The sequence below is a fragment of the Lynx canadensis genome, chromosome D3 (assembly GCF_007474595.2).
Source record: "Lynx canadensis isolate LIC74 chromosome D3, mLynCan4.pri.v2, whole genome shotgun sequence".
NCBI classification, from domain to species: Eukaryota; Metazoa; Chordata; class Mammalia; order Carnivora; family Felidae; genus Lynx; species Lynx canadensis.
The window spans coordinates 86,780,537-87,032,762 of NC_044314.2; the positions used below are offsets into that span (position 1 = coordinate 86,780,537).

At 41.2% G+C, this 252,226-nt stretch overlaps 7 protein-coding genes and 1 non-coding gene across 12 annotated transcripts; 3 read left to right on the forward strand and 5 right to left on the reverse strand.

Moving 5' to 3' along the window:
• Positions 1-1,543: 1,543 nt before the first annotated feature.
• Positions 1,544-26,742, reverse strand: ZCCHC8 (zinc finger CCHC-type containing 8). 2 transcript variants are annotated; one of them, XM_030292495.1, is made up of 14 exons: positions 26,449-26,742; positions 24,929-24,971; positions 20,564-20,638; positions 18,631-18,736; positions 17,309-17,386; positions 13,928-14,031; positions 13,745-13,810; positions 13,102-13,162; positions 12,483-12,625; positions 12,026-12,168; positions 9,009-9,130; positions 6,813-6,899; positions 6,433-6,550; positions 1,544-3,369 (listed from the first exon to the last, which is right to left on the reverse strand). In XM_030292495.1, the coding sequence occupies exons 1-14, from the start codon at positions 26,645-26,647 to the stop codon at positions 2,585-2,587; spliced, it is 2,130 nt and encodes a 709-aa protein (XP_030148355.1). In that variant the 5' UTR covers positions 26,648-26,742; the 3' UTR covers positions 1,544-2,584. The 2 variants fall into 2 exon arrangements, with proteins under 2 accessions (XP_030148355.1, XP_030148357.1); XM_030292497.1 differs by lacking the exons at positions 13,745-13,810; positions 13,928-14,031; positions 18,631-18,736; ... (1 more) ...; positions 24,929-24,971; positions 26,449-26,742 and having other exon boundaries at positions 17,309-17,382.
• Positions 19,769-19,903, reverse strand: LOC115498871. The gene has a single exon (XR_003963990.1). It is a non-coding gene; the product is annotated as a small nucleolar RNA SNORA9 (small nucleolar RNA).
• A 5,170-nt stretch (positions 26,743-31,912) lies between the features above and the next one.
• RSRC2 (arginine and serine rich coiled-coil 2) lies at positions 31,913-48,867 on the reverse strand. 4 transcript variants are annotated; one of them, XM_030292499.2, is made up of 10 exons: positions 48,728-48,867; positions 44,808-44,964; positions 43,429-43,472; positions 40,761-40,951; positions 39,510-39,713; positions 37,535-37,657; positions 35,604-35,683; positions 34,165-34,397; positions 33,630-33,719; positions 31,913-32,578 (listed from the first exon to the last, which is right to left on the reverse strand). In XM_030292499.2, exons 1-10 carry the CDS (start codon positions 48,731-48,733, stop codon positions 32,399-32,401), a joined length of 1,308 nt encoding a protein of 435 aa, XP_030148359.1. In that variant the 5' UTR covers positions 48,734-48,867; the 3' UTR covers positions 31,913-32,398. The 4 variants fall into 4 exon arrangements, with proteins under 4 accessions (XP_030148359.1, XP_030148360.1, XP_030148361.1 ...); XM_030292500.2 differs by having other exon boundaries at positions 34,165-34,394; positions 48,728-48,859; XM_030292501.1 differs by lacking the exon at positions 48,728-48,867 and adding an exon at positions 42,525-42,602 and having other exon boundaries at positions 40,761-40,973; positions 44,808-44,845.
• A 318-nt stretch (positions 48,868-49,185) lies between these two features.
• KNTC1 (kinetochore associated 1) lies at positions 49,186-121,577 on the forward strand. Its single transcript, XM_030336843.1, has 64 exons — positions 49,186-49,243; positions 50,713-50,883; positions 55,069-55,189; positions 56,935-57,050; positions 57,403-57,481; positions 58,076-58,153; positions 59,419-59,453; positions 60,465-60,575; positions 61,351-61,444; positions 62,047-62,099; positions 62,306-62,421; positions 62,752-62,803; positions 63,758-63,856; positions 65,345-65,388; positions 65,491-65,556; positions 65,655-65,730; positions 68,957-69,082; positions 69,173-69,262; positions 69,852-69,905; positions 70,480-70,541; positions 73,366-73,477; positions 74,279-74,422; positions 74,609-74,665; positions 74,758-74,859; positions 76,627-76,746; positions 76,842-76,985; positions 77,502-77,600; positions 78,709-78,812; positions 78,966-79,065; positions 79,604-79,738; positions 80,281-80,400; positions 82,094-82,166; positions 82,886-82,953; positions 86,320-86,600; positions 87,433-87,605; positions 88,046-88,143; positions 88,802-88,940; positions 89,458-89,514; positions 90,010-90,173; positions 91,447-91,551; positions 91,972-92,100; positions 92,952-93,068; positions 94,753-94,862; positions 98,800-99,007; positions 100,356-100,445; positions 101,770-101,941; positions 102,028-102,086; positions 102,438-102,654; positions 103,920-103,993; positions 104,262-104,472; positions 104,593-104,702; positions 107,254-107,300; positions 108,689-108,767; positions 110,029-110,147; positions 110,521-110,656; positions 111,334-111,429; positions 111,796-111,852; positions 115,150-115,204; positions 115,298-115,361; positions 115,912-116,041; positions 117,093-117,182; positions 117,647-117,792; positions 118,541-118,631; positions 120,579-121,577. Exons 2-64 carry the CDS (start codon positions 50,755-50,757, stop codon positions 120,597-120,599), a joined length of 6,624 nt encoding a protein of 2,207 aa, XP_030192703.1. The 5' UTR covers positions 49,186-49,243; positions 50,713-50,754; the 3' UTR covers positions 120,600-121,577.
• Positions 121,578-152,914: 31,337 nt separating this feature from the next.
• LOC115498607 (hydroxycarboxylic acid receptor 2) lies at positions 152,915-155,553 on the reverse strand. The gene has a single exon (XM_030292172.2). The coding sequence runs from the start codon at positions 155,420-155,422 to the stop codon at positions 154,331-154,333; it is 1,092 nt and encodes a 363-aa protein (XP_030148032.1). The 5' UTR covers positions 155,423-155,553; the 3' UTR covers positions 152,915-154,330.
• Positions 155,554-166,647: 11,094 nt separating this feature from the next.
• On the reverse strand, positions 166,648-170,504 carry HCAR1 (hydroxycarboxylic acid receptor 1). Its single transcript, XM_030292266.1, is given in 3 exon segments — positions 166,648-169,507; positions 169,510-169,551; positions 169,554-170,504. Coding segments are annotated over 3 exon segments (1,026 nt in total). The 5' UTR covers positions 169,666-170,504; the 3' UTR covers positions 166,648-168,635.
• Positions 170,505-190,769: 20,265 nt separating this feature from the next.
• Positions 190,770-202,360, forward strand: DENR (density regulated re-initiation and release factor). Its single transcript, XM_030336738.1, is given in 10 exon segments — positions 190,770-190,826; positions 190,828-190,885; positions 195,668-195,682; positions 196,388-196,477; positions 198,215-198,285; positions 198,288-198,303; positions 200,805-200,885; positions 200,888-200,920; positions 201,818-201,957; positions 202,065-202,360. Coding segments are annotated over 10 exon segments (597 nt in total). The 5' UTR covers positions 190,770-190,778; the 3' UTR covers positions 202,110-202,360.
• Positions 202,361-206,223: 3,863 nt separating this feature from the next.
• CCDC62 (coiled-coil domain containing 62) lies at positions 206,224-250,813 on the forward strand. The gene is given in 17 exon segments (XM_030292492.2): positions 206,224-206,381; positions 208,199-208,285; positions 208,287-208,370; positions 208,372-208,393; positions 212,050-212,081; positions 212,083-212,187; positions 212,189-212,218; positions 214,238-214,339; positions 216,045-216,216; positions 219,206-219,307; positions 223,727-223,815; positions 224,157-224,272; positions 226,365-227,093; positions 230,448-230,604; positions 234,122-234,250; positions 248,624-248,718; positions 249,719-250,813. Coding segments are annotated over 16 exon segments (2,046 nt in total). The 5' UTR covers positions 206,224-206,345; the 3' UTR covers positions 248,678-248,718; positions 249,719-250,813.
• The last annotated feature ends 1,413 nt before the right edge of the window (positions 250,814-252,226 follow it).

Consider the following 252,226-nt stretch of genomic DNA (forward strand, 5'->3'; position numbering starts at 1 on the left):
GTCTCTTCTCTCCGACTCATTCTCAATTCTGCCTTAGGATTCATCTTCCTAAAATACACTTGGATGAGGTCACTCCTCACCAAAAGATCTTCACGCAGATCCTTTTCCCTTGTAAAACTCAGAGTCCACGGCAAAGCAATCAGGAGTTCTCCGCATCAGTGAGTCAACAACCCTTTCGAAAGTCTTTTCTACCATCCTACATTTCTTGAGTGTTCCTACTTACGTTACTCATGCTGTTTCCTGTACATTCAATGCTCATTTGGTCTATGGAAATCCTTCTACCTCCCCTTTAAGGCTTAGCTCAAAGTTTCTTCTCTTTCCAGAAGGCTGTCAGTACCTTTCAAATGGACACTTAAACCCACAGCCCCGTGTATGGAAGCCAGTCCTCCCTCGGTGCTTCTCCTGCTTCCCCAAATGGTCCTAGTACCTTGTCCTCTTCAGGCGGCCATGTAGTGAGTCTCGGGTCTAAGAGTCTCCACCTTCTGCGTGTGCAGGCTACCTGAGGCAGATTCTATCATTTTCTCATTTGAATGCCCCAAAGTACATAGAGCAACGTAAGTTGTGTCCTCAGTAAGTAACTGAACGAGTAGAAAAGGTAGAAGCCGGGGCGCCTGGGTGGCTCAGTTGGTTGAGCGGCCGACTTCGGCTCAGGTCACGATCTTGCGGTCCGTGAGTTCGAGCCCCGCGTCGGGCTCTGTGCTGACAGCTCGGAGCCTGGAGCCTGTTTCAGATTCTGTGTCTCCCTCTCTCTGACCCTCCCCCGTTCATGCTCTGTCTCTCTCTGTCTCAAAAATAAATAAACGTTAAACAACAACAACAACAACAACAAAAAGGTAGAAGCCAATTGTGGAGAAACCAGGGCTTTTACAGAGCTTTTGATAAGGAGGCAGCACATGGTTAAAGCGTGGACTCGAGGGTCAGAGCACCTAGGTGACCTACAGCTGTGGGTTGTAGGCATTTCCTCTAAAATGTCAAGTTAATCACACCTACCTAATATGGGGATTGTGAAAATGGGGTACCACCACCAAAACACCTTAACATGAGATCTGTGGCTCCTGCTAAGGAGAGAACGGCTAGGTATCTCTGGTGTTCCGGTGTGGTACTTATGGGGGCACTTAGCTACTTCTAGGATTCAGGGAAGACTCGGGTCCTTGGCTGAAGACCACTTCTATGCTGACAAGTCCCTGTAACCCTCAAGGCCACCGGTTTCCTCTTACATACTTAAGTGGTGATAATACATTTACTTGACAGAAAGAAAGATAACGTATATAAAAGCACTATGTAAACTTTCTTACGTATTTCAACACAGAGAAAGAAGCCAAAAAGGACTTAACATTTTGCTCAATTTCTAGCATGTTCTGTGAGGGTCTTGAAAATAAACTGTCCTTTTCATACGATTGTCTTTCCCTTTATTCTTTATAGAAGAGTAAATTTGGTTATTCAAGTCCTCAAAATGAAAAGGAAATCTGGAATGGTCCAGAATGGCTGTAGTTGGCTCCCTCTGCTGGCCTCAGAGCAAGATCACACTACCTGAGACTAAAAGTTCAAGATCAGCTGTATGTTTATTTTCAGGGATGCGACTGTAACAATGTGATGGCATTCCATTTAAATACAAAAAAAACATAATTCATCTCCATGTTATATGTCTGACAATTAAAAGCAATTTGTTTATGTCTATTTTTTATTTTTAAGCATTAATTATCTTAAGGTTCAAATTTAGAAAGTTATTTTTGTATAAAGGCTAGCTGCCCTCATTTTTTTTTTTTTTTCAAAATAAGTACTTTAAAAGATTTTGCTGTCTCTATAGTTAAGGCTGAAATAACACTGAAAACACTCAAACTTGCATTTTCCTAGATTTTCTTTGCTACCACTAATTTTTGCAACCACATAATTTACTTCCAAACTTACAACGTTGGGTACACTAACTGTGAATCACTTTTTTTGTATTCAAAGTCTTAGATTATGTATATGAAAGCTAATTTATTAAACCTTTGTACACAAAGATGAACGCACCTGTATAGCAAACTTATATGAAGAATGAAGTTACAAAAAAAGTAAAAGTGTTATTAAAATTGATGTGTGTAAATCACTTACAAAAATACCCCAAATGGGATAAAGCTGCTCATCCCTGATTTTTCTCATTTGGTTGTCAGAGTTGAAATATGCATTTAAAATGGTTAGAATTTTTTTCTTTTTAAAAAGTGATATATTAAACTTATATACAGGGTAATTAGCAAAATGTAGAAAGGGAAATCAATGTACAAAAGACAGATAAAAACCATCACCCCTGACAGACACTCACGACCCAAAAGTAGTATAAACCTTAACGAACTATCTCTAAACCAGCTCGGACTTACATCCCGTCCCCGCAAGTTTTTAGCAATAAGAATAAAATATAGTAAACCAGCAAGCCCGGTCTTTCTGTTCTTTAAAATAGGCCTGACTTAAGGCCACAATTAAGCCTTGGATAGATTTTTAAACATGGGAGGGACAAATAGGAAAACAATCTCATCTCCATTTGGTACTAATGAACAGAACACAAAGTTATAGATAATTAAATAGCTCGTGGCGCTATGTCAAGGAGTTATTCAGAAGCCTTTTTGTTTTTCTGCTGGTTTCGGGGCGAGTTCTTTAACAAGTTTCTTATCCTGAGGTACATTCCAGTGGATTCTGCCATATTCTCAAATTCAAATGGCGTTATTCCAGTTGCAAACTTGCTCATGTCAGGTACAGGACTATGAACTTTAGTGGCTGCTGAAGGACTGGAGTCCGAACGAAGGAGCTTCTGACTGCCTCCATTACTAATGTCACAGTTCGACACAACGTTGCCATTATCAAGAAGGGCATCATCTTTAGAGGCCATCTGAGTAGACTCTTCCTTTTCCTTCTGGCAAAGCAATGCCGGCTCAGAGTCTGGGCTCAGAGAATGTTCAACTTCCGACTTTTTTGTACAAGTGTCTGGTACCTCGGGCTCATCAGGCATCTGCTTTTCAGAGGGTTTTCCCTCTGGGACAGGGAGGTCTAGCTCATTTGGACAAGGCGAAGAGGCAACCGAATTCCCAGTTAAAGGTGTGTCCACGGGAATATCGGAATCACTGTTCACACTCTCGGCCTGCTCGAGGGCCGCCCATATCCGCCTCTGCTGCTCTTCAAGTTCTTCCAGAGTCAGTGAGTCCTCATCCATAGCTGCCGACGCTGTCCTGGTCTGGGGTGAGTCGCTGGGAGTCAGCGGCGGGGTGCCCTTGGGGAGCGGAGGGGTGAAGATGGGCGGCGGAGTCCCCTGGGGCAGAGGAGGGGGAGTGCCGGGGGGCAGCGGTGGCTGAAACTGGAAAGCTTCCCCGCTGGGAGAGCCTCGAGGGACCTCCGCATCTGAAAGAAAAAAGTTGTGATACTTCCAGCTGTCACAGCAGTTGGTGTCTGAACTCAGGTGTGCCCGGAGAGTCAATGGCCAGAGACCACGGCTGGAGAGGGGACGCCCTGGAGGCTCCATAACCACCAGCACCTGGAAAGAACGCCTGCAGGGAGCGCCACAGGCTCTTCCGGCACCAGGAGCTTGAAGGAAAGGGAAATCCACCCGTTGGCCCCATGCGGCGTTTCAGAGCGAGGGAACAGAGTCTGCACGGAGGCGTGCGAGTGGTCCCCAGGCTGTCTGCGGGAGCTGCAGAACGGGGTTCCTGGGAAAGTGTGGGGGGACAACGGCTGGAAACGCTGCTGGCGGGGCTGCTGAAGGAGACAAAACTGAGGAGACGGGGTGGGGTACACTCTGGCTTATTCCCCAGTTCTGCACCTCTGGTCCTGCCTGCCTGCCTCAACTGCGGGTTCGTGTAGCTCACGGGTCAATGGTCATCACCACCTATATGTCCCAGACGTAACAGATCCGACCTTTTCCTCGAATCCGGACTCCGCTCCTTCATGCTGTTCCCACTATGGTGCCACCAGTGGTATCTGGCTGAAGTCTCCCACACGGAACCTGCTAATCGCCAGAGAGGCCCTCGTCTCCCTCTGCACCCCGCCCCCAGTCCTCGGCTCCCTGGGGCCTACTCTCTCTGGCAGACCGTCGCAGCCAAGACATTATTTCAGGAAGCCTGGCATCGTCTGTGCTTTGGACTCCTCTTCCTTATATCCATTCTCCAAACTACTATCTTTGTGAAGCACGAGTCTGGGCCCATTAACCTTCCCACCTCATTAGAAACCTTCAGTGCTTTTCATCAGGACAAAGGCTGATCTGATCTCCTCTGTGCCTCACAAGGCCCTCTGTGACCACGAATTTGCCTCCTTGCACCACGTTATTTCTTCTGCCAGGCTGAAACCCCAGGCGTCACTCTGCTTTTGGACCAGTGCGCCATGATGTCTCACGCGTCTGCATCTGCATTTCCCACGGACTCAAATGTCCTAACCCTGCTCATCTCCATGGTAAATCCCTGAATTTATCCCTCCGGACGCAGCTCAAAGTCCTTCTTGATCGGGGTCTACGACCTCATCCAGCACAGCTGCTTGGTTTGTCCCCTCTGACACTAAAATACGTGTAACCAGCTCTGGGGCTCTGTATGGATCACCACAGGTCACCACATTTATATTAAAATGGGGTTTATACCTCTGCACGCCCTAGGTGGCGCAGTTTCCACACAGAGTGGCAACTAAGGGCGGCAGTTGTGTCTCATGAATCTTCCTATCCTCAGGGTCTAGTAGAGGTATCCAAAACAGCACAGGTTTTAAAAATTAGGCAAATTCAAAAAATATACTTAAAAAAAGTGTGGGGGGAGCCTGGGTGGCTCAATCAGTTAAGCATCCGACCCTTAGATTTCAGCTCAGGTCACGATCGCGTGATTCGTATTTGAGCACTGCTTCGGGCAAAATAAAAAAGTGAGAATGGACACTGATGTCAGGCTGTAGGTACTAAAAGCCTGGCGTGTGAACTCTGGCATCAAGAACTCCTATGGCTGAGGGGCGCCTGGGTGGCTCAGTCGGTTAAGCGGCCGACTTCGGCTCAGGTCATGATCTCGTGGTCCGTGAGTTCAAGCCCCGCGTCAGGCTCTGTGCTTACAACTTGGAGCCTGGAGCCTGTTTCAGATTCTGTGTCTCCCTCTCTCTGACCCTCCCCTGTTCATCCTCTGTCTCTCCCTGTCTCAAAAATAAATAAAACGTTAAAAAAAAAAAAAATTAAAAAAAAAAGAACTCCTATGGCTGAGACTAAGCAAAGTAAAAAGTTGGGGAAAATGGTTTGGGGGGCTTTAATTTTGGATTTTAAGGGGATTTAATCTGTGACCTTTAAATTTTCTCTGGGAATTTGAAAATAAGACAGGTGAATCCCTCACAATCAAATCAGGGCAATTTACATTAATAGATAGCATCTTATTATTAAGGTATCTACATTCATTTTATCTTCTTTCTCCTTTTTTTTAAAGTCTATTTATTTATTCTGAGAGAGGGAGAGAGCGAGCGAGCATGTGTGCAAGAGGGGCAGAGAAAGAGAGAGAGAGAAAATTCAGTGCAGAGCCCAATGTGGGTCTCCTGCACATGAACTATGAGGTCATGCCCTGAGCCAAAACCAGGAGTCGGACACTTAACAGACTGAGCCACCCAGGTGCCCCAACATTCATTGTATCTTAATGTTGTCATTTAATCTCACTTCAAAACATGTGCCAGCTATAAGGACCAAAGTGGCTGGGCATATTTTAGGATGGGAGGTAGAGCAAGGAATGAGTTTTCAGTCTGGGACTCAGAGCAGCTTTGGAATTTATCAAGTTAACATAAAGTTCTGATTCATTCCAGAGCTTTCTGGGGGCAACATCTAAACTACACCCCAGCAGTCCCAAAGGGAAGCCCAAAGGAAGCGTGGACAGTTCGGGGGGGGGGGGGGACTCAGAAAGGTGCGTGCATGACTGTCCTGACCCACTGCTGGCTGACATGCTGAGAAGGGCTGTCACAGTCCTGCATGGCCATCACTTCCATGGTTAAGCCCAGAGGATTAAGAGAATAAAAAGCCAGAGGAGTATCAGAGGGCAAGTCCTTTGTTCCACTGTGCATTTCCAGGAGGGCAGATTTTCCTCATGGTCCTTCTTCCCTGGGAAAGCCTGGCTCAGCTCTGCCCTTCCTCCTCTTGGGACAGAGCTGCCGAAGCGGGACACTCTCCACTGCCTGTCCCAGGGCCCTGCCCCCATCCGAGGGCCTGGTCCGGATCAGGACCACTGGGACTGGGCGGCAAGGATCGCCTGACTCAGGAACTCAGTTAACCGGCCGGCATGGCCCTCACACCAAGCTGTCTCCCACCTTACCTTTTATCAGTACAAGGGGGTGTCACTCTCATCTCCAAGGACAGAATCAAAGCATTTCATTAGTGCTCAAACCGGCCCAGCCTTCCTCCTGGAACTCAGGAGCGTGCACAATCCCTCTACCTTCTCAGTGAGATTGAGACCACAGGAGGAGACCCACCTGAGTCGAGCTCCATGTCCGCGGGGGAGGCTGCTGAGCTGCTCTCCTTCCTCTGCTTCTTTGGACTGCTTGGGCTGGACTGGGATGAAGACCTCTTGCTGCCAGACCTCATGCTCGGCTGATGGAGGGGCCAAGCCAAGCACAAGTTAATGGGCCAGAAGAAGGAGACTCCAGTCCTTCCCTTCCACCCCACAGAAAACCAATGTGGAGCAAAGCGTAGGTAAATGGTGAATGTAGCTGCCCTTTTCCTTTGGATGCATCAGAAGGCACAGAGTGCTTTCGAAGCAAAGCCAAAGAGCAAGAAGACGCTGATGAGTTACAAAAGTCCACCAACAAAAGGCAATCAATTTTTATCAACCTCACCCTGAGAAGCTATTTACCGCTTGGAAGTTAGAAGTCAGGTAATTGGCAAACACGTCCTTCTGCTGACACGCCTGCATCGGTATGGACCCAAACATCCTCCATTCCTAATGGTGAGAAGACAAGGAAAAAAAATAAGCCTGTATTTGGAAAACATCATACTTTGACATTCTGTAAAATGGAGGTCTCAAATTACATTTCCTTTTCTGGGGAATTAACGAAAAGGATGGTGCATTGAAGGAAAAACAAAACAAAACAAAAAACCCAGCCACCCAACCCTGCCGGCAACATGATCGGAAGTGAACACTAAAAGCTTACTTGACAAAATCACTTGGCCCCAAAAGGTTCCACCTACTACAAGCAGAAGCTGTACTCAGTGACGAGCGGACTCTCTTCTGGCCTCCCTCTCCCCATCCTTGCACGCACTGGCCCGGCTTACAGGGCCCCTCAAGGCTCACCTCTCCTACCACTTTCCAGCTTCTGTTCTTTCCCTTTCCAAACCCGGCACTCATCTTTAAGGTTCAACATCCCTTCCTTCTCTCTCATCTCTATGAGCACGTGCAATAGGGGTTCTCAAGAAGAATCATTTGGGGCTCCTGTCAAACCTCCAGATTCCAGGGTCAAGTCAGTTAAGTCTAAGGGTGGGACTCAAGAATGTGCATTTCCGGGGTGCCTGGGTGGCTCAGTTGGTTGAACGATCGGCTCTTGATTTCAGCTCAGGTCATGATCCCAGGGTTGTAGGATCGAGCCCCATGTTGGGCTCTGCACTGGGTGTGGAGCCTGCTTAAGATTCCCTCGCCCTCTCTCTATCCCTTTCCCTAGTCACACCCACTCTCTCTAAAATTAAAAAAAAAAAAAAAAAAAAGGGCAAGCCTGGGTGGCTCAGTTAGTTGAGCGTCCAACTTTGGCTGAGGTCATCTCATAGTTCACGGGTTCAAGTCCACGTCAGATTCCCTCTCTCTCTCTGCCCCTCTTCCCCCCCTCAAAAATAAACAAACTTAAAAAGGGATGCCTTGGTAGCTCAGTTGGTTAAATGTCTGACTCGTGATCTTGGTTCAGGTCATGATCTTGCAGCTTGTGAGTTTGAGCGCCATGTCAGGCTCAGTGATGCTGGTACAGTGCTGCTTGGGATTTTCTCTCTTGCTCTCTCTCTCAAAATAAACTTTAAAAATATAATAATAATAATAATAATAATAATAATAATAGAAAAATTAAAAAAAAAAAAAAAGGCATACTTCTACCGAGCACTCCCCAGAGGACTCTGAGGTCGGCTGGTACTAGGACCATTTCCAGAGGCACTGATGGTTTGTGCCATGCAGTTTAGCTCTTAATTAATTACACACTTGTCTTCATATCTGTTCACTAGACTCTAAGTTCGGACCTTTGGTTTCTTTGCTTCCCAGTTCCTACGAACACCTAAAAATGCATTTTTTTATGCAACCACCACACCAGGTGCCTAGGTGGCTCAGTCGGTTTATGCATCTGACTTTGGCTCAGGTCATGACCTCATGGTTCATGAGTTCGAGCCCTGTGTCAGGCTCTTCGCTGACAGTGGAAAGCCTGCTTGGGATTCTTGCTCTCCTTCCTCTGCCCCTCTCAGGCTTGGGCACGCACACAGGCGCGCTCTCGCTCTCTCTCTCTCATGATATAAATAAATAAACTTAAAATACAACCACACCATCACCACAACAGGTCATTGTTGAGTCTTGAAATAGAAGGTGAAAGTTGGAAAAGATTAAATAAATGCAGAAACCATTCTCATGTGGAATGAGAAATTTTACTTTGGAATGAAAAAAGCGGAAAAGGAATTATAGGATAGGAAAAGGAGTTATATTAACTTAGATTTATTAAAGGTATAAATTTACTTTCCAAGTAATTCCAAAGAACTTACAAACAATACTGCCTCAGAACCATCCCATGTTTTTAAAGCATAATTTTAGAACAGTTTTAGATTTACAGAATTTAATTATTTTAACTCCTTTTCGTAGGGCATAAATCAGAACAAAATTTTTTTGAATGAACACAAGGTATCACTTAAGATTCTAGACAACGTATAGGAAGTTACAAAGCTGAACAAGTAACACATTTACTTCTTCATGTCACAGTAACTGCTACATAAGCTAATGATTCTTTTTTTTTTTTTTATAAGCTAACAATTCTTAACAATCCTTACAATAATGTCATATCCCATAAGAATAAAAACACGGTATACTTACATCTGGAATTCCTCTGGGAGTAGATATATTAAAACCTGGATAGTTTACCAATTTCGAGAGATCGTAAGTGACACTTTTATTCTGTTGTGCTTCTCCAGTTTCTGTTTCCCCATCAGCACCATCTGTCAGAGACCATCAGAAGGTTAACATTGCTAGATGCCAATATAAATCCCTCCCCGGACCAAAAGTATACTAGGAAAGTACTTATATTCAAGGCAACAGAATTATTCTGAGAATAGTTATTCTGAGAATGGCTTCAATCACAATGTTCTGGAGCATTAGATTAGAAACTTTTAAACAATGTGGACAGAATACTTTGATAGTAAATGAATACTGAAAATCTTGGAAACCTGGGTTCTTCCATGGGTTTCTTAGAAGTCTAGTTTGTGCTGACCCAATGACCTGCCTGATGCTCTATTCCGATGTCTTCATTTAACAAACATTTATCTAAGTCTTATCATGTACCAGATTATGTTTTAAATGGCCTGTAAGTATTAACTCTGGTAATCTTCATCACAACCTTAAGAGGTATGTACTACTTTACAAAACCACTTTACAGATGAGAGAAGGATACTTGGGAAACACTTTATCATCTTGAAAACTACTAAGTAAATCATACGTTTATTTTGCCAGTCCTATGGTGTCTATATATGTAAGGTAATTAAACGGTTTATGAGAAGTTTCTCTTTATAGAAGTATTCTAGCTAATAAGCTAAGAAGTATTAAAAGAATGAGTATATAACCATTTTGCAACCCATCATTAGCAAGTATAGACAGGCAACGACCACCAGTGACTGATTCCATCACAATAAAGACAGGGACAGAGGAACGTGCTAAAATAACACACCATGGAGATGCATCAGCAAAATCTCGAAAACCCGAAAGGACAAAATGTGGCTTTGTTAAAAACAAGGGAGGGTATCTATAGATTAAAAGAGGCTTAGGATGGCTCAGCCAATTGAAATACATCCAAAAGACTTCAACCATCCACAACGTTTATCCAAAGAATCTCTAATCAAACAAACTAAAAAAGAGAGAGAACTTGAGAAAACAACAGAAATTCAAGCACCTACAGAAAACTTGAATGCCTGCATGACTTGGGGATATATTAAAAGGGCTGTCCTAAATACCTCTTTGGCACTAACTGAAAAGGAGCAGCTTGGTGAATTTTTAAAAATATTTTTAGGGGCGCCTGGGTGGCTCAGTCGGTTGAGCACCCGATTTCGGCTCAGGTCGATCTCACCATTCGTGAGTTTGAGCCCCGCATCAGGCTCTATGCTGACAGCTCAGGGCCTGGACCTACTTTGGATTCTGTGTCTCCCTCTCTCTTTGCCCCTCCCCTGCTCATGCTCTGACTCTCTCTCTCTCAAAAATAAATAAACATTAAAAAAAAAAAGTTAAAAAAATGTTAAAAAAATAAACTAAAAAATAAAAATATTTTTAAATATCTAGGTAATATAGAGAAACATTTTCATTTTTAAAAGATTTAGGGGATTAGAGATAAACTATAATCTCAAGGCCAATCCTCTTTCTTTCCCCGGGGGGAACCACTGTTGAGTCTGCTGTATGGGTGAAGACTTTTTTAAAAAGTATTTATTTAATATCTACCACATTGTGGGTACCATGCTATATGCCAGGGGATATACTGGTGAATAAAATATGAATGGTTTTAGCAATTACAAACCTGACTGTCTAGCTAGGAAAATAGAAGTAGAGAAATAGAACAGAGAAATAAATATATAGGGCATGAAAGAAACAGACAGCGTCCAGTGATAAAAGACTGGCAGGCCAATGAGAGATATACTTAAATAAGGTGGTCAGGAAAGGCTTCAATGAGTCTGAATCTAAAATCTAACTGGAGGGTGCCTCAGTCAGTTAAATGTCCAACTTCGGCTCAGGTCATGATCTCCCAGTTTGTGAGTTCGAGCCTCACATCAGGTTCTCTGCTGTCAGCCAGGAGCCGCTATGGATCCTCTGTCCCCCCTCTCTCTGCTACCTGCTAATGCTCTCTCTCTCTCTCTCAAAATAAACGTTTAAAAAAATACTTTTGGGGTGCCTGGATGACTCGGTTAAGCGTCTGACTTCGGCTCAGGTCATGATCTCACGGTTCGTGGGTTTGAGCCCTGCATCAAGGTCTGTGCTGACAGCTCAGAGCCTGGAGCCCGCTTCGGATTCCGTGTTTCCCTCTCTCTGCCCCTCCCCACTCACACTCTGACTCCCTCTTTCTCTCTCTCTCAAAAATAAAGAAACATTAAAAAAAAAACCAAAACACTTATAAATCAGTCCTCAGAAAAAACATAGAGCACTGTTTCATCCACGTGGGATTCTCTGAATGACACGATAGGTATGTTGGGCAGAAACTCAGCATTGCACAGAGAGTTTGCCATGTCAGCTCACAGATGCACTCTCCTCCTTAATTACCACAGGGATCCCACAGCCCAGATCTACCACGGTTTAGTCAGCCATTCTTCTTTAGAGCCTTAATGTTGCTTTCAATTTCTCACTATCATATTCAATGCTACAAAAACACATACACATATTTTCCTTGTGCACATGTGTGATTATTCCTCTATAGCAGATACCTAAGGGAGGGGTTCTAGATTACGAGAGGATTTTTGTATCCTGTATTTTAGGTCTCCTGGCATTCACTGATGAATAGATTTCTGTTACCACTTCTGAGCAAGGCAAGAGCTTATGAGGACCAGCTGGAGAGCTGATTCTTTGGCCTGCATAGTCAAGTATCTGGAGCAGGTCCAGATAACCAACCATCTGGTAATTCTTGAGGTTTTAGTTCCTTCCTTGTAAAACGAAGGAAACACCATTGTGATAGTTTTTAGTTCCCTCAGCACACACTGATCAAGCCAGCCATTCCTATCAGATATTACTGTAGCTCTCTCATTACATACACGTGCACGCACGCGCGCACACGCGCGCACACACACACTCTCTCTCTCTCTCTCTCTCTCTCTCTCTCACAATAACATTTGGGCCGACTTATCTAACTTCACATACTATACCTTTCCCATCATAGAGCGCAAGCCCGGAGCCCTCCAGCTCGGCTTCCTTGAGCCACCCCGGCGGGTACCCCAGCTGGCGCATTCGATATATAAAAGGCGGAAGGCTCTTGTCTGTCACGCCCAATGCATCCTGAAGTTCCTCGCTGTGTAAAAACAAAAGAGGAATAAAAAAATACCGTATTCTTGTTTGGATTAAAACACATACCGTCCCCGATGTGTTAAAACAACTCCGTGTCGTAGGTTCCACACAGTGACCCGGTGCTTAACAGATACACGGTTGGGATTGCAGCGAAAGTTTCTGAACGAACAGATGCGCATTATCCAGGCGCTGCTAGAGCAGACCTACACACCGACCACCGCCCTCCGGATCACACCGACCATCACCCTTTGGATACACAGAACATTCCAAATACTGATGAAGTCGAAATGACATTCTCCACTAAAATGACAGAGGTACCTAATGACTCCCGGCTTGAATCTTCCAAATCTCTCCTCCACCTCTTCCGCGTGGTATCGCTGCTGAAAATTCTGACTGTTTGTCTCACTGCAGGCATCCAGATATGCTTTTCTTTTTTCACTTATCCGAGCAGCATTCCGAGGCTGGAGCATAACGCAGTTGAGAAAAATGGTAACGAGCAGTTTAGAAGTGCTTCAGAAATTAAGTAAAACTAAACACTGTTTCAGGTCAAGCAAACAAACTATTCCAGTTTTAATGTGTAACAAGTATAAAAGACAGTGTAAATATTAGAAAAATACAGCAAGGAAGAGAAGCAGTCATTTTAATTTGTTATCACCTCACTATTATCTTAACCTAAAATCAAGTTTTTAGAATCAACTCTAAAAATTAACTCTCATATTTCATTCATCTCAAATACAGAATACTGTAACAAGTTATTAGTTTTAAAAATCCAATGTCTTAAAATTTAAGTACAAACTTGAAAAGCTTTCAAATTCAAGGACCGAAAGAAAGTTAGCGCAGCTAGCTTCTTCATCTCACACAATGCCAGAAATGTGCTGAAAACATTAGAAAGCTCTAATTCAAAGATTTTTTTTTTTTTTATAGGAGAAAAATTTACCATTGGGCAATCTTTCATTTGATGTTCTTCAGAACCACAATTGAAACAGTGAGGCTTTGGCCTATTTGGTCAAAAAACAAAGATTTGCATAATGTAAATTAGACATAAAAGCAAATCAATACAATTATGACAGCAAAGTGTAACAGAGAGAAAGAAAGCACGCAGATCACAGATTACAAACATCTGCAATAGTGAGTACGCTTTCACCTCCTGTACTCAGTGGTTTAAACAAACAGTACTTTTATCCGAGTCTTTTAACCAAGAACCCTTATGTTCCCAACTAATCTGTCACCTCTGGGTTTTGTCAGTGGTTAATAACAGAAGAACCGAGGCAAACAGATTGTATTTCCTTTAGGTGACTCAGGAAGGGGCAGATGGTTATAAGACAGCAACCAAACTGACAGCAACAATGACACTTTCCACCCACCCAAGCATATCAGGCGTGAACCAATGAATTCCAATAAACAGATGACTAATTTAAACATTTAATATGTCTACATATTAAAATTCTAGCTCAATCTATAACTTCTTTATAGTAAGCCAGCAATAAAGAATATTAATTTTTCAAGCTAAAAGAGTTTATGGTTTTGGTTAAAAAAGTTTTAAAAAGAAGAAGGAAACAAAAACAACTCCCCACACAAACCTTTTTGCCTTTACTTGTATTTCTTGCCCTTCTAGAGAAACAATGTGGCTGAAGACTTGCTGGTACCTTTAGTGAATTTTATTAAGGAACAGTTATCATAGTCTGCAAAATTTGGTCAATTTTTTTAAAAGGTGAACTTAATGGCAAGATGCATAAAAGATCTTCATTCACTATGTAGGATACTTAGGTATTTCCCATCCTTCGGTAAGCTGAGGGTTTTCATTTAGAAGCGGTTGCCCCAATTTATCAAGGCAAAAATTAGTAAAATACAGGACACTTCCTACAACCTGCAGAAAACAAGTCAAAAAATATTGCTATTTAAGCAGGAAAAAAAGACATTAAATAATGTAAGACTATGATTAATTGTTTTAACGCTTTAATTTTGGAGGAAATGATTAGAAGTCATACTCAACTCCCTAAAGGAGCCAGATTTGGAGGTGCAGGTAAAAAGCTCCATCTTTAAATGCCCCTGTGTCGCCGAGGTCACAGTTTCCCTCTCCAGGAGATGGTGACCATCAGCTGCACTCTCCTCAGACTTCAATCACCCGTCTCCTCGCTTCCCTTGGCAGCAAGACAATGCAGAAAAGTATTCACTATTTCCTTCCCCTCCCGCTCACTCTTTTCCTTCCTCTCCAATTCGGGGGGCGGGGAGGAATTCATACAGAAAAGTCGAGAAAATGCTACAGTGAACACCCAGGTATGTACTTACTCTCTTAGATCCAACAATTGTGGATACCTTACGTGCACACACACGTACACACACACACAGGTACACGCGCACACTTACTTTTTACTGAGCCACCGGGAGAAAGCAAGCCACCACCATCATCTTCGTCTAAGCCATTATTGTCTCTTGCCTGAGATTAATATGGTAACTTCCTAACGGGCTTCCAGCTTCTACACATAACCAGCGACAGACTACTTTCATGACACTTCATCCCTAAACACTTCAGGATGGGTCTTCTGAGCACAAGAACATTCTCCTACAAGCCACAATACCACTGTCACACCTAAGAAAGTTAATAAACTCTTAATATCATCTATATCCATTCTGTACTCAGTTTTCCCAACTGGTCCCAAAATGCCTTTTCTAGGCTTTATTTTTTTTCCAAGCAAGAACTTAAGGTTCACATGTTGCATTTAGATGGTGTTGATTTAATCTCTTTTCCTCTAAACCAGCCCCCCACTTTTTTTCTCAGATGGCCTGCCATTCTCTCTTGAACATCTCCAGAAAGGCTTCTGCCTCCTTCATGGTGCTAAGCTCCCCCATGGGCCCCATGCAGCCAAATTCAGTGGACGGCTCAGTCTTCACCTTAACCTGTCAGCAACGACGGACACAGGTCAGTCACTTCTTCTGGCTTCCGGGACACCATTCTCTCAGTGTTCTTCCTACCTTGCTGACCAATCCTTCTCATCTCTCCATCTTCTGTGAGACTCAGTCCAGTCCCCCTCTCTACCTGCACTCTTGAGGTGATTCGTCCAGGCCCATGGTATGAAGTACGAGTATATGGGACACCCCAAATATCCGGTTCTGCCTCAACTCCAATCTTGTAGATTCAAGTGCCAACTGACAGGTTTCCAGGACATGCAAACTCACCTATTTAAAACTGAACCAGATTCCCATTCCACTCCAAAGCTGCGCCTCCCACCAGTTTTTCCCATTACAGGAAAGGGAAGGACCTCATTCTAGCTGCTCAGACCAAAAACCTGCATCGTTTTGACGACTCCCTCGCTTTTGTGTTCTATGCATCCAATTCGTCAACACATTTGGTCAGTTCTACCTTCAAGGTAGATCCAGCTTCTAACCACTGCTCACGTCCAGCCCTGGTCTTCTAGACTGACCTGCCATCTTCTCTCAACTGAGATCAACAGAGTCACTTAGCCAGTTTCCAGCTTCCACATGTAACCAGCTACACACTGTTCTCCACAGAGAAGCCAGCTCTTTCAAAAATTCAAGTCGTATCATGTCACATTTCTACTTAAAATCCTCCAGGGACTTCTCACCTCAGAGTAACACCCAAAGCCCTTACTATTGCTTATGAGGCAATATAAAGATTTCGATCTGCTCCAGAATCAGAAGGCCTGGATTCACGCCCTGGCTTTGTCACTTACTAGCTAAGGGACCCAGGGCAAGTTACTTAGCTCTCCACATCTGTTTCCTCATCTGTAAAAAGAGAATACTAGTAGTACCTTCACGAGCATATCTGTAATGAGCTTCGAACAGTACCTGGTAAATAGTGAGCAACATGTCAGTGTGCCCTTCTGACCCAGGGCTTTCCACTCACTGTTCCTACTGCCTGGAGTCTGGAATACTCTTCACTGCATGATGGCTCACTCTCTCAATTTATTCTGTTATCAGCTCAGAGAGGCTGTCGCTATCTACTCACCATACAAACCAAATGCCCCACAGTTACCCTCTAAGTCCTTAGCCTCACCTATTTTCTTGCCCCACTAGAATGTAATTCAATGAGAGCAGAGACTTTGCCCTTTTTTTTCGTTGCTGTCTCTGGAACCCAGAAGGGTCCCTGACAAGGGAACATTCTATATTTGTTAGTATTTATTAAAGAAGTAAATTAATAATATACAATAGTCCCACTTTCCAGGCAGGTACCACTCTCTAGCCCAGAACCCTAGAGTTAGAAGGGACATGAAGAGTTACATAGTTCAAATTCTTTCTTTAAAGTGCCTTGATAGCATCTCAGTCTTTGACTTCTTCGGGTAATGTGGAATTTGCTTTTCTTAAACGAGTCTGACCACTTCGTATTCACATCTCTGACAGAAGTTTGCACTGAAGGCTGAGTTGCACTGTGCCTGCTTGTGGTCCATGCAGTCGCTGGTCCCGGTCCTCCCACCCGGCACCACACAGAGTGATCTAACATGACGCCTCGATCACATCTGCAGAGACACGCTATCCCCTGTCAATCTCTGCAGTAAGGCTGTGGGCCCTTCACAGTCCCAGCGGCCCCATGTCCTTAAGATTGTGGTAGGTCAATGGGGCACGTCACTCCCTACACATGAAAACTAGTCTGCCTCGAACAGAATCCAGGATTTCATCATCATCTTAAAAAAACCGAAGTTGCAAAATCACACCGCTACATTGCACTGACACAGTGGAATTCCGCACAGGTACCAAAAGGCCTAAGGGTAGGCTTATCCCTGTTATGCCTCTTCGATTTTTCACCCGCCATTTGAGTTTGTCAACATTTTTAATCTCCTATCTGCCATCTGTTACATTGCTTACTTATCCTTCCCCATCTGTACGTGCAACAAGCACGAGCTCCAGATCATCATCCGCGTTCATGAAACGCACGTGCAAAAAAAGTTCGTCAGGACAAAAATAAAGTCCTCCAACGTCTGTCTATCGTGTATCCAGTAATTATTAGAAAGTGAACCATATTATCTAGAGGCTGAAGCCTAAACTGTTGCTTGTAACAAATTTCATGAAAGGGTGGTGATCATCTGATGACACATGGCTATGCCACGTTATCATTTCAATGCCACCCAAATGACACAGGATAGAAAACATGTTTTTGCAGGATTCAAAACTAAAATGTCCAAACTTACACTAAAAGCTTCCTTGTTGTTTTTAATGGCACACGATTCTTCCACTTTATGGTCCTCTTCTAGCATAACACTAGATGGCTAACACAAAGAAAAACAGTTATAGAAGGTAACCAATTTTTAACGAGTTCAAATTTCAAATATTAGAAATTTAAACACACCCCTTTATTTTCTAATACATACCACTAAGGTATATAAAGTTCTGAATTCAACATTGTCACAATTACGGTAAGTTTGAAAGCTAGGGAGGTTTGTGAAATAAATTTCACAAGAGGGAGAATTTAAAAATTACAAAAGATACAAAAGACAGCGCCTTCTGAAACATTAGTGTAGACTATGACTTTTGTGTTACTGAATATTAATTCATGTATTAAATTGAATGAATTAAATATTTAAACTCTCAACGCTAAAAATGACAAAGTAGACGATCTTAAAACCAGATAACCAGAAAGACTAAAACATTTATGATTTTACATTAGTGGTCAATACTGATAGAACTCTCATAGACCTCCCTCCACTACAAAATTCTGAAGTGCTCCTTGAATCAAAACTCCTTGTATGGTTTTTATTGTTAAATGTATTTTGTTTCTTAAATCTTTAAAAATTGTATAAGAGATGTAAAAACTCAAGGTGATAAAAATTTAATTACTCAGAATTCTCTGTTCTCCCAATTCTCAGGATACACAGCTAACAACCCTTATTTGACAGAGTCTACTTACCATAACTTTTAATTAAAAAAAAAAAGCCCAGAAATCATAATTCTGATTTTTTAAAATATAAATTCATGCTCTGATATTCACGTAGTGAAATTTCTCAGATTTCTTTGGGCATGCTATTGATTTTTTCCAATAAGCAGAGGGGAAAATAGAATAGCAGGTAAACCTGTTGGTTTTAGAGAAAAATAATTCATCTTTTATAAACTCCAGAAATACAGATTTTTTTTTCTGCCTTAAAATTAATTTTCTGCCTCAAACCACATGTCCAAGTGAGGAAATGGGGGGGGGGGTAAAAGACTAATTTTGAGTGTAGCCAGGTCTAGGACTCCCCCGAGAAAAGGAGCCACAATACAAAGGAATCGCCTGTGGCTGTACTGGTCAGACCAATGAAGGAAGCCCAGTTGAAGGATGGGAGGTGAACAGTTCTAACAATCCCGTTTTTTCTTTTTTTAGTTGTACTTGAAATACAATGTTATATTAGTTTCAGGTGTAGGACACAGTGGTTGCACTTAGTCATTTTCATGAGGATACAAGAGGATCCCTGTGGCCTAATAGACGGCAGTGAAAAGCATAACCTGTTAATCTTAAAGTCTCTTAAGTTTGAAATACCTGGGGCAAAAGATTAAAGGAAGTCTTTTCCACATCATTTTTCTGCTGTTCCTCAAATCTTTTTACTAAATTTGACACAAATTCCTCTATTTCTTGATGGTATTGCCTGCATGAGAGGACACAACAGTCAGAATGCAGAGTAAAACACTGAATAGACTGAAATCTTATGCATTATTAGAAGATGTCAGGAGTAAATGCCGTTAACGTGATTTTCAGAGGTTTATCGAATCACTGATTCTGTAACAGTCAGGAACCTATTCCTCAGAAAAAGAAATATACATTGTTGCCGAGTTAACATAATGATTATGGGAACCTAAGGTAGTGCTAGGCATGTAACAGTGGCAAATATCTATGCTGAGAATAAATGGATTTTATTTATAAATGTTACATATTTAAAATTTGAATACATAATCTATATAAAGCATGGTTCAAAATCCAAAAGAAGTAAAGGGGTTACATAATGAAAAGCTTCCTTCCTGGTCTGTGCCCCAGCCACCTTCTCTGCAATGAAAAGACAGCCAGTACATTCTTCCTATCTTCCTCCCAGAGACTCCCTATCCACACAGAAGGAAATACTATATAAATGTTAAACTGGGAAAAAAACAAAAAAAAAAACAAAACACCAAAATGCAATGGAAACACAAAATGAAGCAGGGAAACTACTGAGGTCTACTTTCTCCAGCTTCCCAGGTCAAGAACCGCTTTCATCAACTATTTGTTAACGCTCGGTTCAGGAGGGGCCCACGGAACCCAGCTTGGCCGCAGTGGGGCAGCCATCTTGCTCTTCACCAGAATTGATCTTTCAGGTCTCTTTAGCTCTGACACTCCAAGATCTCTGCAGGCAAAATGGCAGATACATGGTACAGAAATGAGACTGCCATGAGCTAGAGTGGACGCGGATTCAAATCCAATGATGATGACAGTGCTCACGCCCAGCTGTGCCCAGCACCTTGCTACTGCCACCCTCACCATCCAGCGTCCCCACACTGACAGCGGCAGGTTCCACCTAGGCAGAGATAGGTAGGTGATGGGCCTGCCACACAGCTAACACTCTAACTAACATATGCTGTTACCTTCTTTACCTTGCCTAGTATGCAAGATAACGATTATGCTTCAGTGACTCAGGAGAGGGGCAAGCAACTGTCTGAAATGTCTATGACCACGCTCTGCGGAAGGGACAGGACAAAATCTCAAAACATTTCAGAACGTTCTAGCAAGCACTGGAGGAATACACTGAGTCACCCTAGACCCAAGCATGCTGGAAGGTTTGCAAAGGTCTAATTCTCTTTCACACATTCACACAAACACAAAATTATGTGGGTAAGCTTTGAAGACAACCAACAGGGTAAACCCAGTTATCTGATTCTGGGGGAGAAACGACTAACATTACTTATTGCTGTGGTACCAGTTGTTATTTTTATTAGAGGCTATTGGGCTCTTATAGGTACTCACTTAACTACCTAAGAAGTGGTTACTATTAGCATCTGTTTTCCAGTGAGGAAACTGATATGCAGACAGGTTGTGACCTGCCCAGGTTCACATAGGTACAAAGTTAGGGCCCAGATTCAAATTCATGTTTATAGACTCTAATGTCCTTGCTCTTACAGTGCCTGGGTGGTTCAGTTGGTTGAGGTCATGGTCTCCTGGTTCATGAGGTCGAACCTCACATGGGGTGAGCTCGAGCCCTGCTTAGGCTCCACTCTGATGGGGCAGAACCTGAGAGGGATTCTTTCTCTCTGCCCCTCATTCACTTGTGCCCTCTCTCTCTCTCTCAAAAAAACAAAACCAGAAAACAAAAAAGCCCCACGATTCCCTAAATTTTAAGTAAAAGAATAAAAATGGAATAAGTGCAAATAAATACAGCATAGTAACGGAAGATGTTGTTTCATTAACACATTAACTCATTATATGTAGAAAGGGGAAAATTACTTACTTTGAAATAACATTGTTCATAAAGAGAATCTGTAATAAAGGTCCATCTAACTTAGTATCGTTCACCAATATTCCACTAAAACAGAAATTAAAACAGTCTTAGAAGGTATTAGAGTAAAACGCGTACATGTATATATGAACACATAACTTTTGTAATTCTTAAGTACCAAAGATTATAGAATATTTTACAAATAAGATCAAGAACCACCAAGAACTCTTGTTTTCTCAAGAAAAATCCAAGTGTTCATCAAATTTTACCTAGTTTAATGGTTTTACACAGAGATATCCCTTACATATTTTTAAAAATATTTCACAAAAATGGAGTGCATGGGTGGCTCAGTCAGTTGAGCATCCGACTCTTGATTTCAGCTCAGGTCATGATCCCAGGATTGTGGGATTGAGCCCCACATGGGGCTCTGTGCCGAGCGTGGAGCCTGCTTGAGATTTTCTCTTTGCCCCTCCCTTGCTCCTGCTCTCTCTCGCTCCAAAAAAAAAATAAATCTTTAAAAAAAGTTTTTTAAATATTTCACAAAAAATTTAAAACTACGCTTAATCTTCCAGTTTTCAACCAAAACATTTCTTTATCTAATGGATCATTTCTTTACAAGCCGGGGGAAGGGAGGGTCGGAATAAACCAGCAGGTTACAAGAATATATTTCTAAAAAATCAGAGTGACTTTAGCTTAGTAATATACAAGGAAATACTTCAGCCTCTTCAAGGGCAGAGCACATTCCATTATTCCAAATCCCAGATGCTAAAGCAGAAATGTAAAAAGTATATTGTTCTTGTTCCTGGATTTGATTTTCAATTACTGCAAAAAAAGAGAGAGAGAGAGAGAGAGAGAGAGAGAGAGAGAAAGAGAGAGAGAGAGAGGGAGGATGTGGCTCTGGCTGTAAAATCTGCACAATATCCAATGTCCCAGTGGTAATCTGCACCAGCTGACTCTCAGATTCCTCCTCTGCCCACCTGCCTCCTATTCCTTTACCTGCGCAGCATGTGAAATAAATCAGTCTATGTTTGGAATTGCTCAGATCAAGAAACAAAAGTAAAATATGAAGAAGTTCAGAAGTTTGCTTGAATTTGCACGAATTTCTCTTTTTAAGAATACATGATGGTTTTTTTTTTTTTTTTTAATTTTTTCAACGTTTATTTATTTTTGGGACAGAGAGAGACAGAGCATGAACGGGGGAGGGGCAGAGAGAGAGGGAGACACAGAATCGGAAACAGGCTCCAGGCTCTGAGCCATCAGCCCAGAGCCTGACGCGGGGCTCGAACTCACGGACCGCGAGACCGTGACCTGGCTGAAGTCGGACACTTAACCAACTGCGCCACCCAGGCGCCCCTACATGATGGTTTTTAAAAACCACACACAATTGCATAACTCCTTGACTGGAGTCCAAGCACAATCAGCTATAAAGACATTCAGTTGGGGAAATATGAATATGGACTGAGCTGGGAATGTTATTAAGAAAATCATACCAGTTGCTGTGATAGTTGTGTTGTGATTATGCATGAAAAAGTCTTGTTTCTAAAAAGTTACATGTTGAAATATTTAGAGTACAATGTATATATGTGATGAGAAGGAAATATGGCAAAATATTAACTGTTAAATCTAAGTGATGAAAACGTGAGTGTTAATTGCACTGTTCCTTTTCCATACATTTGAAATTTTTCATAATATAAAGCAAAAAATAATATTTACCGGACAAAAAGGAAACTTCTGATCATGACAGTTCCAAAAATAAGGATTAAACCAAGAGATTTGGGGTACAAAATTTATCTAAATAATTTTATTTCTTTTTGTTTCTAAGTTTTCTGTAGCATGCTTTATCAGTATGACATCACGAAGACCACAAATTCTAAAAGAAAAATTTTAATTTATTCCTTTTTTAGGATACTAATGCTTGCCTCGTGTATTGGCAAAGCCTATGATGTTATAATCATTTAAGCTCAGGTGATTATAGCCCTTTTGTAAATAAATATTTGTTTAAATTATCAACTCTAAAGTGTGCTTACCTACCTTTGAATATTAAAAACAAATGGGGCACCTGGGTGGCTCAGTTGGTTGTGTCCGACTTCAGCTCAGGTCATGATCTCACAGTTCCTGAGTTCAAGCCCCACACTGGGGCTGGGTTTTCTGCAGCCAGCAGAGAGCCAGCCCGCTTCAGATCCTCCGTCCCTTTCTCTCTCTGCCCCTCCCTCGCTCACTCACACCCTCTCTCAAAAATGAATAAACATTAGGGGCGCCTGGGTGGTTTAGTCTATTAAATGCCCAGGGGCGCCTGGGTGGCGCAGTCGGTTAAGCGGCCGACTTCAGCCAGGTCACGATCTCGCGGTCCGTGAGTTCGAGCCCCACGTCAGGCTCTGGGCTGATGGCTCGGAGCCTGGAGCCTGTTTCCGATTCTGTGTCTCCCTCTCTCTCTGCCCCTCCCCCGTTCATGCTCTGTCTCTCTCTGTCCCAAAAATAAATAAACGTTGAAAAAAAAAAAATAAATAAATGCCCAACTTCAGCTCAGGTCATGATCTCCTGGTCTGTGAGTTTGAGCCCCACATGGGGCTCTGTGCTGACAGCTCAAAGCCTGGAGCCTGCTTCAGATTCTGTGTCTCCCTCGTTCTCTGCCCCTCCCCTGCTCACACTCTGTCTCTCACAATCAAAAATGAATATTTAGAAAAAATTTTTAAATAAACATTAAAAAATATTTAAAAAATTATGATTTTCAGGCACCTGGGTGGCTCAAACATCTGACTCTTGATGCCAACTGTCATGATCTCACAGTTTGTGAGTTCGAGCCCTTCATCGGGCTCTGCGCTGACAGCACGGAGCCTGCTTGGAATTCTCTTTCTCCTCTCTCTGTCCCTACCCCACATGTGCTCTCTCTCTCTCAAAATAAAATTTTTTTTTTAATTATGATTTTCGAGGAATCCCAGTGATATTCAACACATTTAATATCAAAGCAACAGCGAGTTTAGATCCACAAAGTGTGCTCACATAGAGGAAGGAAGGTAGGGCATGGGGAGCTTTCCAAAATACATCTGAATTCTGAAATTTTTTTTTTTAATTTTTTTTTTAACATTTATTTATTTTTGAGACAGAGAGAGACAGAGCATGAACGGGGGGGGGGGGGGGGCAGAGAGAGAGGGAGACACAGAATCCAAAGCAGGCTCCAGGCTCTGAGCCATCAGCCCAGAGCCTGACGCGGGGCTCGAACTCACGGATCGCGAGATCGTGACCTGGCTGAAGTCGGACGCTCAACCGACTGAGCCACCCAGGTGCCCCTGAATTCTGAAATTTTAAACCTTTAGTCACCAATGTAGCCGGTTACTTCAGCTGGTACCAGAAACAAAAAAGTGCATGTACCACTGCATCAAGGCACCCCAAATTGTGAAGCTTGACAACATGATTCCCCATGATAAATATGTACTTAGACAAATATTTTAGATTTACTGCCCTGTTAAATTTTTTTAAGACACACCAGCATTTAATCTTCTGTTAAAGTCAGAGGTCTGAATGCAAACCTACTCATTGTACTTTCTTCAACAGCACATTTATTTCTCTTTCTAAAATGAAATCGTGCATCATTCCTATTTATGAATATACTTTAACTGCATAAGTAAATCTTCAGCTGGAGCAATACTGTAATCTTAACTGACGTCCCAGAAACGTTTGTGGAGTAAGAACGGCTAGCTCGGCAAACCGGCTTGTTTGAAACATTAAGTCAAAATTTTTTGGATGTGCTTCAGAAATATTTTTACCCATTAAATCAGCTTAAAAGTTATTCAGGTGAGCGCCTGGGTGGCTCAGTCGTTAAGCATCTGACTTCGGCTCAGGGCACGATCTCACAGTTCATGAGTTCGAGTTCCATACTGGGTGAGCTCGAGGCCCGCTTCGGTTGAACATGAGCACCAGCTTGGGGTGAGCTCGAGCCCCACTGCGGGTAAAACATGAGTCCCACTTCTCTCTCTCTGCCCCTCGATCACTTGCGCCTACTGTCTTTCTTTCTCTCTCTCTCTCTCCAAAAAAAAAAAAAAAAAAAAAAAAGAAAGAAAAAAAATCCAAATCTTAAAAAAAAAAAAAGTTATTCAGGTACATGACTCAGTATTTGTATATGTTGTGAAATGACCACCGCAATAAATCCAGTTAACATCCCCCCAAAATAACAAATTAGTTAAAAATTCAATGGAGTTGTGAGATTTCAAATTTTATCCCCAGAAATTAAAAATAAAGCATCATTACTGATTTCTTCGGAGTATACTAAAAAGTAATACAAAAATCCTAAATACTCCTTTTACAAAGAAATTATAGCTAAATATTAACAACAGGATAAAAAATAAAAGACAACAATAGTGTAATTGCAAAATCTCATACCTCGGTCGAGTCAGAATGTTCAATTTTCTTTTAAGTTCTTGATGTTATTACTCGTTAAGGAATACAAGCCCTCATCAAACAACATCATAAATAACATAAAATTTAACTACTCACTCTCACTTTTGGCGTCAGAATGTTAATATCAAAAGACCTGCAAATATCTCGAGAATGACACACTTAACCCAGCTCCTGTTCAGTTGCAGGGATAGGCATTTAAACCTAAACATTAAAATAGTTTTTTCATCTCTTCCAACATGGATATTTAAGACAAGGTCATATAGTTCAAAAGCGACTGACAGACCTAACAGACCGAACCAAAAATGTTATTCAAACAACCATACCCTATCAGAAGTTAAACAGCAATTCACTTAAGAAAGAGCAGCAAGATAAGCGACAGAGTAAGTACAGTAAAACAAACTGCTAAGGAAGGAAAACTCTAGGATGGAAACTATGGATGTTCACAGTACAGTCCTTTCAACTTCTCTGTATTTCGAAGTTTTACATATAAAAACGTAGAGGGAAAAAGCATCACGAAACAAAAAAATCAGACTTCAAAACCCTTCAAAAGAAGGGGGCGCCTGGGTGGCTCAGTTGTTTAAGTGACCGACTTAGCTCAGGTCGTGATCTCACAGTTCGTGAGTTCCAGCCCCGCAGGGGGCTCTGTGCTGACAGCTCAGAGCCTGGAGCCTGTTTTGGATTTTGTGTCTCCCTCCCTCTCTGCCCCTCACCCGCTCACACTCTCTCAAAAATAAACAAACATTAAAAAAAAAAAAAAAAAAAACTTCAAAAATGATTTACCAACCGCTTTCAGGGTTTCATTTGAACTGAAATCATCGGCATATAATTAAAAAAAAAAAACCCACCTGTAAGAATATAAATAAACATACTGGCAAATCTTGCCAGAAAAGCTGTAATCATGTAACGAAGCCAAACGGAAACTTGGCGCGTTTTTCCCAAACCTTTGCGACGGCACCTTCACCACGGAAAAGTCGAAGAACTTTAAAATGAATCCCCAATCTTAATCAGGCAATTAACCATGTCTCTGTGCATGCCTCAAATCCTTGAACCCCCAACTCTACATCCTAGGACCACTAGCTCCTGCCCCGCCCTTAAAAAACAGACCTACGCTAAGGGGCTGAGTATCCGGTTACCTCCTAATACACAACTACAGCATGACTGCATGAACTTAAGCTTGGCCGCAAAAAATAAAATCGGATAACGACTTTAGAGAAGAGGAGAGAAGCGGTAACCAGTCTGTAATGTAGCAGTCTGAAAAAAAGCCCTAAAAACCAGCTCCAGCTTGGGGGACGGGAAGAGCGAGTGTAGTCCAGGACACCGAACCCAGAAGAGGAGAGGCTGGCGCCGAGGCCCCCGGTGCTGCTTACGCAAGCGAACCCTCTACTCTCAGCCCTCGGGGAGATTATTCGGAATTCTGGCCCCCCTGGAATTTCCGCCCGCGCCTTCCAGGGCTCGCCGCCCACCGCACGCCGGTGACCGGGCCCAGCGAGCGGGAAGGATATTCTCGGCGCGGAGCTGCTCGATGGTTTCCTCGCACTGCCGAAGCCGCTCCCGCAGCTCCGCGTCTCCGACCCCATTCTCGTCCTCCTCGTCGCCGTCGTCATCCTTGAAGCGGGTGTGAACGGGCTTCGGAATGGATTCCTCTGGGTGGTCAAACGCCTCGAACAGCTCTAGGTCGCCAAAATCCACCTCCGCCGCCATCTTGGGCTGTGGGAAAGATTCGAGAAGAGGCGGAGCCGGCCGCCGGGCCGGGGGCGAAGGTTGTAGGGCGGCACCGCTCGCTAGGGCTCCGGGCCGCGCTTAGCCACCCGGTAGGGTTTTCTCCAAACACAGGCCGCGAAGCTGCACAAAGGGCGGGCCAGCCCCGAGAGACTACAACTCCCAGAGTACAGTGGCGTCTCTCAGAGTCACTTCCGAGGTTGCTCGGGAGCGTGGCATGCTGGGACATGTGGTTTCTAAGCGACTGTTAACTCATTGTTTGCATTGCATACTGGGATTGGTCCTTTTTAAGCGTGCCGAAAGCCTGGCTAGATCAGAATGTGTTAAAACAATGTATGTTGTCCGTGTGATGCATCTGAGGCTGAAAAATCAGAGCGCGACGCATGTCTTATCACCGGTTCTGGTGTGCGTGCTAAATTGTAACAAAAGAAGAAGGGACTCTCTAGTTGTGCCACAGATTACCTTTGTGATTTTGGACAAACTGCTTCAGTTTATTGGGCTTGTTGCACTTTTTCATGAAAAACGAGCTAATCATTAGACTGATTTAGATTACTCTGTTGCGGCTTTCGGTGGTTTCTCTAGTTCAATGACTCATTCATTCAATAACATGTATTTACCACGTTCAATGTTCCTGGTACAGGTCCAGAACTTGAGGATGAAGCGTGAGTAAAATAGAGAAGTTCCTGCTCTAGTGGAGCCTCTATGGGCTAACAAAAGAAACAAAAAAATAACCCTAAATGGCCCCACCCTTGGATGTTGATGAGTATTCCTCGTTTTTTAAAAATATGTGAAATAAAAACAAAGTTATAGATATGTAACGATTTACTTTTACAGAATCTGTGAGAATCAGTGAATGGAGCAATTTACGTTTGAACTGAACCATTGTTAGAAAGGCAGAATTGATGGCGAGATTATGGCGGATGGATTTAAGATCATCCTCCTTGGAAGAAATCATATGTGACATGCAAAGAATGGAGCAAGAGGAGACAAGTACATTAGGTCCGGATTCACAGACCAATTTAAGGTTCCTCTCTTTCCACTCCCAAAATTGGGAAGTCATTTCAACATTTTAAACAGGTAGTGTGTTTGTGACCTGCAAATTTTCATTAAAAATTGTTTTTTTAATGTTTATTCTTGAGAGAGAGTGAACGGAGAAGGGGCAGAGAGACAGGATCCAAAGCGGCTCCGCGCTAATAGCAGAGAGCCTGATGCGGAAGTCAAACGCATGAAGCATAAGATCATGACCTGAGCCAAAGTTGGAGGCTTAACTTACTGAGCCACCCAGTCACACTGAAAATTTTCATTTTGATAAGATGGTCTTGATTGCATGGTAGAAAAAGGATCAAAGAGCCAGCAAAAGTAAAATACTGAGTCTAGCAGATAGATTGATAGATTTTTGTAGTGGGGTAGTGTCGATAGTGGTGGAGAATTGATGTTTAGAAGTAGAAAATGTTAAAGTTTATTTGGGGGGGGAGGGAGGGAGTGGAGTGGGGGAGAGAGAGAGAGAGAGAGAGAGAGAGAGAGAGAGTGTGTGTGTGTGTGTGTGTGTGTGTGTGTGTGTGTGTGTCAGCGGGGGAGGGGCAGAGAGAGGAAGAGAGAATCCCAAGCAGGCTTCACATAGTCAGCACAGAGCAGGATATGGGGCTTGAACTCACAAATTGTGAGATCATGACCTGAACCAAGAAATCCAGTCAGATACTTAACCAATTGAGCTACCCAGGTGCCCCAGAAGTAGAAAATATTTAGAAGATAAAATTAAAGCATCAGAAGTAATTGAAAGGTTGGATACAGGGAATGAGAGAAAAGGGGTCATGAATAGTTCTCAGGATTGACTCAAGAAACTGGTTGAGTAAGTAACTGATCATTTGAGATAGCAATGGATGCAGACCAGGTTTAATAGCAATAAAGGAAGGTATGTGGTACCTTGAGGCAATTTTATTCTCAGAGGCCATAGAGAAGCAACTGGATTGGTGAAGGAAATTTTTCAAGCATTTTGGTTACACATTCTTATATTGAAGGTAAAATTTGAGCCCCAGTGGAAGAGCAGCTGAATTTTTGAGTAAAGCTCCAAGAAAAAAGTCCGAACTAGAGGTTACCACTTGGCTGGCCCACATTTTCAAGGACAGTAAATATAACTGCGGTAAAGGATGAGATTGCTTAAGGAAGAATACAGTGAGAAGAGTCTATGAGTCTTGGGAGACTCGAAGGACTGGGACTGAGGATGAGACTACAGAAATTGCTGAATGGCTAGAGTGAGAGATCTAGGAGTGGGTCCAATGGAAATTATATAGATCCTAAAGATTTTTAAGAAATATGTTTAAAAAATTTTTTTTTCAACGTTTATTTATTTTTGGGACAGAGAGAGACAGAGCATGAACAGGGGAGGGGCAGAGAGAGAGGGAGACACAGAATCGGAAACAGGCTCCAGGCTCTGAGCCATCAGCCCAGAGCCCGACGCGGGGCTCGAACTCACGGACCGCGAGATCGTGACCTGGCTGAAGTCGGACGCTTAACCGACTGCGCCACCCAGGCGCCCCAAGAAATATGTTTTTTAAATGTATATTTAGAGACAGCTCGAGCAGGGGAGGGGCAGAGAGAGACACACACAGAATCCAAAGCAGGCTCCAGGCTCTGAGCTGTCAGCACAGAGAGCCCAACATGCGACTTGAACCCACAAACTGCGGGATCATGACCTGAGCTGAAGTCAGACGCTTAACTGAGCCACCCAGGCGCCCCTTAAAGATTTAAAGTAATCTCTACACCCAGCATGGAATCAAGTTGCATGCTGTACGGACTGAGCCAGACAGGTATCCCTAGAAATTATATTTAAGTATACACTTCAATCATCATTTGACTTTTGAAACTTTAGCTTGGAATGATATATAAAACTTGTTTCCATCTCCTTGAACCGATTTACTTCTTCAATGGTACTTTTTTTTTTTTAATGAAACTTTTTTTTTTTTTTTTTTTTTAAAAAGCTTACTTTGAGAGGGAGAGATAGTGTACACAGGAAAGGGGCAGAGAGAGAGGAAGAGAGAATCCCTAGCAGGCTTTGCACTGTCAGCGCAGAGCTTGATGCCCGGCTTCAATGCACACAAACTGTGAGATCACGACCTGAGCTTAAGTTGGACACAACTGACTGAGCCACCCAAGCAGGTACCCCTCCCCATGCTTTTTTAAAGGTATGTTATTTTGAGAGTGTGAGGGACCACACGTGCGCAGGGGAAGGGCAGAGGGCGAGAGAGAATCTTCGGCAGGCTCCAGGCCCAGCATAGAGCCCTCAGCGACAAGGGGTTATATCCCCCCAACTGTGAAATCGTGACCTGAGTGGAAATCAAATCGGATGCTTCACCGACTGAGCCACCCAGTTACCCCAGTACTTAAGCCTTCTAAGCTTAACGTAATAAAAATCCAGCACTACCCAAGTTGGAAACCTCATCTCTGAATTTGCGTTTTCTTCAACACCCACACACAAAGTCCTATTCTAACTTCCAAGTTACCCTCAAAGCCAATTGCTCTCACACTATTCATCGTATCTAGCCCCAAACATTAGTGTAGTCTTTTACTCTTACCGCCCTGCCTAGCTACCACTTCTTTAAAGTATCTCCTGGACAGAAACCTATGTTCCTGTTGCTTACAAGGATAAACCCCAACATATCCATCTTTGAGGATATGAAACTCTAAGCAGAGGAACAGCCACTGAAAAGGGGGGGGGGGGGACATAAGATTAACACATAACAAAACCATTAAGTCTCCCCTATAACTTCATTCACAATGAATGAAGTTGGATGTTCCCACTCCCCTTCCAGGACTCCCATCAATTATTCAAGTTTAATTATGCGACTTAAAAATTATCTACATGCCTCCCTCTAGATCTGCATTGTCCAATATGGTTGTCTCTGGCTACACGGGACTGGCTATCGATAAGTGTGTCTAGTCAAAATTGCGATGCGTTAAAATATACACTGGTTTTTAAAAATATGTAAAATCTCAACTAAAGTTACATATTACCTGTTGGGATAGACTAGTTCTATTTGTTTAAATTTGGTTACAATTTTTAAATTACTGCTCTAGATGAGGGCAGGATGGATCCTATCACTCAATGTATGGCCGGCTCCTAAAATAATATAGAAAAACACAGGACACAGTGTATGCTTTAGTATCCACAGTGCCTTCTGTAAGCCCATGAAAATTTCTAATGACATTGATTTGAGAAGATATAGCTAACTTGAAAAATCTGAATTTGTGGGGACTCCAGAATGAAAAAACAAAAACCATGGTACCATTCCCCCAGAAACCTGTCACTCAAGCATGAAGAGACATTTCTTCATTAAATAATTGTGCTCTGGAAAAGCTAAGCCCTTTACCAAGGTATATTAAAAATCTTACAGTACAACTACACATTCATCACAAAAACATGCCCAATAAGCAAGTTGACCAGAGTTACAAACTCATTTTAAAAATAAAAGCGTTAAAGGGCGCCTGGGTGGCTCAGCCAGTTGAGTGTCCGACTTCGGCTCACGTCATGATCTCACCGCTGGTGAGTTCGAGCTCCGCATCAGGCTCTGTGCCAACAGCTCGGTCTGGAGCCTGCTTCGGATTCTGTGTCTCCCTCTATGCCCCTCCCCCGCTCATGCTCCTGTCTGTCTCAAAAATAAACATTCAAAAAAATTAAAAAAAAAAAAAAAGGTGTTAAGTTTTTACCATTAAGCATGCTTCCCTTGTTGTATTGTGCTACTACATTATAAAGTTGTTTTCCAACAAATTTTTCTAGGGAAAGGTGAAAATTATGACTTTGTAGTAATAAAAGCAAATGAATTACAAGTTCTGTGGTTCTCCCCCTCCACCCTGTTTATGCCCTATTTAGTGACAAAGTAGTTTTCTAACATTTTAGTACTAGTGAAGACTTCAAAGGGATAATGAGCAAAGGGCATACCAAGAACTTGTTACAAGGCACTTTATTAAAATAAAAGTGCTTACATCCCTTTAATGTATTAATCTATTTCCTGAATAACATGGAATATTTAACAAATATTGTACACCAATTCTGTTCCTTAGAGTAGTAGGAAAACAGTATTAATTTAATGTTTGTTATTCCTCCCAACTTTTTACATTTTTGCTCACCGTGGTATTGCCTAGAGCATATTTAACTGTTAAAAAAAGGAATTTCTACCTAGTGTTCTCTAATAGCAATTGCAAAATGCTACAAAACCCATCAAACAAATTCAAATAAGAATTCCAGGTAACTTAAATTAACACCAGTTTTGAGAAAACCATTTTTATTATCATCACCACCCAGCTTATTTGTGCTGGATTATGTACCAAATGGCCAGATCTTCTAAAGAACATCTACATAACATTTCTTTCATGTTTCAAGAGATGAAAATAACTGTACAAGGTTAAGTACAAAAGTACACAAGACAGCGGACACGAAATATCCATGTATGAGATTTTATCCCACCTGCAGCTTTTATATATTTGAAAAGTAGAATTCATGAACTAAAAAATATTGTCCTTCTATAGTCCTGTCAAGTTTAATGGAAGTGTGTTTAACCTGATTACAACACTAACACCAGTATCACTGATCTGATATTTACAAAAAATTGTATTTTTCAATAAATTAAAGTCAATGCAACACCCATGCAAGCTAGAATGCTAGCTGTTTGGTGAACAAGGACCTGACATCAGAACCAGAAGTCTATATAAAGTCCCAAACAGTAGGTCTGATCTTTTTCAAACTGCATCCATTCCTCGCATTGATGATGTGAAACCCAATCCCATTCCTCTTTGTGTGTGGGTCTGTGATCTTGCCATTTCATACTGAGCATCTAGATTTCTAAATACTTCTTCCTGTTGCTTCAAAGTCTTGTAACTTTCTTCATCAACTGAGCTACATCCAGCTTCATCTTCGCTCTAAACATCAGATTAAAAATATATTGTTAAAATTAACACAGATGAGAAAAAAGGTTTTTCTCACTTGACAGTACTTATGATAAATCACATTTTTTAGGATATGGATTTGACCTTATTTAGCTCCCATTCATCCATTTAGCACATATGAAGTACAAGGCAATGTTCTCTCTAAGTATTGGGAAGGACCAGGAGATATGCTATTTTAAAAAGGCAGGTGAAGAGTGCCTGGGTGGCTCAGTCAGTTAAGCATCCGACTTCGGTTCAGGTCATGATCTCATGGCTTGTCAATAGGAACCCCGCGCTGGGCTCTGTGCTGACAGCTCAGTCTGCAAACTGCTTCAGATTCTGTGTCTCCCTCTTGCTCTCTGCCCCTCCCCCGCTCATGCTCTGTCTCAAAATAAACATTGAAAAATTAAAAAAAAAAAAAGAAAAAAAAAAAGCAGGTGAGACAGGACTATAAAGAAGTTGACATGTGAGCAGAAACCAAGAATGATGCAGGGACCTGAGGGAAGAAAAGGACAGGGAAAGCTAGCAGCAGATGCAAAGGTCCTCTGGCATTGTTCCAAAACAGCCAGTTCAGTACAGCTTGCTTTAAGCCAAATACCCTTTCGATGAAAAAACACATTCCCTTAAGTAATAATACCTGAGCATTTGTGAAGTTTTCCCAATTGTTATATTAAATCTAATACTGGACCTGTACATTTATACTTTACTCAGGGAAAAAAAAATCTAAATAAAAACTTGAAACAAAAAAATATGTCTTAATTTAAAAAAACTCCCTGGAAACTTTATTTACTAAGTAAAGCTTACAATCTTAAAAATGGTTCATCTAAGGTATAAGCAAGTTATAATCAACATGTTAATTTAAATTGAATAATTTGTATTGTCAACTAGTGATAACATAATTCTGTGAAATTAATCTGAAGAACATTAACAAGAAAGCATCAGAAAGAACCCAAAGTTGACACATTACTGAAATAACTTTTAGATGGAGGAACAAGGTTAACCTGAAAATGTTAATATGAATTTTAATTCCAACCATGTAACTCACCTTAATACCCATTAGTTTCCTGAACTTGACATTTTGGTCCTTGTTTCCAAAATTCAGTTTTTCCCATATTTCGGCAGACTGGGATTTGTCCTGTTAAGAAACACTCAACTTTTAGAATACATAAAATTTAGGTTCTCTTTTATCAGGTTACTAAATCTCTCTGTAAAAGAAACAACAGCATTTATGGCATTCTACCAATGGAGTTTATCATTATTTTAAGATTCCTATTACAATGTAATGAAATAAAGAAATACAAGTACTTCACTTTATATCCTTCATGGAAAAAACTTAAGCTAAGAAGCAGCTTCTTCACCCATTATAAATTTACAGGAATACTGTGTTTTTTTTTGTTTTTGTTTTTTCCTAAAACTGGACTTATATCATGCTTTTTCCAAAATTAAGTAACTGGTAAATTAAACTATTCCAATCAGGTTTGCAGAATAATAAACCCAAACCAATCCTTTCCAATCCACTGTTGCTCTAAACAACTACTTAGTAGGTATAAATGACAATAAAGAGGAATTAAAGAACTTACCCCTTCTTTCTTGCCCTGCCAGAGCATTTTCCTTTTTTTCTCTTGTTCAGCAAATTTCATTGGATTCACAGCTGCTGGGTTGTAATAGCTAGGTACAGCTATTCCGGTCTCTGCCAAAGCTTTAGCCTGCAGGGCAGCCATCTGAGCTGCCATAGCTATCTGAGGGGTAACTTGCGTTCCTGATGCCAACAAGGCAGCAACATTGAGAACAGAACCTCCGGTGGCTGCAGCTGCTGAAGAGAAGCGAAGTACAGATTTCTAGACTAAGCAAAGCAAAGCTCCTAATTTACAGCAGTGCGTTTACATGTAAGAACTAACTACAAAAAGGCAGAATATTTTCACCAAAATAAGGAAATGCATGTTAGTTTATAAAGCAGTTAACAGTTTAGTAAAAATTTGTTGGACGTACTTATAAGATTTCCTGGATGTGATCCTTTATACGTACTTTACGTATCTGAAAATAGTAAGGATTCTACAAACAGTAAAAAGATTCATGATTTCAATGAAAATGAACTATGGTGCTTGTAGCTAACTTGTAACACAATAAAAACAGCCCAACATGGGGCTCGCACTCAGGAACCATGAGATGACCTGAGCTGAAGTCAGATGCTGAACTAAGCCACCCAGGCACCCCTAAAAACTTTCATTTTTACAGTCTTTAAGCTTACAAAAGGATTTAAGACATTTATTTGATCTTAAACGAGTATTTAAGATATTAAGGAAGACACACGTAAAACAAATACTAAGCCCAAGTCCTATAAAGGTTAAATGCCATGCCTGGTGTTTCCATTTTAAGTGGTTGAGTCAGGAACTGCATCAATTTTCTGTGAACAGACTGTTCTAAGTATTTCTCTGTCAGTCCAGCATATAAGCTTAAAAAGTGCTCTCCATTACTAATATCGTGGCAATCCAGTTATGAAAGTTTTGAGGAAAATAACAATTTGTACAATTTTAGATAATTTCAAGAAGCACCAATTAACTAGAAATGTCAACAAAACAAAAAACACCTTCCAGATTACATTCCATACAATTCAACAAGCACTCTCTGATCATCTTCAATCAGGCAATGTTTGTGTTATGTCGAAAGTCTTGATTTCTTATCCAGGTTTAGCCATTTTATTAAACTGCATTTTCTCAAAAATCATGACTAAAAGACGTGCAGTACGGCTAAAGTTTAAACAAGAACAGTGACTATTCACTTGCCAAAATTACGTCCATCAACTAATTAAGAGACATATATGCACGAAGAAATTATGAGGTATGAAAGTTAACATCAAAAAGTAAGTTGTCCACATTTCAGTAACATTAACCAAAACAAACAAAGAAAGGTTTACTGTGCACTGCTGGCTAGCAAAGATCACGGGTGATTTGCTTCCATTATTTTTCTAATTTTCTATAAGGAAATGCCATACACTTCCATAATAAAGAAAATAAATTACCTGCAGCTATTTCTTGTTGTTTTTGTTTTTCAACCATTTCTTTTTCTCGCTGTTCTTGTAATTTCTTTGCCCTTTCCAACCTGTCAATAACAATTGCATTGAATTTAAAATAACGCTCAATATAAAACCATTATTTATCTTTGTACTTCTCCACATGTAGACACGAGACAATATAGAATTTTAAATTAAATTTAACACATTGGTATCTGAATATGGGAAAAAAAAGCATTCGTTCTTAACACATAAGCCAGTTAAAAGAACTATTTCAGTACTTGTTTTAAACATTTTTAAATTCATGGAATAACCAAAAACTGGAATACTTTTTACACACAGTTCTCATGGAGAGTATTTTGAAAAAATAAAAATTATTCAGTCTTGAACTGGAAACATGAAACATAAATTCATCTCCAAATGAAAGAAAAACAGGTTCTGGTTCACTCTAAATTCACTAATACATACATATACTAAACATGCTGTCAAGCCAATATCTATTTCTTATATAACAAATTGTAAGTAATATCATCTTCATGAGTTCCTGAAAGAGAAGCCTCTTTTCTTCAAAGGATTACTGATTTCCCAATCATAAGTTAAAAGCCACCCCTTCCTCCTTCAATTTGGTATAAAAGGACAAAAATTAGGGAAAAGATTTTGTTTTGGGGTACTACAAGTAGTAAAATACAGTGATAGCAAATGGGCATTCACTTTAACAATTGCTAAAATTTACATTACATGAATACAACAATCTATAATTTTATTCCCATTTATTGATCACATATGCAACAAAGAAACAGTACAGACTTGATTTTGTCCTTGGGGATAAAAGTTTCTGATTAGGGATAACATTAAAATGTTGGTCCACATATGTGAAAAATATTTCCAAATGAGTTTAAAAATTTTGTCCTTATTTTTTAAAAAAGGAACAACAACGGTCTACATACTACAGTTTCTTATTAACCAAAGATTTCCCTTCAAACTTCAAATTAGCCAAAGAGCAATCTGGTATTCTGAAAAAAGTTATTTCATATAAATTTATCTGAAAATCACTAAGCAGATTATTTAATACTTCTTAATTTCGTTGATTTTAGTTTCAGGAAGAAAATATAATTGACTATTACTGGTTGCATATTTAAAATGGCCATTGCAGGTTGGAATTAACACCATTCACTAAGGTGAATGGAATGAAGAAGGGGTGAGCTCACACCTTTGCTGCTGCTGCTGTTCAGCTGGAGTTTCTGCCAGGCTGGGTTCACAGGGCAGCAGCCCATCAGGTTACATTGTGATAACTGTATTTTTGTAATGAAAAAAAAAATACAAACTCAATTTCATAAGGGAAAAAATCCCAAATCAAAAGTATAGTTTTCAGAATATGGGAAAACCTGCAAACAAGCACCTGGATTTTACTTTACTTCTTCCCTCTCTCTATAAGGCAGTTCTTTCAATGATTTTGCACGTTTTGGCCAGACAGCCCTACTGTGTGTCATCCCACAATTATCAGAACATCTTTGACATTATTTCAAAATTAAACCATACAACAATCTCATGCTATCAGCAGTAAAATTTACAAGATCAAATAAATCACCTTGCAATGTTAAGCAATTTCAGAGGCGGAATTTAAGAGTTTTTAAGAGTTTCAATTGCAAACCAAAAGTATTTATATAAGCCTAAATTTGAGAAAAATGAAACAGTTAATCACGAAGGGAAAAAAACAAACTGTTGCAGACATTGTAATCTCTCCAGTTGGACAAACTGGTAAATGTTTAAAATGAGAATTAACAAATTACTTACTTATTAGTTCTACATCACAGAGCTGGCACACTAGCATAGATTTAATCATTTAACTTATACTCTGAAACCATTCACTTTGTCCACACAATTGAGTATCTACTTCCAGTTGAAAAAATGAAAAACACATCAATAGAAAACATACGAACCTCCTAGCTAAAGCTTCTTGTGCATCCATTGCTGTGTTTCTGCCTCTGAAGGGAGGTGGACTGGGAGTTCGGCTTAAACTTCTGCTAAATCTTCTTGGTTTTTCAATTCTCTTCTTTCTATCTCTGTGATAAATCATATTTCACATGTTGCAATACAGCCAAGTAATAATAATTACCTCACTTAATCAAAACCAATTTTATTTACATGGGTACCAAACAGTAGATAATATACTTCAAACCCTTTCCTCTCCACCTCTGCCCTACAGCTTCCACAAGGTATCAAGGTTCCTTGAACGTGCTGCTAGTTTTCTGCAAGTTCATTTAACCATCCCAGTTACAGACGTTTAGAATGTTTCCAGTCTTTTGCTCTTACGGTGTTACAAAGATAGACTTTATACTGTTATTTTATACTTACATAGGTGAATATATAGGATAAATCTCTAGTAGCAAGATCCATAGTTTAAATGTTCCTAGTATTTTAATCTACAATGAATTAGTTCATAAATGTTAAAAATCCAAAGCACGTTATCAGAACAAAAGAATTAGGAAAATTAAAGATTAAAAATAAAACAAAAAACAGGCAGCGATCAGAGTGGAGTAACAGTGGCCAAAACTAGAATTGCCATAAAAAAAAAAAAAAGCTAGAAATGCCATAAATAATGGCCTGTATTGTCCAAATGGAGAATAAAAATTATGGTAGTTAATGGTGAAATCCATTTACCCTAAATTCACTAAACCTCATAACTGGTAAAGTTCAAATTAGTAACCTATTACAAACTAAAACTACTGATATACTGGAATGCCTGGGTAGCTCAGTTGGTTAAGCATCCAACTTCAGCTCAGGTCTCACAGCTTGGGAATTTCAGCCCCATATCTGGCTCTGTGCTGACAGCTAGGAGCCTGGATCCTGCTTACGGTTCTGTGTCTCCCTCTCTCTCCGCCCCTCCCTTGCTTGTGTTCTCTTTCTCTCTCTCTCAAAAATAAATAAACATTAAAAAAAAAAAAAAGCTGATATAGCATGACCTGAGCCAATATCAAGAGTCAGGATGCTCACGTGACTGAGCCACCCAGGTGGCCCTTCTCTTTATTTCACTTCCTGTCTCAACAAATTAAAGCCTCCCCTCAAACAAGTCAGGTTTGAATAAGCTCATCTTTCTGAATGTCTGAGATAGCATATAAAGTGTGGTGGGTTAAGCACTCGTATTCAGACACACTTGGGACTTGCTCCTGACAGTACTATTTAATAACTGTATCATTTGAGGCTTCCTAGACAAGTTACTTAAGGTTAAGTCCAATGGTCTGAATTCACAAAACAATTGTTTTGCTACTATGATTTTTTTTTTAAATTTTTTTTTCAATGTTTATTTATTTTTGGGACAGAGAGAGACAGAGCATGAACGGGGGAGGGGCAGAGTGAGAGGGAGACACAGAATCGGAAACAGGCTCCAGGCTCCGAGCCATCAGCCCGGAGCCTGACGCGGGGCTCGAACTCACGGACCGCGAGATCGTGACCTGGCTGAAGTCGGACGCTCAACCGACTGCGCCACCCAGGCGCCCCTTGCTACTATGATTTTAATGGGACTATTCCTACCTACACTTCACAGAGTATCTGATTAAATGAGTATACGTAAGAATGCTACGCAAATGTTCGGGTTTGTTCTTTATTGGTCAGAATGTGATAAAAATTTTTTTTTAAGTTTATTTATTTTCATAAAGAGAGTTGGAGACAATCTCCCGCAGTAATGGTGGGGAGCCCAACATGGGGCTTGAACCCATGATCCACGAGATCATGACCTGAGCTGAAACCAAGACTCAGACGCTTAACCAAGTGAGCCATGCAGGCGCCCCATGATCAATATATTTTATAACTCTAAATAAAATTCTGATCCACAATTTTGATGTTTTCATAGTGAGAGAAGATGAACAGACCCTGTGAGGGACCTATCTAACTTTATTCATGATCATGACTACTTACCGACTTCTACTCCTTGTCCTACTCCTGCTTCTGCTTCTATGCCTGTGTCTTGATCTTGAACGGGATCGAGATCGGATCCGACGTTTTCTTTCCCGGCTTCTGGATCTTGATTTCTTCCTCTCTCTGCTTCTGGATCTTGACTTCTTCCGCTCCCTACTCCTGGATCGAGACTTCTTCCGCTCTCTGCTTCTACTACGATGACGCCTAAAAATAAAGCCCACAAATTTGTAGTTACTTAGAGATGTATCTTTTCAAACTACAGACATTATGAATTAATTATCTACCGTGTGTGCTGTCAAATCAGGCTATAAACTACTCTGTATTGTATATAGAAAGGATAATTGAAGCTTTTAATGAAGGAAGTTATAACAAATGGGCCTTTATTCTTGTTTGATGATGCCTCAGAGGGAACACAGTAAAGCTGTAACACGCCAAAAATGCAATGCATCCTACCTCAACTTAAGATTCTGTTTAATAGTTTAAAGTCTACTATCGCCTCATCGGAGTATTTATGCAACTTAAAGATGACAAGTTAATCTATTACTGAAAAATTTTGACCCAGTTTGATACCACCTATTTCCACAAACTCCAAACATGATGTTAAACACTGCTTCTTAAAGCAAAATTCCCACAAAATTTCAGCCATGACCCAGTCTCATAAAAAAACCTTTTCACCTATACCACAGTTATCAGCAAATTCTACACCAACAATGTAAAAGGATCATTTTATTGGCTTAAACATAGTTCAGCTATGTAACTTTTTAACTACAAGAAACAGATAAATTACAAAGTTAAAAACAAACAAACAAAGAAGCACTTCACTAACTGAATGTGTGAATCATCATCCTTTACCCCCCAGTCTTGGACACCATTTTTGCCTTTATCTAGTAACAATGTCCCAAAGATTTCGGCAACTAATGGACATCAATCAGTAGGCAAGAGAACAGGTCAAGTTAGCAAACACATGTATTTTCTTCTCCTTTCATATTTTGAGAGAGCACACATACGTGTGAGAATCCCCAAGTAGGCTCCTCCCTGTCAGGGCAGAGCCTGACGTGGGGTTCAAACTCACTAACCATGAGATCATGATCTGAGCTAAAATCAAGAGTTGCTCAACTGACCAAGTCACCCAGATGCCCCACCAAATATATTTATTTTCTAATTAAGACTGTTTGGGTATTGCTGGATTAATGAGAAGCTTTCCATAACATAGCTCTACGGATGGCACTTATAAATGCCCAAACTACTTACCTTTCACGAGACCTAGATCTTGAGTGACTTCTGCCTCTTGATGACTTTCTTTCTTTCCGTTTGTGTCTGTCCTCGCCATTTTCAGATGAATTTAGTCGTTCTCTTCCTTTATCAGAAGAATGTTCTTTGTCATTATGTTCCTCAGACTTGTGTTTCTTAGATGATTTATCTTTGGATTCATGTCTTCTTGCCTGTTTTAAGAAGAAGTTGGTTCTTTCAGGAAAATAGTGCAACAAAGAGAGTTAGTATGGGTATCAGTAGACAAAAATGTTGAGATGCAACATTAGTAACCTTAGGAGTGTGTGGCAAATAAAAAAAATGATCTAGTTTCACATCACCCAATGTTGCAGATGAATACTACTAATCTTTGTCTTTATAAATCCCCCAAATGCAGTTTCCTCCCCAAATTAACACAATTAAAACAATGATTTTCAATGTTGAAGTAATATTGAAAAACCATCATTATCAGAAAAAAGGATTCCCTGATGTTTCTTTATCTAAAAGAGTAAGGGAGATACACATCAAAGCTTTCAAAATTTTCCAATAAACCTTTTAGAGAAACAAACCACATACACATATATACATCAACTTCTAAAACCAGAGTACATATCATTTACGTTTAAAAACAGTAACAAAGATGATCAGGACACAAAGAAATGCACCAGAAAACGCATTTCAATTAGGTAGCTAAATAAGATTAATCTTACTAATTATTAGTATTTTCTGCAATTTAAGTTACTTTACGCAGAGTTGAAGTGTCCTTTTTAAAGCTATACTGCCACATTCTCTCTAAAAGACGGCTCTTGATTTTTCTCCCAATGTCTAAACTGTGATGCAATCACTTTTCATCTTGCAATATCCCAACGGGCTTGGAGTTCTATTACATTTCATGTACCTAGGGTAGAAAATGGCAACCGTATCTGTTTTAATTTTTACAAAATCAAACTAGGCATAACATAATTAATCCCTACACCATTATACAATACCTACTTTCCCCATACTCTGAAAGATTTAAAACCAAGGCTTTTGCTTTCACAAAATATGCATTCAGAGACTGAGCTAAAATTAATTGCATGATCAAGTCTCCATCCTACACTCACACACCAAATTAGGAAGTGATAAACATTAGATCTCCTCACATTAAGTTGTCAAACCCATCTTTTAGGAAGGCTTAAAATCCCAGACATCTCAGAAGCACAATTTTAAAGCTGGAAGGAAATTCAGATGGTCTAAATTCCCCTTACTGTAAGTATGACTATACTAAGATGTAAAGTCACAAAGCTACATGGTAGCAGCTGAACCCAGACCCCATGTTCTTCTGATGCCCAGGACACTGCTTTTCTACCACAACAGGACACTTATCTCATGTTTCCCAAACAGGCCATAGCATGTTTCTTTCCACTCAAGATTAACTTTTCTTAAAAACAAAAAACTTGGCCAAACATTTTGGAACATGCATGATATATCTGAAAAGAATCATAGTAAGTTAATATTTTGCAGAAAAACAAGAGACCTGGAGACACACCTAAATTTTACTTTCATTGCCAGTTCTCTATAATATGAACTTATAAAAGTTATTTCCTTGATTTTGCCATATAGTGGCAAACTGGAAAAGCTTTAAATGGTTCAACTTCCAAAGGTTTTAGAGTTTATTTCAATCCAGGTTTCCAAACATAACATTACTATTAAAAAAAAAACATTAAAACCCTTAACTGATTTAAGATATACTTAAGGGAAATAGGAGTTTGAATGACTAATAGTTACCTTATCATGAAGTAGGCTTATTATTTTGCTATCTGAGTCTGCAGCGTCTTCAGTTCAGTCTCTTCGCGCATTAGCACGCTGAGTATGATTTATTATAGAAATGTTATCATGTGAGCTAAACAAAATAGTCATTTTCACAAAAACTCTCCTAAATTAAAAATTTAACAGAGCTTCCATTAGGGGAAGAGGTGAAGTCCCTGCCCACGTTTTTTTTTTTTTTTTTTTTTTTAGGAGTCCCTTGCCCAGCCCCCATAAGATTCTTCTCCTCCCTTTTTGGCTCCTACTTCTGTTCTTCCTTGTTGGCTCATCCCTTGTCTTCTCAGGTGGGCGAGCAAGTTAACTCCTCTGCAATACAGCTGCTGTCTTTTTTCCTCAAGTTTTGCTGTCACCGCCACCTTTCCAGCTGTCCCTCACAGACCCTTTTACTTCAAAATTCAATACTACTTTTAGGGAAATTGAACTGGTTTGCTAATGAAAAGAGGACTCTCGTTACCTTCCATAAAGAAAAAGTAGCCCACGGATCTCTAGGATATTGCTACTTAAAGATGATTGCTATTTAAAAATCCTGAGCAGTCGTCAGGCATAAGGAGACTCGGGACCTCAGATTAATGGAAGCTCTGTGTGACAGGCCTAAAAAAACCAATTATAATCTTCATATGAAATTTTTATTGTGAATATTTTCACAACATAATAAAATTAATAATTTTTGAATGAACTTTTCATATAAACAACTATCTTCTTGAACAATGATGAATCCATATCATGCTTATTTTATAACCCAATTAACCTTTTAAATTTCAAGTTTTGGTACTTACCTTGATGAAATCATATATTCACACAAACATTTCTACCAGATATTTTACAAGAATTTTAAAGTGCCTATTCACTACAAAGTGTTAATTACCTCTTTGCTTCTGCTCCGGCTCCTGTGTTTTCTTCCTTCATTATCTGTAAACACATACAAAAGTTCACCATAAACAAAGATACAGAAATAACTCAAAAGCAAATTCTAATAGTTAGGTAAAAGACAATTTCCAGTCCTTCTTCTCCACCCTTTTTAAAGTAGGCTTCATGCCTTGTGTGGAGCCCAACGTGGGGCTTAAACTCACCACCCTGAGATCAAGAGTCAGACCCTTAACAGACTCTAGCCCATTTTGCTTAATTCTACTTACTAACTTTCAAAGACTATTTTTTTATGGCAAGGTGGGATTATTCTAGTTAAAACTGTATGTATTTGAAACAAATCAAGCCATCTGTACAAACCAGATATAACTGAGTAAGCAAAACAAAAAACAAAACCCTCCATGACAAGTCAAAAACAGATACTGTCTTTCAGTTTGTCACAGACTCTTAATTTACAAAACATTCTGACTAGCCCATCTTGTTTTCCAGTCCACAGAAAATCTATAAAAGGGCTTAACAGAGGTACACAAGAAAAACAAAACAAGAATGCAAAAAAAGAAACAGGTTGAACTAAATTTGGCTTAAGTGGTGAAAAGGGTGCTATAGTTTAGAATAATTTCCATTCAAAACTGATTTTAATACTGTACAGTTTCAAATATATATATGTAAAAATATATATCTGAACTATCTTATAGGTAATTATCTGTGGGCACAAAGGATAAATAACTAGAGCTCAGTTCTTAAAATTCTCTTAACTCATTACCATTCTACTTTTCACTTAACCTCTTCATTATATAGCAGTACTAGTTAAAATAAAATATACAGCAAAACGTCACGCTTCCTATATCATATCAATCTATTCTTTTTCAGGTTAACGAGTAAGGAACATCTCAAAACGCCAAAATCTCTTGCTTCAGAAATATTCTAACATTAAATTAATCAAAACACAAGGTTAAACACATTCTTGTATTGTATATCAAAGCACGTTAAAGAACTCCAGAAAAACATAGCACTGCCCAGACCACAGCTTTCAAAAACATTTTCCCAATGTTGAAAAAATGCAATTTAAACATCTCAGGGTTGACAAATAATTATTGTGACACAAATAATTTTTGTGATACAAAAACACATTTTTGAAAAAAAAAAAAAAATATATATATATATTTGCCTTTGGATAAGTTATAAATTTCTCCATGAAGACATTTATGTTTTTCATAATTAAAAAATTCTCCAGAAAATCACCAATGTACTTTTATTCATTTCTCAATTGGGGGAAAAAAACATTAATTGTATCAAAAACTCAATGTATGTTTTACACACACATCTAAATGGATTATAACAAATGATGATAGTGGTAGTTACAGTTCCAACAACTCATACCTGACTTTCGTTTTCTTTCTCTTGACCTTGATCGTGATCTTGAGTAATGATGTTTTGAGGCTCTAGGAGAAATAGATACATCTGACTGCTCTTTTTTCTTATCTCTATCTGGGGATGTCTTTTCTGGGGCTAGTCCATCTCGCTCTGTGTCACTAGCCTAGAAGTTTAAAGAAAAATGATTATAAGTTCTTAATTACATTTAAAATGTTCCAATTTCTTAAAGGGAGGGAAGAGAATGATCCTTGAGTTAAAAAAAAAAATCAATAAATCAGAAGGCTAATTTCTAAGTACCTATTCGTTGTACCTGATAAACCTAAATAAATTGAAATGACTAACCCAGTAACAAAAATATATATAATTAGACTGAGGTCTTTAACTTTAAAAAATCCTTATTTTCATAACTTTAAAAACAACGGGGGAAGAAGAAGGCTCCAAGTATTTTCAAAGAACATACATTCAAACAGAAAAATTACAGACCATTTCAGATTTGTGAAGTCATTTACCTGACTTTACCAATATGCTTATTTTAAAATAGCATACACTAAAAAAGCATTTAAAATAAGTTGGTAAAATTTAGAGACTCAAGTCTGTAAAATCTAAGAAAACAGCAGAGAGAATGCTTCTAGATTATAAAAGAATAAACAGAAAATTAACTTACCTATCTGAGAACCCAATCTTAATTTCATTAACCCTCTTTAATGAAAACAGCCCCCTGGCACAGTGCTGCTGCAAAATATGGTCTGCCTCTCCTCACATATGCTCTGAGCTATGGAAACATTAAGTTGTTTCTGCTTTAAAGCATTTTATAAATTTTCACAATGCAATTAAAAAAAATTAAATTGTACATATACTTTCCAAAGAGTCCTGACTTACTTAGATTTTTTCATCTAAATATGTTTTGTTTTCCAGTTTATAGAAGGCAATTTCACCTGCCTTGCTCATCATAACAAACTACTCAGCACAGCAATCAAACAAATGAATTCTTGTTACTAATTTCCAGTTAAAAAAAAAAAGTATTTCTGTGGCTGTTTAACTGTGCAGTCCAAATTACAAACAGCAGCATCATACAAAAAAGACATTGATTTAAATGAGTCATAGAAAAAAGCTTCAAGAAGCTAAAACCTGAACTGTTCCCAAATCAGATTTTGATAAAAGGCAGGGGAAACCGTTTCAGTAGTATTCAGAAGGTGGACCACTTGGCCCTTGACCTAAGAATGGTTTTTACATTTTTAAAAAGATTAAGCAAGCAAGAAATGAGACAGAAAATGTATGTTGTCCACAAGGTCTAGAATACTTACTACCATGGTCTTTACAAAAAAATCTGAATTGGATAAAAAGGGAATCACTATAAATTTTCAGCAGGAGGAAAAAAATCACATGACAATGAATTTCTCCTTCCTTTAGGAAGATTAGTCCAGAAAACAAATGCCAAGTAAACTAAAAGGGGAGTAATTTAATAAATGAAGGGGGAGAAATTGCACTATTTCAACAACTATTTACTGAAGAGTCACAAATGCGCCAAACTCAATGCTAGACTCAAAGAATAAAATGCTAAAAGATTTACAAGCTTTGTTGGGATGAAAGACATTAATGTGTTAAGCCTCTGACAACGGTTTAAAAAAAAAAGCAAACAAAGGGAACTAACTACTTGAGAGGTTCTTAGAATCATTCAAGGGTCTCGTCAGTTTTCTATGTATGGGTGATTTCTGGAATCATAAAATTTTTGTGGTGAAAGCTTTCATCGCATAGATTCGAGCTCAACTTTATCTTACAGCAAAGCTCCCCTAAGATGCTCTTTGTGCTCTACTTTCTAATAAATCAAGCTGTATCAATTAATCATGATTTTCACATTACCCATTTTCTTTTAATTCTCCTTCTCATCATTATCCTTATGGGCTACTTCAGAGATGTCTGTGATGTTAAGTGCTAGTAAAGCTTACACTTGGTAAAACTGCAAAAACTTAAGCACTGCTATCACTTCTCTTGGGGGCATGCTGCAGAACCACTGGCACATGTCATTCACTTTTTCAGAGATCATGACTAGAACTATAAACGACCTTTCCACGGAAAAATCAGCATCCAGCCCAGGTAGTACAAGTTTTCAGTCAAGTTTATTTACGTGCATCACAGAAGCCTGGCAATAGGGAAGTCAAATGCCCATGGCATAAGGGAAGACATCCAGTAATAGAAGCTAATAACTTATACCAAAAAGCCATTTTCATCTGTAAAATATATAGAAAACCGTCCTAACACTAAACAGGTATGAATGATAGGTAGCCAGTTGGCCCTTATTTCCATGAGGCTATTTTATAGTAATAGCCTAATGAAAAGTATCAAAAAAAAAAAAAACCCCAAAAAAACCAAAACCCAACTGAGTAAAATATTTCTCTGATAAGTTCTTAACTTTATTTCGATTTAGCAGAGAGGTACATAAGAAATCTTAAATGCTAATTGCAAAGCCGTCTTCTACTCTAGCATTTGCTTTTTCAGAAGCCCACCAGTTATCCTAACATTTTAATCTTTTTTTAAACCCTAATAACGCTCAAGACCAAGTACACAAATCTTTTTCCAGTGCAAAGAAGGTACAGTGAATGTAATACTAGGCCACTTCTCCAGGGGACTGTGTCTTTTTATTGAACGAGGCACTGCAGGTCCAAATGTTTGAAATGGCTTCGTTTTTAAATTTGAGCCCAAGTAAAACAATGCTATTCTTTATTTAAAGTACCTTAAGGGGCCCAAAACACTAAACAAAGGAAAACATTACATCGATTAGTTGCACAAATATAAAAAAAGGCTTCCAATTGTTTGAAACCTTATCAAAAATCGGTTAATTCAATTAGGCATTGGAGGAGGAGAGTGCAGAAACCATCCTAATTCCAGAAACCCTAATTTTTATAAAAGAGCAAACAATAAATTTTTCGTTATGATTATAGCCCTACTTGTTTTCGAAAAGGAGTAAACAAAACTTTTCTTTCCAGTGGAAAGGAATACAAAATGCTTGCATTTTTTTTTTAAACAGTTTCAGTAAAAATGAAGTAATCACAATAACGCGATCCACCAGAATTGGGCATCTTATACTCAAAAGCAGGCTTTTTTTTTTTAAGCACCATTGTTCTTATTTAAAATTAAAGGGGTCAACGCAGGGTTCCTAAATTTAAAGAAACAACAGCAATGATAAGGCTTTATTATAATGCTTTTCAAAGACTTCAAAATGATTACATCACGAGCCTCTTCGGAAACAGAACAATCAGAAATCGTAGCTCCAAAGCCTTTCCGTAATTAAGCCGAATTTTTTTTACTCCTTTTGAGCAGCATCTTCCTCAGGTCCTTACTAAAAACAAATTAAGGTTTTAACAGGAGAAACACTAATTGAAATTATGCAACTAAAATCTTACTGAGCGTAAGCAAAAAAACCCAAACCAAACCAAAATAAAACCCCCAAACCAAAAAAACCTGCTATGACTCTTTTCCCATTCTATCCACTACAGACAACGCCTTTTTGACCCAATACTTTTCCAAGACCCTCGCCCCCCCCCCCACCCGCATGCTTTTTCTCTCTTCCCCAGCCCTTCCCCAACACGGACATAAATTCCCAAGCCCTAATGGAACTCAATATAAACCACTAACAATGAGTAAGCTAAACTGGACGCCGGTCCGTGGGTCAGAAAGAATACAGGGCTGGAAAAAGATGAGGAAAGTTCTGGAAAAAAAAAGACACTCCCTGAGGCTCCCCACCCCCATCGACACCGCCTCATTTCCCCCTCCCTACAGCAGGCAGCCATGATGGCGGGCGCAGAAAAAGGCCGCGGCGCCATTTTGTCCACACACACGCGCGGACAACAGCTCTGGGAGCCGTTCACCCACTCTTTGGAGAGTAGCAGAAAAACATCCCCGGCTTTAAACCCAGAGTTGGCACCTACCGCCATAGTCCAGAGTCCTTGCCGCTAGTGCGGCGCCTCCACTTGCCGCTCTCAACAGTACCGGCCGACCCGACGCTTCGCCACAGACTAAATCGCTCGCGCGAGAGACCCGGATGGCACAAAGGGGGATGAGGCCCGGTGTGTCGCACAGCTTGCTGGGAAGAAAAAAAAAAAAAATGGGTGGTGATAAGAGTCTCTATAGCAACGTGTTTGGAAGAGGTGATTGGTTGTTCTTTTGAAGGGGGCGTGTAAGGCCAGGAGGAGGGCGGTGCCAAGAAGGTTACTTAGAATGCGCAGCCTGGAAATCGAAACGGGTGGAATTTAGGGTGGGGCGACTTCCTATTTCGATTCTAAAGCAGTCTTGGCCTCCTCCGGCCGCCGTAAAAGGGGTTGGGTTTGTGTTCTCCCGCCAATTTAAACCTGTGGGCTAGAACCTGAAGAGATTAGGGACAGTTGTCGGGGGAAGGAAGCGGGCCGGTAAATTTGAGTGTTCTTCTTTAGTTTCTGCAGTTGCAGGTGAGGAGGGGGAAACACGCTGCTGTAAAGACCTGGGGGTGGGTTCACGTCGAAGGAATAGCGGCCTCATCTCACCTCGGGGCGTTTTTCCCTCAAGACGCTGGCGGGAGAGAATTTGAAGCCGGTTCTTGCTGGTCTGTTGCCCAGCTGGGAGCACTTATGCATGGGGGCCTAATTGACACTTTGATTTCGTTTAATTTGCTAATCGGTTCTCCACCCGGAGTGACCTCAAATCGTTACTCGAATCAAGTCACTCGTCTGCTTAGTATCTTTTACCCTGCGGCACCGAGCATAAAAATCCAATCTTGAAGTCGAGGATTCGTTAGCTCCTGCACTGTTTCATTTTTGCTGTGGCCTGGCACCTGCCCCAGACTCGTTCCAGGCTCTGAGCCTGTGCATTCGGCCTGCGTCACTTTTCCCTCCGAGCTTTGCATAATTGGCTTCTTGCTCTTGGCCTTACACTCTCGGTAAGAACTCTTTCCCGTGTTTAGAAACGTCCTGTGACCGTAGCCTAAATCTTCCCTGTTTCCACCAATGAAAATAGCCACCTAACGCATAAGACTGAGTGCTTGCCGCGAACCAAGCCTTGTTCTGTGAATATTTAAAACTCCTCTAACAACCTTTGTGGGTAGGTACAACTATGTCTTTGTTACAGAGAATTGAGGAACAAAATCCAGGACGAGTGTCGTAAACATGGAGCACCAAGTCAAAAATCATTCCTTCCCTGTGCTGTACATTCTGTAAATTTTAAAACCTATTTCTGCTAGCACTTACCAAACAGTTGTAATTATTTGGTGGTTGTTCCCCACCAGCGATCGATCCAGGGATTGTTTTCCGTCTTTGTATTTGATCCCACACGCCATACATAAATGAGTTATATAGTCTTTGCTGATGAGATGTTCAAGCGACTGTCCCGGGGTTATATGTATACTCTTTGGTGCAGTCAGAAACCCAATCCAATTTTTCCCTTCTTATTTTCATTTACTGTACGTTACTGGAAACATTATAACAGACTTTTTTTAAAGTTCAGCTGGAACCTTAACCATCCTTGGATATCCCAGATAGTCTGACTTCAGAGCTTCCACTATTCATTGCTATCCTGCTTAAAGGTTTATTTCAAATGAAAACTTGTTATAATTTTGAGCTAGGTACACAAAATACTAGAAGCTCTAGGATACATTGCTGAGATCAGATTTATGTTCCTAAACCAATACATTGTTCTCTAATGATAATCATAGCTGTAGTTCCATTTATCTTATTGGTCCAAAGTAGCTAGTGACTGCAGAAATAACACAAAGAGGAGATTTCATTGGATTTATATATATATGTATATGTATATATACATATGCATCTATATTTATAGGGACACATATATCTATATGTCCTTTTTGTTAAAACTTTTTGTTTCCCGAGGAACTGTGTTCTATGCAACAATATAATTTGTTCTCTTATTTTACATACTGTCACAGGGAAAGTAGTGGTTCCTGACCCAGGAAGACAATCTCAGAAACATGTGGAATGATATTGAGTTGCTGACAAGTGATGATACAGGAAGCGGGTACCTAAGTGTTGGCTCAAGAAAAGAACATGGAACCGCTTTATATCAAGTTGATTTGCTAGCGAAGATCTCCTCTGAAAAGGTAATGATTATGATGCTATTTTCACTCAAAACGTTTTTGCTAAATACTTAGTAAGCCTAGTAGCCACATGGTAAATGTTCTGTAAATGCTGACAGCACTTTCTCGAGGAATCAGGTTTCAGTCTCACGTTACTGGAAATTTCCATCTGAATTCTCCCACTATTGTCTTAAGTTCACTACTTCCAAAACTGGACATTTCATAGCTCTTCTTGACGTTTGGACATACAGAATGTATATAAAGTGATATAAAAAGTACCCACCACCAGCTCAGGAAATAAAACATTACCAGTAGAGTTGAAGCCCCTGAGGTCTCTACCTTTTCCCATGCTCTCCCATACTCCACCCATGAGTTAAGCACACTGCTGAGGTTACATTTATCCTTTTCATGCATTTCTTTCTACGTTTCATTTTCTTCATTTATTTATTTAACATTTTTTAAGTTTATTTTTATTTTTGAGACAGAACGAGTGTGCGCATGCAAGTGAGGGAGGGGGAAAGAGAGAGGGAGAGAGAATCGCAACCAGGCTGCGCACTGACACTGTATAACTTGATAGCAGGGTTCAAACCCATGAACCACGAGATCATGACCTGAGCCGAAGTCAGACACGTAACCCACTGAACCACCCAGGCGCCCCTTTCCTCTTTTAATAATAATGCTACCATTCTCAGCCCAGGCTTGAAACCTTATTGTTTGAATCCTATAGAAAAACTCAGATTCTCCTTTTCAGTAATATGCTTCTGATAAAGTATTTTTTTGTAAACAAAGGGTCTTTTTTTGTAGAGAAAGTACATCTGATTTTTTTCTCAGAGTATTATAGCCCAAGTTCCCTCCACTTTCCTTAGTCAATGTAATATTTCATTCTCTAAGAAAGAAGGTTTAAATGAAGAAGAGACAAATTATTAGAAAGAAGAGTTGCATTTTTTAGGGCTTGAAAAGCAGGACCTCTTTCTGGGGACCTTACTCATAAACAGTGGAAATACTTCCTAACTCATTCTGTAAGTCCAGCATTACCCTAATATCCAAACTAGGCAAAGATATTATAAGAAAAGAAAACTGCAATATTTCTCTTGAATAGAAATACAAAATCCTCAACAAAATATTACCAAATTGAATTCAACAATATATAAAAAAAAGTTATATACTGTGACCAAATAGGATTTATCCCAGGTATGCAAGGTTGCTTAGACATTCAAAAATCAATTAATGTTTAGGTGATGGTTGTAGTAATTACCACCTTATTTTGGTAATCATTTCGTAATATGTATCTATATTAAATCATCACATTGTACACCTTAACCTTACACAATGTTAGATATAAATTGTATCTCAGTAAAGCTGGAAAAATCGGTGTAATGCTTCACATCAACAAACTATTCTTTGATAAAGAATATAAAAAACTCACAGCCAACATCATACTTAGTGGTAAGAAACTAGAAACTTACCCAGTAAGATCAGACCAAGGCAAGGTATTCCTCTCACTACTTTCCAACATCATACTAGAAATGTCAGCTAATTCAATAAGACAAGAAAGAGAAAGAAGAGGCATACAGGAAGAAAGAAAGAAAGCTGTCTTGGTTTACACATGACTTGATTGTCTATGTAGAAAATCTGAAAAAACTCCTGAAACTAAAAAGCAATTATAGGGGTGCCTGGGTGGCTCAGTCGGTTAGTTAAGCATCCGACTTCGGCTCAGGTGATGATATCACGGTTCGTGGGTTTGTGGGTTCCAGCCCTGTGTCACGCTCTGTGCTGACAGCTCAGAGCCTGGAGCCTGCTTCAGATTCTGTGTCTCCCTCTCTCTCTGCCCCTTCCCTGTGCATGCTCTCTCTCTCTCTCTCTCTCTCTCAAAAATAAACATTAAAAAATAAATGAACAAAATAAAAATCAGTTATAGCAAGCTTGCAGGATATAAGGTTAATATGCAAAAGTCAGCTCCTTTCCTATATACCAGCAATAAACAAGAAGAATTTGAAATTAAAAACAATCCAAAATAATCTTTGTGACCTTGGATCAGGCAAAGCTTTGTTAGATATGATGTCATAGGGCGCCTGGGTGGCTCAGTTGGTTGAACATCCGACTTCAGCTCAGGTCATGATCTCACAGTGTGTGAGTTCCGGCCCCATGTCAGGCTCTGCGCTAACAGCTCAGAGCCTGGAGCCTGCTTCAGATTCTGTGTTTCCCTCTCACTGTGCCCCTTCCCCACTCATGGCATAAGCTCTCTCTCTTTCACTCTCTCAAAAAATACATAAACCTTAAAAAAACAAAGCAATCACGGGATATCACTGCACACCTATCAGAATGGCCAGTATCAACAACACTGACAACACCCAATGCTGACAAGGATGTGGAACACCAGGAACTCTCATTCCATGCTGGTGGAAATGCAAAATGGTACAGCCCACTTTGGAAAACTTTGGGGCAGTTTCTTACAAAACGAAATTATTCTCATACCATACAATCCAGCAGTTGGACCCCATGGTATTTACCCAAAGGAGTTGAAACTAGTATCTATACAAAACCTGCACATGGATGTTTATAGCAGCATTATTTAAAATTAGCAAAACTTGGAATCAACCAAGATACCCTTCAGTAGGTGAATAGATAAACTGGTACATCCAGACAATGAATTCTTATTCAGCACTAAAAGAAATGAGCTATAAAGCCACAGAAAGGAGGAAACTTAAGTATCTATTACTAAGTGAAAGAAGTCAACCAAAGTGACATACTGTGTGATTCCAGTGATACGACATTTTGGAAAGGGTAAAAGTATGGACACAGTGATAAGATCAGTAGTTATCAGGGGTTAGAGGTTGAGGGGAGGAGGGATGAACAGGCACAGCACAGGATATTTAGGGCACTGAAAATGTATAGTATAATAATGGTGGATATATGTCATTACACGTTTGTTTTGACCCACAGAATGTACAATAGGAAGAGTGGATTATAATATAAACTATGGACTCTGGGTGATGATGTGTCAATATAGGTTTTTTAGTTGTAACTAATGTACCAAATGGTGGGAGATGCTGATAATGGAGGAAGCTGTGCATATGTGGAGGCTGGGGATTTTTGGGAATTCTCTGTACCTTCCCTCAATTGCCCTGTGAACCTAAAACTACTCTTAAAAAATAAAGTCCTAAAAAAAAGAAGAGGAGGAAGAAGAGCTATCCAAGCAGAGAGAATTGTATGGGTACGTCCCAGGAAGGTATTGCACGGTTCCTCCTTTGCAGTGCTTTGGGGTAACTTCTTGCTATCAGAAGAAGCAAGTTAAAAGTATTAAGAAGCATCAGAATGTGGTGGCATTTTCAAGAATTTCACCTGGAAAAGGTGACTGTTGAAACAGGCCCAAAATGAACGGATTGGATGAAAACCCAGCCAGGGGAGATTAAGAACAGTTAACACTGATTGAGTGGATATTATATGCAGGGCTATCTTCTGAGCCTTTACGCAAATTCAGTCATTTAATGCTCATACAGGCCAGTGTTGTAGGTACAGGAGAGTACAGAGGGGTCAGTTGAGGCATTTGCCCAAGATTACTCAGCAAGTGATTGAGCACTGTCAACCACTGAGCTGTCCAACTGCTTCCAGAAACGTTTGTGTGCAGAGCTCCAAGTACCAGAAGCTGAAGACCAGAGACTCCTATTTGGCTTGCATAGTAATTTTTAAAATGTTGACTTGGCTGTCAATATTTAAAACTCAGAACATTTTGCACAAGGATCCAGTTTTCTGGCGTGGCCATACCAGAGTTGCATTTCCTCGGGGCTTTAATCTGACTGGTTCTGCTCTCTTTATTGTTGTCTGTGGGGGTGTGAGCCCTCCTGTTTGCATCCTTCGAGCCGTCATATCCCAGACACTGAGACCTTGCGCCAGTCATGGCTTGTTTGTTTATTTTCATGCCTGCTGACTCCTTCAGGCATAAGATCCATCCTTAGGAAACAAAGACTTGCTCATGAAAATCCCTTGCCCTTTCTTAGCAGTCTTGGACTGTTTCCCTATTTTGGACTCTGAATGGATTGATATACCATAGAAAGAAAAGCTTGACTAGTTAGATATATGGACTAAAAAAAAAGAAAAAAAGTTTTCAAATTTTAAATGTAGGTGCTTGGGACTATGATGATACTCTTGGTAAGCATTGTTAAACTGTATAAAAACATTTTATTTTAGTCATGCTTTTCCCTCCCACAGGCCTCGTTAAATCCAAAGATACAAGCATGTAGCCTAAGTAACGGATTTATTATTGTAGTGGATCAATCGGTGATCCTGCTTGACAGTGTTTGTAGATTGCTTCAACTGCATCTTATATTTGGTAAGTCTAATGTAATGAAATAAAATAAATTGGAAGTCAGATATAGCTTTCTGCCAATTTCTACTGCATTGCCTTTTCTTTACTTCATTATTTCTAAGACTTGAAATTGGACTATTTCAAGAAATTAATCTTGAATGCCTTTTTGGACAAAGAGTACTAGATGCAAGGGATCCTGAGATTAGCCCCTTCCTCAGTAAATCTAAAGGGTACATGTGAAACAAATTGACTTTACTTGCCTGGTTTTTAAAATTAGAATTACTGTAGAAACCAGTTGAGCTCATTTGTGTTCACATTCCTGAATCTTGTACATAATTTCAATATCAAGACAGGTATTTGAATAGTTTTAGAATATATATAGCCGTGTAAAAAGTTTTTAAATTACTTATAAATTCTTCGTTGAGTTGAAGGACTTAAAGTATATGCAAATGTGGACGTAAGAATAAGGGACAAGTCAGTGAGTGTGCTGAAATATAGGGGAAAACATTGTGAATGCTTTTTCTGAAATTGTGAGTGGTGGTTGTTGAAGTGTTTGTTTAAGAACTTAGACAACAGAAAAAGTCAGGAGGTATGCATGTGAGAAGCCAATCCTGATCGCAGTATGGAGGCAAGGAACTCCTATTTTGTGGAATCTTAATGTATCTACCCTGAATGATCCACAAGATTGACAGTTTCATCATGGAGTAGTGGGCTGTGTTAACATGTAATACACTTGTGGAAAGTGTTTATGTCTCATCTTATCCACAAGGGCTATCCTGAGGGCTCCAGTCAGTGCTGCAACATGCATGGCTCTTCCAAACTATCTTTTCCTGCTCTACTTTTTCTTTTTTCCAGAAAATTTACCACCTTCTTACATATCATGTAATTTATTATGCTCTAATTGTTTACCATGTATTTCTGCCTTGGGATTTGAGCTCCATGAAGGTGGGACTCTTTTGTTACTATTCTTAGATATATGCAAAAGACCTAGGCCATTGCTTAGCATGCAGTAAGTGGTCAGTAAATCTTTGTTCACTGAGTACAAGAGTAACATTCTTTTTAAAAATTTTTTTTAGTTTATTTATCTGAGAAAGTGAGAATGTACAAGCAGGGGAGGGGCAGAGAAAGAGAGAGGAGACAGAGAGAATCCCAAGCAAGCTCTGCACTGCCAGTGCGGAGCCCAATGCAGGGCTCAGACTCACAAACTGTGAGATCATGACCTGAGCCGAAGTCAAACACTTAACCAACTGAGCCACCCAGGTGCCCCACATTATTTTATTTTATTTTATTTTATTTTATTTTATTTTATTTTATTTTATTTTGTTTTGTTTTGTTTTGTTTTGTTTTATTTTTTAAATAATTTATTGTCAAGTTAGCTTACATACAGATACAGTGTATACAGTGTAGTCTTGTCTTCAGTAATAGATTCCTGTGATTCATCTCTTACATAGAATACCCAGTGCTCATCCCAGCAAATGCCCTCCTCAATGCCCATGCCCCATTTTCACTGCCTCCTCACCCTCAACCCCTCCCCTCCACATTCTTTTTTAATCACCACCTTTTGGAAGTATTTAAGAGAAACTTGAATAGTTGGCTTTTAATGACAAAATTTGCAAATTTCTTGCATTGATTGAAAATAAACGTTTTTGAAGGAAGCTTATAACTTTTTGTTTTTTAGTGCAAAAAGATGGTTTTATTAAAGCAAGAGGACAGGACCTGTGGGCAGAAAGAGTTGTGGGAAGCTTGTAACTTTGATTTGAAATTTTCAGATACCGAAGTGGATGTAGTTGGCCTATGTCAAGAAGGAAAGTTTCTTTTGGTTGGGGAGAGAAGTGGCAACTTACATCTTATTCACGTAACATCGAAGCAAACATTACTCACTAATGTAAGACGCTGTTAATGTTTTTCTTTTTGTTACCTAAATTTGAAATTATCTCTTAGACAACGAAAACTAATAAACCGTTGCTTAATTTGTGCTTTAAATGGAAAAAATAATGTTCTTTACATGAAATTTTAAGAATCATACCTCAGAAACATGAAGTAAATGCAAAATTTAAAAATTAAGATTTGAAGATAGTATGCTTGTCCAAAATAGTTTTCCACTTCAAAATTAAAATGTTTGGAACATAGGCAGAATTATTGCTAATAATAATTGATAACCCTGGGCTTTAGAGAATATAACCCTTAATTGTGTTTTCTGAGTTTAATCTTATCATTTGAAATGAATTTGCAATTAGGCTTTTATTCAGAAAGCTCATGATGAAAATCAGCGTACTTACCGGAATCTTGTTATTGAGAAAGACGGTTCAAGTGAAGGTAAGTTTTTTGAATATTTTTTAATGCTCTCTGACTAATATCCAATCAAAAAATCAACTTTATAGTTAATAAATTACATGACTCTATTTTTATGCTTTTTATACAATGTTAAATTTTCTAGTGATTCAAGTGATATTACTGTAAGAAATAAGTTTTTTATTTTAGTCCTTTTCAGAGGTTTAAATGTTCTTCTCCTAAATATAATATTCTAAACTCATTTTTACCATTTTGAGAATTCTATGATTACCAAGGAGAATTATATTCTTTTAAAATGTTTTTGTAGGTTTTAGCATATTTATCATATTTTTATTTCAACAAATGTTAACTATACTTAATTTATTTCAATATATCTAAGATTCTTTTTTCTTTTTTTTTGGCAAATGAACTTTGATTTATAAAGTTTCAAGGAAGTTAACATTGTTTTTGCAAATAACAGTTCTTTGTAAATAAGCTTTATCTGTATCATTAGTATATTATTTGATGATTAGAATTTAAATGAGCAAATTGACATATTTTTAAGCTAGGTCCAAACACTGGCTTAAATTTCATATCCACACACCTTTTAGAGAAACTGGTTTGATTTTCCTTCAATAGGTACCTATTATATGCTGCTGCTTACAAACAATGGATTTTTTTGTATTACAAACCTTCAGCTTGCAAAAATTCAACAAGGTAAGTAATGGATTTTTCTTATTATTGCTTTGCAGCAATATTTCTTATTAGTTTTGGGGTAAAATTTTGAATATTTTCTTTAAGAATATTATTTTAGGGGGCACCTGGATGGCTCCATTGGTTAAGCGTCCAACTCTTGATTTCAGTTCAGGTCATGATCTCACAGTTCATGAGTTCAAGGCCTGTATCAGGCTCTGTGCTAAGGATTCTCTCTCTGCCTCTCTCCCCTGTCTCTCTCTCACAAAATAAATATTTTTTTAAAAAAGAGAGAGGGTGCCTGGGTGGCTCAGTCAGTTAAGTGTCTGACTTCAGCACAGGTCCTGATCTCACAGTTTGTGAGTTTGAGCCCCAGATTGGGCTCTCTGCTGTCAGTGTGGAGCCTGCTTTGGATCTTCTGTCTCCCTTTCTCTGCCCCTCCCCTGCTCTCTCTCTCAAAAATAAATAAACATTAAAAAAAAGAGAGAATATTATTTTAGTTTCATTAGATTCTATGATACTGCATATACTTTTTTTTAAGTATTCATATTATGTTTCTCCATTATGAGGGCTGCAACAGAATCTGAGGAAATGTACTTTGTTTGTAGCCTTTAAGGGGTTTATAGATTAGCTGGGGAGACAAGACACACACTAGCATAATAATAAATGCTCTTTGATGGAAAGAATGAACCTGGAAACTGAAGTGACTATATAAACATGTTAACAATAACAGACAATAATTCATAGTATGTGCTAAGTGAATGGATGGACCATACATTCCTGTGAGCTGGGAAAGGTTAAGGAATTAGTTCAGAGCATGTGTTCAGCAAGTTCCTTAAATAATCTGTGTTCCAAGAACATACAAGGTCCTGGGGATACTACAAGACATAGTTCTTCATAGTGTAATGAAGAAGCCAGACAAGTAAAAGAGCTCTACCAAAATGGTGTGCAAAGTGATGAAGACTTTACAGGTAGGACTTCAGAGCTTGGATAGAAGAGTTGGAGCAGGAAGAAGACCCTCTTAGGAGGGAGAAACATGATAAGGGAAGGTATGGAGAAGCATTCCAGGGACAAAAAGGCAGCCTGGCTGGTGTCCTGACTATGACATCTTGTCACAGTTTATATCAGTGGTCAAGGGCAAAACTGAAAAGTCAACATTTCTTTATTAGTTTCTGACCTGTGTTCTTCTCACTAGATTGTATGTAATTTTGACTTAACACACAAGGGTGACTTGTGTGTATTTCATAGGTTAATACTATAAATTTAGTCTGCTTTCTCCTTTCATACAGCAATTGAGAATGTAGACTTCAACACAGCAAAAAAGGTAAGAAAACAAAACCACATTGTCTTGTTGATTCTTATATTTAAGTTTGGGGAGAGTGTTTCTGGATATTGTCTAGTGGCTAATGTTTTAGGAATTAGTGTGATATAATATTTTAATAACATTTCCATTTTAAAATGCATTTATAGGAGCACCTGGCTGGCTCCTTTGATGGAATATGCAACTCTTGGTCTCGGGGTTGTGAGTTCAAGCCCCATGTTGGGTATAGAGATTACTTAATAAAATCTTAGGGGTGCCAGAGTGGCTCAGTTGGTTAAGTGTCCGACTTCAGCTCAGGTCATGATCTTGCGGTTTGTGGGTTCAAGCCCCATATCAGGCTCTGTGCTGACAGCTCAGAGCCTGGAGTCTGCTTTGGATTCTGTGTCTCCTTCTCTTTCTGCTCCTCTTCCACTCACTGTCTCTCAAAAATATAAACGTTTAAAAAAATTTTTTTTAATAAAATCTTAAAAAAATATCTTGGGCCCACTGGGTAGCTCAGTCAGTCGAGCATCCAGCTCTTGATTTCGGCTCAGGTATTCCCAAGGTCATAAGATCCCTGTGTTGGGCTCCATGCTAAGCATGGAGCCTGCTTAAGAATCTCCCTCTCTCCCTCTCTCTGCACCCCCAACTTGTGTGCTTTCTCTCTCTCTCAAAATAAAAAAATAAAAATAAAGCCTTTCAAAAAAAAAAAAGGTATCTATTTAAAAAAAACAGGAGCTCCTGGGTGGCTCAGTTGGTTGGATATCTGACTCTTGATTTCAGCTGGGTTCGAGCCCTGTGTCATGCTCTGCGCTGACAGTGCAGAGCTTGATTGAGATTCTCTTTGTCTCTCTCTGCCCCTTCCCTGCTTGCACTCTCATTCCATCTTTCAAAATAAATAAACTTAGAAAATAAAACAAACAAAAAAAGTAAAAATGCATTTATAACAGATGGATTTAATTCATTTTTATCTTTCCAAGGAATTTCGACAGTGGAACATATATATAACGTTCTTATTTTTGTTTAATTTTGCAGTTACAAGGACAAATCAAGTCCAGTTTTATTTCTACTGAAAATTACCATACTCTTGGTTGTCTCAATCTTGTGGCTGGAGATTTAGCCAGTGAAATTCCTGTGATAATTGGGGTAATTCTTTCTATAAAATTTTAGTTTTTTGCTTCAGAAGTGTTTCTTCATTAACATAGTTTTGGTTAAATTACAAATTAATTTGTAATATATTAACAGAAGCAGGGAAATTATAAAATTAATGTCATAAAATTAACTCAGTAAGTATACCTAAGTTTCTCTGTTGGAAAATATTGCATCTTTATTTTCACTAGTTTCTTCCTGAAATTTAGCATTTCTTTCAATTATGAGTCTAGATAAAAACAACAACAAAAATCTAATTATATTCAAGAAGGAGGCAAAAATTCAACATAATTATAGCATTTACACCGTTTTTACCTACCAAATTTGTATTTCATAGTAAGAAGCAGGCACATTTGTCTATTCTGTGTATCTGGTTCAATATTTCATTAGGGTTTCAAATGATTTAATATTTATAAATTAAAAAAAAAAGTTGTGGTTACTTTAATGAAAATACTTAATCAGAAACTATATCTCATACTACTGGAGGAGGTCTTAAAGTTTACCCCATGTCTTTGGAGTGAGTTGCCTGAATATGCCCACTCCTTATTAAATATTCACGTGATAACAGTGAACAGCAAACTTTGCTGTTCTTGCCATCCTGTTCTGTTGAAGGCAATCTAAAAGGGGAACTGGAAGATAAAAAGCTAGTTGGGCTTGAGTACATAAGTATATTCTGAAATATGTAATGTGTACAACTTGGGTGTTTCTGCTTTGAGGAGAATTCAGATCTAAGAACGAAATTTGCAATTGATGTGCTATTTTACCTCTGTAGGGAACTGGTAATTGTGCATTCTCAAAATGGGAACCAGACTCTTCCAAGAAAGGAATGACAGTTAAGAATGTTCTTGATGCAGAGATTATTAAAGGTAAAATAAGTTCATGAAACTACTTGGGGTCAACACTAGCAAGTTTTAATTTTCAGGTCAGTATCATCCTGAGTCTGGCAAACAGGCCATTTTACCTTACTGCTCTTTGAAACACGCCAGGTTAGTTAGATAATTGTCCATGTATGCTTGACATGTTGCAGTTTTTACTCTTCATTTTAGGAGATTTTACATTTTAGTGGTCATCTAAAAATACATAGAGGCAGGAGCACCTGGGTGGCTCAGTCAGTTAAGCATCTCACTCCTGGTTTCAGCTCAGGTCACGATCCCGTGGTTTCATGACTTCAAGCCTGGCGTCAGGTTCTGGGCTGGAAGCCCAGAGCCTGCTTGGGATTCTTACTCTCCCTCTTTCTCTGCCCCTCCCCCACTCATGCTATTTCCATCTCTCTCAAAATAAAGTTAAAATATATATATGTATACATGTAGACATATACGTATATACATATATAAAGAGGCGAATGTGAGAATGCAAACTTTAGTTGTAGTAGGTCTGCCTTTCCATAAACATGATAGTTTATTATTTAAATGTGGCTATCTGTAATACAGAAATGTAGTTCTTACACACCTTGCTTTCTCTTTTGCAGGTGCAAAGAAGTTCCAGTTGATAGACAATCTACTTTTTGTTCTTGATACTGATGTATGTTTCTGATATTTCTCCTTCAATGTTTTCACTTGGTATTATGTGATATTTGTCATACTTAACAAAGATGAGGACTTTAAGTGGGGTGGATTACTATCTGGTGTGCTATGCTTTATTTCAGTACATAAATCAAAAAGATCCTACAATGTAAGATCCTGAAATATCATTAAGAAGATGTATCCGTGAAATGTCTCCTTTTGCAGAATGTGCTGAGCTTGTGGGATATTTACACTCTGACTCCCATATGGAACTGGCCCTCTCTTCACATTGAAGAGTTTCTTCTTACCACAGAAGCAGAGTCTCCTTCATCAGTCACGTGGTACATTATGACGCTAGTAGTGTTTCCTTTCTTTTAGAATCAGGCTTCTTGATCGTTGATTATGTATTACATTCTAACTAACTCTGGACAGACTGACAGGGTAAGGATCATTCCATTGCTGGCCAGATTCATTGAGAACAAATAGGTAGTTCAAACCTCCAAGTGGTTGTGTTAGAAAGAGTGTTAATCTGGGCTATAAACGTGAAGAAACCAGGTTCAGTGTCTTTGTGGGAATCAATTTTAACCTTTAAGAATACCCCTTTGACTTAGCTTCTATGTAGCGATTGGCAAAGCTTGTTTTATTAACGTAAACCTTCTTTTCTCTCTTAGGCAAGGGATTACAAATCTCAAATTAGTAGCTCTGACAATTACTGCTGATAAGGTATTGGAAGATTTTATTTCACATTTGTCCATATTATGTGTTAGAAATAGCATTAACTAATATGAAAGTAGTTAAGTAGTGCCCACTTGACAAATCAGAAATAATCCTGCAGAGTTCTTTTTTCCTCATAAAAAAAAGGATATGTCTCAGCTCCCCAATAAAAAAAAAATATTTTTTAATCTTTATTTATTTTTGAGAGAGAGAGAGAGAGAGAGAGAGAGACAGTGTGAGCAGGGGAGGAACAGAGAGAGACACACACACAGAATCTGAAGCAGGCTCCAGGCTCTAGGCTCTGAGCGTGAGCACAAAGCCCAACATGGGGCTCGAACTCAGGAACCCTGAGATCATGACCTGAGCCGAAGTTGGATGCTGAACTGACTGAGCCATCCAGGCACGCCTCAGCTCCCTATTTTAAATGGAACATTGCAGGATTAAAAATATCTACAAGGGGGTGCTTTGTGGCTCAGTCAGTTAAGTGTCCAACTCTTGATTTCGGCTCAGGGCGTGATCTCACAGTTCGTGAGCTTGAGCCCCATGTCGGGCTCTGCACTGATGGTCTGGAGCCTGCTTGGGATTCTCTCTCTCCCTCTCTGTCCCACTCCCCTGCTCACTCTTCCTCAAAAATAAATAAACGTTAAAAATATATATCCACAAGAAAATGTTCATTAGAGTGACCCATACAGTTCTGGTACTGAGGAATTACATGCATCCTAAATACAAATTGTAGAAGGAACACCAGATGTACAGTTTTTTATTCAACAGATTTGAAAGGTGGAATAGAGCATAATTTTATATGTAACATTTAAATAATACAGCAGTGGTCTTCGTTATAAAATTGTTTTTGCATTTAGTTTTGTACTAAGTGTTTTAATCTAGCCACTTGATATAAAGTGCTATCTTATCCTTGTAGGTTTATATGACCTACTAAATTAATTGCTCTTCTCTTTTTCTTAGATGAAAAATCTCGTGGTTTATTCATTACCTATGATGGAAATACTGTATTCTTTGGAAGTATCTAGCGTTTCATCTCTGGTCCAGTCAGGAATTAGCACAGTAAGTTGATGTGTATTTTGTACTTTATAATAAAAAAAATTAAGAATAAGCTAAGGGGTGCCTGCCTGACTGAGAAGAGCATTTGACCCTTGATCTTCGGGTCGTAAGTTTGAGCTCCACACTGGGTGTAGAGATACTTAAATAAATAAAAACTTAAAACAAACTAAGCATGAGTGGAACTGGTGTAATACCTGAATAGAGCTCAGGTTTATAACTATATTTGTTGTTACCAGAGGTTCTCAAATATACTTGCCCAAACCAAGTCTTCATGTAAGAAAAAGAAAAGCATATTAATCAAATGAAACCTGAACCTTCTGCTTATTCAGTTTTCTTGTGTCTCCACAGGAAATATGAATGATAAGCAATTTGGGCGGAGGGTCATTGCTTTTACTGATTTATCTTTTAATTTTAATCTTTCAAAAAACATTTTAGTACATTTGTTTCGTGTCTTCACACACAGATGCACACATATGCACACACAGACACACTATATTTTTCCAAACTATTTGGAATTTACTTGCAGACATCATGGCCTGTTACCCCTAAATGCGTCAGCAGGTCTCTCCTGAGAATAAGGGCATTTTTCTATAATACCGGTGTTAAATTTAACATTAATACAATACTGTTCCGAAATACACCATCCAGATCCAAATTTTACCAATTGTGCCAATTACTTTAAAGCTGTTTTTTTGTTTTGTTTTATTTTTGTTTTTTTCCTTAATCCAGGATCTAATCAAGCATCTTATATGGAATTTTGTTGTCATGGTCACATGGTCTACTATAATGTGCAATAGTTCCTTAGTCTTTTTTTTTCAAGACATTGACATTTCCAAATCCTAGTCTGTTGTGTTGTACAGTGTCCCTCTATTTGGATATGTCTGGTTATTGCATCATAATTAGACACATGCTGAGCTTTCTTGGCAAGGATACCACATAGGTTATACTGTATTCAGCTGTGTCATGTTAAGGGGCTTATGTCCATTTGTCCTATAACTGATGATAAATGTGATTACTTGGTTAAGGCAGTTTTGCCAGATTTCTCCACTGTAGAGGTGCTTTTTCTCCTTTGTAATTGCTAAGTAAATTCTCTGGTATTTTTTTGAAACTATGGAATATCCTTTTTTCCCAACAGTTTTTCACAGTGAGTTTAGAATCCATTGATGAATAATTCTCACCTAAACCAGTTGTTACCTTAGTAACCAAAATGAATTATTTTTAAAAATTTTTTTTCAAAGTTTATTTATTTAGAGAGATACAGGGACAGCGTGAGTGGGAGAGGGGTAGAGAGAGAGGGAGAGAGAGAGAATCCCAATCAGGACCTGCGCTGTCATCACAGAGCCCCCTGGGGGCCTGAACCCATGAAACCCTGAGATCATAACCTGAGCTGATACCAAGAGTCAGACGCTTAACTGACTGAGCCACCCAGGTGCCCCTAAAATGAATTATTTCTATGTTTCAGTTTTAAACTTTTTTTTTTTATTGTTGTAGGATACCATATACCTTTTGGAAGGAATTTGCAAAAATGATTCAAAGTAGGTCATATTTTGTTTTATTAAATAAGTCGTTAAATAGCAGCTAAGTTACAATTTACTTATTAATACCATTAATTCATTCACCCTGAAAACTTTTTTCAGACTATCTGAAGATTCAGTCTCTGTTGTAGTACTCAGGTGTCTTACAGAAGCTTTACCAGAAAACAGGTAACTTCTCATATTCTTTTAAGCCTTACCCCTTAATGATAACCTTAAATTCCCTGATTAATAAAGATTTCACTGAAATTTGTTTTTCACTTCATCAGATTGAGTCGGTTACTTCACAAACACAGATTTGCTGAAGCCGAGAGCTTTGCTATTCAGTTTGGACTAGATGTTGAGGTAATCATGAATTCATGTGTTCATCAAACGAGCATTTCTTCATGTAGTAGAGACTGGGGAGACAGACATGTGAGGCGTAATTGCAATTTAGTATGATCAGTCCTATGATTAAGATATGACCAAAGTAGACTAGGAATTCAAAGGAGAGATGGAAATATACTGGGGCAGAAAGACTTCACAGAGATCATTTTATGTCAGATCTTGACGATGTTCCCGATAGTCCAGTGGAAGGTAGGGAATTCTAGGTGTAAGGACAGCATAAGTAAAGTGAGGGAGGCGTACAGGGCTTCCAGGAACTCCCAGTAATTAGGTAAGAGTAGAATGTAGGTTATACACACCATGCAGTAAAAGGAACTGATAATGGAGAACTAGGTGATCAGAGCATGGGGAGCCTTGTGTGTGTTGCAGAGGATTTAGGTTGTGTTCTGCAGGTGATAGGGAGCTAATACAAGTGTCCTGATTAGATTGTTACTTTGTAAAGCTGGAGAATTGTTTGGAAAGGGGCAGACTAGAGGTGTGAAGACCAGTTGGGAGACTGAACAGCTTTCTGTGGGAGACCAAACTAGTGCAGTGAGGTGGAGATGTACAAGAGGGAGGTCTGACATGAGAGGCACAGGGAAGGTGGAATCAGTGGGACTAGGGATCAAACATAGGGAGGGACAGATGTCGGGATTGGACTGGCGGGACTCTGGCTCAGCATACTTGTGGGATGGGGACGGCACTCCCTAAAATGAGAAATATGTGTGGAAGAGCAGGTAGTGGTAAAAGATGAAGGATCTGCTTTATAAAAACTGGAAACGAGCCTTTCTGGTAGGAGGTTGGAGAGTGATCTTAGCTGAATTTAGAGGTAGGTAACAACAGGGGATGCCTCAGACTACTTGGGAAGAATGTGTAGGGTAGAGAGATCTCATGTCAGGATGAGATCCAGGGGTACCAGCATGTGGGAAGTTGAGGAAGAAGGGCTGTATACATATTTGGGAAGAAATAAAGGAGGAAAACCACAAGAATGTATGATTATAGATAGAAGTCAAGGAAAGAGAAACTTTAGAGTCTAGTGCAAAGTGATCAACAGTTTCAAATACTGCAGATAAGATCAAGTATTAAGGGGCGGGCTCCTGGGTGGTTCAGTCGATTAAGTGTCCAACTTCGGCTCAGGTTGTTGAACTACTACTGACTCTTGATTTCAGGTCAGGTCATGATCTTAGGGTCGTGGGATCAAACCTGTGTTGGGCTCCATGCTTACAATTCTCTCTTTCTCTCTCTGTCTCTGTCTTTCCCTCTCTACTCCTCTCCCCTGCTTGCACTCTCTCTCTCTCAAAAAATAAAAAATAAGTGGGGCGCCTGGGTGGCTCAGTTGGTTGAGCGTCCGACTTCGGCTCAGGTCATGATCTCACAGTCCGTGAGTTCGAGCCCCGCATCGGGCTCTGGGCTGATGGCTCAGAGCCTGGAGCCTGCTTCTGATTCTGTGTCTCCCTCTCTCTCTCTGCCCCTCCCCTGTTCATGCTCTGTCTCTCTCTGTCTCAAAAATAAAAAAATAAAAAAATAAAAATAAAATAAATAAGTAAATATAAAAATAAAAGATGACCACACAATTATGTTGCATGTCTAGTTTTCTAAGTTTGTCAAAGGTTCTTTAGCAGCTAGAAATAGCATGAGTTAGAAATACCCAAAACCTCAGGTTCCTTTTTTATAAACCAAATACCAACTTTGATTCTCTAATTCCGAAAGCTAAAAATGATAAGAAAGCATAGTTTCTCTACTTCTGTTTCTCCACTCCCTGAAAAACTTTCACTGATTTTTTATTCTGTTCACTTTTTAATTTTACTGTTATTTTTATTTATTTTATTTTTTTAATGTTTTATTTATTTTTGAGAGAGAGAGAGAGAGAGAGAGGCAGAATATGAGCAGGGGTGGGACAGAGAGAGAGGGAGACACAGAATCTGAAGAAAGCTCCAGCCTCTGAGCTGTCAGCACAGAGCCCGATGCGTGGCTCGAACTCGTGAACTGCGAGATCATGACCTGAACTGAAGTTGGATGCTCAACTGACTGAGCCACCCAGACGCCCCAAATTTTTTTTATTATTTTTAAAGTAATCTCTATGTCCAATGTGGGTCTCGAACTCACGACCCCAAGACTGAGTCACAGGCTCTACTGACTGAGCCAGCCAGGCACCCCCATTCGCTTTTTTAAAAAATAGTTATTGCAAAATTTTCAGATGTTCAAAAAGGTAATATAACACTCACATACTCATCACCCTACTTAAAAAAAAAAAAAAGATATTACCAATATAGCTTAAGACCTCTTTCTTTTCTTCCCAAATACATCATTCTCCTTACCCCAACCAGAAGTATCCATTATTCTGATTTTAGTGCTTAATACTCCATTAATTTCTCTATCTCTTTGGTCATATAACTTTCTAAACAACTCACAAAGTTGTTTTGCATGCTTTAAAATGTTACATTTTTAAAACAGAGGGGCGCCCTCCACCCTCTTAGGAAATACTAAGTCTTTACTACAATCAGGTTTTTCCTACATTACTCCCCGAGACTTTTCAAGACATGTCAATGACCTACCTAATCAACATATCCAACAGACATCTTCTAGTTTTTCTTGTTTTTTTGGGTTTCTTTGTTTTGTTTTGTTTTTTTTGGGAGAGAGAGAGGAGAGGGATAGAGGGAGAGAGAATCCCAGGCAGGCTGCATGCTCAGTGCAGAGGCTGATACTCAGGGCTTGATCCCACAGCCCTGGGATAATGACCTGAATGGAAATCTAGAGTCAGTTGCTCAACCGACTGAGCCACCCAGACGCCCCTGTATCGTCCTCTTTTAAAAACCAGTTCCATCCCTTTGGAACTGCGTAACTTCAGGTGCATTCCTTACCCTTCCTGGAGTGTCAGTTTTCTTGACTGTATAATGGGAATATTAATATTCACCCTATAGAGTTAGGGTGAGGTATAAATGGTTGCTCAGGTTTTTATGAGAATTAAATGAGATAATTCACATAAGGCTACTAGTACCCTTAGTTAAGGACTCAGTGGTCTCCATAACTCTTAGTAATCTGGATTACCTTTTGGTCATCTAAGTGTTAGCTTCTTTACTGTTTACTCCTGGGCCAAATGAGACTTAACCCTTTTCAATAACAGTCTATTGCCTGCAGTCTAGAAAGTCATCCACAGGCATTAATTATTTTGCTTCAAGTTGCTTAATGTAGCATTTCTAAATTACAGCTTGTTTACAAGGTGAAATCCAATGATATATTAGAGAGACTAGCCTTGAGTTCGGCGGACACCAGCGAGCAGACTAAATGGCAAAAACTCGTAGATGAAGCTAAGGAAAATCTACATAAAATCCAGGTGTGTTTTCCCTGTCATGTATGAGAGTATTCGGATTGATGGATTGAATAACATTTAGTTGCCTCATTATGTCTGGTATTTCTGAACCAGGACGATGAATTTGTGGTGAATTACTGCTTGGAGGCTCAGTGGATAACCTATGAAACCACCCAGGAAATGCTAAATTATGCAAAAACAAGGGTAAGTTTTTATAACATTTGTACCTGATAGTTTGTCTTGTGCAAGATAAACCGTCTCAAAAAAAAAGAATTGTGTCTCTATCATAGACCTGTTTTTTTTTGTTTGTTTGTTTATTTAATGTTTATTTATTTTTGAGAGAGAGAGCCTGAGCAGGGGCAGAGAGAGAGGGAGACACAGAATCCCAAGGAGGCTCCATGTTGTCAGCACAGAGCCCTATGTGGGGCTCGAACTCACAGACCTTGAGATCGTGACCTGAGTCGAAGTCAGACACTCAACCAACTGAGCCACCCAGGCGCCCCATCATAGACCTGTTTTTAAAGTGCATTTTTACGCTGTAGTTTCCCCTCTGAACTTTGATCACCATTGCTAGTTTTATTCCTTAAAATTAAGGTGTAACACATGGGCAAAATGTTATGAGTTGTTTTCATAAAATGCATTATTTTTTAAAGTATGTCATTCTTTATTGTTCACGGTTCATCTCAGAGTTCAGTGCAATTTGATAATTTGTTTCCTTTCACAGAAAATCCATCTTTCATGAAAAAACTAATATAGCAGATACTCTAACTGTGTTTCTTATTGTTCATCTTAGCTTTTGAAAAAAGAAGATAAAACTGTTCCTGTCTATTCTGATGGCTTAAAAGAGGTAATTACATTGGACTTAATTTGAGGGCAAATATGTACCTTTACAATATGTTTTTCAGTTCAAGATAGACCTATATTTTTTCAAGAGTGTTATTTTAACTCTTGTTTTCTTACTGAAAAATGGGAATAATAGTACTTACAGGGTTACTTTGGAATCAGATGAATTAATTTATATAAATCATTTTGTGTAGTGCCTGGCACCTGTTAAGCACACAAATAAATGTAAACTGTGATGGTGATTATCAGAGTATAAAAGTATAATCCAGCTGGATTTTACCATAAGGCATTTATAAACCACTGGGAAAACTAATTAATTTTGAAGGGCACCTTTAGTCAGTGTGCAAATGCCTTCTCTTTTGCAGTTTTATTGCATTTAATGTGATTGGAAGTGTTTCCATTAGTCCACATTGTTTTTGTTTTGTGTTACATAAATGCAGTCCTATTTATGGGAATTGACCAATAATATGGGATGAAATGGGCGTGTGTGTAAGACTTCTGAAACAGAATGCCTAATTTTTGGTGTTTTTAATTGTTATTGCTTGCAACTTTCAGATTATCAGATTATTTCTATTTAGGTACTAAGGGCTCATGCAAAATTGACTACTTTTTATGGAGCATTTGGACCAGAAAAATTCAGGTGAAAAATTCCTCATTTTTCATTTTTAGATTATGAATTAGGTTTTAGTTTAGAGTGTCATAAAAGATACAGTATTGCTTTGACTGAATGTTGTTTCTGGGAATTGAGTGATGGAAAATACTATTTTCCTGATGAGTTTTAGATACTCTTCTGCACCATCTTTGGAAAACTGATAAATTTGAAAGGTGGGGCACCTGGGTGGCTCAGTTGGCTACGCATCCGACTTCGGCTCAGGTTATGATCTCACAGTTCATGAGTTCAAGCCCTGCATTGGGCTCTGTGCTGACAGCTCAGAGCCTGGAGCCTGCTTCAGATTCTGTGCCTCCCTCTCTCTCTGCCCCACCCCTACTTGCACTCTGTCTCTCAAAAATGAATAAACGTTAAAAAATTTTTTTAAATTTGGAAGGCAAATTTAAATGCATATACCTTTGCCCTAGCAATTTCACTTCTGGCAATTGATTCTGTTAGATATACTAACACGTACACCAAGAGTAGCATTATTTACATGTATGAGGTATACCTTACAGATAAAACAAGTTACGGGGCGCCTGGGTGGCTCAGTTGGTTAAATGTAACTCAGTTTCGGCTCAGGTCATGATCTCACAGTTCGTGAGTTCAAGCCCTGCATTGGGCTCCCTTCTAACAATGCAGAGCCTGCTTGGGATTCTTTCTCTCCCCCTCTCTCAACCCTCCCCAGCTCAAGCTTGAGCTCTCTCTTAAAATAAATAAACTTTAAAAATTTTTTAAAAGAAGATAAGACAACAACAAAGAGAAGTTTTATTGTTTTCTTTATGGATAGTCAATCTCCCTTTCCCTGCTAATTGCAATATTATGCTAACAATCTGGCATGTATTTGTCTGTCTCTGGACTTTGTATTTGGTTGATTTTATATTCTTTATTCACCAGTATGAAATAGTCTTGATTAATGTAACTTTAGAATGTCCTATTATCTGGTAGACTAACCCTACTGTACTTTCCTTTTCAGAATTTGGGGGGGGCATTTTCTCATGTTTGTTTTTCTGTATGATGTTTGGAATGAGAATCAGCTTACCCAGTTTAAAGAAATCTTATTTTTATTGGGATTTTAAGTTTTTATTTATTTCTATCTTTTATTGGGAATGTGCTGAATCTAAGATCAATTTGGGGAGAACCAGCATCTTTACAGTATTGAATCTTCCTATTTAAGGACAGTATGTGTCTTCCTACTCATTCTGTTCTTTTTTTATGTTCACAGCAGTATCTATTCAGTTGCTTTCATACAGATTTTGTACACTTTTTGTTAATTTTATTTTAAATTGTTTTCTACTGTTATAAATGGGATGTTTCATCATATTTTTGAAAGACATGAAAAGCTGTTGATTTTTTTTAAATTGCTTTTTAACCAGATACTTTATCAAATTCCTTTATTATTCATAATGTTTCAGTTGATCTAATTTTTTCCAAGTATATAATTATATATTCAAATAATGATAATTTTGCCTCACTTTTTCTCTTTACCTAATCTCATCAGTGCATATAGAGCAGTATTAAATATAGTGGTAATAGGTATCCTTCTCTTGTAACTGGCATTTATGGGAATCCTTATTTTGCTTTACAATTAAGCATGATATAGGCTTTTAGTGTGTTTCTCTTTTTATCATTTTAAGAATTTTAAGGAGGGGCGCATGGGTGGCTCAGTCGGTTAAGCGTCCGACTTCGGCTCGGGTCATGATCTCGCGGTTCGTGTGTTCAAACCCCGCGTCATGCTCTGTGCTGATGGCTCAGAGCCTGGAGCCTATTTCGGATTCTGTGTCTCCCTCTCTCTCTGACCCTCCCCCGTTCATGCTCTGTCTCTCTCTGTCTCAAAAATAAATAAACGTTAAAAAAAAAAAAAAGAATTTTAAGGAAACATTCATCATCTATTTCTGAGCCCTTTGAGAGATAGAATGCACATGAGCAGGGAGGGGCAGAGACAGACGGAGACCCAGAATCCCAAGCAGGCTCCATGTTGTCAGCACAGAGCCTGATGTGGGGCTTGAACTCATGAACCATGAAATCATGACCTGAGCCGAAATCAAGAGTCGGATACTCAACCAACTGAGCCACCCAGGCACCCTATTTCTGAGCTTTAATCAGGACTGAGTTGGTCATACATTACTGGTTATAGCCAAAGACTAGAAATAACCTAAATGTTCAACTATGGGGGACTAGTTAAATAAAGAATAGTAAATCCATGTCATGGAATAATACGTAGTCCTTAAAAAGAATAACATTTATGTGTGCTAATTTGGTATAAGCACCAACTTAATGTAAAATGAATTTTTCAAAGAACAGATAATATATAGAAAATTCTGATTTATTTTAAAACGTAAAATGGGGCATCTGGGTGGCTCAGTCGGTTAACCATCCAACTTTGGCTCAGGTCATGATCTCATGGCTTGTAGATTAGAGCCCTGCATCGGGCTCTGTGCTGACAGCTTGGAGCCTGGAGCCTGCTTAGGATTCTGTGTTTCCCTCTCTCTCTGCCCCTCCCCTGCTCACTCTCTGTCCTTCTCTCTCAAAAACAAATAAACATTTAAAAAAAATTTTTTTAATACTTAAAATAATTGCTTGTTATGTAGTGATTATCTCAGGAAGGACCTAGAAGAAGAGATATGGCTTTTGGAGAAGATGACAGGAGCTCTACAGGTCTGAGATAAGAAGAAAACATGCTTTTCACTGTATAATCTTTGGAACTTTTTTTAACTTTGAGGAAAAAACTAAAATGTCTAATGGTTTCTCCTTGCAATATATAACTTTAATTTTTTTTTTAAACCACTAATTTTTTTCCTCTCTGACTTTGCAGTGGTAGTTCTTGGATTGAATTTCTGAATAATGAAGATGACCTTAAAGATATCTTTTTACAGCTAAGAGAAGGAAACCTTGTTTGTGCACAGTACCTTTGGCTTCGACATCGGGTAATATGTTTTGCGTTTTGTCCTTAGTGGCTTTATGGCTCCTGGGATAGGTGATTGAATCCGTTGTCTTCACGTGGATGAGAAGGGTCACAGGTGTGAGTGGGTAATGGAATGTTTGATGAAAGTATCCTGATGATATTAAATTAGAGGTAAAGATACCTTAGAAACATATTTTATCTCATCATTCAAATCTAATTAACTCCTAAACTTAGTTCAAAAGGCAACATTTTGGGGCATCTGGCTGGCTGTGTGGGTAGAGCATGTGACTCTTGATCCTTGGGTTTGTGAGTTCGAGCCCCATGTTGAGTATAGAGGTTACTTAACAAGATCTTTAAAAAAAAAAAAAGGTAACATTTTATTACATGATTTATTGATGGGCTTTCTTAAGTAGTGTTGGTGGAGAGGGTGTTCCTGTTGCAGCTCAGATTGTGGGAAAGGATTGCCCATTAACACTGCTGCTCTGAATCCCTTCAATGTTGACAGATATACTTAGGTGCCAAAAGTGGTATCTTGGTGTGACGTCAATAATGGACACATTGCTTGTTAGGATTTGTACTTTGACCTGCTGCTAAATTTTCCTTTCCCTGCCAGTTTCTCTCCACTTAATTTGTTAGTTGGTGCTTGTTGCCATGAAAGCTCGTGGAGTTTGTGGCTGCCGGTGACTCACTGGTAGAGAGCAAATCACCCTTAGTGCTTATAATTAAATCAGTACATTATTTCATAACAAGTCTTTTCCATTTTGGGAGGCTGTCACTTTAAATCTGTCTGAGAGGTCTTAATTTCTCACCCTGTATAATTTAGGCAAACTTTGAAAACAGATTTGATGTGAAAATGCTTGAGAACTTGCTCAACTCAATTTCTACACCAGTCTCTCTGCAAAAGCTTTGTCCATGGCTTAAAAATGATGTGATCCCATTTGTGAGAAGGGCTGTACCTGAAGGGCAGGTGAGTTACCTTTAGTATTTCCATTCTGGATCGTCCAAGTCCAGTCTTTGCCTTATGTCATAGTAAATTACACTAACACCAGTTAGTTCTTTACTGTCTCTGTTGAAAGATTACCAAGGGGGGTTTTAAATTATTCCAGTGATTGTCTGCCGAGTATTTTATTTTTAAGTAATATGTCTGTTTCAGAAAATTCTGGCAAAATGGTTGGAACAAGCAGCCAGAAACCTTGAATTAACTGATAAGGTAATACCAGTATAATTTACACTGAACAGACATTTCAAACACTCCCAGTGGCTTACAACATCATGTGGCATGGCTTCTGTTACTCTTCACAGGCAAACTGGCCAGAAAATGGACTTCAACTGGCAGAAGTCTTTTTTACAGCAGAAAAACCAAATGAGTTGGTGTTGGTGTCCTGTTGGCAATGGATTTCCTTGGTATGATCTGGATAATGAATTTTTAGTAGTAAAGCACTCAATTTATATTAAAGAGTTTGTCTACGTTTACTTAGAAATACATCCATTTCTTAAATTTTCTGTTTGAGTTTTTCTTTCATGTAGTTTTAAAATAAAAAAAGAAAATTTTTCTTTTTTTTCTTTCTGATTCTCCTGTCACAGCTTCAGCCTATTTTAATGCTCTGTTTTTCTCTATTGATCAAACCAAATGGGAAACAGTAGATAAACATACTCCTAAGTAGTATAATTGGGATTTTCTGCATTGGCAGCATTTCATAGTCCTTTAAAAGAATGAAATTTATTAATGCATTAGGATTAGTTTTCAAAGACTTACTTAAACCAACAAACCACTCCCTGTTCTGATTGCATTTCTTAGATTTCTAATAGCCATTATGGCTTAAGTACCAGTGAATTTTTTTAAAGATGAAACTGAAAAAAATTCTGGGTCTTTTTTGACTGAAAAAAATAGCAGTGCTAGAAAGGGAACTAAGCTCAGAAATGCTGATGTTATGTTTGATGTTAATTTGAGGTTCATGAACTGAATTAATAATTTGGCTTCTGAATTTTTAATTTCTTTTTCCCCTTAAGTTTCTAAAAACTAGAAAGCATTCATAAGTTTGTTGGGGTACCATAAATTCATTTATAAACTAATATGTGAGACATCCCCTTACAATTTCAACTTGGAAGTATTAAGGACTTAAGTACCAAAAGGTATGACTTTATATAAGGTCATAATATGCATTATGAAATTGCATTGATTCCTTAAATTTCTAAATTTATCAAAATACATACTGAACTTCCTCCTTTCTGACACAGCAGATTCTTGCCAGTAATTGTACTTACTGATTATATACTGTTAAAAATTAAATGGGAATTTTTTCTATGCATTTCAAGTATATTGATATATGTACATTTAATATATGATGTATATTGATCATTATAACAGATTTTTTCCATAGAAGAGATTTTTCTCTTGCTTATAAAATACTACTTTTGTCTTTTCTCTGTTGTCTTTTATCAATAGTGAAAATTGTGTTCTTGTATATAAGTTTAGGAAATGTTACAATTTTATATCTGATCTTGATCTGTATAGAGGGGATATTGAGGGCCATCTAAATGATGTTTTTATACTTAAGTATAAAAATATAACACTAACATTCAGGGGTGGCTCAGTCGGTGGAGCGTGTGCTCTTGATCTCTGGGTTGTAGGTTCAACCCCATGTTGAGTGTAGAGATTGCTTAAAAACTAAAATCTTAAAACAAAATAAAAATAAAACATTTAAAAAAATTACACTAACATTGAAGTTTTTCTGTGTATTTTTTTTGAGAGGGAAAATTGCTTTTAGATTTCTGTTGGATTCTGATCTGTCAATTTGTACTAGTTTATGAGTTAAAATCCTACAAAATTTAAAGGTATTAGGTGCAGATTTCCTCTTAAGACCATAATCATGGCCAATTCTTATATGAAATAATTCTTTTTTTTTTTTTAAGTTTATTTATTTATTTTGAGAGAGACAGAGACACCACAAGTGGGGAGGGGCAGAGAAAGAGAGAGAGGGAGAGAGAATCCCAAGCAGGCTCCACATGGCCAGTGCAGAGCCCAGTGTGGGGCTCAAACCACGAAGCCATAAGATTATGACCTGAGCCAAAACCAAGAGTCAGACACTTAACCGACTGAGGTACCCAGGCACTCCTTATCTGAAATAATTCTGACTTTTTGTATATTTCCTTCTCACACTTCTGTTTTAGAAGGATTATCAAAACACAGAGGAAGTATGTCAGTTAAGGACTTTGGTAAATAACTTGCAGGAGTTGATCACATTGCATAGGAAATACAACTGCAAACTGGCCCTCTCTGATTTTGAGAAGGTAAAAGTCTAGACTTATCAGAAGTATTATTAGTTTTTAATCACAGCCACTATGGCTAGAGCTTGCATCTATACCATCTTTCTTTTGGCATCCAGGAGAATACAACCACCATTGTGTTCCGGATGTTTGATAAAGTGTTAGCCCCAGAGCTGATTCCTTCCATCTTAGAGAAGTTTATAAGAGTTTACATGAGGGAACATGGCTTGCAAGAGGAGGAACTTCTCCTGCTCTACATAGAGGTAACTTCTTTAGATCTAGTCTTTTTTCCTTGCCTCTGTGCAATGTGTCATTATATTAAACATTTAACCTTTAAGAAATGTCATACTTTACCATTAGGATTTATGCAGCATGTTGTATTGGCAAGGTTATGTGGGATAACTGCCACTGATTGATGGTAACCTTGGGCAAATGGGATAATATAATTAATTATTCTTCCAAATTGTTATTGTGAAATAATAGGAGCATAAGCTCAACAAATGTTAGCAATTATTTTCACACATTAATAAGCTGCAATAATCTTATTTGTAAATTCTTCAAGAATGTTTCCTTCTTAAGTTTTCTGTACCATATAAAACTAAAGGCCAAGGCTTTGGCAATTTTGTCTTTCTCGAGTATTGTTTAACATTCATGGCTAAGTAGTTTTTGTTTTTGTTTTTTTTTCATGTCCATAAAAGCTATTTATCTCTATCTGTGTTTTACTTTTTGTGTATGTGAGAGTTTTAAATAAAAAAATATATATGTTTATCCCCTTTTAGGATTTATTGAAGAGATGTAGCTCAAAGTCCACCTCACTCTTTGAAACTGCATGGGAAGCAAAAGCCATGGCAGTAATAGGATGTTTATCTGACACAGATGTAAGTATGTCGTGACCGTGCAGATTTTCCTTTTGAGCGTTGCATCTTGTCTTAAAACTTTTTCTCTAATCACAAAAGCAACACATATTTGTTTAAAAATTTTTTTTCAGGGCGCCTGGGTGGCTCAGTCGGTTAAGCGGCCAACTTTGGCTCAGGTCATGGTCTCGCGGTCCGTGAGTTCAAGCCCCGCATCGGGCTCTGTGCTGACAGCTCAGAGCCTGGAGCCTGTTTCAGATTCTGTGTCTCTCTGTCTCTGACCCTCCCCCGTTCATGCTCTGTCTCTCTCTGTCTCAAAAATAAATCAACGTTAAAAAAAAAAATTAAAAAATAAATAAATAAAAATAAAAATTTTTTTTCTTTAATGTGTATTTATTTTTGAGAGACAAAGACAGAGCATGAGTGGGGGAGGGGCAGAGAGAGGAAGACACAGGATCCGAAGCAGGTTCCAGGCTCTGAGCTGTCAGCATAGAGCCCAATGCAGGGCTCAAACTCACAAACCATGAGATCATGACCTGAGCCGAAGTTGGACGCTTAACCAACTGAGCCACCCAGGTGCCCTGCAACACAATATTTGCTAAGGAGAATTTGTGAGGTTTGGAAAAAGAATTTAAAAAAAAGAAAAAAAAACCCAAAATTCCATTTTCTTTAATTATAAAAAGTAAAAACTTTCTCATCCCCTTCTTAGAAGAACTATCGTGGATGATGGGATGCATATATTTCTAGGCTTTTCTATGATAATACAAACATGGAAACATTGTTTTTTTTGAAACATTTTTTATTTTGACTTCTCACTGTTACTGGACACCATCATAAAAATATGAATAAAATCCTGAAAAATATTTTTAAACAGAAACTAGAGTCTGTAGGAATAGAGGTATATGATTTAACTTTCAGCAGAGAAAATATTTTTCTGAGTTTTTCTAAATAATAAAATTGTACTTTATGTGTGAAAACTGGAAGAAATATGTATTTTTGCAATCAGAGGGAATATTCTCAGAGTACCGCACAGTGGATATAAGACATCTACTGTAGATTAGACGGTGTCATTAATTTGCATGAGACATAAATCTGAGGCCTCTTCATGATTGGTGTGTGTGTATCTTTGTAGCTCATATTTGATGCTGTGCTTAAGATCATGTACGCTGCGGTGGTTCCCTGGAGCGTGGCTGTGGAGCAGCTGGTGAGACAGCATTTAGAGATGGACCATCCCAAGTAAGATGACAGTCTCCCAAATAGTTGTTTTGGTGTTGGATAAACCTCATGTTTTCACTTGACATCTATTTATGGTTTTCTTTCCTTTACTGTGTCCCTTATTATTTCGTTAAAAAAATACAATCCACGTTAATATCAACAATTTCCTTTTAGGGTCAAGTTATTGCAGGAAAGTTATAAACTAATGGAGATGAAAAAACTTTTACGAGGTTATGGAATAAGGGAGGTGAATCTCTTAAACAAGGAAATCATGGTAAGTACAATAGTTGAAGTGTCTTTTAACTCCTCTGTTCCATGTTGAAAGCAACTTGGAAAATGTAACGAGGACTTTATATTCTTAAAAGCTCATAGGGCTAGGTTCCTCACTACTTTCCTTTTGTTAGACAGAATGTGAGTAGGATCTTCAGGGGTATCTGGCTGGCTCAGTCAGTGGAGCATGTGACTCTTGACCTAAGGGTTGTAAGTTTGAACCTCATGTTATGTGTAGAAATTACTTAAAAAAATAAGACCTTTTCAAAAGGAGTGTATCAGATCATCCAGTTGTACACCTGAAGTATACGCAACGTTTATTTGTCACATATACCCCAATAAAGCTGGGCGATGGGGAAGAAGGTAGACAGGACTGTCATAAAATTCAGAATATAAATCATGTTTTAATTTTTCACACAGCTTTGTTTTTTGCTGCTTGATTTTAATTTGATGAGTACTTTGCCCTTACGAACAAAGGATTTCTGGGTTCTCTGAGATTTCATGACGAAGAAAGTATATATTGTATATTGTCTCTGTTTCAGAGGGTGGTCAGATATATTCTCAAACAAGATGTTCCATCTTCTTTAGAAGATGCTTTGAAGGTGGCCCAAGCATATATGTTACCTGATGATGAAATTTATAGTCTAAAGATTATTGACCTGATGGATAGAGAACAGGTATGAGTTTTATATTATCCTTTCTTAGATTTCTTTGTCAACTAAATCTGTAAAAGCTCATATCAATCAAATTATCTGACTAGATTAGCACAAAAGAAAGTTACACCAAGATGAAAATATTGGATGTTAGATTGGCCGCATTTTTCATAACTGTAGGTTCTTTAAAAAGTATTTAGTGACTGGCTCTTGGGCTTTCATACTATTTGGTTGTTATGAAACATAGACTCATGTTTTATATACGCTGTAGGACCCTTTGATTCCAGAGTAGGATTTTTTTTTTTTTGTATTTTAAGTGTCTTTATTTTGATATAATTCGATAACCATGAGCATACTTAAGAGTCACAACATACAAAGGTTTGTATTTTAATTTTATCTTTTTGTTTGCTGTTGTCAAAACCAGAATTAGCAAATTTTTTAAAACATCAGACTATATTCTATTTTTTTAAATGACATCTTTTCACCTTTAAGTAGAAAAGGAAGAGGTAAGTCCAAACTTTCCAAACTGTCCTTTACACTTTTCTTCCTTTCAAACACTGTTAAAGGGTGAAGACTGTGTGCTTCTGTTGAGGTCTTTGCCTCCTGCTCAAGCAGAGAAAACTGCAGAACGGGTAATCGTATGGGCACGACTGGCATTACAAGAAGAACCGGATGATTCTAAAGAGGTGAGATTTTCACTAAATAAAATATAGATAAATCCAATATTTATGGATATTAATCAACAGGATAGAAAAGATGGATAAGCAAAATATGAATATCTGCTCTTCTCATTGCTAGAATGTTCTAATGTAAAAATCCCTGTGTAAATTCACTACATAGAAAAGAACCACATATGGCTGCCTCGGAGCAGTGGCTTGAGCCCACACTGAATAATCAAGGATCTACAAACCAGGATTAATTGAACTAGTTGTTGTACACAAAAGGGTTTTCCATAAAGCCATGCAATATAAAGTATTTTGTGTTGTATAGGATGTTGTCATTACTATCAAATAATGTCAGCCACAGAACACATGTAAATCTCAATAATCTTAGAATGTTGAACTTAGGAACAATTTTAAAAGAGCCACTTCACTTCTTGAGAGAGATGAGGAACCAAATACCTAATTTTTTCAGGACAGTTGAGGGTTTTTTTTTACCGTTTATCCCCCATCCTGTGTCAGCAGTCCACTTTAGTAATTTTTTACCTTTAGGGAAATAAGTTTGGTTATTTTGGTATCTAATATTTGTTATACTGTTATAATGCTGGGGGCTTAGGTTAAATAGGTTAAATGAATTGTCCACTTTCCTCTTCACAACAACATTCTGAGATGGGTCCTGTTGTCAGCTCCTTATAGATTAAGTTCAGAAACTAACATTTTAAGACGAGTGACTTTCCCGGCGTTATTAGAAAGTGGCAGAACCTCACCTCAAACCATCTGATACCAAAGTCTGTGTTCTTACCCACCAGCTCGGACTGCACCCCAGAGTGGAAATACTTGAGTACTTTTTGTGGACCTTGCACTTGCTAAGCATTTCACATACATCATGTCTTCAATTAAAGCTTTTCCTCCTTTGATTTTTCTTGTCTTTTTGTTTGTTTGCATCTTTTTCAGTCCTTTTTTTTTTTTTTTAATGTTTATTTTCTTGAGAGAGAGAGTGCTAGTTGGGGAGAGGCAGAGAGAGAGGGAGACCCAGAATCTGAAGCTGGCTCCAGGCTCCAAGCTGTCAGCACAGAACCCGACCAATGCGGGGCTCGAACTCACGAACTGTGAGATCATAGCCTGAGCCGAAGTCAGATGTTCAACCAACTGAGCCACCCAGGTGCCTCAAATCTTTTTCAGTCTTGAAGATAATGATTATTTCTTAGACTTCCATTCTCTGGGCTTAAACAAGTTCAGTTCTTTTTAACTTTTCCAGAGAGCTTTTCCAAATGTTTTGTCAAATAAAAACTATTTAAAAAACAAAACCCAAGTGACGATTAATTACAGTGTAGCTGAGGGGTGCCTGAGTGGCTGTCTCTCTCTCTCTCTCTCAAAAATAAAAAAAACACATTACATATGTAAAAAAATAGTGTAGCTGAAAGGTGTGATTTGGGGATTTGCCTGCTCTGTGGTATTTCTAAATCATATATCCAAGCGTTCATACCAGTGTTTTTCATGTTTACATTCTATGCTATTCAGTTATCCATTTCTCAGCGGCTTGACTCCCTGTGATGACTGACCTCTCATTTTTTTTCAGCCATTTTACTGTTGTTTTTTTTTTCTGATTTCATGGCTTTTGTGTATTTGTTTGTATGTGTACTTCACTAGTAGTGAATAAAAGAGTAAATAAAAAGTACAAATAAAAGAAATATGTTTTATTTTCTATTTTCCTTTTAAGGACAAGGCCTGGAGAATGTCTGTAGCGAAGACATCCGTAGACATTCTTAAAATGCTATGTGACATCCAGAGAGGTACATTCTACGTTTGTGCCTTCATCTTGGTTTTGTGCCTAAGCTTGCCCTTTCCAGAAAGGAGCATCAGTGACAGCCCTCGTCCTTATCCTTGTTTTTTCTTGCTTTGTCTTCATTGACCCCACCCATTTTTCCTCGTGAAAAGTCTTCCTTCCTTTATTCTTTTGATTAGTAGTGTAAAAACAGAAACCTCTAAAATCACCTGACCATTTGTTTATATGCTTCAGTAAGCTCTTTGAGGCTAGATTGGATTTCTTTGGTGCCTTGCACTTACTGCTCAGATTTCTCACTTATCGTTTGGTCATGGTCAGGCAAAAACCTGTTTAAACTTGAACTTAAGTAAAACATTAACAAAGTAACTCTTGGGGGGAAAAAGCTAAAATTTATTTCGGAACAACTGCCATTTCTCTTGTAACCAGTAAGCTTCTCTTTTCTATCTTCAGAAAGAATAGATTTTTTTGTACTTAAATTTTCTTACCTCAGCTTCTGAAAAGAACTACTGAAGACTTGAGATAAAAGACCCATAGCCAATTAAAACATTAGCTTTAAAAAAACCCTGATAAGGGGCACCTGGCTATCTCAGTCGGTGGAGCATGTGACTTTTGATCTCAGGGTCTTGAGTTCAAGCCCCACATTGGGCATGGAGCCTACTTAAAAAAAAAAAAAATCTAATAGGGGAATTTGGATGTCTACTATAACTTAAAAAAATTTAATTACAGACAATCTGCAGAAGAAGGATGAATGTGAAGAAATCCTGAAACTATTTAAAGCTGTTGCTAGCTTACAGGTAAAGATGTTAAGTTATGTTGAACATTATTACTTTACTGATTATGTTACTTATCACTGCATTTGACATGGATGATCAGTCCATCCTTCAAACTTTCTGTACTGGTCTTCAATAATTTTATTTTGTTATTTTTTTTTAATGTTCATTTATTTTTGAGAGAGAAAGTGCAAGCGAGGGAGAGGCAGAAAGAGAAGGGGACAGGGGATCTGAAGCTGGCTCTGCACTGATAGCAGGGAGCCCGATGTGGGGCTCAAACCCACAAACCATGAGATTATGACCTGATCCCAAGTTGGATGCTCAACCAACTGAGCCACCCAGGTGCCCCAAGCCTTCGGGAATTTTAATTACAGTGTACTGGTTTTCCTTTTTTTCTCTCATTTGTAAAACAACCTGGGGTGCCTGGGTGGCTCAGTCGGTTAAGCATCGGACTCTTGATTTTGGCTCAGGTCATGGTCTCACCGTCACAGCTTGTGACTTTGGTCACACAGTTTGAGATCTCGTGAGATTGAGCCCCAGGCTCTTCACTGACAGCAGGGAGCCTGCTTAGGACTCTCTCCCTCCCTCTCTACCCTCACAAACATATGCGTTTTCTCTGTCAAAAATAAATAAATAAAAATTTAAATATAAAAGGAAAAAACAATTTTATGGAGATGTAATTCACATACCATACTGTTCATCTATTTAAAGTGTATAATTCAGTGCTTTTGGTATATTAATAATTTTTCATAATTGTGGTAACAATGTAAAATGTGCCATTTTACCCATTTTTCAATATATAGTTCAATGGCATTAATTACACTTACAATGTTGTGACCTTCACCACCGTCTACTTTTCGTCACCTCAAGCAGAAACTTTTTATCCATTTTACCCATTTTTACCCATTAAGCAGTAACCCCCCGTTCCCCTCTCCCTCCAACCCCTGGAAACCTTTGATCTACTTTCTCTGAATTTGCCTTTCTATAGATTTCTTATAAGTGGAATCCTACAATATTTATCTCATTGTGTCTGGCTTCTCTCAGTCAGCATGTTTTCAAAGTTCCTCCATGTATCAGGTGTCAGTGCTTCATTCCTTTAACACCTGACTCATGTTCCATTGTAGGAGCGGACCACATTTTGTTTATTCCTCTGTTGATAGACACTTAAGTTGTTTTTTCTTTTTGGCTATTGTGAGTAATGCTGCAGTGAACATGGTGAGCTCATCACCTGAACCCACTACTCGGACCCCATCTGTCTGACCTCAGTACCCTTGCTTATTCTACTTAGCACTGCCTCAGCAGCAATAAATAGTTAAAATAAGATTACTGAAAATAAAAAATATATATTCTTGGGGGTACCTGGGTGGGACTCAGTCGATTAAACGTTCAATTTTTGCTCAGGTCATGATGTCACAGTTTGTGAGTTCAAGCCCCACCTTGGGTTCTCTGCCCCTCCCCAGCTTGTGTTTTTTCAAAAATAAAACGTTAAAAACATATATATATATATCTTCTTGAAAAATCATGAGCTATATTGACTACACACAGAAGCTACATTCCTTAGGAAAAAGATGCACATTGAAAAGAGAAACTTCGTGGTTTAATCACTTGTATATTTATCTTTGACTAGATTCTACATGGATGCTACATAATTCAAAAGGCTTATTTAAAAATGGTTAAAATGGTGAATTTTATGTATATTTTACCACAATAAAAAATAAACTTACTAAAATTCTGTACTGCATGTTGTAAACAATAAGGAATTAACTCTTTGACCAAAAAAAAAAAGTGTGAAAGAATATATAGTGAAAACCAAGTCTTCCTCCTATCCTGATATTCCAGCTATCCGGTTTCCCACATTAGATGCAACTGCTGTTGCCAGTTTCTTGCGTATTTTTCTAGAGATAGTCTGTGGTTATATAAGCATAAACATTTCTGTGGTTCCTAGTAAAGAGAGAATTGTGACACATAATGAATAAAGTCTTCCACAACTTATCTGTAGTAAACATTCTATTTATTTTTATAAATAAGTATTTCTACATGATGCATCCCCTTTGGGAAAGATAACTAATATTTTGGGGGGAAAAGCCTCAGTTTCAAAATTTTACATTTTATAAATAACTGCACCATAGATTAAGTTAATCAGGCATCCAAAATAATATTTGTGAAGTCTGTGTAATGACAGGAGAAAGGAGAAATGCCATAGTGTTAACTGGAGAAGGTAACATATGAAATTACCCATGTAGCCACAAAATGCTGGTGAAGAAAACTGAAAAGAAATACCAAGAAAATGGTCACTGCTTATTAGGATAACCAGTTCTCAGCTCAGGTGTGTTTGCTCCCAGGGAGTACTTGGCACTGTGAAGGGAGTTTTGATAGTTTTTGATAGTCACAAGTGGTAGAAGGAGGGTGCTAGTGGCATCTAGCAGGTAGAGGCCAGGGATGCTGCTACAGTGCACAGGACGGCCCTCATAACAAAGGATCTGGCAAGATTGAGAAACCTTGCTGTAGAGTACTGCATCAAAACAGAAGGTCTAGGGGGCACCTGACTGGTTCAGTTAGAAGAGCACGTGACTTGATCTTGGGATCATGAGTTTGAGCCCTATGTTAAGTGTAGAGATTACTTAAAAAAAAATAGAAGAAGGGGAAAGAAAAGGAGAAGAGGAAGAGGGGAGGGAGGAGAGCCAGAAGAAAAGGGGGAGAAGAAGGTGATCTCACTGCCTCTTGGTATCCTTCCCTGGGCCTCAGTGGGATTTTTTTTGAATCGAGTAAGAAAAATAAATTCTAAGTCTGGAGTTAGCAGCCAAAAGGAATTATTACAAAAAAGAGCAAAGCTGGTTTCTTCAGTCACCCAAACCTAATACTTAATTCTGTCACTTTTGCTATTCAAGGATTCCCCCACAATAAAGAATGATCTGACACCAAGAAATGGTGTCAATAGTGCTGACATTTAGAAAATCCTGAGTTAAGGGGCGCCTTGGTGACTCAGTTGGTTAAAGCGTCTGACTTCGGCTCAGGTTGTGATCTTGCAGTTTATGAGTTCAAGCCCCACATCAGGCTGTCGGCTGTCAATGTGCAGCCCGCTTTGGATTATCTGTCTCCCTCTCTGCCCCTCCCTTGCTCTCGCTCACTCTCTCTCGCGCTCTCTCTCTCTCTTAAAAATAAACATTGAAAAAAAAAAGGAAAAGAAAAAATCCTTGGGTTAAAATGGTTTTTCCTATTTTTCAAACTTATTATACTATTATTTTCATAACTTGAAATATAAAGTCTTAAATTCTTAATTAACACGGGTTGTCTTTGAGGGAGAATAAGGAGAGATTTGAGACTCGCCAGTGGTTTTTAACAACAGATGAAGTGAGCAGATGTGGCACGCTGTCCTGTTTGCCTTCCTAGGAGAACTTCGAGGTCTTCCTGTCCTTTGGAGATTACAGCAACAGTGCCCTGGTCTCAGAGCTCCGTGAACAGTACATCAGAGCTCACGAAGTCACACAGACCAAACACAAATCCCAGAGCTCTGCAGAGCCTCCAGCTGCTGAGGACAAGAGCCCGAGCACCAAGTCCAAGCTGCACAGACAGGCGCTGGCCCTGCACGTGTCCACACAAGAGCGGGAGGCCGAGCTGACCTTGAGAGCCTTAAACCATGGGAACCTGGAAGCAGCGCTGAGAAGATGCAGGTGAGCCCCGGCCCCGTGCACACATAGCTTGTCTGAAAGGAACACGTGCTTCCTTGACTTCTTTGGTAATAGGGTTAGGCCAGTGACCTTTTCATTTGCATGGATATCATTCTTGGTTTCTCGCCCTCAGAGCCTAGTTTAGGTCACAAAATGGTAGCATAGCAGGCAGGTAACTCACATGATGTGAGTCGTTAGGTAACCTAACCATGGAATTTAGGTTGCCTTGTCCTCTGACAGTTAATAATACCCCAAATAAGTTAAAAGACAAAGCACATTAGATGGCATAAAAACACTTTTAAAGAGATTTTATTTTTTATTTTTTAGTGTTTATTTTCATTATTTTTTAAGTTTATTTATTTACTTTGAGAGCGAGAGAGAGCACTAACAGCGGAGGGGCAGAGAAAGAGAGGGAAAGAGAGAATCCTAAGCAGGCTCCACACTGTCAACACAGAGTCCGATGCAGGGCTCGAACCCACTAACCGTGAGATCATGACCTAAGCTGAAACCAAGAGTCAGACCCTTAACCGACTGAGCCATCCAGCCACCCCAATGTATGTTTATTTTTGAGAAAGACAGAGCATGAGTCGGGGGCAGAGAGAGAGACACACACAGTCTGAAGCAGGCTCAAGGCTCTGAGCTGTTACCACACAGCCCAATGCGGGGCTCGAACTCATGAGCCACGAGATCACGACTTGAGCCACAGTCAGACATGTAACTGAGCCAGCTAGGCGCCCCTTTTTAAAGAGGTAGTGTTCATATATTAATCCAAGAAAGGCAAATGCATTTGCTTTTGCTCCGAGTATTCTCACTTTTGACACTTCCTTTTTTCCAGAGACTTGTTTAAGTATCACTGCAATGCCGACACTGGGAAGTTGCTGTTTTTGACGTGTCAGAAGCTTTGTCACATGTTGGCTAATGACATTCCAATGGCAACACCCGTGGGCCTCAATCTTCCTTCTGAAATACATGCTCTAGCTTGCCAAGCTGCCACCATCTGCAGCCCAGGTGAGAGGATGTATAATATAGTTTTGTGTTGTGTCTCATTTCACACGGATCTCCCACGTGTGCTGTCTCTTCACAATTGGACATTGCCATAAAGACAAAAGATCGTTCTCTCCATTTTACAAAGAGCCAGTCATAATTGATTCTCCATGGGGAATATTGTTTCAAAATATTTACAGATATTAACAATGTCATTTCCAACTGTTGATAATAATCACTTTGATGGGATTGTGAAGTTCCTTGCCTCTCCACATACGAGGTTACATCTCAGCCAAGCTTATGTAAAAATTTAAACTGCATTATTTAGGGTAGTCAAAGCTGTGTGGAAACCGTTCTATCTTGTGGCCTTCTTTAGAATTTGAATGGTAATTATTAAAAGATTGTTTTCATTATTCCAAACACGTGGAATATTAGTGTAATGATTTTTCTCCATTTTCTTTCAGATTTTTTGCTAGATGCTTTAGAACTATGTAAATACACATTAACAGCAGTAGAGCTTTCCAGACAGTGCCAAATGGATGACTGTGGAATTCTAATGAAAGTAAATTGCCTTTAAATTTCTTTTTCTTAAACCAAATCCCTGCCCGCCCATTATGAACCACTTTTAAATCACTTGTATAGTTTATAAAAATATCAAATCTACCTCTTGTGGGTTTTTTAAATTTATTTTTTTTAATGTTTATTTTTGAGAGAGAGAGAGCAGGGTAGGGGCAGAGAGAGGGGGGAGACACAGAATCCGAAGCAGGCTCCAGGCTCTGAGCTGTCAGCATAGAGCAAGACGCAAGGCTCAAACTCATGGACCATGAGATCGTGACCTGAGCTGAAGTTAGACACTTAACTGTCTGAGCCACCCAGGTGCCCCTACCTCTTGTGTTTTCTTATTCTAGACCGGAAAACTCAAGGGCATGAAACCTCTTTTTCAGTGACATTTATTGGCTTTAAGTTGCCCTATCTTTTGAAATGTTGGGCCTCAAAAAAGGCATCTCTGGACATCGTCCTTATCTTAGAGTAACGGTTTAATTTAAAATGGCATTATCATAAGCCACAGACTACCCAGAGGAAGCAGACTACACAGTTGTATTTGACCATCCAAACTGCATTTCGCTCTAGTACATCTGATTCTGGGTTCTGCTTAGTGAAGATGGTATTTGTGTTTTGGAGTGTATTTACTTGGGTCTTTTCTGTGATTTGGTATTTAGACTTCCTTTGGAACTCAAAAAGATCCTTATGAAGAGTGGTCTTACAGTGACTTCTTCAGTGAAGATGGGATAGTTCTGGAGTCACAGATGGTGCTGCCTGTTATTTATGAATTGATTGCGTCACTTCTGCCTCTGGCTGGTAAATGTCACTTGTGTTGTTATTTTCTATGTATTTCTGCTTTATGCAAGTTTTAAAGTGTGGAGGTTTGGAACTAGGACTGCACATGGGAATATGGTGAATCTCGCAGGCACAATGCTGACCAAAAGAAGCCAAATACAAAAGAACACGTCATACTATATGATTTCATTCACGTAAAGTGCAAGGACAGGCTATAAAGAAGCCGTGCTGTCCGAAGTCAGGGGAGTGGTTACTCTTGAGGGTGGATAATGACTGGAAAGGGGGAAGAGAGAGTTTTGGGTACTGGTAAGGTTCTATTTCTTGGTTTGGGTTCTGGGATGTGAATGTATTCACTTCATCAAGTTGTACACTTAACGTATGTATTTTTCTGTATATATTTAAGTGCTCTTTTTTTTTTTAAGTAGATTATTTTAGAACATTATTTGTTAATAGCATAATATTTAAATATTTCTTGGAATATGTGGTCTACAAGCAAGTTGTTTTATTTACTGTTAACATATTTCACTCTTTTTTGTAGAAAGCAAGAGACATCCCTTGGATTCTACAAGTTTACCATACCGTTCTATTAATGAAGGTACTTGACATTAGAAATATACATTATTGTATTACAATTTTATAAATAACAGAAAAACAGAAATTCCTTGAAATCTTGAATATAAGTCTGACTTAATGTTCTTGATGTACTTAATTATGACTATTACAGTGTTACTCTTCCAGAAGGTCAAGAGACTGTCATTGGCTTGTAACATTAACTTACGAATCTGTTCATAAATTTTGGTTTTCCCCACGGAGAAGTGGTTTTTTGTTTTTTGTTTTTTTTCCAGCTAATGACTTAAGGATCTCAAAATAGATCAGTTATCATCAAACTTAGTTATTTTCTGGTTTAAATAAAGTCCGTGTTAATTCTCTCATTTACTAGCTTTAAGAACCAATTTTATGATAGTTATCTACATTGAAAACATTGGCTGTCCCTGAAAACAGTTTTTCAATAATTATGATCTTTATTTCTTTGAAAAATCTAAATATTAAAATACTTTTACTGAAATGAAGTACTTTTATCATTTCACAGGAGACAACCTCATTTTACCTATTATAAATTCCATCTCGGCATTGCTCCAGAACCTGCAAGAATCTAGCCAGTGGGAACTGGCCCTAAGATTTGTCATTGGTTCATTTGGTACCTGTCTTCAGCACTCTGTATCAAGCTTCATGGATGCCAGTCTGAGTGGAAAGGTATAGTTCTGAGAACAAATGCTTTCACTTTGGAGGAATATAGATACAAATACACCACCAAACAAACGGATTTGGAGTCCACATTTTCTCATTTGGCTCTGGAACAAGGAAATTGATAATTTGTCAGATTTAGGAAACATGTGTTGAGCATCTGAGATTCAGGTGTGGTTCAAGGTACTTGCATACTTTTCATATTCAGTCTTGACAACAGCCCTGAGAGTCTCCATTTTGCAAATGAGGAAGCAGACTGAGGGAGGTGAAATCATTCAGTTGAGGTTTTTTTAAAAGTTTTTTTTTTTTTTTTTTTTTTTTATTTATTTTTGGGACAGAGAGAGACAGAGCATGAACGGGGGAGGGGCAGAGAGAGAGAGGGAGACACAGAATCAGAAGCAGGCTCCAGGCTCTGAGCCATCAGCCCAGAGCCCGACGCGGGGCTCGAACTCACGGACCGCGAGATCGTGACCTGGCTGAAGTCGGACGCCTAACTGACTGCGCCACCCAGGCGCCCCCAGTTGAGGTTTTAAGTTGCAGTGATATGTCTTTTTTACTCCCAACCCAGTGAACACATTAGGTCAAAACTCTATCTGTTGTTTGTATTACTGTAGCCTAAATTATTATAATTATTACCTGACAGCATCATTGAGAAGATTCTAGAAAACAAAGTACCTGTTGATAACTTGCTTATGAAGCTAATCACAGAGAGAATTGCATCACTTCTACTATTCTGTTTATATTTGTTAAATAACAATTTTTTACAAAATTAACTTTATCTTTTTTATATATATATATACATTTTTTTTTTTGAAAGAGAGGGAGTGTGCAAGTGTGGAGGGAGGGACAGAGAGAGGGAGAGAGAAAGAATCTTAAGCAGGCTCCGCATTCAGCACGGAACCTGATGTGGAGCTCAATCCCATGACCCTGATCTGAGCCGAATTTAAGAGTTAGATGCTTAACCAACTAAGCCACCCAGGTGCCCCAAAATTAACTTTAAGTAAAGTATTGCTTTCAAAATTGCACATTTTAAGTCTGTCAACAGTGTATTCACCATGTCACCAACAGCACAATCAAGGTATAGAATATTTGAAAAGGTTCCTTTTTGTGCCTTCCCAGTCAGTTCCCCCCTTAGCTGCAGCATTCTGTCATCATAGATTAAATGCCAGCACATTTTGCATATAATGATGAATTTTCAAAGTTCCTTAATATTTAAGAAGAGTTTTCAAAATGACACATAGATAGAAGTAGACCTAACAATTCTTTTGTTCTTTTCTAAAAGTTGTTTGGAGAGGCCACATTAGTTAAATCAAGGCATGTTGTTATGGAACTGAAAGAGAAAGCTGTTACATTTATCAGGGGAAATGCTACAACACTGTTGCACAAAGTGAGTATCCGTTCTTGGTAAGCTGCTTTCTCTCTCTCTCTCTCTCTCTCTCTCTCTCTCTCTCTCTCTCTTTTTTTTTTCCTTTTCTCTCTTCTAGTTGCTTCTGATATCTCAGGATAAGAATGAGGATGGGGAGGGCATATTGGGGCTTAAAGAGAAGTGATGAGATTGTCAGGGAGAAGAAGGTAAGGGTTCTGTGCTATATACAACCTGTCCAAGTTGTTTCCTTAAGTTTATGATAATGATAAAGGATGTTAAAACTAAGCAGACAAGTTGGAACCAAGTTACTCTACATCACTTTTCACGAAACACTTATTCTTTCTTAGGGGTTATAATTAAATTTGGTAACAAAAAAGCATTCAGAGACCAAATTCTATTTTGATTGTAAAGAATGTTCTCTTGATGCTTTCTTCCAAATAGGTATTTAATTGTCGCCTGGTGGATCTTGACTTGGCATTGGGTTACTGCACTCTGTTACCCCAAAAAGAAGTGTTTGAAAATCTCTGGAAGCTCATAGATAAAGCGTGGCAGAACTACGACAAAATTTTGGTATGGCCTGAGCAAGCACAGCTTCATTTCTTAAAGTATGAAGAGATTTAGGGGAAAAAATGAAGTTGGCTTTGCCACTTAATGATTTAGCAGAAGAAATGTGGAGCCAACTCTCTTGTTTTCTAACAGCTTTTCCTTGACTACTGACACACCAGTGAGTGTATATGCAGGTCATAAGCACTGCTCAACCCAAAGAATTAGGGTATTTTTTATTTCTTAAATCTGTATGTCGCCATAGACCTTCACTTCTTACATTTACTATATCTGAAGTGTATTTGAAACCTTAGACCCACGAGCCAGGTCTTTTTTGTTGGACAAAGTTAGCAGATACAGAATTTCTCTTTGATGTTTGTTTTATTTTTTTTCAACGTTTATTTATTTATTTTTGGGACAGAGAGAGACAGAGCATGAACGGGGGAGGGGCAGAGAGAGAGGGAGACACAGAATCGGAAACCAGGCTCCAGGCTCTGAGCCATCAGCCCAGAGCCCGACGCGGGGCTCGAACTCACGGACCGCGAGATCGTGACCTGGCTGAAGTCGGACGCTTAACCGACTGCGCCACCCAGGCGCCCCTGATGTTTGTTTTAAAATTTGCCTTTTGTGGGGATTTTATTTTCAGGATAACCAAAATTTGGCCTTTTCTTTGAAGGAAAGCCAGACCACATTTATGGCATCATAATAAAAGCTGAATGACCTATTATATCAATAATGACTGTGTGTATGAAGCAATATGTAATATTCCACACTGTTATCACAAAGAAAGGTTATGATTTTTATTGTTGGGTTTCATCCAAAAGGTGTTAGAACATATTCTATTGTGATTGAATTTTAATTCTATTTTAATTTTTTAGGCAATATCTCTGGTGGGCTCTCAGCTGGCCAGCCTCTATCAGGAAATAGAAACAGAGCTTAAGTTCCGTGAACTCAGTACTGATGCTCAGTGGGGTATTCGTCTTGGCAAACTTGGTGTGAGTATTCTTGGTGTGAGTACCATCAAATTTGATCCATTCTGATGATTTCCCCAGGAAATCTTAAAGTCTTCTTCTTTGGGGAGAGGATATATGTTGTAGACTCATAAATTTTAGTTATATTAAATATACCCATTAGTGTTTTCAAACAAATAAGGACCATTTGCTTCATTTCCTCTTTCCTGTATTTTTAAGAAAATTTAGAAGAGGCTTGACTTTTTTTTAACGTCTGTTTATTTTTGAGAGAGAGAGACAGAATGTGAGTGGTGGAGGGGATGAGAGAGAGGGAGACAGAATCCAAAGCAGGCTCCAGGATCTGAGCTGTCAGCACAGAGCCCGATGCAGGGCTCAGACTCACAAACTGTGAAATTATGATCTGAGCCAAAGTCGGACACTTAACCGACTGAGCCACCCAGGTGCCCTTGACTTGACTTTTTTTTAATGTTTATTTTTGAGAGAGAACGTACTCGAGAGAGCAGAGCAGGGACAGAGAGAGAAGGAAGAGAGAATCCCAAACAGAGAGAGGGAGAGAGAATGCCAAGCAGGTTCTGCACTGAAAGGTGTGGGACTTGAACTATGAACCGTGAGATCATGACCAGAGCCAAAATCAAGAGTTGGACACTTAACTGACTGAGCTACCCAGATGCACCCCTGAGGCTTGACATTTTTTTCTACTTAGCTTTCCCACTGATAGAACTATATCTAGGATTAATTAACATATAAGCTGTTTCAGACCTAGCCTTTAGCCTCATACTTTTCTGTTGCCGTTTGGTGGAAGATAAGTCAACGTGAAGGTGCCTGGGTGGCTCAGTCGGTTAAGCATCTGACTTTGGCTCAGGTCATGATCTCATGGTTTGTTAGTTCGAGCCCTTCATCAGGCTTTGCACTGACAGTGCAGAGCATGCTTGAGATTCTCTGCCTCCGTCTCTGCTCCCTCCCTGCTTGTGTGCTCTCTCTCTTGCTCACTCTCTCTCAAAATAAGTAAACTTAAATTTAAAAATTAAAAAGATAACATCAGTGTGTACACAGGTATACTGAAGTTTATGAACTCCTAGGGAAAAGTCATTTTTCACTTTGTAAATACAAACAGAATTGTGTTCTTGACACTATGTCTTTAAAACATTTTGGAGCGCCTGGGTGGCTCAGTCAGTTAAGCGGCTGACTTCGGCTCAGGTCGTGATCTCGCAGTCCGTGAGTTCGAGCCCAGCGTCGGGCTCTGTGCTGACAGCTCAGAGCCTGGAGCCTGTTTCAGATTCTGTGTCTCCCTCGCTCTGACCCTCCCCCGTTCATGCTCTGTCTCTCTCTGTCTCAAAAATAATAAATAAAAATTAAAAAAAAACATTTTATGTTACTCGCAAATAGGTTTATCAGGAATGTGATCACTACAGAAAGGATATGTGTTTTGAAGCCTAGTTCAAATGTAGAAATGGGACTGGTTATTGCTAACAACTAATTGGTGAAGAACCAAAGGGTAACCTGATTAAGAGATTTGGGGCCCATAGCCAAATATACCTGAAATCTCAGAATGATGGTCAAGTTGGGTAGGGGGATAAAAAAGGGTTAGAGGAGTCTAGAAAAATGTTTCTCTGTAAAAAAGGACAATAAAAAGGCAAATCACCATGGTGTCCTTATTCTAATACCTTTCATTTTATTGGGGTTTTTGTTTTGCTCTTTTTATTTCTAGATTTCTTTCCAGCCGGTTTTCAGGCAACATTTTCTCACCAAGAAAGACCTCATTAAAGCTCTTGTGGAGAATATAGATATGGACACAAGCCTCATTCTGGAATATTGCTGGTAACTCTTTAGACTTTAGTGGTATTTTTACTATTAGGTTAACAAACTGGTACTCCTTACTGCAAGAACACAGTAATAAAGATGATTATTCCATGCAGTCTATGGACTGTGGATTTTTTTTTTTTATCTCCAAACTAAGTGAATCCAAAACTAGATTAAATTCTCTTAGGTTATCACCTTTTAAATTCATGGTTAAGTGTTTCCCAGACTTGCCTCATGTTGAACATCACCTGGGGCTCCTGATTAAAAATAAAGATTCTTGGGCCCCTTCCTGGTGGTTCTGACTCAGCAGATCTGGGCCAAGCCCCAAACTCTGATCCGTAATAGGAGTTCCAGATGATTCCCATGATAGGAAAGTTTGGTAGTATTGTTATGAGCAATTGAACTTCTAAATCAGATCAACATAGGGGCAAAGTAATCTTAAATGAAGATATAATGGAGAGAAAAAAAAAAAGATGTAATGAAAAGTATGATTTAGAGGCACCTGGGTGGCTCAGTCAGTGAAGCATCCAAGTTCAGCTCAGGTCATGATCTTGCGATTCTTGAGTTCAAGCCTCACACTAGTGGTGCAGAGCCTGCTTGGGATTCTCTCTCTCTCTCTCTCTCTCTCTCTCTCTCTTTCTCTCTGTCCCTTCTCCACTTTTCTCTCTTCCTCTCTGAAAATAAATAAACTTAAAAACAGTTTATTTATTTTGAGACAGAGTGAGTAAGGTGGGGGCAGAGAGAGAAGGAGAGAGAGAATCGAGCAGGCTTAACACTGTCAGTGCAGAGCCCAATGTGGGGCTTGAACTCACAAACCGTGAGATCATGACCTGAGCCGAAATCAAGAGTCAGATGCTTAACCGACTGAGCCACCCAGGCGCCCTTATAAATAAACTCTTAAATTAAAAAAAAAAAAAAAAAAAAAAAGGATAATGATGTTTCTTATTGAAAGAAAAGTGTGGGGGGGTGCACCTGGGTGGCTCAGTCAGTTAAGCATCTGACTTCTGCTCAGGTCATGATCTCACGGTTCATGGGTTTCAGCCCTGCATTGGGCTCTGGCTGACAGCTAGAGCTTGGAGCCTGCTTTGGATTCTGTGTCTCTGTCTCTCTCTCTCTCTCTCTCTCTCTCTCTCTCTCTCTCTCTCTGCTCCTCCCCTGCTTGTGCTCTGTCTCTCTCAAAAATAAATAAACATTAAAAAAAATTTTTTTTAATATGATTTAGGGAGAATTTTTTTAAATAACAATCAAATAAAATAAAACTAAAACTAAATGTTTATAGATAAGTTATTGTGATAAGTAGGAGTAAATAATATCTCAGACGTTTATCTAATAAATAGGATGACCAGTTTGTTGTCACTTTATTAGTTTCAAAGTGCTTTCATGCACCATCATTTAATTTTTACATTTTTATTGCATATTAGCACCAATTTATATATGAGAAAACAAACCCATATTCAGTGACCCACTTAAGGTCAAATAATAAGTGACTGGTTTTAAAAATTTTTTTTTTTTCAATGTTTATTTATTTTTGGGACAGAGAGAGACAGAGCATGAACGGGGGAGGGGCAGAGAGAGAGGGAGACACAGAATCGGAAACAGGCTCCAAGCCATCAGCCCGGAGCCTGACGCGGGGCTCGAACTCACGGACCGCGAGATCGTGACCTGGCTGAAGTCGGACGCTTAACCGACTGCGCCACCCAGGCGCCCCAAGTGACTGGTTTTAAAATACTGTCTCTACCCCACTCATGCTCTCTCTCAAAAACAAATAAACAAAAAAAATTTTTTAATGGTCCTACTTAAAGCTTTTCTTGATATTTGCTATTCTGTGTAGCAAATTAAGCTATCATCTTAATAGGGCTTAAGGCATTTCAATTGTCTATAATTTCATTCTTCATTTTTTTCAAATTTTTATTTAAATTCTAGTTAACATACAGTGCAATATTGGTTTCAGAAGTAGAATTCAGTGATTCATCACTTACATACAACGCACAGTGCTCATCATAACAAGTGCCCTCCTTTATATTTGTTTTAATTTTTTTTTTTAATGTTTATTTATTTTTGAGAGAGAGAGAGAGACAGAGACAGAGCATGAGCAGGTGAGGGGCAGAGAGAGAGGGAATCACAGAATCTGAAGCAGACTCCAGGCTCTGAGCTGTCAGCACAGAGCCCAATGCGGGACTCGAACTCAAGAACCTTGAGATCATGACCTGAGCCGAAGTTGGATGCTTAACTGACTGAGCCACCCAGATGCCCCTGTTTTAATATTTTTTAACATTTATTTGAGACAGACAGAGTGCAAGTGGGGAGGGGCAGAGAGAGGGAGATAGAATCCGAAGCAGGCTCCAGGCTTTGAGCTGTCAGCACAGAGCCCGACGCGGGGCTCAAACTCTAACTATGAGATCGTGACCTGAGCCAAAGTCAGACGCTTAACCGACTGAGTCACCCAGGCACCCCAGCAAGTGCCCTCCTTAATATCCATCACCCATCTAGCCCATCTCCCACTCACATCTCTCCATCAGCCGTTTGTTCTCTATCTTTAAGAGTCTCTCATGGTTTGTTTCCCTCTCTCTTTTCTCCTCCTCCCGTATGTTCATCTGTTTTGTTTCTTAAATTCCACATGAGTTAAATCATATGGTATTTGTCTTTCTCTGAATTATTTCACTTAGCACAATACACATAATAGCTCCATTTCATTCTTATTTTTTAAATCTTTATTATTTTTCTAATAAGATAGAACATATTAAAATCAAAGTTCCATATAATCTTACCATTCAGGAATAATCACCGTTTAAAGAATTTTGCCTATATTGTTCCTTTATTTCCCCTATGCATATAAAAACATGCATTCTTTAAGTTTATCACAAATAGAATCATATTTTACAAACTATTTTATAGCATGCATCATTCACTTAACAGTATATTTATAAGATTGGTACATATAGCTTTTCTTTGTATCTCTTGAACTCTGGTATTCCTTTGTATGAATAACTTATTTAGCCCCTTTTCAATGGATAATTGAATTGCTCTCAGTTTTTAAATATTACAAACAGTTGTTGCAGCAGACATCCTTGTATGTGTATCTTGGCTATTTTTTGTGAAGGGTGTGAAAGTGGAATTGCCCTATTAAATATTTTCAATTTTATTACAAATTTATCCCCAGTATTATGCCATTATATGGCCATGATTTTTTTTTAAGTTTATTTTATTTTTATTTTGAGAGACAGAGTGCAAGCAGAGATGGACAGAGAGAGAGAGGAGAGAGAATTCCAGGCAGGCCCCATGGTGTCAGTGCAGAGTCCAATGTGGGGCTCTATCTGGTGAGCTGTGAGATCATGACCTGAGCTGAGATCAAGAGTCAGATACTTAACTGACTGAGCCACCCAAGCACCCCAAGATCTAATGATTTATTTATTTATTTAAATTTTTTAGTGTTTATTTTTGAGAGCGTGTGTGAGTGGGGGAGGGACAGACAGAGAGGGAGACAGAGGAACTGAAGCAGGCTCTGCACTAACAGCACAGAACCCAACATGGGACTTGAACCCACCAACAATGAGATCATGACCTGAGCTCAAGTCAGGTGCTTAACCAACTGAGCTACCCAAAGGGCCCCAAGATCTGGGTTTTTTTAAGTGTATTTAGTTTTTGAGAGAGGGAGAGAGTGAGAATCCCAAGCAGTCCACACTGCCAGCATGGAGCCTGATGCAGGGCTGGAACCCATGAACTGCAAGATCATGACCCGAACTGAAACCAGGAGTCCTACGCTTTAACCGACTAAGCCACCCAGGTGCCCCCAAGATCTGATTTTTTAAAGACAGCAGTTGACTCTTGATGATGTGTATGTGATCTGATAATGAGGCTGGACAATGAGAGGGTTCGATGGGAGTGTGTCAGTGAGAAATTGTATGGAAACACATGCATGGAGAGAAGTTAGCCTGTATTTGAATACTTCTTCTAGCACATTTCAGTTGGACTGTGATGCAGCTCTCCAGCTATTCATCGAAACACTGCTACACAACACCAATGCCAGCCAAGGCCAGGGAGACATGAGCACACAGTCTGCAAAGCAGCAGCACCCCAAGCTCCTGGCCAAAGCCCTGGAAATGGTTCCTCTACTGACGAGCACAAAAGATCTGGTCATCAGTCTTAGTGGAATACTGCATAAGGTAGATGAATGGGGAATTGAATGTATCGGGTCACTTCAAACATCCCTCCTACCCTTAGTTAATTTAGGTACATAGAGTAACAAGCTGGAAAAGTAAGTCCTGTATTTTTTATAAACTTATAATTTTGGTAATTTTAGATTTCTACCTTTTTAATATAGTTTAATGTAGTAGTTTTCCTCCCTTTTTCCCTGAAAAGAGAAATAGCGTTGTTTTTCAGGTTTTTGAAAATAGCACACATTCTTTATAAAAGATCAAACTAGAGAGAAGTATTAATCAAAAAGCAAAATCTCTATAACCCCATTCCCATAGATAAAAACGTTAGTAGTTTGGTGACTGATTTAGACTAAATATTCTATTCTGTTATTCTCCTTTTTTCACTGAACATATTGTCATTATGTGTCAATAACATACATCTATCTCATTTTTGACAGGTACATATTACTCCACTGTGTGGATAAACATACTGTAACCAAGCCTTTAGGGATGGACACTTAAATTATTTGTATATTTTACTATTAAATATTGCTACAATGAATATCTCCATACATACATATACCTATTTGGCCTCTAGTTACTGATTATTTTCTTAGGACATCTTCCTGAGAATTGAAACTTTTAAGTCAAGGAGTAGTTTGTTGGGGGAGTAAAGGTGGGTTGAAGGGCAAGGAAGATTGTAAGACTACAAGAAATACTTCAGTATTTCCTGAAATTCAGCCAAAATTAATAAAGACTTTCACAAAAGTTCTAGGTACTACGGAAATCATCTTCCCACTTAGTTCAGTGTTGTTATTCATGTGACTTGAGTTGGCATTTAAGAAATGAAAAAAAAGTAATGGTGTGTGGGCAGAAACAAAGAACAAAGAGAATACTTCCTTTCTTTTCATGAACATATATAGATGCCACCCAATTAATTTTTGCATTTTAGTATGTGGTTAGAGCCAGAATGGAATACTTGGAGAAACTTTTGCTTGGAGGCCCACACTTTTAGTTACATAATTTTCAAGAAAATGTCCATTTCCTCCTATTATACTTTTCCCATCCTAAATGGAAGACATAGAATTTTCATTTAAAGATCTTACAAAATTATGAAGTCTTGATATATTTATTCTTTCCAGATTTTTAGTATCCTAGGAACAGCTTTCTTTTTAAAATCACTTCTGAGACATTTTAAGGCTTATTTATCCTGATACAACTAATTTTAGAGATAAGAGCATTTCAGTTCATTTGTAGAAGAATTATCTAACGCTGTGGCACACTGAGATTTTACATTTTTGATCTGTACTGATGACCATAATAAAACCTGGCCTGGCACCATCTTAAGTTTTGACATATTTTTACTTTTATACAGTTGGATCCCTACAGCTACGAAATGATTGAAGTGGTCCTGAAGGTTATAGAAAGAGCTGATGAAAAGATAACCAACATTAATATCAATCAGGTATAACTAATGTATCGTAGATTTTAGAATTATATTTTTGCTTCTTTTTGGATCATTTAACAAAATTGTGGTCCTATAGGACCTTTCTGGACTGTCCTTTGAGCTTCATTTTTCGTTTGGTTCCTCTTTATTTTTTTTATTCTTTTTTTTTTTAAGATTTTTAAAAATATTTTGTTTTGAGAGAGTGTGTGTGCGCACGTGCGTGTGAGTGGGGGAGGGGCAGAGGGAGAGACAATTCCAAGCAGGCTCTGCACTGTCAGCAGAGAGCCCTCCTCGGGGCTTAATCTCACAAACTGTGAGATCATGACCTAAGCCAGAATCAAGAGTCGGACACTTAACTGACTGAGCCACTCAGGTGCCCCTGGTTCTTTAAAAGGGATACAGAAGTAAAAAGACTTGTCACGCTCAGGGTGCCTGGGTGGCTCAGCCAGTTAAGTGTTTGACTTTGGCCCAGGTTATGATCTCACAGTTTGTGGGTTCGAGGCCCAGCATGGGGTTTGGCACTGACTAGAGCCTGCTTTGGATTCTCTGTCTCCCTCTCTCTCTGCCCCTCTGCCACTCATGCTTTCTGTAAATAAATACTTCTCATGCTCTTCATATTTTATCGTTTATCTTAATCCTATTTTGGCTTTACTGAGGCAGTTTAAATTTGTCTAAGATCATGAAGTCACTAAAGGACTAATTTAGAAGAATTAAAGCAAAATTTTTGTGATTCGACAACAACAACAACAAAAAAAAAAAAAAAAAAGAAGAAGTAGTATGTGGGACCCAGAGTTAGATTCCACTTTCTATATTAGTAGGTAGGGCTGACTCAATTCTAGTACTTTCAGTAACTTCTTAGTCTTTTCTGAATTTTGGTCATAGTAGCTTTTGTATCTTTTTAAAATGGATTTAAACATTAAAAGAAAATGGGTTGATTCAAAAAATTATACAAGCACCCATAATATCAGTTATAAGCCTAAAGAGATGTAAGTGTATAGAGGATTAATTTTAGACCTACTGCCTACCTTTTTAAAATGAAATCCAGTATTTTTGAGATCTCCCTCAGACTGTTTGAAGAGGTTATGGGAAACTTTCAGACTCACTTACAAAAATCCCACCAATAACAGGGTTCCATTAGTTTCTCTGAGTATAATTTCTTTAATCATCATATAAATTGTGGTTTAGAAAGATAATCTTAGAGGTAAAACTACAAAAGGTTTTGGTTCTCTTAATGAAAACAAGACCATCTCAGGAATGGAATTCTATGACACGATCAAGTTAGAGAGTTAAGAAACAGGATTGGTTTAAGCTCACAAGAAAATACGTTTATATTTTAATATAGGCATTGAGTCTTCTGAAACATTTGAAATCATACAGAAGAATATCTCCTCCGGTGGACCTAGAATATCAGTATATGTTGGAGCATGTGATAAGTTTGCCATCAGCTGCCCAAACTAGACTGCCTTTTCACCTAATATTCTTTGGCACAGCACAGAACTTCTGGAAAATTCTCTGTATGTTCCTTAACTTCTTACGAATTTTACTGAATAGCCAAATTTGTTTTCTTAAGCAAATCATAATTTTCTTGTTTCTTTTTTAGCTACAGAACTCAGTGAAGAATCTTTCCCAACACTGCTCCTAATTTGTAAATTAATGAAGGTAATGGGTTGAGACTTGGTCAAACATACCTTTATACCCTCTAGTTAACTCAGACCTTTGTAGAAGGATTTTGTACTACTTTCATGTAAAACCCTTAAAGGCGAGCATGTAAATCAACCTCAAGTTTTTTCTTTTAAGTATATTTTTTTTAATGTTTATTTATTTGGGGGCAGGGGAGGGGCAGAGAGGGAGAGAATCCCAAGCAGGCTCTGCACTCCTAGCAAAGAGCCCTTTGCAGGGCTTGATCTCACGACCATGAGATCATGATCTGAACCAAAATCAGTCCGATGTTTAACCGACTGAGCCACCCAGGTGCCCCCAGCCTTAACTTTTCTTTTCCTCTCTTTGAAGTTCTCTTTGGACACTCTGTATGTGTCTACAGCCAAACATGTTTTTGAAAAAAAACTGAAGCCAAAGCTTCTGAAGTTAACACAAGCTAAATCCTCAACACTGATTAACAAGGAAATAACTAAGATCACTCAAACCATCGAGTCCTACTTATTGTCTATAGTTAACCCAGAGTGGGCTGTAGCTATTGGCATCAGTCTTGCCCAGGATATCCCAGAAGGTATGGATTCTTCCTCTAAGTGGGCTCGAAATTGTCGGCTTATTTTGAACTTGCAATAAAAAAATTTACTCCTTACCTATCTTTGAGAAGGGGCATTTAAAACTATTGATGGTAGTTAAAAATGTTATGTGCCCTTTCTCTTCACTTGGTGCATTGCTGAAATGATTAAAATTTGCTGAATGTTGAAAGGCTCCAGTGAAGTCAGCAAGGCTCCTTTTGCAGCTTATCAGGGTGCAGGGATGTGGGTGTTCTCTACCTTGTCTGTAGGAATAGAAATTGCTTCGTAACAGGTACTCCTGCTTCTAGTAATGAATCCTTACATGTTCTTGCATAACCAAATAAGCACACAAACACAGGCACTTATTGCCATGTTTTTAGTTGTAACAGAAGTCAAAAATAACTACTTTTTAGTTATTTTTTTAATATTTATTTATTTTTGACACAGAGCACAAGCAGGGGAGGGGCAGAGAGAGAGAGAGGGAGACACAGAATCTGAAACAGGCTCCAGGCTCTAGGCTCTGAGCTGTCAACACAAAGCCCAACGTAGGGCTTGAAACCACGAACCGTGAGATCATGACCTGAGCTGAGGTTGGATGCTTAACCAACTGAGCCACGCAGTCACCCCTAAAAAATAACTGTTTTTTTAAAATGCTCATTTGTCAGGAATTTGTTTTTAAATTTTTTTTTTTTCAACGTTTATTTATTTTTGGGACAGAGAGAGACAGAGCATGAACGGGGGAAGGGCAGAGAGAGAGGGAGACACAGAATCGGAAACAGGCTCCAGGCTCTGAGCCATCAGCCCAGAGCCCGACGCGGGGCTCGAACTCACGGACCGTGAGATCGTGACCCGGATGAAGTCGGACGCTTAACCGACTGCGCCACCCAGGCGCCCCAAGGAATTTGTTTTTAAAAATAGAGCATATGCATAGAATATAATACTATATAGTTGATTTGGAAAGATACCCAAGGTGTATATTAAGTCAGAACAGTGGACAATAAATACCACATGTATGATCTTAGCCTGTTGGGGTTAAAATGTGTGCGTGTACACACAGACACACACAGGGGAAACTTCTGAAGGAATAGAAGCTGAAGAGGAGCCTTTGGACTTTTACTTTTTACTTTGTATCCTTCTGTTTAAATTATGTTTTTTCTCTGAGTATGCATTCTTGTATTAAAAAAAAAACACCTTGATAATTTGATTAAAATACATTTATCTTAAAAGGATTATGATTTGTTTATAAATCTCTTTTTTATCTGTTCAGGTTCCTTCAAAATGTCCAGCTTGAAATTCTGCCTGTATTTAGCTGAGAGATGGCTACAGAATATCCCATGTCAGGTGAGTCTGAACTGTACAATGGAAGGCTCCTCTCTTTTCATTTACATAGTGTGCTCCCTGGCCCACCTTCTCATCCCGCCCTGCTGATGGCATCTTTAAGGGTTGGATGCCTAAAATGGATAAAGAAGATGAGAAGTTGTGTAGCTATGTAAGGATGTAACTAAGGCAGGGAGGGACCTTGATTGATAAAGATGGATTCTTCACCTCACCTGAGGTTTTAGAATGTGACCTTTTCTTGGAATCCCTGCTTGGGATTTTTTTTTTTAAGGATGAAACGCGTGAAAAAGCAGAGGCTTTGTTGAAGAAGCTTCATATTCAGTACCGGCGATCAGGCACTGAAGCCGTGCTCATAGCCCACAAGCTAAACACCGCGGAATATCTAAGAGTGATAGGAAAGCCTGCACATCTCATCGTCAGTCTGTACGAGCATCCTAGCATAAGTCAAAGAATTCAGAATTCCTCCAGCAAAGAATATCCCGGTGAGGACAAAGCACAATTTATCTTTCTGCTCAGGGAGAACTGTCATTTTGATTCCCAGTTATCTTGCACTGAAAACTTGGGTTTCTCTTTTTTTAAACTCTTTATTTTGAATATCTTAGATATTCACGCAGCTGCCAAAGAAATTGCCGAAGTTAACGAAATTAATTTGGAGAAAGTCTGGGACATGTTGTTGGAGAAGTGGCTGTGCCCGTCCACAAAGCCTGGTGAGGTCAGTCCGTCCTCTGAGAGGTTCTCTTGTCCTTTCTGCTGGCTCTGCATTGATAGAACCTTCGGATTAGGAGCTCAGACTTAACACAAGGAATGTTTGCTGCTTTTAATACCTTCTGTTATCAGATGAGTCTTCATGAGGTTATTTCCTTTTTCTTTCTATTTAAATATTGTTTTGCCACTATTTTACCTTTTAATTGGTGATTTCAGATGAACTCTTGTATAAAAGAAGTGGTCTGTGCTTAGATTCATGTGATTAACTTTATTTTTCTTAGATTCATGTGATAATTTTATTTTGAAATAATTTTAAACATACAGAAAAGTTGCAGTAGTGTGAATGAATTCCTGTACACCCTTCACCCAACTCTGTTGATGTTTAACATTTTGCCATATTTGCTTTGCCCTATAATATGTATATTTATGGTATTTTTCTGGACCGTCTGAGAATTAATGGTATGTGGCATCCCCTTTCACCCCTTAACAAGTCTGTATATCCTAAGAACAAGGCTTTTCTCTTACTTCACCGCAGTATAATTATCAAAATTAGATAACTTTAAATTGGTACACTATTGATACAGTACAAACATAGGCTTGAATCTGTGGTCCACATTATAATTTAATGAATTGGCCCAATAGTGCTCTTTTAAGGAACTTTCTCCCCCTGGACCAGGGTCTAGTCTAAGACTATACATTGCATGTATTTGTCATATCTTTAATCTCTTTTATTTATTTATTTAAAACATTTTTTTGATGTTTATGTATTTTTGACAGAGTGAGACAGAGCATGAGTGGGGGAAGGGCAGAGAGAGGGAGACACAGAATCTGAAGAAGGCTCCAGGCTCTGAGCTGTCAGCACAGAGCCCGACGCGGGGCTGGAACTCACAAACCATGAGATCATGACCTGAGCCAAAGTCAGACGCTCAAACAACTGAGCCACCCAGATGCCCCATCTTTAATCTCTTTTAATCTAGAATAGTTCCATAGCTTTTCCTTGTCTTTCATGACACCTGACTTTAAAAAAAAAAATTTTTTTTTAATGTTTATTTACTTTTGAGAGAGAGACACAGAGAGCTGGGGAGAGGCAGAGAGGAGGGGAGACACAGAATCTGAAGCAGGCTCCAGGCTCTGAGCTGTCAGCACAGAGCCCGATGCAGGACTCAAACCCACAAACTGAGATCATGACCTGAGCTGAAGTCAGACGGTTAACCCAGTGAGCCACCCAGGCACCCCTGATATTCTTGGAGCGTACAGACCATTTGTTTTAGAAGTTATCCTTCAATTTGTGTTTGTCTGATATTTCCTCATGATAAGATTCTAATGATGCATTTTGGGCCAGAATCCTACTTAAGTGATACCGTGTGCTTCTCAGGGTATGACATTTGGAGGCACGTGATGTCCGTTTGCCAGAATAGGTGATGTGAGTTTAAATAACCTGGTTAAGATGTTGTCAGTGTCCATATTACATAGTTACTGTATTTCCTTTTGTAACTATTAGGGGAGGTGTTTTGAGACAGTTTAATAACTTGTTCCTCCTCAAACTCCTTTCCCTACGACACATAATCCAATTTAGCATCTATTGATGATTCTTACTCTAGTCTATTTTACTGTGATGGGATATTGATGTTTTTAAAGGGGGCCAGCCAGTTGGTTTGCAAAATGTCTCCTTGTGATGTTTCTCATGGTTAGATTCAGGTTATGTGTTTTGGGCAAGGATACCATATAGGTAATGTGTTTTTTTTTTTCACTGTATCACATCAGGAGGCATATAGTGTTAGAAGTAGTATCACTGACATTTATGCTGGGATTCAGCAATCCCAACACAGAATTTTCTGCAGTACTTCTGCGTTTTCAGGCAGAACTCAATTAGGGAGCCTTCCTCTATCCACGTAGGCAGATATGCTTGAAAAAAAATGTATGTGTCAACAAATATTATAACTGAAATGACATTAGGTTTTTAATTATTTTTTATATCCCTTAGCATCCAATTTAGCAAGTATTTATTAAATGTTTGCAAAGAACAAGGACTGTGCTTCAATGGAAACGGAAGCATATCTAGGCCTCATAGAATCTGTGGTTGACTCAGAAACCGATGTGTTTTAACTTATACATAAATTCGAGGAACTGAACAAAAGCACCCTGAAGCCAGGAACTGGGACTGTCCATAGCATCTTGCACATTGCTTTGTAAGTCCCAGTAAATCTGTACTGAATTACTCAAGGACTCATTTAAAATCCATGGAGTCCTTTCCTTTTAAAAATTATCCAGTGACTGTAAACGCCAGGAGGACAGGAACATCTGTTTCATTCACTCAGGCAACCCACAAGCCTGGGATTGTGCCTGGCACATAGTAAGTGCTCAGTAAATATTTGTTGACTGAGTAATGTGAGGAAACTAATTTTGAAAGGAAAAGTTTTTTCATGAAGTAATGGGTTACACTCTAATGTCTTCTATGTAAACAATTCTGTGTATTGGGTTTTTCACCTAATAGGTTGTGTTAGCTTCTATAGTCCACAAACTTTTAGTTTTTTGACTTTGTTTTTCACTTTTTCAAGAAACCGTCAGAATTATTTGAACTTCAAGAAGATGAAGCACTCCGAAGGTACTCTTTCTTTACTTAGATGTGTCTGTATCTTGTTGCCCAGTAGGAGTCTTAAAACAAATCTGTCAGAGGTTGGTTTTGAAAAGACTTTTCTTCCTATAATTTGGGTCAGAGTCTCTGAGAAGAATCACTTCATTGATATATGGCCATGAATATGTACAACTATCTCCAGTGGAATAAACAACCAAGATCCAGAATTTCTGAACCTTCAGTGAGTCCCTACTGATGTTGAGGGTTCTTTAGCAGAGAATGCACCTCAAACAAAGGAGTATTCTTATTTGCTAGTCTAGGACTCTGGCCCCAGACCCCTATGTATTCTGTCCGCCACGTGAGCTGGGCTGGTTCAGGTATGGGCCACCAGCATTCCTTTCCCCTTCTAACCTAAGACTGAGACCAAGGAAGGCACGTTGGCTTCATCTAACATGCTAAATCTGATTGGTCATGGCTTGCTGACCATATCTGGGCCCAAATCTAAAAGGATATGGTAATCCATTAATGATGCTTGGCACAGGCACAGGAGAGGGAGTGGTGACATGCGTGCCAGCTTTTTGCCATTCCTGGTCTAGACCAAAAGTAGGTCAAGTCACTTGTGAAGCCTTACACCCTGCGTCTGCCCTGGATCTGATAGAGAGGATGTGAAAAGGCAAACCCAAGAGAAGAATTTCTCCTGGTTTGGGCAGAGGTGGCTTACCACCCCTTCTATGTCCTCTTTTCCTGTGGACCCCACCTTGTCCTTGCTTAGTCTTTGAAACACAGGGGTACCTTTGTCTAAGCAACAGGTAGATTCATCCTGCCGTGTCTAACTGAACCAGCCACGATGGAAAGCCTCACAGAGAAACAATTCAAAGAACGAAAAAAAATCCCTAGGAGATCCCAAAGGGATACTTCATACTAATTTTGTAGCTTCCTGCCATTTCCCACTGAAAGCTCCACCCTCTCCTTTGCCTGGTACCCTGCCCACCCCATCCATCTTGCCCTTCTCTGGAGGGGGGCCAGTCAGGCCTGAGTCTAGAGGTTGAATTGTGCCACTTAACAAGGTCCTGTGAACTAAAATAGAATTTTCCATGTGTAGGATCCAATGTACTTTGCAGCTATAGTTTGTATTAATTTCTTAAATAGAATTTAAATTATCAGAGATTGGCTATTTTATAGATGAGAAGACTGGGGCCTGGCATTTATCGTATTTATTTTCTTTAGCTATGCCTGCAACTCAAGAAAAGCATAAGCATCCATTCAGTGGAAAAGCAAAAATGTTCTTGACCCATAATCCTTCAGGCCCATGTTTGGGATGTCTGGTAACTTTTTCCATGGACAGCAAAAGGTCTGTTGTTTGGGTAACCGATCACTAAATTAAAATCCAAATGTAATTTAAAATATTTTTTCCCCAGAGTCCTGTATCTCCTTCTGTCTCGCCCGATTGATTACAGTTCAAGAATGCTGTTCGTGTTTGCAACATCAGCGACAACTGTAAGCCCTGGACACAGAGTCTCAGCTTACCCTTTTCTTCCTGCGTATTTACCATGCTTGATACCATTAGGGGATGGTTACGATAATGCTCACTTACACATTTAACTTAAAGTACTACGTATTTTCCTTGGTAATCAGGACTATAGTATCTGCAGGCTCTATTAGGTGCTAGCTTCCGTAACATCCTGTTTGGCAAACTGAACCAATTGACAGTTCCCACGGTTATCTGCATTTAAAGTTATTAACTCCTTGGTTGGACAACATTCCTAATACCAGGGGCCAAACCAACTGGTCTCAACGCCCTGCAGGACCTACTTCACCCTCTACTTGTGCCTCCCTCCCTCCCTCCCCACTAAATGTTAGCTGCACTAAACTTTCCCTTTTCCCTAAAGGCAACACTACTTCCTTGGCCTTCAGGCTTTTGCCCATGGAAATGTTCTGAGGCAGAAACGGAGAGAAAGAGCCAGGAGGCAAATAGGTCTTGGATAGAAGGAAGAAAAGAGGGAAATCTAAGATGCTTGATTATATGCCCTCAACAGCAAGGGGAGGGTTTCTTTCTTTCTTTCTTTCTTTCTTTCTTTCTTTCTTTCTTTCTTTCTTTCTTTCTTTCCCTTTCTTTCTTTCTTTCTTTCTTTCTTTCTTTCTCATATTAGTTTATCTGATAGTCATTGTTTCAAGTAAAAATGACGTTCCATTTAAAGTGGCTGCTTCAGCTCACAACTATTCATAAATCGTAAGACTGCAGTGTGCTTTACGTGTACTTCCCATTCGGTCACACACATTGATGAATACATTTTAATTAATTAATATGTATTCAAGTGTGAACTCAACGTATTCAAGAGGTGAGGTTTCGTAAAACTAATTTTTACCGCTCTGTCGAGAACCTTGTTAAGTGGAAGTCACCTTTGGTTTTCAATACTGTGCATGCATGGCTGTGATGCACACCACAGCTGCCCCAGCAACCGCGTGTTCCTGTGATTAGTGCCAACACTTTCACCCACCAGTGCAAGTATGAACACAGCCTAAAGGCAAATAATATCTTTGTGATGCTGTGAAAGTAACTTTGACCCTTTCCCTCCTATAAGAGTTTGAGGAATGTCTGCCAAGGGTCTGTGGACCACGCTTTGAGAACCACTGGCTCCCTAAGGGCAGAGATTGACTTTAATTTTTGTTTTTCACGATGCTTATGCTACCTAAGTTGAAACTCATGTACCCAGCTGCAACATGCATGTGTCTCTGCAAACTTGCATTGGTTTTACAGACGCTGGGTGTGCGCCAGTTAACTTTTGCCCACAGAGCTCGAGCTCTTCAGTGTCTCCTATATTTGGCCGACAAGGAAACTATAGAATCTCTCTTCAAAAAACCCATGCAAGAAGTGAAGTAAGTAGAAATTTTTAAATTGTATTAATAGGAAACAGATGGGTTCTTTGGAAATGTAACATTTAAACCCCTTAGTTTGTGAGAGTTCATTAGAATGCTATGCCTTGAGTGCCCTTGACCTTTTGGCAAAGGGGATGTAGGCCTCTGGGAACATCTTGTTTCCCTAGTTTTTTGAGGCATTTAGGAACTGAATGTTTTCTTGATCTTGCTCATATTGATTTATTTCTAATATTATATTCAGTGAATATATTTAGAAGCCTAAAAAATAGACATTTAAAAACAAACAGGCTTAATAATTGCCCTCTGGTGGTTTTTATCTTAAATGTAAATGTGGCCTGTAAGAATGAGTCCCATAAATGCCTTTGTTTTCCAGATCTTATTTGAAATGTATAACTTTTCTGGCATCATTTGAGACTTTGAATATCCCCATCACATATGAATTATTTTGCAACAGTCCTAAAGAAGGAATGATTAAGGGTCTATGGAAAAACCACAGCCATGAATCCATGGTATGTACATGGAGTTGTCTGAGGGTGGGGTCCCCATCTTCTCAGATACCCTTGTTTTCACTCAGATGCCTAAAACCAGAGAAACTCTTCATTCTTGAACAAATTTGCTGCTCTGAGACTGTTTCTACTTTCCTATCCTGACAGGTGACAGGCAACTTGTAGGATCCCCTTACCTCTGCCCCTTAAAGCCTAGGGCCTAATCTCCACCCACAAAGGGACACTTTTGTAATCCCTTCTCAAGGCTTGTGTGTCCTCATCCAGATGGGTAGGGACAGAGAGTGTCCCTATGTCAGGAGGGACGTCACTTCTTTTCTTCCTCATTGCCTGTGGGAATTTAGTCTCCGAGGCAGTTGGAGCCTAGGGCGTGAGGGTTATGAGGCCAACAGGCAAACTGATCTTGGATAGAAAAAAGACAGGGAAGCCCCAAGATGCTCTTTGAATCCATGACAGCAAGAAAGAAAGAGAATAATCTTAATCTTTTTTACTTTCATTAGAGAGATAGGAGGGCTTCACTGAAATTAGGCAATAGAACACATCTAGATTATAAACATTTTGTGTGTGACCACCCTACCTTTTCCAAAGGTGCTTTGCTTTCCTGGTGTCTTGAAGCAGTATGGGTTTTTGTTGTTTGTTTTTGAATAAGTATGATTTTTTTTTTAACATCTCTTCTGCTTTAGGCAGTAAGATTGGTGACTGAACTTTGTTTGGAGTACAAAATCTATGACCTGCAGCTTTGGAATGGACTCTTGCAGAAGCTTCTTGGCTTCAATATGGTGAGACTCAGTGCCCTAGACTGCAGTGTGTTAAAGCTTTCTCATAGCATCTCTTAAGCATTCTGCACTGATGCTTGTTATCGAACAGATGTACGCTGCAAACATGGACTTGTTGGGTTCGTGCCAAACTTAACTTGGTGTTAGGCCAGAGGAAGTGCTAACTCAAAACTGACATAAATTTCGCTGGAAAGAAATGGAAGCTTCCCTGCCCTTTTTTGATATTTGTGATTTAGGAAGTGAATTTCTTTGGTTCTCATGGTGGATACATTTTACTGATACCTCTTTTGAAAATTTAAGAATCCGATATTTCATGTTGAAGCTTTCCATTTTAGTGATACTCAGAACTGTATTTTATTGTTTTCACAGATCCCCTATCTAAGGAAAGTTTTAACCGCCATTTCTAGTGTCCATTCGTTATGGCAGGTATGTAGTTTTCTAAAATAAATTTTATAGAACTTAATCTTTATACTTGACGGCCTGTGGCTGCTGGGTGCACTGGGTGAAGTCACCGGCTCAAGTGAAGAATGGACCTGATGTCTGGGCTGTGCAGTCACAGTGCAGAGCCTGCTTGGGATATTCTCTCTCTCTCTCTCTCTCACTCTCACTCTCTCTCATTCTCACTCCTTCCCTCCCACCCTCCCTCCCTCCCCTGCTCACATGCTCTCTCTGCGTGTGTCTCTCTCAAAATAAATAAACTTAAAAAAAAAAATGTTTAAAAGAATGGACCTGGGGCGCCTGGGTGGCTCAATCAGTTAAGCCTCTCACTTCGGCTCATGATCTGCACTCTGTGAGTTCGAGCCCCACGTCGGGCTCTGTGCTGACAGCTCAGAGCCTGGAGCCTGCTTCAGATTCTGTGTCTCCTTCTCTCTCTGCCCCTCTGCCTCTCATGCTCTCTCTCTCTCTCTCTCTCTCTCTCTCTGTCTCTCTCTCTCTCGCTCTTTCTCTCTCTCTTTCTTTCTCCCTCTCTCTCTCAAAAATAAATAAACGTTAAAAAAATTTAAAAAAAAGAACAGACCTGATGTCCTGTTAAAATGGTGCCAGGGGGCGCTGTGTGGCTCAGTTACTTAAACATCTGACTCTTGATTTCAGCTCAGGTCATGATCATGTGGTTCGTGAGTTCGAGCCCCTCATCAGGCTCTGCACTGACAGAGCCTGCTTGGGATATTCTCTCCGTCTCTCTCTCTCTCTCTCTCTTTCTCTCTGTGCCCTTCTGCTGCCTCCCCCTCCCCCACAAATACATAGACATTTAAAAAATAAAATGGTGCTGGGACCCAGAATACTTAGTTCAGAGGTCACTTGAGGACATCACTTGCCCGTGTTCTCCAGGCCTCCTGAGCTGCATCTTCATTTATGCTCTCAAAACACTGGTTCTGCTGTAACACCTGCCATGGTATAATTTGTTTTAAGCATATATTCCTGCCCCTCTTGAACTTAGAAGATCTTTAAATCAGACATAATGACTTATTCATCTTTTCTAAATTTCACAAGTTGTATACCACATAATTGTTATAATATGTAATGTAGAAATATATCATCTATTCGTAGCTTAATAAATTAGAACAACATTGAAACATGCTGAGTAAAACTTGAAAATTCTCCTTTACCATTTCCCTTCAAAATTATCTCCCCAGAAGTAACTACTGTTTATAGTTTCTTATGTTTTCTTCTAGAACTTTCCTAGTAGCATATAAGTGTGGGGGGAGGGATATATACATTTTTGTACATGTACATGCAATCACATTCTAGATAAAGTGTTTTTTCCACATAACATTGGTGTTTTGGAGATAGTTCCATAGAGATCAGAGACCCACCTTTTTTTTTTTTTCTTTTTAATTTTTTAAAATTATTATTTATTTATTTTGGGGAGAGCACAAGGTGGGGAGGGGCAGAGAGAAAGGAAGAGAGGATCTGAAGCAGCCTGTGCACTGACGGGCTAAGAGCAGTGAGCCCGATGGGGGATCGAACTCATGAACCGTGAGATCATGACCTGAGCTGGTCAGAAGCTCAACCAACTGAGCCACCCAGGTGCCCCCCTACCTTTATTTTCTCAATTGAGATGTAATTACCATGTAAAACTTACCCTTTTATTTGTTTTTTAATATTTATTTATTTTGAGAAAGAACAAGTGTGTGAGCATAAGCAGGGTAAGGGCAGAGAGAGGGGGAAAGAGAGAATCTCAAGAGTCTCCATGCTGTCAGCACAGAACCTGATATGGGGCTCGATCCCACGAACTGAGGTCATGACCTGAACAGAAATCAAGAGTCAAATGCTTAATCAACTGAGCCACCCAGGGGCCCCTAAAATGTACCCTTTTAAAATGTACAGCTAAGGGGCCCCTGGCTAGCTCAGTCAGAAGACCATGTGACTCTTGATCTCAGGGTATTTAGTTCGAGCCCCACGTTGAGGGTAGAGATTACTTAAAAAAAAAACAAAAAAACCTTTCCCAAAAAAGTAAATAAAGTGTATAATTAAGTGGTTTTTAGTATATTCACGATGTTATGCAACTATCACCACTATCTAATTCTAGAACATTTTCTTCACCCCGGAAGTATGCCCCATAGCCATTAACAGTCACTCGCTATTCCTCCCTCTCCCGCCCCTGGAAGTGTCTGTGCTGGACATGTCATATCAACAGAATCCTGCACCACGTGGCCTTCTGTTTTCCTTTTATTCGGTGTCATGTTTTCGGGGTTCATCTGCATGGGAGTGGGTGTCAGGGCCTCATTCCTTTTTACTGCTGACTCATGTGCACTGTGTGGACACACCTGCATTTTATTTGTCTATTCATCAGTTGAAGGGTATTTGGGTTATTATGAATAATGGTGCCCCGTGAACATTTGTATACAAGTTTTTATGTGGATGTGTGTTTTTCTCTCGAACATATGCTTAGGAGTGGAATTGTTGGATCTTATGAAACTTCTACATTTAGTCTTTTTGGTATCTCATGACTTTAAACTCTTTTTTTGTATGTGTTTGTTTATTTTTGAGAGAGAGAGAGAGACAGAGTGCGAGCAGAGGAGTGGCAGAGAGGGAGGGAGACACAGAATCCAAAGTAGGCTCCAGGCTCTGAGCTGTCAACACAGAGCCTGAGACAGGCCCATGAACTTCAAGACCATGACCTGAGCCAAAGTTGGACGCTTAACCAACTGAGCCACTCAGGTGCCCCATGACTTTGAACTCTTAATTATTCTCCATAATATGGAGCAAAATATATCCTGAGTCATTTAACCCCTCTCCTATGAGTGGAAATGTATGTTGTTGCCTTATTCCTTTTTGAAATCCTTTCTCTTGTCTGGTTGCCCCTTTCCTGTGACTCTCACACAGCTTGTGGCACACAACAGTGTGAGTTTTGTTTTCTGACACTTTTTTCCCCCACACAAAACCATAACAAATCAGCCAAGATTGTGTAATAAGATCCTGAACTATACACTTATGAAGAGAATTATCCAAGGACCCCTGGCTGGCTTAATCAGTAGAGCATGTGACTCTTGATCTCAGGATCATGAGATCAAGTTTGAGCCCCACATTGGGTACAGAGTTTACTTTAAAAAAGAGAGAGAAGGAAAGAGTATTATCCTAAAATCTAACCGTCTTGAATAAGGAGATACCAATTTATGTTTTTGGTCTTAAGATCCAGAACATATGCTCTAAGTATATAATTCTGTGACCGCAAAACCGAGAGACTGTGGCGCAAATCCTATAACATGCTTGTTTCCCCAGGTTCCCTACTTCAGCAAAGCTTGGCAGCGTGTGGTTCAGATACCCCTACTTTCAGGTATTTTTCTCTCCCCTGAAACATTGACAGTAGCGTTTTATAGCTTTGTGTGTGTGTGTGTGTGTGTGTGTACACATTATTGTTTCTTTTCAGCATCTTGTCCTCTGAGCCCCAGTCAGTTATCAGATTGTCGAGAGAGTCTCATCGCTGTTTTAGAGTAAGTAAAATAATTGTTTTCCTACCCCCTCAAAATCATATGTGTTGTTTATGAAATTTCTTTTTAATAAACCTCTTTAAATGAGTAACTCATTTTTCTTGAGAAGTTAAACATACCACTTGTTTTTAAAATAAAATATCTCTTATTTTCACAACGCCTGCTTTCCACATGCAGTGCAACTCGTAAACTGATACTCGATAAGCATTCCCTAAAATTAGTTTTAATGTACATCAGGAGTATTTTTATCACTACCTGAAATCATGAAGTGTTGTCTCACAGATTTTGAGTCTTCTGAGAATGTGTCTTTAAGCATGTGTGGGCCTCAGACATGATCATAGCGGCAGTCAGTGCTCTGTGTTCCAGTGGGTGGGATATTTTGTTCCACGAAGAAGACTCAAGTTACTCATTACTAAGTGTATGTGATGCACCGGCACTGTAATGTTTAAAATCATTGAAAGCACAATCAGGTAACAGTTGTGGAAAGCTGGAAGACTCAACATAATATCGTGAATCTGACAAATTACTAATAAATTCACGTGCTCTCTTGAAGATGCCCAGTTTCAGATGATCTCGACATGATTGCGGTTGCCAGGCAGTATGTCCAGTTAGAGCTTCCGGCTTTTGCACTAGCCTGTCTGATGCTCATGCCTCACTCGGAAAAAAGACATCAGCAAATTAAGGTATCTCGCAAATTATTCCTCTGGGCCTGCCAGAGGAACAGAAAATCTCCCACTGCTTGTGCCCCCACAAAAGGGGTGGTGTTTTCTTTTTACCAGACTTGCAAAGCAGGAGTTCATCAGCCTGAGGGGTGTGGGAGGTTTGTATGCAGGTTTAGCAGGAGGTGAGCCTAAAAGATAGATCAAGGTCCATCCAAGGGATGCCTTAAGAGGGGTTTGGACCTTGTTCTTTATCAGTGGGGAACTGTCAGGTTTCCTGGAAAAGTAAAGTAAAATGTTCAGGCACCGTTTTGGAGGGAACAATCTTTGGGCTTGGTGGGGGAGAGAGGAGGCAGGAGCGGAAGTGTGGGAAGCTGTTGCACTTGTCTGGACCAGCCTGTGAATGGGCAGGGAAGGCTCGAGGGGATATGTGCTGTAAGTGGGGTGGTGGCAGTGAGAATGAGCCAAATAGAGCAGCTTCGCTTAGTGATTGGATGTGGGAGATAAGAGAGGGAATTGTCAGGTTTGTGTGTGGGTGTCTGACAAAGGGACGGACCCATGAACATTCTGAGGACAGAACTTTTAAAACGAACTCATTCCCTTTACAATACAGAACAAATAGAACAAAGCACTTGGGAATGTTTTGCAGTATTTCCCCAAAGTTAGTTTAGCCAGTAGATAAAGATCTATATAAATGAACATGCATATTTTTTATCTGTCATTTGGTCTGTTCACTCCATTTTCTCACAGCCATCTGTGCTTGCCTTGGACTTCGGGGGTTTTTTGACTATTCATAAACTCATCCATTAATGCTTTTCAAAATTTTAGTATTTAAATAGAGTCCTTTCAGCACTTAGAATGACAAAATGCTTGTTAAACAGCCCTTGTCACAATAGGTATTTATAAAATGTCTTTTTCCTTATTTCTTTAATTTTTTGTTATATGATAGAGTTGTTTTTTTCCTATAATAGAAATGGTTAAAGATATTCCAAATTTAAAAATGAAAACCTTTTAGATTTGACAGAAATTAGTAGTAATAATACTTTTCCACTGTGTTTGATTTTTTTTCCTGTAGAATTTTCTGGGCTCATGCAATCCTCAGATCATTTTACAGCAATTAGAAGAGCATATGAATACTGGCCAATTGGCAGGATTTTCACATCAAGTAAGAGGCAATTTCATCTCCTTTTGCCATGAAAACTTTTATATTAGAAGGTAATAATTTTCCCTAAATCAAAAGTAGGCTGAATACTACTATCTCTGCCTATTTGGTAATATATAAAATTATTTTGCCTTTATTAAAACCTTAATAAATTTCTAAAAGGTAGAGACCTCATCTGTCTTATTTGCTGCTGTGCTCAGTGAAAAATCTGTAGCTTTAAATGCTTGTTGTTGTAAGCAGATCTTCCTCCTAAAAAGTCCCAAAGTGCTTCAGAGCAATTACTTCTTATTGATTTAATCTTTTACTGAAATGGGCCAAAACAGATCCCCTTCCCCACCCCCTTAAAAAAAGAGACTTAGTCACAACACAGTGCTAATTTAACTTCTGATAGTAAGGAATTTGGGGGTATTGAGTAAGAACTTGGAATTGCACACATTTTTAATTTAATGATACCTATCATTCTATAGATTAGAAACCTGATTCTGAATAATATCATAAGTAAGAAGGAGTTTGGGATTTTGGCAAAGACAAAATACTTTCAAGTGTTGAAATTGCATATGATGAATTCCAACAACATCACTGAGCTGGTAAACTATTTGGCAAATGAGTTAAGGTAAGTTAATTAACAAACAAACAAAAACAACTTACTGTAGAGTTTCCTTAAAATTTATCTTTATTTTGGAGGAAAATATCAAATAATTGTACAACTATTTGGTTGTAATGAAAGGCTCTGAATATTAAGCTATAGCATTACCACATATGTCCAGAGGTTAGTCTGTCTTGTAACTGAGTCCCTTAGAACATGAACTTGGAATCAGACAATCAAGAAACTTTCCAAACCCCCAAAATAGGTATCTCACAGTCCTGCTCTAAAACTTGAGTTACAACTTTATTCCTTAGACATTTGCTCAGAGAATTACTGGCTTTTATGTGACCTAATTTTTGCTAAGCTTGATTGTCTAATTTTCTGGCAGCCACAAGTTTGGAAATAAGCTTTCTGGGATAGGATTGGGAATGGATTTGGAATGCGAAAAGGAGAAGAGAGAAATGGCTGACACTAAGGAAGGGAAACCCTGTCAGGATAGAAGTCTTTCCTGGTCCCTACATTTAGTCTAACTGTGCTGGCCACTTGGGACATATCTCTCTCTCATTACCAAGCCTTGGATTTCTTTCTGTTTGCTTACCACTTGTGATCCAACCATAGCTACACACACATATATAGGCTACACGTAATTCAAGTATGCAATATGATAAATTTGGACATACATGTACCCGTGAAGCCATCGCCACAGTCAAGATAGCAAACATATTTATCATGCCCGAGGATTTCCTCCTGATGCTTTTTCTTTCTGATTCCATAGTTTAGATGAAGCTTCAGTGTTTATAACTGAATATTCAAAACATTGTGGGAAGCCTGTACCACCAGACGCCGCTCCTTGTGAAATTCTGAAGGTAAAGCTGGCCCACCGTTACTCAGGTTCTGACGTGACACCATTTATATCACTAGGGTCTTGACATTGACCCAACTTGTTCTTGTGTCCTGGAGATAAATGTATTTTTATGCGTTAACTATGTATATTTTTATATTTTGCTTTTTGTTTGAGGGGCTCTTAGCCCAGAAATCAAGAGGCCCTGGTTCTACTCTCTGCAGCAGTGTGGTCTCCAGCCATTCACTGACCCTGTGCAGGCTTTAGTTTTCACATCTGGACTGCGTGGTCTCCTGGGTGCTTTCCAGCATTATGATTCCTCATAAAGTCTTATTTTTCATATCAAAGCAAGTGAAAAACTAAATTTCAAAAAGTACTGATTAATTTTATCCTTGGGCATTAATTTCTTTTAATTCTCCTTTTTAATTACCAAAGACATATGTATTTTCACCATAGAAAAAACAAATTTGCAAGAGCCAAAAAACAAAAACAAAAAATCTTAATCTCTTGAAATCTCACTACACAGAAATAGGTTTACTGTTTAACATTTTAGTATACGTCCTTCCAAATGTTTTCATATATAAAATATGCATGTAAATCACTCTTACTCCTGTTCTGAACTTAAATATAAGATAAGGGGCTCCTGGGGGCGCCTGGGTGGCTCAGTTGGTTAAGCGGCCGACTTTGGCTCAGGTCACGATCTCACGGTCCGTGAGTTCGAGCCCCGCGTCGGGCTCTGTGCTGACAGCTTGGAGCCTGGAGCCTGCTTCCGATTCTGTGTCTCCCTCTCTCTGACCCTCCCCCCTTCATGCTCTGTCTCTCTGTGTCTCAAAAATAAACGTTTAAAAAAAAAAATTAAAAAAAAAAAAAGGATAAGGGGCTCCTGGGTGGCTCAGTCGGTTGAGCGTCTGACTTTGGCTCAGGTCATGATCTCACGGTTCGTGGGTTAGAGCCCTGCATTGGGCTCTGTGCTGACAGCTCAGAGCCTGGAGCCTGGTTTGGATTCTGTGTCTCCCTCCCCCTCTCTCTGCCCCTCCCCTGCTCGAGCTCTGTCCCTCTTTCAAAAATAAATAAACATTAAAAAAAAATAATTATATATATATATATGATACAATTTTTTACTTTTTTTTTTTTTTTTTTTTTTTGAGAAAGAGAGAGAGAGAATCCCAAGCAGACTCCATGCTCAGCACAGAGCCAGATGTGGGGCTTGATCCTACAACCCTGGAATCATGACCTGAGTTGGACGCTCAACTGACTGAGCCACCCAGGTGCCCCTAAAGATTTTATTTTTGAGTAATCTCTATACCCAGAGTAGGGCTTGAACTCACAACCCTGAGACCAAGAGTCACATGCTCCACCGACTGAACCAGCCAGGTGCCCCTAAAATTTTTTAATCATGTTTAAGTAATTGTGGGTTTTTTCCCCTCCTTTGGTCCAGATCAGGCATGTTAAAATAAGCCTGCGTTTTGTTAACTTTCATTAATAACTTCCTTTGGTCACTTCCAATCTGTTGTGATCAATGGCATAGGTTACCTTTTTAATTTTTTTTTCTTTTTTTCAAAAAAAAGTTTTTTAATGTTTATGGGGGGGGGAGGGGCAGAGAGAGAGAGGGAGACACAGAATCTGAAGCAGGCTCCAGACTGTGAGCTCTCAGCCCAGAGTCCAACGCAGGGCTTAAACTCACAAACTGTAAGATCGTGACCTGAGCCAAAGTCAGACGCTTAACCAACTCAGTCACCCAGGTGCCCCTAGGTTACCTTTTTTTAAAAGGGAGATTATTGATTTAGGAGGCAAATCTTTGGCCCTTAAAATATATCTGTTTTTTTTCTAGTCCAGCTGTCTAAATGCCAAATAACTTTATGTGTAGATGTTTAGCAATACAGTTAAGTCATAAATTTTATAGTTTATCTGTTTTCTATTGAAAAAACTAAATGGCATTAATAAAAATGCTTCTGTGTTTCTTCCCATTTAGATGTTTCTTGGTGGATCATAGCCGATCAACCTCTTTTAAGAAGAACAAAGGGGACTTTGGAGTCTACTATTAACTAATCATATTTATTAGGGTTTTAAAGTTGTGCCGTCAGTGTGTTATAACTTGTCAAATGTTGACCAACAAGTAACAACTGAGGCGCTTCATAGTAGTTTGATTATTATCTTGTAAAGAACTCATGTCTTGAGTTAATCAATTTTCTTTACCAGTTACTTGTATAACTTATAGAGACCATCAGTCTTTTGCACCCCACAGGAAGGAAACTAAATGCACAAGTATTTTGCTCCGGCCACAAGAAAAACAACTACTTATATCCTATTTCTTCATATACAAATAAGAATAAGAATAATGTCACTCTTTCTAATGAATTCTAGTTAAATATGTATCTAAGTTTTGCCGCAGAGCGTATCAGGCCAGCCAGAAAAACAGAAACCACTCTAGGTATTTCAGGCAGAGAAGGATTGGACGGCAGGAATTGGTTACAAAGGTGTTAGAGGGACTGAAAAGCAAAGGGGAGAGCGAGGGGCCGCTGGAGAGGCGGAAGGGGAAAGGGCTGTTAGCTGACGCGAGGAGGTGGCTGCTGCGCCTCCCACTTCACTGCCGCGGCCTCCAGCAGCCCTCGGTCACCCTCAGCGATTGCTGCCGCTTCCAGGCCACCACCGAAAGAGAAAAGAAACAACTCCTTTTTCTTTGTTCAACCTTCTAATTCTCCTGCCAGTGCCAAGAATGACAGAACCAAACCGGAACCCATCTGGCCAGGTGTCTGGGAAAGCCGGCTGTAGGCTGTCAGCGCCAGCAGTACAGAGGCTGGCCTGCGGGGGCAGTGTGGAGCTGAAAGCCAGCAGCCGCCACCCAGCGTGCAGAAAAGGTCATCACAACTCTTATTCTGCCTCTGTAGTCTTTTTCTATTTGTGTGTATAAATTGAATTTCATAAATCAGAATGAGTTTGCCTTTGTTTTTCCAGTTGAGAACAACCTTATTTCTGGGGTGCCTGGGTTGCTCAGTCGGTTAAGCATCCGACTTCGGCTCAGGTATGAAATCATGACCAGTCGTGGGTTTGAGCCCCATGTTGGGCTCTGTGCTGACACCTCTGAGCCTGTTTTGGATTCTGTGTCTCACTCTCTCTCTGTCCCTCCCCTGCTTGCTCACGCTCTCTGTCTCTCTTTCTCTCTCAAAAATAAACATTAAAAATTTTTTAATGAGAAGAAAAAAAATTTATATTATAGTCAAGGTATCATAGATTAAAAACTTGGGTTTTGGGGTAAAAATAGTCTAGATTTGAATCCTGGCTCTGTCACATACTAGCTGTGTGATACTGGACAAGTTATAGAACTTCTCAAAGCCTTAGTTCCCTTATTTGTAAAACCTCCTAAGGAGGTGTAAATGGGCCTCTACTTACTCTATTCTGGACATTTAGACCACACCAGTATTTTCCATAAAACTTCTTCCATATTTGGAGTTATTTCCTTAAGATACATTCCCAGGAACAGATTGACCACATCAAAAGGAATGAAGAAGATCTTAAAAGCTCTAAATGTACGTTGCCAACCTGCATGCGTTTCAAAAGTTTTTGTTTTCTTTCCAAGATTTTATTTAAATTCAAGTTAGTTAACATATGGTGTAGTATTGGTTTCAGGAGTAGAATTTAGTGATTCATCACTTACGTATAACACCCAGTGCTCATCCCAACAAGTGCCCTCCTTAATACCCTTCACCTGTTTAGCCCACCCCCCCCCCACCCACCTCCCCTCAAAAGATCTTTTTCACAAACTCCTGTCCCTACCAGCAAGAGGCATGTCTGCTTTACTTCTTCCCAACATGGACCAATCTGACTTTTAAAAACTTTTGGCTAATATGATAGGTGAAAATAATATCTCACTACTTACATCTGTATTTCTTTGATATTTATGTAATTGAACCTTAAGAAAACCCTCTGGCTGCACCTGAAAGCGGAACCTGGAATGGTCTTGAGCATAAATGTGCAAGGAATGGAAGGGGTCAAGTGGTGGCACCAGAAGGTAACAAATGGAAAATGACTCTGCATGCCTGATGGATTCACACTGAGCTGAAGGATTCTTTCCCAATCTCAACACTGGTTTCATTGTTCAGAATAAAGTCCTGACATGCAAAGGGTTAGCTTTAGGTATACCAGAGAAGTAATTTTTTAAAACATAAAATATATTTAAATTTACTTTTTTAAGTTTATTTGAAGTTCAAATATACAGTTAGCCAGGATCCTTGTTACATTTATTATATTTTTATTAGCCTTGATTGTTTTCCACTCTTGTCTCCATACAGCCATTCTCCATACTGTTTATCCCTAAAACAAGCCAGATCTTGACTTTGCCCTGCCTCACACTTTTCACTGGCTTCCAGTTTCACTTTAGCACAAGACCCAAGTTGCCAACTGAGGCACACAGGCATCTTTGTTCAAATTAGAAACAATCCATTCTGGGAGAACGGATTATAAAGGGCTCTCCTTTTGGTAGATCGACTGCAAAAAGGCAGTCCCTGGAGACAGTCACATTTGTAGGAAGCACTGGATTTAAAGCTGGATTTCAGTTACAACTCCATGCTACCTGCCCATCCATATGGTGGCTTACAAGGTCCTACATGATTTAGTCCCCATCCACCTTTCCAGCCTCCGTACCTACCACTTTCTCTTTTCACCAGCCTTCCCTGACAGCCCAACTAAAGTTGCCTCCCCGCTGACCCCCACCTCAGTCACTAGCTATTGCAAGCGCCTTCTCAATACAATCCAAAGCTGTCATGGCATGTTTATTGATTGTCTCACTACTCATGTTGTCCCCAAACCCTAGAACAGCATCTCATGTAATAGGCTCTTAAAAATTTATATATATATAGAGGGGCACCTGGGTGACTCAGTTGGTTAAGCATCCAACTCTTGATTTCAGCTCAGGTTGTGATCTCATGGTTCATGAGTTTGAGCCCCACATTGGGCTCTGTGCTGACAGTGCAGAGCCTACTTGGGATTCTCTCCCCCTCTTTCTCTCTGTCCCTCCCCTGCTCGCACTCTGTCAAAATAAACAAAAAAATTTTTTAAATACGTGTGAAATAAATTAGCCTTAGCTACCCATTTTCAGGGTAAAATTCCTTCTTTGAATGTGTCATGATCATGTGAACACATGACAGCACCTCATTACAAAGGGGGAAGTTAGCAACAACTGAGTAAAGGCCCTACTGTATTTAATTCTCATGACTCATGCCCATTCTTTCACCATCTCCTGCCTTGAATGAGGTGGCTTAATTTTCATTACTTTGACAACTTGGAGTAGAGAATTTTATTAGTGGATTGCTTTCCTTCCACTGCCTTCTTGATAGAAAACCTGGACTGACAAAACGTAGAATATTCAGTCTTCCTTCTACTGTGTTTGCTGGGGCTCAGATTTGAAACCTGTTTGCAGTGTTTATGTTAATACATTGGATCCCTTGAAACGAGTCTAAATGTGAACTCAAAACAACTAAGTCTTACCATAAACTCTACAAAAGATTAGAGAAGGACGAGGTGGTGGTGGTGGTATTTTCTGGCACTCTACATATTTGAAAATAACCATAAAATAAGAGATGTGTTTCTAGACCAGCCGAAGCTGAATGTTTTCTAAATGGAAAAAAGAAATTTCAAGAGCAATTCTTTTTGAATTCTTCCATCAGTCGTTGGTCTCAAGAATGTGGCCTCTCAACTGACTTTCCCTTGGTAACTAGTATAGCTTTTTTTTTTAATTAATTAAAAAAAAAATTTTAATGTTTATTTTGGAGAGAGAGAGAGAGAGAGAGAGAGAGAGAAAGCACAAGCAGGGGAGGGGCAGAGAGAGAGGGAGACACAGAATCCAAAGCAGGCTCCAGGCTCTGAGCTGTCAACACAGAACTGGATGCAGGGCTTGAACCCATGAACTGTGAGATCATAACCTGAGCCAAGGTCAGATGCTTAATTGAGCCATCCAGGCTCCCATTCATATATATATATATATATATATATATATATATATATATATATGTACGTATATGTATATATATACATATATATGTATATACATACATATATATATATACACATATATATGTATATATACACTTTTTTTTTTTTTTTAAGTTTATTTTGAGAGAGAGGGAGTGAGCGAGGGCGGGGCAGAGAGCTTGGGAGAGAGAATCCCAAGCAGGCTCTGCACTGTCAGCACAGAGCCCAAATGGGGGCTCAAACCCACAAAGCCACGAGATGGTGACCTGAGCCAAAACCAAGAGCCAGACACTTAGCCGACTGAGCCACCCAGGCGCCCCTTAAATAAATATTTTTAAAATACAATAAAATTAAATTGAAGAGTCTTAACCAAGCATATTCTTCAACATTTAGTTCAATTGTTCATAAATGTGCTATATGGAAGTAAGAATTCTGCATAGTAATGGATTAGTGGGTCACCTTTTCTCAGGAAGTTACATGCTTTTGGTTTAATCTGGATTGCTGGTGAGGATTTTTCTATATTTTCATTTTCTGGGCTTGGAGGAGGAAAAGCAAAATTGACAGGATGAAAAAATCTAAGTGATGAGGGTCCTAAGGAAGATGAGATCTTTGGAGTGAAGGAAAAAAGACCCCGAGGGATGAAAGCCAGAAACCAAGCCATCCTCTTGCCAAGTTTTCTAATGTTCGCCTCCTTTGTGAGGTCTCTTGAAAGGCAAGGTAAAAAAACCGTTTCTCCCCAGTTTGCCCCCAATGTCTCTTGCTTTCCAGGGCTGCTGTAACAAATTACCATTAACTGAGAGTCTTAAAATGACAGGAATTTGGGGCACCTGGCTGATTGAGTCCTAGAGCCTGTGACTCTTGATCTCGGGGTTGTTGAGTTTCAGCTTTATGTTGGGCTAGGAGCCTACTTAAACCCAGGAAGGGGCGCCTGGGGGGTTCAGTTGGTTAAGTGTCTGACTTGGGCTCAGGGCATGATCTCATGGTTGTGAATTTGAGCCCCACGTCGGGCTCTGTGCTGACAACCCATAGTCTGGAGTCTGCTTCAGATTCTGCGTCTCCCTCTCTCTGCCCCTACACTGCTCACACGCTGTCTCTCAAAAATAAATAAACATTAAACAACAACCAGGAATTTATTCTCTCACAGTTCTGGAGGCCAAAAGTCTAAAATCAAGGCATCAGCAGGGCTGTGCTCCCTCCAAAGGCTCTAAGGGAAAATCCTTCCTTGTCTCTTCTGGTGGCTCCAGATGTCCTTGGTTGGTGGCCATCTCACTCCAGCCTCTGCCTCCATCATCACATGGCTTTCTCCATGTGTCTCTGTATGTCCTTTTCTGTCTCTTATAAGGACACTTGTCATTGGATTCAGGACCCACCCTAACCCTGTGTGATCTCATCTTAATCTTTACCCTAATTATATATGCAGAGACACTATTCCAGATGGTCATGAATCTTGGAGTGGACACTGTTCAACCCACTACAAGCTTGTTCCTCAAAGTCTGCTTCTGCCTTTGGGTGAAGTATATTCTCCTTTAAATGACAGTGAGCTCTCTACCTAGCTATTGATCAGAAACAATCATCTTATAATAGTAAATTAACATACAGAAAAGTACAGAAATCATAATGGGATCTGCACAAAGTCTACATACCCATGTATGAAGCACCCAAATCAAGACACAGAACATTCCCCCTATAGATTAGGAGCCATATCCTCTCCTTTTTTCCATAAAATTTAAGGAGAATTTTTAATTGTGGTAAATGCACATAACAAAATTTACCATCTTAACCATTTGTAAGTAAACAGTTTAGTGGCATTAAGTACATTAACATTGTAGAGTAACCACTGATGTGGAGAACAATGGCAAAAGAAATGTGCATAAAATCAAATCTAACAACCTGTAGCCCATTGACAAATACTTTTGGCAGGTAGAGTGTGACATTCCTCAAAGAACTCACAACTGCCTTAAAGTTAATGCTTTGCTAGAGGCAAAAAGTAACCTTAGCCTGATGTTAGCTGGACATCCAGGATCTTGTAAGTCTTCTTTAACTATAAAAATCCCTTTGGAAACTTCCTTTATCTCTACCCCCCAAGATGTATGTTAGCAATCACCCATCAAACATATGGCCCACTGATATACATCTGGAGAGTCTCATTGATGTGGGGAACCGAGGGAGAGAAGGAAATGTAGATAAAATTAAATTTCCTTCTAACCTGCAGCCCACTGACAAATATTTGAGGCAGGCTGAGTGTCTTAATGTTAATGCTTTGCTAGAGGGAAAAACAACCTTAGTTTGACAATAGCTAGGCCTCTGGGATCTTGTGAGCCTTCTTCTTTAGCATGTGAAAGTCCTTCTGGAAACTTCCCTTTGTCTTTACCTCCCCCAACTCCAAAGTATGTAATAGGTCACTCCTCACAATACTGGGGCAGCTCTTCCTGTCTATGGGTCCGGTCCCCATGCTTTAATAAAATCTCCTTTTTGCACCAAAGACAGCTCAAGAATTCTTTCTTGGCCGTCGGCTCTGAACCGCACCACTTCAAACCACATCATGATGACTAAGGTTTTAGTAGACAGTAGTAAATGACATTATCTTAACAGCAGCTAGCCCCTTGAGGTCCTGGAAAACTTGCTTCCAAATTCCTTAGAGACTTACACTCTCCCTAACCCCCACTAACTAAAAAGTATATGATCAGTCATCCCTCACAACCCTAGTGCAGCTTTGTCTGCCCTTGGTTCCTGTTCCTGTGCTTTAATAAAACCATCATTTTTGCACCAAAGATGTCTCGAGAATTCTTTCTTGACCGTTTGCTCCTAGACTCCAACATTTCACATCAGGAGCCACCACTTTACTTTTTCTGTTTCAGTCAATTTGACTACACGAGGGACTTCATATAAGTGCAGTCATACTCCACGTGTCCTTTTGTGACTGGCTTCTTTGACTCAGCACAATGTCCTCCAGGCTCATCCATGTTGGGGCAGGTGTCAGAATCTCCTTCCTTTTTAGGGCTGAACAATACAGGAACCATATTCTTTTGAAAGGTGGTCACAACCTCCTTTGGATTTCTATGACTGAATCTTTCCTTATTTTCACCCCTGATTCTAATTAATCAACAATGCATGTTTCTTTAGCCTTTTCCTCCTTGATTACAGATTTTGGGTTTTCATTTTATCCCACCAGGTCTACAGGAAAGCTAAGGAATCAACAGGTTTCAGAAGTGGGTAAGAGTAGCCAGAAGGGCAATTTTCAAAGAACAATTTATTTCTCTATCCTCTTTTCTCTGAAGCTGGCTCCCAGGCTAATCCCCCAGGACGTCAGCAATAGTTTAGATTTAACTCAAAGTCCTCAGGCTGGCAGCCCACTGGAAGTCAGCAAGATTTTGTGTTTTGTTTCCTTTTATTTTAGCATACTTACCCATTGTTTTGTAAATACCTTGCATTCCAGGCAATTCAAGACTTCTTGAATAAATAACTCACCTCTTTATAGACCAGACCCATTGACTATCTGAATTCCTAGCTGAATAAACAAAACAAAACACCACAATGTGGAAACAGGGAGGAATGTAATTCCATATCTGTATCAACTATTCTCAGAGGGATAACAATTCATTTTCATCGTGGCTAATTCCCTGCCACCTTTATATACAAATGTAGCACCATCATCGACACAGGCAAAGGACCTGTTTCCTTTAATCCATCAGCTGTGAAACAGGTTTTTATGGTCGGCAACTTAAGTCATTTATTTTCATAGTTTACACATTACACAATGACTTGGGACTGGGTGCCAAGAAATAGAGAAGAGCCGGATCAAATCCAACAACACTTCAAATATTAATCCCTAATATTAGCCCTTAAATGCCTTTAGAAGAACCTCCCCAACTACATTATCCTTTTTCTGAAATCTTCCTATGTGTGGAATACAGCAGGAAGCATCTAAGGTAGCAATGCCAGGACTTTCCAAAACCATGGGAAAGTGGGGGAAAGGAGGTGGAGAAAAGACTACTTATCTCCCTCTCTGTGCTTTCCCATCACAGCCTAGTGATGCAGAAAAGTCAACTTGCCTTTGAAAAGGGATGCGCTCACCTTCACCGCATAGATTTGACGGAGAAAGCCTGAGTTTTCTGTGTTTGGTCACATTTCAGTGTTGGATGCTGAGCTCTCAAATCCCAAGAGAAGCCACACAAACTCTGTGGCTAGAGATTCCACCTCGCCTGTAGGACTCAGAGCTGACAACTCCATAATTATTTCACGATCGCACCTGAGGCTAGTCCGCCCTGTTTTTGTAATACTAAAACAGGGAGGATGAGACCTGCGATCATCTTGAGGAGTGCACACACACACACACACACACACACACACACACTCAGTCTAACCCTGAGAATTAACTGTTCTCCAAAACTTGTCATCACTTTCTATTTACCTACAAGCTGAAGAGGTGTGTTTCTTTCACCTCAGGGAGCAATGCATTATGTAGTCTCCGGTCTCCCATACGACACACCTAAAGTGGGTGAAGGTGGCTACTGTTGGCTTTGTGATTCTTGCTCCCATTTGGATAAAATTAATGGCTTGGCCTTGTTTTTTCAGAACCTTGACGTCTATACTGACTTTGGCTGCAAGTCATAGAAAACCCATCTAGGGGTGGCTTTAAGCAAAGAGGGCATTTATATCTTGCATAATCAGAAGTCTAGAGACCAAGTTCCCCCAACTTGCCGATGACATAATCAAGGACCCAGATTCTTTCCATCTTTCCACTTGGCCACCCTTTACTGTGCTGGCTTGTCCTTAGTTTGTCTCCTTACAATGCAAAAGGGCTCAGCAGCTCCAAGCATTACATCCCTAGATAAGAATTTCCAAAAGTCCTTATTTTTATTTTTTACTTATTTACTTTTTAATTTTAGAGAGAGAGCACAAGCCAGGGAGAGGGGCAGAGAGGGAAAGAGAGAGAATCTTAAATTAAGCAGGCTCCATGTTCAGCACACAGTCCAAGGCAGGGCTCAGTCCCACGACCCTGGGATCATGACCTGAACTAAAATCGAGAGTCGGCCGCTCGACTGACTGAGCCACCCAGGCGCCCCATCCTTTTTATGATATTCTATTGTATGGATTCAGCACACATAGTTTATCGATGCAACAATCGATGGATGTTTGGGTTGTTTCTGCCTTTTGGCTCTTAGGAATAATGTTGTCACGAACATGCTTGTGCTTGTATTTGTTTGAGTAACTGGTTTTCAATTCTTTAGGGGCACATACCTAGCAATGGCATTGCTGGGAAATTTTCTGAAAAGCGTCCCTAGAAGACTGCGCCTCACATCGTACTAGTCAGAACTGTGTCCTAGCCCTGCGCCTACAGCAAGGTCTTGGCAAGGAGAGTAAGACCACCCAGCACGATTGGCTTAAACTCACAAGATTCACACCCTGTGGCTGGTTTGAACCCCATCACCTCTGAAGGACACAGATACTCAGAGGAGAGCCATTTGCAGAAGGCAGTGACCGTGAGCACAAACACAGTGACGCAGGTAGGCAAATTCTCTGTCAACCACCCCTCTCAATATTATTAGAGCAATATGTAACCTGTTCAAGGGTGTGAGCTGCTCAGTTCCAGCTACCAACCAACCTTCCCTTTAGGGATTGTCTATTCTATAAACATGTGTCTTAATGAAGAAGTGTGTGTGAGTACCAGAGTCATAACAAAGAGCATCCCAGAGGATCAAGGCCATATGAAGTAGAAGTCCTTAAAAAATAGTCCTTAAAAAATAGAAGTCCTTAAAAAATAGTCCTTAAAAAATAGTCCTTAAAAAAAAGGTAGTAGAAGTCCTTAAAAAATAAAATCCACCTTGGTGGATCCTGGGGGTGCTCTCCCTCCAGCACTCTTACAGAGACCCTGGGAATGTGCTTCATTTGTTTATTTGTCTTCCAGATTTTGGTTTGTAGACCCAGATTTCCCTTTGTCTCCGCCACCAAGTGACGTGCAAGTCGTTCTTTCATTTTTTTCTACAAATATTTATTTTTTAATGTTTATTTATTTATTTATTTATTTTGAGAGAGAGAGAGAGCAGGGGAGGGGCAGAGAGAGAGGGAGACACAGAATCGGAAGCAGGCTCCCGGCTCTGAGCTGTCAGCACAGAGCCCCACACGGGGCTTGATCCCATGAACCATGAGATCATGACCTGAGCAGAGATCAGGAGTTTTACCCTTAACCCACTGAGCCACCTAGAGGCCCCTCCACAAGTACTTATTGTGAACCTGCTACGTATCAGGTGCTGTGCAAGGCACTGCAGAAATAATGGTATGCCAGAGACTCCTAACTCCCCGCTCATGGAACTTACAGGGTGGCGGGTGAGATTGAAGCTAAACATATAATTGTGTCGGGGCGCCTGGGTGGCTCAGTCAGTTGCGCGTCCAACTTCGGCTCAGGTCATGATCTCACGGTCCGTGAGTTCGAGCCCTGCATCAGGCTCTGTGCTGACAGCTCAGAGCCTGGAGCCTGCTTCGGATTCTATGTCTCCCTCTCTCTCTGACCCTCCCCTGTTCATGCTCTGTCTGTCTCTGTCTCAAAAATAAATAAACATTAAAAACAATTAAAAAAAAAACAAAAAAAACCACATGTAATTGTGTCGATAATTATTTAATTCACATTGTGATAAATGCTGTGAAGAAGAAGCAGCCCAGTGAACTCTGAAAATGTAGAAGACGGGAAGGATTCTGATCAGACCCTCCCTGACAACAGCCGGGTTAGAGAGGTTACAAGTGATCCTCTAATGTGCAGTTCTGGGAAAGTGGTTACAGCAAGGAAATGTCAAGGAACTCCCTCAATACGCCAGCAAGGCCAAGGGCAGACTCCAAGGATGCTACCTGGAGCATAACGGAGATCTATTTGTTTTCAACTTAATGTTCAAGAGAAAAATCAAACTAAGTTTGAAGACAAATTATTGTTTTATAAAGGCCAGAGCAGGGAAGTTTTTAAAAACTGAATTGCAGGGCACCTGGGTGACTCAGTTGGTTAAGCATCTGACTTCGGCTCGGGTCATGATCTCACATTTCGTGGGTTCGAGCCCCGCGTGGAGCTCTGTGCTGACAGCTCGGAGCCTGGACCCTGCTTCGGCTTCTGTCTCCCTGTCTCTCTGCCCCTCCCCCACTAGCACTCTGTCTCTCTCTTCCTCAAAATAAATAAACATTGAAAACAAACAAACAAATAAACAAAAAAAAAACAAAAACAAAAACCTGAATTGCTGTCCCTCATATCACTCTCCCTGTGCTATGCTGGAAGAGAAGTCTATGGCTCAAACGCCATGTGATGCCACATTCTCGCTTCAACTGACTAAAACAGGTATTGGTGCTCATGGCCCAGGGATCACCCATAGGCTGACCAGCAGCTGGTATGTAAGTTTTGCTCAAAAAAGGACTCTATTCTGGCATGTTCCTTTCCTAGGGCTACTGTAAAAAATTATTATGCACTTGGTGGCTTAAAACAACACAATTTATTCTCTCACAGTTCTAGAAGTCAGAAATCTGAAATCCAGGTGTTGGCGGGTCATACTCCTTCCAAAGACTTGAAGGAAAATTCCTCCCCTGCCTCTTCCAGCTTCTGGTGGCTTCCAGCGTTCCTTGGCTTCTGGCCAACTCACTCTAGTCTCCGCCTCTGTCTTCACATGACCCTTTCTCTGTCTCTCCTCTCTGTGTGTTTCCTAGAAGGACCCTGTGATTGGATTGAGGACCCATCCAGAGAATCCAGCACGATTTCGTGTTGGTATCCTAAATTTAGTTACATCTGCAAAGACCCTCTTTCCAAATAGGTCACACTCATCAATAAAGTGCCTGGGGTTAGGCTGGGAACATATCTTTTTGGGGGTCACCATTCAACCCACTGCAATTGGATAGTGACTATTAAACCCAACCACATCCTCTGCCCATTAGGGATGGTGCTGGACAGTGACAACAACCCAGTCAAGTCTTCCCTTTGTGGAAGTTTGAACACAAGACCAGCAAGATGTTGACAGCTTCACGGGCGTCATGCAGAAGCAAAGAGATCCAGAAGGAGACAGTTGGCAGAGCTGACATGAGGTAGAAAGAAGAGCAACCAGAAGTCAGAGCCACAACTACGTGAAGCAGCCTCATGAGAATGGTGACATTCTAGAGCTTCTCTTTCCTGGCATACCATTGTCATCAAAGTAAGTGAAAATATATGTATTTCCCCCTGCCCCCACATTTTAATATCTTGGAGTATGTCTAACAATACATTAGCTATTGCTTCTAGTGAAGTAGCGGTGTTGAAGTGATTGACATTGCCGACAATTGGGTGACCAGTTGAGACCAAGAGACACAGAATGGGTGTCAATGGTTGGAGAAGCCAGTGGTGTAGTCATTTCACTCTTGAGAACCCAAAGGCTGGAGAGGCAGGGCAAGAATTGGACATGTTTAGCAACCTTCCCATAGAAGGAGTCAAAAGGAGGCTCCCTCACTGAGTTGGCATAAGAATTCAGTGCTTGTGGCTCTTAAGTCTTTCAAGAAAAGAGCACATGGGGCGTCTGGGTGGCTCAGTCGGTTGAGTGTCCGACTTCGGCTCAGGTCGTGATCTTGCGGTTCGTGGGTCTGAGCCCTGCATCGGGCTCTATGCTGACAGCATAGAGCGTGGAGCCTGCTTCGAATTCTGTGTCTCCCTCTCTCTCTGCTCCTCCCCAGCTCATGCTCTGTCTCTCTCTCTCTCCTTCAAAAATAAATTAAAAACATTTAAAAAATTTTTAAAAAAAGGGCACAGAGGATGACAGTGGGTGAAAAACACAGATCGCGATGTGAGTGTGTTGAAAAGTAATGAAAAGAGTCAGATTCGAAACACAAAGACATCGTAGGATACCTTAATCAACTCATTTCAACTTACCTACTTTTTATATATGCACAAGAATGATACAGGAAATAAAAAAATTAACACCTGAGACTAAAAGTATCAAATGAAGTGATAAGAAAGAAGGATGGCGTAATTTAACTGCACATCATTTCCCTTTGATCCTGGTCCATAAAATAAGCATACGCCTTCTAACAGATGGCATTTTGGACTGAAGACAGTATGTTCTAGTTCTCCGTGAGGCTTGACAGCTTCCAGAGCGTTCTCACTTTGCTCAGATTGCTTACATACATTTTGTTACCTTAGGTAACCTGAGTGTGCACTTGATTTCTCACAGCCTAGAAGATCCCAAGAAGCACAGAGTCAGACACAAGTTGGACAGGAAACAGTGATTATACTCAAAGCTTTATGAGCTGTGAAAAAACACACCCCAAATCTTGGATTAGAAGAGAAAGGGGGGGGGGGTGGCCTATTTCAGGAACCACCATGAACCCTCACTGTTTAAAAAGATTATTTAGGGATGTGAGGGTGACCTGGCTCTGACCTGTCACCCCATCCATCACTAGGGCTGATCTGACCGATCTGGCTGGCTAGGCCGGTGTCCCCTTCCTCCCTTACTGCTCAGTGTGCGTCCCTCCCTAGGCTGTGTCCTCAGTTCAAGAGGACTACCTTCCCTGTGAGAGAAGGACCATTCTTGGGTCAAGAGTACGGGAGTAGCTGCTCTCCAGTGCTAGAGTGTCTCATCGTCCTTCTGCAGGAAGCTTAGGGTAGTCGTTTCCAAGACTCCAGACACATCCAAATGAGGCACTGCATGTATGTGGTAGTCTGCCTTTCTTTAAAGAAAACAAAATTGGGGCGCCTGGGTGGCGCAGTCGGTTAAGCGTCCGACTTCAGCCAGGTCACGATCTCGCAGTCCGTGAGTTCGAGCCCCGCGTCAGGCTCTGGGCTGATGGCTCAGAGCCTGGAGCCTGTTTCCGATTCTGTGTCTCCCTCTCTCTCTGCCCCTCCCCCGTTCATACTCTGTCTCTCTCTGTCCCAAAATAAATAAACGTTGAAAAAAAAAATTTAAAAAAAAATTAAAAAAAAAAAAGAAAACAAATTAAATAAAATAATTTATAAAAATAAAATAAAATAAGGGGCACCTGGGTGGTTCAGTCGGTTGAGCATCGGACTTCGGCTCAAGTCATGACCTCATGGTTCGTGAGTTTGAGCCCCGCATCGGGCTCTATGCTGACAGCTCAGAGCCTGGAGCCTGCTTCGGATTCTGTGTCTCCCTCTCTCTCTGCCCCTTCCCCGCTGTGTGCGCTCTCCCTCTCTCTATCTCTCTCTCTCTCTCTCAAAAATAAACATTAAAAATTGTAAAAATAATAAAAATTAAAAAACAAAATAAAACAAAAATAACTTAGGTATTTGCTTTAAGGGTGACAATTTGTAACACGCTGAGATGCAGGGGCACCTGCGTGGCTCAGTCAGTTAAGCTTCTGACTCTTGGTCTCAGCTCAGGTCATGATCTCACGGTTCAGAAGTTCAAGCCCCACCTCAGGCTGCATGCTGGCAGTGTGGAGCCTGCTTGGGATTCTCTCTCTCTCTCTCTCTCTCTCTCGTCTCTCTGCCTCTGCCCTGCTCTCTCTCTCTCTCTCAAAATAAATAAATAAACTTAAAAAAAAGTCAAGATGCAGATTAGTCTTTATTCTGGTATGTCTCCACCCTTTTTCCCCATTATCCCTCCTTCCCAAGTTGCCTTTTAGGCATTTTCTTTCCTAATTGTCCCCCTCCATGAATTTTTCTTATTGTAATAAAATACACATAACATAAAATCCACCACGTTAGCCATTTTTAAGTGGTATTAAGCACATTCACCATGGTGTGCAGCATTGCACCATCTCCAGTTCCAGAACGTTTTCGTCATCCCCACAGAAACTCTCTACCCACTGAACAGTCACTCCCCTCGTGCCCTCCCCAAGCCTCTAGCGACCCCTAATTGGCTTTCTGTCTATATGGCTTTGCCTGTTCCAAATATCTCCTATAAATGGAACCATACGAAATGTATCCTTTTGTGTCTGGGCTCTTTCATCCAGCATTGTGTTTTCCAGGTGCATCCACATTGTGGCAGGGGTCAGTGCCTCACTCCTTTTTATGGCTGAATTGTATCCCGTTGTGTGGGCGGATCTCGTACATCTGTTTGCCCATTCATCGTTTGATGGGTATTGGAGTTGTTTTCACCTTTTGGCTCTTGTGAATAGTAGTGGTGTGGATATTGTGTTCAAGTTTTTGTTTGAAAACCTGTTTTCAATTCTTTTGGATGTGTTCATAGGAGTGGCACTGCTGGGTCGTATGGTTCCTCTATGTTGAGCCCGTTGAGGAAATCCCAAACCGTTTTCCACAGCGGCTGCACCATCGTTCATCCCGCTAGCAACACAGGAGAGCTCCAGTCTCTCCACATCCTTGCCAGCACTCCCCCACCATGAAATGCTAATACCACACGTACACCGTGTATTTGTTTATGTATCGTGGCCTCATGCAGGGCAGGCTCTGTGTCTAATGGAAATATTTGCAGGGGGTCACAGACTGAGAAGCCTGCAGGAATTTATGAAAACACTGCTGGCCCACGGAGAACACATCTGCCAGTCCTTTGGGCCAGCGGGGTGCCACGTGGAAGACCCTGATTGATTTTATTAAAATGTGTATAGAATCAAAGTAGAGTAATTCTTGCAATAGATCCCCTTTTCCTTTAAAAGAAAAATTTTTTTAATGTTTATGTATTTTTGAAACAGAGAGAGATCATGAACAGGGGTGGGCAGAGAGAGAGAGAGAGAGAGAGAGAGGGAGACACAGAATCTGAAACAGGCTCCAGGCTCCTCGCCGTCAGCACAGAGCCTGACGCAGGGATTGAACTCACAAACCATGAGATTGTGACCTGAGCCGAAGTCAGACGCTTAACCAACTGAGCCACTCAGTCGCCCTGATCCCCTTTTCCTTTTGAATTTTTTTTTTTAACGATTATTCATTTTTGAGAGACAGAGTGTGAGTGGGGGAGGGGCAGAGAGAGAGGGAGACACAGAATCTGAAGCAGGCTCCAGGCTCTGAGCTGTCAGCACAGAGCCCAATGTAGGGCTCGAACTCACAAACCATGAGATCATGACCTGAGCCGAAGTCGGTCACTCAACCGACTGAGCCTCCCAGGCGCCCCCCCTTTTCCTTTTAATGGGGACTCACTTGGTGACAGGTTTTCTGCCACAAAAAATAATGCTCCAATAAACATCCTTGTCCTTAAGTATTAGTGGTTTTATTTCTTTGGGCCAGATTCCCAGGAGTGGAATTAATGGGTGAAAGGGTATGTTCAGTTTTAATTTTAACAGATGTTGCCAGAGAGCTTTCCCAAATGGCTGTAAGCTTCACATGTAGGACAGTGCCCTTTCCTCCACACTCCTGCCAGCGTTTGACAAGATCTCGCTTCTCGCTCTGTGTCATTCCGATGTCTTGTTGCCTCTCGAATTTTTATTTTTCTGACCACTGGTGAAGTTGAGGGTGTTTTTATACATTCCCTGGCCATTTGGTTTTGCTCTTCTGTAAAGTCTATTTATAATCTAAGTCTGTTTCTGTAATGGTTGCTTGTCATATTCAAGTCAGTTTGTAAAGCTCTTTATAGAGCATCCATTTGGCCATTGTTCTCGGGGAGGGCTGCCAAGGGTCACATGTGAACTGGCCACGTGACCTCGGCAAGTTGTTCAACCTTGTTTTGCCTCAGTTTACTCATCAATAAAGTAGTGACCATCATTATCCTCATCATCCCTGCCTCATAGCATTGTTCTAGACACAGATGAGTCCACGCACGTAGAGTCAACAGAATGGTGCCAGGCACAAAATAAGTCAACACCAGTTTGATGACAGTTATTTATATTACAAATATTTTTCCAGCTCCATTTCTTGAACTGGCTGTATTTATGGTATCCTTTGTCATACAAAACATTTTAATGTTTGCAGAGTCAAATACATCCATCTTTTCTTTCCTCGCTTCTGTGTTCCCAGGCTGGGTTAAGATCTCCCTCTTTCTCTCATGACGAATTTCCCTGCTCTGATAGTCAGAGGCACATAACTAACCATTTCCTTGATCTATTTCCTCCCCTTCTCCCTCACCCAGGAGGATGAGACCTTTAGAACACTTCCATTTCTTCATCTTTCCTCCCCCTCGTTCCCTGCTGAGACCCATGAAAATTTTATTCCCCACCCGGCTCTCTGAGGTCTGGCTGAGAGCATCTAGTATTTGTTACAAGTCCCTTAGGGGATGTCTGGTTCCAAGAGTCCTTCCCTATTCTACAAGTCCCAGTCTGTGCTGTGCCATTTAGATGTAAAATGTCACAGGCCTACCTTCTTAATGCTGTTTTCTCTCTCTTTCTTCTTTCTCCCCCCTCAGTTTTCTCTGCAATTTCCTCGGGGTTTGTCTAGGCTTTCCTCAGCTGGTTTCCCCAGACGGAGCACTGGCGATTATATTCTCTGAATTCTTGGGTATCCTTGACTGTCTTCTTTTGCCTCAGTAGATGCAGATATTTGGGCAGCTGGAGAGAGTCTTGGGTTGCGATGTCAGCTGTCCTCTCTATAATACTACTCCACTGTCGTTCACCACCGTCCGTGAACAACCAGATGCACTTTGGATATTCCATTTCTTTGTGGGTGTTTTCTGCTTTCCACCTGACACTTGTTAAGATTGTTACAGAATATACTGACATAGAATCTTCTCTCGTGGGGCCTGCCTAGAATTTAGCCAGCCCTTGGAGCTGCAATCTTCGGTGTTTATTACTTTCAGGGAACTCTGCTTCTATTATTTGTTTCATTATCTGGCGCATCCTCTCATTTTGGAACTCCTCCTATGTGAGTGTTTATTCTTCAGGAGCTCTCCTCCACCTTTCTAGCTTTCCCCACAGATTTCCATTTCTGCATCATTTCGCTCTGGGCTTTGAGACGTTTCTTAGCTTTTGATCTCCCGGACTACTAACTTGGATCCGGGGAGAGACCCTGCTCACTTTTAAATCATAACACGAGTTTCTTAATTGCAAAAATCATGTATTTCAGGGGTGCCTGGGTGGCTCAGTCAGTTAAGGATCTGATGCTCAATTTCAGCTCAGATTGTGATCTCAGGGTTTGTGAGTTCGAGCCCTGCATCGGGCTCTGCGATAAAAGCTCGGAGACTGGGATTCTCTAACTCTCTATTTGCCCCTCCCCTGCTCTCTCTCTCTCTCTTAGAATAAATAAATAACATTAAAAAAATAAAATAATCTGTAAGATTATGGATGTTAAAGTATCTCATAAACTGTATGAATGTAGTCCAAATAGTAGGTGATTTGAATTTTCAAAAACTAATGTATGATACAGATATATTTATACATATATTATACATGAGCAGCTTCATGAGAGATCGTTCCTTAAAGATAATGATTTCTTTTTTTTTTTTAATGTTTGTTTATTTTTGAGAAGGAGAGAGAGCAAGCAGGGGAGGGGCAGAGAGAGGGGAACAGAGGGTCTGAAGTGGGCTCTGCACTGACAGCAGAGAGCCCGATGTGGGGCTTGAACTCACAGAGCGTGAGATCTCGACCTGAGCCAAAGTCAGACACTCAACCCACTGAGCCACCCAGGTGCCCCAAAGATAGTGATTTCTTGAACTTACAGACCACCAGATCACTTTCTAGTTTCATTAAAAGAGTTTGTTTGCATGGAAACATCTAGACAGTGAAGCTTATGGAAAAACTGCATACAAAGTAAGGGTATGCAGGAGATGATATACCCACTAGTTGAAGCCCCTTGCGTTTTGGACCCTCCTCTAGGTAGCCTGGAGAGAGGAAAATGGCAACGAGGCTGTCTGCTCTGCAAGCAAATATTGGTACCATTCTAATGTGTCCGGAGAGAGATGAGCTCACTCACCTTCATTTCTGGGACGCCAGCAAGACTCAGGATGCCCATCGGAAGCCAAAGGAACCTTCCTCCGGGAGAATCCACAGCCATGCAGGCTCTTCCCAGAACCCGCTGTTTTCTGCCTGCTGTATGTATCTCTTGCTATGTGGCAAATTACCCCCAAAACAAAACAATTATTTATTGTTTGGAAACTCTGACAGTTTCCATGAGCCAGGGATTCAGATGCGGAATAGCTTGTCTGGATGGAAGGACCCAAAGGCTGGGGCTGCAATCATCTGAAGGCTCCTTCTCACACGCGTCTGGCTGTTGGAATGGTGTACATAATGTGCAGGCCCCAGTGCACAGTGAAAAGTCGTTAAGGACCGACTGGGGTGGGGATGGAGTGTTGTGCAGGAGTGTGGTGATGGTCGCAGGGTTCTGTGAATACGCTAAAAACCATTGGAATGTACACTTTACATTTACATAGTTTTTATTTTATTCTATTTTACTTCTTTTAAGATTTAATTAAAAAAACACTTTTTAAAATTTATTTATTTATTTTGAGAGAGAGCACGAGTGAGCAGGAGCAGGGGAAGGGGTAGAGAGAGAGAGGGAGAGAGAGAGTCCCAAGCAGCCTCTTAGCTGTCGGCTCAGAGTCCAAGGCAGGGCTCCATCCCAGAAACCGCGAGCTCTTGACCTGAGCTGAAATCAAGAGTCGGATGCTCAGGTGACTGAGCCACCCAGGAGCCCTAGACTGTACCCTTTAAATGGATGAATTTTCTATTATATAAATCACATCTCGATAAACTTTATTTATTTATTTGTTTATTTAGGCCCCCCACTTTTTTTTTTAAGAGAGAGAGAGTATGTGAGCAGGAGAGAGAGAGAGAGAGAGAGAGATTGAGAGAGAATCTCAGGGTGGCTCCACCCTCCATGGAGCCCAATGCAGGGCTTAATGCTACAACCCTGGGATCATGACCTGAGTCGGAATTAAGAGTCAGACGCTCAACTGACTGAGCCACCCAGGCACCCCTCAATAAGCTGTTTAAAAAACTGTTAAGAATTTCAAGGTGCTTAGGCGCCTGGCTGGCTAAGTCGGTAGAATATGCCAACTCTTAATTTCGGCGTTGTGAGTTTAAGCCCCATGTAGGGAATAGAGATTACTTAAAGAAAAAAAAAAAAAGAATTTCAAGGGGCTGATGACAGAGCATTAAAATAAACCCTGGGTCCTTCTTACCATGAGGCCCTGAGCTAAGTGCCCAGGTCACATATTCATAAAGGTGGCCCTGCTGTGGATGCTGGCTGTGAGCTCAGGGTCTGGTTGGAAGCATCAGCCAGAGCAGTCGCACATGGCTTCTGCATGTGGCCTGCACTTCCTCCCAATATGGTGCACCAGACAGAGATAGAGAGAAAGAGAGAGTGAAAGAGAGAGAGAGGGAGAGGCAGAAGCTATATCCTTTGAATGCCTGGTTTTGGAAGTCACATAGCATCACTTCGACCACATTCTATTTATTAAAAGAAAGTCACTAAGTCTGACCCACACTCAAGCAGAGGAAGGTTAAGCCCCATCTTTTGAAAGGAGAGTGTCAAAGCATTTGTGGACATAGTTTAACCATCATAGTGATCTTTATACGTAAGCTAAGTGCCATTTTCTGGTCTCCTGAACAGCACATAGACAGGAGAGAAAGCCCCTCGTGGGTTTTGCTGCCAACACCCCAGCAGAACCCAAGGCCTCATTTACACCTGTTGAACCCAACCCAGAAGAACAGGCACCTAAACCAGGATGGGAAGGGAAGTCTTGATTAAGGTATTTTCCCCTCTAAATCCTCCTCACCCGATTTTTCTAACCCTGTTATGGCATTTCTTCATTTTTTTAAAGGCAACCCTACAGTCAACATGGGGCTCAAACAACCCCAAGATCGAGAGTCACATGCTCCACCGAATGAGCCAGCCAGGCTCCCTGGCATTTCTTCATTTTTAAAAATGTATCATAACTGGGGGCACCTGGGTGGCTCTGTCAGTTAAGTGTCTGACTTTGGCTCAGGTCATGATCTCGTGGTTTGTGAGTTCGAGCCCTGCATCAGGTTCTGTGCTGACAGCTCAGAGCCTGGAGCCTGTTTCGAATTGTGTCCCCCTGCCCCCCCCCCCCCCCCCACTCATTCTCTCTCTCTCTCTCTCTCTCTCTCTCTCTCTCCCTCCCTCTCTCTCTCAAAAATAAATAATAAACATTAAAAAAATATGTCATCACCGGGGGTGCCTGGGTGGCTCAGTCGGTTGAGCGTCCGACCTCTGTTCAGGTCATGATCTCGTGGTTCACGAGTTCAAACCCTGCATCAGGCTTGCTGCTGGCAGCGAGGAACCTGCATTAGATCTCTGCCCCGCCCCCCACCCCTTCTCCGTTCATGCTCTCCTTCTCAAAAATAAAGAAAACATCAAAAAATACATATATCATGAGGTGCCTGTGAGACTCAGCATCCAACTCTGGCTCAGGTCATGATCTCATGGTTCGTGGGTTTGAGTCCTGAATTGGGCTCTGTGCTGACAGCTCGGAGCCCGGAACCTGCTTTGGATTCTGTGTCTCCCTTTTTCTGTCTGCCCTTCCACCACTCATGATCTGTCCCTCTCTGTCTTTCAAAAAAATAAATGTTAAAAAAAATTTTAATAAATTAAAATTAATAAAAAATTAAAAAAATATATATCATAATCATAAAAACAGAAGGTAGACTGGTGTTTGCCAGAGGCTGCAGGAACTCTACAGGACTGCTAATGGGCCCAGGGCTTCTTTCTGGGTGACAAAGAAGTTCTGGAATCAGAGGAGATAACCGCACAACACTGTGAATATACTAAAACTCACCGAATTGTACACTTTACAAGGGCAGATTTATCATTTCCCGGCTTTTTTGGCTAAGATCAAGTGCAAGGATGCATTCGGTAGGCGTCCTGGGCTGGAATGAGGTTGAGAACTTGACTCTGGGGCCCTTGGGAATTGCATACTGGTTTGCATGGCATACTGGTTTCTTGAAAAATGGCTCAGGTGGCTGGGAACCCAGCTGATGTCTGGAAGCCAGCCCGGACCAAAGACACCTGGCCACACGCCGGGGACTTGTCTATGGCTGCCAGAATCAGCAAGACTGTCTCTCTCAGGCTCTCCTCTGCCGGTTGGTTGGTTCTCCTCGATCCCATCTTTATTTCTCTCTATCAGTGATAAAGGATGGGCCGCTGGGCTGTTGAGAAGTGCAGGAAAGCAGTGGCTGAACCCTCACTGGGAAAGACAAGGACGGGCATTGATGTAAATTGAAATTTGTGTGCCCTGCCTGTCCTGACCCTCTCAGCCCTTCTAGGCACGCGTTGAATGTAAAAAAGTATCTGGCACGAGATAGCCAACAAAGTAAGTAGGCTTAAGGAAAACAGGATGAGTTTTATAGGATGTGAACTGTATCTCAGTAAGAAAATAAATCAGGAGCCTCAAAAGCTGGAAAGATCCTAGGCCTCTTTCGTTCTCTTCTTCCCAGGCACCCGAGCAGTGGGTGGTAAAGCTGGAATTTTGTCCCAGGAACGTCTGATTCCAAAGGCCATTCTCTTTCACTTCCCCCCATACCAGGCTGGTTCCAGGTAGCCTGGCAGGGAAATGCCATCCACGCTGAGTTTTATTCCGTTGATAACTGAAGTTTCTGAAGTAGGACAAGAGATACATTGCAATTTTTGTTTTAGAAAAAATTACTATTAGGAGCTTTCTGTGAATATTCTTTATTAGAAATAATAATAGTAGATAAGAATATTGAGGAATATTTTTTTTCCTGGGCTGACTATAATAATTTTAGTAGGTTTTTTTTTCATGTTTATTTATTTATTTTGAGAGAGAGAGGGAGAAAGTCAGGGAGGGGCAGAGAGAGAGGAGGAGAGAGGATCCCAAGGCAGTCTCCACGCTGTCAATGCAGAGCCAGATGCAGGGCTCGATCTCACAACTGTGAGATCATGACTTGAGCTAAAATCAAGAGTCAGATGCTTAGCTGATCGAGCCGCCCAGGAGCCCCTGTTTTGCTTTTTGTTTTTTAAGTTTATTTATTTATTTTGAGAGAGAGAGAGCGCGCGTGCGTGCACAAGCAGGGGAGGGGCAGAGAGAGAGGGAGAGATTGAGAATCCCAAGCAGGTTCCATGCTGTCAGCACAGAGCCTGACTCGGGGCTGTCTTCTGAGAGCCCTGGGATCATGACCTGAGCCGAAATCAAGAGTAGGATGCTTAACCAACTCAGCTCAGGTCATGATCTCACAGTTTGTGAGTTCAGCCTTTGTGTGGGGCTTTGCAGTGACAGCTCGGAGCCTGCTTGGGATTCTCTCTCTCTCTCCATCCCTCCCCTGGTTATGCGCTCTCTCTCTCTCTCAAAATAAATACATAAAACATGTTTAAATATATATAGATATAGATATATAGATATATATGGGTTTCTTTAAGATTTTATTTTTTTAAGTGTTTTCAAATTTTTATTTAAATTTCAGTTAGTTTACATACAGGAGAGATTTTGTTTTTCAGCGATCTCTACATCCAATGTAGGATTCAAACGTACAACCCAGAGATCAAGAGTTGTGTGATTTACTGACTGAGCCAGCTAGGTGGCCCATATATTTTTTTCTTTTAATATAAGCTCTACTCCCACTGTGGAGTTTGAACTCACGACCCCATGCATGATCAAGAGTCACATACTTTACCGACTGAGCAGCCAGGCGCCCCCAACATACATTTTTTTTAAATCATGAGTGACACAGTTTGTGGGTTCAAATCCTGTATCAGGCTCTCTGCTGTCAGTGCAGAGCCCACTTTGAGTCCTCTGTCCCCCCCCCACTCTCTCTCTGCCCCTTCCCCTCTCGTTCTCTCTCAGAAGTAAATAAACCTAAAAAAAATAAATAAATAATAAAATAAAATCATGAGTGAAACGTCAGCCTCTACAGGAACTCTAGAGAGCTAAGTAATTTTTATCCCTCATTCCATTTTTTAAAAATATGCACTTTAATACATTCTGAGATGGGTTTCCATCGTTGCACAAAAGGTAGATGAAGAGAGAGAAGAAGCAGTTGGGCAATGTTTGCCTATGAAAAGTCCACCTGTCCTTAGTGTTATTCTGCTTTTTCTGAAGTTGAATTTCTCTGCTGTGTAGCACAGCAGGCCTTGTGTCAAATTCTCTTCACATTTATAGGTGATAAGTGGTTTCAAATAAACAGATAGGGCATTCCAGCTGAGCCCTGGAACCAGTGGCTGACGGAGGCACATAAGAAGAATGATCAGACCCTGTTGATTGGCTAGGGCCACCATGACAAAGGTCCACAGACTGGGGGCTTAAACAGCAGGAATTTATTTCTCACAGTTCTGGAGGCCAGAAGTCTAAGGTCACCGAGTCCGTGGGGTCATTTCTTCTGGGGCCTCTCTTCTTGGTTTGACAACAGCCATCTTCTCCCTGTGTCTTCACATAGACTTCCCTCTGTGTGTGTCTGTGTCCTAACCTCCTCCTCTTCTTTTTTAAAAAAGTTTATTTATGTTTGAGAGAGAGAGAGAGAGGGAGAGAGAGAATCCCAAGCAGGCTCTGTGCTGTCAGCACAGAGCCTGACGTGGGGTTCGATCTCACGAACTGTGAGATCATTACTTGAGCTGAAATCAAGAATCAGACCATTAACCAGCTGACCCTTCCTTGTGCCCCCTAACCTCCTCTTCTTATAAGGACAAGAGCCCTGTTGGATTCGGGCCATCCTAATGACCTCATTTTAACTTAATTACCTCTTTGAAGAACTTCTCTCCAAATACAGTTCCAGTCTAAAGTCCTGGGGGTTAGGACTTCAACAAAGGAATTCAGTCAAACAGACACTCTGGCTCCATGTTTGGCTCCAAGGAGTAAGGAAAACATTTACATGAGAATTACCCAATTAATCGAGGGGTTACCAGCAACCTACAGGAGACACTGGCCGATAGTTAAAATCCCAGCCGAACTCTACCTTCACCGGCCCTGGGGAAGAGAGAACTTGCCTGATGCGGGACAGGACTGGGGACAGAGGAAGAGTGTGGGATGGGAGGGAGGATGAGCTGGAGACAGGGTCAGTTACTCTACAGATTCTGCTCACAAGTGGTTTTTGTTTGTTTTAATCAAGTGAAATTCACATAACATAAAATGAACCATTTTAAAGTGAACAATTTAGTGGCAATAATAACATTGTTATTATTTTTTTTTCAATGCTTATTTATTTTTGAGAGAGAGAGTAAGTGGGGGAGGGACAGAGAGAGAGGATCCGAAGCAGGTTCTTCGATGACAGTGGAGAACCCGATGAGGGTCTTGAACCCATGAACTGTGAGATCATGACCTGGGCCAAAATCAAAAGTCAGATGCTTAACTGACTGAGCCACCCAGGTGCCTCATACATTCACAATATTGTACAACCACCACTTCTATATTTATCACCCCAAAAGGAGACCCCATACCCATTAGCAGTCGCTCCCTATTCTCCCTCCCCAGTCCCTGGCAGCTACTAATTGACCTTCTGTCTCTCTGGATTTACCTGTTCTGGACAATTCCATATCAGTGGGATCATACAATGTGTGGCCTTTTGTGTCTGGCCTCTTTCACTCAGCATGAAGTTTTCCATGGTCATTTTGTAAGAGTTTTTAATCTTAGTTTTTTATAAACATGCTTATTTGTAGTTACCTTTTATCTGTTTCCTACTCAACACGTCTCTGGAGGCAAGGGAAACAAAAGCAAAAATGAACTAATGGGACCTCATCAAAATAAAAAGCTTCTGCACAGCGAAGGAAACAATCAGCAAAACTAAAAGGCAAGCTACGGAATAGGAGAAGGTACTTGCAAATGACATATCAGATAAAGGGTTAGTATCCAAAATCTACAAAGAACTTATCAAACTCAACACCCAAAAAACAAATAATCCAGTGAAGAAATGGGCAAAAGACATGAACAGACACTTCTTCAAAGAAGACATCCAGATGGCCAACTGACACATGAAAAAATGCCCAACATCACTCATCATCAGGGAAAGACAAATCAAAACCACAATGAGATACCACCTTACGCCTGTCAGAATGGCTCACATTGACAACTCAGGCAACAACAGATGTTGGCGAGGATGCAGGGAGAGAGGATCTCTTTTGCATTGTTGGCGGGAATGCAAGCTGGTGCAGCCACTCTGGAAAACAGTATGGAGGTTCCTTAAAAAACTAAAAATAGAACTACCCTACGACCCAGCAATAGGCATTTATCCAAGGGATACAGGTGTGCTGTTTCGAAGGGACACATGCACCCCCATGTTGATAGCAGCACTATCAACAATAGCCAAAGTAGGGAAAGAGCCCAAATCCATCGATAGATGAATGGATAAAGAAAATGTGGTATATATATACAATGGAGTATTACTCAGCAATCAAAAGAATGAAATCTTGCCATTTACAACTATGTGGATGGAACTGGAGGGTATTATGCTAAGTGAAATGAGTCAGTCAGAGAAAGACAAAAATCATATGACTTCACTCATATGAGGACTTTAAGAGACAAAACAGATGAACATAAGGGAAGGGAAACAAAAATAATATAAAAACAGGGAGGGGGACAAAACAAAAGAGACTCATAAATATGGAAAACAAACTGAGGGTGGCTGGAGGGGTTTGGGAGGGGGGATGGGCTAAATGGGTAAGGGGCATTAAGGAACCTACTGAAATCATTGCTTCACTATATACTAACTAATTTGGATGTAAAATTTTAAAAAATAAAAAAGTTAAAAAAATATATAAAGGGCATCTGTTGGCATTTGGGTGGTGGGAAGGAAAAAGAAGGTGGAGGTTAAGCTGAATCAGACAAATGAGGCCTCATCAACAGAATGGGTGGTAATGTCAGCCCCAAAGTCCTTCCAGGTAACCCATGAACACGCATGTGTGTGGGGGGGGGGAGGGGGTGTACATACACCCTAAATGCTCATAAAGAATAAAAATTCATAAAACACTCAGATTCCTACTGCTGAGATTTAACAAATGTTAACAGTTGGTTATAGTTACTTCAGAACCGTTTTATTTTTTAACATTTTTTTTGAATTATAGACCCACAAATTTACAAAAATAGTACAATGAGGTCCCACCCTCCCATCACTCAGCTTCCCTCAACGATGACACCTTCCATAACTGTACTAGATTATCAACATCAGAAAATTGATATTTGCCCGGTAGAACTAACTAGTCTACAGACATCATTCGGATTTCACCAATTTTTCCACATATTCTTTCTTTTTCTTCCTCCTTTCCTTTCCCTTCCTTCCTCCCTTTCCCTCCACTTCTTCTTTTACGTCTTTGTCGTAATTCTACGACATTTCATTATATACATAGACTCTGTATCTCCACCATCACAGTCAAGATACAAATGGTCCTCACTCGGGGCACCTGGGTGGCTTAGTCACTTAAGCATCCTACTCTTGATTTTGGCCCAGGTCGTGATCTCACCATTTGTGAGATCTAGCCCCGCATCAGGATTGCTTGGGATTCTCTCTCTCTCCTTCCCCCATGCTCTCTGTCTCTCAAAATAGGTAAACTTAAAAAAAACAATGGTTCTCACCCTAAACAAACATCCTCATGCTATATACCATGCCTGTCCCCCCCCTTCCCTAACTCCTTGCAACCACTGATCTACATTCTTCTTTATAATATTATCATTTCAAGAAGGTCACAGAAATGAATTGTACAGTATGCAACTTTTTAAGATTGGCCCTTTTTTTTCCTCCTCAGTATAATGTCCTTGAGAGCTGTCCAAATTGATGCACCAATAGTCTGTTCTTTTTATTGCTAAGTAACATTCCACGGCATGGATGTAAATTCCATACTTTGTTTAACCATTTACTCACTGAGGGACATTTGCAGATCCTTTTTTTTTTTTTTTTTTTTTTTTTAGTTTATTTATTTATTTTGAGAGAGAGAGAGCACAAGCAGGGGAGGGGCAGAGAGAAGGAGAGACAGAATCCCAAGCAGGCTCTGCTCCATCAGCACAGAGCCCGATGCAGGGGTCCAACCAAGAACCTCAAGATCATGACCTGAGCTGAGATCAAGAGTGAGATGCTTAACAAACAGAACCACCCAGGCGCCTCAGATCTTTTTTTTTTTAAGTTTATGTATTTCTTTTTGAGAGAGAGAAAGAGAGAGAGAGAAGAGTGCACACAAGCGGGGGAGGGGCAGAGAGAGAGGGGGAGACAGAGAATCCTAAGCAGGCTCCATGCTGTCAGCACAGAGCCTGACCCGGGGCTCAATCTCATGACCTGCGAGATCATGACCTGAGCCGAAGTTGGATGCTTAACTGACTCAGTCACCCAGGCGCCCCTGCAGATCTTTCTTTTAAAATGAAGTAAAAGCAGGGCAACTGGGTGGCACCAGTCTGTTAGGTGTCTGACTCTTGATCTCAGCTCAGGTCTTGGTCTCGGGGTCATGAGTTCAAGTCCCACACTGGGCATAAAGTCTACTTTAAAAAAAAAAATGAAGTAAAGCATTAGAGATATAGTTGAGGCCTCCCTTCCATGCCATCTCCCTCCCTCCGCAAAGCGATCTCTATCCTGTAGTTACTGTGCTTTCTTCTCAGCTGCAATTTTTGTTTTATTATATAGTGATGCTTCCAAAAGCTATGTTATATTGTTTAGCATGTTTTAAACATTTACATAAATGTTATCATATGGAATATATCTTTTGACAACTTGCTTTTTGCTCTAGATACCATGCTCAAGATTTGGTCCTATTGACACAATTAGCTTTGGTTCCTTTTTTCACTGCTATATAGTGTTCCATTGGGAGCCTGTGTCACTATGTATCCATTCTGTTACTAGTGGACACGGTTGTCTCCTGTTTTTCACTCTTACAAAGAAAGACGAAAGGGGTCCATCACCAGTTAGCTTCGGAGGTGCCTGGGGGCCTAAATTGTTGGGCAGCCTGGAAAGTGCGGAGAACGTTGAACCCAAATGGATCAAAGTATTCGCCTACCTTTTTCATTGAGGTCGCTCATCTGTCACTTTGCATTTTTTCAGAACTTTAAAGGCAAAGACTCTGGAGTCAGACTGCTTGCCTTTGATCCCCTGGTCCCTCACTTTTTCATCAGTTGTTGCCCTCAGGAAAACTAATTACTCAAACTCTCTGGGCCTCATTTCTCTTATCTGTGAAATGGAAATAGCCCCTCCCCTATGAAGTTATTGAGAGGATAAGGTGAGATCGCCTGTGTAAAACACTTAGCTCAGTGTCTGACAGGTAGCAGAGAGCAAATCTTAGCTATGATACTTGGTAGACGTTAAATGATGATGATGAAGAAAGTAGTGTCTCTGATTGTGAGTCTGTCTCTGTCTCATGTTGCATATTTATGAAAACCAAAAGCAGGGGTGCCTGGCTGGCTCAGTCAGCAGACCATGAGACTCTTGATCTCAGGGTTGTGAGTTCGAGCCTCATGTTAGATGTAGAGGTTATATATTTTTTAAGACTCTTCTCTTTTTAATGTTTTAATTTATTTTTGAGAGACAGAGAGTGCCTGCGAGTGGGGGAGGCGGAGAGAGAGGGAGAGAGAGTATCTGAAGCAGGCTCTGTGCTGACAGCAAAGAGCCTGATGTGGGGCTCGAACTCACAAACGGGGAGATCATGACCTGAGCTGAAATCAAGAGTCAGATGCTTAACCAACTGAGCCACCCAGGTTCCCTGGGTGTGGAGATTACTTTTAACATAAAAAAAAAAAAAAAAAAAGAAGCAGATCATTAATACCATTTTCCTACTGAACTATCATAATCAAGAGAAAGGATATTTTGTAAGCATGCTGGAGAGAAACCCAGTTTTTCAACCTGATGACATCAGTGGGTCGATTCATTTTCTCTCATTTTCGAAAGTCACGTACCCCGATTCCTGTTGATGGCCGTAAATCCCTCTGTGGGTGCGGCCCGAACACTGAGTTTATCAATATTTGCCAAGAGCCTAGAAGTGCTTGCTTTTCATTTGCCCGGGCCGTGGGATTGTGGACGATGGGTCAGCCCTGACGTTTGTGATGCCACACGCAAACCCCTTCTCTCTGAAGAGTCAAGGTGGCCAAATCTTAAATTTGAGCTCCAGGAGAATGACAACATTGCCGCAGAAGACACAGAACCTCGTGAACACAGCGTCATGGCCAGGCGATCCCTGGCCAAAGAGTATATCTAAGCCCCGAGTTTATGAAGCAATACATAAAATAATGAAGAATTTAATTCTCCAGGAAGGTCTTCTGAGGGGCTCTAGAACTCACATCTGGAGGTCCCCATCTGAATGGAGATGGGTGTGTGAATTGTGTTGCTTCCAAAGGTTGACTGATTGCTTCTCCATTCTCTGGGACCACCGTCTTAAAACATGGCAGACATTTGGGCAGCAAGAGAATTGAGATCTACCTAAAGTCCAAATGTGCTATGTATGAGTGACATGGAAGGTGATCTGGAATGTTATATGAGGAACACCTGGCAGAGAGCATGTCTTTACCCAAATAGTAATTTTAAAATACCCTTTGTGGGAGCGCCTGGGTGGCTCAGTAGGTTAAGCGACCAACTCCTGATTTCAGCTCAAGTCATGATCTCACGGTTTGTGAGTTCAAGCCCCACATCAGGCTCTGCACTGACAGGGCCTGCTTGGGATTCTCTCTCTCTGCCCCTCCTCTGCTCATGCTCACTCTTGCTCTCTCGCTCTCTCTCAAAATAAATAAATAAACTTCAAAAAATAGATAAAATAAAATACCCTTTGCACAGCTGCTCTGTGACTTGTTTTCATGACTCTTTTATAGAGAATGGTTTGGGACCAGTCAAATTCTCTCATGTGAGAATCTGACTGGAGAGACAGAGGTATGGAGGGGTTGAGTCAAGTTCATGGCTAAGAGTTGGGGTGAAGGGCTGTGAGCTGGTCTCCTGGAGCTGCCCAACCCTGGTTTAACTCTCTCTCTCTCAGTTTCTGTGAGATATGCTAGTATCTTTCCTCTCTTTTTATTTTTCATTTTTTACTTAAGCTAATTTGAAGTGTGATTCAGTTACTTGCATTTATGAGGCCCCTGAGTTACACAATTATAATAAGGCATCATCCCACTACAATGAGGAAAAAAAAGGAATTTCCTTCTCAGGAGCTTAGCCGGTAATACAAACAGCCTAGCCTCAGCCGTCAAAGAATTTCATCAAAAGTTCAGTTCTAGGGATGGCTTGGTGGCTCAGTAGGTTAAGCGTCTGACTTTTTTTTTTTTTAATGTTTATTTCTTTTTTGAGAGAGAGAAAGAGAGGGAGCACATGTGTGAGCAGGGGAGGGGCAGAGAGAGAAGGGGACAGAGGATGCAAAGTGGGCTCTGCACTGACAGCAGAGATCCTGACACAGGGCTCGAACTCATGAACCTTGAGATCATGACCTGAGCCAAAACCAAGAGTTGGACACTTAAACAGCTGAGCCACCCAGGCGCCCCACATTTTTGTTGTTTTAAACTCCCAGATTGGTACTTTGCTATGGTGGCCCCAGGACACAAGTACATTCACACACACCAACTGAGTCTCACCTCGGGGCCTTTGTGGTTACCGTCACCGCTGGCTAGAATGTCCTTCCCCCAGAGTTTTGCACATTTTGCCGATTTCTGCTCTGCCTTGTCATTTATGGCTCAGGTCAAGGTCGCTTCTTCATAGAGACCTTCCTGGTCATCCCAGACCCCTCCCTTTTAAGCCCGTCACCCTGCTTTGCTGTCTTCATAATACTCCCAACTGTCCCCAATTCCTTTTCCAGTCACTGTTTTACTTTTCTGTTGTCTCCCCACCCCGAAGGTGAGTCCTGTAAGAACAAGGTCTTGGGTACCTTGTCCCTTGTACTATTTCCACCAACCACCCAGCACAGCATTGGGCACATAGTTGGTGCTGATACCTGAGAGCTGATGGAGGGGTGCCTGGCTGGCTCAGGCAGTAAAGCAGGCAGCTCTTAATCTCAGGGTCGTGAGTTCAAGCCCCACACTGGGTGTGGAGCTTATTTAAAAAAAAAAAAAAAAAAAAAAAAAAAAAAAAGCTGATGGAACTCATGAACAAATGAAACGAATGTGAATTAATTCTAAACAGGTCAGAGTTTCACAGCCGGGCTCCCTGCTGACTCATGCGTTTGAGGCCGGGGGAACTACTCCTTCCCTCTGAGCTCATGTCTGCCAACACTTCTTCTTTATAAGAAGGTGATTTCTGCTTTAACTTTCTACTTCTAGGAATGGACTGGAGAACTGGGCAAGCAAAGTGCTCTCAAAACACTTCACCATGAGAACGTCTATGTCTATTCATTTACTGCCATTCAACTATGGCTAGGAGTCTGAGTATCTACCTTTCTTATCTGTTTCTGAGTCAGGATGTCAAAGCAAGCCTCGTCTTGCTAAAGAATCAAGGAGTGACAAGCTGGGAATGAAAGTGTAACAGAAACTTGGACGGACCACAGGCTCAAACCAGTACGTCTCCTTTCCATCCAGAACTGGGAACTACAATAATTCCATAGGAAATTCTTTCTTCCCCCTCCTGTGCAAGCACCCCAGTCTGTCCCCATTCCTTTTTTTTTCTCCCCAACACATCATTTTGTTTAACCACCATGCTTTATTATTTATTTATTTTAAAGTTTATTTATTTATCTTGAGAGAGAGAGAGAGTGCGTGAGAGCAGGGGAGGGGCAGAGACAGAGGGAGAGACAGAAAATCCCAAGCACGCTCTGAGTCAGCACAGAGCCCACTCGGGGCTCTATCTCGAGCTGTGAAATGGTGACCGGGAGCAGAAACCAAGTCAGACGCTTAACCAGCTGAGCCACCCAGGAGTCCCCGATTCCTTTTTTTAACACACAAATAGTAACATCAATATTCACCAAACTCTAAGTAAAATGTGCAGTGCTCTTGCAACCCTGTCTGTGCCTCCCTTCCCAATTAAATGGTTGTTTATTTATTCCCAGCCCTTTCTCGTCCTTGTCCCAATGCAGGTGTAATTTTCACTTAACTGTCTCTTGGTGCAGTTCAGCGTCCACATCCTTTTCTTCCTTTACAGTATTCAGTATTTTTCTACTAGGACACAGTTGACAGCCCATAAAAGTCTCTGCTTAAGTAAGAGGTCCGTTTCTGTGAACCATCATCCGGACACATGCAACACCAGACAGTGTGTCTCACATCCAAGTTTATTGACAGGGTAGATTTCCCATAAGGATAGAAACACGAGCAAAGGAACCAGGAGGCACCTTCTCCCTCGGATTGCTGCACAGCATCTCCCTTTTAATGACAAAAGCAAACAGAGGTGGGAAGCGGCTATCTTCTCCAAAGTCTAACTGCTCAGCCTTCAAATTAGTGTCAACAAGAAAGGAATAGATTAGCCGAAGGTCGCAGCACACACGCCTTCCCTTTTTCTTAGTAAGACTGTTTTGCTCCGTCCCACCCTGGCTAATCCCTCTCTTCCCACTACTGGAAACTCAGATATTAACCAAAGCTGTGAGTCTCTTTGCCTAGTGCTTTTCTGCTAAAGCTTGGCTGAGAGATGAATCCATGGAATGTAAGTGACCTACTGGCTCAGTTAATGACGCCTGGCCTCCCTTCCGGGGCAATAACTTCCCTCCAGTCACTTAGCTCTGCTTGTCTCAGCTGGAGTCCACCAACAGGCTGGATACCCACTCCCTCCCCAGGAGCGGAGAACCGTCAACATCTCAGGCAAGGGAGGGAAAGAGGTCAGTGAATCACAGGTGCTGATGGGCGTCTCTGTTGCTCCAACTCTACTCAGCAGAAGGTGAGGACAGTTTTGCCGTCTTCGGTCCTGTGAGTGTCAGAGATTGAGCAGAAGTTTCAGAGGCTTTACTCTCTGTTCCCCCCAAGATTCCTCTGCTGACGTTCTTCAACCAGGCAGCCCACTCTGCCACACCACTTCTCTAAGTCTGATTCTCTGAATCTGGAAGTTCCAGGAAACCAGAGGCCGGGTCTAACGATGGTACTCCGTGCACCCAGCCAAACCGTTTCTCCAGAGACCTTGGTTCTTGGTAACAATGTCTCTTCTTGGCTCGATTATTTAGCGAGAAGCTGGGGCTGGATAAGATGGGTTCCACGGCTCACTGGGGTTGGCCATTAAAGTGTCTGGAACACTCCTGGTTGTACTCAGATCCCCCGTGAGCTCCATGCTTGTGCTCTGGTTGTTATCTGGCCCTTGTGGTGTCTTCTTCCGCAGGCAGCGGTTGATCAGGGTGGAGAAGAAGTTGGGAAAAGATGGGCTGGAGAAGTAGTACACCAAAGGGTCCAGCATGCTGTTCATGTAGGTGAAGCTGAGGGTGATGAAAAACGCCAGGTCAACCGAGCGATAGACGTCACAGTTCTTCGTACCCGTGGTGTGCAAGAGCCAGAAAATGCGTATGCGCACAGCCACGCTGGGCAGGAAGCAGATGATGAAGACGATGGCCACCACCATGATGAAGTTTATGGCCCTCTTGATCTTGGCGTGTCTGTCCATTTGCCGCTGGCGCAGGCTGCAGATGATTCTGGCCGAGCAGAACAGGATGATGCCCAGGGGCAGGATGAACTCCAGGAGGAACATGGCATCGTGCCACCTGAAGGTGTGGCAGATGCTAAAGCTGCTGCACAGATTCGCATCTCGATTCCTGATCAACATCTTTTTGTGCAGGAGGTGACCCGTCAGGCCGATGGTGACACCCCACAAGAGGCAGGAGATGATGGCCGCCGTCCGATTGGAGATCTTGTTCAGTGCGTGGTGGGGATGGACCACCCGGAAATACCTGTCCACGGCCACCACGGTGAGGAAGATGATGCTGCCCTGGCGGTTCGTGGCCAGCATAAAGAGCATCAGCCTGCAAGGGATGTCCCCAAACTTCCAGTCCCACTTCCTCACGTAGTTGTCCGTCAAGAATGGCAGGCAGATGATCAGGAGAAAGTCGGCCACGGCCAAGTTGAACAGGAAAATCCGGCTGGATTTCCAGGACTTGAGGTGGAAGCAGAAAATCCACAGGGCAAGGCCATTGCCCAGGAGGCCGAACACAAACTCCAGCCCCAGCACTGGTGGCAGCACATTGGCAATGAAGTCATCCCGGAACACACAGCAGTTCTTCTTGTCTATTTCCAGAAAATGATTCTGCTGCTGGTGCAGGTTCATGAGTGGAGCGAGTCAGTCCGAGGGAGCGCCTCACCTAGCGAATGCCCAAGGAAAGAGGTGTGTGTCTGAGTGGCGAATGTGAGGTTCAGCTCCCGCCTTTATGTCATGTCGGGTGTTGAAATAGATGACTGAATGGTTACCAGGAAGCTACGAAATCGTTTAAAAAAAAAAAAAAAAAAAAAAAAGCGAGCAAGGCTCTTATGCAATCTGCTGTTTGCATAAACAAGTAATAAAAATCCCCTGGGCAGACAGGAACCCACAGCTTCCTAAATGTAAGGATAAGTTTAGGCAAGCCAACTGCCATTTGTGAATTACTGAAACGTGGAAGGCATCCCTTTGGAAGGCTGTGTGCCTACATACTGAGTACTTAACATTAGAGAATTAACTCACTGGCAGCTTGTTGGCTTACATAATGAACAAAACAACAATGGCAATAATAATTTCCTGTGCTAAGCAGCATGGTTTTCCAGAAACATTAAGAATGAGTATGGGGGCGCCTGGGTGGCGCAGTCGGTTAAGCGTCCGACTTCAGCCAGGTCACGATCTCGCGGTCCGTGAGTTCAAGCCCCGCGTCGGGCTCTGGGCTGATGGCTCAGAGCCTGGAGCCTGCTTCCGATTCTGTGTCTCCCTCTCTCTCTGCCCCTCGCCCGTTCATGCTCTGTCTCTCTCTGTCCCAAAAATAAATAAACGTTGAAAAAAAAATTAAAAAAAAAAAATTAAAAAAAAAGAATGAGTATGGGGGCGCCTGGGTGGCTCAGTCGGTTGGGTGTCCAACTCTTGATTTTGGTTCAGGTGATGATCTCATGACTCGTGGGTTCAAGCCCCACATCAGGCTCTGTGCTCAGAGCCTGCTTGGGATGCTCTCTCTGCCCCTCCCCTGCTCCCCTGCTCTGTGTGTGTCTCTCTGTCTCTCAAATAAATAAAGTAAAAAAGAAGAGAAAAGAAAAGAAAGAAAAGAAAAGAAAAGAAAAAAGAAAAGAAAGAAAAGAAAAAGGAAAGGAAAGAGAAGAAAAGAAAGGAAAGGAAAGGAAAGGAAAGGAAAGGAAAGGAAAGGAAAGAAAAAGAAAAGAAAAAAGAAAACAGTAGCATGCATATAATTTCTTTCGAAATACCAAGAAGACAGTAATTATCTATTTTACAAAGACAGATGTGTTGCTTTTCATGTTTCCCTGCCACCTTCTCTGCAGAAACACGGATTGCTTTTCCACACCAGAACTTTGCAATTAATCTCTAGTTGGGAAGTGAAGGGGGGGGGGGGAGGGGAAAGATACTTGAGAACAGCATACAATTTCATAAGATGTTTGAAAACTTGAACCTAGTTTGGATTGCCAGTGATATGTTACAATAAAGCTGGGGTTTTTGTTTGTGTTGGATTTTGATAGGCTTCTGTGCTCGAATAAGTGATTTATTTTTAAGTACATGATTTTTAAAAAATCAGTAAGCTATCTTTTAGAGTTTAGATTCACAGCAAAATTGAGCAGAAGGTACAGAGAGTTCCTGTGTCTCTCTGTCCCTACACACTCACAGCCTCCCCCTACTAAGTGCATGATATTTGAAAAGCCTCCATTTTGGAAAATTAAATGTACAGCAATGGGACCTACGAGGACTTTGAACCCTGCCTCATAGCGGGTCACTATTTCACACATCATTTCTTTGCTTTTTAGTCTAATTGAGTGAAGCCCCACAGAACATTTCTACCCTTTTTAAAAAAAATTTCTACCCTTTAATATTTTAGTTATGATTCTTGCTGTGCAAGAGGTTCCAAACTGTGCTCCTTCTACTTTGAGTTAAAAATAGGAAATACACGGGGCGCCTGGGTGTCTCAGTCAGTTGAGTGTCCGACTTCAGCTCAAGTCATGATCTCGAGGTTCATGGGTTTGAACCTCGTGTCGGGCTCTGTGCTGACAGCTCAGAGCCTGGAGCCTGCTTCAGATTCTGCGTCTCCTTCTCTCTCTGCCCCTCCCCTGCTCATGATCTTTCTTTCTTTCTCTCTCTCAAAAATGAATAATCATTAAAAAATAGGAAATTCGCTTCTTTAGATGCATACCTAGTTTCAATAAAAGGGATCTGTGGACTCTTCACGGTAAATTGGAGTCAGGATTCTCTAATATTAGATTCCCATAGGAACCAGAGGACTTGATGATGATGATAATGATGAAGATGATGTTGGCTACACTAATAACGAACTATCCAGTCCGTGAGTTCGAGCCCCGCGTCAGGCTCTGGGCTGATGGCTCAGAGCCTGGAGCCTGTTTCCGATTCTTTGTCTCCCTCTCTCTCTGCCCTCCCCCGTTCATGCTCTGTCTCTCTCTGTCCCAAAAATAAATAAACGTTGAAAAAAAAAATAAAAAAAAAAAATAACGAACTATCCAAAAGAGAAGTTAAGAAAACAATCCTATTTACAATCATACTCAAAAAGAATAAAATACCCTAGGATAAATTTAACCAAGAAGGTGAAATACCTATACACCAAAAAACTAAGACGTTGATGAAAGACATTGACAAAGACTCAAATAAATGGAAAGATATGTTGCATGTTCATGGATTGCAAGAATTAATATTGTTAAAATGTCTATAACCCCCCAAGGAGATCTACCGATTTAATGCCATCCCTATCAAAATGCCAATAGCATTTTTTGCAAAAATAGAACAGATAATTCCAAAATGTGTATCGAACCACAAAAGGCCCCAAATAGCCAAAACGATGTTTTTAAAAAGTTTTTATTTATTTATTTTGAGAGAGACAAAGACAGTGCAAGTTCGGGGAGGGGCAGAGACAAAGAGAATCCCAAGTGGACTCTGCACTGCCAGCACGGACAGAGCCTGATGCGAGGCTCAAACCCACGAAACCATGAGATCGTGGCCTAAGGTGAAACCAAGAGTCGGATGCTTAACTGACTGAGCCATCCAGGCTCCTCAGCAATCTTTCTTTTTTTAAGTTTGTTTATTTATTTTGAGAGAGAGAGAGTGAGGAAGGGCACAGAGGGAGAAAGAGAGAATCCCAAGCAGGTTCCACGCTGTCAGCACTGAGCCCAGTTCAGGGCTTGAACCCACAAACTGAAATAATGACCTGAGCTGAGATCAAAAGTCAGATGCTTGACTGACTAAGCCACCCAGGAGGCCCAAAACAATCTTGAGAAAAAGAACAAAGCTAGAGTGTTTTCACTCCTGATTTCAAACTATATAACAAAGCTAGAGTAATCAAAACTGTATGGTATTGGCATAAAAACAGACACATAAATCAGTGGAATAGAATAGAGAGCCCAGAAATAAACCCATGAAAATACGGTCAGTTTATTTATGACAAAGGAGCCAAGAATATATAATGGGGAAAGGACAACCTCTTCAATAAATGGTGCTGGGAAGACTGGACAGCCACATCAAAAGAATGAAACACACAAAAATTAACTTAAAATGGATTAAAGACTTGAATGTATGACCTGAAACCATAAAACTCCTGGGCACCTGGGTGCCTCAGTCAGTTGAGTGTTTGACCCTTGATTTTGGCTCAGATCATGATCTCACAGTTGTGGGATTGAGCCCCGAGTCCAGTTCTGCACTGAGCATGAAGCCTACCTGAGATTCTCTCTCTCTCTCTGTCTCTCTCTCTCTCTGCCCCTCCCCACTTACTCTCTAAATGAATAAATGATGAATGAATGAATGAATAAATAGATGATAGAGGCTCTGAATAGACATTTCCTAAAGAAGAACAACGAATGACAAACGGGTACATGAAAAGATGTTCAACATTATAATTAGCAGGGAAATGTAAATCCATACCACGATGAGATATCACCTCACACCTGTTAGAATGGCTATTATCAAGAGAAGAAGGCAAGAAATGCAGAGAAAAGGGACCCCTTGTGCACTGTTGGTGGGATGTAGGTTGGTGCAGCCACCATGGAAAACAGTATGGAAGTTTCGCAAAAATTAGAAAAAGAAATACTATACAATCCAGCACTTCCACTTCTGGGTATTTATCCAAAGAAAACGAAAACACTAACTTGAAAAGATATCTGCATGCCCATATTCATTGTGGCGTTATTCACAATAGCCAACATATGGAAAAAAAAACCTGAGTGTTCATAGACGGATGAATGGATAAAAAAAAGCATGTGTGTAAAAATGGAATATTATTCACCCATAAAAGAGAAGGAAATCTTGCCGTTTGAGGCAACATAGATGGACTTGACAGTATTATGCTAAGGGAAATAAGAGGGAAAAAGGCAAATACTGTATGATCTCTCTTGATGAGGAGTCATAAAAAAAAAAGCTCATAGATACAGAGAACAGATTGGTGGTTGCCGGAGGCGGGGCAAAATGGGTGAAGGGAACCAAAAAGTACAACCTCCTGTTATAAAATAAATAAGTCCTGGGATTATAATGTACATTATGGCAACTGTAGCTGATAATACTGTATTGCATAGTTGAGAGTTGCTTAGAGAGTAAATCTTTTTTTTTTTAATTAAAAAAATTTTAATGTTTATTTATTCTTGAGAGAGAAAGAGACAGAATGAGAGCAGGGGAGGGCAGAGAGATAGAGATAGAGGGAGACAGAATCCGAAGCAGGCTCCAGGCTCCAAGCTGTCAGCACAGAGCCCGACATGGAGTTTGAACTCACAAACCATGATATGACCTGAGCTGAAGTTGAACGTTTAACTGATTGAGCCACCCAAGCACTCCGGTAAATCTTAAAAAAAAAAATAAATAAATTTTTTTTACGTTTATTTACTTTGAGAGAGAGAGAGAGAAAGAGCAAGTAAGAGTGAGTGGGGAGGGGCAGAGAGAGAGGAGGAGGGGCAGAGAGAGAAGAGAGAGAAAATTCCAAGCAAGCTCCGTGCTGACACAGCACAGAGCCCGACGCAGGGCTCAAACTTGTGAAGTATGAGATCATGACCTGAGCCAAAGTCAAGAGTTGGGCGCTTAACCAACTGAGCCACTCAGCCACCCCTAGATAGTAAATCTTAAAAGTCCTCATCACAAGAAAAAAATTCCATAACTACGTATGATGACAGGTTACTGGATTCCTCGTGGTGATCATTTTGCAATATACACAAATATTGAATGATTATGTTGCATGCCTGAAGCCAATATAGGGTTTTATGTTATTTATTCCTCAATTTAAAAAAGCAAGAACAAAAAAGGAAAGGTGATGATGTTGGTATCTATATTACAGACAGCTTCCAATATATACCGGATCCCACGTGCAATGCTTCAAATACATGATGGTGTTTTCCCGTGACTGCAGTCCACAGAGTAGGGACCATTGCTGATCCTGATTTCCAAATGAGGACAGTGAAACTCACAGAGGTTGGAAATGTTTAAGGCTACCCCAGCTAATAAGAGCAGAGCTTTGGGTTTGAATCTGGCACTGGCTTCAAAGCCTGTGTCCCCAACCATGAAACTACACTGCCTCTTATTATATTATTGCCTCGTTTGTAAGGCTGCATTGGATTGAGGTCATATTACGTGGGTGTGTTAAGGCTCCAGTGAAATGGCTGGTATTTACTTCCTGTCCTTGCCGCCTATGAGTCTCCTGCTTCCTTCTGGGATGAACGTAGATTTGTCGGTGATATTCATAAAGAACCTTGATTAACTTTCTTCACTAAAAGCCAGAAACACCAACTATTAACAACAGTTATCTATTTCTGGGAGCTGAAATTTACTAGGTACCTTCTCTTCCTAAGTTTTACAATTTTACAATATTTGTGGTTTTGGGGACGACTGGGTGGTTCAGTCAGTTGAGCTTCTGGTTCTTGGTTTTGGCTCAGGGCATTGATCTCACTGTCGTGGGATCCGGCCCCATGGCAGGCTTTATGCTGACAGTGTGCAGCCTGCTTGGAATTCTCTCTCTCTCTCTCTCTCTCTCTCTCTGCCCCTCCTCCCTCTTTCTCTCTCAACAATAAACATTAAAAAAATAATAGTTATGTTTAAAAAAACCAACAGTCATGGATAAAATTATGAGAGAGCAATAAATATTGTTAAGTTTGAAAGAAGAGGAAAGCTGGAGGCCTGGATGCTTGGTCTGGCGTTATCATCAACTACCATGAACCCTCTTACCCTCTGAGTTTCTTCATATATAAATTGAGGGATCGGACAATCTTCCAGCTCATTCTCTGATGGTAACACAAAGTTCACAACGACTCAGACTGAACATAAATTCCGGCCTCCCTGGATTCGGGTGGAATTTCCGGTCCTTCTGCTGTGCCATGGGCATGTGTCGTCGTGTTTGTGTTCTTTTATGTATTTATGTTTTTTCTTACTAGCACATGAGTTGTACAGAAACTTGCTATAATGAATCACTTCACCAGCTAAGGCAGTGATTCCACTGAGTTTTGTGGAAACTCCACTTAAAATCTATGCTTTCAGAATTGAATCTTTATTCCTACTTTGTCTTATCACAGCTTGGATGAGTGCCGTTGAACTGGACTGAACTTTTTTTTTTTTAAGTGAAAATGATAATAGCGAGGGGCATCTTGATCTTGGGCTTGTAAATTCAAGCCCCATGTTGGGTGTTAGAGATCGCTTAAAAATAAAATCTTTAAAAAAATTGCTATCGTTTATCAACGGCCTCCCTCTGTGCCAGGCATAGTGCTAAAGAGATTCGTGATCTCACTTAATCCTCATGAAACCCTGTGAATGATGTGTTGTGATTGTCACCATCAGCTCCATATTACAGATTAGGAAACCAAGGCTTAGATTAAGTACCCCACTGTTTGTCTTCAGATTTAGCTGGCATTTCTGTTTTAGTTATCTACTGCTGTGTAGCAAACGACCACAAAATTCAGGGGCTTAAAGCAACCACTGTTGTATTATCTCTCCGGGTCCTGAGTTGACTGGACTCAGCTGGCTAGTTCTTGCGTGCGGGGCAGCTAGGCTCAAGCAGAGCCCTGGGACCCCTGGCCTTCCCTCCCTCTCCATCGAGTCTTGTATCTCCCTACATGGCATCTCCACATGGCCTCTTCGCGTGTTCTTTTCCACGGGGTAGGCTGGACTTCTTACGACGCTACTCAAGGCTTCCAAAGAGCAGACGTGCAGACCTTTCTATTGCCTGGCTCGGAATCTCAGAACATCACCAACCCCACATTTTGGGGTTAAAGCGTGTCACAGGGCCGGTCTATATTCCACTGGGAGGGGTCACATGCGGGTGGGACTACAGGAGCATAGCTCATCGGGGACATTGTGGGAGATTTCCCCCCCTCAGATGGTTAAATAGCGCTGAGCTGGGACACTTGGCTGTGGGGAACGAGAGACGCCTGGACCACTAAGGAAGATGAAGGCGAAATTTGAGAAGTAGCAAAGAGATAGAGAGGAAGCTGGCCATACTGGCTGACAGAGACATATAAAAGAAAAAAGAAGAATATTGCAGGGTTTTCAAACATGGTGTTCAATTTCATGTAAAAAAAAAAAAAAACCTAAAGGGCAAATCAGAAATAATCAAATAATCTTGAAAAAGAAGACAAAAGTTGAACTCACACTTCCCAATTCAAATACTTTACAGTCATCAAGACAATGAGTGCTTCTGGGGTAAGAAAAGACATGTAGATCAGTGGGGCATGACTGAGGTCCAGAGATAAGCTTTTGCAATTATGTCAGCTGATTTTCAACAGGGTTCTACGATAATCAGCGGGGAAATGAATAGTCTTTTCAAGAGGTTCTGCTGGGACAACTGAAGAGCCACATGCAAAAAGAATGAAGTCGGATCCCTTCTTTGCCCGGGACGCAAAAATTAACTCAAAATGGATGACAGACCGAAATGTAAGACAAAAACTCTTAGAAGAAACCTAAGAGTGAGTCTTCATGATCTTGTCTTAGGCAAAGCCTTCCTCAGTGCAACACCAAACATACCAGCACCACCAACAACATTGATGATTAGACTTCATGGCTTTAAAATTTTTTTTTTTTAACATTTATTTACTTTTTGAGACAGAGAGACAGAGCATGAACGGGGAGGGTCAGAGAGAGGGAGACACAGAATCTGAAACGGGCTCCAGGCCCTGAGCTGTCAGCACAGAGCCCGATGCGGGGCTTGAACTCACAGACCGCGAGATCATGACCTGAGCCAAAGTCGGCACTTAACCGACTGAGCCACCCAGGCGCCCCTAGACTTCATGGCTTTAAAAGAGTAAGCCTTGGGGCACCTGGGTGGCTCAGTTGGGTTGCCTGAGAGACTTGGGGCTCAGGTCACTATCTCACGGTTCATGAGCCCCACATCCGGCTCTTCTGAGCAGAGCCTGCTTCAGAGCCTCTGTCCCCCCACCTCTGCCCCTGCCACACTCACACACTCTCTCTCTCTAAAAACAAATAAATAAACTTAAAAAAAACAACAACAAACAACAAAGAATGACTGGCATGCTCAACATTTGAAAAAAAATAATAAATAAAAGAGTAAGCCTTGGGATACCTGGGTGGGTTAATCACTGCAGCTTGTGAGTCTTGATCTCTAGGTTGTGAGTTCAAGCTCCACACTGGGTATAGAGATTACTTAAAAATAATAACAGATAAAAATGAAAATAGTAAAAGAATCGCTTGGTGGCTCAGTCGGTTGAACATCTGACTTCGGCTCAGGTCATGATCCCAGGGCTCATGGTTCGAGCCCTGCCCCCGTTGGGCTCTGTGCTGACAGCTGGGAGCCTGGAGCCTGTTTCAGATTCTGGGTCTCTCCCCTCTCTCTCTGCCCCCCCTCACTAGTGCTCTGTCTGTCTCTCAAAAATAAATAAACATTTAAAAAACATTTTTTTTTTAATAATAAAAGATCTTTAAAAAAAAAAAAAAGGCTTGGGGTACCCGGGTGGCTCAGTTGGTTAAGCGTTCGGCTTCGACTCAGGTCATGATCTCATGGTTCATGGGTCCCAGCCCCGTGTTGGGCTCTGTGCTGACAGCTCAGAGCCTGGAGCCTGCTTCACATTCTGTGTCTCCCTCCCCTCCCCTGCTTGCACTCTGTCTCTCTCTCTCAAAATAAACAAACATTAAAAACATTTAAAATAAATAAATAAATTTTTAAAAGGCTTACTCTCACATCTTTTTCTTAAGATATTTTAATTTTTATTTGTAAGTAACCTCTGCATCCAACATGGGGCTGGAACTCACAACCCTGAGAAGAAGAGTCACATGCTAGGCGCCCTGTTTGTGTTCCTTAGGAAACAAAAGGCTCTTTTTTTTTTTTTAACAAGCAAAGATAAAAATGTTTTATAAACAAACAAAGGCCTGTTGGCAAGAAGTGGAGGAAGGCTTTGTCGGTGGGAATGCAATCTGGTTCAACTTTTGTGTTGGGCAATCTGGTGGTATCTATCAAGATTATAATGAAAACTCATATAAAAGAGCTAATGCCAGATAATAGCCAAGAGCTAACGGACAGAGTGTTTGCTCTTCTGTCAGGCACTATTCTGCATGCATTATGCATCAAACTCAGTATTCAAAACAACCCTACAGGGCAGGTACAACTCTTATCCCTATCTAATGGGCAAGGAAAGTAAAGCATTGAGACGTGAAGTAACTTGTTCCGAGGCACACAGCTAGTAAGTGAAGGAGATAAGATCTGAACCCAGGTCGTCCAGCTCTAGGGTCTATGCTGTGAGCCCACGATGTGCATTGTCTCACCCAGTATGCCTGTCCTTTGATCCAATACTTCCCCTGTCTCAGAATCTTCTTCCGAAACACTCTAGCACATGTGCCCAAAGATACATCATTCAGAATATTTACCATAGCATGGTGGCAATAGGGGAAAATTGGAAAGCACTTAAATGTCCATTAAAGGCCATTGGTTAAATAATCCTTATGTGGTTTGTTTATACAATGAAATGGAGTGAAAAGTGAGATTGATCTCTGTTCTGATGTAGGAAGCTATTCATGACAAAAATAACTTGCAGATCTATTGGTGTATCAGGCTTCAGCAAAAACAAACAAGATTTGTTATTTGTGGGCAAGTGTGTTTTTACCCCAAATATTAGTCATCACCTCTAGGAAACGAATTAGGGGGGAACAACAGAAGGAAGACTTTTATTTCTCACTTGATATATTTGTTTTGAATTTTGAACAAAAACATATGTACTTTCAATAATTACAGAGATTTTAATTCTTTTTTTTTTTTTTTTTAAAGAAAAGACTCTGAGAGGCTATTCAAGAATATTCCATCAGGAAAAGTTGTGAATGGGGGCTCCTGGGTGACTCCATTGGTTTAAGCGTCCGACTCTTGGTTTCCACTCAGGTCATGATCTCTCGGTTCGTGTTAATGAATTTGGACTCACATGTGGGGCTTTTTTGCTGTCATTGTGGAGTCTGCTTGGGATTCTCTCTCTCTCTCTCTCCCTCTCTCTCTCTGCCCTTCCCCGGCTCGTGCTCTCCCGTTCTCTCTCTCTCTCTCTCTCTTAGATGAATAAATAAACTTAAAGAAAAAAAAAAAGAAGAAGAGTTATGAACAGACCTCTTCTCTCTCTCTCCGCAGTGGATCTCATGGCTTGATCTCTCCCAAGGGCTGCAGTCCCGCCCCCCAACCCCCAGGACCTTTCATTCCGGTCCTGTGGACCTTTCCGAAGCTCCCTAACAAGCTGCTTCCCTCACCATGCCCCTCTCGCTGGGATACCTTTCCCACTGAGTCACCTGCCTGCCTCCTTTGCATCCTTCAGGGCTAAGTTCAGAGTTATTTTCTCTGAGACGCCCTCCTCCAACCCCCACGGCCAGGATGAAGGCCCCTGGGCTCTGCCGCAGGGCCTTGTGCTACCCACTTTCACACGGTTACACCCCAATGGTTGTTTGGTCTTTCCCCTGGATTCTACAATAGAACCTACAGGGGCAGGGGCTATGTTTCCATTCGTGTGTCTACTGTGCCTCGCCCGAGCCAGTGCCTAAAAAATGTTCCTTGAAAGGGAATGAATGAGTGAGTGAGGGTGAATGAATGAGTGAATCTTTACAAGGGACAAAATATTAACTCCTTCCCGCTCCTACCGTATCATCACTGAAGGTGAGTGTAGTTAGGTCCATGCGTGAGCCCATCTGTCTGTTCTACTCCATGTCAACCTTGTATATGTTTATAAATGCATCTATAAAATTTAGGGGCCCCAGCTTCATGGATGAGCTCAAAAGGGTCCTTGTTTTACTCAAAACAAAGCTATACTCCTCTTCCTCACAATTTCTGAAGACACCTGATAAGATTCTTTTTTCATCACATTCTGTGAATTTAAAAAGGGCAGTAAAATCCGAGTCTAGACTGTGTTTGGGTTTTTTCATTTTCCTTTCTTTTTGTTTCTTATTGCTGTTTTTTTAGTGAGAACCTCTGCCTACCGTGAACTTCTGGATTTTTTAGGCTTTTTTTCCTGGGAGGGTAAAGTCTTACGAGTCTTTTAACTAATATAGGCTCACACCCAGGATGCGGACTTTCTTTTGGAACCGTTTTTATGGAGATGAAGCAACAAGGGGCGGTCCAGGAAATAATTCTAAGTAGGGATAGAATTGAAAGCAGAAGTGTGGGCTTTCCCAGTTTTCTTTCAGGAGGATGTAAGGTTCTCTGAAGATGGTAAGATCCTGTTTTCACTCCCCCCACCCACCCACCCTACTGCCAGGCAGCTGGGGAGGGCGGGGGCGGGAATTCAGGTAGTGACAATACAGCACTTAGGGTTCTGAACCCCGTGGGAAATTGCTTTTGCGCCTCAATATCTTGGTGCGTAAAATGTGTTAATGTCGTAAGTCACAATATTGAGTACTCCCTGCCAGACACTGTTTAATGCATCACAGGCACTTATTCATTCAAATATTTATTAAGCACCTACTATGTGCAGACACTCTCCTGAGCACTGGGGATATAACAGCGAAACAAAATCTAGTGAGTGGTTGAGCTAGGATTCCAATTTAAGGTTCATCTGACTTTCCAGAGCCCTTACTTTTCGGCACTGAGCTGTGTAGTGTCTCTGCAGAAGGAAATAATAAAGACGGCCGATAGGAGTGTTCGAGGCCAGAGAACGAAAAGCTGGAAAGGTCATCTAGTGCAGAGAGCACCCTGAACATTTGAGAAAGTGTAAATAAAAGAGGCAAGAATGACTTTCACCACTTTGTGGCTTGAGAACTGAGTTAAGGTTGGCTTTGGATCTTTCCCCCTAATCCAGAGCAAGGACAGTCAGTCATTCCATAGAACCATCTAGTTTTGAGGGCTCCAGGTACATATGTGGGAAATTCATGTACATAAGGGACATCACCCTTTCCACCCTTCAGTGTTTGTTCAGAATCCCGCAATAGGAGGAATACATTGATGTTTGCACAGAACAGGTCTAGAAACTATATTCAGTGAGAGGGTGAGGGTATTAACCTCTCTGTTTGCTCCCCACCCCAACCCCACCAAAATACTTTGCTGTCACACAGGAATCGACTAATGACCCTCCAGGTAAAAGGGATAGTAGCACAGTGCCTCGCACAAAATATGAATTCAGTAAGTACTTGCAGAAGGAATGAATAAATGATTTCAACTCACAGTCACATAACAAGCAGTCAAAAGCGATCACATTGCACGCAGCCCATCCCAAAGGCCAACCGAGTTTTTTCACGCACTCAGCTCCCACTGGAAAGATCAGGGGAGGCAAACCTATCCCTCAGCATCTTCTTTGAAATGCAACGACTTGCGGAAAACATGTGGAGCTTCAAGAAGGTCGGAGCAGACTGTTTTGCTGTCCTTCTTCTTGGGCTACTGAGAAATCAGAAACATACCCAGGCACCCTGTGGAGATGAAAATCGCCAGGATCCGGACGTCCCCATAAAGATGTCACTCAGCCCGAAATAAAGGTATTGACTCACTCAGGTTTCTAGTTTCTAAAACGATGACTTAGGAGAGGATAGCAAATACTGCCAAGTCATGAAGTTCACGACCTCCCCCAGACAGGGAACGTGACTCCTTCAAACATCGGTGCCTGTTCACCCAGCCGATTAAAACTACACAGGGGCCGAGCTCTTCTTAATTAACGTCCCTCCTTTTTAACACACACGTGCCCTTCTCCACGCACATATTGTCCCGTCATTGCAATCGGGGCATAGAAAGGCAAGTGACTCACTTGTCAACCACAACCTTCCAAAAAGGCATAGTAACCTGAATTTCGTTTCCAACAGAGTGAGGATCCAGTTAAGAAAGGGTGGCCTTTTCAATAGATGCTCACCCCTTAGCATGAACCATCCTAAGTCGCCAGTCTGTCTGTCCTCCTCGGCGTTGTCTGTCTGTCTGTTTCACTGCCATTCAACACATTTGGAGATCCCACTGCACGTCGGACTGGCTCTGGAAGCTGTTTGCCACACTGGCACAACTCTTGCGACACAGGCTGGAAACTGGCATCTCTTCTGACCTCTGGGTCTTGGAGCGTCCCGGATTCTTAGGTCTCAAACTGCGCATTTTGAGCTTGGTGTAGAATTTGGGGAACGAGGGACTCGAAAAATAATATACCAGCGGGTCCAGCATGCTGTTCATGTAGGTGAAGCTGAGGGTCACGTGCAGGGCTACGTGGACGGAGGGGTCACAGGCACTCGAGGGCACCGTCCAGAGGAAATACAGCCTGGCCGACACGCTGGGCAGATAGCACGTGACGAACACAACCGCCACCACCGTGATGAACCGGATGGCCTTCTTCATCCGAGTCTGCCTGGCCAGCTGCTGCCTCTGCTTCAGGCTCCAAATAATCTTGCAGGAGCAAAACAGGATGACACCGAGGGGCAGGAAGAACTCCAGCTGGAACATGATGTCGTGCCAGCCGTTGGCCGACTCCATGATGAAGCTCTCGCAAGATATGGTGTCTTCGTGCACACACAGATGGTTCTCCATCAAAAGGTAGAGGGTCCCCAGGATGACCACGGTCCAAAGGGCGGACGCGATGCCGGCGGCAGCCCGGTTGGAGATGGCGTTCACCAGGTGGTGGGGGTGGACCACCTTGAAGTACCTGTCCACCGCCACCACCGTGAGGAAGACGATGCTCCCGGCCCTGTTCATGGCCAGCATGAAGAGGGCCACCCGACAGGGAATGTCCTCAAAGGCCCACTGCCTCTGTCTCCAGTAGTAGTCCGTCCGGAAGGGCAGGCAGATCATGAGAAGGAAGTCGGCCACGGCCAGGTTGAAAGGTAAATGGTGCTCGGCTTCCAGGTCTTCATGCAGAAGCAGAACCGCACAGGGCGACGCCGTTGCCCAGGGCGCCAAGCACGAAGGCCACGATCAGCAGCGGGGGCATCACCTGAGAGATGGGGTCCCCCTCGATGAGGCAGCACGACCCGTTGTCCATGGTGGACGGAGGACGGGGGTTCTGCGTGCTGGGCGGCCCCGGGAGTCCCCACAAAGACAGGTGCCGATCGGAACGCTACCACTCACCGGGCTGCTGGTTTTCTACCTTCTTCACCCCGGGATGCGGGCGGATGCGGCCGCCGCCAGGAGGCCAGGAACGTCAGCCGGGAAAGGAGAGGCTCGGGGAGGTCCGTTCGTCTCCGGCTGTCCCAGGCCGGGAGAAGCGGGTGGCACCGCGAGGCTTGAGGCGCAGGCGGTCACTTCTGGGAAGCGGTGGGAAGGTCCAGAAGGATTCATGCTGCGGCGCCGGGCCCGGCCCCGGCCCCGCGGTGATTTTTCTCTGCAGCCTCACTCTGCTCTTCAGACTCCTGTGCTGGAGAGCGTGCAGGGCCGCCCAGAAGGCACGAGAGAAGCTTGTTTGTCCTCCCTCCCGGTGGAGAAATACAAACATTTCCTGGAGCCGTTCTGGGCCTCTGCCTTTGCTTTCCTCCCCTAACCTTTGCCTGACCGCCCCGTCCGCCCCCCATCCCATGGGGCGCTCCCAGGCGGTGCCAGAGGGGGAGGCCTTGCTCCGCAGCTCCGCAGAGCCATTTCCTGTGCCCACACCCGAAATAAGGCATGCAGAAGTCAGAAGCGTCAGGGGAGGAAAAAAGCTCTAAAACCAGCACTCGCCGGCTGTCATTAGAAAAGCTCCGTGAAGCGTGCATCTTTCCTTCCCTCCGTTCCTACCTCCTGCCCTTTGCATCCTTCCCTGGACCCAAGTGACCTGTTGCACAATGAGCAGGACCGCGCAATGGACGTGAAGCCACCTCTCATGTGCCTGTCCCCACGCAGCAGCCTCTCGGGGAGTCAGTTCCTCCCTCAGCCGCTTGCAAAAGAGGATTTGGCTCGGAGTTTCCCCGCTGGCCGAAAACCATGATAGATATGCTTTTAATTTTAACTGTCGGCTGCGCCCGTTGGTGGGGGGAGTGAGGGCCGGGCAGTTGGTCAGAGAGCCTATCTCTAAAATAATCACGGGTAAAATTAGACTGCACCCAAGACTGGAGTCTTTGCTAAAATTTCCTACCCTTTGGTTTTCTAGATGATCCACCTGTCCCTGTGCCTTTCAGCTCCCAGCTTAGGAAAGGGGTGCCGGGGAGGGAAACGCATTGAAAGGAGGCATATCCGCCTTCTTCCAGATGCTGATTAAAGCGAAGCTCTTCCCACTGAATCCTGGATCTGGGTCAGTCCCACGACATCCCCCCCCAACCCCACCATGATCGCTGTCACCTCCCACCTGGGGGGGAATATTGAGAGACTTTCCTGAGTGGTTTCCTTTCCTCTAATCTATTCCTGTAATCCCCCCCCTGTACCACAGTGTGATTTTTCTAAAGCACAGATGTGATCACATCCTTTTTTTTTTTTTTTTTTTTTTTTAACTTAACCTTCATTTGCTCACTTCAAGCTGCCAAGGTGATCGCTGTATGACTCGTGAGCTGTATCTGGTTCTAAAGCCAGTTGGATTCGGGCCACATGTTTGTTTCTTTGTTTTTTTTAGATTTTTTTTTTTTAATGTGAAAGCGATGAGAGCAAGCAGGGGAGAGGGACAGAGGGGAGAGAGAGAGAGAGAGAGAGAGAGAGAGAGAGAGAATCTTAAGCAGGCTTAATGCTCAGCTCCGACGGGCCATATGTTTTAAAGAGCTAGGACTGGGGCACCTGGGTGGCTCAGTCGGTTAAGCCTCTGACTTGGCTCAGGTCACCATCTCGCAGTTTGGGAGTGCGAGCCCTGTACTGGGCTCTGTGCTGATAGCTCAGAGCCTGGAGCCTTTTTAGGATTTTGTGTCTCCCTCTATCTCTCTGCCCCTCCCCTGCTCTCTCTCTCTCTCTCTCTCTCTCTCAAAAGTAAAATAAAAACATTTTTAAAAATTAAAAAAAAAATTTTTTTTTAATTTTTTTTAAAAAGCTAGGACTGTCCTATAAAAAACCTGGATTTCCAGAACGTCCTCGGAAAACTGGAAGACCCGGCTGCTCTGGGCCAATAGTCCCACATCGTCACAATCAGCTGGAGCCAAAAGTAGCTGCTCCCCTGAGGACAGAGTAAGACTTTCCCACTTTGCCCCAGTCCTTACCACTCCCTATTACCTGGGCAGCTTCACTCATTCACATGCCTGGTATCTGTGGGATTCTAAGTTTGCACCTCTGCTCTGGGCTAAAGGTCACATTCCTCAGATTGGTATACAAGGCCCTTCACGGATGGTTCTCTGACTACCTGTCCAATGTCCTTCTGCTACTTTTTCTCCTCATACCTCACTTGTCTCATAACTTCTAATAAATAAGTGTCCATCAAACATGCCTATTTAGCTGCCCCACTCATCCAAGAGGTCCTTGGAGACAAAATCATGTTCTTGGTGAATACCTTAATGTGGTCGGGCTGGAATTTTCAACAAATGGAAAATGGTCCTCATCTGTGTAAGCAGATGCTGTCAAGGTTCTTGTAAACACGAGTGCTTCCCTTTTCTCAAATGACAAACACCTACCTTTCTTTTTCACATTGTTTGTCTTGCCAAATCACCTTCTCTTTCTCTTTGACTGCAGATTCACTGGAAGGAGAGAGGATTAGGAAGATATAGGTTTCCATTTCTCTGAAAGTCTGCTGTTGATAACAAGGGAGGCTGGGCCTATGTGGGGCTTGGGGTATATGGGAAGTCTCTGTACCTTCCCCTCAATTTTGCTGTGAATGTAAAACTGCTCTTAAAAAAAAGAGTCTTAAAGGAAACACATAACAAATTAATTGCTTTGAGAAGAAACAAACAGGGCAAAGAAAAAAATAAAAAAAATAAAAAATAAATTTAAATAAATTTTAAAAAGAGCCTTAAAAGTTTAAACCAAATTTTATGCTGACCGTATTTTCGCTCCTAGCTACTAATCACAGTGCCTGGTGCAAAGCAGAGGCTTTATTGATGTCAGAATGCTTATTCAATGAACCTCTGAGGTGTTTTTACTAGATGCTTCCCCCAGATAAGAAAGGTATTATTCCCTGTCTGGAGCTGAATGTTTAGTAGGGGAAATGAGACGAGTCCATAAATGACAATTTAACAAAGCACATTGAATAAGCCTATTTTTTCAAGTTGTAGTGGACACAGGCACAGATGATATGTGAGATTATTGTGGATGGCACAGAGTCATATTCATTTGTATTTTGACTTTGTAGCTACGACTTTAATATGTGTGTTGAAAAAAAATACAACTGGTCCGTCGGAGTTTTGAGAATGAGGGAGTGAAGGAGAGCTGTTAAAATTCTCGGGGACAGAAACGGAAGGAACAGGACATTCCAGACCAAACGAAGAGTGTGGAAGACGTAAGGCTGGAGAGGCGTTTGAGGGGCTTGGAACCTGGAGTCTACGTCACAGAACCATGAGGATAAAACAGGCCACGCTGAGCGGGGCTGTCTTCCGTGGGCGTTTGGACTCAGTAGGGGCGGGGAGCCACTTGGAGTGAGCGCATGGCGAGGGATGGGGGGAATAGTTGAAAGAGAGAAAAGGGAAGCCACAGGCTTTTGTTGCCCACCCCCTTCTCTTGTCTGCTCTGGAGTCACAGAGCTTCCTGTTTTTTGCCCCCAGGTATCCTGCAGACTCCAACCACATGTCCTTTCTAGTGTGTTCTGTGGTAAGCCACAGAGCAGGCATTATTGAGGAACGAGGGCCTCCAGATAACTGAAGCCCCTTCCTTAAGTACTGACGCTGACAAAAAAAGTTTCTTATCCTCTTCCTCAGATTCCACCCTCAGACAAGGGAACAGTCTGCACCATCCATTTAGCCACAAGCCATCAGCTTGGTTCCCTCTTCTCCACTCACCACAATCCCCAATCGGTCACACACATGCACCAAATGTCTCTCCAACCCTATTGCTATCACTTGACTAATCCAAGGTTCTGGAGGAACACAACCATCTCATCTCCTCCTGTCTTGTTCCTCCTTCAATCCATTTCCAAAACTCAAATCTGTTGACGCGACTCATCTGGAGAATGTTCCAGCAGCTTCCTGTTGTCCTTAGCAGGGAGTTCAAGGATGGCGGACTAAGGCACCGTAGGAACTGACCTGGACACCTCCCATAGAAGCTTTACTCTGTCTAGTATCCAAAAGCTGTCTTTTTTTTTCAAATGTTTATTTATTTTGAGGGAGAGGGGAGGGACAAAGAGAGACAGAGAATCCCAAGCAGTTTCCACATCCAGCGCAGAGCCTGATCTCAGGACCCTGAGATCACTACCTGAGCTGAAAGCAAGAGTCAGATGCTTAACTGACTGAGCCCCCCAGGCACCCCCCAAAGGCTGTCTTCTAGGAACTGCTGGGGACATACTTCCTTCCCTCTTAGTCTTGGATAACTCCTCCTTTGTCAGCCTCAGCCTAGACTAGCATCTTCCAACAGAAGATACCACAACGATGGACATGCTCCGTGAGGTTCACATAACTATGAAGGAATTGAAATGGGGCTAGTAGAACCTGAGTTTTCGATATTATTTAATTAATTTGCCGTTGAAAAGCCACATGCGGTTTGCGGCGATCACACTTCCTACAAGTGCCAGGCCTTCTGTGAATCTCGCTCTCCAGTCTGGATTAGGCTGCCTTCCTCGTGCCGCTTCTGGCACGAATACACTTACCACACATTCTTGTAATGGTTTACTCGTGTGTCTCCCGCAGCCTCTGTCCCGAGGAGGACAAACACTGGATCTGATTCAGCTTTGCAAGCCCAGAACATAACCCCATGCCTGACCCCACAGGGACACTCGGTAAGTCAGTCCTGAATAAATGAACTAACGAACACATGATCCCAGACTTCTGGAGTTTACTTCTTTTTTTTTTTTTTAAGTTTATTTTTATTTGAGAGAGAGAGACAGCAGGGGAGAGGCAGAGAGAGAGAGAGAGAGAGAGGAAGAGAGAGAATCCCAAGCAGGCTCCACGCTGTCAGCACAGAGTCCGACACGGGGCTCGAACTCACAAACCGTGATATCGTGACCTGAGCCAAAATCGAGAGTCGGATGCTTAACCGACCTAGCCACCCCCCTCCACCCCGCCCCCAGGTGCCTCTCTGCGGCTTATTCCCCTCCTGGCTGTGAGGAGACACCACCGAACAGGAAACACGGGTTAAAAAACTTGAGAATACACCTGCCAGACTGATTTGGAGCTCTTGGGCCCTGCGTGCCCCCCTCCTCCAGTGTTTTCCAAGATGACATTTCACTTTATGAACATTCCTGTGGGGCTGCCTAGCAAGTGTCAGGAGGAAACTGCGTGGTAGTGTATTCGAAAGACATACGCCCCGCCGTGCGTTCCTCCCTTACTCCCACACTCCGGCCACCTTCACTCTGCCAGACGTGTGCCATTTTGTTTCCACATCACGCAAGGTTCTGTGTCACCAGCCGGGTGTCCTGCGATTCAACTCAAGCGCAGACCCCACTGGTTAGAGGCTCACTGCCCCCCAGGGAGATGCCGATCACCAGTTGCAGGTTCCCAGGTTCCCCACAATTTTTGTCTGACTTGGTGACAACTTGAGGTTGCCATGAGCCCTCTGTCCGGATTCTGTCATATACTAAAACAGCCACTGGAGCTCAGGAAACACACGTATGTGTGTTTACCAGTTTATTATGTAAGAAAGCACGTGGTAAACGATATAGATGAGCAGCCAGGTGAAGAGGTATATCGGGTGAGGTCTGGAAGGGTCCCAAGTGCAGGAAGTTCTGTCCTCATGGAGTTGGGCCGTGTCACCCTCCTGGTTCACGGAAGCTCGCCAGCCCAGAAGCCCCCAAATCCCATTCAACTGGGATTTTTATCATATAGACAGGATAGATTATTAACTCCATTTCCAATCTCTCTCCCCTCTCTAGAGGAATCAGGGCGGGTAGGGTTGACAATTCCGAGCTTTCAATCGTGGCTGGATCTTTTTGGTGACCGGCCTTCAACGAGGAGCTCGGGCGCTCCCCAAGAATCACCTCATTAGAGCAAAAGACACTCCAGGAAATGCCAAGCGACATAGGAGCTCAGTGTCAGATGCTCCTACCACTCAGGAAATCCCAAGAGATTGAGGAGCTTTGTGTCAGGAATGAGGGGCAGAGAAGCCATATATATTTCTTATTATTTCACAGGTAGAAATCCAGGGCCCCGCTTCCCCCACAAGCCCAGAGTATGTGGCTGTATTAGCTTCCTGGGACGGCTGCAACAAATTATCCTAAGCTGGGAGGCTTCAAACAACAGAAATGTATTCCCCTGCAGTTCTGGAGACTAGAAGGTGTCAGCAGGCTGTGCTCCTACCAAAGGCTCTAGGGGGTAGCTGGCTCCTTGCCTCTTCCAGATGACGGTGGCTGTCTGTCTGCCCTCCTTGGCCCGTGGCCCCATGGCTCCACTCTCTGGCTCCAGGGTCATGTGGTCTTCTCTGTGTGCCTTTTTTTTTTAATATAAAATTTAGTGTCAAAGGTTTCCATACAACACCCAGTGTTCGTCCCAATAGGTGTCCTCCTCAATGCCCATCACCCACTTTCCCCTCCCTCCCACCCCGCATCAGCCGTTTATTCTCAGTTTTTAAGTGTCTCTTATGGTTTGCCTCCTCCCTCTCTAACCCTTTTTTCCCTTCCCCTCCCCCACGGTCTTCTGTTAAGTTTCTCAGGATCCACATAAGAGTGAAAACACATGGTATCTGTCTTTTTCTGTATGACTTACTTCACTTAGCATCACACTCTCCAGTTCTGTCCACGTTGCTACAAAGGGCCAGATTTCATTCTTTCTCATTGCCACGTAGTACTCCATTGTGTATATAAACCACAGTTTCTTTATCCATTCGTCAGTTGATGGACATTTAGGCTCTTTCCATAATCTGGCTATTGTTGAAAGTGCTGCTATAAACACTGGGGTACGAGTGCCCCTATGCATCAGCACTCCTGTATCCCTTGGGTAAATTCCTAGCAGTGCTACTGCTGGGTCATAGGGTAGGTCTATTTTTAATTTTTTGAGGAACCTCCACACTGTTTTCCAGAGCGGCCGCACCAGTTTGCATTCCCACCAACAGTGCAAGAGGGTTCCTCTTTCTCCACATCCTCGCCAGCATCTATAGCCTCCTGATCTGTTCAGTTTAGCCACTCTGACTGGCGTGAGGTGATATCTCAGTGTGCTTTTGATTTGTATTTCCCTGATAAGGAGTGACGTTGAGCATCTTTTCATGTGCCTTTTGGCCATCTGGGTGCCTCTTATAAGGACACTTGTCATTGGATTTAGGGCCCAGATAATCCAGGATGATCTCATCTCAGGGTCATTTGCTTAATTACATCTGCAAAACTCCTTTTCCAAATAAAGTCATGTTCACAGTTTTCAGGGGTGAGGATGCAGACATATCTTTCGTGGGGGTGGAAACCATTCAACCCCAGCTACAACCCACTGCCCAACCCACCACAACCCATTGACCTTTCCAGTGTAAATGTGTGCGTCCTTGAATTCCTGTCTCTACCCAACTATTTCAAAATGCCCTCTCTGGAAGGGAGAAGAAATTACTGACGGAATTTAAGGACCGAGTGATTTACCATATGTTTTGTTTGTTGTGCTCCGTAGCCCTGCAGCCCAGGGGAAAACTGGGGGCCCAACAGTTAGGCAGAGGGGCAGTGTAATGGGGTTGGTGAGGGGTTTACCCTGACCTGACACAAGGTCTAACAGGAACTTCCTTGCCGTTTCAAAATGAATCTTAAAATTGTGAGCAATGAGTTTTTTTCCAACATACAAAGTGTAGGAGAAATTAAAGAGAGAAGGAGAGGGGCGCCTGCGTGGCTGAGTCGGTTAAGCATCCAACTTCGTCTCAGGTCATGATCTCGTGGTTTGTGGGTTCAAGCCCCGCGTCAGGCTCTGTGCTGACAGCTCAGAGCCTGGAGCCTGCTTCGGATTCTGTGTCTCCCTCTCTCTCTGCCCTTCCTCTGCCTGTGCTCTGTGTTACTCTCTCTGTCTCTCAAAAATAAATAAACATTTAAAAATTTAAAAGAGAGAGAGAGGGAGAAACTATAGATTCAAAGAGGTTTAAGAGATATATTAACCAAGTTTTTGGACTCTGGCTCAATTCCAAGGGTCAAAAAGTATGAGACATTTGGGGAAATCTGAACACTGATTGGCTAATTCAAGAATGATTGCTAATTGTTGTCAGTATGATAATGGTATTTCAGTTGTGTTTAAAGAAATATTTCCTTATCTTTTAGAAATAATATGCATGAACTGATACGATATTTAGGATGTGCAGGAGAGGTGCAGAAATATAAAAGGAGGGTTATGAGTTTTTCTATTGTTGTAGCTGGATTGAGGAGGCATGGACATTCGTTATCTATTCCCCCTGCTTGTATATATTTTCCATAACAAAAAGTAAAAAAAAGTTGAAAGCAACTTAAATCTTTATCAATATGGAATGGGATAGGGACGCCTGGGTGGCGCAGTCGGTTAAGCGTCCGACTTCGGCTCAGGTCACGATCTCGCGGTCCGTGAGTTTGAGCCCCGCATCAGGCTCTGGGCTGATGGCTCAGAGCCTGGAGCCTGTTTCAGATTCTGTGTCTCCCTCTCTCTCTGCCCCTCCCCCGTTCATGCTCTGTCTCTCTCTGTCCCAAAAATAAATAAACTTTGAAAAAAAAATTTAATATGGAATGGGATAAATTATAGTGACTTCACTCAATATAGCACTGTGTACTTATTTAAAAAAAAAAAAAAAAGTAGCATTCATTTGTATAACAATCCCCTGGGCCAGGCCCTGTTCTAAGCATCTCTGCTATCCATACGGAATGAGACTGAATTATAAGTACTGACCCAGAAAGATGCCCAAGATAGATTGTTAAGTGTAAAACAAAAACAAAACACACACAAAAATGCACCTGAATTGTGTAGCATACTCCCATTTTTGGATGTTAAAAACATAATAGACCAGCCCTTAGATGCTCCTGAAGGGCATGGAAATGGTTCAGCGGCTGTGAGAAACAATTTAGCGATTCCTCAAAAAATTAACCATAGAGTTGGCATATGACTCAGCAATTCCACTCCTAGGTATATACTCCAAAGAACTGAAAACAGGACTCAAAAACTACTCGTGCATGGATGCTCATGGCAGCACCAATCACAATAGCCAAAAGGTGGTGTGATAGTTTCTTTATATGCCAACTTGGGTGTACCCGAATATTTGGTCAAATATTTAGATGTTCCTGTGAAGGTGTCTTTTGGATGAGATTAACACTTGCTTATTCCTTTATTTTAAATTTTTTTAAGTTTTTATTTATTTTAAGAGAAAGAGAGAGAGAGAGAGCACATTTGGAAGACCAGAGACAGAGGGAAAGAAGAGAATCCCAAGTTGGCTCTGCATTGTCAGTGCAGAGCCCAATATGGGGCTTGAACTCACAAACTATGAGCTCATGACCCGAGTCGGAGACAACCGACTGGGCCACCCACATGCCTGGATGAGGTTAACATTTGAATTGGTGAACTTAAAAAAAATTTTTTTTAATCTTGATTTATTTATTTTGAGGGGAGGTGGGGCAGAGAGAGAGGGAGAGAGAATCCTAAGCCGTCTCCTCACAGTCAGGGCAGAGCCCAATGTGGGGCTTGATGTGGGGCTCACTCCCACGAACCGTGAGAACATGACGTGAGCTAAAATCAAGAGTCAGATGCTCAACCGCCAACCAGATGCCCCTAAATTGGTGAACTTTTTAAAAAAGCAGACTGCTGTCTATAATGTGGGTGAGCCTCATCCAATCAGTTGAAGGGCTTACTAGAACAAAGACTGACCTTCCCAAGCAAAAAGGAATTCTGCCAGCAGATGGCCTTCCTTGCAGAGTTGACTGCAACGTCAGCTCTTCCCTGGGTATCCAAACTGCCAGCCTATCCTGCAGATTTTGAACTTGCCAGTCTCCATAACTCGCATAAGCCAATTCCTTAAAATAAACCTCTCCGAATATATACACATCCTATTTGTTCGGTGTCTCTGAAGAACAATGACTAATATAGGTGGAAACAATCCAAATGTTCATTAGCAGATGGGCAGATAAACAAATCGTGGTATATGCTTACAAAGGAATACATTCCACCATAAAAAGGAATAGAGTACTGATTCATGCTACAAAGTATGTGAACCTGGAAAACGTTCTAAATGGAACAAGCCAGACACCAAAAGTAACATATGGGATGATTCCATTTATTTTATTTTATTTTATTTTATTTTATTTTATTTTATTTTATTTTAATGTTTATTTATTTTTGAAGGAGAGAGAGACAGAGTGTGAGAGGGGAGGGGCAGAGAGAGAGGGAGACATAGAATCGGAAGCAGGCTCCGGGCTCTGAGCTGTCAGCACAGAGCCTGATGCAGGGCTCGAACCCACGGACCGCGAGATCATGACCTGAGCTGAAGTCGGACGCTCAACCAAGCTGAGCCACCCAGGCACCCCGGGATGATTCCATTTAAACAGAACATTCAGATTGGGTAAATCCTAGAGTCAAAAAGTAGATTAGTGTTTACCGGGGGCTGGGTATGGGGGAGAACGGGAAGTGACTGCTTCACGGGTGCAGAGATTTTTTTTGGTGGGGGGGGGGGGGTGATGAAAGCGCTTTGGGACTAGATAGAGGTGATGTTTGCACAACGTACTAAATGCTACTGAATTGTACACTTTAAATGGTTAATTTTATTTGAACTGCAACTCAAAAAAATGTATCTACATTTTTAAAATCTGGAATAATACTACTCTGAAGTTAGACTGGCTAGGTTTAAAGTTGATTCTCTATTTGGCTGTGACATCTTTAGGCAAGCTATTTCACTTTCTTTAAAGCTCAATTTCCTCCTTGTGTAAGATGGAAACAATGTTACCCACATCCTTCCCTCTCTCTCTTTTTTTTTTGCTCTTATTTATTTATTTTATTAAAAAATTTTTTTAATGTTTCTTTATTTTTGAGAGAGAAAGAGGGAGATACAGAATCAGAAGTGGGTTCCAGGCTCTGAGATGTCAGCACAGAGCCTGACACGGGGCTCGAACCCACGAACTGTGAGGTCATGTCCTGAGCTGAAGTCGGATGCTTAACCAGCTGAGCCCAACCAGCGCCCCTCTTTCTTTTTTTCTTTCTTTCTTCTTCTTTCTTTCTTTTTCTTTCTTTCTTTCTTTCTTCTTTTTTCTTTTAAGAGAGAGCATGCAAGCAGGGAGGGGGACAGAGGGAGGTAGAAAATCTTTTTTTAATGTTTATTTTTATTTTTGAGAGGGGGGAGGGTTAGAGAGAGAGAGAGAGGGACAGAGGATCCTCTGTGCTGACAGCACAGAGCCGGGTGTGGAGCTTGAACCCATGAGTCATGAGATCATGACATGAACAAAAGTGTGACTTGCAACCAACTGAGCCACTCAGGTGCCCTGAGAGATAGAAAATCTTAAACTGGCTCCATGCTTCCTGTGGAGCTGATACCACCACCATCATGGGATTATGACCTGGGATGAAATCAAGAGTCAGACCCTCGGGGCGCCTAGGCGGCTCAGTAGGTTAAGAGTCTGAGTTCAGCTCAGGTCATGATCTCACAGTTTGTGAGTTCAAGCCCTGCGGAGGGCTCTGAGTTGACAGCTCGAATCCTGGAACTTGCTTCGGATTCTGTGTCTCCCTTTCTCTCTGCCCCTCCCCTACTCGTGCTCTGTCTGTCTGTCTCTAAATAAACAAATAAATAAATAAATGTCAGACACTCAACCAACTGAGCCACCTAGACCCCCCCATTGTTCTAATATGAAGGCAAAATGAGTTAATTTATGTAAAGCGCTTAAAACAGTGAACAACACAGTGTGTATGCTATTTATAGTTTAGCTAATATTCCTGGTATTTTTGTTAACTGAAAAAAATTTTTTTAATTAATTCATTTATTTTGAGAGAGACAGATACAGAGTGAGTAGGGGTGGGGCAAGAGAGAGAGAGGAGAGAGAGAGAGAATCCCGAGCAGGCTCCACATTGCCAGCGCAGAGCCCAATGCGGGGCTTGAACTCACGAAACCGTGAGATCATGACCTGAGCTGAAACTGAGAGTCAGATGCTTAATTGACTGAGTCACCCAGGCACCCCTTATTATATTATTTTATGCACCAAACTGTTATAGCACCCCGGAGAGGGGGAACTTTCATTTTCCACTGTACGTACTTCTGTATTATTCAAATATTCTGTAGTATTTTTAAATCAAGAGAGATATGTGTACCTGTATTGTAACACAACTCTCAAGCAAGTCAGGGAGATTTGGGCCCTTACACGAGGGAGGGGGCGTCTCTGGTTAGACTAAGCAAAGACGGGTTTCACCACAAGTTGAAAGTGCCGCCCGTGGTGATTTAAAAGTGTATCCATCTTTGTAAACTAGCCTTCCTCTACGTTGAATATTTATGGGTCTCTTGTGGCAGAACTGGTCGTGTTCTTATCAGCCCTGCTTTGCAAGACGAACAAATGAGCTTATGAAACGTCTGCTTTTTGGAGAAGCAGGACAGGTTGGTCTTCTTAACCTCTTGTCATGTCTCCTCCTTGCCTATTATCCCAGTCCCCTGTCCCTTCTCCCTTTGAGCAGGGCTTCTGGGATCAAGACCTCATATGACGGGGTTCTTGTATGCTGCTTTTGTCTTCCCAGTATATGCTCTCTTTTGGCATTATTATCCTCGTTTCCTTTGGTGACCCATCCATCCCCTGAGATTTGACCATTTCTGGTGAGGTTCTGGAGGATATTTTGTTTGGTTCCATCCTTGGCTCAAGGAATGGGCATGTGCCCTGGCCTGGCGAATCAGATCATTTCATCCCGGTGGGCACAGGACTTGAAAGGCTAATGTTTCACTGTCTTAGTCCTTTCGGGTTGTTGTAGCAAAATACCATAGACTGTGGTTTATAAACAACAGAAATTTATTTCTCACAGCTCTGGAGGCTGGGAAGTCCAAGATCAGTGTGCCAGGAGGAGTCACTTTCGGGGGGAGGGTCTGCTTCCTGGTTCACTGATGGCTGTCTTCCCTCTCTGTCCTCACAGGGCAGAAGGGAGAAGGGCAACTCTCTGGGGTCTCTTTGACAAAAGCACTAATCTCATCATAAAGGCTCCCAGCCCTCATGACCTAATCACCTCCCCAAAGGTCCTGCCCTCCTATTACCATCACACTGGGGCTAGGATTTCAACATACGAATTTGAATTTTCGGAGGACACAAGCATTCAGTCTCTGGCGGATACTAACTTGAGTTGTTTGCTAGAACTATTGGAAAAGATGATCTCTGTTCGGGGATTGATAAACGAGTAGAAAGGAACCTAAGTATTTAGGGAACATGAAGAAAGCATAGGGAAGGAGCCAAGAGATGAAAAGAGACAGTTTCATTTTTAAAAACTTTTTAAATTTGAAATAATTTCAAAGTTACAGAAAAGCTGCAAGCCTAGTACAAAGTAACTCCCGCACACATTTACCCAGAACTACCAGGCATAGGCAGTTTACACATTTGCTTTTATTGTTCTCTGAGAGAAGAGAGATTCGTGAATATGTTCTTTTATCTCTAGGATCCAGCCATGCCTGAAATTGGAATCCATTCCTGGATTCTGAACCAGTTTGTGCCTCAAAGATCCAAGAGAAAGGCATCATACTGCTCTTGAGAGAATAGTTCTTTTTTTTTTTTTTTCAATTTTTAAAAGTTTGTTTATTTTAAGAGAGGGAGAGAGTGAGCAGGGCCAGAGTAGAGACAGATAGTTTCAAGCGGGCTCCGCATTGTCAATGCAGAGTGCTACATGGGGCTTGACTCCTGAACTGTGAGATCATGACCTGAGCTGAACCCACGAGCTGGACAGTTAACCCGACTGAGCCACCCAGGAGCCCCGAGAGACAATCTTCTTTTTCTTTTTTTCTCTCTTTTTTAAAAACAAATTTTGAATATTTATTTTTGAGAGAGAGATAGAGAGAGGGAGAAAGAGACACAGCACGAGCAGGGGAGGGGCAGAGAGAGACACACAGAATCTGAAGCAGGCTCCAGGCTCTGAGCTGTCAGTCAGCACAGAGCCTGACACAGGGCTCAAACTCACAAGTTGCAAGATCATGACCTGAGCCAAAGTCAGATGCTTAACTGACTGAGCCACCCAGGCACCCCTATTTCTTCTGAGAGAACAATTCAGGAAAGATATCCATCTTTTAAGGAGAGAAAGATGACAAAAACTCTCTTTTCCATATGACTTCACTCATAGGAGGACTTTTAAGACACAGAACAGATGAACACAAGCGAAGAGAAGCAAAATAATACAAAAACAGGAGGGGAACAAAACAGAAGAGACTCTTAAATATGGAGAACAGAGGGTTACTGGAGGGGGTGTGGGAGGGGGGACGGGCCAAATGGGTAAGGGACACTAAGGAATCTACTCCTGAAATCATTGTTGCCACTATATGCTAACTAATTTGGATGTAAATTAAAAAAATAAAATTAAAATTAAAAACAGGGGCACCTGGGTGGCTCAGTCGGTTGAGCGTCCGACTTTGGCTCAGGCATGATCTCACGGTTCATGAGTTCAAGCCCTGTGTCAGGCTCTGTGCTGACAGCTCGGAGCCTGGAGCCTGCTTTGGATTCTGTGTCTCCCTCTCTCTCTGCCCCTCCCCTGCTCATGCTCTGTCTCTCTCTGTCTCAAAAATAAATAAAAATATTAAAACAAAATTAAAAAAAATTAAAATTAAAAACAAAACAAAAACAAACAAAAAACCCAAAAACTCTCTTTTCAGGAAAAAAATGAATTTTTTTCAATTTAGATAGGGGCTAACAGGTGAAGAATTTATTAGTTTTGAAGGTAGCTCATATGGCTTGAGAATAAACTAAGCCCGATTCACTAAGCAGCTCTCATCCATGGTCATCTCTATCTACTGGGATGTTGGATTCAGATGTATGTATGGCATGTGTCTGCTAATTTATTGCTAACAGGTGTGAAAGTATTAGAGTTTGAAACTTTATTTATCTAAATGAATGAGCCAGATTGAAGGTTAAGTCTACAGTGTTTCTCTGTGGGCCAGCCCTTGCTCTAAGAACTCTAAAATACCTTCTTGAGTAGAAGAGAAAAAAATCAAGTGACAGCTCATTGAATCTGCCATAGTTCATAGCATGTATCGTAAGTAATCGTGAAAGTTATAAATTATTTTATTTATTATTATTATAATGTTTATTTATTTTGAGAGAAAGAGAGAGAGTGCACATGCATGTGAGCGGGAGCTGGGAAGGGCAGAGAGAGAGGGAGAGAGAGAATCTTCAGCAGGCTCCGTGCTGTCAGCGCACAGCATTCAAGAGTCAGAGACTCAGGGTCACCTGGGTGGCTCAGTCGGTGAAGCATCCAACTTCAGCTCAGGTCACGATCTCATGGTTCGTGGGTTGGAGCCCTGTATTGGGCCCTGTGCTGACGGCTCAGAGCCTGGAGCCTGCTTCGGATTCTGTGTCTCCCTCTCTCTCTGACCTTCCCCCAAGCATGAGCTCTATCTCTCTCTTTCTCTCTTTCTCTCTCTAAAAAATAAATAAACTTAGAAAAAAAAAAAAGAGAGTCAGATACTCAACCAACTGAGCCACCCAGGTGACCCAGTTATAAATTATTTTAATGCTTTACATCTTTGCAGTTATTTAGGGCTTTCATCAAAACGTAGATTTTTTTTTTTTTTTTTTTTTTTAACAAGATATGCTCTGCAAGTGCATAAAATCTATTGTGTGTGTCAGAGCGGGAAAAAATGTTGGGAAACATTAGGCTAGAACAAGTCTTAATAAACCCTGTAAGGGCTGCCCTAGCCCCAAACCTATGTGTTCATCAGAACTAATTTGAAAGTGACACTCCAATTCGAACTGGCCCAAGCAGAAATGGGAATTTGTTAGCTTTTACAACTGGCAGGTCCAGGTTTAGAGCTGACCTCAAATGTGACCGGAATCAGGGGCCAAACATTTTCCATCTCTCAGCTCTGCTCTCCTTCATATGGACTTCAATTCTCAGGCCACATGGTGGCAAGATGGCTGCCCAGTAACTCTATTGTGCATTTTCTGAGACTCAGGTCCAGTGGGAAGGAGAGAGATTCTTTTCTAGAAGCTTCCTCCAAAAAGGTGCTGGAATTCACTCCAATCAGTCCACCTTTGAATTATTTAATCATCGTTTCTAACAGGATACCACGTGCTGATTGCCTTAGACCTGGGTCACATGCTCCGTCTCTGGATGGGGGGTTGTGAAGGTCTAATTGGACCACATGGGTATAGTATGCAGGAGAGACAAACCCTTCCAACTAAGGTGGGTCTATTACAGAGAGTGGATGCTAGAAAGACAATCAACAAATATCCACTCCACCCGAGGTGGAAAATGCCCAGAAGGAACCAAGTGGTAGTAAATGTCTGGCTAAGGGCCAAGCTAGCCCCAAGAAGGGAAAAATAGAACCCATGACTTCTTGAGAAAATTGGTGATCTCCTAAAAAGGTGTCACATATGGTAAGAAATCCCTCCTTCTTCAAGAAGCCCAGGGCAAACTCTTTCCTTTTCTTTGCTAGAGGAGTTCTCAGAAAGTTGAGTGTCAGAATGCCCTCCGTCCATGGTTCCTCTGAATGACTGGTCTTGCAACAATATTATTTCCCCATCGACCTTCAGTCAGGGCTCAGCTTTGTTTTTTTTTCAGTCATGCTTGCTTGACCACAGGTTTCCCTCTTGTGCTAAAGGAAGTATCTGGTCTTTCTTTCTTTTTCTTTCTTCTTTCTTTCTTCTTTTTTCTTCCTTCCTTCCTTCCTCTTCCTTCTTCCTTCCTTCCTTCCTTCCTTCCTTCCTTCCTTCCTTCCTTCCTTTTTCTTTCTTTCTTTCTTTCTTTCTTTCTTTCTTTCTTTCTTTCTTTCTTTCCTCATTCCTTCCCTTCTTTCCCTTCTTTATTTTCTGGGTTTCTGATAGTATAATTTAGGAATGCATTCTGCAATATAATAGAAAACCCTACTGCGTTGGTTTAAACAGATGGGGGGGGGGGATGGGGAGCAGGGAGTTTTCACAGTAGAAAGCCCCAGAAGGGAGGCAGTCAAGGACTGATACCATGACTCAACAATGCTATCTGAACATAGGCTTTTTATCTATTTCCAGTCCCAAATTCTTGATACAGTACCTTCGTTCTCAAGCTAGACCCTCATGGTTGCAAGATGGCTCATGTTTCATGTTCTCATGGTCTGAATGAAGAGAGGAAGGTCAAGGCTTTGTTTTCTTTCTTTAAACATGAGGCCTTGCTTTTTTACTTGAGAAGCATTAAATGATGAATTTCTAAAAGAATAAAAGCATGACTCTCATTTAATCATAAAATAAACATGTGCCAAATATTTTATTTCACTTGTTAACTAATAAGGAAATCAGTATAAGATGTTAAACCAATTCAAAGGAGAATTCTTGAAAATATTCCCACGTCGGCAATCAGGAATGAAGCAGTGACTTTACAAATAGATGGAAAACTAGCCAACAGAGAAATAATCCACTGCAGCTCCGCCAGACACGACTCATTTGCATTTCTATGGACAAGAGCCAACTGTATTTCTATCAGTTTCTACAACTTACAAAATTGTAAAATAGCTCAAAGATTGTGAAAGATGGTGATGACACCAAAGAGAATGCGATATTTCGGTCCATTTAGAAACCTTTCACAGAGTTTCCTGACAGAAGGGATGCCCCCCCTTACCAGCTGCTGTATCTCATTGACCGGAGCTGTGTCAGTGATAGATGGCCTCTTGGTTTTGGCTGAGGTCATGATATCAGGGTTTTTGAGGGACTGAGCCCAGTGTTGGGCTCTGTGCTGGCTGTGCAGAGTCTCCTTGGGATTTCTCTCTCTCTCTCTCTGTCCCTACCCCCGCTATAAACAAACAAACAAACAAACAAACATTAACAAAAAAAGATTGCTGGGGAACCGGGTGGTTCAGTGGGTTAAACGTCCAAGTTCACTTCAGGTCGCGAACTCACAGTTTGCGAGGTTCGAGCCCCGCGTTGGGCTCTGTGCTGACAGCTCAGAGCCTGGAGCCCTGCTTCGGATTGTCTCTTTCTCTCTCTGCCCCTCCCCCACTTGTGCGCGCTCTCAATCTCTCTCTCTCTCTCTCAAAAATAATGTAAAACATTTTTAAAAAGATTGCCTTTTCCTGTAATTTACTAAGACATTTGTAAACTGATGGCGACTCATGTCCTGCCATGACTGTGATCTCTATCAGTTATTTGTTTTTCCCTTTCCTTTGTTCTTGGGCAGCCAGGAGTGCCTGAGGAATGTCACACAAGTCCCACCTGGGGTTGGGGGTAGGTGTTAGCTTGTGCTTTGTCCTCAGTTTGCCTTTGGCTCCCTCATCAATACGAGATATTAAAATGTGAAAAAATGTGCATCTTAAGATCAATGAAAGATTGCATTAGCTGTGTGATCTTAAACACATGTGAACTGAATTATTTCCACGCTTGAGCTTCGATTTTACCATCTGGAAATTAAAGGTAATACTACCTCACAGGGTTTGTGTAAGGATTAAGTCAGCTAACACTGTTAAGACTGCTAAATTTAGCAAGAGTAGGGACTTTGTCCCTTGTTCACTGTACCCCCACTTCCTAGCACAGTACTTGGTGCATAACAGAGAGGTGGTTTGAAATGGTGGGGTTCAGAGCCCACGGCTAAGAATTCTTGTGACATCTTTGGTGCAAAAGAGTGGTTTTATTAAAGCACAGGGACAGCACCGTGGGCAGAAAGAACTGCACTGGGGCTGTGAGGCGTGACTGATGACATACTTTGAAGTTGGGGGGGGTGGGGGTGGGATAAAGACAAAAGGAAGCTTCCAAAGGGACTTTCATATGCTAAAGAAGACTCCCAGGATCCTGGAGGCCATCTATTGTCAAGCTAAGGTGGTTTTAGCCTCTAGCAAAGTTTTAACATTAAGACAGTAGGGAGTTCAATTGCTCGTCCTTATTATACTTGTCGATACTTATACAATTATTCTTGTCAATATTATATTTGTCAATGGGCTGCAGGTTATAAGGAAATTTAATTTTATCTATATTTTATTTTTATCTATATTTTAATTTTTAATTTTATCTATATTTCCTTTAGCATTTGTTCTCCACATCAAGAAAATTTTGTGAAATGAATCCACCTGGACTCTGTATCCCCAAATGAGCAGGTTGTTGGCACATAGTAGAAGGTGGGTGTCAGTAAATGGAAGTTATTATGGGAATCGAATGCTATTACTATTGGAATCACCCATGTTTGGGAACAAGATCTTCTTTCACTAGTTATGTAGACTCGACTCTTCCGTGGGAGGGGCCGGGGGCCTCTTCTTTATTTAGAAATGATGTCAGAGTGGAGACCACAGCCTGGTGGAAAAGATTATGCCAGATGGCTTTGTGCACAAAGTAAATTGTAAGCAGAAAATTTAAGGGTGGTGGTGGCAAATGAAGTTGGCCGGGGAAGGAGGGGAATGAGGCACAGGGCAGAACAAAATACAAAAAAGCAACCTCCACCAGCTACAAAGCACTTTTTGGTCATCGTTTTCCTAACCCTCATGACTCTACAAGCACCGTAGTATTATTACTCCCGTTTCACAAACGGGATTCAGGTGAAGTACGGTTAGGGATTTTCCCAAATGAGACAACTGTATGGAAGCAAAGCAAACACGCCCCATGTGTGGTTATGTCTACCAGGTTTCCGGCTGCTTGGGAGAGAGCCTGAGAGGGGAGAGATTAATTCCAACTTGCAGCACATATAAAGATAGGTAAACACGAGGAAGGTGATGAAAATCGTTGTTAGGATGGTGAGATTATGGGCGATGAGAACGATCTAAATCATGTTGATAACTATCTTTCAAGAGAAATTCAGCCAATGTAGGGAAAGGTGTTGAAACGAAATGCCTTTTTCCAGCTGCCATTTCCCCGCGGAGGAGTGACTTATCCAACAGGCTGGGGGGGTTAGTCAGGACTCCAGGATGCACCCCAGACGGGGGATAACATTCCCCAGCTCATTAACAAGGAGTCACTGATGACTTAGGCGCACGTCCCCGCTTTCCCATCAGCGTTCGCTTCCGCTCGCGGACCGCCTACTCCAGTTCTCTCCCGCGGGTAGCGAGCACCGCTACTGGCTGTCAGCCGCTTGGAGGCCTGGCCCCGCCCCCGAGCAAAACGCGCATGCTCTCCAATTCCTCTCCGCCTCCGCCTCCAGGCGTCTCGCGACAGCCGCCCAGCGGCGGCCTGAATCTCGCGATAAAGGCTTATTGTCTCGCGGGACCGCGGCTGGCAGACGGGCTTTCAGGCGGCCCTGGCGGGGAAGAGGAGTTGCATGTGTCGCTTCAGCTGGCGGTAGTGGCGGGAGCGGAGGCGGCGGGGGTTGTGCGACCGCCTGGGTAACGATCCCTCGTGCCTCTCCCTCTTCCGAGAATCTCGTAGAGAGCGTCGGGGAAGCCGAGGTGCTGCCCGGCGGAAGGGGGCCGGGCCGAGCGTCTCCACACCCCCGCCCACATGGGCCCCTCTGGTGTCCCGGGATTGCCCCTTCGCCTCACGTCTTCCCCTAACACCTGGCCGTCCTTGTCGCCTCAGTGCTCTTACATTCTGCCTCTTCCTGATTCTTCTGCCCCCATTTTCTATCTTCAGATTCTGGTCTCCCCGCCCCCTCCCACTTCCAACCCCTTTCCCGATTCCTGTGTCCCTCCCTTGGCGTTTAGCTGCCCCCACACCCTGTATGGGGGGCACCTCCAGTCACCCGCCCCTTCTTCGTAGGCTCTTCCAGCCTCTTTTCGTCCAGCTGCTTTGTGGCCTTTATTGCTGCAGTTTGCATCCCTTCCAGAGCACCCCCAGACCTTTTGCCCCGTCACTACGGATCCTTCTCCCCATCCTGTTATCCCACTGCTTCCTCTTTCACTCGTGTCCCTTTCCCCCATCCTTCACGGTTCTCTAGCTCCGGTCACTTGCTTTCCTGTAGACCTGTGGAGCTGGTAATGGTGCACCCAGAATTGCTCATATTTTATGAATCCTAATGGAGCTTGTATCCTTCATTTGGGAACAGAACTGAAACAGATGTAGGGTTGAGGTATTTCTCGTGGGAGGAGGAGGTGAGACTACGTTTGAACACTGCTTCTCTGGGGTCTTGGTCCAAAAGAGTGAAAATGTGTTGTTTTCCTTGCTTACAGGTTTGTGAGATGGCTGCTGATATTTCTGAATCCGGTGGGCATGATTGCAAAGGAGAGCCCGAGGGGCAATACCAAGTTAGATGCAGACTACCCACTTCGAGTCCTCTACTGTGGAGGCAAGTGTTACAAAGCAGAAAGTGGCTTTTACTCTTTTGATTTTTATGCATTGTCATAGTAGTTTCTCACTGGATTCTAGTAATCCTTTTCTCATCTTTGCTATTTGGTAAATCCTTACCTGGGGGGGGGGGGGGGGTAGTGGTGAAGAGGGGGCATGGTTTAATAGATTTTCCCAACCTGTGTGACTTGTGTCTTGCTACTTGGCCTGGAGAAGCTTACGGTCCAGTAGGACTAGAGACGTGCAAATAAATTATTTCAGCCTAATGTTACTTGCTCATCTGGCTATGAAAGGAGGACGTCTTGGAAGACATGGAGTCTTAAGAGATGACAAGGACTGGATGAGGACTCGGGGAAGGGCGTCCCAGATGAAGTGAACAGCTGTGCAAGAAAAGGCTTGATGCATGTCTCTGGAGAAATGAGCAGCTTTGTGTTAGCACAGGGTGTAGTATAGGGCGGGTGTCAGTAGGGAATGGAAGATGATGAGGTTGGGGTGATGGGTAGTAGGACAGTCTAAGGAAAGTGTCTTGGTTTGACTAATAATCTACATGTTAGCTCAAACCAGGATTCTCCGAGTGCTTTTCCTCATTTTCATATAGAACATCCATGAGTTCGAAATGCCCTACTTTTATTAGCATTTTGGAAGGTTTCAGAAAAATTTGAAGGTACAAGATAGCAAAAGGGCAGGTAAATATTAATTTTTTAGGAAATATTTTTTTTAATGTCTGTTTTTGAGAGGGAGAGAGCGTATGTGTGCATGAGTGGGGGAGGGACAGAGAGAGAGAGAGATGAAGCGCGAGGACAGAGGATCCCAAGCAGGCTCTGTGCTGACAGTGCAGAGCCAGATGTGGGGCTCGAACTCACGAACCCATGAGATCATGACCTGAGATGAAATCGGACACTTACTGAGCCACCCAGGCGCCCCCAGGAAATGTTTTTGGCCATTTACTGTGTGCCTAGCAATGTTTTAGGTGCTGGGGACTGAGTAGTGAATAAGTAGTGAAAAGGTCCATGGTTTGGGAGTATAATAGAGTGATGTCACTCTAAAAGAGGTGATGTCACTGAGTTAAAATTTCATCAATTTGTCATTTAGTGTCAATGACATTTGACAATGACATTTAGTGTCAATAAATTGATAGAATTATATTATTACTTTGATAGTAAAAATTATTGTAGAATACCTTAGTAAGAATATAGGAATTCAGTAAGTGTAAGGAAGTCAGTAAGTGTAAGTTCTCCTGAACTTTTTGTAGGGTTGATTGAGTTTTGTTATGATACTGATCCTATTTGGTGATAACTGTTGCCTTTGGAGTCACAGACCAAAGTTTGCATCCTGACTCCAGCATTACAGCTATGTGACCTTGGGCAAGTTACCTAATTCAGTAAAGGATTGGAGGTCTGTTTCTTAAGGTCTGTACAATGAAAATGATGATTATATCCTAAGTCAAGTGATTTGTATAAAGGTCCTGGTATAGCAACTAACATGAGAATGTAGTACAATAAATGTTATTATTAGAGGAGTATACTAGTTTAGTATGCTTTATTTATCTCGGTCAGATGTAGTTAAGAGCTGTTGTTTCTTTGTACTATTTCATCTAAGGCTCCATATTTTATAAGCTTCACCATTATTTATGTTCCACCAGAAGAAAAAAAAGCTGTCAGATGACCTGTCATAATTATAAGTTGCATCCCTATAAAATGAAAAAAAATTTAGAACTGATGAAATACAGTATACGAAACACCATCCTGTTAAATGTTTATGTCACTGCTAAGGTGACTTTTGAACAATTCCATTAAATATGCAAGCACCCAAGTAATAATTTGTGTGACCAGAAGTTCCTAATGTTTTTAGAGAGGTTTATTTTCATTTTCCTCCTTAGTTTGTATTGATATCCTGGCACTAGGCTGGGGACAGGGTTACTTCTTCAATGAGTTATGGTCCGCTTGTAGGAGAAGCACTTAAGAAATACTAAATTCTAAATTAGAGGATACTGATAATAACTGTGAGTTAGGAGTTCAGGAAAAGGCGGGATCTTTGTACAGAGGGAAATAGGGAACTTTCCAAGGAAATGGGAGGCCTTAGAGAATGGGTAGAATTCTAAGGAAAAGCGAAGGAATTCATAAGAACAATATGGTGGTAAGATTTAATATGATTTTCTCAGGGGAGAGGAAAAGAGAGGGCTAATTGGAGAGGTGCTTGGGTGGCTTTGTTAAGCGCCTGACTCTTGATTTCAGCTCAGGTCATGACCTCATGGTTCTGTGGGATTGTTCTTGAGATCAAGCCCTGTGTTGGGCTCTGTGATGACCATGCAGAGCCTGCTGGGATTCTTTTTCTCCCTCTCTCTCTGTGCCTCTCCCCCACGCATGCAGGCATGTTCTCTCTCTCTCAAAATAAATAAACATGATAAAAGTTAAAAAAAAAAAAAAAGAAAGAAAATAAAGGGCTGATTGGAGTAGAGTGCTGGTTGGTGTAGAGTGAGGAACAAGGCTAGGTAGGATGAGGTCATTTCTCGGGAGACATTGTGTCTTCAGGGTTGTGACTTCAGTATCTGAAGTCCATCAGAGTTTGAATCCCAGCTCAGCCATTTACTCACTTGGTCAGTTCCCTTATCCATTAAAAAGCCTACTTCAGAGGGCTGTTGAGAAGAATGAATAATACTCCACAAGGCTCCACTTCCCAATACCATCACGTTGGATTTCACATACTGATTCTGAGGGGGACACAACATTCAGACCATACAGAAGGTCTCATGGATGATGATGCTTTTGTTCTTCGTGTTTTTCCAGTATTAGTGATGTGAAGTTTTGATGGTAACTGCTAGCGCTTTGTGTTGAAAAGCTACAGTTTGCAACAAGAGATATTGACTTATTATTATTTTTTTGATGTTTACTTATTTTTGAGAGAGAGCCAGAGCATGAGTCGGGGAGGGGCTGAGAGGGAGATGGAGACACAGAATCCAAACAGGCTCTAGGCTCTGAGCTATCAGCACAGAGCCCGACACGGGGCCTGAACCCACAAGCTGTAAGATCGTGACTGAGCGAAGTCAGACCGTTTAACCGACTGAGCCACCAGGCGCCCCAAAATTGACTTTGAACGCAAGTAACAGTGAACCCAGAAGACTTGTCCAAATTTTTACATTGTATTAGAATTTTGTTGAACTGAATAGTCTTTGAAATGGCGTACAAGTTACATAGCTTTCATATTTGCTGTAATGGCATTTAACCTATAATTATATCCTGAACTGTGGCTGCGTGTCTGTACCTACTGGTATTTGAACTTTCAGATCTCTAGCTAACCAGGGAGTGCTTTGGTGGAAGGAAACTCTACACTTGAAATAAAGAGGTGCTAGATTGCTAGTTTCTTCTGCCACCATACCACCTTTGTCATTGGCTGAGCTATTTAACTGTTTTGAGAGCTTCATCTATAAATAGTGATGGTGAGTGTGAGGAGAAGGCACTACCTCTGTCACGAGTCTGGCACACAGCCTGCACTACCTGTGTGTGTCATGTAATCCGATTCAGTGCTTAAGAGCGTGAGCTTCAGAAACAGACCAGGGTTCAAATCCTGTTTTACTAACCAGATGCAGTGGGTTACTTACTCGAAGTCTCCTCTTTCTCTCGGTATACAGGTGTGTGATTCTTCCAGGGTTGTGATGATGACACATAATAATGGACATAAAGATAATTGCTGTTGTGAGTAATGGCGCACCACACCTCTTCTCCCTCACCAATCTCAAGATCTGGACACACTGAACTACTCCATTCGTCACCTTAAAATAAAACAAACATAAGCAATTGACCAGTAACAGAATTATATTTAAAATTGGGAAACCTTTTGAGTTCTTCTAGTGCGTTAGCCTGTACAACAATGATGAGCTTGAACCAGCATTCCCTGTAGCTTTACAGTTGCATAATCTTGTGTAGCATAATATGAAAAAGAAAAAGAAATACTAACTGCAAAGAGGTGGTAGCAAAAGTGCTATTGAAGTCTATAAATGTGTTAGTATGAATGAAAACTAGTGGCTATTGTGGTAAAGCTATCAAAAGAAATAACAATTGTCAGGGGTGCCTGGGTGGTTCCGTTGGTTCACTCTTGATTTTGGCTCAGGTTGTGATCCCAGGATCATGGGATCAAGCCCAATGGGGCTTTGTGCTGCAAGTAAAGCCTCTGTTTAAGATTCTCTGTCAAAAAATTAAAAAAAAAAAAAAAAAAAAAAAAAAAAAAGAACCAGTTTCATTCAAGCTTTACTTGTTCTCAGCTTAGCTTCAGACCCATTGAAGTGTTTCTGGAAAACCTTAAGATATACAGGATAGTATAGTTTGATGCTCCATCAGCTGAGGATAGAGTCTTGTTTAGATAAAAAATAAAATTTGGTTGCACCTGGGTAGCTCAGTTGGTTAAGCATTCAACTCTTGATTTCAGCTCAGGTCATGATCTCAGAGTTAGTGACTTTGAGCCCCGCCTTGGGCTCTGTGCTGATAGTGCTGAGCCTGCTTGGAATTCTGTCTCCCTCTCCTCTACCCCTCCCCTGCTCATGCCTGCGGGAGTGCCCTCTTTCTTTCAAATTAAAAAAAAAAAAAAAAATCAAGATAATACTTTTATTAATCATGTGCCTTTACCTCAAAAAAAAAAAAAGCATGGGTAGTATTCGAAAAGTGGTTCAGAATTATAGGAAAAAGTAGAAATGAAGCATTTTGTCAAATTTAAATAAAAGTTATGATGCGCCCTGTGTGTTTATATATATTTAAATTTTCTAATCTTTCTTTTCTCTGCATTTCCCCAGTCTGCTCATTACCCAACAGAGGTAAGTTCTTTTAAAATTCTTTTCTTTCTTTAACTTCTGCATTTGAGGTTATTGACTTTAGAGCTAGCTTGAGAGCTTTTTTTAATTTTTCATTTTCTATCATTTAATTGTAGAGTTTCAGCTTTTTGTAGAGAACTGAATGATTTTATGGTCTTACAAATTGTTTTCTTTAGACTTTGAATCATATGTGTACATCACATGCATTTGACTAGACAGTTTGGACTTTTGCATGGAACTCATGAACGTTAGCTAATAAAGCAAGAGTAGCCTTAAAGCCAGAATCTAATGTCTAAGCGGAGGAGAGCATAATTAAATTATGTATACGATTTTCTGTAGTAAGTTTCTGAGTCAGGCTCTGTGGGCAAGTCACAGAATAGTGAGACCCTGGGTGCCCAAGCAAAAATAAGCATGCTTGTTTTTTGTCTGTTTGCTCCTTTTTCTAATGGCCCTCTGTTTGATGGAGAGAAAATAAAGTACCGCAGTGAGGAGGTGCCTAATCCTTTTTTTAAATTCTAATTTCTTACGGGGCATTTCCTGGTGTGGAACACCGAATTCCTGTGGATAAGATGTCAGGTGGGAGTAGTTAGTTTCATCCTTCTTAATATAGCAACTTTAGGAAATGACTTTTACTTAAAATGTACTGGTTGACTGAAAATGTTCTGTTGTGACTCAGTTTGTTCTCCTCCTCTCCCTGCCTCCCTCAGTACTGTGAATATATGCCTGATGTCGCTAAATGTCGACAGTGGTTAGAGAAGAATTTTCCAAATGAGTTTGCAAAACTTACTGTAGGTATGAACATTTTTTTCTTTCATCAAAACTTCTATACCTGAAACAAATGCACATAAGGCATTATTATAAAGATATGAACGAGCTCCTTTAGTAGGATATTACAAAATTGTATTTATAGCTATTGACTTTAAAACCACTTTACATTCTTGGGTTAAAATTTCTTATATAGAATCACACACTGCTTCGTGTGTCTTATCTCTCACAGATAGCTTAGAACAACTTTCTTATAACAAGAGTAATAGTTTAGGGGCATATGTATTTTCACTCCTTCATTTAACAAATTATTTCTTGTGAGCATACTGTATACTACACATTGTCTAGATGCTGAGGATAAAGCAGTAAACAAAAACTCTACTCTTTGGAAATGATATTCTAGAAGGGTAAAACAAGACAAAATAAGTATGTTAAATAGTGATAAGTAGGGAATGGGGAGATAAGAATTGTTGGGAAGGGAATCTGAAATTTTAGGTGGGGGCAGGGAAGATTTTGCTGAAAAGACGGCATTTGAACAAAGACCTAAAGGAAGGGAGGGAGTGAGTCATTTGGATATCCGGGAGAACATTCCAGGTGCAGTGCAAGTGCAAAGGCCCTAAGGCAAGAGCTTACCTGTCATATTCAGGAAACATCAAGGAGCTTAGTTCTTGTCTGGAGCTATGGAAGGAGGGGAAGGAGGGTCAGAGATGAAGTCAGAGAAGTAATGGAGGACCACACCTTCGACGCCAAGTCTTGGCTTTCATTCAGAATCAGATGAGCTATTGGAGAGATCTGAACGGAAGAGCAGTAAGGTCTAACTTTTGTTCAGCGTCATCTCTTAGGCTGCTGTGCTAAAGAATAGACTGAAGAGGGGCACAGGCAGGTAAGAGGCCGTGGCAATGATCAGGTCGGGGGACCATGACGACCTGACCAGAATGGTAGTGGTGGAGGTGGTGAAAAGTGGTCAGATTCTCGATATGTTTTGGAGGTAGAGCTGACAGGGTTTTTTGATGTGTTACATGTGGGATGTGAGAAAAGGAGGCATCCAGGGTTTTGGCAACTAGAAAAATGGGAGTTGCTGTTGCCAGAGGAAAGGAAGCCTGCAGAGGAACAGATTTCTTCATTTTGTTCAAATGTTGGCTTTCTGTTTACAAGATTGCTGGAAATGAAGGCAAGTAGCAGGAAGAAGGGAAAGCCTGGGCTGGGAAACAGGCCTATCAGATGTACTGACGTTATTCCTTGTTTGCTGTTTTGATTTTCCGATTGTTTCCAAGACGCACAATCCCTATGCCCTTTTGGATAGTAGCTACATAGTCATTGTCCGTGGTTGGAGAAGAACCCTAAAGTTGGTTGTTACAGTCAGTCTGCATGGTCATGGTCAGCCCCTGGACGTGAGCTGTGTAGGTCATGATAGACCTGAGGAGGCAGTCGTCTTACTCAGGATCAGACTTCCTGTTACCTAGATAGTATGTTTAGATGCTAACACTCCTGCAGGGTCTGAGTGTTTTATGCTGCTTTCATGTGGCTAAAAGGATCCTAATCCTCTCATGTCCAAGACTTTATTTTGTCTTCTATCACCATACACTTACCATAATGACCAGAATTAGACTCGATAAGAAGTTAGCAGAATGATCATTTGCTTTATAAATGACATGCTCGGTTGTTGGCAAGATGCCTTAATTGTATAAGAAGTTGCTCAGAGTTGATGTTTTAAGGTTATTTTAAAGTGATTGTTAATGCTTTTGGATTTAATGTTAAATCTAGAAAATTCGCCCAAACAAGAGTCTGGAATTAGTGAGGGTCAAGGCACAGCAGGGGAAGAAGAAGAGAGAAAAAGCAAAAGCAGAAGAGAGGTAAGGCCTAAATCTGTGGCGTGATTATAAAACACACCTTCCCTCTACCAGAGGAAATACGAAATGAAGACAGTCCCAAAGGCAGCAATACCTACCTGCTATTTTAGTTCCATATGTATACCCTACAGAATGAGACAGAATCATATTCTCAAGATGACTGGATGTTATATGATTTGGACTTTATCAGTAAATTGGACCTACGAAAACATGCTTTATTTGCTGCGTACATATGTAAAAAGCAATCAACCACCTTGTTTATGACTTGAAAACTTTGTTATCTGTGTATTCTATTTAGTTGGAGTGAGGATGTTTATAAAAGATTTTATTCTCTCATGTTGTCAGCTCAGTTGAATTAAAAAAAATTTTTTTTAATGTTTATTTATCTTGAGAAAGAGAGACAGTGTGTGAGTGGGGGAGGGGCAGAGAGGGAGACACAGAATCTGAAGCAGGGTCCAGGCTCCTAACTGTCAGCACAGAACCCTACACAGGGCTTGAACTCACAAACTGTGAGCTCATGACCTGAGCCGAAGTCTGACGCTTAACTGACTGAACCACCTAGGCGCCCCTGAATTTTTTTTTTTTTTTCAACGTTTATTATTTTTGGGACAGAGAGAGACAGAGCATGAACGGGGGAGGGGCAGAGAGAGAGGGAGACACAGAATCGGAAACAGGCTCCAGGCTCTGAGCCATCAGCCCAGAGCCCGACGCGGGGCTCGAACTCACGGACCGCGAGATCGTGACCTGGCTGAAGTCGGACGCTTAACCGACTGCGCCACCCAGGCGCCCCCCCTGAATTTTTTTTTTAAAACAACTGTTGCATATACTTATTTCTCCTTGTAAAATGAATTCCTGTACTCTGGATCTTGTCCCTGCCTGTTTCTTCTTAATTATTCTCCCCTGTGACTAAAATTAGCTTATTAATAAGGACTTTGCATCTTTCAAGAAAAATTCCCTCAGAAGTCCATGTCTTTACCTTATTCCTTGCCCTGCCCTTCTTAGCCAGACTTCTTTAGTAAGACTGGACTCACATCCTTGCTCTTCTGTCCCTCATTGTTCATGCCTCATTCCATCCTAAGCTAACTGTCACGCTGCTGAAATTCCTCTAATAGGGGTCATCAGTGGCTCAGTAATTGCTAACCAAAAAGAGTGTTCGAGCACACACTTCTTGAAATGCTGTATGTACTGCCTTGGTTTTTGTGATAGACTTTCTTCATTCTCCCTGTCACTCCTCTTTGCTCTTCTATACAGACTTCTCTTCTTATCTGTCCCTAAAGAGCTGTATTTCCCGGGATCCTGTCCTCGGCCCTCATACCTTCTCATTCTGCAGCTTTCTCCCTGAGTGATTCTTTCACATCCCTCACTGCTGATACCACTGCACACTTGAAATTCCTGTACCTCTAGTACGCTCTTGAAATTCCTGGCCTCTGTCTCTAGACTGGCAATGTGCATGGTCCCACAGGCATCTCAAAAGCAGTATGCCAAAAAACCTTACTAAGTCCCAAATCTATGTGTTTTGGTTAATGACAGCATACTTTATCCAGTCATCCGAGCCAGAAACCTGAGACTCCTCTTGGGTCCTCTTTCTCTACTCCTTTTAGTCAGTTCTAAATTCTGTTGTGTTTCTTCTCCTTACTCTCTTTCTCCTGTGCCTAGTCACCATTGCTGTTATCACTACTTTGTTAGATTTTGATTAATTTTCATCTGAACTAATGTAGGAGCCTCTAGTGGCCTCCCTGTCAGCCTTACTCTTCAAACGCTCACGCTCCACACTGTAGAGTGATCTCATAAAACCTAAATCTGGTAATTTGACTCCTCTATACTTGTTCAGTGGCTTTTCTTCTGCTTCGATATAAAGTCTAGTAACAGCTTCTTGCACTAGTCCTTTAATGACCGGTAGGTTATCTTTTGCTTTTCTGGCTTTATCTGCAACACGTTCGTAAGCATCCTTCATCAGGACAATCGTAGTTCTCAAAATAATGCCTTCTCTTATCTTTGTACTTGCTCCTTTCTTCTGGGGTTCCTTTTTTACTGTGTCTCTCCAGCCCTTCTGCTTTCATCTGGACAGTTCTTATTCTATAAGAACTTAAATGCCATTTCTTCTCAGAAACCATTTCTGTCCTCTGGAAGCATAGTAAGCCATTCCTCTGCAAAGCTATGGTAGTGCAGTATTCATGGATCCTATTATAGTATATATCAGGTTGCAGTACTTATTAAGCTTTTTTGTCTCCCTTCACTAGACTGAGAGTCCCTGGAGGGCAGGGACTGTGTTTCTTCTGTTCATCTTTGTGTTCTCAGCCCTTAATACAGTGCTTGGCTGGCACATATGAATTAGTTAGTATTTATTGGATGAATACTCATGCATGTATTTATTAGTTTTGTATTAGAAGAAGAAACTTTAGAAATTATATTTGGTATCTTTTGAAAATTAACAAACTTAGAGACAGTATTCTGTATGTTAAACACGAAACAATTAATGCTGAGCTCTTTTTTAATAAATAAAGGTGGAAGGGGTCAAATAAAGCAAAAAAAGAAGACTGTACCACAAAAGGTTACGATAGCCAAAATTCCCAGAGCAAAGAAGAAAATGTAACGAGAGTATGTGGCCTTGCAACTTTTGGTGAGTTAAGTATGTTTAAGATGTGTGAACTATTCTCTCTTGCTCTCTGCCTCCTTCCCTCCCTCTCCCTGTCTTTATCTTGCTCTTTCCGTCTCTTTCTCTGTTACCATCCGACATCATGAAAATTTCACAGATCTATTTTTTGCTAAGAAGATACAAAATGAGATTTTGCATTTCTAACTATAGCTCCAAAATCAAATTTTGAAGAAATTTAAAAATCTTTTGCAGAGGGGACTAGTTTAACTTTTTCCTTCCCAGAATTCCTGCTTGGGCACATTTTATGTGGAATGAGAAGGGCTAGGTAGGATATCTTTTGAAGCCTATCAGTATTGCGCCTCTGTCCCTGCAGGCTTGGATGGCAAAGAGTAGCAAAATGGCTCGTGCCCTCTGGGAATGACAGTAGAGAGTGAGGGAAGGTGGATATTGGCCCAGTGTCCTGCTTCAGAGCTTCTCGTGGAGGCCTTGAATGAACAGCAGAATTGTAAACCAGAGTCCCTTCTTGCGACAGCGCAGGTTAAAAAACAATCATGAGATAGTAGGTTTGTTTCCCTGCTGTAAATTTTTGTCTTGTAAAAAGGGATAAACAAAGGAACTTTGTTGTACTTGGAAACGTACGTATAATGCTTGGAATCAATGTGTTCCTGGATTTATTTGGGTCTTACTATATGAGTTACAAAAAATGCTGTTTTTATGTACTGAAGCTTTATTTGACCTTGAAAATAATGAGTTGAGTTGTTAGGACCACTGCCTATGGTAGTTTGTAATTATTCTGAAAGAATACAAAACCCATCAAGGTGATCTGTTTTATGAATTTAAGATGAAGATTAAATTTAAAAATGGAAAAATCTTTGATACGATTCCAATTATAGTCTTGCTATTTCTTTTTTTAAATAACAGAAATTGATCTAAAAGAAGCACAAAGATTTTTTGCTCAAAAATTCTCCTGTGGTGCCTCAGTGACAGGAGAGGATGAAATCATCATTCAGGGAGACTTTACAGATGACATAATTGATGTCATTCAGGAAAAATGGCCAGAGGTGAGTAGGTAGAATGTGTGCATCTGTGGAAATAAGTTTTTAAAGCAAGATTCTTCCGTGTTATTTGATACCACAATTCACGAGATGTAATTATTTGTGTTTTATAGGTGGATGATGATAGCATCGAAGATCTTGGAGAAGTAAAGAAGTGATTTTGAAAATTTGTCTCTATTTAATGATTTGAACTGAGAGTTGATATGGCCAAAGGGAGAGAGGCCTTTTAAAAATATATATATTTATCCTACAGTAAAACTGTAGACTACCCTCACCCTTGGCATTTTCACTGTTCTGTATAAGGCTGCTTGTTTTTTTATTGCCAAAGTCTAATAAACAGGGGAGACTGTCATGCTTATGCATGAAATAGAATTTAGTCAAATAAAAATTTTTGGTCATTTGGTACTGACTTTTCTCTTTCTTTTTAACTTTTTATTTTTGGAAAAACACTAGATTTTTTTGTGCAAAGCTTTTCTGTTTCTTATCTTAAAATAATCATGATTTAATGAGTTAATTTTCTTAAAAATAGTCGTGATTTAATTAAATCATGATTTAAAGCCGCGTAATGTTTTAAAGAATTGAATTTTGCTTCATCACCATTAATGATTGTCTCCTTGCTTCTTTGGTGTGATAGTTTTGAGATGCTTGGGCATCAAATAGATTTGTGGTTGAATTTGCTTCATTGTTACCAACCAAGTCCACTCTGTGGTCACATTAACTTAATGTTGGTAGGAGTTGTTCAGTTCTGGAGATTATTTGGTAAAGTATACTAAAGCCTTAAAACCATCTGCAGTCTGACCCAGTAAGCCACTTAGTTGACATTATCCTAAAGATAGAATCATTCTTGCTTAGAACTGTGGGTGAGGGTGTTCATCACAATGTTACTCATAGAAAAATTGCAACTGATATAAATGAACAATTGGGAAATGGTTAGAGAATGAAGGTGCACCATATGGTAAATTTTCATATTTAAATATTTTCCAAGAATACTTCGGAAGCATGTTTGGTGATGTTAAGTAGGGGGTCAGATCCCAAATCCATTTTATACATGATCACCATTGTTTGGAGTGAAAGACCATTCAGAGATGCTGCAAGTTCTTGATGCTGAGAAAAATTCTACCCAATTAAAAAGAATATACACCCATGCTCTCTCTTATATATAGGTAGTCTGGGAAATAACAATTGAAATGAGTCTTTCTCAAGAGAAACAGTGACAACGAATTTTAATGAATGCACTAAATGAATTTAAACTTTGTTTTATAAAGGTCTTAAGTCAGGTGCTACAAATTGAAAAGAAGACTCCTGGTATTTTAAATTGCTATGGACACCTTTAAGAAATTTAGAACCCATTGTTTATTGCCCTGCAAATTACAACTTTGAATGAATGAGTGGTTTTTTTTAAATAATTAAAATCTTAGAAAAAATGTGTAATAAAGATGCAAATTAAGAAAATGAAATTCTGCATTAACTGTGAATTTTACTAAATATGAGTATCTGATGAAGCAAATTTATCCATCAAGACCATTTGGTATGTGTTGTGTATGCTGTTGGTGCTGGAAGACGTCTATGTGCCTGTATCAACCATGTGACTTCATGTAAAGATTCTCAGTGTTCACAGTTCTTGGCAAATGCAGTTTTAATCCATATAAAGCCAGCAGTGGATGTTACTGCAGGATAATGGAGGATTAAAATTGTCCTTGTGTATAACATGTGTGAATCTTTTCCTTCAACCAGAAATTTAAAATGCAGCATTAGTTTACTCTGGTTAAAATATACTGAGTTCAAGGATTGACTTTGATTCATTCTTTATGTATTATGTAAATGTTTTCACTGTCTAGTATTTTTAGCAAAAAGAATACTAACCTTTAAACAGCCTTATGTTATAATTGTAAAAGACTTACCACAATTAAGCTGGCAGTTTAAATGCAAACCCAGCTTTGATATATAGTATTTTATTCATTAAAAAAAGCATAGATGCTGGCAATAAGTGATTTTTACATTGTTTTTAGTTATTACATAGAAGCCTCAGTAAATCAGCTGTTGCTTAAGATAAAATACATGGTAGCTTTCTCACTGATAGTTAAAAAGTTGATAAGTTACTGTTTTAAAGATGAATTCTAGTTTTTAGATCCTGTTTTTTCTAAATTACTTAGGATATCTGGTAGGGAGACTGGAATGAGTCTGTTTAGTTCATCAGTTAGAATTAGCTGAGTATAAAATCAGATGCAGTGTAATTCTTGGGAGCTTTTCATAAAACATGTCATTTTTTAAAAATTCTATCCTCAAAGGTCTTTTCTGTTTTAAGAAAACCTATGGGAGTAAACTTAAAATATTGAGATTTTTGATGTGCAACTAGTCACCATACTCCTCTCACCACACTGAATTTATTTACTAATCTCAAGGTGAGCCTCATTTTTTCTCCTTTATGTACATAACCTTTTTTTTTTTTTAAGATTTTATTTCTTTAGAGCACGTGAAGTGGGGAAGAGGGAGAGAATCTTGAGCAGGCTCTATGCTCAGTGGAACCCGATGCGGGGCTCAATCCCAAACCCTGGGATCATGACCTGAGCCAAATCAAGAGTTAGGACACCTGGGGCGCCTGGGTGGCGCAGTCGGTTTAAGCGTCCGACTTTAGCCAGGTCACGATCTCGCGGTCCGTGAGGTTCGAGCCCCGCGTCGGGCTCTGGGCTGATGGCTCGGAGCCTGGAGCCTGTTTCCGATTCTGTGTCTCCCTCTCTCTCTCTTGCCCCTCCCCGTTCATGCTCTGTCTCTCTCTGTCCCAAAAATAAATAAACGTTGAAAAAAAAAATTTTTTTTTTGAAAAAAAAAAAAAAAAAGTTAGACACTTAACTAATTGAGCCAACCAGGTGTCCCTTAAGATTTTATTTTTAAGTAATCTCTGCACCCAATGTGGGGCCCAAACTCACAACCCCAAGATCAAGAGTTGCATGCTCTTGTCGACTTAGTCAGCCAGGTGCCCCTGTACACATACTTTTACAGTGACGGTGTTAGGCACGTGGTTGCCTGGTAGAAAAACACATTTTAATAATAGTAAAATTTGGGAACCATGAATTGAAATCCTCAACTGGAAAGTTGACATTCAACCGCATTCCTTTTTATCTTTCCTCATTCCACCAAGATTTAACTGTACAGTCATCTATTGATAGTATGTTTTTAACTAGTCAGAATTGTTTTCCTGACTTTATTTTTAGTGTTTGTTTATATTTGAGAGACAGAGTGAATAGGGGAGGGACAGAGAGAGGGAGACACAATCTGAAGCAGGCTCCAGGCTCTGAGCTGTCAGCACAGAACCCAATGCAGGGCTTGAACCCACAAACAGATCATGACCTGAGCCAAAGTCAGTCACTCAACTGACTGAGCCATCCGGGTGCCCCTGGTTTTCCCGACTTTAAATCTTAGACCTTGTCTTGCTGGTTCTCTTAAATGATCCTATGTATCCTAGGGAGGCAGGTGCCACCTAAATCAGTAGAGCTTCAAAGCAAGAATTTTAAATTTTTTCCCATTTTCAGGTTGTCTTTTATGACAAGGACATGCTTTGCTCATTCATAGTCAATCAAAAAGTAAAGTTGAAATAGCGTAATACTGTATTTGGTAATTTTGCCACTCATGCATGTTATGGGTTAAACAATAGGGGATGATCGACCAGGGGTTTAATATAATCCAGTTCCTGTGTAAAAAGAGTAAAAGGGAGAGAAGGATGGCTGAGATAACACGTGAAAAAAACTTAAAAGTCGCCCCAGGATGGCAGATTTTGTCATGACCGACTGCCAAAGTTCTCACTGTTACTCAAGAGCTTCATCAAGAGTCAAAAAAAACGTGTTTTGCTTTATTGTGTTTTCCTCTCAATCTGTCATTCTTAGTTTCCAACAGTCTACTAGGCTGGCCAGCAGCTGCTAACCACCAAGGCTGGCGTCCGCCTCCATCCAGGCATTGGCGCCAACGGGCAGGGACCCTCCGCAGTGCCCCGTGTACACAACAGCTTTCAAAAACGGGTGACGGGGGCACAAGCAGCCTTTAATTTGCTTCCCCGTTCGCTGGGTAATCGTAAAGAACCGGTTGTCTGCGAACCGTGGGGAGTGGACCTGACGTTCGCGGATAAACGTTCCCAGAGCCCGGAGGCCCCCGGGAGGCTCGAGAGCGGGAGCACAGCCGCCGGAGGTCTCGCGAGAGCCGGGGTGGCCCTTAGGCGACGCCGTAGGCGGGGTCGGTGGGCGCGTTCCCCTGGGCGGGCGGTTTGGGTGCTCGCTTTGGCCGGCGGTGGGCGCGGGGCTCCGGGGTTCGGGGGCTCGCCCCCGCTCCGGGCAGGCGTGCCTATGGCCTTTCTCAGGTGACGCTGCGCTCCCCGACTTTCTCCGGGGGCGGAGGAAACAACCATGAACCCTTCGGCGACCTTATTCGCCGGGCGTCAGGTGAGCGGGCCGCCTCGGGCTCACCGTTTCCGCCGCTGCGTCCAGCTGCGAGTGGACAGCGAACCTCAGGGGACGGGGAGCACTCCGGCCCCAGCTTGGGGTGGTTTTTAAGGAACGGTTTCTGCTTAAAATGTGAAACGATACACAGTACGAAGAGAAAACGGCGTGTCGCATCTGTTTCCTTTCCTTCGTAAAAGCGATCTTGAGCCCAGGCGCGGAGCAGTAGGTGCTCACTTTTTAACGACAGCTGGGCGTTTGGAGAGCTGCCCTAGGCCACCTCGCTTCCTGTCCTTAATTTCCTTAGAAGTGTGGGAAAGCGAGTTTTGCATTTATGAGTGTACGATGAAAAGTGAGCTTTGCATTCATAGGTACGATGAAATGAGCTTTTTTGCATTGCTTGGCGTATTGCCTATTTTTCCGACACCAGAATTTGTGCGCCTTGCCGGCGCGCTCAGCCACGTGACGTTCAGTAAATATTGTTGAACGGATTATGAATTAATGAATGGTTACCGACGACCCGAATTCAGATCTTGTGATTTGGAATCGCTTGATCCAAATTCCGTTTTCTGTGTTTAGTTACTAGCAAGTAACTAGAACTCGTTCGTCTTTATTTATTTATGAATCTTATTTTTCAGAAAGCAGTGATGGTAACGTGGGTCTCTGGTGATCTTTTAAAGTAACACTTTTAGTTCATAGGTAGGGGGCAGTACCATATTTCAAAAATGTGGTTTACCATCTAATAATAGCTAATGTTTGGAAAAGCTACACTTCCCTTTCACATGTTGAAGTTGGTATCTAAAATTTTTTCCTTGGAAAAAAAATAAGAAAGCTAATGTTTGCTGAATGCCTACCCTGTGCCAAGTAATGTGCTTTGCAGTTTATCTTCTTAATACACCACAACTCTAAGAAGTTTAACTGTTGTTATTACCATTTTACAGGTTCCTCAGGAAACCAAGGCTTAGGGAGGTTAAGTAACTTGTGCAAGGTTATAGAGCCACTAAACGGTTAATTCGGTTTTCACACTTACGTCAGACCAACTTCATGCACCAGACTTAAAATGACGTATGCTTAAAGGGTATGTAGATAATTTTGTTATGAAGTGGCATCATGGTTATATAAAAAAAGTTTCATTTTTAGAGATGCATACCAAATACGTAAGAATGAAATATGTATATATATTTTATCAACAACAAAAAGAGAAAGGAAAATTGAAACTTGATGATGGTAGGACGTAGGCACTGAGCAGGAGTTTATCGTACAGTTCCCTTGTTACCATATGCGTTTTGAAATTTTTCCCTTACAAAATGGTTTATAACAGGCGTGTGCTTTTGGACCAATCACAACATTAAATGTTCTTGGTAGATGGAGTATATGTGCTAGATGTTACGAGAATTATTTTCATTTAAACACTAATATTTCACGGTTTCCTTTACTTGATTGGCCCCGAATTGTTGGGCCAAAGTGTGGGATAATACTGTTAATTGATACAAGGAATAGGTTGACAGCAAGACACAAAAATACCGAAATGAGTTTATTTGAGATTAGCTAATGAAGGTGGGACAATGGTCCCACGTTTTAAGAGCGGTGTGTATGGTGGTATGACAAATTATAGAGTTCATGTACAGTAGCATGAACTTATTTAAATATATGTAAACGTTGATGCCATATAATAACCAGTGCATAAAAAATAATTTAAACTGCCTTGAATTGGCAGCAAAAGAAAGATACAGTTATTTGGAAAATATGCTTTGGCTGATTTGTTTATTGATTAGTTTGGTTTTTTTTTTTTTATATAAACTACTACTTTCTGTGTTTAGACATCGTGGTCGGAAGTTGAGATTTCCACTATCGAGAAACAGCGGAAGGAGCGGCAGCTGCTCATTGGAGAATTAAAAGATCGAGAATAAAGAGCTCAATGATATGGTTTGCAGTACATCAGAGACACTCTTTTCAGGGAAGAGGATCGGCAGAAAAGTGTTGACTTTGGAAAGAACGTTGCAGCAAATTAGAGGGTCAGAAATACATTAGCATGTATCTCTTCCACACTTCTGTATGCCAGCAATTTAAAAGGACTCACGGGTTAGGACACAACCGCTATTTAAATGTTAAATACATTTCAAAAAAGGAGTGGAGGGGGGGCGCCTGGTGGCTCAGTTGGTTGGGCAACCGACTTCGGCTCAAGTCATGCTCTCACAGTTGGTGAGCTTGAGCCCCACGTGGGGCTCTGTGCTGACAGCTCAGAGCCTGGAGCCTGCTTTGGATTCTGTGTCTCCCTCTCTCTCTGCCCTCTCCTGCTCACGCTCTGTGTCTCTCTGTCTCTCAATGATAAATAAACATTAAAAAAAATGAAAAAAAAAACAACAAAAAGGAGTGGAGGGTGGGTTCGTGGGAAAGATAAGAGAAGGAATATCTCAACACAAATACCTGCTGTCCTGGAGTTCAGTTACTGAAGATAGGAGGCCTTTATGAACACTCACAATCGAACCAACACAATGTGAATTAAAGTAGGACAGACAACTTAAATGTAGAAAGGATGATGGATAGAGCTCCATTTTTTTTTTTAAGGTTTATTTATTTTGAGAGAGAGAGCATGAGCAGGGGCAGGGGCACAGGGAGGGAGGGAGAGAGGGTGAGAGAATCCCAAGCAGGCCCTGTACTGTCAGTGCCTGATACGGGGCTCGAACTCACAAACGGTGAGATCATGACCTGAGCCGAAATCAGGAGTCAGATGCTTAACCAACTCAGCCACTCAAGGTGCCCCTGGATAGAGCTCCAATTAAAAAAAAAAAAAATTTTTAATGTTTATTTTGAGGGAGGAGAGAGAGACAGAAGGTGAGCAGGGAGGGGCAGAGAGAGACGGAGACACAGAATCCGAAGCAGGTTAGAGTTCCAATTTTTTAAAAATATTTTTTAATGTTTATTTATATTTGAGAGATACACAGAGAGCACGAACAGGGGACGGGCAGGAGAGACAGAGACAGAGTCCAAAGCAGACTCCAGGGTTCTGAGCTGTGAGCTGTCAGCACAGAGCCTGATGTGGGGCTCCAACTCACACAGGAATGAGATCATGAACTGAGCCAAGGTCAGACGCTCAACTGACTGAGCCACCCAGGTACCCCAGAATTCCAATTTTAGGCTGTAGTGTTGAGAGTGAATCTGAGGGAAATTAGTTTTGAGCTAGAATATGAATAAAGATCTATCAGACTAGCCATTTCTGTTGAACTGAAAGATTTTATAAACTTTTGGTATTGAACTTAATCTGAAGTACCTAAAACAATCATCTTTTTAAATTTATTTTTATTTTTTTAGACTTTATTTTATTTTTTTAATGTTATTTTTAAGAGAGAGAGACAGAGCATGAGCGGAGGAGGGGCAGAGAGAGAGGGAGATGCAGAATCTGAAGCAGGCTCCAGGCTCCGGGCTGTCAGCACAGAGCCTGATGCGGGGCTGAACCCACGAACTCAGATCATGACCTGAGCCAAAGTCAGACGTTGAACTGAACGAGCCACCCAGGCGCCCCCAGTCATCTTTTAAAAATATAGAAGTCTCAAAAATGGCTTGGAAAAAACGTTCTTTTGTACCATATTTTAATTCTGTCATCCTTTCGTGCTGCCCTAAAGTCTGAATGTTCTAGTGACAACTACGTTAATGTTAGATGGTATTAGAAAGGAAAACACTAGATCTCCTTAATAGAAAGATAACCATATAGCACCTCCTTTTTTACTTCCCTTACACAAAGGATTCTGTAGACGTGACCATCTAAATATGAGTAATTTTCCCTTTCTTTGATGACCATTTGATTTTACTTTGACTATACCCGTCCACACATGTATACACATAAACAGTGTTTGATTAGATGTAATATATCTTAAACAATATGTTAAAGAATGAAGATAACAAGTAGCCATCAGTATCTGATTTTAAAATAAGAAATGTTAATTGGCATTTCATGGAAAACTGGCCAGTAAATATGTAAAAAAGACAATCATTCTCATTACTAATTAGGGAAATGCAAATTAAAACTGTAATGAGATAGACACCCTTTACATTTCTCAGACTGGTAGTAGTTATCAGGTGTTGGTAAAGGTGTGGAGCCAAGGGAAGACTCCTTCACTGCAGGTGGGAGCGTCGGTTGCAACTACTTTGGAAAATCATTTAACAGTATCTAGTAAAGTTGAAGATAAACATGGCTCATGGCCCCCGCATTTCCACTTCTAGGAATATACCCACAGTTCGGAGGACACATGTATTACCTAAAGATCTTGTTAAAATGTAGATTCTGATACAATAGGTCTGGCACCTAAGAGTCTGCATTTCTAACGAATTCCCAGGTGATGTCAGTGCTGGTGGCTCAGGGACCCCATTTGAGTACTAGGATGGCTCCAGAGAATTCGTGCAAAAATGCACCAAGACACATGTATAAGAATATTCAGAACAACCTTGTTCATAGTCCGCTGCAAAGTGGAAGCAACCCAAGTGACCACCAATAGAATGGGTAAATAAATTTTGGCATAATCATATAATGGGATATTATGTAGCAACAACAGTGCCCAAACACCAGTTAACCACAACAATGTGGATAGATCTTAGGATCATAATCTTAAGTGAAAAAAAACAAACAAGAACTCAGAGTATAATTGTAATTATATATGGTTCAAATCAAACCATATTTTTAGGGATGTGGTCATAGGTGGTAAAACTATAATTAAAAAGCAAAGAAATGATTAAGTTAAGGATAATGTTGGGAAAGTGGAAACTGGAGAGATTGTGCTTAGGAAGTGATATCAGGGGGCTTCTGGGTTGCCGACAGTGTTCTATTTCTTGAATATGGTATCGTGTGTTCATAATAAACTTTTATTTTAAAAAAAAATTTTTTAATGTTTATTTTTTAGGAGAGAGAGTGACAGTGTAAGCAGGGGAGGTGCAGAGAGAGAGGGAGACACGAAATCCAAAGCAGGCTCCAGGCTCTGAGCTGTTAGCACAGGGCCCGACATGGGGCTCAAACCCACAGACCATGATGTCACAACCTGAGCCGAAGGTTGGACACTTAACCGACTGAGCCACCCAGGCGCCCCCATAATAAAACTCTTTAAAAAGAGTTATCCTTTAAAAAATTCTTTAGCATGCTTACCTTTTATTTTCTTTAAAAATTTTTTAAGTTTATTTATTTTTGAGGAGAGAGAGAGAGACAGAGTACGAACAGGGGAGGGGCAGGGAGAGAGAGGGAGACACAGAATCTGAAACAGGCTCCAGGCTCTGAGCTGTCAGCACAGAGCCCGACGGGCTTGAACCCACAAACCGTAAGATGATGACCTGGGCCGAAGTTGGACACAACTGACTGAGCCATCCAGGCACGCCTTTTTTTTTTTTTTTTTTAAGTTATTTATTTTGAGAGAGAGAGTGTACAAGCGGGGGGCGGGGGGGGGGGGCAGAGAGAGGGAGAGAATCCCAAGTAGGCTCTGCACTGTCAGCACAGAGCCCAGTGTGGGGCTCGATCTCACCCACCAAAAGATTATGACCTGCGCCAAGACCAAGGGTCTGATGCTTAACCAACTGAGCCACTTACGCACCCCATAGCACACTTACCTTTTTAATTTTGTGTTTGAATATGATGCATTTTAAGCTTCAGTTCTGGTCACAAGTTAGTTATTGATGAAATTTCCCTCAGGTGAACTACACAAAAGAACTGAAATAATCCGGGTCACTCACGAAGAAGGTAAAAACCCTTGAATCTAATCAAACTGAATACCAGGCGGCTCTTCAGAAGACTCAACTACAGCTTCAGGAAATGGCTCAAAAGGCAACCCCATTCTTCTCTCCTTTCTGAAGACCTTGAGGTGGTTTTATTTTGTGATGAGTTTCACTTGCCCAAATTCTGTTTGTGTTTCAGTTACTGAGAAATTGGATTTAAATGCTTCCATGAAAATGCATGCCTGTGTATGAAATCTGTCCTTCCCTCCACTGCCATGGTTTTGTGTCCACTGTGTGGCTTTGGTTGGCTGCACAGAGCTGTGCCGTCTTGGAGATGAACTTCATTACCACTTTTGCTCTCAGGCCCTTGGGTCTAGGAGCATCTGTCATTTCATCAGTAACGGGTTATTTTAGAAGCCTTTCTCAGAGTCTGAGATGAGTAAGTTTTGGTTGGAAGTTTTGGTAGCTTCCAACTAGGCTTTCTCATGCCTTATATGATGATAAACAATGATAAACATGATAAACATGTTTTATCATGATAAGCATGATAAAAATGATATGATAAACAATGATAAACATAAAAATATCTATGTCATGTTAGTGGCCCATTGGGAATAAATCGGTAAGACTGATTTTCCAGTTTTCAGCTCTGGTCATCAAGATATTTTTTGAACTCCTGTCTTATGAGAGGCATGGAGAGAGCACCATATTTTTGTTTCATAATAATTATGCCCTTTTTTATTTTTTCAGATTATTCTGTAGTTTCTAGGTAGAAGATAAGTAAAAACTATTCTAGAATCCAGTGATATGTTGCATGAAAAAATGGAAATGTAGGGGTGCCTGACTGGCTCAGTTAGTGAAGCATGATCTCAGGGTCATGAGTTCAAGCCCCACATTGGGCATAGAGCTTACTTTAAAAAAAAAAAAAAAAAAAGGACATACATGAGAGAGGGAACGAGCAAGATCTCTGGTGTCTTTTCTTATAAGGATACTAATCCCATTGTGAGGGCCCCACTCTCGTGACCTCTTTTATACCTGATTATCTCTCAAAGGAGCATCTCCAGATAACATCATATTGGAGGTTAGGACTTCAATATGCATGTTTTGGAGGGATGCAATGTAGTTTGTGGCATCAAGACTTTTTTTTTTAATTAATAAGCTTTATTTTTAGAGCAATTTCATGTTAAAATCAAATCAAGTGGAAGGTACAAAAATTTCTCCCATGCCCCCTGTTTCCACCACCAAACACAGTCTCCCAGCTGTGGACATTCTGCACCACAGTAGTACCTTGGTTATACTCAGTGAAACTACACTGACACATCATTATCCCCCAAAGTCCACGGTTACATTAGGGTTCACTCGTGGTGGTGTGTATACTGTGGTTTTGACAAATGTGTAATGACATGTACCCGCCACCGTAGTATTGTACAGAATAGTCTCACTGCCCTAAAAAGCCTGTGCTCCATTCCTGTCTCCGCTAACCCCTGGCAACTGCTGACCTTTTTCACTCTCTCCGTAGTTGTGTCTTTTCCAGAATGTCGTATAGTTGGAATATAATAAGTAGCTTTTCAGATTGGCTTCTTTCACTTAGTAACATGCATTTAAGTTTCCTTCACGAAGATACTGTTTAAAAAGCCTCATTATTCTTTTTTTTCCCAACCAAATACATCATGTAGTTTGTATTTCCAAATATATCATGTAGTTCTGTGGTTCAGTTCTGTGGTTAAGGGGGAAAAAAAAAAAACCCTGATAAGTGGGAATACCCCAATATGAAGTGAAGTTCTTTCAACATAGAGTAAGAAATACAAATGCACAGAAGTTCACTAATGCTACTTGACTTCAGCGAAGGGAATCTCTTTACCAATCCGGTTTCATTTGTTTATTTTCTTTTCTGCCAACCTAGAATTATACATGGAAGAGGTTGGGAAATAGACATTATAAGCATAACCAGTATGATTCAGTAGGGCAAACATAAGTATTGGGAGGACGCTAGAGGTAATGGACAGAGATATTTGTATTCCTTTTTGATTGACTTGGCCTACTTTGTTACTAAATAAAAGGTACAGAAAAAACAAAACGGAACACTGAGCACAGATTGCGGCTAATGATAGTAATGAAAGCTTTTAAATGATTCAATTAGTATTTTATGTCTTGTTTTCTTGTAGGCTAGAAATGAAAATCTCAGCAACACATTAGTGGAACTTTCTGCTCAGGTAGGACAATTACAAGCTCGAGAACAGGCTCTCACTACAATGATAAAGCTAAAGGTAATTCAAATAATAATACCTCCATCTGCCAGAGCACTTTGAACTTGATAAAGTGTCGTCACGTACATTATCTTACTTAAGTCCCATTGCAAATCGGATGGTAGAGCTACCTACCAATGTTGCTCTGTCTTTTAAAATTCTCTTTTAGGGCATCTGGCTGGCTTAGTCAGTGGAGCGTACAACTCTTGATCTCCAGGTTGTAGGTTCAAGCCTCAGGTTGTGTGTAGAGATTACTTATACATAAAAAAATATTAAAAAAATAAAATTCTCAGAAAAGAGGGAAACAAGTTTAAAATGGGTGTCTCTAAGGAGGCACCTGGGTGGCTCAGTCGGTTGAGTGTCCGATTTTGGCTCAGGTCTGACGGTTGTGAGTTCGAGCCCCACGTTGGCTCGCTGCAGTCAGCCTCAAGCACAGAGCCTGCTTCTGATGCTCTGTCCCCTCTCTCTGCCCCTCCCCCGTTTGCACTCTCTCAAAAATAAATAAAAACAACAATAACAACAATGATGCCCCTAAGGCCTTGAGAGAGGAGGCAGGACTCCACTTTTGGTCTCTGTCTCCAAGGCTTGTTCCATGGTTTAGCATGTCTGGATTAACTTGTTTTCTTCTGAGGTATCCAATGTTATGTCTCATAAAGTCATTGCCAGTTAGATTGCTTGTTAAGTTTTTTTTAATGGAGAGAAAAACTATTAGCAATCAAGTAGTTGATAGAGCCACTAACATGCCATGATCAGTGATTGGCAGTCTCTTCTGCTGTCACATATGTTTGGCAGCTGGAGAATAAGAGAGTGATTTAGGTATAATGGGACGCTCCTGGTAATTCATGTGTGATTTCCCCCAGCAGTTTTACTGTTTTAAAGTGGTCATGGGCAAGCTTTCTTAACAGGGCCACCTGGGTGGCTCAGTTGGTTAAGTGTCCGACTTCGGCTTAGGTGACAGTCTCAGAGTTCACGAGTTCAAGCCCACATTGGGCTCTGTGCTGACAGTGCTGAGCCTGCTTGGGATTCTCTCTGCCCCTCCCCTGATCATGCTCTGTCTCTCTCAAATTTTTTTCTAAAATTTTTCTAAATTTTTCTAAATTTTTAAAAAATATTTATTCATTTTTGAGAGAGAGAGAAAGAAAGAGAGTGCAAGCAGGGGAGGGGCAGAGAGAGAGAGGGAGACACAGAATCTGAAGCAGGCGCCAGGCTCCAAGCTGTCAGCACAGAGCCTGACACGGGGCTCGAACTCACAATCATGACCTGAGCTGAAGTCGGATGCGTAACCAACTGAGCCGCCCAGGCACCCCTGGAGTCTGCCATTTTAACAAGCTGAAAAGAAGGGAAGAGAGAGGCCCATGGGATTTATCTGTAGTGCAGAGAGTAAGGCCCATTCCAGCGGCCAGCAGCTCTCCTATTGCACGATCACACTGTGGTTATAAACTTTCTGAGACCACAGGCCGTGGTGGTTCATGCATGGTTGCCGGGGCAGCTAACTAGGTGCAAATTGGAGCTCCATCTCTGACTAGTTGCGTAACCTTGGACTTTTTACCGTTGACTCGTCTGTCACCTGCCGATAAAGGTAGTACCTACCTCAGAGAGCCCCTGTGGAGATTACGTGAGTTAGCAGCGAAGTGCCTAGAATGGAACCTGGCTCATAGCGAGATCTTATCCTGATTAGTTGGGACTTAAAAAATCTTACAGAACAGTCTTCACATTTGGTTTTTAGGACAAAGATATTATCGAGGCCGTCAATCACATTGCAGACTGCTCAGGAAAATTTAAATTGTTAGAGCATGCCTTGCGTGACGCTAAGATGGTGGAGACTTGTATTGTGAAGGAAAAACAAGATTACAAGCAGAAATTGAAGGCACTTAAAATTGAAGTCAGTAAACTAAAAGGTAAGGAAGAGATATCAACTCAAGCATTTTACCTCGGGCACATATTTCTTCATGTGGGTTCACTTCATCTTGTGATTGAGGGTAGGTCTGGCCTTAGGTCCTACCATGAAATGTTCACTGCACTTGTATACAATTCTGCTACAGGTTTTTTTTTGTTTTGTTTTTTTTTTTTAAACATTTCTTTATTATTAAGAGACAGAGAGAGACAGAGCATGAGCAGGGGAGGGGCAGAGAGAGGAGGAGACACAGAATCCGAAACAGGCTCCAGGCTCTGAGCTGTTGGCACAGAGCCCGACGCGGGGCTTGAACTCACAAACCGAGAGATCATGACCTGAGCCGAAGTCGGACGCTTAACCGACTGAGCCACCCAGGCGCCCCTATGCTACGGTTTTTGTGTTACAAAATAAATAACAGACTTGGGGGAAAGTGCATAATGCATTATATTTTCAAAATACTCTTGCCTTTGCTGGACCAGTTAGCTCTTGTTAATTTATGCTTTGTAACAACCAGTGACTATATCTCAGTGGCGTGCAACGGTAAGCATGTGATAAGTTCATGTATCAGCCTGATGGGAATTGGCTTATGTTGCTTGGGCCCAGCCGAGCTGCTCCTCTGGGGGCTTTATGAGTCTCACTTCTCCTTGCTGGTAGGCTGGCCTGGGCACTTTTCCCCACCCAGGGACGACTGGCTGGCAAAGTCAGGAGAGCATGTGGCTCTTGATCTCAGGGTCATGAGTTCAAGCCCCATGTTGGGCATAGAGCTTACTTTATAAGTAAGGAAAGAAAGAAAGAAAGAAAGAGAAGAGAGAGAGAGGGAGGGAGGGTGAGAGGGAGGGAGGAAGAAAGGAAGGAAGGAAGAAGAAGCAGAGACACATGAGGACCCGACATACCCTCACTCTGTTGGCCGAAGCATCATGTGGCTAAACCCAGAGTCCAGCAGTGGAGAAAGATCTGTCCCTCCCCGGGAGGAGCGCAGGGCGGGGCTGAGGAATTGCCACAACACACCTGCCCAGAGCGGCTTTTTGGCGCATGTTTTATTTTTGAAAATTCCTGTTGCGTTCTCATTTTCTATTTTTGTTCTCGGAGTAACTCATTCATTTCCTCTGAGTAATATTACTTGAAGCTTTATAGCGAAATGGAGGCTAGGTGTACCAATAGGCTAGTCCTATTTACGTGAGTGTGGATGTAGGTGATGGAGTAAAAGCTTACCTTTTTCTACAGAGCGCATGGAGGTAGGCCCGCTTTTCTTTCCCTTTCTTTCTTTCTTCTTTCTTCTTCTTCTTGTCTTTCTTTCTTTCTTTCTTCTTTCTTTCTTTCTTCTTTCCTTTTTAATGTTTCATTTATTTTTGAGAGAGTGCAAGTGGGGGAGGGGTGGAAAGGGGGACAGAGGATCTGAAGCAGGTTCTGTTGCTGACAGCAGCCAGCCCCATATGGGGCTTGAACTCACCAACTGTGAGATCATGACCTGAGCTGAAGTCGGATGCTCAACCGCCTGAGCCACCCAGGCGCTCCGGTAGGCCCACTTTTCTCTGGCCATTCCCCACCCTGGGGCAGAGTAAATGGTCATCGAGCTCCACATGAGCATAGGCTCTCACCATGGAACAAGCAACCTTAGAATAACAAGCTGTATTTTGGTGGAAGTTACTCTGACCTCTGTCCTTAGTGGAGTGCCTTGCTGTTAGAAGGTAGAGGAAAGTAAAGTATCTTCCAGACTGAGAAGGCACTTTGAGACTGAAAAATGAAGCAAGCCATTCCATACCATTCCATGGAGTTTTATTCAGGGTCACTTAGTGACAGGGGGATCGGGTGGCCCATGATCCTGGTGCTACATAAGCTACTCTCCACGATGTCCAGAGTTTAATCCATAGCTTTTATGGAGCGAGGGGCATTGTGATGAGGTCAAGGGTAGTTATCTAAAGTGGTGCCATCTGTGCACCAGAGGGAAGATCAGAATAAGCCTTTCTGAATTCCATTTAGGGCATGCAGTAACCTCCAAGGGGCCTGGAGCACACAGCCCCGAGGGAGGTCATTGTGCAGACATGAACCAGACGGAGTCAGTATTTTCAGTTCTCCTGCACCCCTGAGCCAGTGAGTCGCTGTTGAAATTGTGAAAGTTTATTGTGGTCGATTTAATTTAAAAGACTCAGCCTTCTAAAATCTTGTTCTTATGATGCCTTGACTTGTGCCAAATCGTAGGCTTTGTCTCCATTTGTAGCTTCAGCTAAAACCATAATCACACTGTAAGCCCCTTGACAGCAGGGACAGACTCTGTCATCTCTTTAAAGGATGACAGGGTAATGGACAGTGGACTAGAGAGTGAGGGCAACGAACTCAGTCCGGGTGGACTGGGAAGGCGGCTTTGAGGAGAACATTTGAGCAGAAGCTTGGATGGCGAGAAAAGTAGCCATGTGAGGATCTGGGCCCAGAGCCTTCCAGGCAGAAGGAACAGCAAATACAAAAGCCCTAGGCTGGGTTTTGAGGTTGGGACACGTTCAAGGAACAGAACAAAGAATGGGGAGAGTGACAGTCAGGGCCATGCAAGGCTTAGGGTAGTGAGTTTAGATTTCATCCTAAGTGTGGTAGAGCTTTTAGCGGAGAAGTGACATGAAGAGTTTTACTTTTAAAAGATTACCCTGCGAGTCCTGGTTGGCTCAGTCAGGAGAGCATGTGATTCTTGATCTTGGGGTCGTGAGTTTGAGCCCCACATTGGGGGTAGAGTTTACTTAAAAAAAAAAAAAAAGAATAAGATTACCCTGATTGTTCTTTGGATTCTAGGCTGTAAAAGAGAGGCCAGTCAGGGATATGGAAGCCTGACAAGGGTCACTGCCAGGGATGCAGTGAGATTCAAATATGAGGCATATTTTGGTTGTAGCTCCAACAGGATTTCACATTGATTGGAAAGGGTGCCGAGGGCATGAGGTATTCAGTGTATATAGTCTTCTGGGAACTAGTATTTATTTGAGGACTTTTGTTTTCTTCTATTTGTGAAGAGGATCTAAATGAAAAGACAACAGAAAATAACGAACAACGAGAAGAGATCATTCGCCTCAAGCAAGAGAAAAGTTGCCTACATGATGAATTGGTTTTTACTGGTAAAAATAGAAATTAATTTAAGCGATTGAATAGTTATGTATTTGTAACCTAAACTTTCTATGGTACGACCACAACAGACTGAAGGAATTACACCTCTCTCAAAATAGTAGTTTTTTGTTTTTTGGTTTTTTAAACAGCCTTTAAGGGACAGGGAGGGACCAGGCAGGGAATATTAAAGTCGTTAAAAAAAAAAAAAAAAAAAAAAAGGGCGGGTGCCTGCATGACTCAGTTAAGCATCAGAGTTGGTTTTGGCTCAAGTCATGATCTCATGGTTCATGAGTTCGAGTCTCAGGTCGGGCTCTGGGCTGACAGTGTGGAGCCTGCTTCGGATTCTCTCTCTCTCCTTCTCTGCCCCTCCCCTGCTCTCTTTCGCTCTCTCTCTCTCTCTCTCTCCCCAAAATAAATAAATTTTATTTTATTTTTCGAAATGTTTATTTTTGAGTGGGGGGAAGGGCACAGAGAGAGAGAGAATCTCAAACGAGCTCCTTGCTGCCAACACAGAGCCCAGTGTACAGGCTCAAACCCATGAACCATGAGATCATGACCTGAGCTGAAATCAAGAGTCAGACACCCAGCCGACTGAACCACCCAGACGCCCCCTAAATAAGGAAACTTAAAAAAAAAAAAAAAAAAGCAAATTTATCACTAGTTTAACTTAGGCCCCCTCAAGATAGATATAATATTGCATTCCACCCACCCTCCACCACATTCTCCCACACTGCCCACTGTATATACCCCACTAGTTTCCACTAGTTCAGACCTCTCCCTCTCCACTTCCAGTCGAGAACCACTGATGTATAGTTCTCTCTGTCCTTGCCAGCCAAATTTTATTAGGCTTTCATTCTGGTAGTTTGTATGAGGAAAATCATAGAATTGGAGGTGAAGTTTCAAATAGAATTAATTAAATTGACATATTTGGGGTTTATTTATACATACCCTTAATGCCCTTCCTTCTAGGAGAATAAATTTCTTAAAGGGCAAAATGCATTATTAACATTTTTTCACATAAAATGAAATTCTTAATTTTAAGGTCATGTGATTAAAGATTGGGGAAATGTAGTTTTCTACCAGTAGAGGTCACTGTTTTCATTATTTCTAGGATTGCTGTCTCAAAGTAATCTATTAAAAATGTATGTGTAAATGAGATATACATGTATCCTAAAGTCATATATGTATATATATAGCTTTACAGTTGAATTCAAACAATCTTTGGGTCAGCTTTTGTGTGCCAGGCACTCTGCTAGTTGCTATGAAGCTCATAGGCCCACAGAAAATCTAGTACTATACAGATGTGAACACAACGCTGTGGAGGTCAGAGGAAGGAAGATATTTACAGTATATTCAACCGTCTCCCTTTGTTTTGATTTGGCAATTTTTACTCCTACATCCTATTGTGTATTACTAGGATGTATTATGGATTATGGAATTTGTTAGATAATACTATAATAAATCCATTTTGTGGATAATTTTATTATTTTTTATGTTGATTTATTTTAAATGTTTATTTTGTGCGAGAGGGGGGGAGGGAGGACATGAGTGGGGGAGGCAGCGAGAGGAGGAGAGAGAGAATCCCAAGCGGGCTCCCTGCTGTCAGTGCAGAGCCCCATGCGGGGCTTGACCCCATGAACCGTGGGGTCATGACCTGAGCCGAAACCAAGAGTCAGGCATTTAACCAACAGAGCCACCCAGGCACCCCTCCTAAGCTTATCTCTTAAATACCTTTTCTTTCTTTTCTTTTTATTTTTTTATGTTTATTTATTTATTTTGAGAGAGAGAGAGAGAATGAGAGAGAACACAAGCAGGGGAGGGGCAGAGAGAGAGGGAGACAGAGAATCCCAAGCGGGCTCCATGTCACTGGCGGAGAGCCTGATGCGGGGCTGGAACTCACGAACTGTGAGATCATGACCTGAGCCAAAATCAAGAGTCAGACGCTCAACTGACTGAGCCACCCAGTTTCCCCTCTTAAACACCTTTTCTAGTCATACCACTGTCTCAAACAATTTTTGTGTGTTTAAATTACAAAAGTGAAGGAAGCCTAAAATAATTTTAAAAGGCTTAATATGATAATATCCTGTCAGATGCTATAACTGAAAATGAACACATTTTATTTGAAGCTGGAAGATGTCTTAAGATATCTTAAGATGTCTGTTAAGTTCAAAACTTTTTTTTCTCTCGTTGAAGATGAAGTGCTTCACATAGATGATGTGTTTCTTTGTTTTGTACATAACTGCTTATAAGAAGTTTGCAAATAAAGTGATGATACTAGTTCATATTTCTGGGGTCCTGACTGTCTTGTAAACGAAGCCCCGTGGCACCGAGTGATTGATCGCCTAAGGTCTCCTGGTCAGTAAAAGGCAGAGCCTTGACCGGATGTGGTGGGTGCAGACTACCAGGGCCCTTTCCCCTCTGGTGTCTTTCTTAGGCTGCTCGCTCAGGCAGCTACCAGCAGAGTCCGACATCTCTTTGTTTGCTGGGACCACAGAAAGAGTGGTCCCACCGCTTTGATCTCTCAGCTAAACCCAGCCATGTAGAAAAGTATCTGACCGAGCGAAACACCGATATTTACAGTAGAGTTGCCTCTTATGCACTAGTAGATTATTCTAAAGTCCGAGATTAAGGCAAAGTTCACATATATTTAAAATTACCTGTGAACTCCAAATATGGCTTTTGGTCAGGGGCCGTACTGTATCCAAAGTATCTCGAGTATCTCAAAATACTAGGAATTACACCCAGCGTGTCACAGTGCTGCTAATAATGAGAGGCAAGCGGAACTGAGCCCAGCAGAGAGAGTCACAGATCCACTGTGGGCATTACTTCCAGTTAAACTAGCTGCCATTCCTTTTTTAGTTTTTTCTTTGTGCTTATAATTGAATTCACATAAACTGAATGCAACTCTGCATAAATAGTGCAGGCGCACTGCATTTATATGCTCTCATGATGGTGTTGACGCCTATAATGCAAAGAAATAAATTCAGAACGGAGTAGAAAAGACGTGATAGTTTCAAGCTGACAACGTGGCTTTCACTGAACTTCTCTTCACGTTTTCCATCTTGTGCACGCGGATTACCTTTCAAAGGTGAGATGATGCTGCAGACCCATGTTGGAAGGGCTGAGCATGAGCCACGCTGGGGAGACTGGGCGGCTGTGCACAGACCTGTCTGGCTCCTTCCTGCAGCTGGTGCCCTGACCCCCAGAGCGGCTGTCCAGTGGAGTTACAGTCCGCAGCAAAGCACGGGCCTGTGTCCTCACGTGGTCTTTGCGATGTCCAGATGGAAAGTGACGATAAAAACTTTTGTCCTCTTTCATGTAAAATGAAAATGTAGAAAAGTGACATGTAGAAGGTGTTTTATGAAAGAACCATAGATAGAAGTTACAAATTTTTATTGAGATTGTCTCCGATTTACTTCGAATTCAATTCATGTAGTTACAGGGTCATTTTATACATTTAGTTTGAACTTCTTATAAAGTTACTGATTTTTTCTGAAGTGAAGCATTTATTGTTGATTTCTGATTTCTGTGTGAGTCACTTTATTTCTCCTTTAGTGTAATATTAATGTGTTTTTTTTTTTTTCTGGTACTAGTCTTTGTATAGCACTTCAGATTCTTTTCTTCCTATGGGTTCTCAATTTACCAAGTTCTGAAACCGTTTTATTTATTTATTCATTCATTCATTCATTCACTCATTCATTCTGTTGATAAAGGTAATATGTTGTTTGGGTTTTTGCAATGAAAATGCATTCATAAGTTAGTCATGTAATGTGAACAATTTTTAAAAATTAAAGTAATACATATTTTATCATGCCCCCTCCCCCAAAAAAGAGAGAAAAATAATTGTTATTAATCCTCCCATCCAGGGGCGCCTGGGTGGCGCAGTCGGTTAAGCGTCCGACTTCAGCCAGGTCACGATCTCCCGGTCCATGAGTTCGAGCCCCGCATCAGGCTCTGGGCTGATGGCTCAGAGCCTGGAGCCTGTTTCCGATTCTGTGTCTCCCTCTCTCTCTGCCCCTCCCCCCATTCATGCTCTGTCTCTCTCTGTCCCAAAAAAATAAATAAACGTTGAAAAAAAAAATTTTAATCCTCCCATCCAAAAAAGCTTATTTTAATATTTAATGTACTTGTTCTTAGACTTTTTATCTTTGTGTCCATGTATATAAACGCACAGTGTGATTTGATCATACAGTTGATACAATTCTGGATCTTTTCTTTGACTCAGCATTAATTACACTGTGAAAATTTTCAAGTTTGGTGAAAGATATAGTCAGAATCACAGAAAAAGCTCTTCCCAGCCATGCATTTTGCAAATTTTAAGTTCAGGAACAGGAGGAAAATGTCACTGGAACATTAAATTTTTGGAAATGAAGAGGTTTGTGTTGATACGGCTGATGAAAAATATTTGAATAACATTTGTTGTTAAATAGCACAGAGAGAAAAAAGGAAAGATGAGTTACTTGATATTGCCAAGTCAAAGCAAGAACGTACAGACGCAGAACTACGTAATCTGAGACAGGTACGTCCCCGGTTCCCCTGCCCTTACTGTTAGGTGGGACACGTTTATAAACAAACATCAAATTAGGAAAAGTGTGTGTCTGCCGATTTTTGCTTATGGTGCTTTTAGTGTCCTAAGTACATTAAAGGTATGTCACCTTTAGCATAATCAGTAGGGTTTGGCTTATGGTAACGAAAGGTTAGGAAACCAGTTATACTAACAAATCTCAGTGCTAACATAGGAAAAATTAAAGCAAACATATTTAGCATATGTCTCTAGTCACCATCTGATGTGTTGTAGCATTTGAATGTTGACTCAATACAGTTTTATTGTCACAACTTACTTATCAATATTTATGGCAGATTTATGTAAAACAACAGAGTGATCTGCAGTTTCTTAATTTTAATGTGGAAAATTCTCAGGAATTATTACAGATATATGACTCAAAGATGGAGGAATCAAAGGTTCTGGAATCCAGGTAACCTTAGTAAGATGCTGTTAGTATGACCTTGTATATTATTTTATTGTTCAGTCTGCTTATTAAGTACTTACTGTAGGCCGGTATTGACTGTCATTCCCTAAGGGATAGGGAATAAATATATATGAGCTAGTAATTACCATTATAATCCTGTGTTGTAATGAGACCTGATCTGAGAATTTTAGGTACAATCCTGATTTAGCCACTTGATGAAAGAAATTCATTAGCATTACTTGTGTGTCTGTTGTGTACAAGGCTTTGAGCTCAAGTGGAAACCGCAGAGGTGAATCATGTCCTCTTTCAGGCGCACTTAGTGTGTAGTGTTTAGCACTCACGGGGCTGGGGGTGGGCAAAATAAAGACACCTAGGACATAGCACTTGCCTAAAAGAAATAACGCCAGCGAATGGTATACATAACTGGAGTAGGAGTTCAGCTAGCTGAGGGTGATCTCTGATTTTAGCTGGATTTTCCTGTTTTCCTTGTTAATAGAAGGAGACACCTTTTCATACCTCTAACAAGCAGTGTAGTGTATGAATTAAATCGGTCTCTGTAAAGTTAAAATACAAATATATGAGGTGTGGTTTAATTTAACAGGCATACAGCTGCCCCCACAGTTACATTTAGTCTACTTTTCCAAGCACCAGTGTTACGTGGGAGTCATGACCAGGCACAGGGAATGAGGGCAGGTCCCCACCGCTGGGGGGGTGGGGGGGTGTAACCGCGCAGGTGTGGAGGCCGCCCTGCGCTCCCAGCAGCCCCTTTGCTGGTAGTTAGCAGTTGCAGCGGTGGACGTGGGGAGCGACTGTCCCTCCGGACAGTGTGACTGCTGTGCTTTACTTTTCTTTTGAGGCCTTCTGCTGGGGGGGAAGGGGGGTAGTTACATTTGGCTTTGTGTCCCAGCTGTTGCTGCTGATACTTATCACACCAGCCCAGAGTTGTTTTGCAGGCAAGAGCCCCCATCACACTGGCTTTTTTCCTTGTTTGGACCTCATTGCCCCTGGGAGGCACTTGGGTGAGATGCGTGAAGTTACTCTCTAAGAGCGTGAAATGGCCTGTGCCATTCTAGAAACGTGGGGGTTGAGTTGTCTGAGGGGTCAGAACTCTACAGATCAGAATACCTGAATACATGTGACATGAAGACAGTTTAGTTAACGGTGTATCCTGTTGTATAGTGTTCTTAATCTTCATTTTATGCACACATGCCTTTCTTACTTTAGACCAGCTTTCAGTATATCGCTGTGTAAATATCCAGCAGATAAATGGGTCGGTCATGAATGCAGTATGGTAAACACATTTGGCACTTTCCACTGTATCTCTGTCCCTTGAATCTCTGTCCCCTTTCAGTCCTGGCTTTACTTCTTTTTACTGTGACACTAATAGGAAGGGGAATAACAGACGAATGAACAGGTATTTACGGAATACCTAATGTATGTTAAAGGCTGTCCTGAAGTGCCAGGAGGACTAAAAAGGCCTATACATTAAGAAATTTACAAGTTGGGGCTCCTGGGTGGCTTAGTCTGTTAAGCGTCCGACTCCGGCTGGGGTCATGATCTCACAGTTCGTGGATTTAAGCCCTACATCCGGCTCTGTGCTCACAGCTCAGAGCCTGGAGCCTGCTTTGGATTCTGTGTCTCCCTCTCTCTCTGCCCCTCCCCACCCTTGCTCTGCTCGTGCTCTGTCTCTCAAAAATACATAAACATTAAAAAAAAAAAAAAAGAAAAAACTTATGAGTCTACTGAAAAGACAAGATATATACATGAAAGTTGGTGAACAAAATAGTTATAATAGGAAGTTTGCTGCATGATTAGAGAATACGTACAGTAAAGCAGTAACCGCAGTATAGGCAGTAAGCACGGGGGAGTGGAAGGCAGGAAGGGAAAGTAAGCGTGTGGGCTTGCTGGTCAGAAGACTTCCTTGAAGTCAGGTGGAAATCGGGCTCTGAAGAAAGAATACATGTTCTACCTTACCTTTTCATTTCATACAAATGGGATTTAATAGGATTTAGCTCAACTAATGGGGTTTGAGTGAAATATTTAGAATGACGGTATTAAGTGTATCTTATAACTTACATTTTTTGTAATGCCACCATAGCAGAGACATGTGTTTGTCAGACCTTGAGAATAACCGCCCAAAAGTCGATATTAAGAGAGAGAAAAATCAGAAGTCACTGGTTAAAGATCCAAAATTTGAGACCACGTTGGTTCAGCAAAATAGGTCAGACAAGAGCCCTTGTGATGTATGCAAAGAGAAGAGACTACAGGTTAATACTTCATTTGGGGGGAAAAGCGTAATTGCTGTCTCATCTCTATTTACAAAAGACTTGCTGGAGAAGCAAAAGTCTTGGTCTCTGGGAGGAAAAATGCCGATGGAAGCCGAAAACAAAAGTACATTTTGCAAGATCCATGCAAAGTCACCAAAAGGGAACGGGATAGAGATTCAGAATGAAGAGAAACAACTCTTGGAAACATCAATGTCCTTATCTGATGAGAAACAGTGGCATGATGTTAACGTGTACCTGGGCCTGGCCAGCTGTTCTGGGGCAAAACAACCGGAAAAGCTGAATGTTGAATGTCAAGATGACATGGAAAGGTCTGGAGTCTCCTGTTGCCATAAAAATGAAGCCTGTTTGGGGGAAAGTGACATATGGGAATCCAAGTGCTGCCACCCGAGTAACTTCATAATCGAGGCACCAGGCCACATGTCTGACGTGGAATGGATGAATATTTTCAAGCCTTCCAAAGTGCAAAGAATCGTTCGCCACAAATCCGTGTGTACTTGTGCAGAAAGTGCCAGCGGACGGAAATACAACTCCTCCACGAGGTTAGTGATGTTGGCATTGTTAACCCCCGGGGACCCCACATGCTGTGCTTGGAAATGGAAAGGGCATTAGCCACTCGACGCTCACTGGGAAGCAGAGAGCAGTGTTTGCGAACAGAAATCACGTCTGGGGCCAAACGGTTACTCTCTTCATCACCACATAGACAGTCGAGTTTCTGATTGTGCAAAGAGACCCTATTAGATTCCAGTGAAAAGTTTGTACCTAGGACTGCTTCTGAGGCAAAGGTTTTGTTTGAAAACAAAGCCAGTTGTCATGAGTTGGGCAAATTTTTTTTTTTTTTTTTAAAGCTAACAGTAGGTCACTTTACGGAGCAGAATGCCGCTCTGGAGCATTCCTCACCCCTGGATCCCGTGTGAATCGATAAGCTGTTTTTCTGCAGAGATTACATTCCCTAGACCACAGATAAGAATTTCGCCTCCACCTGCCCCCCCAACCCCCAGTGACATATTTCCGTATCCAACTGCTTCTGCCCTTGTGTCATTTTACATTTCCCAAACCTTCTCACTTTTTGAAATCATGCAAGAAAAATAATATTTGTACATAACAAGCTGAGAAAGGTTAATGTTTTTTTTAAGAGAAGAAAATGGATTAGTCATTAGCATATGCTGCATTATTCAGGCTCATCTTATCGTTAGCCTTGCTGAATCTTGGGCGCCTGGGTGGCTCAGTTGGTTAAGCATCCAACTTTGGCTCAGGTCATGATCTTGCGGTTCCTGGGTACAAGCCCTGCATCAGGCTCTGTGCTGGCAGCTAAGAGCCTGCTTTGGATTCTCTGTGCCACCCTCTATCTCTCTCTGTGCCCCTCCCCAGCTTGTGCTCTCTCCCTCAAAAATAGAGAAACATAAAAAAAACTTGCAGAATCTTGTGGTTGAGGGGCGCTATAATAATGTCTGAAATTTAAAAAAACTTTTTTGGGGGGAGGGGTAGGAGGGAGGGGGGGGGAGAGAGAGAGAGAGAGAGAGAGAGAGAGAATCCCAAGTAGACTCCGTGCTCAGTATGGAGCCTGATGCAGGGCTTGATCCCATGACCCTGAGATAACAACCTGTGCTGAAGTTGAGAGGTGGACCCTCCTCCATCGACTGAGCCACTCAGGTGCCCCAATGTGTGCAATTAAAAAAAATTTTCAGTGTTGTTTATTTTTGGGAGAGAGAGAGAGAGACAGAGCATGAGCAGGTGAAGGGCAGAGAGAGAGGGAGACACACAATCTGAAGCAGGCTCCAGGCTCCGAACTGTCAGCACAGAGCCAAAGTGGGGCTTGAACCCATGAACCATGAGATCATGACCTGAGCTGAAGTCAGACACTCAACCAACTGAGCCACCCAGGCACCCCTGCAATTTTTAAATAAAACCTAGCTCTTGTTCTTAAATTACAGAAAGAATGAATTTTCTATATTGAGAGCCTTATTTCAGTCGTCACGCTGACTTTCATAGGACTTTATGATTAAAATTTCTTTCTGGTAATTTCATTATTTGGATTTTTCTTTGGCCCTTTTAGAAGCCTAAGTCATTTAAAAATCACACATGAGGTTCTGGGTGGCTCAGTTGGTTAAGCATATGGCTCTTGACTTCAGCTCAGGTCGTGATCTTATGGTTCATGGGTTCAAGCCCCATGTCGGGCTCTGCCCTGGCAGTGTGGAGCCTGCTCGGGATTCTCTCTCTCCCTCCCTCTCTCTATCCCTCTGTCTGTCCCTCTCCTTCTTGTGTGCTCTCTCTCTCTCTCTCTCTCTCTCTCAAAATAAATAAACTTAAAAAAAATCATACAGATAGCTATTGCCTGTTGTGAAATTTTAAAGTAAAACGGTGGTGCCACTCAAAGTTATCTATTTGTATTTGTTTTTTACAGATTTTCTTTAAATAATTGCAAGTTATCAGTAGAGCACAACTGCGCATTTTCACTGCTGAGCGAAGAATACACATAGATTACGGGGAAAGTTTATGGTAGTTTTTTTTTAATGTTTGTTGAGTGCATGGTTTAACAACATTATTTAAAAAATTTTTTTTAAGTTTATTTATTTATTTTGGGTGGAGGGAGAGAGAGCATGTGCATGCACACAAAAGGGGAGGGGCAGAGAGAGGGAGAGCCAGAATCCCAAGCAGGCTCCGCACTGTCAGCATAGAGCCTAGTGCGAGGCTCGAACCCACAAACTGTGGGATCATGACCTGAGCCAAATCAAGAGTCAGACACTTACCCAATCAAGCCACCCAGGTGCCCCTTCTTTTTTTTTTTTTTTTTTTTGAGAGAGAGAGCGTGAGCAGGGGAGAGTGGCAGAGGGAGAGAGAATCCTATTTAGGCTCTGTGCTCAGCCCCTATGTTAGGTTTAAGAGCGCAGTGGACATATATGAAATTTAACATAGGAAAGAAATTCAAATTTACATTCGGAGTTTTCTTTCAAGACCCTTTTGACCTCCCTGGTTTGAAATACTTGACAGGACTCGTGCTGCCAGCAGAGGGGCGGGTGCCACACGTCACCTGACAAATGCGTGGCTAAACACAGAAGATAATTATGTTCTCCCTTAGAGTATAAGCACTTACTGTGTACCTACTTATTATCGGGCTGAATGCTCCCGTTTGTCCCACCATCCATGCCAGCCAAGACCACGGGGGGGTTACCTGTGGAGGGAGAAGCCACGGGCAGCCTGCTCCCCTTCAGTTACAGGGCACGTGGGAGGAAGGGGTGCCAGCTTTTGCCATTCACCTCTGCTTTGAGCCAAATATCCTACCCCGAAGCTTGGCTACACAGCTCTGTTCTCCGATAGCGACGGCCTGCAGGAGAAATGAAGAGCCACACTGTGCTGTCCGACTCTCACAAAAGGGTTGGACTTTTAAAAAAAACCATTAACAAAAATCAACTTCACAAACCAAAAACCCAAAATTTTCACAAGTTTAAACCTGTGTTAATTTTCCCCTCCCTTTTGGGATGAGTTTTCCTTCATTTTCTTTTCTTTTCTTTTTCTTTTCTTTTCTTTCTTTCTTTTCTTTTCTTTTCTCTCTCTTTTTTTCTTTTCTTTCTTTTTTTTCTTTCTTCCCTTCTCCTCTCCTTCCCTTCCCTTCCCTTCCCTTCTTTCTTTTTGGAAGGGGGATGGAAATTCCCTATTCTGTTGTTACCCTCTAAGAATTCTGTTTTAATTCTGACTGCAAAGGGTATGCATTAATTGATAATATTCTACTCAATTATTCTCTTCAAATCTCTAATGTTATACTCAAACTTGAGCTTCTTCATTAAAAAGAAAAACAACTTTTTTCCCGTTGAGATAGTTTGAAGTGTAAGAGTATTGGTGACGCATGTTTGCCAGCACTTTAAGATGTCTGTCCCGTTTGGTTTTATCGTTTGTAGTGAGCTGTTTGCCATCCAGCATTCCCACTGTTTGGGTGCTTCAAAATCTGCGGCACGAGAGGATGAGAGATTGATAGAGACAGGGCCCTCTCCTGATACAAAGAACTCACCTAAGATTTTGTTATTCAACAAAGAGGCACCATTGTCCAATGAGAAGGTTTGTATTTTGCTTAGAGATACCCAGCTCATTCAAGCGAGACTCCTCCCCAGCATGCTTTTAATTCTCCTGTAGTACTGTGGTTCGTGTGCTTAATTTTGGTCATTCTTCAGGGTTGTTTTTTTTTTTTTTTTCCTAAACTATGGGACTTTAATTATATCATTTAACTGAAGTCACAGTTACTCACCTTCTGTTTCCTTTAAATATTATTCTATAGGGGTGCCTCGGTGGCTCAGTTGGTTAAGTGTATGACTCTTGGTTTCGGCTCAGGTCATGATCTCACCGTTCATGAGTTCAAGCCCCACAACAGACTCATGCTGACAGTGTGGAGCCTGGTTGGGATTTTCTCTCTCTCTCTGTCTCTCTGTCTCGTCTCTCCTCTGCTCCTCCCACGCTCACACATGTGCGCTCTCTCTCTCTCTCTCTCTCTCAAAATAAATTTTAAAAAACATAAAAAATAAATGTTATTCTATAGAGTTAACTCCAGGCCAGATGTCCCTCAGGCGCTCCTGGTGACTGATAGATACATACATATTACATATATATGTGCATACACATATTTTACATATAACAAAAAAGACTGTAACAAGCAATTGTGCACCTACATTCAGATTTAACATGTTTACCTTTGTCACATTTGTTTTATTTTTCTTGTTCAAGAAATGAAATACTACAGATAAAGTGTGGGTCCCACGTGCCTTCTCCCCTCGCCCACTCCCCCCACCAGTTATCACTATCCTGAAGTTGCATTCATGCTTTTTCTTATGCTTTTACTACTTAAAAACATATATTTAAACATTACATAATGTTTGTGTGTATTTAAAATGTGCATAAGTGGTAAAAGACTGTCTCTATCCTTTTGCGATGATTTTTCCAACTGTGTGAATATTTTGTGACATTTATCCCTGCTGATACTTGAAGACTTAGTCCCTTCATTTTGACTGCTGATCAATATGTAGTCTATTGATTGAATAAATCAGTTTGTTCATGCCCCTCCTGATGGTCAGTGAGGTTGTTACTGCACTGTCACTGTCACACATGAGCCGGTGCCTTCACCATAAATGGGATCTGCATTACAGCTCTGTCAGAGTGAAAATAAAGTTGAAGTGAACTTAATTACTTCTGGCTTTACTTGGGGAAGATAACAGCTATGAAACTGATCTGGGTTCACATCCTTGTTTTGCTTTGTCTTAGCTCAATGACCTCAGTAAAGTTATTTACTTTCTTTGAGCCTCAGTTTCTTCATTTGCAAATATGCAATAATAACATTACACTTGCTTGGTCTAAATGAGATATTTTAGGGCCTGGCCCCTAATGGGTATTTGATGGGTGTTCTCTTTGTTAAAACTTGACCATACTAAGTGTTGACTAGAATCTGGAGCAACTGGGACTTTCATTCACTGGTGGTGGGAAAAGAAAATTCACTTTGAAGAGCACTTGGGTAGTTTCTTAAAAAATTAAATATACATGTACCATATGACCCAGCTATTCCACTAGAGCAATGGAAACACGTCCATACAAAGACTTGCACGTGAATACTCAAGCAGCTTTATTTGTATTAACTGAAAAACTGGAAACAACCCAAATATACATCAGTAGGTGAATAGACAAAATGATGCCCGCATGCAGTGAGGGTACTTCTCAAGAGTACAAAGGCATAAACTACTTATGATACACAGCACAGGTGAATCTCAAGATGATTATGCTGAATGAAAGATGCCACATAGACAAAAATATGAATGTGTTTATATAAAATTCCAGAAAAGGCAAACTAGTCTCTGGTGACAGAAGACATCAGTGTTGGCTGGGAATGGGTGGACCGACTCCAGCAGGAATTCCCAGGGGGCATAGGTTTGCTTCCCTGTCCGTTGTGGGTGTGGTGTCAGGGCTGTGTACATAGGTAAAACTCAGCATATTATGTAGCTTAATTGTATAGTTTTTTAAAACATTTATTTTGAGACAGAGACAGAACGCGAGTGGGGGGAGGGCAGGGAGAAAGGGAGACCCGAATCCGAAGCAGGCTTCAGGCTCTGAGCTGTCAGCACAGAGCCCAACGCAGGGCTTGAACTCACAAGCCACCAGATTATGACCTGCGCTGAAGTCGGACACCCAACCACTGAACCACCTAGATACCCCAACTTAACTGTGTAGTTAATTATATGTTGATTATACCTCAGAGCTGTTAATTTTTAAACATTTGTTTAAATGTTTATTTTGAGATAGAAACAGCACAAGTAGGGGAGAGGCAGAGAGAGACAGAGACACAGAGTCCGAAGCAGGCTCCAGGCTCTGAGCTGTCAGCACAGAGCCCAACGCAGGGCTTCAACTCATGAGATCATGACCTGAGCTGAAGTCAGACACTTAACCGACTGAGGCCCCAGGTGCCCCTCAGAGATGTTAATTTTTTCAAAGCTGTTAGTATGAGAGGAAATGTCAGTAACTACCTTTCAGTTCTTGTGAGACCTTTTTTTCAGGGTTGGTACCTAGTTTTTGAGGCAGTGTATATATTACATGCTTATGTTGTCCATATATATGTATATATTTGTGTGTGTGTGTGTGTATGTGTGTGCACGCGCACGTGCTCACACACACAGATGTATTCACTCAGCAGGTATTTATTAAATGTCTTCTAAATCCAGGTCAGTAGTGATCATCTTTGTTCCTGGAACATTAGACTTCACTTTTCTTAGCAAAAAATAGTCTAGGTACTTTCAAGAGTGGTTGTCATGCTAAACTTTAGATGCCAAAGTTGAAAATTAAACAAGAACAAATTAAGGCACATATCCACATATTTTTATATTATTTGTTTAAAATTTTTTAATGTTTATTTATTTTTGAGAGAGAGAGAGAGACTGAGCACCAGCAGGGGAGGGGCAGACAGAGAGGGAGACACAGAATCTGAAGCAGCCTCCAGGCTCTGAGCTGTAAGCACAGATCCCGACTCGGGGCTCAAACTCACAAACAGTGAGATCATGACCTGAGCTCGTAAGCTTAACTGACTGAGCCACCCAGGTGCCCCTTAAAAGCTTACAAGCGTTTAATGTTAAAATTACATTTTGCAAGTATTTTGAAATACTAATTAGCATGATAATTATGACTTTGGAAAGTTAATTTAGGAGAGTTAATGCCTAGGATTTTTGTTTTTTAAAGATTTTATCTTTAAGTAATCTCTACACCCAGTGTGGGGCTCCAACTTACAACCCCAAGATCAAGAGTTGCACGCTCTACCTACTGAGACAGCCAGGGGCCCCAGCCTAGGATTCTTTTTATCGCATGGATGTTACTTAATTAGTTGTAAGGTCTGTTGAAGTCAAATTATTTAGCAAAGTAGGTTCTAAGAAATAAATGGAATTTGGTTCTTCTAGTATTTCATGTCCAGCTTTGATATGTAATGCCTAAAGTCAAATAAACATTAGTGGGTGGTTAACATTTGTGTTTATCACACTGTGCTTGTAAACATAAACATTTCAAAACGCTTCTTGATTTCTTGAATGCTGACGTTGTGTTGTCTTCCCAGGACGACTTTTCGCCCACAAGCAAGCTCCAGCGTTTGCTGGCAGAGTCTCGGCAGATGGTTACGGACCTGGAGTTGAGTACCCTGCTCCCCATCAGCTCTGAGAGTTTCAGCAGCAGTGCCAATATGTATGTGGTTACTTTTCCTTAACCCCCTCTGTGTATCCGAATACTCCACTGAGTACTCTCGCGCAGATGTCACTGGTCGGGCATCCCTTTCTGCTAGAAGGAAAGTTCCTGTATGTCTCTGAGACAGAGAGGTAGCACACTGGCTTCGAGGACGAGGGAAAAATCACACAAAAAGTCACTGTGCCCCAATTCCTCTTTCTAATTACCTGGGCGTATGAATATAAATTCTTGGGATATAAGATTACATATTTACTATAGAAAACTTCAAATACAGAAGTAGGAAGAATATTAAAATCACAGACCTTCAACGTTCTGCCATTTTATCTTCCCCTATCCATACATGTTTTCTTAGCATTTTGAAGCAAATCCTAGACATCATATCATTTCACTCATAAAAACTTCATTATGTGGGGTACCTGGGTGGCTTAGTCAGTTAAGCGTCTGACTTCGGCTCAGGTCATGATCACAGTTCATGAGTTCGAGCCTGCATTGGGCTCTCTGCCGTCAGCGCAGAGCCTGCTTCGGATCCCTTTGTCTACCTCTCTCTCTGCCCCTACCCCACTCGCACTCTCCCTCTATCTCAAAGTAAATGAACATTAAAAACAACAACAACAAGAGAAAACAAACAAAAATAATAACTCAGGGACACCTGGGTGGCTCAGTAGGTTAGGCATCCAACTTCGGCTCAGGTCATGATCTCACAGTTTGTGGGTTCAAGTCTTGCATTAGGCTCTGTCCTGACAGCTCAGAGCCTGGAGGCTTCTCTGGATTCTGTGTCTCCCTCTTTCTCTGGCCCTCTCCCGCGTATCTTTCTCTTTCAAAAATAAACATTTAAAAATTTTTTAAAACTTTATTATGTATCTTTCACAGATAAGGATTTAAAAAAAATAGTTTTAAAACACTGTCATACCCAGCCAAGTTAACAATAACTTGTTAATATCAACCTAATGACTAAACCATGTTAAGTTTTCCCTATTACTCTAAAAAATGCCTTTTACTCTTTATTTAAATCAACCAAGGGTCCATACTTGGCATTTGGATATGTCCTTTAAAGTCTGTCTTGGGGTGCCTGGGTGGCTCAGTCGGTTAGGAGTTCGACTTCAGCCCAGGTCACGATCTCGCAGTCCGTGAGTTCGAGCCCCGCGTCAGGCTCTGGGCTGATGGCTCAGAGCCTGGAGCCCTGCTTCCGATTCTGTGTCTCCCTCTCTCTCTGCCTCTCCCCCGTTCATGCTCTGTCTCAAAAATAAATAAAACGTTAAAAAAAAAAAAAAGATTTAAAAAAAAAAAAGTCTGTCTTAAGGGGCATCTGGCTGGTTCAGTCAAAAGAGCACACTACTCCTGATCTCAGGCTCATGAGTTCGAGCCCCACATTGGGTGTAGAGTTTACTAAATAAATAATAAATAAATAAATAAATAAATAAATAAATAGAAATAGAGTCTCAATCACTGGCAGTCCTTCACCATCTTCCTTCCTCCTTTTTCTTCTTCCTCTTTCTTCTCTTCTTCCCTTTGTTTTTTTTTTTTTTTTTTTTCTTGCCATTTAGTTGTGAAGAAACACTGGGTGATTTGTCCTGTAGAATTTCCCGCGTTCTGGATCTTGCTAATTGTCCTCATTGTTATTTAACACATTCCTGTGTCCTCCATGATCCTAAGAACTGGTATTTAGATCTAGTGACTTGGTTAGACTTGGGATCAATTTGGTGTTTTCCTTTCGGCATCCTGCCTCACTGGCGATGCTGCCTGCTGCCTACTCCCCATCACATCAGGAGGACCCGGATCTCTGGTTGTGCACCTGTGGATGTAAAGGGTCATTGGAAGTTCAAGAGTTGGTCAGGCCCGAGCTTTTATATTTATGAAGTTTCACTTAATGATTTAGCATTCTTGATTACTGTTACTTAGAGCTATTATTCATTAGCAATTGCAACATACTCATGCTAAATCTGTCATTCTTTTGGGGGAGTGTTTTACATGTTAATTTAACTGCTTTTCTGAGCCCAGTAACATTTCAGTAGCAATGATGTAAGTTGCTTTGTGGATTTTATAGCCTTAATATAAATAGTGAAAAGAGCATTGAACTTGAAATCGGGATAACTGGGGTTCCAGTTTCCTATCTCTAAAATAAGAGCTTAGAAACTGAGGCTTTAAATTTAAGATTCCAGGTACATTACTTGGGTGTGCTGTGTGCATAAGATATATGAAAGCCACAGAGTTAAACTTCTTTGTGTCCCTGACCAAAAAAACTAAAATAAAAAAGGTCCGTACAAACACTGAAATACTCTTTTAAAATCGGCTTTGTACGAGGTAAAAGATCTATATGCTGAAAACCATAGAAAGATTATGAAAGAAACTGAAGAAGACACAAAGAAATGGAAAAAACATTCCATGCTTATGGATTGGAAGAACAAATATTGTTAAAATGTTGATACTACCCTAAGCATCTACACATCCAACGCAATCCCTATCAAAATGATACCAGCATTCTTCACAGAGTTAGAACAAATAATCCTAAAATTTGTATGGCAACCACAATGACCCTGAATAGCTAAAGTAATGTTGGAAAAGAAAACCAAAGCTGGAGGCATCACAATTCTGGACTTCAAGATGTATTACAAAGCTGTACTCATCAAGACACTATGGTACTGGCACAAAAACAGACACATAGATCAATGGAAAAGAATAGAGAACCCAGAAATGGACCCATAATATATGGCCAACTAGTCTTCGACAAAGCAGGAAAGAGTATCTAATGGAAGAAAGACAGTCTCTTTAGCAAATGGTGCTGGGAGAACTGGACAGAACATGCAAAAGAATGAACTGGCACCAAGAACCATAAAATATCTAGGAATAAACCTAACCAAAGAGGCGAAAAATCTACACACTGAAAACCATAGAAAGCTTATGAAAGAAATTAAAGAAGACACACAAAAAATGGAAAAATATTCCATGCTCATGGATTGGAAGAACTTATATTGTTAAAATGTCAATAGTGCCCAAAGCAATCTACATATTCAACGCAATCCCTATCAAAATAACATCGGCGTTCTTCACAGAGCTAGAACAAACAATTCTAAAATTTGTATGGAATCAGAAAAGACTCCGAATAACCAAAGCAATCTTGAAAAAGATAACTGAAGCCGGAGGCATCACAATCCTGGACTTCAAGCTATACTACAAAGCTGTCATCATCAAGACAGTATGGTACTGGTGCAAAAACAGACACTCAGATCAATGGAACAGAATAGAGAACCCAGAAATGGGCCTACAAATGTATGGCCAACTAATCTTTGACAAAGCAGGAAAGACTATCCAACGGAATAAAGACAGTCTCGTTAGCAAGTGGTCTGGGAAAACTGGGCACGAACATGCCAGAAGAATGAACCTGAACCACTTTCTTACACCATACACAAAAGAAACTCAAATGGATGAAATACCTAAATGTAGACAGGAAACCATCAAAATCTATAGGAGAAAATAGGCAGCAACCTCTTTGATTTAGGCCACAGCAACTTCTTACTTGACATGGTCTCCAGAGGCAAGAGAAATAAAGCAAAAAGGGCCTCACTTCTGCACAGCAAAGGAAACCATCAACAAAACTAAAGGCAACCGACAGAGGGGGTCGCCTGGGTGGCTCGGTTGGTTAGTTTCTGACTTCCGCTCAGGTCATGATCTTGTGGTTTGTGAGTTTGACCCCTGCATCCGGCTCTTTGCTGTAAGCACAGAGCCTGCTTTGGATCCTTCCCCTGCCCTGTCCTTCTTTTTCTCTTTCAAAAATAAATAAACATTTTTAAAAAAATAGGCAACCGATGGAATGGGAGAAGATATTTGCAAATGACATAATGGATAAGGTTAGTATCCAAAATCTATAAAGAACCCACCAAACTCAATACCCCAAAAACAAATAATCCAGTGAAGAAATGGGCAGAAGACATGAATAGACACTTTTCCAAAGAAGACATCCAGATGGCTAACAGGACACATGAAAAGATGCTCAACATCACTCATCATCAGGGAAATACAAATCAAAACTACAATGACATACATCCTCACACCTGTCAGGAGTGGCTAAAATTAACAATTCAGGAAACAACAGATGTTGGTGAGGAACCTTTTGCACTGTTGGTGGGAATGCAAACTGGTGCAGCCACTCTGGAAGACAGTATGAAGGTTCCTCAGAAAATTAAAAATAGACTACCATACAACTCAGCAACTGCACTACTAGGATTTTATCCAAAGTATACAAAAGTATATAAAAATGCTGATTTGAAGGGGCACATGCACCCCAATGTTTATAGCAGCGCTATCAACAATAGCCAAATTATTTATGGAAAGAGCCCAAATATCCATTGACTGATAAATGGATAAAGAAGATGGGTATGTATACACACACACACATGCGCGCGTGCACAAGCGCATGATGGAACTTACTTGGCAATGAAAAAGAATGAAATCCTGCCATTTACAACAATGTGGATGGAAATGGAGGGTATCATGCCAAGGTGAAATAAGTAAGAAAAAGACATATCATATAATTTTGCTCATATGTAGAATTTGAGAAACTCAACAGATGAACATAGCAGAAGGAAAGGAAAAATAAGATAAAACAGAGAGGGAGGCAAACCATAAGAGACTCCTAAATACAGAGAACAAACTGAGGGTTGCTGGAAGTTGTGGGGGGATGGGTTAAATGGGTGAGGGGCATGAAGGAGGGCACTTTTCGGGATGAGCACTGGGTATTACATGTAAGAGATGAATCATGGATTCTACTCCTTAGCCAACTGAGCCACCCAGGCGCCCCTCACTGGATTGTACTCCTGAAGCCAAGACTACCCTGTATGTTAACTAACTTGAATTAAAAAAATGAAATAAAATAAGATCAACTTTGTAGACTTTAATGCCTAAGTACTTATTCCTTAATGAAAACCAACACAGATCGTTAGTTCAGTAAGTTTAGATAAATGTATATATACACTCATTTAACCAATATCCCAGTCAAGATACAGAACATTTCCATCACCCCAGAAAGTTCCCTCATGTTCTTTGGCGTGGACTCCCCCTTTCCCCTACTCCAGGGAGCTACTGCTCTGATTTTGATCATGGAAGAATAGTTGGCCTATTCTAGAACTTCGTATAAATGCAGTCATATGATATGTACTCTTTGTCTAGCTTCTTTCAATAGAACTCTTTTGAGATCTGTCCATGTTGTTGTGTATACTGGTACTTCACTCCTTTTTATTGCCGATCAGTATCCATTGTATGACGAGACCACAGTTTGTTTATTCACCTGTTGATGGGACATGTGGGTTGTTTGCAGTTTGGGGCTATAATGAATAAAGCTGCTATGAACATTTTTATTTTATTTTTTTTTTTGAACATTTTTTATATAAACCTTTTGTAAAATGGAAATATGTTTTTATTTTCTCTAAGGAAAATACCTAGAAATAGAATCACTAGTTATAGGACAGGTGCATGCTTAACTTTTTAATAAACTGCCAAAGTGTTTTTTCAGGGTGGTTTGTACCATTTGCATCCCTGCCAGCAGTGTATGAACATTCCAGGTGCTCCACATCCTCACCAGTGCTTGGTTTGTCAGTTTGTTTTGATTTGATTTGATTTTTTTTTTTTTAACGTTATCTATTTTTGAGACAGAGAGAGACAGAGCGTGAATGGGGGAGGGGCAGAGAGAGAGGGAGACACAGAATCGGAAGCAGGCTCCAGGCTCTGAGCCATCAGCCCAGAGCCCGAGGCGGGGCTCGAACTCACGGACCGCGAGATCGTGACCTGAGCCGAAGTCGGACGCCCAACCGACTGAGCCACCCAGGCACCCCTTGTCAGTTTGATTTTAGCCATCCTGATAAATGTGAAGTGGCATCTGGTTGCCATTTATTATTTTGTTGTTGTTTTTTGACAGAGCGTGAGTGGGGGAGGGGCAGGCAGAGGATCTGAAGCGGGCTCCCCGATGACAGCAGAGAGCCCAGTGTGGGGCAGGGGCCCCGGAACTCACAATGGGCTGAGCCACCCAGGTGCCTCATGTGGTTGCCATTTAATTTCCATTTTCCTGATAACCTAATGATATGCATCTTTTTGTGTGCTTATTGGCTCTTTATATACTTTGTGAAGTGTCTGTTTCAAGTCTTTTGCCCATTTTAAGTTTGAGTTGTTTCCTTTATTATATTCGGTTGTAAGGGTTCTTAATATACTCTGCACACAAGGCCTCTGTCTTTTGTCAGATATGTTGCAAATATTTTCTCCCACTTTGTGGTTTGCCTTTTTATTTTAAGTGTCTTTTGAAGAGCAGAAATATAAATGTTGATGAAGTCCAGTTTATCAACTTTTTTAAGTGGCAGTTTTTGTGTCCTGAGAAATCTGCCCCAAGGTTGTAAATATTGTCTCCTCCTGAAAGTTCTAAGGTTCTGTTTAGGTCTATGGTTTATCTCAATTAATTTTTGCAGATGGTATGAAGTGAGGATCTGGTTCATTTTTCTTCACATAGGTATCCAGTTCCAGCACCATTTGGTGAAAAGACTGCCCTTCCCAGTTGAATTACTTTTGGCAACTCTGTTGAAACTCAGTTGACCGTATATGCAAGGGTCTGTTTTTGGAGTCTCCAATCAGTTCTGTTGATCTGGTAGCCCTCCTTATGCCACGCTGTATTGATTATATAACTCTGTGGAGGGTCTTGAAATCAGGTAGTATACATGCTCTACTTCTTTTTTGCAAAATTGCTTTGTCTACTCTAGATCTCTTGCAGGTCCATGGGAGTTGTAGAGTCAACTTGTCAATTTTTACAAAGATACAGTTGGATATTGTGATTTCATTGAATTTATAGATCACTTGGGGAAGAATTGACATTTGTGAACAGAGTATATCTCCATATAGTTTGTTTGTTTGTTTGTTTGTTTGTTTATAGACCTAAATAAAGGCCTTCCTTCATTTCTCTTATTTTGTAATTTTCGTAGGCGTCTTGCTTTTGTAAATGTATTGCTAATATTTGGTTTATGCTGCTATTATACATGGCACTTTAAATTTCACTAATTGCTGATGGTATAAAGAACTGCAGTTGACTTTTTTTTTGTAAATTGCCCCTATCTAAATTCACCTATGCTGGTAGGTTTTCTATAGGTGGTTAGGGATTTCTACATGGACAATCATGTCATTTGTGAACAAAGAATATCTTTTCTGATCTGTATGCCCTATGTCTTTTTCTTACCTTATCGCTCTGGCTAAGACCTCCAGATCAGTGTTGGACAGAAAAGTGAGGGCAGACGTCCTTGCCTTGTTCCATGAAATACTCTCTGGGGCACTGCTTGCTTGGTTCCTCATCACATTGGTGTTTTGGTAGATTCAGAGTTCCGTGGAGTGGTTTCCATGTGACACAGATGATCTGAACTAAAACATTATCCATTTTATTTTATTGCTCTTTTTTAGGATTTATTTTTAAGTAATCTCTACACCCAATATGGGGCTCGAACTCACAACCCCGAAACCAAGTCTCACACTTCACTGACTGAGACTACCAGGCACCCCAAGACCATTAACCATTTTAGAATCAACATGATCATCGCCATGATCTTCAACAGGTAGTCACAAGATTGCCTGAAAGAATAATGGGCTCCAGGGCACCTGGGGGGCTCAGTCGGTTTAAACGTCCAACTCTTGATTTCAGCTCAGGTTATGGTCTCATAACCTTGAGTTCAAGCCCTGCCTCGGCTCTGTGCTCACAGCGCAGAGCCTGCTTGGGATATTCTCTCTCTCTCCTCTCTCTCTGTCCCTCTCCCGCTCATGCACGCTCTCTCTCTCAAAATAGATAAACAAACATTAAAAAAAAGAATGGGCTCCAAAAAAAGTGATTTTTAAAAGAATATCTACCATGTATCCCACATAAGCTTTTCAAAGGAGAAACTTTAATGGACTTTGTGGTGTTTTCTGGGAAGAAAGATTTTTTTTCTTGACAGATTCTTTGAAGCATTAGTGAAGCAATTTATTTTACATTGGGGCAGAAAGTATTTTTAAGTATTCATAAGGGTTTTTTTAAACAGCTTTACTGAGATATAATGTATATACCATCACGTTCTTCTATGTGAAGTGTACAATCCAGTGGTTTTAGTGTATTTTACAAAGTATGCGACTGTCACCATAATCTAACTTCGAACATTTTCATCATCCCCAAAGAAAGTCCGTACCCATTAGCAGTCCCTCCCCCTTCCCTCTCCCCTAGCCCCTGGCGGCTAATTATCGATCTCCTTTTTTTCTCTTTGGATTTGTTAGGCAGAGATTTTTAACCAGAGTTTGTTGAATAGAATTCAGGGGATCCATAAACTTTGATGTGAATAAAAAACACACATAAGCTTATTTTAATTAACCTCTGGTTGAAATTTAGCACTTCCTTCAATTCTGGATATAGGAAACAAGTCATAGGAGTACACAATACCTATGACTTTGTTCCTAGTAGAGATCACAGATGGCTTCAGATCACATTACAGTCATTACAGGTATCTTGAGATACCCTTTATACTTAGCACTGGCTCAGAATTACAGAATATTAGACCTGCTACTAGATCGTATCATTTAATCCTTTACTATAGAAAAGGGGCGCCTGGATTCCTGATCTTGGGGTTGTGAGTTCAAGCCCCATATTGGGCCTAGAGCTTACTTTAAAAAAAAAAAAGAGTCTTGGGGCACCTGGCTGGCTCATTTGGAGGAACCTGAGACTCTTGATCTTGGGTTGTGAGTTCGAGCCCTTCATTGGGTATAGACGTTATTTAAATGAAACTTAAAAAATAAAGAGTACATATATTTTAAAAAATTTTTAATGTTTATTTTAATTTTTGAGAGGGAGAGAGAGAGAGACAGAGCATGAGCAGGGGAGGGGCAGAGAGAGACAGAGACAGAATCTGAAGCAGGTTCCAGGCTCCGAGCTGTCAGCACAGAGCCCGATGTGGGGCTTGAACCCACAAACCACGAAATCATGACCTGAGCTGAAGTCAGACGCTTAACTGACTGAGCCACCCAGGCACCCCAGTAGGACACTTTTTATACAGTTATATAACTGTATACAGTTATATACAGGACAGTTTTTATACAGTGTATACAGTTTTATACACCCCAGTAGGACAGTTTTTATACAGTTTTTATACAAGTCATTAAGAAATAGATAAGTCCTGTAAGCAATATGGCACTTTATCTTGAGAAAGACCTGAAGTTTGCATGTGGAATTGGGTGTTGGGGAGGTGGCAGCTTATGATTCACTGGGATGAGGGAAGAAGGTACTTGGCTGGGAAGTTATAGCAGCAGATGTGGATGGGGTGGCTTTTAACACACACGGGGAAACTGGGGGAGGGCAGTGGATGTTTGAGGGGTGCAGGTGTGTGTCTGTATTCCGGCATGCCATGGCTCAGGCAACTGGGCACAATTTACCTAGCGTTTCTTGTGGACAAAATTGCAGGTAAATAAATGCAAACTTCACATTAGGCCCAAATTGCTCCCTAATATATCGGCTGTGTTGGAACAAATTCATATTTTCAAAACAAGTGTTCGAGCAGAACTGTCTTTCAGTATAATCTACCCGGCCAACTCCTAGTCATTCTCATGGCCTCAGGCTCCTAACCTCTACTGTAGGGTTGTTGTTTTTTTTAAGTTTATTTATTTTGAGAGAGAGAGAGTGGTGAGGTGAGCAGGCAAAGAGAGAAGGGGAGAGAGAGAAAGAGAGGAGAAAGAGAGAGAGAGAATCCCAAGTAGGCTCCACACTGCCAGCATGGAGCCTGACATGGGACTCGAACCCATGAACTGTGAGATCATGACCTGAGCCAAAACCAAGAGTCAGACGCTTAAGCAACTGAGCCACGCAGGTGCCCCTCTTCTGGAGGGTTTTATGTCAAATTCCTATCTAAGATATAATCGATAGCTCCCTCGCTTTTGTCCTCATAGCAGGACTTTGTATGTATGTGTCCATATACGTATCTCCATGAGAGCACAGGTCACAGTGCAGGATAGCAGATTACATACATGTCCTCCCCTCCTCTGTGAGCACTTTCGGGAGCCCCTCATACTCATTTTGGCATTCCTAGTTGTAGAACACACAGTACCTGCTAGAGGACGCTCAGTAAATACCTGGAATGGACATGATCAGAAAAAAGACAAAACAAGGGTGCGTGGGTGGCTTAGTCGGTCAAGCGTCTGACTTCGGCTCAGGTCATGATCTCACAGCTCATGAGTTCGAGCCCTGTGTCGACAGCTCAGAGCCTGGAGCCTGCTTCAGATTCTGTGTCCCCCTCTCTCCCTGCTCCTTCCCCACTTGTGCTGTCTCTCTCTCTCTCTCAAAAATAATAAATGTTAAAAAATTCAAAAAAAAGAAAAAGACAAAACAGTAACCTCAGCTAGAGAATGAAAAAAAATGCTAAAGCCGCTTGAGGTTGGTTGAAACTTGGTTTAAGAGAATTTTGGAGGGGCGCCTGGGTGGCGCAGTCGGTTAGGCGTACCGACTTCAGCCAGGTCACGATCTCGCGGTCCGTGAGTTTGAGCCCCGCGTCAGGCTCTGGGCTGATGGCTCAGAGCCTGGAGCCTGCTTCGATTCTGTGTCTCCCTCTCTCTCTGCCCCTCCCCCGTTCATGCTCTGTCTCTCTCTGTCCCAAAAATAAATAAACGTTGGGGCGCCTGGGTGGCGCAGTCGGTTAAGCGTCCGACTTCAGCCAGGTCACGATCTCGCGGTCTGTGAGTTCGAGCCCCGCGTCGGGCTCTGGGCTGATGGCTCGGAGCCTGGAGCCTGTTTCCGATTCTGTGTCTCCCTCTCTCTCTGCCCCTCCCCCGTTCATGCTCTGTCTCTCTCTGTCCCAAAGATAAATAAACGTTGAAAAAAAAAAAATTAAAAAAAAAAAAGAGAATTTTGGAGCTAGAAAGACCTAGAAGAGGGTGTAATCTCAACCTTTCATCTTACAGGTGAGGAAAAGTGGTTAATTCTCTCACTTAACATTCCATAGCTAGAATCAGATAATCGTTTGGAATTAGTTGGAAAAAGTATTGCCTTCAGATGTAAAAAATTTTCTGGAAGATTATTAACTAATTCTGGAAACATTGAAAAAACAATGTAATTCACAGAAATATACTTGGCAACATGCTTTACAAATTCCATCCCTCTGGTCCTTGGAACTGGACAGTTATAGAAAAAAGCAAATGATTTGTAAAAATTCTTTTTTCTTTTTAATTAATTTTAGAGAATGTGTGAGCAGGGGAGAGGGCAGAGGGACAGAGAAAGAGAGAATTTTTTAAGTTTATTGATTTTGAGAGAGAGAGAGAGAGAGAGAGAGAGAGAGAGAAAGAGAGAGAGAGAGGCAGAGAGAGAATCCCAAGTGGGCTCTGAGCTGGCAGCTTGGAGCCCGACTCAGAGCTCAACCCCATGACCTGAGTGGAAATCAAGAGTCGGATGCCCAACTGACTGAGCCACCCAGGCTCCCCAATTTGTAAAAAGTCTTAATTTTTGCAATAAGGAAGCAGGGTAAAATTCTGAGCAGCCTGTCTGTGTCACCATTTTTGGGCATCTGTTGCAGAGAACAAGGGTCTTACTTCAAAGCCTTTTTCTCAAACACATTCTTAGACATTTCTGGGGGAGCACAAAGTGATTCAAACCTTGTGGCAGGGAAACTTGGCACCATTACTCAAAATTGCAGAAATGAGCCTTTGACACAGTAGTGTTGCTTTGGGAATCTCTCCTACCAGTACATCCACATGTGTAGAAAGTGGCCTATGTACAAGTTTTACATTGCAGCACTGCTTTTTTTTTTTTTTTTTTTTTTAAAGTTCATTTATCTTGGGGCGCCTGGGTGGCTCAGTCGGTTGAGTGTCCAACCTCGGCTCAGGTCATGATCTCACGGTCCGTGAGTTCGAGCCCCGCGTCGGGCTCTGTGCCGACAGCTCGGAGCCTAGAGCCTGCTTAGGATTCTGTGTCTCCCTCCCTCTCTGACCCTCCCCCGCTCATGCTCTGTCTCTCTCTGTCTCAAGAATAAATAAACATTAAAATAAAAAAAAATTTGAAGTTCATTTATCTTGAGAGAGAGAGTGCACACAAGCAGGAGAGGGGCAAGGAAAGAGGGAGAGAGAGAGAATTCCAAGCAGGCTCTGCACTGTCGGTACAGAGCCTGGCACGGAGCCCCCCTCGGGGCTCGAACCCGTGCAGCGTGAGATCACGACCTGAGCCGAAGTCGAGAGTTGGACACTTAACCGACTGAGCCACCCAGACACCCCTGCAGCATTGCTTTGTAACAGCAAAGGTTTGGAAACAATCCCGAGTGTCCAGCAAAAAGGAACTCAGGGAGTAGCGATGGTGTGTCCACACTGGAATATTGCTTAGCCATAAAACAGAGTGAGGAAGAGCTCAGATGTGGACATACTTATGGGATATATTATTAAGTGAAAAGAAGCAAGATACTGAAAGGCTCATGTGTTATTCTTCACATGTACCCAAAGGGATGGGGATAAGAATATATATTATTTTGGGGGCGCCTGGGTGGCTCAGTTGAGCATCCGACTCTTGGTTCGGCATAGGTCACGATCTCATGGTTCATGGGTTCGAGCCCTGGGGCAGGCTCTGGGCTGGCAGTATGGAACCTGCTTGGAATTCTCTTTCTGCCCCTCTCTTGCCCACGTGTGCGCTCTGTCTCTCCCTCTCTCTCCCTCTCTCAAAAATAAATAAACATTAAAAAAAAAGAATATATATTCTTTTTATTGTATTTGAATGTGTATTAACTATTTTTATTTTTATTTATTTATTATTTATTTATTTATTTTTATTTATTTTTGAGACAGAGAGAGTCAGAGCATGAACAGGGGAGGAGCAGAGAGAGAGAGGGAAACACAGAATCCAAAGCAGGCTCCAGGCTCTGAGCTGTCAGCACAGAGCCTGACGCGGGGCTCGAATTCACGGACCGTGAGATCGTGGCCTTAGCCGAAGTCTGATGCTCAACCGACTGAGCCACCCAGGGGCCCCTATTAACTATTTTTTAAAAGCCCCAATGATTTAAAGAGAGAGAAAAGAAAGAGTAAAACACAGCATAGCTGACCACATCACCTTGCCCCACAGCCGGCTTCCTACTTAGTTGAGGGGTGGAAACAGGGAGGGACTCAGCCTGAAACTGAATTTGGACTTATGACGAGCACAGGGGACCCGACATCCTCATTGCTAGCTCGAGACTGTCGGTCCTGTCGGGGTTCTTGACCTGTTTTTGTGGCAGGCTGGGAAAGCCTACAGCCCCCTTTCAGAAGGATGTTTTTAAAGGAATGAAATAAAATACATCAGATGGTAGAATACATAGGAAGGCTGTTTGAGCAGAGAGGAAGTGGGATGATTAAAGCCCGGAGGTCTGGGAGCGCTGAGAAGAGCCTCAGCCTGGCTCCAATGCGGGCCCCTCGGGGAGGAGGAAGAGGCTGAGGAGGCAGGCGTTCCCTGCACCCTGAAGTCCACCAGCTGTGTCTACCGCTGTCTTTCCAGGTATCATCCTTCTCTTTCCTTCTTTTTCGCCTTTTTAAAAATAGATCTCCCAGGGGCGCCTGGGTGGCTCAGTCGATCAAGCATCCAACTCAATTTCGGTTCTGGTTCAGGAGATAGAGCCCCGCATCGGGCTCTGCACTGACGTGAAGCCTGCTTGGGATTCTCTTTCTCTTCTGTCTCTGCCCCTCTCCCACTCGTGTGCACATGCTCTCTTTCTCTCTCTCAAAATAAACAAGGGGCACCTGGATGGCTCAGTCGGTTAAGCATCTGACTTCGGCTCAGGTCAGGATCTCACAGTCCGTGAGTTCGAGCCCCGCGTCGGGCTCTGTGCTGACAGCTCAGAGCCTGGAGCCTGCTTCGGATCCTGTGTCTCCCTCTCTCTCTGCCCCTCCCCTGCTCATGCTCTGTCTCTCTCTCTCAGAAATGAATAAACATTAAAAATAAATACATAGATAATAAACATTAAAAAAAAAAATCTCCAGAACACCTAACAATGCTAACTAACCAAGCCCTCAGTAAGTACTTATAATTAACAGTGGCACTTACAATTGTCGATTCTTATTGATGACCCTTGTCATCATTAGGGGCTCATGACATAGTCCATATTAAGGCTGACAAAGAGATAGTTATATCTGGGTATTAGCTGATTGCCAGAGTTTAAGGCATAACATACATGGTAAAGCAAACAGAGCCTTCCAACTAGGCAGAGACGAAAGGGCCCCACACATGAATAGGAAATCAGTACCTCTTTGCTGGATGGATGCTTGTTGTTTGAAATTACTTCATTGTATTTCATTAATTCCTTAGGTCTTTTAAAGGCATTTCTGCTATATTTGTGTATTGTCTTAAGTACTGTCCAGTTTTTCTCTCCTGGGTACTAATTTAGAAGTTGTTTTATAGAACTTAGAAGTCTCAGAAGAGTCAGCTCAAAAAAATACCCTCCTTACTAACTGAAGAAAACAAAAAGTCAACTTCAGTATTCACTGTGGTCAGAGGTAAGTCACTTTTGTTTATCTCCCTTTATATCTCAATTGATATTTAATAAGTAACTTGGGAACGTTGATAATGTAGAGTCAAGGCCATGCATTTGTTTGACCTGTAATCCTTTCTCTTGTTTGACCTATTTGTACATACCTTCTAAATTTAATCAGTAAAATGTCAGTTATTTGTATGAGAAATGCAGATCAAAAAGTTCTTGTTCTCAATATCTCAATACCTAGTATTTTAAATATAAGGAAATGAATACAGATAGCTTTCAAAATCAGAATCTAAATTAACATTTCAGCCTTTCATCTGGATATCTGTCCGGAAAGAAATCTTTTCATGGGGTTTCAATTTTATAAAAACGTTCATTGACTGGAGCACCTAGTTGGCTCAGGCCATGGAGTGTACATTCGTGATCTCGGGGTTGTGAGTTCGAGCCGCATGTTGGGTGTAGAGACGACTTAAAAATAAAATCTTTAGGGGTGCCTGGGTGGCTCAGTCAGTTAAGTGTCCAACTCTTGGTTTCACGCAGGTCATGATCTCATGGTTCATGAGTCCCAGCGCCTCATCAGGGTGCAGAGTCTGCTTGGGATTGTCTGTCTCTCAAAATAAATAAATAAACAAAAAAATAAATAAAAAGAAAAAATCTTGGGAAAAAAGGCTAATTGGTGTAGTTTGCACTTTCTTGATTTGTTTCCTTCTGTTAAACCTACATTTCATATGCAAAGTTTCTTCAGAATCCAGTCTGAGAAGTGAAAAGACATAATCATTTCAGATGCTTTCAGTGTAAGCAAGAACTCTGTGAAAGCAGTAAACGCAGGTAGCTATTCCGTCTCCTGTTCTCTTTCTCTCTTTGCTGAGAAGCTGTAAGACTTATGGTATTTTGCACGACCTTAGGTAGACAAAAATCAGGATGTATATAGTTAATTTTTTAGAGACTGTGAATTAGAACACACTGCCCACCGCCCTCCTTGACTTGATTTTATTCACTCTGTTGTTTCCTTCCTGCAGAAGCCGATTTTCCAACTTTGGAAGGCAGGAAGCAGACATCAATACCTAATGCTTAACCTTGAAAACAAAAAGAGGATTGTAATCCTTTGTAAGCAACACTTAATACCAAAGGGAAGCAGAAACTGAAAGTTAGTTTTTCAACATCTGTATTTTATTGCTTTTCAAGTTGACCGTTTTCATGTTGAAGAAATATTGTTTTATGTGTAAGCAGTTAGACCTTATTGTGTATTGTCTGTATACACAATTATGTATATTATGCTCACAGAGAAAAAGACTTCTCTGTAAAGATGCAGACTAGAATTAAGTACTAGAGAAACTCTTTAAAAGTGTGAACATAAAATCAAGAACCCCTGCATATAAAGTGCTATTTTCACTCTCTGATTTTTAAAAAACCTGTGCATGCATTTAAACTACAACCAACAGCTTATCAGAGACAGCTGTAAACATATGAGAAATAGTCTCCTCCTCTTTCGTGGCTTTTGCTCTGGACTTCGCTGTGTAAAATAGACATAAAATGATATGATAGAACATATTTTTAACTGGAAAGTATCTCGTCAGTTACTGACAATCGAGGCCCGTCTGTCCCTGAGCTGAACAGAGCCCCATCGTGTCTGGGTCTGTAGTAAGTCCCATCTACTCATACAAACAAAGGCTCGCTGGAAGATCAAGTTTTATATGCGTTTTTTTTTTTCTTTATCATTAAAGACTAAAAACTCTTCCCTTTTAACTTGTAATTTAATTTTTTAAAGAATATACTAATGTGCATTTCTATCCCTTCTAAAAAAGAGAATCGATCAGCTTCAGCCAATAAAAAATATTTTTAATAAGAAAAATAACTCTCTTGGGTTTCTTTGTATTATACAGGAGTGAAATAAGGAAGGGTAGTCGCTTAAAACCCAGCCTGGCAAGTGAATTTCCTCGGGAGTGGGAATGTAGTTTTCTTAAGCATTGCAGTTATCAAGGTTCCGTTGTGCTGTATAAATGCCCCTTTGTTGAAAGGTTTCAGTGCTACTTCAGAGATGATTTTCGTGAGAGTGGAGGAGCCACCCCATGTAGCCTTTTTAATTAGGGTGCTGAAAAGAGAAATTGGGTGAGGTTCTGCCGAAGTTCTTTATAAATGCTTGCTTTCTCCTGCAGGCATGGCTGGCCGGTCTGTGCAGAGCGAGTCTGAGAAAGGTACAGTTGATTCTGAGCTGTTGGAAACCTAAAATGTCCCTGGAGAGGCTGATTTCCCGCCTGAGAAACAAAATATGAAAATTTCTCCTTCTCTTAGCGCTGGGTTCATGGCTACACGTCACTTGCCCAGTGAAAAAAGAGAACACTGGCGAGATGCTAGTAAGTAGGAAGATTTCAGGGAACTATAGAATTTGAAGAAAAAAAAAAGTCAAAACTTATTCTGTGGCTAAATGTACTTGAGCTCCTAGGGTTATAATATCTACAGCTCCTATCTTACCCCACCACGTTATTGTGAATTACAGCACGTATAACCCCAAAATGGGAAATCTTAATATTATCATCTACTTCTCTGTCTCAACCTTATTTAGATATGTGAGCAGTTTCTCTTAGGGAGACTCAGCCTCAGTATGTTTAAAAGAGTTGTGAGATTAGGGGCGCCTGGGTGGCGCAGTCGGTTGAGCGTCCGACTTCAGCCAGGTCACGATCTCGCGGTTCGTGAGTTCGAGCCCCGCGTCGGGCTCTGGGCTGACGGCTCAGAGCCTGGAGCCTGTTTCCGACTCTGTGTCTCCCTCTCTCTCTGCCCCTCCCCCGTTCATGCTCTGTCTCTCTCTGTCCCAAAAATAAATAAACGTTGAAAAAAAAAATTTAAAAAAAAGAAAGAGTTGTGAGATCAAACCAGATTTGAGCATCCTGATTTTGTCATCAACATTCTGTCATCTCAAGAGGAGGCAAATAAATGGTGATACAATTTGCCTGCCAGAAGTTATCTCAGCCTTCTATCAGAAGAGACTGGTGTGGGGGCCCCTGGGTGGCTAGTGGGTTAAGCATCCAGCTCTTGAATTTAAGTCATGATCTCACAGCTTGTGAGTTCGAGCCACACATGGGGGGGGGTGGGGGGTCTGTGCTGACGGCGTGGAGCCTGCTTGGGATTCTCTTTCTCCCTCCCTCTCTGCCCCTCTGCCACTCGTGCTTGCTCTGGCTCTCTCTCAAAAATAAATAAAAATCTGAAAAAAGAAAAAGAGACTGGTGTAAGGGTACTTTTAGAATTTGTGGGCAGATCTAAACAAAAATAGAAATACCCCAAAAGAAAGTCTGATTCAAGATAATATGTGAACACTAGTAACAGTTTTACCTAAAAAGTTGTAGTAGAAAAGCATGGGATTGAGAGGCTCCGTGGGGTAAGGTTGGTCCGGACTAAGAAACCAGACACATTAATCACAACAGGCAAGGTAGGTTAAAAACCAGAGTGGTCTTTGAGAGGAGTTTATCAAATGAGGAGGGCACATTAATCAGTCCTGTAAAGGATGATTTCTGGGTTCTCAGCCAAATGCA

Excerpts from the sequence above, each read along its gene's own strand:
- ZCCHC8 (XM_030292495.1), bottom strand. The coding sequence starts at position 26,647 with ATGGCGGCGGAGGTGGATTTTGGCGACCTAGAGCTGTTCGAGGCGTTT. Across the intron at positions 14,032-17,308 it reads ACAACAAGGAAGCTTTTAGT|GTTGTAGGAAGTGTCCTGTA; the intron begins GTAAGTTTGGAC and ends TGTTTTCTGCAG. Across the intron at positions 6,900-9,008 it reads CTCCCAGAGGAATTCCAGAT|GAATGGAGGATGTTTGGGTC; the intron begins GTAAGTATACCG and ends TCTCACCATTAG.
- KNTC1 (XM_030336843.1), top strand. The coding sequence starts at position 50,755 with ATGTGGAATGATATTGAGTTGCTGACAAGTGATGATACAGGAAGCGGG. Across the intron at positions 79,739-80,280 it reads ACCTGATGGATAGAGAACAG|GGTGAAGACTGTGTGCTTCT; the intron begins GTATGAGTTTTA and ends ACACTGTTAAAG. Across the intron at positions 80,401-82,093 it reads AACCGGATGATTCTAAAGAG|GACAAGGCCTGGAGAATGTC; the intron begins GTGAGATTTTCA and ends TTTCCTTTTAAG.
- LOC115498607 (XM_030292172.2), bottom strand. The coding sequence starts at position 155,422 with ATGAACCTGCACCAGCAGCAGAATCATTTTCTGGAAATAGACAAGAAG.
- RSRC2 (XM_030292499.2), bottom strand. Across the intron at positions 37,658-39,509 it reads AGGACAAGGAGTAGAAGTCG|AGATAGAAAGAAGAGAATTG; the intron begins GTAAGTAGTCAT and ends GATTTATCACAG. Across the intron at positions 34,398-35,603 it reads ACAACAAGAAATAGCTGCAG|CAGCTGCAGCCACCGGAGGT; the intron begins GTAATTTATTTT and ends GCTTCTCTTCAG.